Source organism: Ranitomeya variabilis, chromosome 1, assembly GCF_051348905.1.
Source record: "Ranitomeya variabilis isolate aRanVar5 chromosome 1, aRanVar5.hap1, whole genome shotgun sequence".
NCBI lineage: Eukaryota > Metazoa > Chordata > Amphibia > Anura > Dendrobatidae > Ranitomeya > Ranitomeya variabilis.
Genome location: NC_135232.1, coordinates 1,068,958,731 through 1,069,224,378, shown reverse-complemented (window position 1 = coordinate 1,069,224,378; position 265,648 = coordinate 1,068,958,731). Strand labels below are relative to the sequence as shown.

The following is a 265,648-nucleotide window of genomic DNA, read 5'->3' as shown; positions in this document are numbered from 1 at the left end:
CGCTCGGCGGGCGAAAATTTACGCGAGAAAAAAGCACAAGGTCTCATCACGGAGCAATCGGAACTTCTCTGCGACAAAACCGCCCCAGCTCCGATTTCAGAAGCGTCGACCTCAACCTGAAAAGGAAGAGCAACATCAGGCTGACGCAACACAGGGGCGGAAGAAAAGCGGCGCTTAAGCTCCCGAAAGGCCTCCACAGCAGCAGGGGACCAATCAGCAACATCAGCACCCTTCTTAGTCAAATCAGTCAATGGTTTAACAACATCAGAAAAACCAGCAATAAATCGACGATAAAAGTTAGCAAAGCCCAAAAATTTCTGAAGACTCTTAAGAGAAGAGGGTTGCGTCCAATCACAAATAGCCTGAACCTTGACAGGATCCATCTCGATGGAAGAGGGGGAAAAAATATATCCCAAAAAGGAAATCTTTTGAACCCCAAAAACGCACTTAGAACCCTTCACACACAAGGAATTAGACCGCAAAACCTGAAAAACCCTCCTGACCTGCTGGACATGAGAGTCCCAGTCATCCGAAAAAATCAAAATATCATCCAGATACACAATCATAAATTTATCCAAATAATCACGGAAAATGTCATGCATAAAGGACTGAAAGACTGAAGGGGCATTAGAAAGACCAAAAGGCATCACCAAATACTCAAAGTGGCCCTCGGGCGTATTAAATGCGGTTTTCCACTCATCCCCCTGCTTAATTCGCACCAAATTATACGCCCCACGAAGATCTATCTTAGAGAACCACTTGGCCCCCTTTATGTGAGCAAACAAATCAGTCAGCAGTGGCAACGGATATTGATATTTAACCGTGATTTTATTCAAAAGCCGATAATCAATGCACGGCCTCAAAGAGCCATCTTTCTTAGCCACAAAGAAAAAACCGGCTCCTAAGGGAGATGACGAAGGACGAATATGTCCCTTTTCCAAGGACTCCTTTATATATTCTCGCATAGCAGCATGTTCAGGCACAGACAGATTAAATAAACGACCCTTAGGGTATTTACTACCCGGAATCAAATCTATGGCACAATCGCACTCCCGGTGCGGAGGTAATGAACCAAGCTTAGGTTCTTCAAAAACGTCATGATATTCAGTCAAGAATTCAGGAATCTCAGAGGGAATAGATGATAAAATGGAAACCACAGGTACGTCCCCATGCGTCCCCTTACATCCCCAGCTTAACACAGACATAGCTTTCCAGTCAAGGACTGGGTTATGAGATTGCAGCCATGGCAATCCAAGCACCAACACATCATGTAGGTTATACAACACAAGAAAGCGAATAATCTCCTGGTGATCCGGATTAATCCGCATAGTTACTTGTGTCCAGTATTGTGGTTTATTGCTAGCCAATGGGGTGGAGTCAATCCCCTTCAGGGGTATAGGAGTTTCAAGAGGCTCCAAATCATACCCACAGCGTTTGGCAAAGGACCAATCCATAAGACTCAAAGCGGCGCCAGAGTCGACATAGGCATCCGCGGTAATAGATGATAAAGAACAAATCAGGGTCACAGATAGAATAAACTTAGACTGTAAAGTGCCAATTGAAACAGACTTATCAAGCTTCTTAGTACGCTTAGAGCATGCTGATATAACATGAGTTGAATCACCGCAATAGAAGCACAACCCATTTTTTCGTCTAAAATTCTGCCGTTCACTTCTGGACAGAATTCTATCACATTGCATATTCTCTGGCATCTTCTCAGTAGACACCGCCAAATGGTGCACAGGTTTGCGCTCCCGCAGGCGCCTATCGATCTGGATAGCCATTGTCATGGACTCATTCAGACCCGCAGGCACAGGGAACCCCACCATAACATCCTTAATGGCATCAGAGAGACCCTCTCTGAAATTCGCCGCCAGGGCGCACTCATTCCACTGAGTAAGCACAGCCCATTGAGGCCGGTCAAACTGTTATGGTTCTCAATGGCAAGAGAACATAGCCCAGCAAACATACGAACTAGCTCTTGGAAGGATGGAAACTAAACTGACCATGAACTAAACCTGCCGCACAACTAACAGTAGCCGGGTAGCGTAGCCTGCGTTTTATCCCTAGACGCCCAGCGCCGGCCGGAGGACTAACTAATCCTGGCAGAGGAAAATATAGTCCTGGCTCACCTCTAGAGAAATTTCCCCGAAAGGCAGACAGAGGCCCCCACAAATATTGGCGGTGATTTTAGATGAAATGACAAACATAGTATGAAAATAGGTTTAGCAAAATTGAGGTCCGCTTACTAGATAGCAGGAAGACAGAAAGGGCACTTTCATGGTCAGCTGAAAACCCTATCAAAATACCATCCTGAAATTACTTTAAGACTCTAGTATTAACTCATAACATCAGAGTGGCAATTTCAGATCACAAGAGCTTTCCAGACACAGAAACGAAACTACAGCTGTGAACTGGAACAAAATGCAAAAACAAACAAGGACTAAGTCCAACTTAGCTGGGAGTTGTCTAGCAGCAGGAACATGCACAGAAAGGCTTCTGATTACAATGTTGACCGGCATGGAAGTGACAGAGGAGCAAGGCTAAATAGCGACTCCCACCTCCTGATGGAAACAGGTGAACAGAGAGGATGATGCACACCAGTTCAATTCCACCAGTGGCCACCGGGGGAGCCCAAAATCCAATTTCACAACAGCGTCCCATCTCAATTCCTGTCAATTTTGCATTGAAAAGTCAAACGGTGCTACTTCCCTTCCGAGCTCTCCCGTGCGCCCAAACAGTGGTTTACCCCCACATATGGGGTATCAGCGTACTCAGGACAAATTGTACAACAACTTTTGGGGTCCAATTTCTTCTCTTACCCTTCGGAAAATAAAAAATTGGGGGTGAAAAGATAATTTTTGTGAAAAAATATGATTTTTTATTTTTACGGTTCTGCATTATAAACTTCTGTGAAGCACTTGGTGGGTCAAAGTGCTCACCACACCTCTAGATAAGTTCCTTAGGGGGTCTACTTTCCAAAATGGTGTCACTTGTGGGGGGTTTCAATGTTTAGGCACATCAGTGGCTCTCCAAACGCAACATGACGTCCCATCTCAATTCCTGTCAATTTTGCATTGAAAAGTCAAACGGCGCTCCTTCCCTTCCGAGGTCTCCCATGCGCCCAAACAGTGGTTTATCCCCACATATGGGGTATCATCGTACTCAGGACAAATTGTACAACAACTTTTGGGGTCCAATTTCTTCTCTTACCCTTGGGAAAATAAAAAATTGGGGGCGAAAAATAATTTTTGTGAAAAAATGTGATTTTTTATTTTTACGGTTCTGCATTATAAACTTCTGTGAAGCACTTGGTGGGTCAAAGTGCTCACCACACCTCTAGATAAGTTCCTTAGGGGGTCTACTTTCCAAAATGGTGTCACTTGTGGGGGGTTTCAATGTTTAGGCACATCAGGGGCTCCCCAAACGCAACATGGTTCCCATCTCAATTCCAGTCAATTTTGCATTGAAAAGTCAAATGGCGCTCCTTCGCTTCCGAGCTCGGTCATGCGCACAAACAGTGGTTTACCCCCACATATGGGGTATCGGCGTACTCAGGACAAATTGTACAACAACTTTTGGGGTCCATTTTTTCCTTTTACCCTTGGTAAAATAAAACAAATTGGAGCTGAAGTAAATTTTTGGTGAAAAAGTTAAATGTTCATTTTTATTTAAACATTCCAAAAATTCCTGTGAAGCACCAGAAGGGTTAATAAACTTCTTGAATATGGTTTTGAGCACCTTGAGGGGTGCAGTTTTTAGAATGGTGTCACACTTGGGTATTTTCTATCATATAGACCCCTCAAAATGACTTCAAATGAGATGTGGTCCCTAAAAAAAAAATGGTGTTGTAAAAATGAGAAATTGCTGGTCAAATTTTAACCCTTATAACTCCCTAACAAAAAAAAATTTTGGTTCCCAAATTGTGCTGATGTAAAGTAGACATGTAGGAAATGTTACTTATTAAGTATTTTGTGTGACATATCTCTGCGATTTAAGGGCATAAAAATTCAAAGTTGGAAAATTGCAAAATTTTCAAAATTTTCACCAAATTTCCATTTTTTTTGCAAATAAACGCAGGTAATATCAAAGAAATTTTACCACTATCATGAAGTACAATATGTCATGAGAAAACAATGTCAGAATCGCCAAGATCCGTTGAAGCGTTCCAGAGTTATAACCTCATAAAGGGACAGTGGTCAGAATTGTAAAAATTGGCCCGGTCATTAACGTGCAAACCACCCTTGGGGGTGAAGGGGTTAAAGATAGGGTCAGCGCCGGTCTATTATCTCCTATGTCCATGGGGTGCTGTAAAATGACACTGTTAGTGCCCTGCTACTGCTGCAAAACCAAGATGTCAGCCCCCAGTTCCTTCTTTAAACACATATAACACACGAAATCTGTTTCACATGCATTTAAAACTTGGTTATAGCAGCATGTTATGCTACATTACAGTGATTTGTTAATGATCTACAAACGCGGTACCTTACCTTTAAATGCCGCTGTCTGCGTTTGACAGCGGCATTTAACTAGTTAATAACGGCGGGTGAATTGTGATTTCACCTGCTGCTATTGCGGGCACATGTCAGCTGTTCAAAACACCTGACATGTCCCGGCTTTGATGCGGGCTCATCATTATCTACTTTTAGGACTTGTGTGAAAATTCTTATGTCGCTTTACGTCATTTTTATGCAGAAATATGGAAAATTCTGCAGGGTTCACAAAACTTTCAAGCTTGACTGTATGTGTGTTCCGTTTATAAATTTTCCTTCTTGTTCAATCCACTTAGTAAGAAACTGTGTGTGAATTGTGTACTTTTTTTTATCAAGACTTAATTAAGTCCACTCCATGTTTTAGATGAAATAAAAAACCTAATGCTATTCAACAAGTTAACTGACAAGGAGAACAGAAAAATCCTTGCCCCTATGGTTGTTATATATCTTCACTCCTGAAAGACTTCAAAAGCATTTTTCTTTCATATTTGTTGGTAGCAGCAACTCCATTGATAAGCTGTTCTTCATTGCTTTACTTTTCATTTAAAGGTAAACATACAGTTTCCATTATGCAATCTTTACTTTTTAAAAGGGGGCCATATACACTTTCCGATTATTCGGAAACTTGCGTTGACAAGAAGACTTTATCCCAGAAATTGTTTCATCTACACAAATTACCAATTACTTAACAAACCATCAAAACGTTCGTTTATCGAGCAAAATGATTTTTGAACTCACTTAAAAATAATCACTTTAGGCAGCACATTGTTGTGTGTAGTGTTTGATTGACAGCTTTTTTGTGCACATTATACATCAACAGAAAGCAGCTTATCAGTGGTGGGAGTGGATCACACAGAGCAGTTGAATAGGAGGCACACAACACTAGTCCTGTAGTAATAATCTCCTGCTAATAATACACTGATTTTATTGAAACAAAGTCACACAGCCTATTAAGTGACACAGCCCAGGAATCCAGCTCATAAGGCTACTTTCACATTAGCGTCATTTGGAATACGTCACAATGTGGCGTTTAGGAGAAAAAACGCATCCTGCAAAGTTGTCTGCAGGATGCTTTTTTTACCCATAGACTTACATTACCGACGCATTGTGACGTATGGCCACACGTTGCAGCCGTCGTGAGACGGATGCGTCTTGTTTTGGCGGACCGTCGGCACAAAAAACGTTACATGTAACTTTTTTTTTTTGCGTCGTGTCTGCCATTTCCGACCGTGCATGCGCGGCCGGAACTCCGCCCTTTCCTCCCCGGACATTACAATGGGGCAGCGGATGCGTTGAAAAACTGCATCCGCTGCCCCCGTTGTGCTACTTTACACACTGTCCGTCGGTACGTCGGGCCGACGGTTTGCGACGGCCAATACCAACGGACTAGTGTGAAAGTAGCCTAACCATTACATTGTGCTGCTCTCGAATTACATAGCAAACACCTGCTGACAGATACCCTTTAACAATCATTCCATAAAACAGTTGAAAAAAAAAACACATTTGGGGCTGTTCAATATATTATTTTTTTTCTTCAAATGTGAAAACCCAATTAAGTAAGAAATACACATATTGCATTTAAGTTCCACCATTTAAGTTGTACCACTGCTTTAGTTCGTAGCTGTCTTGCAAGGAAGTCTGGTCAGCCTGCCTTCTACATAGCTGATCGGTGGTCATTTAAATGCCATGGGTTAACCATTGTGAAAGCATCCTAAGATCTTGATATAAGAGCAAGCATAAGGCCGGTTTCACACGTCAGTGGCTCCGGTACGTGAGGTGACAGTTTCCTCACGTACCGGAGACACTGACACACGTAGACCCATAAAAATCAATGCATCTGTGCAGATGTCATTGATTTTGTGCGGACCGTGTGCGGACCGTGTCTCCGTGTGCCAAACACGGAGACATGTCAGTGTTCGTGGGAGCGCACGGATTACACGGACCCAATAGAGTCAATGGGTCCGTGTAAAACACGCACCTCACACGGACATTCTCCGTCTGGGGTCCGTGTGGCGTGCCGGAGACAGCGCTACAGTAAGCGCTGTCCCCCCCACATGGTGCTGAAGCCGCCATTCATATCTTCCCTGTAGCACCGTTTGCTACAGAGAAAATATGAATGATAGTGTTTAAAATAAAGATCCATGTGTCCGCCGCCCCCCCACCCCCTGTGCGCCCCCCCCCGCTGGTCAGCAAATACTCACCCGGATCCCCCGTCGGCAGTCGCTCCTTCCTGGTCTGGCCGCGGCTTCTCTACTGTATGCGGCCGATTACACTCATGAATATGTGGCTCCACCTCCAATAGGGGCGGAGCCGCCTATTCATGAGTGTAAATGAGCGGCCCCACGTGACCGCATACAGTAAGCTGCGGCCAGACCAGGAAGGAGCGACTGCCGACGGGGGATCCGGGTGAGTATTTTCTGACCAGCGGGGGGGGCGCACAGGGGGTGGGGGGGCGGCGGACACATGGATCTTTATTTTAAACACTATTCTTCATATTTTCCCTGCAGCAAACGTTGCTGCAGGGATGATATGAATCGCAGCTTCAGCACCATGCAGAGTGGGTACCACACGCTCCGTGTGGTACCCACTCGCCATACGGGCGGCACACGTGTGCCGCAGGTATGGCCTCCGTGAGTTCCCAGGCACACGGACACGGATAACTCCGGTACCGATTTATTCCGGTACCGGAATTATCTGGACGTGTGGGACAGCCCTAACAGTGTGGCACCTGCATCTGCACAATTACTACCATACAAATATTGTAACAGCTATTCTACTTATCGTGTTCCAGATTGTTTGCTGCTGTATTATATTTTGTGCTGTTTGATACAAAAATACAAAACCAATACAGGCTTTTGTTTCAAATATCATCTCACTTGTTTGACCCTATATATTGCTTCTACATGTTGGCTTTCATCAGCCTATATCCACTCCTCTCTGAGCAGCATACCACATGTATAGAACCAAATATCGTACAAATTAGACAGCAGAGACCCTCTGTGCAAGTATAGAATATGACACGGGTATTCAACTACCACAGTGTTAGTACATGAACACATCAATAATAAGAAAAATATATATATTTACTGCTCCAGAGTCATCTCTACTACCAGCAACCACCATACTCAACTTCCAACCATCTATATGCCACTGCACACAATACCCTGACCCTGGCTAGAATTAGAACTTTTTGTGCTGGTCAAGATAAGGGCTGCTGTTAATTTGCAGCTTGCTTTTAAATTAATTAACACAAGACATATCAAGACATATACCAGGATGGGGGACATATATACCAGTACGGGCTCAGAAAGAGAGACATATATACCATAATTGGGACACATATACTGTGTGTGTGTGTGTGTGTGTATATATATATATATATATATATATATATATATATATACACTCACCGGCCACTATTAGGTACACCATGCTAGTAATGGGTTGGACCCCCTTTTGCCTTCAGAACTGCCTCAATTCTTCGTGGCATAGATTCAACAAGGTGCTGGAAGCATTCCTCAGAGATTTTGGTCCATATTGACATGATGGCATCACACAGTTGCCGCAGATTTGTTGGCTGCACATCCCAAAGATGCTCCATACAAGGCAGGATGGATCCATGCTTTCATGTTGTTTACGCCAAATTCTGACCCTACCATCCGAATGTCGCAGCAGAAATCGAGACTCATCAGACTAAGCAACGTTTTTCCAATCTTCTACTGTCCAATTTCGATGAGCTTGTACAAATTGTAGCCTCAGTTTCCTGTTCTTAGCTGAAAGGAGTGGTACCCGGTGTGGTCTTCTGCTGCTGTAGCCCATCTGCCTCAAAGTTCGATGCACTGTGCGTTCAGAGATGCTCTTAGGCCTACCTTGGTTGTAACGGGTGGCGATTTGAGTCACTGTTGCCTTTCTATCAGCTCGAACCAGTCTGCCCATTCTCCTCTGACCTCTGGCATCAACAAGGCATTTCCGCCCACAGAACTGCCGCTCACTGGATTTTTTTTCTTTTTCGGACCATTCTCTGTAAACCCTAGAGATGGTTGTGCGTGAAAATCCCAGTAGATCAGCAGTTTCTGAAATACTCAGACCAGCCCTTCTGGCACCAACAACCATGCCACGTTCAAAGGCACTCAAATCACCTTTCTTCCCCATACTGATGCTCGGTTTGAACTGCAGGAGATTGTCTTGACCATGTCTACATGCCTAAATGCACTGAGTTGCCGCCATGTGATTAATGTAATAAAGTGGCCAGTGAGTGTATATATATATATAAATATATATATATATATATATACCATAATGGCCCAGGATGAGAATCATGTTTATACTGGGATGGGCCAAGGATGGGGGGCATATATACCTGGATGGGGACATAGATACCGGGACAGGGGACATATATACCAGGAAGGGGCTCAGGATGGGGGACAAACATACCAGGAAGGGGGATATATATACCAGGATAGACTTAGAATGGCGAATATTTATACCAGAATGGGTGACATATATATCAAGAATGGGCCCAGGATGGTAGATATATACACAAGGAAGGGGGACATATATACCAGGATGGGCCCTGGATGGAGGACATTAGTAAATGATGGGGACAATACTATAAAATGGGGAAGGGGGCAACACATATGTCCTTTATAGGATTTAGTTTGCTATAATGAGCCCTACATCTGACCAACATGCGGGGGAGTCCCAGGTCTAAATTCTGCACAAGATCTCATCGGACTCTTGTTACTGTCAGGACCAGAAACCTGACGGGCACTCACTGGCAACAGCGCAGGAGGCTAGCCTGGACATCTGGTGCCAGGGACAGCTTGTGACACCGAGGAGCTGTGAACAAGAATGGTAGCAGCGGTGCTGCAGGGGCTAGCCGTTCTCCAGAGTAGGCAGACAGTTACGTGACCGCGTGTCAGAGGGGGTGGGCGGAGCCCAGGCGAGCGCTCGTGAGGTCAGTAGCATTATTACACACAATACTTTGGATCTATCAGTAGGAAACCGGTCAGCATGCACATCAAAATATAGCATACATTGATTCACAAAGCCACGAAATTTGTCGCGATCACCATTAAATCTGAATGGGGGCAACTTAGGTGGGCTAGCTGGTGGCGGTTGCCCAGAGGGTAAAGTCACTTGTGCAGCTATTTGCGTGCTTATGTCCTGAAAAGCCCGTCCATACTGGGACTCTATGCCAGCAAGTTTGTTTTCCTGGGCTGCCATGCGGTTGCTTAAGTCCTGCAAAGTTTGACCAAACACTTCTTGATTGTGTTCAAAGCATCCAAACTTCTTTTGCAGATCTTCCACATCTTTCTGCAGTGATCTAATTATGGAAAACACCTCCTCTAATCTGCTCTCTGCAGTCATTGTTCCAGCAGTCTCCTTTTTTTTATGGCTAGAGTATCCTGTAATAATTATAGGGGATAACTCAGGAGACTCTTTGCGTGGAACAAGACAACTACAGGGCACGGTTTTATAAGTGGTAAAGTCTATATTATCACACGGTGATTCAAACAGGTGTAGAGAGAAACTCAAGTCCACAACACTTGGTGTAAATATTAAAAACAGCTTAGCAGTCTATAGGAAACTTCAGAGGAAAATGCAATCAAGCAGAAAGTCTATGAAGCACAGTTATTCTTGAGGATACTTGACACGAATAAATCCTTGAATTAGTCCAAACACAGATAGATAAGCTTATAATGCAGTTCAAATCATATCTTAGCTCAACCAGGGAGGCCTGGTTAATAGTCTCAGGTTTTTGCTGAGCAGAAACAGCTTACATGTCCAGCAAATGAGATGGAAGTAAACATGAGCAGCAGATGAAGGAGGATTACTGGAAAGTGGTGTATGCAGCAGGAACTCAGAGCAGAGTAGCAGGATCACCACACAGGTTCACAGGAGCAGGTATATAGCCAGGGAGTAATCAGAGGTCAGGAGCTGGATGCAAGGCAGAATACTCTAGCACAGACTGAAGGCTGGGGTGGAGTTTTATAGCAGGAAGACACAGTGCACATGAGACCAAAGACGCCATCTTGGAAAAGGGCAGTAATGCACAAAAGGTAAAAAATGTTCAGAGTCCTGACAGGTCAGCGCAGTACACAGGGGCAGTCAGAAGAATAGTCAGGACGTAGCAAGAGATCAGAAAACCAGAACGGGCAATAGAAGGTACAGAAATGTCAGGCAGGAATCACAACAGGGATGGAACCAGATCAGAAACAGACAAACAATAGTACATACACAAAGCAGAGGCACACCAGGGTGAGACACAGTCAGCCAAGGGTCAAAGTATAAATGACAAGGATTGACCTCACAGTGAGGCTATAAAAAGCCTCCCAGGATCCAGAAAGAGGCCATCCGAGTTAACATTGCAACTACCTGACCTGAGAGCCCAGTAGACAATGACAGTACCCAGCATTCCATGCTCAGGATTCCGAGCATGGAATGCCTGAACCAGACGGTCAGCGTGTACCAATCTGGCTGGCATGCAAGACCGGTCCTCCAGCCCGTAACCCCTCCAATGCACCAGGTACTATAAAGACCCCTGAACCTGCCGGGAGTCTACAATATGTTGTACCTCAAATTCCATATGCCCATTGACCAAGACTGGGGAGGGAACAGCACCTGGATCTTCTACCACCGATCCCAAGGGTTTAAGCAAGGATCTATGGAATACGTTATGGAGTTTCAAAGAGGGAGGGAGGCGAAGACGATATGCCACTGGGTTAACTACCTCAAAGATCTCATAGGGACTGATAAACTTAGGTCTCAGTTTGGTGGATGGCAAATGGAGACTTCTGTTCTGCGTAGAGAGCCACACCTTGTCCCCACACGGCAAAATCTGAGCAGAGTCCCTATTTTTATCCGCAAAATGCTTATAATTCTCTTGAGCCTTGGAAATATTTAGCCGAGCTTTTGACCATATCTCCCTGATTCGGTTAACACAGTCCTCAGCTCCTGGACAGCCCGAATCTAATTGTGAGAATTCACCAAAATGGGGGTTCAGACCATAATTAATAAAAAAGTGACCTACCAGTTGATTGATTGGTACGGTTGTTGAAGGCGAACTCTGCTAATGGTAGGGTATCACACCAGTTGCTTTGCATAGCAGAAGTCAAACATCAAAGAATTTGTTCAAGCGACTGGTTGGTGTGCTCCATCTGCCCATTACTCTCCAGGTGGTAAGCTGAGGAAAAAGATATCTCCAACCTTTTGCAAAAAGGCAGCCAAAATTTAGCCACAAATTGTGCCCCTCTATCAGATACAGTGTTCATAGGAACCCCATGTAATCGTACAATTTGTGCAAGGAAATGCTTAGCGAGAGTCTCTGCTGAAGGTAGACTTGCCTTAGGTACAAAATGCGCTAACTTAGAAAACCTGTCTATGACTACCCAGATTACTATGTTACCCCGGAATGCAGGAAGGTGGGTAATGAAGTCCATGGACAAGTGAGTCCATGGTCTTCTTGGAATTGATAAAGGCATCAATTCCCCAGCCGGCCAGCAATGAGAACTCTTAGAACTGGCTCATACTCCACATGCAGCGACATACTTCTTAACCCCTTCCCGACCTGTGACGCCCGTAGGCGTCATGAAAGTTGGTGCCAATCCGACCTGTGATGCCTATGTGGCGTCATGGAGGGATCGTGTCTCTGCAGATCGGGTGAAAGGGTTAACTCCAATTTCACCCGATCTGCAGGGACAGGGGGAGTGGTACTTCAGCCCAGGGGGGGTGGCTTTACCCCCTCGTGGCTACGATCGCTCTGATTGGCTGTTGAAAGTGAAACAGCCAATCAGAGCGATTTGTAATATTTCACCTATGAAATATTACAATCCAGCCATGGCCGATGCTGCAATATCATCGGCCATGGCTGGAAACCCTGATCTTCCCCCCCACCGCCACCTATCGCCTCCCCAGTCCTCCGTCCTGTGCTCCGCTCCCCTCTGTCCACCTGTCCACTCCCCCATCCTCCTGTCCGCTCCCCCTTGCTCCGATCCCACCCCCCATGCTCCGATCCCCCCGTGCTCCGATCCCCCCCTCATACTTACCGAGCCTCCTGGTTTCCGTCCGTCTGCTCCATGGGCGCTGCCATTCTTACAAAATGGCGGGCGCATGCGCAGTGCGCCCGCCGAATCTGCTGGCCGGCAGATTTGTTCTAGGTACATTTTGATCACTGTGATAAAACCTATCACAGTGATCAAAATAAAAACAATAGTAAATGAACCCCTCCTTTATCACCCCCATACGTAGGGACAATAATAAAAATAAAGAAAATATATTTTTTATTTTTACACTAGGGTTAGGGTTAGAACTAGGGTTAGGTTTAGGGTTAGGGTTAGGGCTAGGGTTAGGGCTAGGGTTAGGGTTAGAATTAGGGTTAGAATTAGGGTGAGGGTTAGAATTAGGGTATGTGCACATGCTGCGGATTTCGCTGCGGAATCGCAGCGTTTCCATAGCTACGGGTCCGCAGCGGTTTCCCATAAGTTTACAGTACAATGTAAACCTATGGGAAACAAAATCCGCAGTGCACATGCTGCGGAAAAAAACGTGTGGAAAAGCAGCGGTTTATATTCTGCAGCATGTCAATTCTTTGTGCGGATTCCGCTGCGGGTTTACACCTGCTCCAATAGAAAACTGCAGGTGTAAACCCGCAGCAGAAACCGCACTAGAAACCGCGATAAATCCGCAGTAAAAACCGCAGCAGTTTTGCACTGCAGATTTATCAATTCCGCTGTGGAAAATTCCGCAAAGGAATCCGCAGCGTGGGCACGTACCCTAAGGCTATGTGCACACGGTGCGGATTTGGCTGCGGATCCGCGGAGGATTGGCTGCTGCGGATTCGTAGCAGTTTTCCATCAGGTTTACAGTGCCATGTAAACCTATGGAAAACCAAATCCGCTGTGCCCAGGGTGCGGAAAATACCGCGCAGAAATGCTGCATTGTATTTTCCGCAGCATGTCAATTCTTTGTGCGGATTCCGCAGCGTTTTACACCTGTTCCTCAACAGGAATCCGCAGGTGAAATCTGCACAAAAAAACGCTGGAAATCTGCTGTAAATCCGCAGGTAAAACGCCGTGCATTTTACCTGCGGATTTTTCAAAAATGGTGCGGAAAAATCTCACACGAATCCGCAACGTGGGCACATAGCCTTAGGGTTAGGGTTGGAATTAGAGTTAGGGTCGGAATTAGGGCAAGGGTTGGAAATAGGGTTAAGATTAGGCTTGTGGTTAGGGTTAGGGTTAGGGGTGTGTTGGGATTAGGGTTGTGGTTAGGGTTGGGATTAGGGTTAGGATTAGGGTTGGGATTAGGGTTAGGGGTGTGTTGGGGTTAGGGTTGTGGTTAGGGGTGTGTTGGGGTTAGGGTTGTGATTAGGGTTCTGGCTAGAGTTGGGAATAGGGTTAGGGGTGTGTTGGGGTTAGTGTTGGAGTTAGAATTGAGGGGTTTCCACTATTTAGGCACATCAGGGGTCTCCATACGCAACATGGCGCCACCATTGATTCCAGCCCATCTTGCGTTCAAAAAGTCAAATGGTGCTCCCTACCTTCCGAGCCCTGACATGCGCCCAAACAGTGGTTTACCCCCACATATGAGGTACCAGCATACTCAGGACAAACTGGGAAACAAATATTGGGGTCCAATTTCTCCTGTTACCCTTGCGAAAATAAAAAAATTGCTTGCTAAAACATAAGTTTTGAGGAAAGAAAAATGATTTTTTATTTTCATGTCTCTGCGTTATAAACTTCTATGAAGCACTTGGGGGTTCAAAGTGCTCACCACACATCTGGATAAGTTACTTGGGGGGTCTAGTTTCCAAAATGGGGTCACTTGTGGGGGGTTTCTACTGTTTAGGCAGATCAGGGGCTCTGAAAACGCAACGTGATGCCCGCAGACCATTCCATCAAAGTCTGCATTTCAAAAGGTCACTACTTCCCTTCTGAGCCCTGACATGTGCTCAAACAGTGGATCCCCCAATATATGGGGTACCACCATACTCAGGACAAACTGGGAAGCAACTATTGGAATCTATTTTCTCCTGTTACCCTTGTGAAAATAAAAAATTGCTTGCTGAAACATAATTATTGAGGAAAGAAAAATGATTTTTTTATTTTCACAGCTCTGCGTTATAAACTTCTGTGAAGCACTTGGGGGTTTAAAGTGGTCACTACACATCTAGATTAGTTCCATGGGAGGTTTAGTTTCCAAAATGGGGTCACATGTGGGGGAGCTCCAATGTTAAGGCACACAGGGTCTCTCCAAACACGACATGGTGCCCGCTAACGATTGGAGCTAATTTTTCATTCAAAAAGTCAAATGGCGCTCCTTCCCTTCCAAGCCCTGCTGTGTGCCCAAACAGTGGTTTACCCCCACATGTGAGGTATCAGTGTACTCAGGAGAAATTTCCCAATAAATTTTAGGATCCATTTTATCATGTTGCCCATGTGGAAATGAACAAATTGAGGCTAAAAAAAAATTTTTGTGAAAAAAAAGTACTTTTTCATTTTTACGGATCAATTTGTGAAGCACCTTGGGGTTCAAAGTGCTCACTATGCATCTAGATAAGTTCCTTGACGGGTCTAGTTTCCAAAATGTGGTCACTTGTGGGGGAGCTCCAATCTTTAGGTACACAGGGGCTCTCCAAACGCGACATGGTGTCCGCTAACGATTGGAGCTAATTTTTCATTCAAAAGTCAAATTGTGCTCCTTCCCTTCCGAGCCTTGCCGTGTGCACAAACAGTGGTTTGTGACCACATATGAGGTATCAGTGTACTCAGAAGAAATTGCCCAACACATTTTAAGATCCATTTTATCCTGTTGCCCATGTGAAAATGAAAAAATTGAGGCTAAAAAATTTTTTTGTGAAAAAAAAGTACTTTTTCATTTTTACGGATCAATTTGTGAATGCATCTAAATAAGCTCCTTGGGGGGTCTAGTTTCCAAAATGGTGTCACTTGTGGGGGAGCTCCAATGTTTAGCCCTAGAACGCATACCCATAGAAATCTACACATTCACGCACCTGGGGCCTTTTAGGCCTGTTTACAATTATCATGGAATAACTCAAATAAAAATACTTTTCAAAGTTTATTGCAAAGTAAGGATGCATTCCCACTAGCGCAGGGGTCCACCAGGATGGGATTCCGTAATGGATCTGCCCTCCTGGTGACCCCAGCTAAGGCTGGCGGACGCATACCTGGGGCCTCGCAGGCCTGCCAGGTTACTTGTTTTCTATTTTCTGTAAAATTACTTTAGTTTGAATTTTGAAACTCTAGGTATTCCTCAGGTATATAGTTGTTAGTAATTTCCAGTTGTTCATATATTTTTATGTTATAGGCATTTCGGTTTAACAACCTTTTTTGGGGACTACCCCATATTCACACACCTGGGGCCTTTTAGGCCTGTGTGCAAATAACACGGAATAACTCAAATAAAAATACTTTTCAAAATTTATTTTACAATTGCAAGGTAAGGATGCATTCCAACTAGCGCTGGGGTCCGCCAGGAGGGGATCCGTAATGGATCTGACCTCCTGGTGACCCCAGCTAAGGCTGGCAGAATCCTGGAGTTACCAGGAGGTCAGATCCATTATGGATCCCCTTCTGGCGAACCCCAGCGCTACTGGGAACACAGCCTAAGATGTGTATATTTCAAAACATAATTATGTGCATAAAACAACAAAAAAAGTAAGTAAACGGGCACGCCAAATATAGGCATTCATATGCAATTTTTTAATGAAAACATTTTTTGGTTGTAGCAAACTTGGTGCAGGAATATTTACTTGTAACTTTACATATTCCCCCGACAATTCTCGCATATTATTTTTTCGGCTGAATGTTCCTTGCATACATTTTGTCCGCAAGTAGAACAGAAACGCTCCGATTTTCCTTCCTTCTTTGCTGGACAAATATAGCAGCGCTTTCTTTTTTTTTCTCTTTGCTCTGGATGCTCCAGAAAGCGTATTCCACATCGGATCATTGCCTCCGTAATTTGCATTGATAAGCATATCATGCTGCTTCTCTCCATCATAGTAGGCATCAAAAGTTCATAACAAAGTTCGGTCAAAAATAGACGTCTCTTGTCTTTCCTGTTGGCATGGAATTCTGGATTAGTTTGACAATAAACAATGTAGCTATTGAGGGCTGACACATCAAGGATATTGGAAAAAGGGAATGCAGAATCCACACTCTTCCCAGCAATAGCAGCAATAGCAGAGTCATAAAAGTTCTTCCCCAGCAACAATACAGACAAAAATACTGAGTATCACATGTAAACCTAGTACAGGCCTAAAAGGCCCCAGGTGCGTGAATATGGGGTAGTCCCAAAAAAAGGTTGTTATACCGAAATGTCTGTAACATAAAAATATATGAATAACTGGAAATTACTAACAACTATATACCTGAGGATTACCTAGATTTTCAAAATTCAGAAAATAGAAAACAAGTAACCTGGCAGGCCTGCGAGGCGCCAGGTATGCGTTCTAGGGTTAGGCACACAGGGGCTCTCCAAACGCGACATGGTGTCTGCTAAAGATTGGAGCCAATTTTTCATTGAAAAAGTCAAATGGCGCTCCTTCCCTTCCGAGCCCTGTTGTGCGCCCAAACAGTGGTTCCCCCCCCATATGGAGTATTGGCGTACTCAGGACATATTTTTTACCCTTGGGAAAATAAAAAAATTGTTGCTGAAAGATCATTTTTGTGACTAAAAAGTTAAATGTTCATTTTTTCCTTCCATGTTGCTTCTGCTGCTGTGAAGCACCTGAAGGGTTAATAAACTTTTTGAATATGGTTTTGAGCACCTTGAGGGGTGCAGTTTTTAGAATGGTGTCACTTTTGGGTATTTTCAGCCATTTAGACCCTTCAAACTCACTTCAAATGTGAGGTGGTCCCTAAAAAAATGGTTTTGTAAATTTCGTTGTAAAAATGAGAAATCGCTGGTCAAATTTTAACCCTTATAACTTCCTAGCAAAAAAAATTTTGTTTCCAAAATTGTGCTGATGTAAAGTAGACATGTGTGTAATGTTATTTATTAACTATTTTGTGTCACATATCTCTCTCGTTTAACAGAATAAAAATTCAAAATTTGAAAATTGCAAAATTTTCAAATTTTTCGCTAAATTTCCATTTTTTTCACAAATAAATGCAAAAATTATTGACCTAAATTTACCACTATCATGAAGCCCAATATGTCACGAAAAAACAGTCTCAGAACCGCTAGGATCCGTTGAAGCGTTCCTGAGTTATTACCTCATAAAGGGACACTGGTCAGAATTGCAAAAACGGCCAGGTCATTAAGGTCAAAATAGGCTGGGTCATGAAGAGGTTAATATCCGAAGCCATTAAAGGCCACCAAAAGACTCTAGCTACTGCCTCTCGCGTGGCAGAAATGCCCGGGTGAGCACTCAGTTTCGAATCATGGAGAATTTTCGAGAGATTTCGCAATGTATTACTAGGAACGCTGGCTGCCGGGAGCATCGGTGACGCTGCGCGGGACTTCGGTAGGTGAGAATATTGCGATTTTTTTTAATTTTTTTATTATTTTTCACATTTTTTCTTGTTACTATTGATGCTGCATAGGCAGCATCAATAGTAAAAAAGAGAAAGAGAGCGAGCGAGAGAGAATTTCCCTGACGGGAAATTCTTCCACGCATGCTCAGTTTGAAAAGGCGGGACCCGTCGCTGGATTCCTGCTTCTCACAGTCAGAGATGCATCAATGACTGATTTTCTGACGTGCAGAAAAAACATTTCTCTGAACATTTTCTCTGCCCGACGGACCATTTTTTATGCAGGATCCAGTGCACGACGGATTAAACGGATGGCCATCCGTCACAATCCGTCGCTAATACAAGTCTATGAGAAAATGCAGGATCCTGCATTCTCAAAAAATGACGGATTGTGACGGGAGGTGAAAGATGGAAGTGTGAAAGAGGACTTAGCTGTTGGCTGAATCGGAGCTTTCTCTCCAGACAACCCCATAAATAGGATTCTCTGTAGAGAGAGAAAAGTAAACCATTGCAAAATCATGTAGATCTGATGCAAAGCAAAAGGCACAGGTGATTTAATTCCAACCACCCAGTTTTTATCTCCAGCTATATAATCTATTTTGAAGAGTCAGAAAGACACCATACACATAAATATAACTGATTGGCTGATTCAAAACAGGAAAGCTTTTAGCTTTAAGCTGGAGATATACAGTACGTCAGTTAGCTGTTGGTTGACAGCTGTCACACACTTCAGACAGTAGCTCACCTCCAGAGACAAGAAAAAAGATCAGGATTTTAAACTAAAAAATCCTTTCACCCCCAATATCATCTGCCAGGTAAAAGTGAGCCAAAATACACCTTGGATGGTTGGCTGGTTCTGCCAAAATTGTTGCGTTTGGTTGCCTTTAATGTGAATGATGGCTATATTGGGGCACATTTGCTTTACACTAAAAAGCATAATATTGCACTCAATACAACTATGAGCACACAATGGCACAAAAATGTATGCAACTGTATGGGCATATAGGTGGGCATGGCTGGGACCAACACTATGTGAACAAAAGTATTCAGACACACATTTCGTTCATTGAATTCAGGTTTTTAATTCAGTGCTATTGCAACAACTGTATAAAATTCAGCCCCTCACCCTTTATTATCATTTATGAATGAATTTGCCATTCTAAAGAGTTCACAAATGGTGTATAATACGCTGCCACCACTAGATTCTGGAGAAGCGGAAATGTGTTGTGTGCTAAGACGAGTCACACTTCTCTATCTGGCACTCTGATGGATGGGTCTTAGATTGGAAATTGACAGGAAAATGTTATGTCAGCTGTTAAAGGGGTATTCCCGTCTCCAAGATACTATCCTTATATGTATTGGGTGTAATATTAATAATAATATTAGCAAACATTTCCAATTATAAATGTAGTACAGTTCTACTGATTCACTATGTTGCTTACCTCTTGTGCATGGCACTGCAGTAGCCTAGGTATCAATTGTTATGAACACTAATAGCTAAATAACTAATTAACTGTCACTATATGAGTGATCATAATCATGGATACCTAAGCTACTACAATGCCCTACACAAGGGGTAAGTGACATAGCAAATCAGAAGATCTATACTACATTTATACTTGAAGATATTTCCTAAGATTATTATTGTTGCCCTTTCTACATATTGGGATAGGGTCTTTATGTGAATATGCTGTTTTAAGGTGATGGTAAATCTTAATCCTTCAGTATACAAGACATTTGGTAACTTACAATTTTCTGGGAAAAATTTAATGAAGGCCATTTTCTGTTCCATCATGACGGGGCCCAGTGCACAAAGGATGTTCCATATTGGCATGGTTGGGTAAGCTTAGCGTGGAAGATCATGGCTGCCCGACAAAGAACCCTAGCCTCAACTCCATCGAGTACATTATGGATGAACTAGAGTAGAGATTGTGAGCCTGGGCCTTGTATCCAACATTAGTGTCTGATCTCAGAAATGTCCAAAATCACAAATGGACAAAAATTCCCATAGACACACTCCAAAATCAGTCTGAAAGCCTTCCCAGATGAGAAGAAGCTATTATAGCTGTAAAGCGGGTACCAACTCCATATTAATGTCTGTGGATTTAGAACGGGATGTTATAATAGCTCCTGTAGGTGTAGGTGCGGGTGTCCCAATAATTTTAAACATATAATGTAAACTCTACTATTAAATGCAGTGACCGAGCCGTACATGGTGACGTGTAATTTCTTACTATACTGCAGAGAGTACATTGGGTCACCAGTCCCACGTCTGCTAATGGCATTGTGTTTATTGAGCCGCTCTAATTGGTTTGTCTTTAAATTTACCTAGTTACTGCAATGCATCTGGTAATTTCACCTCTCTAGACACTAAACACCTTACATTTATTGGGCATAACATTACCATGCTATTACAGGGCACTTTCTAAATAATGGATGTAATCTTCTACTTATTGAAATCTGATTCTATTTGTTAACATGAGAACAGTTAATAAGGAAGCTCTGAACCTCTCCCATGTAACTTTAGGCTCATAAAAAACTTACTAATCCTAGAGTTGTATTGTAAATAAACACACAGCAAGTATAAAGTCATTTACTGTATTTGGAATAAAAACAAAACACACTTTTCTTTTTTTTATTTAAACTAGTATACCTTTATTTATAGGCAAAATCTGCAAAAAAAATAATAAATAAATTATAGCACCACTCCATTTTTTATACATTTTATTTTAGTTCTGGAGTGGTGCTTGTAACATAAGGTCTCTTCCCCTATTCTCATACGTACCTCCCGTCATTTACACTTTCAATCACCGCTGTTCCCATAGGTCTTCAGCAGTTTGTGACCTTCCGGATTGCTCCAGTGTTTGTTTGAGCAAGTCAGAGATATTTTTTCAAAGCAAGCCTGTAGATTTGCATTGCAAGCTAGTGATCCTTACCTCTGACTTCCATCCAGTCAGAAGCTGCTGTCATAAGTGGAAGCCGTTGGACCAGAGCAGAGCCTATAAAAGGTGAAGACAGCAGTGGTCAAGTGTAAGACTAGGGTCAGGGAGCTTAGATTAGAAGAACCACTTCAACTGCACTGAAAAATAAATAAACGGTTGAGTGCTGCTTTACCAACATCAATTATACTCAACTAGAGGTGAAGGAACACAGCTCCATATCATAGATATCATAGTATATAGTCATTAGACTGTGACAGTGCATGATATGCATAGGAAGATAAAAAATAATTCTAAAAGAAAGGAAACTAAATGCTTGCAAAAGTATGTAATCATGTGATAATTTTGTCCCTTCAATTGCTTAAAGACTGGTGAAGGTCCAGGTCATAAGACCCCATACTGATTATTCAACAGACCCCTGAGAAATGCATAGCTCAGTAGAAAAGTGTTCACAATTCATGACTAAGGGCATGCACAAAGTAGAGTATGGCTGCAATAGAAAACAGGCAGGACCCAATGAATCAAGTCTGGAGTTCAACCCTTTTCATGAATCAGGAGCATCGGATGAGCAGAGTACACCTCTGTGTGCACCTCACCACAAATCCTACTTTAGTCCCTCCTGGAGTAATACTTGTGGCATGGCGAACACCACTGCTCTTCATGAATTTGATGAGTGCTAGTCACTATGACTCTGTCTCGCCCCACCTTTGCCCATTGGCCAGAACTCGAAGAAACTGGCATGATAATGGCAAAAGTCACAAAATGTTGGCGCAGCTTCCAGTTCTGCATAAATGTTGTGACTTTTCAAAAGCTGGTACGCTAGAAATCTTGCATGAAGGCTTTGATTCATCAGTCTATGGGACTTTCTATTGAATCCTTTCTCCACTCAATGCCCATACTTAAAGGGAACCTGTCACCCCCAAAATGGAAGGTGAGCTAAGCCCACCGGCATCAGGGGCTTATCTACAACATTCTGTAATGCTGTAGATAAGCCCCCGATGTATCCTGAAAGATGAGAAAAAGAGGTTAGATTATACTCACCCAGGGGCGGTCCTGGTCCGGTTCTGGTCTGATGGGTGTCGCGGTCCGGTCCAGGGCTTCCCATCTTCTTACAATGACGTCCTCTTCTTGTCTTCATGCTGCGGCTCCAGCGCAGGAGTACTTTGTCTACCCTGTTGAGGGCAGAGCAAAGTACTGCAGTGCGCAGGCGCTGGGAAAGGTCAGAGAGGTCCATTACCTGTGCACTGCAGTACTTTGCTCTGCCCTCAACAGGACAGATAAAGTACACCTGCTCTGGAGCGTGAAGACGAGAAGAGGACCAGAACCGGACCAGGACCGCCCCTGGGTGAGTATAAGCTAAACTCTTTTTCTCATCTTTTAGGATACATCGGGGGCTTATCCCCAGCATTCCGGAATGCTGTAGATAAGCCCCTGATGCCGGTGGGCTTAGCTCACCTTCGGTTGTGGGGGTGACAGGTTCACTTTAAGAAGGAGCTGTGAACTCCTGTCTCCACAAAAGGTACCGTCACATTAAGCGACGCTGCAGCGATATAGACAACGATGCCGATCGCTGCAGCGTCGCTGTTTCGTCGTTGTGTGGTCGCTCGAGAGCTGTCACACAGACAGCTCTCCAGCGACCAACGATGCCGAAGTCCCCGGGTAACCAGGGTAAACATCGGGTTACTAAACGCAGGGCCGCGCTTAGTAACCCGATGTTTACCCTGGTTACCAGTGTAAATGTAAAAAAAAAAAACCACTACATACTTACATTCCAGTGTCTGTCGGGTCCCCCGGCGTCCGCTTCCCTGCACTGTGTAAGCGCCGGCCCTAAAGCAGAGCGGTGACGTCACCGCTGTGCTCTGCTTTACGGCTGGCCGGCGCTGACACAGTGCAGGGAAGCGGACGCCGGGGGACGCGACAGACACTGGAATGTAAGTATGTAGTGTTTGGTTTTTTTTACATTTACACTGGTAACCAGGGTAAACATCGGGTTACTAAGCGCGGCCCTGCGCTTAGTAACCCAATGTTTACCCTGGTTACCAGTGAAGACATCGCTGAATCCGCGTCACACACACCGATCCAGTGATGTCAGCGGGTGATCCAGCGACGAAATAAGGTGCTGGCCTTCTAGCTCCGACCAACGATGTCACAGCAGGATCCTGATCGCTGCTGCGTGTCAAACACAACGATATCGCTATCCAGGACGCTGCAACGTCACGGATCGCTATCGTTATCGTTAAGTTGTTCAGTATGAAGGTACTTTTACTGCACATTTCTCAGGGATTTTTGGAGTGATCAGTGGGAGTCTCAAGACAAAGAAACTGCACCAAACTGCAACAGAGTGACAAAAAAAAACATTTATTATGATTATTATTTTTTGGAAAGGTTTATTTACTACTTAAAGAAGTAATACTATTTTTAGATTTTTGGCACAATCCCTTTAATCTTATTTTTCTTTCAATTTGTGTTAGGTAACAGGAACATTTCTGTATAAATAAAAGTAATTCCTCATTGTTTCAGTAAGTATATTTGATGTGCTTAGATCAAACACAGATAAGCACAGGCTGCTGACTGGTTATAGTACATGGATTTGCATTTGTAAGTCCCATAAACAAAGCACATGTCATTGAAGTGATGAACTGCAGTAGCGGGACAATTCCCTTCCTTATCTGTGATCTCTGTGTACTGTGCTACCTCAGCCACTCCTTGCAGTGGCTATAGTAACTTGCAGCCATTAGTCACCCAATGACTGGGAGCTGGAAGAAAACCCGCTCAGATGGCTTTAAGAGGCAGAAACATCCGGCAGGGAAGACATTCAATTCTCACTGCAACCTGATTCTAACCAGCCAGGAACAGAATTATAGGATTTCACAGTAAGGATGGAAATGCCATCTAGTAATTGCCCAAATGCTAAGGATGATGATCTGACTCTGATTCTGGCACAGATTAAACAGTACAATGAGAGTGTGAAAGATGCCCTAGAGGAATCATATCCCCCAGATCATCAAGACTTTAAAGAACTCATGTGTCGATTAATTCCTGTAATCCGTGACCTTAGCAAAAGTCTGTGTGCGAAATTGAGTGAAACAACAGAGACGCTGCAAAACACACTTCATATTCTAAAGGAACTTCAGGAGAAATTTAAGAATCTCAACACAACAAATGGTAAGATTACTGATACTGAACGCATACAAAATAAATACCTAAAGTGCTGAGTGAACGTATACTGTGTGAGTGTATATATATATATATATATATATATATATATATATATATATATATATATATATATATATACACTATATATTTATGTCTGTGTGTGTGTATATGCAAAGTGGGTTAGGAGTCTTGATGGAAAATGATGCCATTCCGTACTTTGTCAAGCATAAGTTACAATCTCCTCACTAGCTCCAGTAAAAAAAAAAATAATATAGAAAGATTGGTAGAAAAAAAGGAAAAAATATAATTTCTAAAGATGATTAAAAACTTACCTCCTTTTTGCATTTTTAAATGAAGAGAAAATAAAGTAAGTCTTTATTATGTGAAAAATGCTGCAAAATATGAATGGTTTCAAATATACAAGGTTTAACAGTAATTTTTTTTTATCAATTAACAAAATACGACATAAATGAACAAAGGAGAAATCTGATTCAGATCAATATACAGTGGGGAAAAAAGTATTTAGTCAGTCACCAATTGTGCAAGTTCTCCCACTTAAAAAGATGAGAGAGGCCTGTAACTGACGTCATAGGTAGACCACAACTAAGAGAGTCAAAATTGAGAAAACAAATCCAGAAAATCACTATAATTCAGAAATGTAAGGTCTATGGGAACTAACAGAGTCTAAGTAGTAACATTTATCCTTGTAGACAGTGGCCTGTCAGCATATGGAGACTTAAAGGCCATGCATTGCTCCTTTGGGACTTTAAATATTCAAAATCCACTTCTGAGAGGAAGTGGGCTAGAAACATAGTGCCACCTATTGAGGGTGTCAACACTAAATGTAAAGATCAAACTTTTTAAAGAGTCTTGCCACATGACTTATGATAAGAAGGTAAACCAGACATTCCATTTGCAAACACATGTTTCGGGGATGTCTACCCCTCATCAGGGGAAATCTGGAAGACTCCTTTGTCTGTATAAAATGCCTCAGACTTATTGTATAAAGAGTAATGTTTCTCAGCATGGCATCCTTTGCATGCAGACATATACCATAGAGGCCTCTCACCAAATCAAATCAGACCTCCTATTTTGCACCCCAAAACATGTCGGCAAATGGAGTGTCTAGTGTGGCTTCTTATCCTATGTCATGTGGGAAGCCTCATTAAACCTTGATGAGTTGATATTTTCTTTTAGGATTGTTAAAGCCAATAGATGATGCTAGAGCACAAATCATCCTGTCTGATAAGGGTTTTTTTGACTAGTATCATCATTAGGACATGGATACTGGCTGATTGTACTGTTAAATATATGACTTTATTGCATCAGTTGGATAGTACTTCACACTTATCTTGTAGAATTGACAGCATTATGAGTTCATTACGGTCCATGTATCTCAGGAGTGCTTGGTACATTCATGAACACTACAGTGTGAAATATATGATACAATTTATATTGCAGCATTTAGGCGACCTATATCTCCAGGGTATAATTTTTTTAATGTCAGTTACTGAGTGAAAGATAATTACATATCTCTCCCTACATACGTTGCAGTATACAGTGGCATGTAAAAGTTTGGGCACCCATGGTCAAAATTACTGTTATTGTGAACAGTTAAGCAAGTTGAAGATTAAATGGTCTCTAAAAGGCCTAAAGGTCAAGATGGCACATTTCCTTTGTATTTTAGGCAAAAAAATAAAATATATTGTCATTTTTATCATTTTAAAAATTACAAAAAGGAAAATGGGCATATTCAAAGGTTTGGGCACCCTTGGATATTTCTGTGCTAAAATAACTTTGACCAAGGTTTCAGACCTTAATTAGCCTGTTAGAGTTATGGCTTGTTTACTATCATCGTTAGGAAAGGGCAGTTGATGCAAATTTCCCAGCTTTATTAAAACCTAGCCACCTCTAACCTTGTGCCAAAATACAACAGTCATGGGTTATTCTAAGCAGCTGCCTTGCACTCTGAAAATGAAAATGGTGGTGGTCCACATAGCAGGAGAAGGCTATAGGAAGATAGTAAAGCTTTTTCAAGTTGCTCTTTTCTCAGTTTGAAATGAAAATAAGAAATTGTAGTTATCAGGAACAGCGGAGGTCCAGATAAAGTCTGGAAAAGCAAGCAAAATTTCAGTGAGAGCTGCTTGTAGTATTGCTAGACAGGCAAACTAGAACTCCTTCTTGACTGCAAAAGACCCTCAGAAAGATTTACCAGACTCTGGAGTTGTGGTACATTGTTCTACTTTTCAGAGACACCTGTACAAATATGGCCTTCAGAAGAAAACCTCTCCTGCATCCTCACTATAAAATTCAGCATCAGAAGTATGCAAAAGAACATCTAAACAAACCTGATGCATTTTGAAAACAAATCCTGTGGACCGATGAGGTTAAAATAGTACTTTTTGGCCACTATGATCAAAGGTTTGTGTGGAGTAAAAAAAGCACTGAATTTCAGGAAAATATATCTCTAACCATTAAGCTTGAGGGTGGCTCAATCATGCTTTGGGGTTGTTCTGTAGCCAATGACACGGAGAACATTTCACTGGTAGAGGGAAGAATGGATTCAATGAAATTTCAACAAATTCTTGATGCAAACATAACACAATCTGTAAAAAAGATGAATATGAAAAGAGGATGGCTTCTACAAATGTCAAAATCCACAATAGACTACCTCAAATGGTGCAAGGTGAAGGTTTTACAATAACCCTCACAGTCCCCTGACCTGAACATCATTGAAAATTTGTGGCTAGACCTCAAAATAGCAGTGCATGTAAGATGACCCAAGAATATCACAGAACTGGGAAAATTTTCCAAGGAAGAATGGATGAAAATCTCTCAAACAAGAATTGAAAGACACTTTTTTTTTTGCTTTTTTTTTGGAAGTGCATTTGAACAGCAAGGTGGCTTGTTGTTGAAGGGAAATAGAGGGAAAAAAAAAAAATCTTTAAATCATCAGCATAGCGAGTGTGAGCGAGCTGAGTGTGACCTGAGCGTAAGTGTGGACGGCGGTAAGTGTGACTTGTGACTCAGTGAAGAGGTATTTGGAAGGCCTTTAACAAATACCTGTGTGAATTTGTGTGAGTTGTTGAATTGGGAGTAGCTATATTCACAAGGGGTTAACTTAGGGTGGGCGGTCATAATCAAGGGTTTATAAGGGGCAGCTGTTTGAGGCTCAAGTCCTTTTTGGAAGTGCATTTGAACAGCAAGGTGGCTTGTTGTTGAAGGGAAATAGAGGAAAAAATAAAAAATAAAAAATTTGGAAACCCAGATACTGGATCTAAATGTGCAGCTGGCAACACTGAGATCCATAGACAATATGGAGAGGAGTCTTCTGCTCACAGAGCAGACGCTCAATGGGATAGATGAGGAGGGGGATGGTAGGATGGAGCTGCAGGACAGTGAGGCAGTTAGCTGGGTGACAGTTAGGAAGCGGGGTAGAGGGAAGAGTGCCAGGGAGGCTAGTTCTGATCTTTCACACCCCAATAAGTTTGCTAAGTTGGCAGATGAGGGGGGTGCCAGTACAGGGGTAGCACTGCTGCAGCCAGGCATGTCCTCTGAAAGCCGGAGGAGTGACTGCTCCAGTAAGGAGGGACATAGGAGAGCAGGGCAGGCCAGACAGGTGCTGGTAGTGGGGGACTCAATTATTAGGGGAACAGATAGGGCAATCTGTCACAAAGACAGGGATCGTCGAACGGTGTGCTGCCTACCTGGCGCTCGAGTCCGACACATCGCTGATCGGGTTGACAGGTTATTGGGAGGGGCTGGTGAGGACCCAGTGGTCATGGTGCACATTGGCACAAATGACAAAGTTAGAGGTAGGTGGAAGGTCCTTAAAGATGATTTCAGGGAATTAGGCTGCAAGCTGAAAGCAAGGACCTCCAACGTGGTATTTTCTGAAATACTGCCTGTACCACGTGCCACGCCAGAGAGGCAACGGGAAATTAGGGAGGTTAATAAGTGGCTCAAGAATTGGTGTAGGAAGGAGGGGTTTGGGTTCCTGCAGAACTGGGCCGACTTCTCAGTTGGCTACAGGCTCTACGCTAGGGATGGGCAGCACCTCAATGGGGAAGGTGCAGCTGTGCTGGGGGAGAAAATGGTTAGAAGGTTGGAGGAGTGTTTAAACTAGGGAATGGGGGGAGGGTATTCATTTTATAGGTGGGGAAGATAGTGCAGATAGAGACCTGGGCACAAATAAGGAAGTTGGGGGTGGCGGAGGCATGGGGGGTGGGGTTAGAACAGTTAGTAATTTAAGAAAGAATAGAGGTACAGAGAGGAACATCAAGTGCATGTATACTAATGCCAGAAGCCTCGCCAACAAAATGGACGAATTAGAACTAATGTTGTTGGAATATAATTATGACATGGTGGGGATATCTGAAACATGGCTGGATGAGAGCCATGACTGGGCTGTTAACTTGCAGGGCTATAGCCTGTTCAGAAATGACCGTACAGATAAGCGAGGGGGTGGGGTGTGTCTGTTTGTAAAATCAACCTTAAAACCCATCCTGTGTGATAATATAGGTGAATCTAATGAAAATGTAGAGTCCCTGTGGGTGGAGATAAGGGGAGGGGGAAAAAATAATAAATTACTGATAGGGGTTTGTTATAAATCTCCAAAAATAATGGAAGCAATGGAGAATATCCTTGTAAAGCAAATAGATGAAGCTGCGACTCAAGGAGGTCATTATTATGGGGGACTTCAACTACCCTGAAATAGATTGGGGAACAGAAACCTGCAGTTCCAGCAAAGGTAATCGGTTTTTGACAACTATGAGAGACAATTACCTTTCACAACTGGTTCAGGACCCAACAAGGAGGGGGGCACTGCTAGACCTAATATTAACCAACAGGCCAGACCGCATATCAAATATAAGGGTTGGGGGTCACTTGGGGAATAGTGATCACAAAATAATAAGTTTTCATGTCTCCTTTAATAAGATGTGTAGTAGAGGGGTGACAAGGACACTAAACTTCAGGAGGGCAAATTTCCAACGGATGAGAGAGGATCTTGGTGCAATTAACTGGGACGATATCCTGAGACATAAAAGTACACAAAGAAAATGGGAGACATTTATTAGCATCCTGGATAGGACCTGTGCACAGTATATACCGTATGGGATTAAACATACTAGAAATAGGAGGAAACCAATATGGCTAAATAGAGCTGTAAGGGGCGCAATAAGGGACAAAAAGAAAGCATTTAGAGAATTAAAGGAAGTAGGTAGTGAGGAGGCATTAAATAAATACAAAAAATTAAATAAATTATGTAAAAAGCAAATCAAGGCAGCAAAGATTGAGACAGAGAGACTCATTGCTAGAGAGAGCAAAAATAACCCCAAAATATTCTTTAACTACATAAATAGTAAGAAACTAAAAAATGATAGTGTTGGCCCCCTTAAAAATAGTCTGGGTGAAATGGTGGATGAGGATGAGGAAAAAGCCAATATGCTAAATGACTTTTTTTCATCAGTATTTACAAAAGAAAATCCCATGGCAGCCAATATGACTAGTGATAATAATTCCCAATTTAATGTTACCTGCTTAACCCAGCAGGAAGTACGGCGGCGTCTAAAAATCACAAAAATTGACAAATCTCCGGGCCCGGATGGGATACACCCCCGAGTACTGCAGGAATTAAGTACAGTCATTGATAGACCATTATTTTTAATCTTTAAAGAGTCCATAATAACAGGGTCTGTACCACAGGACTGGCGTATAGCAAATGTGGTGCCAATATTCAAAAAGGGGACAAAAACTGAACTCGGAAATTATAGGCCAGTAAGTTTAACCTCTACTGTGGGTAAAATCCTGGAGGGCATTCTAAGGGATGCTATACTGGAGTATCTGAAGAGGAATAACCTCATGACCCAGTATCAGCACGGGTTTACTAGGGACCGATCATGTCAGACTAATTTGATCAGCTTCTATGAAGAGGTAAGTTCCGGTCTGGACCAAGGGAACCCAGTAGATGTAGTGTATATGGACTTTTCAAAAGCTTTTGATACGGTGCCACACAAAAGGTTGATACATAAAATGAGAATAATGGGGATAGGGGAAAATATGTGAAAGTGGGTTGAGAGTTGGCTCAGGGATAGGAAACAAAGGGTGGTTATTAATGGAGCACACTCGGACTGGGTCACGGTTAGTAGTGGGGTACCACAGGGGTCAGTATTGGGCCCTCTTCTTTTTAACATATTTATTAATGACCTTGTAGGGGGTATTCAGAGTAGAATTTCAATATTTGCAGATGACACTAAACTCTGCAGGGTAATCAATACAGGGGTGGACAATTTTATATTACAGGCTGACTTGTGTAAACTAGAAGCTTGGGCTGATAAATGGCAAATGAGCTTTAATGGGGATAAATGTAAGGTCATGCACTTGGGTAGAAGTAATAAGATGTATAACTATGTGCTTAATTCTAAAACTCTGGGCAAAACAGTCAATGAAAAAGACCTGGGTGTATGGGTGGATGACAAACTCATATTCAGTGGCCAGTGTCAGGCAGCTGCTACAAAGGCAAATAAAATAATGGGATGCATTAAAAGAAGCATAGATGCTAATGAGTAGAACATAATTTTACCTCTATACAAGTCACTAGTGCGACCACACTTAGAATACTGTGCACAGTTCTGGTCTCCGGTGTATAAGAAAGACATAGCTGAACTGGAGCGGGTGCAGAGAAGAGCAACCAAGGTTATTAGAGGACTGGGGGTCTGCAATACCAAGATAGGTTATTACACTTGGGGCTATTTAGTTTGGAAAAACGAAGACTAATGGGTGATCTTATGTTAATGTATAAATATATGAGGGGACAGTACAAAGACCTTTCTGCTGATCTTTTTAATCATAGACCGGTGACAGGGACAAGGAGGCATCCTCTACGTCTGGAGGAAAGAAGGTTTAAGCATAATAACAGACTCGGATTCTTTACTGTAAGAGCAGTGAGACTATGGAACTCTCTGCCGTATGATGTTGTAATGAGTGACTCATTGATTCAATTTAAGAGGGGACTGGATGCCTTTCTGGAAAAGTATAATATTACATTGTATATATATTAGATTCCTTGATAAGGCGTTGATCCAGGGAACTATTCTGATTGCCGTATGTGGGGTCGGGAAGGAATTTTTTTCCCCATGATGGAGCTTACTCTTACCACATGGGTTTTTTTTGCCTTCCCCTGGATCAACATGTTAGGGCATGCTAGGCTATGGGTTGAACTAGATGGACTTAAAGTCTTCCTTCAACCTTAATAACTATGTAACTATGTAACTATGTAACTTGGCTGGCTACAAGAAGAATTTACAAGCTGTGATACTTTCAAAAGCGGGAGCTAATAGGTACTAACCATGCAGGATGCCCAAACTTCTGCATCGGCCCATTTTTCTTTTTGTAATTTTTAAAATGTAAAAAAATTACAATATATATATATATTTTTTTTCCTAAACTACAAAGGGAATGTGTCATCTTTAACTTTAGCCCTTTTAGAGATAATTTTATCTTCAACTTGTTAAATTGTTCACAATAAAAGTTATTTTGACAAGGGGTGCCCAAAATTTTACATGCCACTGTATGTCAGAGGGCAGAGGGAAATTGGCTGAATTAAAATAAAACAAAAAAAAGAATGCATTTAAAGCACCTTGAAGAAATAATTTCACATTTTTTCACATCACACACACAAACGTAAATGTAATTTATTGGGATTTTATGTAATTTACCGACACAAAGTAGCAAGTATTTGTGAAGTGTAAAGGGAGTTATACATGGTTTTCTAAATATTTAAAAAATATGAGTCTGACAATTGTGACGTACATTTGTATTCAGCCCTCTTGAGTTTATACTTTGTAGAACCACCTTTCAGGGCAATTACTGTTGTAAGAATTTAGGGATATGTCTCTACCAGCTTTGCCCATCTGGAGGCTATAATTTTTGCCTCCAGTATTCTTCTTTGCAAACTAGCTGTAAAAAAAAACACCAGATAATTTTATACAGGGTATAATCAGAAAAAACAAAACCAAAATTAGAAAAATACCCTAAAAAATGCTTTTAATACATATGCATTAAAAGATGCTAACCATCGCCTGAAAAGACACAAAATATAAATAAACCAACACCCGAGCTGGGTAGGGTAGTGAACAGTAGGGCCAAAAATACCAAAGGAGGGTGGAAAATTCCTCAAATAACCCTGGAGGGCTCCTAGTAAGCTAGCCCTTCCTGCCAGTGGAGGTTGGCACCCTAGGAATTGATGTGGCGCCCCCACTCCTCATCGACTGTCCCTCCTAGCCCTAGATGTCCCTACCAACTACCCACGCCCAAACCCAACATCAAACACACAGAACTAGCTGGACTGTTCTACAATAAATAGTGTACATCATAGTAAATCAGTGAAATATCGTAATTCCACAGTACTGACCTATGAAGGAGGTATTTTGCATCTAATCATTAGGGTATAGTAACCTATTCTACCATAAAGTTGTACAAATCATAGTAAGTCAGTGAAATATCGTAATTCCACAGTACTGACCTTTGAAGGAAATATTTTTCAACTAATCATTAGGGTATAATAACCTGTAGTAGTTAGGCCAATAAAACTCAAAAAATATCATAAGTAGATCCAACTAGAATCAATAAAGACTATCTGCATTAGTATCACAGTGACCACGACTTGTCATAAAATCTTTATGATCTCGTTAGATGTGAGATCATTGTATATTCCACCTTGTCCACATATTAGGTGAATATAGGATACCAGCAAAGTCCTTTTACCATCTCACAATCCTAAATTGGTGAAATAGTGATACCAGGTACTGACAATCAAAATAACTTGATAGATGAGTCACCATATCCCAGTCAGTCTAGGTTCAGTATACATACAGTCATTTCTAGATTCAGTATACATGCATAGACACAGCACCCTGATGTTACACAATGTCAGTCATGGTTCATAATGCAAACAGGTATCTTGCTAAAGCCACCATAATGGGTCACTTATCTGGTCACTTGTCTGATCATATCTGGTCATTTGTCCCAGTTTTTCTTGTAGCGTCCCTACGTGTTTCGCCCTCTCCCATCAGGGCTCATCAGGGGACAATAGATAGGAGCATACCGAAGTGGCTGTGATAATGAATGATCAATGTGGATGATCATTCATTATCACAGCCACTTCTGTATGCTCCTATCTATTGTCCCCTGATGAGCCCTGATGGGAGAGGGTGAAACGCGTAGGGACGCTACAAGAAAAACTGGGACAAATGACCAGATATGATCAGACAAGTGACCAGATAAGTGACCCATTATGGTGGCTTTAGCAAGATACCTGTTTGCATTACTAACCATGACTGACATTGTGTAACATCAGGGTGCTGTGTCTATACATGTATACTGAATCTAGAAATGACTGTATGTATACTGAACCTAGACTGACTGGGATATGGTGACTCATCTATCAAGTTATTTTGATTGTCAGTACCTGGTATCACTATTTCACCAATTTAAGATTGTGAGATGGTAAAAGGACTTTGCTGGTATCCTATATTCACCTAATATGTGGACAAGGTGGAATATACAATGATCTCACATCTAACGAAATCATAAAGATGTTATGACAAGTCGTGGTCACTGTGATACTAATGCAGATAGTCTTTATTGATTCTAGTTGGATCTACTTATGATATTTTTTGAGTTTTATTGGCCTAACTACTACAGGTTATTATACCCTAATGATTAGTTGAAAAATATTTCCTTCATAGGTCAGTACTGTGGAATTACGATATTTCACTGACTTACTATGATTTGCACAACTTTATGGTAGAATAGGTTACTATACCCTAATGATTAGATGCAAAATACCTCCTTCATAGGTCAGTACTGTGGAATTACGATATTTCACTGATTTACTATGATGTACACTATTTATTGTAGAACAGTCCAGCTAGTTCTGTGTGTTTGATGTTGGGTTTGGGCGTGGGTAGTTGGTAGGGACATCTAGGGCTAGGAGGGACAGTCGACGAGGAGTGGGGGCGCCACATCGATTCCTAGGGTGCCAACCTCCACTGGCAGGAAGGGCTAGCTTACTAGGAGCCCTCCAGGGTTATTTGAGGAATTTTCCACCCTCCTTTGGTATTTTTGGCCCTACTGTTCACTACCCTACCCAGCTCGGGTGTTGGTTTATTTATATTTTGTGTCTTTTCAGGCGATGGTTAGCATCTTTTAATGCATATCTATTAAAAGTATTTTTTAGGGTTTTTTTCAAACTAGCTGTATCTCAGTGAGATTGGATGGAGGCGTCTGTGAACAGCAGTTTTCCAGTTTTGCCACAGATTATCAATGGGATTTAAGTGGGTGGAGATGGGCAAAAATGAGAGCGCTGTCAGCTATTTGGCTTGTTTTCAGTTTTACTCTATAAACAGTGCCTATCACTACTAAGATTCCTTTCACATTGTGTTTCTGCACCTGTTCAGTGAGCTCGTCGAAGTTTACGTCTGAACCACCAGCAAAACGGGACTCGGAGGTATGGGCCGATGGGACCAAAGCCTGTAATAGTGACAACAAAGCGAACATGAGCTCTGCCATGAATCATTTTCAATAGTGTACGCCTACAGGAGGCGGTCAATCAGCTGTCAGCATTACAGTCTCTGGCAGTTTATGTCCGAACCCCAGACAGAACTGGATTCATATGTATGCATCAACAGTGCCACTAAATGGGTGCAAAAACGCAATGTGAAAGCACCATAAGAAAAAACACAATTCTCATGCAGATCAATGTCTGTCCCATAGCCTGGAACAGCTCATTTACATATAAGAAAATTGTACATTTCTCTGTAATATTACATCAGATCTCAGATTTCAAGGTGTCATTTGCTTCAGCTTCCTATGTAGGTACAAGCCTATATAGATGGCTTAGGAGGGATGACCCTACTGACAGATTCCCTTTAAGTCTCAGTACCATAATTGATAAAACGTTAAGCAAATTATCTAGGTAAGCGATTTTATTATGGTTTTCTTTGAAGTGATCTACTTTGATTTCCAGAATCTTGTAATACACAGTTTATCGGTCATAAACAGATTAGCTGTAACTCCCGTGGTAGAGTGATTGGAAGGTATCTAAAAACAAAATAAAGCTAAAGCTGGGGCCTCATAAAGGAGACTCAAATAGAGCTGGTAGTGGTATGAATATAGATTGTCACAAACAAGGAACAGATTACATTTTCTATGTAACTGCCTTCATAAGCACTGGTTTGAATCTGGGCATAAAAAAGTCAACAATGATGAAAAAATGTCACAAAAGTAAAGTTTCATTATTCTCATTTTTTCTCACATTCAGATTACATCAATTATCTTATTATGGTCAACCAAATACTTGAAGATACGGAGGGAAGCCTGAAGCTTAGTGAAGAACATTTGGAAAACATTGATGCAGAACCAAAACTACTTGCCAATGAAAATCACAACAATGATGCTGCATTAAGAATTAATTCTGAACATATCAATGGAATTGCTAAAAGTGAAGAAAATGTAATTACTACAGATTCTTCTGAATTAAGTGAAGATACAAGTCAGGAAAGAAAAATAGAGACAAATGTACAGAGGGAGGAACCTGACAATTTAATAATAATCAATGACTATAGTGATGAAACCAATGAGCCAGGATGCATGGACATGAATTGTTTCTCCGTAACTGAGGAACAAGCTCATCTACATAACACAAGTATAACCTGTGAACAAATAATAAATCCACAACCTGAACAAAGGAGGGAGAATGCAGCGGAGCTGTCTAGTTCAGAGGTCATAGTTAATGGGACAAGACATAAAGCAGATTGCTTATCAGATTCGGGAGCCTGGACCTATAAAGAGTAAGGAGCAGTTTATAGCTTCCCACTATTATAACATTCATCTTTTTGTGACAGCAAGGGTGAAGCTCCCAATTTTCATTAAACACATCAGGTCCGATGCATCAAAGCTTTCATACAAGAATTCTGGTGTGAAAGCTTTGAAAAGTAGAAAATGTAGCCGCAGCTCATCGTTGTGACTACATTTTGTGAGTTTTGTCGTTCTCAGGCCAGTTTATCCCAGCTCTGACCAAATAGGAAGACCTGAGGTAAGACTGAGGCATGATGAGTATTGCTCATCAAATTTTTGATGAGCAGCATCATTCGTTACCCCACATATCTTATTCCAGCAGGGGCTGGAGTAAGATTTGTAGCAGGGTGCACACTCATGTGTACACCCCTCGTCCGGTGCTCCGGATTCATGAAGAGGCATATGCCTTTTCATGAATAAGGAACATCTAACTCCAGGATGCCCCCTCATCAAAACCAGTGTGAACAACACTGACCTTGATGAATTTGGCCCATCTGTATGTTATAGCAACAGGCTACCAAAACCCTTAACCAGCAGCAAAATATATCAAAACCATGTATTGGTCAAAACATTGGTCAAAAGTTTACATACCCAGGCAGAATCTTTGCTTTCTTGTCCTTTTTTCAGAGAATATAAATGAAAACACCAAAACTTTTTCTCCACTCATGGTTAGGAGTTCGGTGAAGGCACTTATTGTCAAAGACCATTGTGATTTCTCTTTTTACATCATAATAACAACCGAAAACATACAAATGACCCTGATCAAAGTTCGCATACCCTGGTAATTTTGGCCTGATAACATGCACAGACATTGACACAAATCGGTTTAAATGGCTACTAAAGGTAACATTCTCGCCTGTGACCTGTTTGCTTGTAATCAGTGTGTGTGCATAAAAGCTGAGTGAGTTTCTGGGATCCAGACAAACTCTTGCATCTTTCATCCAGCCACTGATGTTTCTGGATTGTGAGTCATGGGGAAAGCAAAAGAATTGTCAACGGATCTACGGGAAAAGGTGTTTGAGCTGTATAAAACAGGAACGGGATACAAAAAGATATCCAAGGAATTGATAATGCCAGTCAGCAGTGTTCAAACTGTGATTAACAAATGGAAAACCAGGGGCTCTGTAAAAACAAAACAGCGGTCAGGTAGACTGGCAAAAATGTCATCCACTACTGCCAGGAAAATTGTTCGAGATTCAACGAAAAACTCACAAATAACATCAGCTGAAATACAGGACTCTGAAAACTAGCGGTGCATAATAAGGAGGCACTTGAAGAAAATTGGGCTGCATGATCGAGTCACCAGAATAAAGCAATTACTGCACAAGTGCCACAAAGTATCTTGCCTACAATATGCAAATCAGCACAGAGACAAGCCTCAAAACTTCTGGAACAAGGTAATTTGGAGTCATAAGACCAAAATTTTACTTTTTGGCCATTACCATAAATGTTACATTTGGAGAGAGGTCAACAAGGTCTATGATGAAAGGAACACCATTCCTAATGTAAAGCACGAAGGTGGCTGGCTGATGTTTTGGGGATGTGTGAGCTACAAAGGCACAGGAAACTTGGTCACAGTTGAAGGAAAGATGAATGCAGCACTTTATCAGTAAATACTGGAGGCAAATTTGCACTCATCAGCCCGGAAGCTGCTCATGGGACATACTTGGACGTTCCAGCATGACAATGATCCAAAACACAAGGCCAAGTCGACCTGTCATTGGCTACAGCAGAGCAAAGTAAAGGTTCTGGAGTGGCCAACTCAGTCTCCTTATTTCAATATCATTGAGCCACTCTGGGGAGATCTCAAACGTGCAGTTCATGCTAGACAGCCCAGGAATTTACAGGAATGGAGGCTTTTTGACCAGAAGAGTGGGCAGCTTTACCATCTGAGAAAATAATAAACCTCATCCACAACTACCACAAAAGACTTGAAGCTGTCATTGATGTTAGAGGGGGTATTACACTGTATTAAGAAATGGGGTATGTGAACTTTTGATCAGGGTCATTTGGATGTTTTGGGTTGTCACTGTGATTTAAAAAGAGAAAACACAGTAATTTGACAATAAATGGCTTCACCCAATCACTAACCATGAGTTGAGATAAAGTTTTGATGTTATCATTCATATACTCAGAAAAAAAGGCCAAGAAAGCAAAAATTCTGCCAGGGTATGTAAACTTTTTAGCACAACTGTCCCTATAGCAAAGGCTATTTAAACTTTTTCTACTAGAGCAAAAACTTGGTGATACCTATATTTCTCCAATTTTCCATGAAAAAGTTCAACATTTATTTCAATGTCATGGCTTCAACATTGACTGTGGCTAAGGGAAGCTGCAAGTGAGAGCTAAACCGACTTATGTCAGTTTTGTGAGTGAGAGTCAAGTCATCCAATCTGATCCTAGGGTGTGCTGGGCTGTCAGAATTTTTGATTGACAACTCTCCTGCTCAATCTTGTCCTGTCTGCGGGTGTTTTTCCAGGTGCTTCCTACCCTTAATTATTTGCAAGGTATTTAGCTGGCTAGCTATTAGTTGTCAGTGTCAGTTGTAGCTTTGCTTAAGTTACAATGCTGTGCAAATTAATTTGGACAAAGCAAAAAAACACATATTTTTAAATATTTAATAATAAAATGTTATAATGCACTGTTACATACTAATTTTAGTAAGAAATATGTCCTCCTTTAGCAGATATGAGATTTTCAAGGCGTTTTGGCATTGATTCTACCACGTTTTTGCATGAATTCTTCAATTCTTCATCATGGAACCACACTTGTATGGCACTGTTTATCATGCGTTCTTTGGTTGTACAGTCAATTTTTCCAAGACCTCTCTTCACAATGCTGCACAAATTTTCTATAGGATTTAAGTCTTGTGAATTGCCAGGCCAGTCCAGCACTTTTACTTTATTTTCTTCCAGGAATTTCTTCACACACTTGGAATTGTAGCATGGAGCCAAATCTTGTTGGAATGTCCCTTCAAATTTAGGTATGAATGGCACAATAAAGCATTTTAAAACGTCTATGTATTTGGATGAATTCATCATACCATCAACAGGAAATAAGCTCCCTGTACCATCAGCTGTAAAAAAGCCCCAAAACATCTGTTTTTGAGGTTGTTATACAGTTTGTTGAATATGATCAGCTCGCAATGGTTCATTTTTGCTTCTAACAACACTTGCTCTGTACCCTTGAACAAAAAGATGGATTTCATCACTGAAAATTATCTTTTTTCACTGACTAGTTGACCAAGATTTATTTATTATATATTAAAACTGGTTGGAATCACTGACTGGTAATCAACTTATGATTTTACTTAGAAAATGCTTTGTCCCAATTAATTTGCACAGCACTGTAGGTGTGCTTGCTTAGCCCTGTGTCTATCTTCCCTGACCTTGCTGCCAAGCCTAGGATTTGTAGTGACTAGGGTTGAGCGAAACGGGTCGGCCATTTTCAGAAGTCGCCGACTTTTGGCAAAGTCGGGTTTCATGAAACCCGACCCCTGCGTGGGGTCGGCCATGAGGTCGGCAATCTTCTGAATCTGGTATCGGAATTCTGATACCGAGTTCCGATATGTTTGCGATATCGGAAATCGGTATCGGAATCCACATTTAAGTGTAAAATAAAGAATTAAAATAAAAAATATTGATATACTCAACTCTCCGGAGGCCCCTGGACATCGCCGCTGGTAACCGGCAGCCTTCTTTGCTTAAAATGAGCGCGTTCAGGGCCTTCCATGACATCACGGCTTCTGATTGGTCGCGGCCTCCCATGTGACCGCCACGCGACCAATCACAAGCCGTGACGTAATTCTCAGGTCCTAAATTCCTAATTCTAGGAATTTAGGACCTGAGAATTACGTCACGCCTTGTGATTGGTCGCGTGGCGGTCACATGGGCGGCCGCGACCAATCAGAAGCCGTGACATCATGGAAGGCCCTGAACGCGCTCATTTTAAGCAAAGAAGGCTGCCGGTTACCAGCGGTAAGGTCCAGGCAGCGTCGGAGAGGTGAGTATATCAATATTTTTTATTTTAATTCTTTATTTTACACATTAATATGGATCCCAGGGCCTGAAGGAGAGTTTCCTCTCCTTCAGACCCTGGGAACCATAGTATCCCATTCCACTGCATTGGGTTTCGTGTTTCGGCCGACCCCGACCCCGACTTTTTATAGGATCGGCCGATTTCACTCGACCCGACTTTTGAGAAAGTCGGGTTTCGTGAAACCCGACCCGATCCTATAAAAATAAAAGTCGCTCAACCCTAGTAGTGACTATTCTTGTGACTTGTGACTATTCCTGCTCTTGATGCGCTCTGAATTCAGGTATCTGACACCAGACTTGACCTCTGACTATTGGTTTCTTTTACTCCCTTGTTTTGACATACCCTTCTGGCTTTTGACCCTGGACTGTTACCTGACCATGCCTTTGTCTTGTTCCTCTCTACTACGAGCCCTCCTGGTCTCTAACCTTGTATATCCTGACTACCCCTATCACGATTTGTCAGTGAGTAGTGACTTAGTGTCACATTCAATTTATCTTTTGCTTGTCTCCTAAACCTAGTTAAATAGGGGGGGGCACTTTATTGATAAAGTTGGTCTTATATTCTATGTACAATGATAACAATAGTGTGACATGTTCAAGCGTACCTGCCATTTCAACTAACTTTTCAGAAAAAGCTGTCCTGTGTGTATATTAGGAATCACTAACTCTGACCATTATATGACTTGCATCCTGCATTTTTCACCAGTTTTCACAACAAGATGAACTGTATTTTTAATTTTAAGTTGTTCCTGATCTTGTGGGTGAAAACTAGCTGATGTAATCTCTCCAATTCATTGAACACATTAAGATCCAAGTGATGTGTGAGGATATGAGGTTGTGGGTTGTAATAATCATCTAGGCAGGTTAAGGATGCAATTATTTTTTATTCCTTAAGTCCATGGTTTTACAGCAGATCCAGGTAGATGGCCAAAATACATTGCCCCAGTCCACAAGATCCCCTCCCCGGGGCTAGTATTCCAACTGTCCCTGTACCAAGCGATAATCACTGTCTCCCAGCTTTTGTTTGCCTCACAGATTTAATATCTCCCGCCAGTATATTCTGAAGTCACAGTTCATGAAATTCCGAAAACATATTCCTAAACCTTAGCAGAGGGATCCAGCCCACCTGGCAACTGATCTCCAAAACTCCATAGGCCATCCATCCATGGCTCCAGGACCTCAACCTAGATCCTCTCCCCTCAGTGTCATTCTACCAACTAATAGACAATCAGCCACAGTATGGAATAACCCAACTGTTGCAAACACCCTCAGGGTTAACAATGTAGTACAGCTTGGAGAGTCTCCCAAAAACTAAAATATAACTTTTAATGAAAATGTTTAAAAATGCACAAACATATCATACCAACAATACATGAATAAAGTGCTCGTGCCGAAAACAGTGCTCAAAGATAAAAATTGTTTTGTCTCACCAAATATAAACGGACGGACACCCACGGTCGTTCAGAGGAATCTAGAAGGGGTCCATGCAGCAGGGTAAGGGGGGGAAAGGGGGGTCCATGCCCTAAACCCCTGTCGTGCCCCTGTAATACTCCTGTCCTCACAAGGACAGGCCCCAAGTGAGCCCTGCTATGGACACCCACCACATGTAGAAAAAGATAAAAATGCCTCCCTACGCGTTTCTTCCCCAGTCACGGGGATTCATCAGGGGAGTTCTGAGTAGCCATTAAGCCATATACCGTTATGTCATAGAGAAAATGTCCGTCAAAGCTAGATAACAGCAGTGGCTGAATATCTCTGCAAAAAAATGGTTTAGTGTGATGGTGTGTCATTCCTAATAGAATGGAAAAGGTTAAAAACCATATTAAAGAGTTTGGATGCCACCAATCCACTGTTAATCTGTCATACACAGTGTTGATAGAATAAGTGCAACACATGGGGATGAGGAGAAGGAAGCCCAAACGCTAGGGAAAGGGGGAATGAAGACCTCTAGGCAGGTCTAATAGCACCCTCCCTAACCTACCATCCCTATAATAGTTCCACACCAATCGGCGAGCAGGAAACCTAAGCCCTGTATATCCCTAGAGCTAGGCTCTGAATAGTGAAGGGGGGATAAGAACCGGTCTGTCCTCACTGTACACTAAAGATAATAAGGAAGACAAAAAAGAGGGAAGAAAATTTGCTTCAGCAGACTCCAAAGAGGTAACACCAAACATCCTCCAAGAGCACCAGAGGAGAAGTTAGCTGACTGCTATAGCTCCAAGCCTTAACAAGGGAAAATGTGAAATTCACCAGTGGATCCCTGAAGCAGACTGAGAGTCTATAAACACCCAGGTCCAGGTGTGTAAGTTAGAGCTAGAGGGAGGTTGCCACTGGGTTCAAAAGTCAGAAGGATTAAGAATGCTGTTGTGAATTAGACTTTTTTGGCTCCCTCTTGTGGTCACTAGTGATATGACTCTGGGATTGTCTTTCCTCAGTCTGGCATCCACCTGGGTCGTTAGTCCAGGGGTGTTTGTTGTGAAATTGGATTTTGGGCTCCCCCGGTGGCCACTGGTGGAATTGAACTGGTGTTCATCATCCCCTCTGTTCACCTGTTTCCATCAGGATGTGGGAGTCGCTATTTAACCTTGCTCCTCTGCCACTTCCATGCCGGTCAACATTGTAATCAGAAGCCTTTCTGTGCATGTTCCTGCTACTAGACAACTCCCAGCTAAGTTGGACTTTTGTCCTCGTTTGTTTTTGCATTTTGTTCCAGTTCACAGCTGTAGTTTCGTTTCTGTGTCTGGAAAGTTCTTGTGATCTGAAATTGCCACTCTGATGTTATGAGTTAATACTAGAGTCTTAAAGTAATTTCAGGATGGTATTTTGATAGGGTTTTCAGCTGACCATGAAAGTGCCCTTTCTGTCTTCCTGCTATCTAGTAAGCGGACCTCAATTTTGCTAAACCTATTTTCATACTACGTTTGTCATTTCATCTAAAATCACCGCCAATATATGTGGGGGCCTCTGTCTGCCTATCGGGGAAACTTCTCTAGAGGTGAGCCAGGACTATATTTTCCTCTGCTAGGATTAGTTAGTCCTCCGGCCGGCGCTGGGCGTCTAGGGATAAAAAACGTAGGCAACGCTACCCGGCTACTGTTAGTTGTGCGGCAGGTTTAGTTCATGGTCAGTTTAGTTTCCATCCTTCCAAGAGCTAGTACTTATGTTTGCTGGGCTATGTTCTCTTGCCATTGAGAACCACAACAGTTTGACCGGCCGCAAAAGGGTTAAATTAATTGACAGAGAAAGGAGAGAAAAGAGAAGTCTGCTGAAGATTTTTTTTTTTTTTTTTTTTTCCCTTCCCTTCAGTTCTGAGTGTGCTTGTAATTGAATCTCTTGCAAGTCTGCCTATATTGCAGCCTTTCTCTCTCTCTCTCTCCTTCTAATCCTGGAATGGCTCTGTGTTCACCTGTTTAAAATGGATATTCAGAGTTTAGCTGCAGGTTTGAATAATCTCACCACGAAAGTTCAAAATTTACAAGATTTTGTTGTTCATGTTCCTATATCTGAACCTAGAATTCCTTTGCCTGAATTTTTCTCGGGGAATAGATCTTGCTTTCAAAATTTCAAAAATAATTGCAAGTTGTTTTTGTCCCTGAAATCTCGCTCTGCTGGAGATCCTGCTCAGCAGGTCAGGATTGTGATTTCCTTGCTCCGGGGCGACCCTCAGGATTGGGCTTTTGCATTGGCTCCAGGGGATCCTGCGTTGCTCAATGTGGATGCGTTTTTTCTGGCCTTGGGGTTGCTTTATGAGGAACCTCAGTTAGAGCTTCAGGCGGAAAAGGCCTTGATGTCCCTATCTCAGGGGCAAGACGAAGCTGAAATATACTGCCAGAAATTCCGTAAATGGGCTGTGCTTACTCAGTGGAATGAGTGGAATTTCAGAGAGGGTCTCTCTGATGCCATTAAGGATGTTATGGTGGGGTTCCCTGTGCCTGCGGGTCTGAATGAGTCCATGACAATGGCTATCCAGATCGATAGGCGTCTGCGGGAGCGCAAACCTGTGCACCATTTGGCGGTGTCTACTGAGAAGACGCCAGAGAATATGCAATGTGATAGAATTCTGTCCAGAAGTGAACGGCAGAATTTAAGACGAAAAAATGGGTTGTGCTTCTATTGCGGTGATTCAACTCATGTTATATCAGCATGCTCTAAGCGTACTAAGAAGCTTGATAAGTCTGTTTCAATTGGCACTTTACAGTCTAAGTTTATTCTATCTGTGACCCTGATTTGTTCTTTATCATCTATTACCGCGGATGCCTATGTCGACTCTGGCGCCGCTTTGAGTCTTATGGATTGGTCCTTTGCCAAACGCTGTGGGTATGATTTGGAGCCTCTTGAAACTCCTATACCCCTGAAGGGGATTGACTCCACCCCATTGGCTAGTAATAAACCACAATACTGGACACAAGTAACTATGCGGATTAATCCGGATCATCAGGAGATTATTCGCTTTCTTGTGCTGTATAACCTACATGATGTGTTGGTGCTTGGATTGCCATGGCTGCAATCTCATAACCCAGTCCTTGACTGGAAAGCTATGTCTGTGTTAAGCTGGGGATGTAAGGGGAAGCATGGGGACGTACCTGTGGTTTCCATTTCATCATCTATTCCCTCTGAGATTCCTGAATTCTTGACTGAATATCGTGACGTTTTTGAAGAACCTAAGCTTGGTTCATTACCTCCGCACCGGGAGTGCAATTGTGCCATAGATTTGATTCCGGGTAGTAAATACCCTAAGGGTCGTTTATTTAATCTGTCTGTGCCTGAACATGCTGCTATGCGAGAATATATAAAGGAGTCCTTGGAAAAGGGACATATTCGTCCTTCGTCATCTCCCTTAGGAGCCGGTTTTTTCTTTGTGGCTAAGAAAGATGGCTCTTTGAGACCGTGTATTGATTATCGGCTTTTGAATAAAATCACGGTTAAATATCAATATCCGTTGCCACTGCTGACTGATTTGTTTGCTCGCATAAAGGGGGCCAAGTGGTTCTCTAAGATAGATCTCCGTGGGGCGTATAATTTGGTGCGAATTAAGCAGGGGGATGAGTGGAAGACCGCATTTAATACGCCCGAGGGCCACTTTGAGTATTTGGTGATGCCTTTTGGTCTTTCAAATGCCCCTTCAGTCTTTCAGTCCTTTATGCATGACATTTTCCGTGATTATTTGGATAAATTTATGATTGTGTATCTGGATGATATTTTGATTTTTTCGGATGACTGGGACTCTCATGTCCAGCAGGTCAGGAGGGTTTTTCAGGTTTTGCGGTCTAATTCCTTGTGTGTGAAGGGTTCTAAGTGCGTTTTTGGGGTTCAAAAGATTTCCTTTTTGGGATATATTTTTTCCCCCTCTTCCATCGAGATGGATCCTGTCAAGGTTCAGGCTATTTGTGATTGGACGCAACCCTCTTCTCTTAAGAGTCTTCAGAAATTTTTGGGCTTTGCTAACTTTTATCGTCGATTTATTGCTGGTTTTTCTGATGTTGTTAAACCATTGACTGATTTGACTAAGAAGGGTGCTGATGTTGCTGATTGGTCCCCTGCTGCTGTGGAGGCCTTTCGGGAGCTTAAGCGCCGCTTTTCTTCCGCCCCTGTGTTGCGTCAGCCTGATGTTGCTCTTCCTTTTCAGGTTGAGGTCGACGCTTCTGAAATCGGAGCTGGGGCAGTTTTGTCGCAGAGAAGTTCCGATTGTTCCGTGATGAGACCTTGTGCCTTTTTCTCGCGTAAATTTTCGCCCGCCGAGCGGAATTATGATGTTGGGAATCGGGAGCTTTTGGCCATGAAGTGGGCTTTTGAGGAGTGGCGTCATTGGCTTGAGGGGGCTAGACATCAGGTGGTGGTATTGACTGACCACAAAAATCTAATTTATCTTGAGTCCGCCAGACGCCTGAATCCTAGACAGGCGCGCTGGTCGTTGTTTTTCTCTCGGTTTAATTTTGTGGTGTCCTACCTGCCGGGTTCTAAGAATGTTAAGGCGGATGCCCTTTCTAGGAGTTTTGAGCCTGACTCCCCTGGTAACTCTGAACCTACAGGTATCCTTAAGGATGGAGTGATATTGTCTGCCGTTTCTCCAGACCTGCGGCGGGCCTTGCAGGAGTTTCAGGCGGATAGACCTGATCGTTGCCCACCTGGTAGACTGTTTGTTCCTGATGATTGGACCAGTAGAGTCATTTCTGAGGTTCATTCTTCTGCGTTGACAGGTCATCCTGGAATCTTTGGTACCAGGGATTTGGTGGCAAGGTCCTTCTGGTGGCCTTCCCTGTCTCGAGATGTGCGAGGCTTTGTGCAGTCTTGTGACGTTTGTGCTCGGGCCAAGCCTTGTTGTTCTCGGGCTAGTGGATTGTTGTTGCCCTTGCCTATCCCGAAGAGGCCCTGGACGCACATCTCGATGGATTTTATTTCGGATCTTCCTGTTTCTCAGAAGATGTCTGTCATCTGGGTGGTGTGTGACCGTTTCTCTAAGATGGTCCATTTGGTTCCCCTGCCTAAGTTGCCTTCTTCTTCCGAGTTGGTTCCTCTGTTTTTTCAAAATGTGGTCCGTTTGCATGGTATTCCGGAGAATATCGTTTCTGACAGAGGAACCCAATTCGTGTCTAGATTTTGGCGAGCATTCTGTGCTAGGATGGGCATAGATTTGTCTTTCTCGTCTGCTTTCCATCCCCAGACAAATGGCCAGACCGAGCGGACGAATCAGACCTTGGAGACATATTTGAGGTGTTTTGTGTCTGCAGATCAGGATGATTGGGTTGCTTTTTTGCCTTTAGCGGAGTTTGCCCTCAATAATCGGGCCAGCTCTGCCACCTTGGTGTCTCCTTTTTTCTGTAATTCGGGGTTTCATCCTCGATTTTCTTCTGGTCAGGTGGAATCTTCGGATTGTCCTGGAGTGGATGCTGTGGTGGAGAGGTTGCATCAGATTTGGGGGCAGGTAGTGGACAATTTGAAGTTGTCCCAGGAGAAGACTCAGCTTTTTGCCAACCGCCGGCGTCGGGTTGGTCCTCGGCTTTGTGTTGGGGACTTGGTGTGGTTGTCTTCTCGTTTTGTCCCTATGAGGGTTTCTTCTCCTAAGTTTAAGCCTCGGTTCATCGGCCCGTACAAGATATTGGAGATTCTTAACCCTGTGTCCTTCCGTTTGGACCTCCCTGCATCTTTTTCTATTCATAATGTTTTTCATCGGTCATTGTTGCGCAGGTATGAGGTACCGGTTGTGCCTTCCGTTGAGCCTCCTGCTCCGGTGTTGGTTGAGGGCGAGTTGGAGTACGTTGTGGAAAAAATCTTGGACTCCCGTGTTTCCAGACGGAAACTCCAGTATCTGGTCAAATGGAAGGGATACGGTCAGGAGGATAATTCTTGGGTGACTGCCTCTGATGTTCATGCCTCCGATCTGGTCCGTGCCTTTCATAGGGCTCATCCTGATCGCCCTGGTGGTTCTGGTGAGGGTTCGGTGCCCCCTCCTTGAGGGGGGGGTACTGTTGTGAAATTGGATTTTGGGCTCCCCCGGTGGCCACTGGTGGAATTGAACTGGTGTTCATCATCCCCTCTGTTCACCTGTTTCCATCAGGATGTGGGAGTCGCTATTTAACCTTGCTCCTCTGTCACTTCCATGCCGGTCAACATTGTAATCAGAAGCCTTTCTGTGCTTGTTCCTGCTACTAGACAACTCCCAGCTAAGTTGGACTTTTGTCCTCGTTTGTTTTTGCATTTTGTTCCAGTTCACAGCTGTAGTTTCGTTTCTGTGTCTGGAAAGCTCTTGTGATCTGAAATTGCCACTCTGATGTTATGAGTTAATACTAGAGTCTTAAAGTAATTTCAGGATGGTATTTTGATAGGGTTTTCAGCTGACCATGAAAGTGCCCTTTCTGTCTTCCTGCTATCTAGTAAGCGGACCTCAATTTTGCTAAACCTATTTTCATACTATGTTTGTCATTTCATCTTAAATCACCGCCAATATATGTGGGGGCCTCTGTCAGCCTATCGGGGAAATTTCTCTAGAGGTGAGCCAGGACTATATTTTCCTCTGCCAGGATTAGTTAGTCCTCCGGCCGGCGCTGGGCGTCTAGGGATAAAAACGTAGGCTACGCTACCCGGCTACTGTTAGTTGTGCGGCAGGTTTAGTTCATGGTCAGTTTAGTTTCCATCCTTCCAAGAGCTAGTACTCATGTTTGCTGGGCTATGTTCTCTTGCCATTGAGATCCATAACAGGTGTTGCTATATAAACTCCCTGGATTCTCAGTCCAGTGCCTGGCATCGTTGTAATCAGTTCCTTTCTGTTTGCTCCTGTCTGCTGGTCCTGGATCTTGCAAAATTAAGCTAAGTCTTGCTTCCTTGTTTTTTGGTTATTTGCATTGCTATTATTTTTTGTCCAGCTTGTACTAAATGTGATTCCTGATTCTGCTGGAAGCTCTAGGGGGCTGGTGTTCTCCCCCCGGGCTGTTAGACGGTTCGGGGGTTCTTGAATATCCAGCGTGGAAATTTTGATAGGGTTTTTGCTGATCGTATAAGTCATCTTACTATATTCTGCTATTAGTCAGTGGGCCTCTCTTTGCTAAATATCTAGTTCATTCTTACGTTTGTCTTTTCTCCTTACCTCACTGTTATTATTTGTTGGAGGCTTGTATCCAACTTTTGGGGTCTTTTCTCTGGAGGCAAGAAAGGTCTATCTTTTCCCTTCTAGGGTTAGTTAGTTCTCCGGCTGGCGCGAGACGTCTAGAACCAACGTAGGCACGTTCCCCGGCTGCTGCTATTTGTGGTGCTAGGATTAGATATATGGTCAGCCCAGTTACCACTGCTCTATGAGCTGGTTTTTTGTGTTTGCAGACTTGGTATGTATTTTTGAGACCCTCTGCCATTGGGGTCATAACAGTATGCCAGGCCAAGGTTGAATGTTTAATGCATTGCAGAAATGGGATTACAAGAAAGGAAAGTCTGAGTTTTTTTTTGTTTTTTTTTCTTTCCTCTCTTTTTTCCTCCCCTTTACCTCTGAGTGGCTTGTGCTTGCTGCAGACATGAATGTCCAGACTTTGATTACAAGTGTGGATCAGCTTGCTGCTCGTGTGCAGGGTATACAAGATTTTGTTACCAGTAGTCCAATGTCTGAACCTAAAATACCTATTCCTGAGCTGTTCTCTGGAGACCGATTTAAGTTTAGGAATTTCAGGAATAATTGTAAATTGTTTCTATCTCTGAGACCCCGTTCATCTGGAGATTCAGCTCAGCAAGTAAAAATTGTTATCTCTTTCTTACGGGGCGACCCTCAGGATTGGGCCTTCTCGCTAGCGTCAGGAGATCCGGCATTGGCAAATGTTGATGCGTTTTTTCTGGCGCTCGGATTGCTTTACGAGGAACCCAATCTTGAAATTCAGGCAGAAAAAGCCTTGTTGGCTATTTCTCAGGGGCAGGATGAAGCTGAAGTGTATTGCCAAAAATTTCGGAAATGGTCCGTGCTTACTCAGTGGAATGAGTGTGCTCTGGCCGCAAATTTCAGAAATGGCCTTTCCGAAGCCATTAAGAATGTGATTGTGGGTTTCTCCATTCCTACAGGTCTGAATGATTCCATGGCGCTGGCTATTCAAATTGACCGGCGTTTGCGGGAGCGCAAAGCCGCGAATCCTCTGGTGGTGTTGTCTGAACAAACACCTGATTTAATGCAATGTGGTAGAATTCAGACTAGAAATGAACGGAAAAATCATAGACGTCAGAATAGGTTGTGTTTTTACTGTGGTGCTTCTACACATGTTATATCAGCATGCTCTAAACGCCTAACAAGGGTTGTTAGTCCTGTCGCCATTGGTAATTTGCAACCTAAATTTATTTTGTCTGTGACTTTAATTTGCTCATTGTCCTCCTACCCTGTTATGGCGTTTGTGGATTCAGGTGCTGCCCTGAGTCTTATGGATCTGTCGTTTGCCAAGCGTTGTGGTTTTGTTCTTGAGCCATTGGTAAATCCTATCCCTCTTAGAGGTATTGATGCTACGCCATTGGCGGAAAATAAACCGCAGTTTTGGACACAGGTAACCATGTGCATGACTCCTGAACATCGGGAGGTGATTCGTTTTCTTGTTCTGCATAAAATGCATGATTTGGTCGTTTTGGGTCTGCCATGGTTACAGACCCATAATCCAGTCTTGGATTGGAAGGCAATGTCTGTGTCAAGTTGGGGCTGTCAGGGAATTCATTGTGACTCCCCGCCGGTGTCTATTGTTTCCTCTACTCCTTCGGAAGTTCCTGAGTATTTGTCTGATTACCAGGATGTATTCAGTGAGTCCAGCTCCAGTGCTCTTCCTCCTGATAGGGACTGTGACTGCGCTATAGATTTGATTCCAGGTAGTAAATTTCCTAAGGGAAGATTATTTAATCTGTCTGTACCTGAGCATACCGCAATGCGTTCGTATATCAAGGAATCTCTGGAGAAGGGGCATATCCGTCCATCCTCTTCCCTTCTTGGTGCGGGATTCTTTTTTGTGGCCAAGAAGGACGGATCTTTGAGACCTTGTATTGACTATCGGCTTCTGAATAAAATAACTGTTAAATTTCAGTATCCTTTGCCTCTGTTGTCGGACTTGTTTGCTCGGATTAAAGGTGCCAAGTGGTTCACCAAGATAGATCTTCGTGGTGCGTACAACCTTGTGCGCATTAAGCAAGGAGATGAATGGAAAACTGCATTTAATATGCCCGAAGGTCATTTTGAGTACTTGGTGATGCCTTTCGGGCTCTCTAATGCTCCTTCAGTGTTTCAGTCCTTTATGCATGATATTTTCCGGAAGTATCTGGATAAATTTATGATTGTTTATCTGGATGATATTCTGTTTTTTTCTGATGATTGGGACTCGCATGTAGAGCAGGTCAGGATGGTGTTTCAGGTTTTGCGTGAGAATGCTTTGTTTGTTAAGGGCTCAAAGTGTCTCTTTGGAGTACAGAAGGTTCCCTTTTTGGGTTTTATTTTTTCCCCTTCTGCGGTGGAGATGGACCCAGTCAAGGTCCGAGCTATTCATGATTGGACTCAACCCACGTCAGTTAAGAGTCTTCAGAAGTTCTTGGGTTTTGCTAACTTCTACCGTCATTTTATCGCTAATTTTTCTAGCGTTGTTAAACCTTTGACGGATATGACCAAGAAAGGTTCTGATGTTGCTAACTGGGCTCCTGCAGCCGTGGAAGCTTTTCAAGAGTTGAAGCGCCGGTTTACTTCAGCGCCTGTTTTGTGCCAGCCTGATGTCTCACTTCCCTTTCAGGTTGAAGTGGATGCTTCTGAGATTGGGGCAGGGGCCGTTTTGTCGCAGAGAGGCCCTGGTTGCTCTGTAATGAGACCATGTGCTTTCTTCTCTAGGAAGTTTTCGCCTGCTGAGCGGAATTATGATGTTGGCAATCGGGAGTTGCTGGCCATGAAGTGGGCATTTGAGGAGTGGCGTCATTGGCTCGAGGGTGCTAAGCATCGTGTGGTGGTCTTGACTGATCACAAGAATCTGATGTATCTCGAGTCTGCTAAACGCCTGAATCCTAGACAGGCCCGCTGGTCATTGTTTTTCTCCCGTTTTGACTTTGTGGTCTCGTATTTACCAGGTTCAAAGAATGTGAAGGCTGATGCTCTTTCAAGGAGCTTTGTGCCTGACTCTCCTGGAGTCGCAGAACCAGTTGGTATTCTTAAAGAGGGAGTAATCTTGTCAGCCATTTCTCCGGATTTGCGACGTGTGTTGCAGAGATTTAAGGCTGGTAGACCTGACTCTTGTCCACCTGACAGACTGTTTGTTCCTGATAAGTGGACCAGCAGAGTCATTTCCGAGGTTCATTCCTCGGTGTTGGCAGGGCATCCGGGAATTTTTGGCACCAGAGATCTGGTGGCTAGGTCCTTTTGGTGGCCTTCCTTGTCACGGGATGTGCGGTCATTTGTGCAGTCCTGTGGGACTTGTGCTCGGGCTAAGCCTTGCTGTTCTCATGCCAGCGGCTTGCTCTTGCCCTTGCCTGTCCCGAAGAGGCCTTGGACACACATTTCCATGGATTTCATTTCAGATCTTCCGGTGTCTCAAGGTATGTCTGTCATCTGGGTGGTATGTGATCGCTTTTCCAAGATGGTCCATTTGGTATCTTTGCCTAAACTGCCTTCCTCTTCCGATCTGGTTCCCTTGTTCTTTCAGAATGTGGTTCATTTACACGGCATTCCTGAGAATATCGTGTCTGACAGAGGATCCCAGTTTGTTTCCAGGTTCTGGCGATCCTTTTGTGCTAAGATGGGCATTGATTTGTCGTTTTCGTCTGCCTTTCATCCTCAAACTAATGGACAAACGGAGTGAACTAATCAGACTCTGGAGGCTTATTTGAGGTGTTTTGTTTCTGCAGATCAGGATGATTGGGTGACCTTCTTGCCGTTGGCTGAGTTTGCCCTTAATAATCGGGCTAGTTCCGCTACCTTGGTTTCGCCATTTTTTTGCAACTCTGGTTTCCATCCTCGTTTTTCCTCGGGACATGTGGAGCCTTCTGACTGTCCTGGGGTAGATTCCGTGGTGGATAGGTTGCAGCAGATCTGGAATCATGTGGTGGACAACTTGAAGTTGTCACAGGAGAAGGCTCAGCTTTTTGCCAACCGCCGCCGCGGTGTGGGTCCCCGACTTCGTGTTGGGGATTTGGTATGGCTGTCTTCTCGATTTGTTCCTATGAAGGTCTCCTCTCCTAAATTTAAGCCTCGCTTCATCGGTCCTTACAAGATATTGGAAATCCTTAATCCTGTGTCCTTTCGCTTGGATCTTCCGGTGTCGTTTGCCATTCACAACGTGTTCCATAGGTCTTTGTTGCGGCGGTACGTTGTACCTGTGGTTCCTTCTGTTGAGCCTCCTGCTCCGGTGTTGGTTGAGGGCGAGTTGGAGTACGTGGTGGAGAAGATCTTGGATTCTCGTCTCTCCAGGCGGAGGCTTCAGTATCTGGTCAAGTGGAAGGGCTATGGTCAGGAGGATAATTCCTGGGTGGTTGCCTCTGATGTGCATGCGGCCGATTTAGTTCGTGCCTTTCTCGCTGCTCATCCTGATCGCCCTGGTGGTCTTGGTGAGGGTTCGGTGACCCCTCCTTAAAGGGGGGGTACTGTTGTGAATTAGACTTTTTTGGCTCCCTCTTGTGGTCACTAGTGATATGACTCTGGGATTGTCTTTCCTCAGTTTGGCATCCACCTGGGTCGTTAGTCCAGGGGTGTTGCTATATAAACTCCCTGGATTCTCAGTCCAGTGCCTGGCATCGTTGTAATCAGTTCCTTTCTGTTTGCTCCTGTCTGCTGGTCCTGGATCTTGCAAAATTAAGCTAAGTCTTGCTTCCTTGTTTTTTGGTTATTTGCATTGCTATTATTTTTTGTCCAGCTTGTACTAAATGTGATTCCTGATTCTGCTGGAAGCTCTAGGGGGCTGGTGTTCTCCCCCCGGGCCGTTAGATGGTTCGGGGGTTCTTGAATATCCAGCGTGGAAATTTTGATAGGGTTTTTGCTGACCGTATAAGTCATCTTACTATATTCTGCTATTAGTCAGTGGGCCTCTCTTTGCTAAATATCTAGTTCATTCTTACGTTTGTCTTTTCTCCTTACCTCACCGTTATTATTTGTTGGGGGCTTGTATCCAACTTTTGGGGTCTTTTCTCTGGAGGCAAGAAAGGTCTATCTTTTCCCTTCTAGGGTTAGTTAGTTCTCCGGCTGGCGCGAGACGTCTAGAACCAACGTAGGCACGTTCCCCGGCTGCTGCTATTTGTGGTGCTAGGATTAGATATATGGTCAGCCCAGTTACCACTGCCCTATGAGCTGGTTTTTTGTGTTTGCAGACTTGGTATGTATTTTTGAGACCCTCTGCCATTGGGGTCATAACAGAATGCATCTGCAATGCCAAACACAGAGACCTACTGCAGACAGATGCAGAGCGACTGTCTGTTGCCTCTCACACACCCGTGACATAAACACAGAGCGTACAAATAGAAGACATTTGTAACCTGACCTTCCCCTATAGTGTAGACCAACAAAGATCACTTTAAGAGCAAGTCATACAATAGTCTATGAAGTCACAAAGCAACCAAGGTAACCCCTAGCCAACTAAAAGCTTTTCTCACAATATTTAATGTTCATGACTAGTTATGAGCAAATATACTCGTTACTCGAGATTTCCCGAGCACGCTCGGGTGACCTCTGAGTATTTTTTAGTGCTCGGAGATTCAGTGTTCCTCACCTCCACTGAATGATTTACATCTCTTAGCCAGCTTGATTACATGTGTGGGATTCCCTAGCAACCAGGCAACCCCCACATTTACTTATGCTGGCTAACAGATGTAAATCATTCAGCTGCAGCGATGAAAACTAAATCTCCGAGCACTAAAAATTACTCGGAGGTCACCCGAGCATGCTCGGGAAATCTCGAGTAAAGAGTATATTTGTTCATCACTATTCATGACCAGACACTGAACAACGATAGGTTGCATGGCAGGGTTGTAAGGAGAATGCATATCTGCAGTTTGCTTTAGATCGCTTGAACAAGGTAGAAGGCTATAGACAGAAAGTTTTGTGGACTGATGAGACCAAACTTTAGTGTTTCTTGTTCAATTGAGAATTGAAAAATATAGTATTGTAGCATAAAAACCTCATACCATCTGTGAAACATGGTGGTAGTGGTAGTATCACGGATTGGGCCTCTTTTGCAGCACCGAGTCCAGGGCAACTTACCATCATTGATGGAACAATGAATTTTGAATTTAATCAGCAAATTGTAAAGAAAAATGTTAAGACACATGTCCATGAGCCAAATCTCAAGAGAACATTGGTCAAGCAGCAAGATAATGGCTCTACGCACACAATTTGTTCTACAAATTAACGGTTGAAGAAAAAAAGTTTACATTTTGGAAGAGTTAAGGCAAAGTCCTAACCCTAACCCTGTAGAAATTGTTACAGATATCTATCAGCAGGGGGGGGTCACACAGATCCCACATCTGTTACTAGTTTCTCACAGATGACACCAGAGAGATCACAAAGATCTCAACGCTGCCACCTGTTTTCAAGGGAACACAACCCTGCTGTTTCCAATCATTGTGCAATTGAGTGACAAGTGATGGACAAGACCATGGCTGCTTTCACTAGTAGGACAGTTACTGTGGAACTCACAGTGAGCATATGGTATATACACCTCCGATTCCATCACATGGAATGTACATATATACCCCCATTTGGTCACTGTCAGCTCCACAATAAAAAAAGAACTACTAGCTTCCACTACCAGTAATTTATACAGGCCGATTGGACACTCGTTACAGGTGGCGTACGGCTTCAGAGGTGCAGTTTCCAGAGCAAGAGCAGCAGATCTATTAAATTTTATATATTTAATCCAGAAAGATAGGCTGTGCTTATAAAAAAAATATCCAAAGATTATACAGAATGGGAACAAAACAATAAAATATATACAATTACTTAAAATAAAAAGAAATAACGAAAGAGAATTACTAAACCTGATTTCATGGAAATGGCAAAGAGCTTAGTGGTCTGAAGTACCCACATTGGGAAAATAGACCACCCTCACAGCAAACTATGACTTCCAGAATGAACAATGACTAAAACCTAAATTCTGTCTTTTATTAGCTCAAGGTTACGCCCACATATCTTCCTTTGTTGAGCTGATTGTGGGATGTGCTTGACTCTTCAGAATTTTATGAGATCTCCCAACTTACAGGATATCTTCGCCCCTGGACGCCCCAGGTGGTAGATATTGTTGTCATATTTCTGATTGAAATTTTACCTTTACATAGATAGCATCATCTATCTACCTGTTATTAAGTTGGAGGGGTTAGAATTGACTTACGGTGATGTGAGTGAATGAGTAATGTTCGTCCCATTGCTACCACGCTGAAAATGTATCTACTATAATTATTGGATCAAGGCAAACAATATTCATATCTGGACATTGGCGACTGAGTGTAATTGTCCAACTTTTCTTTGAGGAAAAGAAGCTTACGTCTCTGTGTAAACAAATCCACATATTTGTATCTGGTTCCCAGAATAGATCTTTCAGTTTTTATTAGCTGGTCACTGCAGGGGGCAGCTACTATAATGGAGATGATGTATCAGTTCTTCTCTGTCATTTCCCTTGTTTTGAATAGTTTCTTTCTCCCTAGCTATAATTAGTCTCACATGTTCAATGCGTAGTCCTTCAAAGAGGATAAAGTATCACCTCTTATCTCTTCTGGAGATGTAATATTGATTTTAATTTTCTTCTATGACTGAAATGTTGTGGAAAAACCTGAAGCGCAAGCAATTGATCAGAGAATACCAACCAACATAACAGAATTAAAGATGTTTAGTAGGATGGAATAAGCTAAAATTCCTCCATGCCAGATGAAGGACTAATCATCAATTGCTTAAAACATTTAGATACAATTATTGCTGTTCATTCTAAAAGCAATAATTCAGTGTAATATGTTTGAGTCATTTGTTTGATTTGGTTCTCTTTAAGTTTTTGAAAATCTGAGTTAATTTTAGGTCAAATATATCCAGAATTATGGAAAATTGTAAAGAGTTCACAAACTTTCTAGAATCATTCTACATCAATACTGAGCAGTATAGCTGTGAATCCATTACTGCAGAAACATAGACACTAAAGAGCTGCAACCCAATCTGTCTGTGTTTGTGCTTCTCTCTGTGCCTTGTTTCTGCTCCCCTTCTCTTTCAATAAGTAGTTGTAATATTATCCTTCGAGGACCTTGGTAGTCTGTCTTTGATTTGACTAATACAGATTTTAACACTTTTTAAAAGTGAATGATTGAAGGGTTTAGGGTAGAAATGCTCATACATGAAGACAGAAACATAGTTTGCTGATCGAGTATATTTAAAAGGTTTTTTTATATATATATATATATATATATATACACTCACTGGCCACTTTATTAGGTACACCTGTCCAACTTCTTGTTAACACTTAATTTCTAATCAGCCAATCACATGGCGGCAACTCAGTGCATTTAGGCATGTAGACATGGTCAAGACAATCTCCTGCAGTTCAAACCGAGCATCAGTATGGGGAAGAAAGGTGATTTGAGTGCCTTTGAACGTGGCATGGTTGTTGGTGCCAGAAGGGCTGGTCTGAGTATTTCAGAAACTGCTGATCTACTGGGATTTTCACGCACAACCATCTCTAGGGTTTACAGAGAATGGTCCGAAAAAGAAAAAAAATCCAGTGAGCGGCAGCTCTGTGGGCGGAAATGCCTTGTTGATGCCAGAGGTCAGAGGAGAATGGGCAGACTGGTTCGAGCTGATAGAAAGGCAACAGTGACTCAAATTGCCACCCGTTACAACCAAGGTAGGCCTAAGAGCATCTCTGAACGCACAGTGCGTCGAACTTTGAGGCAGATGGGCTACAGCAGCAGAAGACCACACCGGGTACCACTCCTTTCAGCTAAGAACAGGAAACTGAGGCTACAATTTGCACAAGCTCATCGAAATTGGACAGTAGAAGATTGGAAAAACATTGCTTGGTCTGATGAGTCTCGATTTCTGCTGCGACATTCGGATGGTAGGGTCAGAATTTGGCGTAAACAACATGAAATCTTTGGGATGTGGTGGAACGGGAGATTCGCATCAGGGATGTGCAGCCGACAAATCTGCGGCAACTGTGTGATGCCATCATGTCAATATGGACCAAAATCTCTGAGGAATGCTTCCAGCACCTTGTTGAATCTATGCCACAAAGAATTGAGGCAGTTCTGAAGGCAAAAGGGGTCCAACCCGTTACTAGCATGGTGTACCTAATAAAGTGGCCAGTGAGTGTATATTTGCTTGTACTATTGATGTAATAAAAGATTGGTAAACAACAGAGACCTTTTAAGGTTTTATTACATGAAGGTATAAAACAGTCAACACTTATAATAATATTCTATGTATATTTTCCATACACAAAAGGGAGTCCAGTTTTATTTTTTCTGAACCTATAGATTTTAACAATATTGAAAAAAAATGCCCATTGTATTTTTGAAATATGAATGTGGTCAGCTTTATTACATTTACAATATTTTTCTGTAGATTAGCAGATTTAAATTGTAATTGAGATCATTTTTTTTGTTATAGGTTTACTCTACAAGACGATGAGGCCGGTGAAGATCTTCTTGCCTGCTTTATTAGAGCACCTTCTTCCATCTTGCAGAAACTACAGTGCAGATTTATGGATGACATTAGCTCTTTAGTAGTATCAAATTCGGAAGAATTGGTCAGCAAGGTGTTGAATATAGCTTGTCTTGATGATCATTTAAAAATCCCTTACCCAATTAATATTTCAATTCCATTTAGTAGTCATTACAGAGGAAGTTATAAGGATATAATGGTAAAAGTCATTGATAAAAAGTTCCATTCAAGCTATTTAACACCTAATTCTTTAGAAGGACGTCATGGAGAACATAAGGTAAGTGATGCAGTTTATAACTTCTATTATACATACTTTTAATACCATTCTAAACATTTTTATGTAATAGGTATATTTTCCAAAGCCATAATCTAGCTATATATATATATTAACAATCAAATTTTGGCTACAAAACCAGGATTTTAGTTGAACTAAAGTCTGAGACCCTTAAAGTTCCCTTGACATCTAAGTTTGGTACAGTAAAACAGCAATACAGATTTTAAGCCCATTACTAAGATATTTAAGTTTGTTCTTATGTGAATGGGTTACTGGGATGCAACAATGCAGAAAACGATGATGCGGAAGTACTCAACAAAAGCTGTTTATTTTCCTACTACAAAATTAAATTTTAACTATAAGAACAGATGGTTAATTGTGTATGGGGTTTAAAAACACACAATCTTAGCGATAATGACAACAGTATAGCAATCGCAATAACAATAGTATAGAAATCACAAAATCTTGGTATATGTTCTATCTGGTTATCTCTCAGTTAAACAACTATCAATATCTTTCAGTCTTACCCTCAATGGGTGTTACTCCCAGCGATAGGCCCATGACCGTCATATGTTCTTCAAGTGTCTCTGATTATTATACTTGCACTAACAGAGGTCACCGATATTTCATACTCTACCACAAGTCCTTCATAAGCGATTCACTTAGTAAGCTGTGTGAGCTCATCCTTTCTGATGTGCGGCCTCGAACCACATCCTGTACCATACGTCTAAGCTGGAATTAGCAACCTTTTTCACTCAGGTTTCCTTACCATCAAGGCAGACGTACAGCCTTGTACAATTATCAGCATCTGACCTTCAGTGCTTGAACTGTGGCATTTGGATATCAGGTCTTGACTGGTGAAGACTGGACGATGGGTCTTGACTAACTGAGTTTGGGCCTAGGGTATTGACTGGCAAAGTTTGGGCTTCAGTGTTTAACCAACGATGTCTCGTCTTCCTCGGCCTGCATCCACCCTTCTGTCATTCTGTCTCTGGGTTCAAACACTCATACGTCCTCTTTGTCTCACTTGCTGATGCCAATTACCTTCCTGCCTTACCACTCTAGCCTTTTCTATTTTATAACTGCATCACAGCTACTACCTGACCATGCTTACCCTTCAAGTTCATCCTTCCAAAAATGCTTGCTTCCTCCATCTTTTATTTCCACCCTACTCAGCTCACCATGCAGATGGCGATATTTTGTCTTGAATGCCATAAAATGCTGATTAACCACACATTCTGCTCCCCACCCCCTTACCCTTATGAAACCCCCTTAAATGCTAACAGTAAGTCAATAAACTTATCTTGTTGCCATTTCAATGCAAACTAATAGATTTGCAAATTGCCAAAAATTATGTTTTCAGCCTGAAAAATTGCTGAAACGTTCAGGGCATTAGTTGTCTCCCTCTTGTCTAACTTGCTGTCTACTGCCTGTTATCAAGTGTAATATGTCTCTAGCAGCAGAGACACCAAGGTGGATTACAGGAAGTGAAAAGGACTTTGCCTCTCTATTCTGAGGGAAAATGTAGTTCCAGTACTTACAGTGCTAGCAAAATACCGAGTGCATGACACTTTAAAATGCATAACAATATGGAGAATTCCTGAAAATTTTAGACTGGTATGTGCACCAAAAAGAAGTTCTAACTTGTATTAAATGAGGGCGGCAAGATCATGTATATTTTGATTTTGCCCGGCGAACTTCCCGATGTATACCGAACAGTTCGCCGAACTTATGCGAACCATATTAAACCCAATGGGAGGCAAAATCGGATGCATAGGTAACACCTTCAAGAGGCACAAAAGCTGCAAAAACATCTTAAATTTGGGGCAGACACCAGGAAAAGTGGCATCTATTGACCCAGAGTACAAATAGTATACACTGTGTTCCAAATTATTATGCAAATAATATTTCCTCATATTTTCTCTAAATTACCTATCTGAATTGCAGTCATTGTTATTTTCCAGTCATCTACTATTCTAGTATAATTGCAATATTTTGGGAAAAACTGCCTATGAAAACAGTATCTTTTAAAAAAAAAAATAAACACTCAAAATGCATGTTCCAAATTATTATGCACAGCAGAGTTTTCAACCTTTTTTTTATTTTGAACAAAAAAATGGTCAATTGTGAAGTTATAAGCATCAGCTTATAAAAATAAAATCAAACAGTTTTCAAGTGAAAACTTTATTCTAGGTGATGTTACATTTGCACATAGGACCCCTTGTTCGAAAGAAGCTTCTGAACTCTCTCGTCCATTTAATTTGTCAGTTTTTGGATGGTTTCTGCTTCAGTTGTTTTGCATGTGGACAGAATACCCTTCCAGAGCTGTTGCTTAGATGTGAACTGCCTCCTGCCATCATAGACACTCCTTTTGATAATGCTCCAGAGGTTCTCAATGGGGTTGAGGTCAGGGGAAGATGGTGGCCACACCATAAGTTTGTCCTCTTTTATGCCCATAGCAGCCAGAGATGCAGATGTGTTTTTGCAGCATGAGACGGTGCATTATCATGCATGAAAATGATCTTGCTGCGGAAAGCACGGTTCTTCCTCTTGAACTATGGCAGGAAGTGTTGTTTTAGAAACTCCACATAGATTATGGAGTTCATCTTTACCCCTTCAGGGATCATAAAGGGGCCGACAATCTCTCTCCCCATGATTCCATCCCAAAACATTACTCCACCTCCTCCTTGTTGGCGCCTTAGCCGTGTTTTCATGGGGTGTCCATCCTCCACTCCATCCATCTGGACCATCGAGCATTGCACGGCACTCATCGGTGAACAAAACAGTTTGGAAGTCAGTCTTCATGTATCGTTTGGCCCACTTGAGCCGTTTCTGCTTGTGTGCAGTGGATAGAGGTGGTCGACAGGATGGCTTACGCACAGCTGCAAACCTCTGAAGGACCCTGCATCTTGTTGTTCTGGGGACATTGGAGGCACCAGCAGCTTCAAAAACTTGTCTGCTGATATGACAAGGCATTTTTGCAGCTGCTCTTTTAACCTTACTCAATTGCCTGTTGGAAAGAGTCCTCAATTTTTTTTTTTTGTGTGCTGGGAATCAGCTACATACTTCTTGTGCGATGATCACGATGAAGTGTCTTGGCAATGTTGATTGTAGTCATGCCTTGACCTAAATACTCCACAATTTGTTGCTTCTCAGCAGCCGACACATCCTTTTTCTTTCCCATCTTGGCAAAAAATGTAGGCTGCTTAATAATGTGGAACAGCCTTCTTAAGTAGTCTTGCCTTTATTTGGACACACCTGTCAAATTAATTTGCACAGGTATCTGCAATTGCTTTCAGTGATATAAAGAGCCCTGACACACATCACCATCAATGAGTTTAAATGACAAACAAAAAAATTCTAACCTTATCACTCCTAAACTCTATATGCATAATAATTTGGAACACAGTGTAATTGTGCAGTATGGATGCATGGGACAGGCCCTGGACAAGGCTTAGACCAGCATTTCTAGCTTAAACATTGACCAGTAACAGGTTTAGGAGTGACTATATGTAGGCCTGGTGCTCTGAGAGCCCTGCCAAATTCAGGCAATACACTTGAAGGAGACCGAACTTGAAGTACAAACATTTTCAAAAATTAGGGACAGACATCATAAAAAATGTCATCAATTGACCCACAGTAGAAATTTTATAATGGCGCAGCAGTCAGGAATGGGCCATTCATGAGACTGGGTCTAGGCCAGCATTTAAGTTAAAATTAAGAGGTGGGTGAGGCACCGTGGTAGGCCTACTATGTTGTGAGCCCTGATACCTTATGCAACAGCTCAAACTGCTTTTCTGTTCAGCCACACTCAGGTGGCACAAATATTAGCTTCAACCCTACAGCTACATGCAACCCTACAGACGAAGACCCAACTTGGAGTCTCCACATTTCAAAAGATTATTGGCACACACCACTAAACAGGCATCAATTTTTCCCAGAGTAGAAATAGTATAATGGTGCTCTGATACCCCTGCTACTACAGGCAACACACAACAAGGAGACCCGAATAAGAGTCTCCATTTACCAAAAAAACTTGGCTTATCCTGACTCAGGAGGAACCAAAGGGAGGAGGAATAGGAGAAATAATAGGTGTTTTAAAAAAAGGCAAATTGTAAAAGTAACAGTAGTGGACGGACACACCTGATTGTTGCACCACCAAAGCAGTTGTTAGTATCAGCAGCCACAGAAGCCATGACAAAGGTGTCACAGACTGCAAAACCGTGAGATCAATGCAGCACACTGAAAACTACACAATCGCCTACTCTGCCCAGTCTGTGGCTGGGGTGAAAAAGTCATCTTGATGAAAGTTTGGTGGTCTACACTTTCAAGGGACAGCCGGATGCGCTTATCCGTCAGGACACTACCAGCAATGCTGATGTGACGTTCTGAGACAACACTGGCTGCTGGGCATGGCAAAGCCTACAAGGCATGACAGGCAACTCTTCCATTTTTGAAGTTCAAAATGCAAAAGGGTCCAAACCCCCCTGATGACATCAATATTGAGCTTGAGATACTCCTGCACCACCCCCTCCAGTCATTCACTATGTGTAAGACTTGTACTCTGTTTTGCTGGTGCATGGGATAGTCTAACAAATGTGTGAAACAACTCACAGAAATTGCTTCTGCCACTTACACTGCTGCTGTTAATGTTTTTGCATTGACAACTCGACATTCTCGGGGTTAGAACTCAAAAACTGCCTGATTATGGTGAGTCCTGGTGGTGCAGTACAGAGGTGGGGGGAATCTCACTGCATTGTTGGAATGAGTGTCTAATTAAGGGAGAGGTGAAGTGCCAGGTGGAGGCCCAAGAAAAGGTGGAGGAGGCAGAAGCAGTGAAGGATGTGTTAGATATAGAGGTTTGTCTTGCATGCCTTGGGGAATTCAAGATTTGTGGAGCAGCCATACGAATCACCCAGTGCCCAGTGAGCGAGATTTACAGCCCCAGGCCACACTTACTCATCCAGGTATCAGTGGTGAAATGTATCCTGTCAGACATATATTTTTGATATTGGTGATGTTGTCTGGGACACGCTGGTGTAGCGCAGACACAGCTTTCTTAAAAAATTAATGGAGACTAAGCAGCTGGTACTAGGGGGCTGCGACAGCAGCAGCTTTCGGAAATCATTTGTATCCACCAGGAGGAAAGGCAGCATTTCCGTGGCCAACGGATTAGAGGTGGTGAAGTTCAAACTTTTAGCTTTTACATGTGTAGGAGGAAAAAATCTTTTACGTGACCACAACTGCGTGACCGACGGCTGGCTGCTGTTCTGAGAGAGGGTGGAGTAAAGTGTACATGACTAACTGCTCGACTGTGAGTGAGATGCAGGCAGAGAAGTTATGTTGGATTGAAAAAGATGTGGTGTGCTCGGTGTCTAAAATCTGTCAAAAATAGCAGGCATGCCCACATCTGTAACAGCTGACAGGCTCTCCCTCACCCTTATTTTAGCAGGTAAACAAGTGGAGGTTCTTTGGCCTGAGACCTGTGTGAAAACACTTGCCTTAGTGACTGAGGAAGGAGAAGCAGCAGATGTGGTTGATAGGGTGGCCAGGGGTTAGTGATGCCTGCTAGGCCACATTAGAGCAGTGAGATTCCCAGACTAACGAATGTTGATCGCACATGCTCCAGTTCATGCATGTACTAGTCAAATTATTGGAATTTTTTCCCCTACTGAGTCAGTTTTTACAAAGTTGGCAGATAACATAAGTTGGGTTATCCTTTGCGGTCTTAAAAGCCCAGGCTAGGCAACCCTTGCTGCCCCTCTATTAACCAACTGTTTCACAACCCTAGGCCCAGACCTGTCAGTCACCTTTCACTAAATTAATAATCAGTATTTTTTTGCTTAGATAGTGTGGATGGTGGCTGGATCACACAAAGCATTTATATACTGAAATGAGGACTGATGGCTGGACCACACAATTAGCACAAATAATGTATATGCTGAAATGTGGACTGGTGGCTGAACCACACAATTAGCACAAAGGATTTATTTCATGAGATGTGGACTGATGGCTGGAAACACAATTAGCACAAAGGCTTGATATTAGTGTTGAGCGATACCGTCCGATACTTGAAAGTATCGGTATCGGAAAGTATCGGCCGATACCGGCAATGTATCGAATCTGATCCGATACCGATACCCGATACCAATACAAGTGAATGGGACTCAAGTATCAGAAGGTATCCCTGATGGTTCCCAGGGTCTGAAGGAGAGGAAACTCTCCTTCAGGCCCTGGGATCCATATTAATGTGTAAAATAAAGAATTAAAATAAAAAATATTGATATACTCACCTCTCCGACGCAGCCTGGACCTTACCGCTGTGAACCGGCAGCCTTCTTTGCTTAAAATGAGCGCGTTCAGTACCTTCCATGACGTCACGGCTTCTGATTGGTCGCGTGCCGCTCATGTGACCGCCACGCGACCAATCACAAGCCGTGACGTCATCCCTCAGGTCCTAAATTCCTAGAAGGGAATTTAGGACCAGAGGGATGACGTCGCGGCTTGTGATTGGTCGCGTGGCGGTCACATGAGCGGCACGCGACCAATCAGAAGCCGTGACGTCATGGAAGGTGCTGAACGCGCTCATTTTAAGCAAAGAAGGCTGCCGGTTACTACCAGTGCGCGTCCGAGGGTGAGTATATCCCTATTTTTTATTTTAATTCTTTATTTTTTACATGGATATGGATCCTAGGGCCTGAAGGAGAGTTTTCTCTCCTTCAGACCCTGGGAACCATACACTGGGAACTTCCGATTCCGATTCCCGATACCACAAAAGTATCGGATCTCGGTATCGGAATTCCGATACAGCAAATATCGGCCGATACCCGATACTTGCGGTATCGGAATGCTCAACACTACTTGATATACTAAAATGTGGACTAGTGGCTGGACCACACAATTAGCACAAAGGATTTATATGCTGAAATGTGGACTGGTGGCTGGACCACACAATTAGCATAAAGGATTTATATGCTGAAGAGGCGACTGGTCGCTGTACCACACAATCAGCAGCACTATGGATTTATATGCTAAAGTGGCGACTAGTGCATAGCAGCTGCATAAATTGTGACTGCTAGACAGCTTGAATACATGTGGGAATTGCCTATTTGTTAGGCAAGCTGTTTAGCAGCTGCAAATCATGCAGCTGTGTCAACATAAACTAAATCTCCAAGCATGCCGAAATAGTCAGAGACCACACGAGCATGCTCGGAGAAACACGAGTAATGAGCAAACTCACACATCACTAGGTGGCGACTGGTCGCTGTAACACAAAATCAACAGCCCTATGAAATTATATGCTGACGTGGCGACTTGTGGCTGCACCACAGAATTAGAACTTATAACTTATATGGAAAGACAATTTGACACAGGATGCTATCTATCTGAACTAGCTAAGAATAAACCACCTAGCTAACTATCTGACTACTTGCAGCAGCAAAACAGCAATCTCACTATGCTGTTACACTCACAAAATGACACAGAAGACACATGTCTGCTTTTTATATGGAGAGGGACATGTGACTTTGGCAGCCATTGAAAAAAGCCCTTGTGTATGGACATTTTGGATGTTTTTTTTTGCCTTGATTGGCTGCCGGAATCTAAATTAAGTCCCCCGCTCCTCTGACCCCCTCCCCTCATCAAACAAGCCCCCTCATTATACAGCACCACTATCCTAGCCAAAGTCCTTACAAAAGCATTAGTGGAAACCCGATCATTTACTGAACTTTGGACAAATTTTGCCGATTTTGAGGAAAATGCTTGGGAATCCGAACACGAATCCGAATGTGCAAGGTTCATGCCGAATTTGCGATTGATGAACATTTCCCGAACAAATTCGCTAATCTCTAGTGAAGATATACCTGATAGCTGTTTTCCAAAAGGATAGATGCTGCATCTTAGTGCCATGTATAGGTGGATACATTGTGTCGATTAATGCAAAGAGCCTTATTATTATAATTTTCTGTGTTTCTGTAAACCTCATAAACATTGAATTATTAGCAGGGCAAATTTTCAGGTGCTCTGTTCAATCTTTTGTTTACTGTGATCATGCAGTGAGGAGAAGAAAGGGACTCAGGACCACCTATTCTAAGGATCATGGGAAGGCCAATTGTTGGAACTCCATCAATTAGTCATTTATTACTTACAAGATGGTAGCCCAACTCTAACGCATCGGGTATTCTAGAATATGTATAGTAGTATATAGCACAGCCCACACAGTATATAACACAGCTCACGTAGTATATAACACAGCTCATATAGTACATAACAAAGCCCACATAGTATATAGCACAGCCACGTAGTATATTGCACAGCCATGTAGTATATAGCACAGCCCACGTAGCATATAGCACAGAAACGTAGTATATAACACAGCCCACGTAGTATATAGCACAGCCACGTAGCATATTGCACAGTCGCGTAGTATACAGCACAGCGACATAGTATATAACACAGGCCACGCAGTATATAACACAGGCCACGCAGTATATAACACAGCCCATGCAGTATATAACACAGCCCACGTAGTATGTAACATAGCCCACATAGTATACAGCAATGTGTATATAGCAATGTGGGCACCATATCCCTGTTAAAAAAAAGAATTAAAATAAAAAATAGTTATATACTCTCCTTCCGGCGGCCCCCGGATCCAGCCCAGGCCTTTAGCGATGCTCCTCGTGATGCTCCAGCCCCAAGAATGCATTGCGGCAATAACACGTGATGATGTAGCGGTCTCGCGAGACAAGGTTAATAGCAGCATTAACGAACTGTGTTACACCGCGTCCATTTAATGGACTGCTAAACCGCAATGGGGGCACTGACTGGAGGGGAGAATGGAGGGGGCACTGACTGGAGGGGAGTAGGGAAGGGCGAATTCGCGGCCGGACGGTGCCGGCCGGCTGCGACCAATCAGCGGCGCGGGATTTCCGTGACAGACAAACAGACGAAAGTGACCCTTAGATGATTATATAGATAGATTTTGCAGATAAGTGATACATTATCATTTTAGGACATCTATTTTTATGTTATTTTGACAAAGAGTATGTATTCCCTAGCAATGACAAATTATAGTACTTTTGCTGTTCATCTACTCTTATTTTTCCTGTCTGTAAACCAGGGACGAACCTTTGATATGCATGCCTTTGTCTTCTGGCTTGATTAGGGATTCTTTACACACTGTGGTTTTTCCATATGTTTTTGGAGCTGAAAAATCACAGTGTTTTGAAGAACCAAAGTGAATGCGATTTCTGACATCTCGAACACATGCTGCTTATTATTTCATTGAAGGTTTGAACCTTCAAAATGTTTTTCAAGTCTGCAGGACGTCCATCCTTTCAGTGTTTTGCAGCATTTTTAAACCATTCGAATGAATAAGAAAAAGCACAAAAAATGCAGCAAAAACACACTTATTTTTCAGTTTTTCCTGCCAACACTGGCTCTTGCAGCAGAAAAATCTGCTGCAAATACTGATCGTGTTTCAATTGTTTTGTTGTTTTACGAGTTAGTTTCCAAATCTCTTGAACACGAGTATAATTGTAGGCTGACTTTATACTCTAGACATGTTCTTTTCAGTTTGGCTCATATTCTTTATATTTTCTGTAAAATGTTATGTGCAGCAGTTTCATATTAGCATCTCACAGGCTTCTTATACAGTTTTATTTCTGCCATTTATTTAATGCAGGGGAGTTTTGCAGAGGTTAAAGTGTATAAACTTGGCACGTTTTCTGTGGTTTCATGTCTGAAAAAGGAGAATTTCAATGTTCTTAAAAAAGGATTATCTTTAAAGTTGAGCGTGGATTCACGGATTTCCTTAAATTACCCCCCAGGCTGTTTTAGCTCTTCAGTAATTGTGCAGTTTAAGGTAAGTCTGAATTTGTATCTTTTCTTTAAAATGTGTTACATCTGGAACATAAATCGTCAGAGTTATTTCCCAAAGCAGCAGTCCTTGAGACAAAAGTGGGAAAGGCATTATTACAACTTAGACTCATTGTAATGTGCTAGCAATGATAAGTACTCCTAAGGGGGTAAGTATTTCAAGAAACTGACTTTTATGTCCGCACCTTAAATTTCACCATCTGCAGGTATAAAGACTCCTCTAGTTAATTGATCTCCAAGATGAACTGAGCTGTTTTCAGTTTTAAAAAATCATAGTTAATGTTCATGGAAATTTCGCACTTCCTAAATGAACCCCTTGGGTTGATCAGACAACATCTGAATTAGTAATAGAGCTGTATGGAAGCGAGTAGCTACTTACCATTAATATTCTGTTAGGATATGCAGGTTTGTGATAATATATATATATTTTTTTTCATAAAATATCTTTTCAATAAAAATAATACTACTATTTAAAAAGGATGTGAAATGCATTATATAAACTTTTCACATCTTTGTTTGTAATTTATTAAAATTACTTAAGTTATGCTGCTATGTATATAGTATGTTACTATGTGTAAGATATGGTTTGATTCCATGTTGTTATGCGCATACAGTGATAGGGTAAGTGTAGTACCCTTAGTCGGACACTAGATGGGGCACAATATTATACGTAGTTATGTAGGAGGGGTTGTCTGTGTTAAGTGGAAAAGTGTTTTCCTATTTAGAGGCAGTAGGAGCCTAGTGCCCATGCTGGGCAGACAGCTCTGAAACGTTCAAGCATGAAACCGAGCCATTCAGAGTCCGGATGGACAACAAGTACAGCTAAGGCAGCAGTGTAATCACAGTTCTGGACAGAAGCCAGAGAAGTGGTCCAAGACCAGTACATGGACACAGGTCGCTCACCATGTGGCAGATCATTGCTTGGGCTGATGCCTTTCGTATGGGAACTAAACGGATGGAGGAACACTCAGGTGTACTGGGCTTGCATAGGGAGGACGCTGTGTTATCGCAGGAGCTGATACGACCCCATAATGTACTGTAGGAAGTAGGAGAAAGCATAGGGAAAATGGAGAATCGAACTGTTTGGAACCTAATGCTGTTGGTGCAACTGACTGGAATGTGCTGCGACAAGTGAATAGTAAAGTTCAACATTTTAAATTGCAAAAGGACTCTGTCTCTTATTCTACAATGGGAGCAGCGCAACTACATCCAGCCCAATGGGACCCAGATGGTGCAGAGGGTGAAGCAAAAGGTAAGCTGCAGAAGGGGCATTGTTTGCATGTAACTGGGGGTCAAGACACATGTAACCAGTTGTCCTTAGCCACAACTATGGTCCTGGTTCTGCCTCTTACACTCGGCGTAGTGTGGCAGTATCCCACAACTGTGCATCGTAGGGAATGTCGTGGAAGATGTCATTGATGCACCCAGAAAAGAAAAAGATTAAGTCATTGTGGATGATACTGAAATGCTGGATGCAACTGATACATGAGGCTGACATTGTGATGGCCAAGATGGCGACCCTAAAGATGGTGGATAATGGCACGCAATTCAGCAACAACAACTCTTATCCCACGTGTAGCAAGGGCGTTATTATATCTACCTATGGAAGCAGGGGGGATGGGAGTCCCGGATTTAATGGCATATCATAGAGCTTCAATATTAGTGGGTTTAAAAGAATGGTGGCAGATGACTGGAAACCACAGATGGATACAGATAGAAAAATTTTATTCTAGACGGGGCTCCACGCGTCTGGCGCTAGAGACAGAGTTAATTCAAACTGGACCCACCTCCCCTTATTGCCAACAATGCAGGCGGCAATTAGGTTATGGAGAATGTTATTGCCCTCGTTGTTAGGGATACCATGTGAAACATTATCAATATATGCCATTGAGCCCCATATTCCTTATTTAAACCTCCAACATTGGCGAGGGGCAGGTATACAAACGTTAGCAGATATATTGGAAATCACTGGTGTTATCCCTTTTGATCAATTGGCCAATAAACATACTGGAATACGAAAATATTTTTATCAGTATTTACAAATTAGGAATTTTTAAAATAAAATTGTAATAGCGAGACATTCTGGTACTACGGGAGAGGGAAAGTTGGGGAAACTTATAGTAACATCAGGTCCAATTATAAAAGGAATATCAGTGTTTTATAGAGCTTTAATTAATCCAGTGGAAGAGATTAAACTACCCTATATGGAAAAATGGGAACTAGAGTTAGGGGAGGTATTAGAATTAAAACTATGGGAAAATAGTATAAAAGAGGTTAAGAGAGTGTCATCTTGTGTAAATCACGTGGAACAATTAAAGAAAACTCAAATGAGATGGTATCTATGCCCAGAGAGAATTGCAAAATTTAATCCGCAATCCTCCCATTTGTGTTGGCGAGGATGTGGATTAGTAGGCAACCAGAGTCATATTTGGTATTTGTGCCCGAAGCTTTTATACTTCTGGGGCGGTGTGTTGAAGCTGATTATGGAGATTACGGGGGTAATGGCACAAATTACACCCTCAATGGCGATTTTACACATCGGTTTGGAAATATTTCCTAAACAAATTAGAGGGTTGATATCACATATATTGATAGTGGCTCGGTCACTGGTGGCTAGAAAATGGAAGGAGACCTTTCCTCCAACCCTAAAAGAGCTGACCGAAAAGCTGAATGTGAACTGTAAATATGAATTAATGTTGTCTCAGTCTCGCATTAGGAGAAAAAAAGTAGCAAAGATTTGGCAAACCTGGACTGTGAGTAAATACTATTTGTCCTAACACAGCTGCTGGAATTTTTTTTTTATTATTATTATTATTATTATTATTATTATTATTATAATTTGTATTGGAAATAATGTTTGTTTTTGTTGTTATGTGTTTTTGTTTGAAAATAAAATAAATATTAAAGGCAAAAAAAAAACAAAAAAAACCAACTCTTATCCCTCCCCTCGTGAGCTTCCTGATGGAGAATTGGCGCAAAAAGCTGTTTGACAGAGTCTGTGGCCTAACCATGGTGCCCGCCCCTGGTGGGTGCATTGGAGAAGAAGAAGGACTCTCCCCTTACAACAGGTTACTACGAAACAGGTGGAGCGACCAGAAGCGACCCCACCCTGGAATGGGTGAGGCCCAGGGGAAAACTCTGGGTGCAGCTGTGCAGTGTCATTACAAGACACGGCACCGGCAGCGATGGAGCACTCATGCGTGCTTCACTGCAAGGGAGTAGGCCGCGTGGAGTTAAAATGGCGGCAGGAAGAGGAGAGGACCTGACCCCGGGTGACAGAGAGATGATGCTGCTGAAACCTCCCTGTTACCTGTGAGGAGAGCTGCGTGTGACTGCCCGAGCTGTAGCAACGTCCACGGGAGCCCGAGCCACGCCGTGCGGAGACAGAACATTGGCAGGAAATGGAGCCTCAAAGTCTTCCAGAATGGGAGCCAGGTCTTCAGGAGTCCAGGCAGCAGTGGAGGCTGGAACCACTTTGTCCGGAACACTTCCCTCAACAACATTGGGGCCGAGGATCGACGAGAGTCCTGGAGGAGCCTGAACCGGAAGCAATGGTCCGGTTGGCACTTTGTCAGCGAGAGCCAGAGTGTGCTGCGGTGTCTGCGAAGGGATCCACCAATCACAAGACGGGCGTGGCTGGATCGCTGCAGACAACATCGGTGAGTTCACCTCAGCCCTTGACCCAAGAGGGTTGGTCTTTACTGTGGCCCTCCACTCCACCAGGGCGGACTGTACCTCGAACTTCTGTTTCAAGAAGCGAGCTTCTTGATCTGTCCCGTAGATGTCCAGAGTGGGAGACCAGGCCCACGTCTGGCACAAGCGTTGCGGTGGGTACTTTTTGTTCTATTCAGGCCACGGTGGGCCCATTCCCTTCTCCTGGGCAGTCTGCCTGGATTGCTGGTGTCATTGAGAAGAAGGAGCAGTGGGAGAGATAGATACGGGCCGAATTGCACGGGCATGGAGAGGGTGCTATGGCCGGTCGCCGTACTCATGGCCAACTTGTATATATGGAGGTGGGAAGAGGTTTCGGCTTCATCCATGAGTCAGGAACCAACGGCAAGGTTTACGTAAATACTGCCTTGATAAAATTTGGGAGACCCCTGAAAGAAGGGGACTATGTCTCCTTTATGAAAGAGGACTGTCCCAGGGGTTACTATGCTGTGGCAGTGATCCTCTGCTCAGAGGATGATGGCCTGGGCTTGTATGCGGGCCAGGATCAGGCTAGGTCGGCCCTCTGTGTTTCATCCACCCCCATTCTAATACTGCTTCTGCTGCATCCTGGCAGCCTGCGGACTTTGCGGCTGCAGAGTCCCATTCAGCCCGTACGCGGGCGTGGAGCCAGTCTGATAGAGCGGCACAGGATAAGTGCCGTTGAACTGCATACACTTGTTGGTGAGACTTAAGAAAAGTTGTGCTTGTTGTACCTTCAGAATAAATGGGACTATGCTGCATCCCTGCAGGCAAGTGAGCCCTAATCACACTCCCAGAAGCGGCAGTAAGGCGGCCAGTATGGCCAGTAAAGAACGTTGTGATGTTGGCTAAGATTTGTTGTGCCTGTTGTGCCTTTTCTGCTGGATAGCAGAACTTCACCTTTATGAAAAAGTAGGGTCCTTGGACTAACAGACCAGGTACAACTGCAGCAACAGACTGTGCTTTATAACCAGGCAGCACACATGGGGCACACAGGACAGTGCCATGCACAAAGGGAGGGGGATGCCCCCTTAAAGAAACATTGGATTCAGGAAGAACTGCTGGATCTGTGAACTTGTGGTGCTAATGGAAGGACTGTTTCTGGGCACATGTTCAAAGGTTTTATGGAAAAAGAATGACTCTTTGCTCTCACATTGGTCTGAAGGTGTGATCTGAAGGACTGTGAGCCAGACACCTCTTAAGGGAGACAGGACTCTTGAGTATTGATGATGCATAGTTTTTTTTATCTACCTCATTTTACCTTCCTGCATGGAGTATTCACTGTAAATATTAAAGTTCTGGGTAAATGGTCAGGGATGACCATTGTTAAAGGGAGAGGGAATGTATGGGGGTGTCACACCTCTACCCCCTTAAAAGTGTACAGTTGTGTAATAAGTTATGCTGCTCTTTATATAGTTTGTTACTATGTGTAAGATATGTATTGAACCCTTTGTCGGACACTAGATGGGACACAATATTATACTTAGTTATGTAGGAGGGACTGTCTGTGTTAAAGGGAACCTGTCACCCCCCAGGCATTTGTAGCTAAAACAGCCACCTTGTGCAGCAATAATGCTGCATTTGGACAAGTTGGCTCTTTTAGTTATGCTCCTTGCACAGGCTGAAATAAACACTTATAATATGTGCCCCCTCATACCGTGAAATCGCCAGAGAGGCTTGACTTTCCTTCCTAATCAGACGCAGCACAGCCGTCATTCATATCCCCTTGGTGCCGGGCGCCGCCTCCTCAGCATTGTTTGAATCTGTCCCGGAGCCCGCGCTGTTATGTTATCCCTTGGGCATGCGCAGTTACCGCTGCCCTTCTTCTGACATCATTTGATGTCAGGCTGACTCCGCCTGTGCAGCCACGCTGCCCGAGATCCCGCCCTGCAGTGTTTTCTGATTTATTCACACTACGGGGCTGGGATTCATGGGCATGCACAGTGCATATCTTCGCCTCTCACTCATCTCCCTCCGCCTTCTTCAGACTGTGCGGCGTCAGCTGATCCCTAATCGCCGTGGCATGCGACTGGAACCTAATGCTGATGGTGTAACTGACTGGAATGTGCTGTGACAAGTGAATAGTAAAGTTCAACTTTTTAAATTGGAAAAGGACTCTGTCTATTATTCTTCAACGGGAGCAGCGGAACTACAGTCAGCCAGATGGGACCCAGATTGTGCAGAGGGTGAAGTGAAAGGTAGGCTGCACAAGGGACATTGTTTCCATATAACTGGGGGCAAGGACATGTGTAACCAGTTGTCCTCAGCCACGACTATGGTCCTGGTCCTACCTCTTACATGATCATCTACTTGGACCTATATAAGTTCTAACATGAAACACACCTGCGTTTTGGTGATAAGACTTCTAATTGCTCCGGAGTTCTCTCTGCCTGCTGCCTCCAAGATATTTGCTACTCATTCCTAGTCTCCAACCAACTATAGTCTCCAGGACTTCAGCTTCCTGTCTGTGGTCTCCAGGACCTCTGCTACATTTTAGATGTCTACTGTTCACCTGCAGTCTTTATGACCTCTGCTACTGGTCTGCAGTCTCCAGGATCTTTGCTACCTAGCTGCGGTGTCCAGGACCTCTATTACCTGTTCCCAGTCTCTTGTTCACCTGTGGTTTCCTGCGCTGTTTGTGTATAATCTCCTGCATCTCTGCCATCATAGAATCATAGAAAGTAGTGTTGGAAGGTACCTCTAGGGTCATATTGTCCAACCCCCTGCTATGTGTGTGCAGTCTGCAGGACCTGTTCCCGGTCTCCTGTCTACCTGCGGTCATCAGGACCTCTGCTGCCCATTCTTCGACTTGCAGTCTCCAGAACCTCTGCTCCAGTACATCTGCTGTCTGTTTCACACCTGCCTCACCTGCCTGCTGAAACAATGCCCCATGGCCCAGGTGCCCACTCAGACCTTGGGTTTTGAGGATCCAGCTCACTAGGTGAGCCTAAAAAAGAGTTGCCACCAAAATAGGACTTCTAACAAAGGGAATAATGAAACCATATTATCCAAATTCATGAACTGGTCCTAGAGATGCTGAGAAATTAACTCTGGGGACCACATACGTTTTATTCATTCCAGCTCATGAAAACTATGGAGTTCTAGAAAAAATACTATGAATCACTAAATGGAACACACTAGAAATGTAGTCAGATAATAAAAGGGGTTGTCCCAGACTAGCATATTGATGGACTATCCATACCATGGGTGCTCAGTTTCAGATCAGCGAGGGTCCAACACCTGGCACCCCCACCTATCAGCTGTTATCTCCTTTGGTGGTGGAAACATATCTCTGTAAATTGTTTGTTCACAGCTCCCAGATGCTGCACCTTATCTATTATTCAAGTAAATAGGGGACATGGTATAGTACCTAAAAGCAGTCACTAAACAATGCATGCAGCTGCACAGTTCTACCTCTGTGCATTGCTTACATCAAGCTGTCATTGGAACAGCAAATAGCTGATTGATGGAGTTGCCAAGTGTTAAGCCCCCACATATCTGATACTGATGATTTATCTTAAAGGAAAGAAGGATCAACCCTCCTAAGCCAGCTATATGGAAATGCAGGGTATAGGAAGCTGAATAAAATGATACTTTCATATCTGCAAACCAATGTTTTATTCCAGAGAAATCCATGTTTTTCTTATATGTAATTGAGCTGTTCAGGACTATGGGATGGACACTGATCCGCACGAGAATCTGCCTCCAGAATTCATTTTACATGAAACAGATATTTTAGTGTAATATATAATGTCCACTCTCTGCTCTCCTGATCTCACTACAGAGCTATGTGTGATTATACCTGACACATCTGCAGGTTCCTCTCAGCTTCAGCTTCCATCTCACAGGAAGCCAATGTTGCAATACAACAGAGCTGTGAGAGCTGCAATAATAGTGTTTGTTGGAACACAAAGTTCAGTTCTACTGTACTGAGTTAAGGTATATTCACACTCAGCAACTTTACAAAGAGAACGACAACGATCAGTGACGTTGCAGCGTCCTGGATAGCGATCTTATTGAGTTTGACACGCAGCAGCGATCTGGATCCCGCTGTGATATCGCTGGTCGGAGCTAGAAGTCCAGAACTTTATTTGGTCGTCAGGTCGGCGTGTATCGTCATGTTTGACAGCAAAAGCAACGATGCCAGCAATGTTTTACATGGAGCTAACGACCTGTGAGAACGATAAGTGAGTCACCGTTACGTCACAGGATCGCTCCTGCATCGTTCTGTAGTTGCTGTGTTTGACGTCTCTACAGCGACCTAAACAGCGACGCTGCAGCGATCGGCTCGTTGTCTATATCGCTGCAGCATCGCTGAGTGTGACGGTACCTTAAGTTACATGTCTCCTTTCATCTCATCCCAGGACTTATCTCCTTATCTGTTGCTTCTGACTATGACAGTGATAACTAAAGTTTACTTTCACACTCTTTTTTTTGTATGCAAGTTTTTTATATTTAAGACACTTTATAAATAAAATTGTGGCTGCATGTCGCCAGGAAAATATGAAATGAATTTCAAACAGTCGGCTATTTTTTTTTTTAGATTTTTTCACACTTAGATTTTTTCTGTGCAGTAGCATTTGTTTCCAAAGCAGCATGATCAAGGTGTGGCATTTCTATCTTGAGTTTTCCATAGGCTTCTCTTTAAAGGGGTTGTCTACTACTAGGACAGCACCTTCTCATTCCCCATGTTTGGCCCTTATAAAAAAAAAAAATGATACTCAACACTGGTACCAACGAAATTCCAGCAATGTTAGCTCTCAAGAAGAAATAGGAGCTGCAGCTGGTTACCCACTTACTCTTAATTACTAGTACGTCCGAAGGTGGGGACAGTGACGTCAGTGATGATTGGACACAGGGCTCACGTGTCATAACATCCACACGTTAGCCCCTGGAACTTGAGTGCTGACACGACACGGCTAGAACGGCTTCAGGATACGGGAGGTTAGTATAGGTGTTTTATTGGCTCCAAACATGGGGAATGGGAAGAGCTCTTCCTAGTAGTGGGCAACTTCTTTTAAAACTACATGTAAAGAAATGCACAAAAATCTTGTTTTTTTCGCAAACAAATATGATACCAATAAACTAAGTAGTTGTACATTATGAGAGAGCAGCTCTTCGATTAATGTTATACTTATCAATTACCATTCTCTATGGAAGATTCGCGATAGATACATTTATCACTCTCATAACAAATCATCCAAATGCAGCTTTGGTCTTCTCTTGACAATTTCTTTTTCGCACTGAAATCCAATATTCACTTGGTTTTTCATCACAAAATGGCAATGATCAAATTCTCACTACAAATTTCTACTTCTACAGTTTCAAAGCCATTTCTAACTTTTATATTATTCTTGCAGGTTCAACCAATAGATACATCGTTGATCTCTGCACTGAAGGCGAAACATGATATATATCATCCAGTCGTGTCAAGCAGCCCACTCATTCAAGTGAAACAGCCATCAGCTCAAGCTTTCCACAAGCCCGTCACGGTTTTCATTCCTTGCCCTCCGAACCCAGAGAAAAAGAAGACAGGTGATGATGCAGAAAATAGGAGGGCAGCAAGCGCTGCAGCTTCAAAAACTACAGGAACACATCAGATTCGGTAAGGGTTTTTTTTTATAGAACACTGAATCCTTTGTCGCTGCTTTTAAAGCTCCTATTATCTGTAACATACACTGAATTCTTTACCACATTTTAGTCACAGTTTTAATGTTGTTCTCTTAAAACACATTTAATTATTGGAATGTATTAAGCTCCTTTGCATTCTATGTTTTAAGAGAAAAAATAATTAGAGACTGAAAGGGAACCTGTTGCCTAATTCAGGCTGCACAAACCATTGGCAGCATGAGTAAGAGCCTTAGGCTACTTTCACACTAGCGTTTTTTTGCATACGTCACAATGCGTCGTTTTGGCGAAAAAACGCATCCTGCAAAGTTGTCTGCAGGATGCGTTTTTTCCCCATAGATTTACATTGGCGACGCATTGCGACGTATGCACACACGTTGCAACCGTCGTGCGACGGTTGCGTCGTGTTTTGGCGGACCGCCGGCAGCAAAAAACGTTACATGTAACTTTTTTGTGCCGACGGTCTGCCATTTCCGACCACGCATGCGCGGCCGGAACTCCGCCCCCACCTCCCCGCACCTCACAATGGGGCAGCGGATGCGTGGAAAAACAGCATCCACTGCACCCGTTGTGCAGCGCAAACAACGCTAGCGTCGGTACGTCGGCCCGACGCACTGCGACAGGCCGAGTACGACGCTAGTGTGAAAGTAGCCTTACTGAATGACAGCAGCTAGGTGTATTTTTTTTTGAAACTTGACTTGTCCTGCCGGCTTCTCCCAACACTACTGAAGGTGATTGACAGGTCTCTTTTATAGAGTGATTGACATGCCTCTCAGTGTGTTTATGAGACTTATTGCAAGACCATGGGAATATCGCGCATCTCAAAACCAATTTACAATGTGTTTATCTCACATCTCAATATACCATGTGGCTTCTATGTACCGTATATACTCGAGTATAAGCCGACCCGAGTATAAGCCGACCCCCCTAATTTTGCCACAAAAAACTGGGAAAACTTATTGACTCGAGTATAAGCCTAGGGTGGAAAATGCAGCAGGTACCGGTGTATTTCAAAATTAAAAATAGATACTCCATACCGTTCATTATGGCCCCATAGATGCTCCACATAAAGCTGTGCCACATATAATGCTCTGCACCGTTCATTATGGCCCCATAGATGCTCCACATAAAGCTGTGCCATATATATATAATGCTCTGCACCATTGCCCCATAGCTGTGCCATATATATAATGCTCTGAAGGAACAGATGAATGACCTCGGGGAGACCAAAACATCCAACACTGCGGAGACACCATCACGTGTTTCTCAACGCAGTGATCCAGAACACTGCCCCCATCCCTTATGGGAAATATGCAAACGCATGTAAAATAAGCTGCGGAGACACCATCACGTGTTTCTCAACGCAAGCAATGAATAGCCAGGCCTTTCTCCGGGAAGGAACAACCACGGGAAGGGCAGCATCCAATAAAGGAGAATATCCAATAATGGAAGACCACCTATGCCAAGCATGGTATCCATCCACAGACAGCTGTTTCGGGGTTTTTGCCCCTCATCAGTGTGGAGTAGGAAACTGGCTATTAGGAGCAGTGCCTGGTGAAAGGCTATGAAGGAACAGATGAATGACCTCGGGGAGACCAAAACATCCAACACTGCGGAGACACCATCACGTGTTTCTCAACGCAGTGATCCAGAACACTGCCCCCATCCCTTATGGGAAATATGCAAACGCATGTAAAATAAGCTGCGGAGACACCATCACGTGTTTCTCAACGCAAGCAATGAATAGCCAGGCCTTTCTCCGGGAAGGAACAACCATAATGCTCGGCACCGTTGCCCCATAGCTGTGCCATATAGTGCTCTGCACCATTGCCCCATAGCTGTGCCATATAGTGCTCTGCACCGTTGCCCCATAGCTGTGCCATATAGTGCTCTGCACCATTGCCCCATAGCTGTGCCATATAGTGCTCTGCACCATTGCCCCATAGCTGTGCCATATAGTGCTCTGCACCGTTGCCCCATAGCTGTGCCATATAGTGCTCTGCACCGTTGCCCCATAGCTGTGCCATATAGTGCTCTGCACCGTTGCCCCATAGCTGTGCCATATAGTGCTCTGCACCGTTGCCCCATAGCTGTGCCATATAGTGCTCTGTACCGTTGCCCCATAGCTGTGCCATATAGTGCTCTGCACCGTTGCCCCATAGCTGTGCCATATAGTGCTCTGCACCGTTGCCCCATAGCTGTGCCATATAGTGCTCTGCACCGTTGCCCCATAGCTGTGCCATATAGTGCTCTGCACCGTTGCCCCATAGCTGTGCCATATAGTGCTCTGCACCGTTGCCCCATAGCTGTGCCATATAGTGCTCTGCACCGTTGCCCCATAGCTGTGCCATATAGTGCTCTGCACCATTGCCCCATAGCTGTGCCATATAGTGCTCTGTACCGTTGCCCCATAGCTGTGCCATATAGTGCTCTGCACCGTTGCCCCATAGCTGTGCCATATAGTGCTCTGCACCGTTGCCCCATAGCTGTGCCATATAGTGCTCTGCACCATTGCCCCATAGCTGTGCCATATAGTGCTCTGCACCGTTGCCCCATAGCTGTGCCATATAGTGCTCTACACCGTTGCCCCATAGCTGTGCCATATAGTGCTCTGCACCGTCCATTATTGCCCCATAGCTGTGCCATATAGTGCTCTGCACCGTTCATTATTGCCCCATAGCTGTGCCATATAGTGCTCTGCACCATTGCCCCATAGCTGTGCCATATAGTGCTCTGCACCGTTGCCCCATAGCTGTGCCATATAGTGCTCTGCACCGTCCATTATTGCCCCATAGCTGTGCCATATAGTGCTCTGCACCGTCCATTATTGCCCCATAACTGTGCCATATAGTGCTCTGCACCATTGCCCCATAGCTGTGCCATATAGTGCTCTGCACCGTTGCCCCATAGCTGTGCCATATAGTGCTCTGTACCATTGCCCCATAGCTGTGCCATATAGTGCTCTGCACCGTTGCCCCATAGCTGTGCCATATAGTGCTCTGCACCGTTGCCCCATAGCTGTGCCATATAGTGCTCTGCACCGTTGCCCCATAGCTGTGCCATATAGTGCTCTGCACCGTTGCCCCATAGCTTTGCCATATAGTGCTCTGCACCGTTGCCCCATAGCTGTGCCATATAGTGCTCTGCACCGTTGCCCCATAGCTCTGCCATATAGTGCTCTGCACCATTGCCCCATAGCTGTGCCATATAGTGCTCTGCACCGTTGCCCCATAGCTGTGCCATATAGTGCTCTGCACCATTGCCCCATAGCTGTGCCATATAGTGCTCTGCACCATTGCCCCATAGCTGTGCCATATAGTGCTCTGCACCGTTGCCCCATAGCTGTGCCATATAGTGCTCTGCACCATTGCCCCATAGCTGTGCCATATAGTGCTCTGCACCATTGCCCCATAGCTGTGCCATATAGTGCTCTGCACCGTCCATTATTGCCCCATAGCTGTGCCATATAGTACTCTGCACCGTTGCCCTATAGCTGTGCCATATAGTGCTCTGCACCGTCCATTATTGCCCCATAGCTGTGCCGCTGCTGCTGCTGCAATAAAAAAAAAAAAAAAACACTCACCTCTCTTGCTTGCAGCTCCTCACGTCCCGTCCCGGCGTCTCTCCGCACTGACTGATCAGGCAGAGGGCGGCGCGCACACTATATGCGTCATCGCGCCCTCTGACTGAACAGTCAGTGCGGAGAGACGCCGGGAAGATGGCGCGGCGCCCGGCGTGTGGAATGAGGACAGGTGAATATGTAATACTTACCTGCTCCCGGCGTCCCGCTCCTTCCCCCGAACAGCTGGTCTTTGGTGCCGCAGCCTCTTCCTCTGTCAGCGGTCACCGGCACCGCTGATTAGAGAAATGAATTATGCGGCTCCGCCCCTATGGGAGGTGGAGCAGCCTATTCATTTCTCTAATGAGCGGTCCCATGTGACCGCTCAGGGGAAGAGGCTGCGGCACCGAAGACCATGGGACGGGCAGGGGGAGCGACAGGAATGCCGGGACTAGGTGAGTATATGACAGTCCTCACCCGCCGACCCCACCACCGATCATGACTCGAGTATAAGCCGAGAGGGGCACTTTCAGCCCAAAAATTTGGGCTGAAAATCTCGGCTTATACTCGAGTATATACGGTAATTTCATGGGACTTTGTGCAGGGTTTCTGTGAAGGATTCTTAGTTGGTCATATATTTTATTAGTTTATTAATTTAATATCATTTGATACTTAAATTAGTTGATGATTAGTTAACAAAAAGAAATATTCCTTTTTAATCTTAGGACTAACTTTCCACCAATTTCTATCTTTATACATTTTTGACTCTGGGATTGTGCACCCCACCATGGATTGTTGGGATATGAAATATTTTATAAAATCTTTTGTTATAAATATTTACAAATACTCGTCTCTTTGTATTCCATAGTGGAATACAGTATAATGGAACCATGTGTTCCAAAGTGAAATGCTGAATTATGTAATTCTGGTCTATTAGTTTTATGCATTCCATGGTGGAATGCAACCCTGAAATTTCTGGGTTTGCAAACACGTCCCTGATTGGTACACGTAACAGCAAGGGTAATGCATGACTTGAAAGTCTGCCAATAATTGAGTTTGTAAAACAATTGTCTCGGGTGTGTCAGAGGCTGCAAGACAAACTTCAAAAAACTGACCGTGGCATCCAAACATAGACTAAGTGTGAACAGGTGCTGAACCTAGAGTCTCCAACTCATATACTCTCAAACAAAAAGGCAGCACACTGTAGCACCATAGCATGCAAATATGAAAATTGTATTGCATTACTGCATTAGAAATATGAAAAATATGTAAAATATGAAATTGAGATATGAAAAATTGAGAAAGTTTAGCACATAAATTGGCCAATTCATGTGTACCTGGAAGCCAAGATAAGGCATTTCTCATTTCCATGGCCTAAACAATGCCATTCCTCTCTGAGAATAAAGTCTTCATCTGAATGGGAACCTAATGTGTGTCCTCTCTTAGACTAAAATATCTCTCTCTCTGTGGAAGGGTAGTGTGTTATGGACCTGGTGGTTAGGTGCACCTGGAATGACCTGATGGTTAAACTAGAAGACAGGACGAGCTCTGGGAAGTGGGAACTCTGCTGACCGCAAATCCTAATCCTATAACACACACACTAGAAATAGCTGTGGAGCATACCTAACTCTCCCTAGACACCTCTTCACTGCCTAAGAGCTAACTACCCCTAAAGATAGGAAAATAAGCCTTACCTTGCCTCAGAGAAAATTCCCCAAAGGTAAAGGCAGCCCCCCACATATATTAACTGTGAGTTAAGAGGAAAGTCACAAACACAGGGATGAAACAGGTTTCAGCAAAGGAGGCCAGACTTACTAGATAGACTGAAGATAGGAAAGGGATCTATGCGGTCAGCACAAAAAACTACAAAAAGCCACGCAGAGTGTGCAAGGCAATATCATGTTAGAAAGCTGGACTAGAACTTAGCAAGTACTAAGAAATATATTCAGTACACAATGAACAACAAATGAACTAGCAGGGACTTAGCTTCTGCTGGAGTACACAGGTCATCAGAAAGATCCGAGAGAGATCTGAACCAGTGCTAATACATTGACAGCTGGCATGGAGTAACGATCTGAGTGGAGTTAAATAGAGAAGCCAACCCAGCCGCAAACGAGGGCAGCTGAGGAAGCAACTTCAGAACCAGCAGTTCCACTCACAGCCACCAGAGGGAGTCCATGGACAGAACTCGCCGAAGTATCATTCATGACCACAGGAGGGAGTTCAAGAACGGAATTCACAACAGTAGTGGCCCTGCTGGGATTAAAGACACCTGTGGCTAGAAGGCGGAGTGCTCAGTCAGAAGGCTAATGAATACAAACTTCAAAATACTGACCATCACCTCCAAACGTAGACTAAGTGTGAACAGGTGCTGAATCTAGAGTCACCAACTCATATACACTCAAACAAAAAGGCAGCACACTGTAGCGCCATAGCATGCAAATATGAAAATTGAATTGCATTACTGCATTAGAAATGCGAAAAATATGAAAAATATGACAAACTTGAAAAACATGAAAAATAAAATATGAAAAATTGAGAAAGTTTATCGCATAAATTGGCCAATGCATGTGTACCTGGAAGCCACAATAGGCATTTCTTGTTTCCAGGGCCTAAACAATGCCATGAGAGCAGAGCAAAGCCACAGGGTGCAGAGCAAAGAGCAGAGCAAGATCACAGTGCAGAGCTGAGAGCAGAGCAGCAAGGTGCGCAGCAGAGCAAGGTCACAGAGTGCGGAGCCAAGAGCAGAACAGGGCAGAGCAGGAAGGAGTGAACAAAAGGGAAAACACAGCCAAATAGGAAAGGCTACTGACAGAGATACAAACTGACACAGGAATAAGACTAAGTTCAGACAGGGAACGGAACAAGGCTAGGAACAAGCACTCAGACCAGGGTACTTAGCCCCACTGGGTGGCTGACACAAGAGTAATAGCAGGAAAAGACATGGCACCTCAGCAGCAAGACACTGACTGAGGAAGTAAGTTGCTCATGCATTCCACTAGGGGTGGGAATGCCTTAAGTACTTGAGGCCTCTTGGCAATTGGCTGGGGACACCTTAGGAAGGTGCACACTGACACTACAAGAATCAGAAAGTGCCGGGCCGCCGCCCTAAGCACACAGCCAGGAAGAATGCAAAGAGCAAGCAGGAGACATGAGGCACACAGCATGGAGCTGGCAGAGGACAGAATTCACAGCATGCCCCGGAGTAGTGAGTAAGTTGGTGTGTAATGCAGGTGGGGGATGAGAGGCCATGCAGTAATGCCAGCAGAGTTGTTACTATTATAATTTACTTGCTTTTATATATATATGTGTGTGTGTGTGTGTGTGTGTGTGTGTGTGTGTGTGTGTGTGTGTGTGTGTGTGTGTGTGTGTGAAGGAGAAAATGGCTAATGAAACCAATTATTAAACCTTATATAAGTCAGTTCAGATATGGTGTAGCAAGATGGAGTCTCTTTCCTGATCAGCAGCACACTGGAAGGAATCTAGAATGCAGGACTGAAGACACTGAACACTGGACTGTACTGAATACCATATATGGAAGTGAAGTTGGAAATGAAGTTGGAATGAACCAATCAGAGTGACACTAACTGTTCAGAAGTTGTGCGACCTCCCCCATTTCCTGTTTCTAGTATCTTCTTTTGTTCAGAAGAATAAAGTTCAGTTGTGTACCAACTTTGACTGAGAGAGGAAGTGTGTGTCTGTGTATCTGATGCATTCTTAGCCTCTAAGCTAGCACTTAGCTTATATTTGGTCAGGTACAAGCAATCATATAGATCTCACTTTAAGAGATCATCCTCACATATGTAAAAATGTACTTTATTACATATAACTTGACCTTTTTGTTACAAGTATTGCACACAACTAATCAAAAGCACATCTTTATGCTACCCCTTGAGACTTATACGGGGTTCTCGTACAAAAAAGTACATTCTAATCAATAGATCTTGGAATAATAAAAAGTTCCACCATTGGATGTGTTAAAAATGTTCTTGTGCTGAGATAATCTTATAAATGTGCTCCTGCTGTGTACTGTGTAACGGCTGTGTCTGACCATTTAGGAACATGGTCTGATCATACCACAGCTCCTAGGCAGGGGAGGAAGCAAAATAGAGTATACAGACAGGACAGCATAGGATGGCAGCTGATTCTTTCTGTAAGGTAAAATCCTTCTCTTCCTGTTTAAATTAATGTTTGACCTCACAGAAAGAATCAGCTGTGATCCCTTGCTTCTCTTTTGCTTCCTCCCCTGCCCAGCAGCTGTGGTATGATCAGACCATGTTCCTGCATCATCAGACACAGCCATTACACAATACACAACAGGGTCACATTTATAAGATTATCTCAGTACAGGAACATATGTTTTAATTAATTGTGCAACTTATCTTTATTCTAAGATCTATTGATTAAAATTTATTTTGTTCGTAGGACAACCCTTTTATTGGACTGAAGAGCCTGCTGAGTATAAAATGCTGAGAGTATGAGGTGGTTATGAATACAACAAAATGACAAATCCCTGACACTAGAGATGAGCCAATCGATCCATGGAGAATGGAGATCAAGTCGAATTTCTTGAAATTTACGGTTTCACGTGAATTCAAACATTTTGAAATTTGATATGATGTTCACTAAAAAGAAATTTTGCTGGGTACCATTTCCTATATTGTTACGCAGACCTCCCCATAATGCCCTACAGCTTTGACATCTTCCGAATTGTCATACCTTGTACAATGGTGGTCAGTACCTCAGCCATCACAGATCAGCGCTTTCAAGAGTGGCACAATTTGTACAGCGGTCGTTTTCGATCTCCATAGTTACTGGATAAGACTCTTGCTTGTGTAGTTGTAAGCAGTTATGGTCAGCCCAGAGACAGCGTTAGCAGCAGGCAGACCAGGCAGCTGCCTAGGGCCCAGAGGCTTATCTAGGGTTTCTGGCACCCGGGGCAAGAATTAATTTTGTCGCCCCACCCTTCCCAAGGACATATGCGATTTGCACACTTAGTCATGTACCGACGAGCCGCTCTCCCTAATGCTCTCAATATTCAGTGAAAAACTGAGAGAAGCAGAAGAGAAGCTTGTTATCACAAGACCATAAGTATGAAAATCACATATGAGTGAAATGTCCATGTGACGACTACTGGAACCTGCAGAACTGAATCCTGACATCGCAGGCTTCTGAATTCTCACAACTAATGCACTGCACACTTTTAGGATTCTTCCTTGCCGGTGGACAGTCATGTGAGTCATGTGTGAAAGCACAAGCATGTGATTTGTATACTTCACCACACTCTTCATATATTTACCCCCTCACTTTCTACACTATCTGCTCACCTGACTCCCCATACTGTGTCTGCACACATCCCATCACCCTCACTCCCCGTACTCTGTCCACATACATTTTTCACATCGCTACTCATACTGTGTCCACATACATTCCCCCGTTCGCTCCTCATACTGTCTGCACCCATCCCCCATACTGTTTCCTCAGATACGCCCCCATTCCCCAGTACTTTTTCCTCATACATGCCCCCTATTCCCCAGTACTGTTTCCTCATACATGCCCCCCATTCTCCTGTACTGTTTCCTCATATAAGCCCATTATTTTCCTCTACCCCACCCCATCATTGCTCTCTTCACCACCTCCATCTTTGCCTTCTCCTCTACCACTATCATTGCTTTCTCCCCCACCACCCCATAATTTCCCATTCCACAACCTCCATAATTTCCTCCTTCCCCAGTACTCCCATCATTGCCCATTCCACCACATCCATCATTTTCTCTTCCCCCACCATCCCCATCATTGCCCTTTCCACCACCATCATCATTGTCCTTTCCGCCGCAATCACCATACTTGCCCATTTCACCACTTCCATCATTTTCTCTCCCTCCAATATCATCAGTGTGCTTTCCACCACCACCCTTGTCCATTCTACCACCTCCATCATTTCTTCCCCTGTTGTGAATTTACCTTTTGGCTCCCTCTAGTGGTTACTAGTGATTTGACTCTGGGTATGTCATTCATCCCTTGTATGCTCACCTGGGTCGTTAGGTCAGGGGTGTTGCTATATAAGCTCCCTGGACCTTCAGTTCAATGCCTGGCAACGTTGTAATCAGAGCTAATCTGTTGTGCTCTTGTCTACTGATCCTGGTTCCTGCTAAATTAAGCTAAGTCTGCTTTCTTGCTTTTTGCTATTTGTTTTTGTTTGCATTTTTGTCCAGCTTGTACATAATCTGTATCCTTACCTTGCTGGAAGCTCTAGGGAGGCTGGAGTTCTCCCCCCGGGCCGTTAGACGGTTCGGGGGTTCTTGTATCTCCAGTGTGGAATTTTGTTAGGGTTTTTGTTGACCATATAAGTTATCTTACTACATTCTGCTATTAGTAAGTGGGCCTCTCTTTGCTAAACCTAGTTCATCTCTGTGTTTGTCATTTCCTCTTACCTCACCGTTATTATTTGTGGGGGGCTTGTATCCGACTTTTGGGGTCTATTCTCTGGAGGCAAGAGAGGTCTTTGTTTTCCTCTTCTAGGGGTAGTTAGTCCTCCGGCTGGCGCGAGACATCTAGCGACCAACGTAGGCATGTTCCCCGGCTACTTCTAGTGTTGGCGTTAGGAGTAGTTATATGGTCAACCCAGTTACCACTGCCCTATGAGCTGGATTTTTGTACGTCGCAGACTTACTTGTTCCTCTGAGACCCTCGCCATTGGGGTCATAACAGTTTGCCAGGCCTGTATTAAATGTTAAATGCATTGCAGAAGCGGGATTATAAGAAAGAAAGTTCTGAGTTTTTTTTTTCTCTCTCTCATTTTTTTTTCTTTTCCCCTTTACCTCTGAGTGGCTTGTGTTTGCTGCAGACATGAATGTCCAGACCTTGATTACAAGTGTGGATCAGCTTGCTGCTCGTGTGCAGGGCATACAAGAGTATGTTATCAGAAATCCTGTGTCAGAACCTAAGATACCGATTCCTGAACCGTTTTCCGGAGACCGATTTAAATTTAGAAATTTCAGGAATAATTGTAAATTGTTTTTGTCCCTGAAACCCTGTTCATCTGGAGACTCCGCTCAGCAAGTAAAAATTGTTATTTCTTATTTACGGGGCGACCCTCAGGATTGGGCTTTCTCGCTGGCGCCAGGAGATCCGGCATTGGCTGACATTGATGCGTTTTTTCTGGCGCTTGGTTTGCTTTATGAGGAACCCAATCTTGAGATTCAGGCAGAAAAAGCCTTGCTGGCGATGTCTCAGGGCCAGGACGAGGCTGAAGTGTATTGCCAAAAATTTCGGAAATGGTCCGTGCTGACCCAGTGGAACGAGTGTGCATTGGCTGCAAATTTTAGAAATGGCCTTTCTGAAGCCATTAAGAATGTGATGGTGGGTTTTCCCATTCCCACAGGTCTGAATGATTCTATGGCCCTGGCTATTCAAATCGACCGGCGGTTGCGGGAGCGCAAGACCGCAAATTCCCTCATGGTGTTGTCTGAACAGGCACCTGATTTAATGCAATGTGATAGAATCCTGACTAGAAATGAGCGGAAAATTCATAGACGCCAGAATGGCTTGTGTTACTACTGTGGTGATTCTACACATGTTATCTCAGCATGCTCTAAACGTCTTACTAGGGTTGTTAGTCCTGTCGCCATTGGTAATTTGCAACCTAAGTTTATTCTATCTGTAACTTTGATTTGCTCACTGTCATCGTATCCTGTCATGGCGTTTGTGGACTCAGGTGCTGCCCTGAGCCTTATGGATCTGTCATTTGCCAAGCGCTGCGGATTTGTTCTTGAGCCATTGGAAAATCCTATCCCTCTTAGGGGTATTGATTCTACGCCATTGGCAAAAAATAAACCGCAGTTTTGGACACAGGTTACCATGTGCATGACTCCCAAACATCGGGAGGTAATACGTTTTCTTGTTCTGCATAAAATGCATGATTTGGTTGTTTTGGGTTTGCCATGGTTACAGACCCATAATCCAGTCTTGGACTGGAAGGCTATGTCAGTGTCAAGTTGGGGCTGCCATGGAATTCATGGAGATTCCCTGCCCTTGTCTATTGCTTCTTCTACGCCTTCGGAAGTTCCGGCGTATTTGTCTGATTATCAGGATGTCTTCAGCGAGTCTAAGTCCAGTGCACTGCCTCCTCATAGGGAATGTGACTGTGCAATAGATTTGATTCCTGGCAGTAAGTTTCCTAAGGGGAGACTGTTTAATCTGTCGGTACCTGAACATACCGCGATGCGTTCATATATCAAGGAGTCTCTTGAGAAGGGGCATATCCGTCCTTCTTCTTCCCCTCTTGGTGCGGGATTCTTTTTTGTGGCCAAAAAGGACGGATCTTTGAGGCCTTGTATTGACTATCGGCTTTTAAATAAGATCACTGTCAAATTTCAGTATCCTTTGCCGCTGTTGTCAGATTTGTTTGCCCGGATTAAAGGTGCCAAGTGGTTCACCAAGATAGACCTTCGTGGTGCGTACAACCTTGTGCGCATTAGGCAGGGCGATGAATGGAAAACCGCATTCAATACGCCAGAAGGTCATTTTGAGTACTTGGTGATGCCATTTGGGCTCTCTAATGCCCCTTCAGTTTTTCAGTCCTTCATGCATGACATTTTCCGGAAGTATCTGGATAAATTTTTGATTGTTTATCTGGATGATATTCTGGTTTTTTCTGATGATTGGGACTCGCATGTGGAGCAGGTCAGGATGGTTTTTGAGATTCTGCGTGAAAATTCTTTGTTTGTAAAAGGCTCAAAGTGTCTCTTTGGTGTACAGAAGGTTCCCTTTTTGGGGTTCATTTTTTCCCCTTCTGCTGTGGAGATGGATCCAGTTAAGGTCCGAGCTATTCATGATTGGACTCAACCCTCGTCAGTTAAGAGTCTTCAGAAGTTCTTGGGTTTTGCTAACTTCTACCGTCGTTTTATCGCAAATTTCTCTAGCGTTGTTAAACCGCTGACGGATATGACCAAGAAAGGCTCTGATGTAGCTAACTGGGCTCCTGCTGCCGTGGAGGCTTTCCAGGAGTTGAAACGCCGATTTACTTCGGCGCCTGTTTTGTGCCAGCCTGACGTCTCACTTCCCTTTCAGGTTGAGGTGGATGCTTCGGAGATTGGGGCAGGGGCCGTTTTGTCGCAGAGAGGCCCTGGTTGCTCTACTATGAGGCCTTGTGCCTTTTTCTCTAGGAAGTTTTCGCCGGCAGAGCGAAATTATGATGTGGGCAATCGGGAGTTGTTGGCCATGAAGTGGGCATTTGAGGAGTGGCGTCATTGGCTCGAGGGTGCTAAGCATCGTGTGGTGGTCTTGACTGATCACAAAAATCTGATGTATCTCGAGTCTGCTAAACGCCTGAATCCTAGACAGGCCCGCTGGTCATTGTTTTTCTCCCGTTTTGACTTTGTGGTCTCGTATTTACCAGGTTCTAAGAATGTGAAGGCCGATGCTCTGTCTAGGAGCTTTGTGCCTGATGCTCCTGGAGTCGCTGAACCTGTGGGTATTCTTAAGGAAGGAGTTATCGTGTCTGCTATTTCTCCAGATCTGCGACGTGTGTTGCAGAGATTTCAGGCTGGTAGGCCTGACTCTTGTCCACCTGACAGATTGTTTGTGCCTGCTAGATGGACCAGCAGAGTCATTTCCGAGGTTCATTCCTCGGTGTTGGCAGGGCACCCGGGAATTTTTGGCACCAGAGATCTGGTGGCCAGGTCCTTTTGGTGGCCTTCCTTGTCAAGGGATGTGCGGTCATTTGTGCAGTCCTGTGGTACTTGTGCCCGAGCTAAGCCTTGTTGCTCTCGTGCCAGCGGGTTGCTCTTGCCCTTGCCTGTCCCGAAGAGACCTTGGACACACATCTCTATGGATTTCATTTCGGATCTTCCGGTGTCTCAGGGCATGTCTGTCATCTGGGTGATATGTGATCGTTTCTCCAAGATGGTCCATCTGGTTCCTTTGCCTAAGCTGCCTTCCTCTTCTGATCTGGTTCCTGTGTTCTTCCAGAACGTGGTTCGTTTGCACGGCATTCCTGAGAATATTGTGTCAGACAGAGGATCCCAGTTTGTTTCCAGGTTCTGGCGATCCTTTTGTGGTAGGATGGGCATTGATTTGTCGTTTTCGTCCGCATTCCATCCCCAGACTAACGGACAAACGGAGCAAACTAATCAGACTCTGGAGGCTTATTTGAGGTGTTTTGTCTCTTCTGATCAGGATGATTGGGTGACCTTCTTGCCGTTGGCTGAATTTGCCCTTAATAATCGGGCTAGTTCCGCCACCTTGGTTTCGCCATTTTTCTGCAACTCTGGTTTCCATCCTCGTTTTTCCTCGGGACATGTGGAGCCTTCTGACTGTCCTGGGGTGGATTCCGTGGTGGATAGCTTGCAGCGGATCTGGAGTCATGTGGTGGACAACTTGAAGTTGTCACAGGAGAAGGCTCAGCGTTTTGCCAACCGCCGCCGCGGTGTGGGTCCCCGACTTCGCGTTGGGGATTTGGTATGGCTGTCTTCTCGATTTGTTCCTATGAAGGTCTCTTCTCCCAAATTTAAGCCTCGCTTCATTGGTCCTTACAAGATATTGGAAATCATTAATCCTGTATCCTTTCGCCTGGATCTTCCGGTGTCGTTTGCCATTCACAACGTATTTCATAGGTCCTTGTTGCGGCGGTACGTTGTGCCTGTGGTTCCTTCTGCTGAGCCTCCTGCTCCGGTGTTGGTTGAGGGCGAGTTGGAGTACGTGGTGGAGAAGATCTTAGATTCTCGTCTCTCCAGGCGGAGGCTTCAGTACCTGGTCAAGTGGAAGGGCTATGGTAAGGAGGATAATTCCTGGGTGGTCGCCTCTGATGTGCATGCGGCCGATTTAGTTCGTGCCTTTCACGCCGCTCATCCTGATCGCCCTGGTGGTCTTGGTGAGGGTTCGGTGACCCCTCACTAAGGGGGGGTACTGTTGTGAATTTACCTTTTGGCTCCCTCTAGTGGTTACTAGTGATTTGACTCTGGGTATGTCATTCATCCCTTGTATGCTCACCTGGGTCGTTAGGTCAGGGGTGTTGCTATATAAGCTCCCTGGACCTTCAGTTCAATGCCTGGCAACGTTGTAATCAGAGCTAATCTGTTGTGCTCTTGTCTACTGATCCTGGTTCCTGCTAAATTAAGCTAAGTCTGCTTTCTTGCTTTTTGCTATTTGTTTTTGTTTGCATTTTTGTCCAGCCTTTACATAATCTGTATCCTTACCTTGCTGGAAGCTCTAGGGAGGCTGGAGTTCTCCCCCCGGGCCGTTAGACGGTTTGGGGGTTCTTGTATCTCCAGTGTGGAATTTTGTTAGGGTTTTTGTTGACCATATAAGTTATCTTACTACATTCTGCTATTAGTAAGTGGGCCTCTCTTTGCTAAACCTAGTTCATCTCTGTGTTTGTCATTTCCTCTTACCTCACCGTTATTATTTGTGGGGGGCTTGTATCCGACTTTTGGGGTCTATTCTCTGGAGGCAAGAGAGGTCTTTGTTTTCCTCTTCTAGGGGTAGTTAGTCCTCCGGCTGGCGCGAGACATCTAGCGACCAACGTAGGCATGTTCCCCGGCTACTTCTAGTGTTGGCGTTAGGAATAGTTATATGGTCAACCCAGTTACCACTGCCCTATGAGCTGGATTTTTGTACGTCGCAGACTTACTTGTTCCTCTGAGACCCTCGCCATTGGGGTCATAACATTCCCCCCTCATTATTGCCCTTTCCACCACCTCCATGATTCCCTCCTCCCCCACCATCATTGCATTCTCCCCCCACCACCATTATTGCCCATTCCAATTTCCACCTCCATCATTGCCTCCCCCACCCATCATTGCCCATTCCGCCACCTCCATGATTTCCTCCCCCAAGCCCATCATTGCCCATTCCACCTCCATCATTGCCACCTCCATCATTGCCCATTCCACCACATCCATCATTTCCTCCTCCCCCTCCATCCCAATTATTGCCCTCTCCCGTCAGCCCCATCATTGCCCTCGCCTCTCCTCCCCGTACACACACACACAAAACCATTTACCTCTCTGCGCATTCACCCGCAGCGCTATGCATACACGCATGCTCACACACACACAACACACACACAGCACCTCTCACCTATATACACACACGCACAACACACACAGCACCTCTTACCTCTATACACACACAACACACACACAGCACCTCTCACCTATACACACACACACAACACACGCACAACACACACAGCACCTCTCACCTCTATACACACACACACACAGCACCTCTCACCTATACATACGCACAACACGCACAACACACACAGCACCTCTCACCTATATACACACATGCACAACACACACACAGCACCTCTCACCTATATACACACACGCACAACACACACAGCACCTCTCACCTCTATACACACACAGCACCTCTCACCTATGCATACACACAACACGCACAACACACACAGCACCTCTCACCTATATACACACATGCACAACACACACACAGCACCTCTACACACACACACCTCTACATATACACACACAACACACATACAGCACCTCTCACCTGTATATATACACACAGCACCTCTCACCTCTCTATACAGACAGACAGACACAACACACACACAGCACCTCTATATATACACACACACAGCCTCTCACCTCTCCACATGCTCTTCTGCAGCATCTCATCGCCTTCCTCTGACACAGCCAGCCACTGAATGATGATGTCATCCATCGGCACTGCCTGTGTGAGAGGAAGCACGGACAGGAAGACAGATCGCTGCAGCTCCGCTGCTATATTCTCTTGTAGGCAGCGGAGCTGCAGGGATTTCTCCCTTCCCTCCGCAGCCGCCCTGCAGGGGCCCCCCTGCATCTCCTTCGGACCCCGCTGCAGCCGCACAGGCTGCACATGCGGTATGTCCGCACATGTTGGGAGCCGGAGCGCTGCAGGTTTTCTGTGCCGACTGTCAGCTTGACAGTCGGCACAGAGAACAGGCGACTCTCAATCCGGGGGGTGGCAGAATGCAGCCGCCGGGGGGAGACATTGTGGACCGCCGCATTAGGCGGCCCGACTGCGCCCCCCTGCCGGCTGCACCCGGAGCACATGCCCCGGCTGCCCCCTAGATACATCACTGCTAGGGCTGTTATGATCCTAGTGGCAAGGATCGCAAGTAGGACTAGCTAAGTAACTAAACCGACTACAAACTCTGGGGAAGTGGTAACTGAATTGACCGCAACCTGATCCTATCCGCAAACAACTATAGGCAGCCGTGGAACGTTACCTGAAAATCCTAGACGTCTCTTCACAGCCTGAGAAACTGACTATTCCTAGAGGGAACGAAAGTCCTCACTTGCCTCAGTGAAATGACCCCAAAGATATAGAATAGCCCCCCACAAATATTAACGGTGAGTTAAGGGGAAAGCACAAACGCAGAGATGAAATTAGATTTAGCAAATGAGGCCCGCTAACACTAGAAAGCAGAAAATAGAAAGGGAACTGTGCGGTCAATTAAAAACCCTATTCAAAATATCCACACAGAGATCGCTCAAGCCCCCGCACCAACTAACGGTGCGGGGGAAGCAACTCTGTACCCCAGAGCAAACCAGCAGAAGAAATCACATATTAGCAAGCTGGACTAAACTCATCATACACAGAAATCATATTGCAGACTGATGAGCAAAAAATAATTAAACAGAACTTAGCTTCTCCTGAAGAGACTGAAACCGAAGATAATCAGGAGTAATCAGAATAGCACTGAGTACATTGACAGCCGGCAACAAGTGGAAGTGAAACAGAGCTAAATAGGAAACTCCCAAGTGAATAACGAGGCAGCTGATCAGCCACAGACCCGCAGGTTAACAAACAAAGCCACCAGGGGGAGCCCAAAACAAAAGTCACACAATACCACCTGTGACCACAAGAGGGAGCCTGAAAACAGAGTTCACAACATAGGGCCCCGCTCCCCCAGCTCCCCCAGGGGCCACAGCCTGTGGCGTGCCTCTAATAGCAGCACATCATGCAGCTGCTATGGGGCTCGTGAGTCAGGGGGGCCTGCCTGCCGTCAGCGCTGACTTCCCCCGCTGCTGACGCATTGAGCTATACCGGCGTCATAGACAGACGCTGGTACAGTTCAAAACAATGATGGGGGAGAGAGCATCAGATGACGCTCCCTCATCCATCATTCTCCTCGTCCTCTGACACTGCGGGTGCGTGATGACATCACTTCATCACGCACCTGCAGTGTGCCGGGCCCGGGAATGAGTTTGCACTTTGAAGGTGAAGATTGCCTTGTGCAGGCATGTACTACGGAGGACAGAGAATGAACTTCAATCCAATATTGCAGCCAGCATGCAGCCAGCGGGTAAGGAAAGGGTGAATCAAACACCCGAAAACCCCGCCTCTATGGCTGAAAATTGTTCCCTCCAAATTCAGGTGACAGAGTCCCTTTAAGGGAACCAACAAATGTAATGCTCCAGATTCTCAACTAGCTCAAAGGAATGTCAGGTTTACAGGTTTTCCAATCAGCCAAACTGTTTTCAGCTGTGCTAACATACTAGCACAAGGGTTTTCAATGGTATTCTAACCATTCATTAGCCTTCTTATGCAGTTAGCAAAAGCAAAGTACCATAAGAACACTGGAGTGATGGTTGTTGGATATGGGCCTCTATACACCTATGAAGATAATGTGGTGGTGCACGATCTTGGGTGTCAGGTCCAAGCATTACTACATGAATAGTTTCCCTGAAAGTGGCTTGGTCATCGTGGGCCAGTTAAATGGCCACCAAGGTCTCCCAATCTGACCCCCTAAGACTTTTATCTTTGGGGTCATCTGAAGGCAATTATCTATGCTGTGAAGATACGAGATGTGCAGCATCTGAAACAACGGATACTGGAAGCCTGTGCTAGCATTTCTTCTGCAGTGTTGCTATCAGTGTGTCAAGAGTGGGAGAAGAGGGTTGCCTTGACAATCCAACACAATGGGCAGCACTTTGAACACATTTTATAAGTGGTCATAAACTTGTAAATAACTCATGAAAGAACAAAGTTATGGTAAAACCAAGCACACCATTGTTTTTCTTGTGAAATTCTCAATAAGTTTGATATGTCCCATGACCCTCTTCCCATTTAAAAAAATAAAGTTGGATCCAAAATGGCCAACTTCAAAATGGCCACCATGGTCCCTGCCCATCTTAAAAAATTTCCCCCTCCCGTATAATAATGTGCCACAAACAGAAAGTTGATAACACCAACCATTCCCATTTTATTTAGGTGTATCCATATAAATGGCCCACCCTGTTTATTGTATTTTCACTCTTGTCTCAGTGTTGGATAAATGTTGCTTTTTTATATTACAGAGCAGTCAGTGCCTCAGTGAGGAAGCACGGTGATAATCCTAGTGAATTATTGAAATTACTGGCATTAAAAGAAGATCAGTGGATTATTTTAGATGACATTGTGGTTAAAAATGTTCAGAATGGCTTAGTCTCACTGGAAGTAACTGAGTATATGCAGAGGTAAAATTTTCTCACATTGCATGGTTATGATTATTTTAATATGTTTTTGCCCTTAATTGGGCAGATGTTTCAAACTATTTATAACAGTTTTTGATAATTCGTTATATTTCTGAATCTTTTTCTGATTGTCACACTTATTTTAACTCATTTTCTGGCACTTTTCTAAAGCCATATACACAGCTCAAAACAATAAAGAGAATACTAATATACCTAGATATCACTGAATGTTCCAGTTGCAAATCTTTATTCATTACATAGTGGAATGCGTTAATAACAGTAAAACAAAAAAAATAAGCAATGTAAATCAAAATTAATATCCCATGGCGGTCTGAATTTGGAATGATATTCAAAATCAAAGTGGAAAATCAAACAGTGTGTGTGGCCTCCATGTGCCTACATGATCTCCCTACAAGGCCTGGTCATGCTGCTGATGAGGTGGTGGATATTCTCCTGAGGAATCTCCTCCCAGACCTGGATTAAAGCATCAGTCAACTCCTGGACAGTCTGTGGTGCAATGTGGCATTGGTGGATGGAACGAGACATGATATCCTAGATGTGCTCAATTAGATTCAGGTCTGGGGAATGGGCAGACCAGTCCATAGCATCAATGCCTTCATCATGCAGGAACTTCTGACACACTTCAACCACATGAAGCCTAGCATTGTCATGCATCAGAAGGAACCCAGGGCCCACTGAACCTGCATATTGTCTCACAATAGGTTTGAGGATCTCATCCCAGTACCTAATGGCAGTCAGGGTACCTCTGGCTAGGGCTGTGTGGCCCTCTAAAGAATTGACTCCCTACACTATTACTGATCCATTGCCAAACCGGTCATGCTGGAGGATGTTGTAGGCAGCTGAATGTTCTCCATGGTTCTCCATGGCATCTCCTGACTCTGTCATGTCTGGCACATGTGCTCAATGTAAACCTGCTCTTATCCGTGAAGAGCACGGGGCACCAATGTCGAATGTTCTGCTGCTGGGATGTTGCCCTCCTGCAACCCCCTCCACATCTCCTGGTGTACTGGCCTGTCTCCTGGTATCAGCTCCATGCTCTGGACACTATGCTGACAGACACAGCTACCCTTCTTGCCATAGCTCGCATTGATGTGCCATCCTGGATGAGCTGCACTGCCTGAACAACTTCTGTGGGTTGTAGACACCGCCTTATGCTACTGTACAGTACCTCTAGGGGTGAAAGCAATTACAAAATGCAAAAGTGACCAAAACAACAGCCAAAAAGGATGAGAACAGAGAAATGGTCTGTGTTTATCCCTGCAGAACCACTCTTTTATTTGGGGTTGTCTTACTAAATGTCTATCCTTTCTACCTGTTTTCTGTTTCATTTGCACAAGAGCAGAAGAAATTGATTCACAACCGGTGTTGCTACTTAACTGGAGAGGTTGATTTCACAGAAGTGTCATTGACCTGGAGTTACATTGTGCTTTTTACGTGTTTCCTTTATTTTTTTGAGTAGTGTATAGTGTTGAGCGATACCGTCCAATACTTGAAAGTATCGGTATCGGAAAGTATCGGCCGATACCGGCAAAGTATCGGATCTAATCCGATACCGATACCCGATACCAATATAAGTCAATGGGACTCAAGTATCGGACGGTATCCCTGATGGTTCCCAGGGTCTGAAGGAGAGGAAACTCTCCTTCAGGCCCTGGGAACCATATTAATGTGTAAAATAAAGAATTAAAATAAAAAATATTGCTATACTCACCTCTCCGACGCAGCCTGGACCTCACCGAGGGAACCGGCAGCGTTCTTTGCTTAAAATGCGTGCTTTTCCTTCCTTCCGTGACGTCACGGCTAGGGTTGAGCGAAACGGGTTGGTAATTTTCAGAAGTCGCCGACTTTTGGCAAAGTCGGGTTTCATGAAACCCGACCCGACCCCTGTGTGGGGTCGGCCATGAAGTCGGCGATCTTCTGAATCTGGAATCGGAATTCCGATACCGATTCCCGATATGTTTAAGATATCGGGAATTGGTATCGGAATTCAGATTTAAGTGTAAAATAAAGAATTAAAATAAAAAATATTGCTATACTTACCATCTGACGGGCCCTGGTACTAACCGGGAACCTTCCTTCCTTAGAATCAGCCTTCCAGGACCTCGCGGTGACGTCGCGGTGACGCCGCGGTGACGTCGCGGTGACGTCGCGGCTTGTGATTGGTGCGCGGCCGCCCATGTGACCGTGACGTCACCGGAGGTCCTGGAAGGGCTGATTCTTAGGAAGGAAGGCTGCCAGAACGACGTAGGGCGTGTCCGAGAGTGAGTATATACCTAATAGGTATATACTCACCCTCGGCTTCGTTCCGGCAGCCTTCCTTCCTAAGAATCAGCCCTTCCAGGACCTCCGGTGACGTCACGGTCACATGGGCGGCCGCGCACCAATCACAAGCCGCGACGTCACCGCGACGTCACCCCGAGGTCCTGGAAGGCTGATTCTAAGGAAGGAAGGTTCCCGGTTAGTACCAGGGCCCGTCAGAGTGTAAGTATAGCGATATTTTTTATTTTAATTCTTTATTTTACACTTAAATATGGATCCCAGGGCCTGAAGGAGAGTTTCCGCTCCTTCAGACCCTGGGAACCATTGGAAACCCAATGCACTGCATTGGGTTTCGAGTTTCGGCCGACCCCGACCCCGACTTTTTTATAGGATCGGCCGATTTCACTCGACCCGACTTTTGAAAAAGTCGGGTTTCGTGAAACCCGACCCGATCCTATAAATGTAAAGGTCGCTCAACCCTAGTCACGGCTTGTGATTGGTCGCGTGCCGCCCATGTGGCCGCGACGCGACCAATCACAGCAAGCCGTGACGTAATTTTCAGGTCCTTCTAGCCATTTAGTATTTTAAAATTACGTTCCGGCTTTGTGATTGGTCGCGTCGCGGTCACATGGGCGACGCGACCAATCACAAGCCGTGACGTCACGGGAGGCAGGAGACGCGCACATTTTTAAAATTACTTCACGGCTTGTGATTGGTTGCGTGCCGCCCATGTGACCGCGACGCGACCAATCACAGCAAGCCGTGACGTAATTTCAGGTCCTGATGCCTATTTCTGCATTCAGGACCTGAAATTACGTCACTGCTTGCTGTGATTGGTCGCGTCGCGGTCACATGGGTGGCACGCAACCAATCACAAGCCGTGACGTAATTTTAAAATGCGCGCGTTTCCTGCCTCCCGTGACGTCATGGCTTGTGATTGGTCGTGTCGCCCATGTGACCGCGATGCAACCAATCACAATCCGGAACGTAATTTTAAAATCCTGAATGCCTAGAATTAGGCATTGAGGACCTGAAAATTACGTCACGGCTTGCTGTGATTGGTCGCGTCGCGGCCACATGGGCGGCACGTGACCAATCACAAGCCGTGACATCACGGAAGGAAGTAAACGCGCGCATTTTAAGCAAAGAACGCTGCCGGTTCCCTCGGTGAGGTCCAGGCTGCATCGGAGAGGTGAGTATAGCAATATTTTTTATTTTAATTCTTTCTTTCACACATTAATGTTGTTTCGATACCGATACCCGATACCACAAAAGTATCGGACCTCGGTATCGGAATTCCGATACCCGCAAGTATCGGCCGATGCCCGATACTTGCGATATCGGAATGCTCAACACTAATTAGGATTCCTGCTTAATTTACCAAGTATTTTTCCTCAAAGTCGGTAAAATTTGGTCAAAGTTCAGTAAATGATCGGGCTTATACTAATACTTTCATTCTCCAATTGTCTAGGATAGTGTGCTGTATGATCAGCACTGGGGATTTGTTTTATGAGGTTTGGTGGTGTGTCTAGGTTAGAGGTTGTGTAGTGTAATTTTTTTTTCTTTTTTTTTTTTTCTTTAATAACTTAATGTGTGTACATTACAGAAGCCAATCAGAACGCAGAAACAGTCCAAAACATCATGGCACAAGGTCTTCTGTGATTGGCTCCCGCTGTCCATATAAAAAGCGGACATCTTGTTTTGCTGTCACCATTTTCTCAGCGTCATAGTGCAGTGAAACAGTTCCTGCTAGTTCTGATGCTGAAAGTGAACTTGTCAGTTAGCTAGAACTCAGCTCAAAGCTCAACTGAACAAACATCATCTCGTCTTATCCAAAGAGCACTGACATCTGTTACTGGACAGGCTACTACACTCTCTTTCTTTTTCAGCTGCACAGCAGAATGCCATGTAGATGAGGGCAAGAAAAGCATGTGCAGAGGTGGATGGCAAGCTCTGCATCAGGTAGCTTCTCTTCCTCCACCTTAACTTCACACACAGTACAATCCTCAAAGGTGGCACCCAAAACACCCTTGTTTCCCCAGCGTCACAAATTTCCAAACACCCAACTGACTGTGGGGAACCACAGATGGTCATTCTGCAGAGCTGCTCACATATTCTTTTCCTTGGGCATCAGAGGTCTGCTCCAAAGGTTCCAGAGGAGGAAAGCATTTGCACTGACGCCCAAAAAGTTGTCATGTTGGATCCAGACCCTCATCACCAGATGTTAACCACCAGGGGTGGAGGTGATCCTGATGAGACACAAGAGGCACATGTGGATTGTACTGTGGTATCAGGGCAGGAAGAGGAGGAGGGTGACTCTCAGGGTGAGGACTGTGAGAACAGAAAGGATGACAATGTGGTTGTAGATCCCACTTGGTGTGAACCCAGAGGTACGCTGCTCAGTAGCTCATCAAAAGAGGTGGAAGAGAAGGAAGATGAGGAGGTTATGCTGTTCTTCCCACACAGACAGGGAATGATGTATCCATGAAAAGCACTGCATCCACAGCCACAACTCTGTCTTTTGCCAGCAGCGTTCGTGAGCCTGCAGTTCATATGGGAGGCAAGGGTTGCCTATCCTGGCCTTTTTTGAGACTTCAAAAGATTACCCAATTCATTGTATCTGACAAATTTGCAAAAGAAAACTCAGTAGAGGCAAAAATTGCAATTATTTGAGTACTACATGCATGAACCAGCACATGTGTGATCAAAATGCCTTAGTCTGGGAATCTCACTGCACTAAAATGTAGACTAGCAGGCTTTGTCAACCACTGGCTGTCCCATCAACCACATCTGCTGCTTCCTCCTACATCACCATGCCAAGTGTTCTCACACAGGTCTCCAGCTGCAGAAACTCCACTTTACCCCCTACAGTCATGGTGAGTGAGAGCCCATCAGCTGTTACATAAGTGGAGATGGATGCTGTTTCTGTTTCACCGAGCACAACACATCTTTCTCAATTCACCATAACATCTCCGCCTGCACCACATTCACAGTCTAGCAGTTTGTCCTGCTCACCCTACTCCACTCTCTATCAGCACAGCAGCAAACCCTCTGTTCCCAAGTTGTGGTCAATTAAAAGAAAGTTTCCTCCTACACACACAAAAGCTAAGAGCTTAAAACCCACATCTCCAATATGTTGGCCACAGAAATGTGGCCTTTCCACCTGATGGATACAGACGGTTTCGGAAAGTTAATGGACTTCGCAGTCCCCAGTACCAGTTGCATAGTCATCATTACTTCTTTAAGAAAGTTGTGCCTGCGCTACACCAGCATGTCGCAGACAACATCACCAATTCCCTGAAAAATCTATGTCTGCCAGGGTGCATTTCACCACTGACACCTTGACAAGCAAACATGGGCAGGGGCTTTACATCTCACTGACTGGACACTGGGTGAAATTTGTTGCTATGTGGGTGGGAAAGGGGTTGCTCCACAAATCTTGGAGTCCCTGCTTTTGACTCCTCTACCTCCTCTAGGCCCTCCACCTGTGCTTTCAACCTCCTTCTTAATGTGACAAGCATTCCAACAGTGCAGAGAGAATCCCCCCACCGCTGTACTGCAAAGCCAGGGCTCACTGTAATCAGAAGTGTTAAAATGAATACGCCTCAGATATCACAGTCACACAGCTCAAGAATTGTGGACAGCTATCCAGGCCAATTTATAGCATTGGATGTCTCCCTGAACCTGGAGCCCTATGTGGTGGTGGCCCTAAATTTGGGAAACCTCACACGCGTGCCTTGCATGGCTCACGTCCTCATCCTAGTGGTACAGCAATTTCTCCACCATTATCATGACTTGGATGCGAAACTGCAGAAAGCACGGTCGCTGTGTGTTCACTTCTGATGATCGCACCTTGCAAGTCACCAAATTGCATCGCTTTATAGGTCTTTTGTCCTACAGGTTAACCGTTTGATTTGCAATATTCCCACACTGTGGAATTCCACTCTGCACATGATGCAGTGACTGTGGCAGTAGCTACGAGCACTGGTGCAATATGTCCTTTTGCATATTTTGGGCCAACACAGTATGGACGTGGTGCAAATCACACTTGCAGAATGGGCACAGATGAAGGACTTCTGCACCCTTCTGCACAGTGTTGAAATTACTACTAAGATGGTTATCACTGATGATACCATCATCATCATCCCTATTGGTTGTGGTCCCAGAGGAAGAGGTGGAAGCAAAGGAGGATGTGGAAGAGATAACAATATCTGTAAGTTCATGACTGTCGTCACACAGGCGGGTGACATGGGAGGGTGGATTAAAGTGATAGAGTGGGGCTCATGGTAATAGACAAACTGTTAGTTTAGGTGCAGAAGCCAAGGAACAAATTGAGGAAGAAGAGGTGATGGAGGCACAAGAGTCAAGAGATGAAGAGGATAATGATCCCCTCTCAGTTGCCTGTGGTTGGCTGGAGAGAATGGAGTAAGCAACCTGTGTTACCCTGCCACCAACACACCATGGACTTGGACCTCATGGAAGCGCCCAACACATGAGCGCTTTCTTGCTGTACTATCTTCAACATGATGTCGGTATTCTTAGGGTTAGAAATAAAGCTGACTACTGGGTTGTCACTCTGTTAGATCCACGTTACAAGAGTACATTTTGCCAGTTGCTTCCCTGTTATGATCCCAATGGCAAAGGATCTCAGAGATTACAGCAAAGTCTGCAAACGTAAATACCAGCTCATAGGGACGTGGTAACTAGGCTGACCATATACCTGATCCTAGCACAAAACACTAACAGTAGCCGGGGAACGTGCCTACGTTGATCCTAGACGTCTCACGCCAGCCGGAGAACTAACTAACCCTATAAGGGAAAATAAGACCTCTCTTGCCTCCAGAGAAAAGACCCCAAAGTAATACAAGCCCCCAACAAATAATAACGGTGAGGTAAGAAGAAAAGACAACGTAAGAATGAACTAGATTTTAGCAAAGAGAGGCCCACTGACTAATAGCAGAATATTGTAAGATGACTTATATGGTCAGCAAAAACCCTGCAAAATATCCACGCTGAATATCCAAGAACCCCCAAACCGACTAACGGTGTGGGGGGAGAATATCAGCCCCCTAGAGCTTCCAGCGATATCAGGAATCACATTTTGTACAAGCTGGACAAAAATATAAACAATGCAAATGATCAAAAATAAGAAAGCAGGACTTAGCTTATCTTGCAAAGAACCAGGACCTGAAGACAGGAGCAAACAGAAATGAACTGATTACAACGATGCCAGGCACTGGACTGAGAATCCAGGAAGTTTAAATAGCAACACCCCAGGCCTAACGAAGCAGCTGAGTATCAACCTGGTAAAAGACAATCCAAGTGCCAAATCACTAGTGACCACAAGAGGGAGCCAAGAAGTATAGTTCACAACAGTACCCCTTCTTTAAGGAGGGGTCACCGAACCCTCACCAAGACCACCAGGGCGACCAGGATGAGCAGCGTGGAAGGCACGAACCAAATCGGCCGCATGAACATCAGAGGCGGCCACCCAGGAATTATCCTCCCGACCATAGCCCTTCCATTTGACCAAATACTGAAGCCTCCGTCTAGAGAGACGAGAATCCAAGATCTTCTCTACCACGTACTCCAACTCGCCCTCAACCAACACCGGAGCAGGAGGCTCAACAGCAGGAACCACAGGCACAACGTACCGCCGCAACAAAGACCTATGGAACACGTTGTGAATGGCAAACGACACCGGAAGATCCAAACGAAAAGAAACCGGGTTAAGAACTTCCAAAATTTTATAAGGACCAATAAAGCGAGGCTTAAACTTAGGAGAGGAAACCTTCAGAGGGACATACCGAGAAGACAACCAAACCAAATCCCCAACACGAAGTCGGGGGCCCACACCGCGGCGGCGGTTGGCAAAACACTGAGCCTTCTCCTGTGACAACCTCAAGTTGTCCACCACAAGATTCCAAATCCGCTGCAACCTATGCACCACGGAATCCACCCCAGGACAGTCAGAAGACTCAACATGACCCGAGGAGAAACGAGGATGAAAACCAGAGTTGCAGAAGAATGGCGAAACCAAAGTAGCGGAACTAGCCCGATTATTAAGGGCAAACTCCGCCAATGGCAAGAAGGTCACCCAATCATCCTGGTCCGCAGAAACAAAACATCTCAAATAAGCCTCCAGTGTCTGATTAGTTCGCTCCGTTTGACCATTAGTCTGAGGATGGAAGGCAGATGAAAACGAAAAATCAATGCCCATTTTAGCACAAAAAGATCGCCAGAATCTGGACACAAACTGGGATCCTCTGTCGGACACGATATTCTCCGGAATGCCGTGTAAACGAACCACATTCTGAAAAAACAAAGGAACCAGATCGGAAGAGGAAGGCAACTTAGGCAAGGGTACCAAATGGACCATCTTGGAAAAACGATCACACACCACCCAGATGACAGACATTCCTTGAGACACCGGAAGATCAGAAATGAAATCCATGGAAATGTGTGTCCAAGGCCTCTTCGGGACGGGCAAGGGCAGAAGCAACCCGCTAGCACGAGAACAACAAGGCTTAGCCCGAGCACAAGTCCCACAGGACTGCACAAATGACCGCACATCCCGTGACAAGGAAGGCCACCAAAAGGACCTAGCCACCAAATCTCGGGTACCAAAAATTCCCGGATGCCCTGCCAACACCGAGGAATGAACCTCGGAAATGACTTTGCTGGTCCATTTATCAGGAACAAACAGTCTGTCGGGTGGACAAGAGTCAGGTCTACCAGCCTGAAATCTCTGCAACACACGTCGCAAATCAGGAGATATGGCCGACACGATTACTCCCTCTTTAAGAATACCAGCTGGCTCCGAGACTCCAGGAGAGTCAGGCACAAAGCTCCTAGAAAGAGCATCAGCCTTAACATTCTTCGAACCAGGCAGGTACGAGACCACAAAGTCAAAACGAGAGAAAAACAATGACCAACGAGCCTGTCTAGGATTCAGGCGCTTAGCAGACTCGAGATACATCAGATTTTTGTGATCAGTCAAGACCACCACACGATGCTTAGCACCCTCGAGCCAATGACGCCACTCCTCAAATGCCCACTTCATGGCCAACAACTCCCGATTACCAACATCATAGTTCCGCTCAGCAGGCGAAAACTTCCTAGAGAAAAAAGCACATGGTCTCATCACAGAGCAACCAGAGCCTCTCTGCGACAAAACAGCCCCAGCACCAATCTCAGAAGCATCCACTTCAACCTGAAAGGGAAGTGAGACATCAGGCTGGCACAAAACAGGCGCCGAAGTAAACCGGCACTTCAGCTCCTGGAAGGCCTCCACGGCTGCAGGGGCCCAACTAGTCACATCAGAACCTTTTTTGGTCATATCCGTCAAAGGTTTAACAACGCTAGAAAAGTTAGCGATAAAGCGACGGTAGAAATTAGCAAACCCCAAGAACTTCTGAAGACTCTTAACAGACGTGGGCTGAGTCCAATCATGAATAGCTCGGACCTTGACTGGGTCCATCTCCACAGCAGAAGGGGAGAAAATAAAACCCAAAAAGGAAACCTTCTGCACTCCAAAGAGACACTTTGAGCCCTTCACAAACAAAGCATTATCACGCAAAACCTGAAACACCATCCTGACCTGCTTTACATGAGAATCCCAATCATCCGAGAAAACCAGAATATCATCCAGATAAACAATCATAAATTTATCCAGATACTTCCGGAAGATATCATGCATAAAGGACTGAAACACTGAAGGAGCATTAGAGGGCCCAAAGGGCATCACCAAGTATTCAAAATGACCTTCGGGCGTATTGAATGCAGTTTTCCATTCATCTCCCTGCCTAATGCGCACAAGGTTGTACGCACCACGAAGATCTATCTTGGTGAACCACTTGGCACCCTTATTCCGAGCAAACAAGTCTGACAATAGTGGCAAAGGATACTGAAACTTAACAGTGATTTTATTCAGAAGCCGATAGTCTATACAAGGTTTCAAAGACCCGTCCTTCTTGGCCACAAAAAAGAATCCCGCACCAAGAGGGGAAGAGGATGGACGAATATGCCCCTTCTCCAAAGACTCCTTGACATAAGAACGCATCGCGGCATGCTCGGGTACAGACAAATTAAATAATCGTCCCTTAGGAAATTTACTGCCAGGAATCAAATCTATAGCGCAGTCACAGTCCCTATGAGGAGGAAGAGCACTGGACCTGGACTCACTGAATACATCCTGATAGTCACACAAATACTCAGGAACCTCTGAAGGAGTAGAAGTAGCAATAGACACCGGCGGAGAATCGTAATGAATTCCCTGACAACCCCAACTCGACAACGACATAGCCTTCCAATCCAAAACAGGATTATGGGTCTGTAACCATGGCAGACCTAACACGACCAAATCATTCATTTTATGCAGAACAAGAAAACGAATCACCTCCCGATGTTCAGGAGTCATGCACATGGTCACTTGTGTCCAATACTGCGGTTTATTTTCCGCCAGTGGCGTAGCATCAATTCCTCTGAGAGGAATAGGAACTTTTAAAGGCTCCAGGACAAAACCACAGCGCTTGGCAAACGACAAGTCCATAAGACTCAGGGCAGCACCTGAATCCACAAACGCCATAACAGGGTAGGAAGACAATGAACAAATTAAAGTCACAGACAAAATAAATTTAGGCTGCAAATTACCAATGGAGACAGGACTGACAACCTTGGTTAGGCATTTAGAGCATGCTGATATAACATGTGTAGAATCACCACAGTAAAAACACAGCCCATTCTGTCGTCTATGATTTTGTCGTTCGGTTCTAGTCAGGATTCTATCACATTGCATTGCTGGATCGGGGTTTCTATCACATTGCATTGAAACAGGTGTCTGTTCAGACAACACCGCCAGAGGATTAGCGGATTTGCGCTCCCGCAAACGCCGATCAATCTGAATAGCCAGCGCCATAGAATCATTCAGACTTGTAGGAATTGTGAAACCCACCAACACATTCTTAATGGCTTCAGAAAGACCATTTCTGAAATTTGCGGCCAGAGCACATTCATTCCATTGAGTAAGCACGGACCATTTCCGAAATTTTTGGCAATACACTTCGGCTTCATCCTGGCCCTGAGAGATAGCCAGTAGAGCTTTTTCTGCCTGAATTTCAAGATTAGGCTCCTCATAAAGCAATCCGAGCACCAGAAAAAACGCATCAACATCCGCCAATGCCGGATCTCCTGGCGCTAACGAGAAAGCCCAATCCTGAGGGTCGCCACGCAAGAAGGAGATAACAATTTTAACTTGCTGAGCTGAATCTCCAGACGAACGAGGTTTCAAAGATAGAAACAATTTACAATTATTCCTAAAATTCCTAAATTTAAATCGATCTCCAGAGAACAGCTCAGGAATAGGTATCTTAGGCTCAGACATAGGACTGCTAACAACAAAATCCTGAATGCTCTGCACTCGTGCAGCAAGCTGATCCACACTAGTAATCAAGGTCTGAACATTCATGTCTGCAGCAAAGCTTACAGCCACTCTGAGAAAAAGGGGAAGGAAGAAAGAGGAGAAAAAAAAAAAAAACCTCAGAACTCCTTTTCTTTTAATCCCACTTCTGCAATGCATTAACTATTCACGGCCTGGCATACTGTTATGATCCCAATGGCAAAGGATCTCAGATATTACAGCAAAGTCTGCAAACGTAAATACCAGTTCATAGGGACGTGGTAACTAGGCTGACCATATACCTGATCCTAGCACAAAACACTAACAGTAGCCGGGGAACGTGCCTACGTTGATCCTAGACGTCTCGCGCCAGCCGGAGAACTAACTAACCCTATAAGGGAAAATAAGACCTCTCTTGCCTCCAGAGAAAAGACCCCAAAGTAATACAAGCCCCCAACAAATAATAACGGTGAGGTAAGAAGAAAAGACAACGTAAGAATGAACTAGATTTTAGCAAAGAGAGGCCCACTGACTAATAGCAGAATATTGTAAGATGACTTATATGGTCAGCAAAAACCCTGCAAAATATCCACGCTGAATATCCAAGAACCCCCAAACCGACTAACGGTGTGGGGGGAGAATATCAGCCCCCTAGAGCTTCCAGCGATATCAGGAATCACATTTTGTACAAGCTGGACAAAAATATAAACAATGCAAATGATCAAAAATAAGAAAGCAGGACTTAGCTTATCTTGCAAAGAACCAGGACCTGAAGACAGGAGCAAACAGAAATGAACTGATTACAACGATGCCAGGCACTGGACTGAGAATCCAGGAAGTTTAAATAGCAACACCCCAGGCCTAACGAAGCAGCTGAGTATCAACCTGGTAAAAGACAATCCAAGTGCCAAATCACTAGTGACCACAAGAGGGAGCCAAGAAGTATAGTTCACAACACTTCCCCCTCTGGAAAGGGATGCACGCATGCTGGAGTATCACAACACATTTGTAGACAATCATAAAATATGTTTTTCCCAAGACAGGAGTGAGGCACACAGTGTGCATCGCAGTTCTGGACTTCCAACCTCAGGAATATTAAGTCATCATCGCAAAAACATTAGTAGCAGCAGCATAAGTGGCATAAATAATTTCAGTGAGTCATTTCACACATTTTTTAGTCCAGCCCTTGCACCAGCAGAACAAAGTATAAGTCTGACACATTGTGAACGACAGGAGAGGATGGTGCAGGAGTATCTTGAGCTCAATAAAAAAGCCATCAGGGGGAATTTGGACCCTTCTGCATTTTGGTCTTCAAAAATGGAAGCGTACCCTGAGTTCACCTGTCACGCCTTGGAGGTTTTGACATGCAGAGCAGTGAGCGTACTCTCAGAACATGTGTTCAGTGCTGCTGGTGGCATCCTGATGGACAAGCACATCTGACTATCCCCTGAAAGTGTAGACTGCCTAACTTTCATCAAAATGGAACTCCAATGACTATTGCAACCCAATCGCAGACTGAGCAGACTAGACGATGGTATTGTTTTTAGCATCATGCATTCATCTTGTGTCATTGCAATCTGTGCCATCTGTGTCATGGCTTCTGTGGCTATTGTTGCTACTGCTGCTGATGTTACAAACAATTCTTTGAAATGTGGAGACTCCAAGTTGGGTCTCCATCTGGTGGGTAGCCTGTAGTGGAAGATGTGTCAGAGGCCTATTATACTGGTTTCTACTCTGTTGAAATTGATGACACTTTCGTGGTGTGTGACAATAATTTTTTTAAATATGGAGAATCCATGTTGGATCTCTTCATGTGTGTTGTCTGTAGAAGTAGGGCTCCCAGAAAGGCAGGCCTGCACTTACTTTCACTCAACCACCTGTGTTGCTATCCATACATTTTTATGTCAATAGTAGTGTTGAGCGATACCGTCCGATACTTGAAAGTATCGGTATCGGAAAGTATCGGCCGATACCGGCAAAGTATCGGATCCAATCCGATACCGATACCCAATACCAATACAAGTCAATGGGACTCAAGTATCGGACGGTATCCCTGATGGTTCCCAGGGTCTGAAGGAGAGGAAACTCTCCTTCAGGCCCTGGGATCCATATTAATGTGTAAAAGAAAGAATTAAAATAAAAAATATTGCTATACTCACCTCACCGAGGGAACCGGCAGCGTTGTTTGCTTAAAATTTGCGCGTTTACTTCCTTACGTGAAGTCCCGGCTTGTGATTGGTCGCGTGCCGCCCATGTGGCCACGACGCGACCAATCACAGCAAGCCGTGATGTAATTTTAGGTCCTTCAGGGTTTAAAAATTACGTTCCGGCTTTGTGATTGGTCGCGTCGCGGTCACATGGGCGACGCGACCAATCACAAGCCGTGACGTCACAGGAGGCAGGAAACGCGCGCATTTTTAAAATTACGTCACGGCTTGTGATTGGTCGCGTCGCCCATGTGGCCGCGACGCAACCAATCACTGCAAGCCGTGACGTAATTTCAGGTCCTTCAGGATTTTAAAATTACGTTCTGGCTTGTGATTGGTCGTGTCGCGGTCACATGGGCGACGCGACCAATCACAAGCCGGGACGTCACGGGAGGCAGGACACGCGCGCATTTTAAAATGCGCGTGTGTCCTGCCTCCCGTGACGTCACGGCTTGTGATTGGTCGCGTCGCCCATGTGACCGCGACGGGACCAATCACAAAGCCGGAAGGTAATTTTAAAATACTGAATGCCTAGAAGGACCTGAAAATTACGTCACGGCTTGCTGTGATTGGTCGCGTCGCGGCCACATGGGCGGCACGCGACCAATCACAAGCCGTGACGTCACGGAAGGAAGGAAAAGCGCGAATTTTAAGCAAAGAACGCTGCCGGTTCCCTCGGTGAGGTCCAGGCTGCGTCGGAGAGGTGAGTATAGCAATATTTTTTATTTTAATTCTTTATTTTACACATTAATGTTGTTTCGATACCGATACCCGATACCACAAAAGTATCGGATCTCGGTATCGGAATTCCGATACAGCAAATATCGGCCGATACCCGATACTTGCGGTATCGGAATGCTCAACACTAGTCAATAGTACTCAATGAAACTGATATTTTGCCATCTGAGTGTGGCTGGGAAAAAAAATGGAACTGTTGCATGAGGTATCAGGTCTCCCACCAAAGACGGCGCACACTGCTCCCTTAACCACCAGGTCCTTATTGAGACTTTAATTGAAAGCTGAAAATGTTGGCCCAGACCCTGATACCTCATGCATGGCCCATGGCTGACTGCTTCTGTGCCTTTATAAAATGTTCTACTGTGGGTTAATTGATCAGTCAACTACCTTTGTTACTTTCCTTATGTTTTTATACAAATAATACTCTATGAAACTGATGTTTGTCCCATGCGAGTGTGGCTAGGGACAAAAAACATTAAAGCTGTTGCGTGAAGTATCAAGTCTCCCAGCAATCAAGGATTACACTGCTCCCTTAACTACCAGGTCTTCATGGAAACTTCAATTCAAAGCTGTAAATTCTGGCTCAGACCCACATACATCATGCATGGCCCATGGCTGACTAGTGCTATGCTATTAGCAAATTTCTAGTTTGGGTCTATTGATGCCACTTTTCACATTGTCTGCCCCTAATTGTGTCTGCTTGTGAAGCTTTTTGTCACCCCTTAAGGTGTTGTGTATACATTTAGCTTGGCCTCCCATTGAATATAATGGTGTTAGGCGAAAATTGTTACATTTGGCGAACCGAACTGAATCGAGCCTTAATTATTTTGGAAGAAACCCAGACTGTATGACAGACTTTGAATATGGGATCCCCTGAACGTTTCCTATCAGCCTTTCATTTCTGCTGAAGCTGAGCCACCTTAATATTCTTCTGAATCTCCCTCAAGTTTTTGTATTGCAACCTCTACTCTAGGGCAATCAGAATTCATCCATAAGAATTCACCAAAATGAGGATGAAAACCATCAATATACCTAATTTGGACGTGTCCGTGTGTCTGTGCACAATGAGTCATCCACAGTTGGGCATAGCCACGGATACCAGCAAAGGCATTAGCATTTTTTTGAGGCAACACTGTGAGGCAAGATTGCAAAGATGGATCAAATTGAGCGCGCTGCTGCATGTAGAGAATCGAATCGCATACGGATGAGTAACCTGCATCTTAATGAAACAGAAGATGAACAAAATTGTCGAAGAACTGCTGATGCAGCCCGACAGAGGGCGGCCAGAGCAAGAGAAACAAATGAAGTAACTGAATCACGTAGAGCATCTAATGCTGCACGACAACGAAAAACACGCAATGCACAAAGTGATGCACATCTTTCAAAAAAAAGAGAACAAGATAGAATACGTGTCCAAAATGCAAGAGGCACTCGACGATGGCAAGTTATATTTGCAGCTAGAGGACTTCTCAATCAAATTGATGAGACACGTATTGAAGAGCACTATGCTGGCGAACTGACATTTCGATGTCAGTTCTGCCAATCTAAAAATTTCAAAGACGAAATGACGCAGGACAAAACATTCCCTTCCTGCTGCAAGAGAGGGCGCATCCAATTACGTCCCATTCGTATGGATGATCAATTAGTCAAGTTGATGAAAGGAGAGCATCAGCACTCCAATAACTTTATGGCTAATGTAAGGCAATACAATAGCTCACTTGCTTTGGCATCAATGGGAGCACAAGTAGTGCCACCTCCTGGGCATGGTCCATACTGTTTTCGAATTCATGGACAAATTTACCACAGAACTGCCCCATTGCATCCCGCTGTGAGTAGTACTCCCAAGTTTGCCCAGATTTATATCTTGGACAGTGAAGAAGCATTAATTACAAGAAGTCAAGCAAATAAAAAGTGCCTCCCAGCACTGCTATCATCTCTTGGAGAGAAAATGAAAGCAATTAACCCACTTGCAAGAACCTTCACAATGAAGAGGGAATTTGAAATAGAGGAAGAGAGGATTGCTGAATTAGAAAATCGCTATCCACGCGAAATAACAATGTCAATTATAAATGACTACAACGATGACCAGAGGTGCTACAATGCACCAAGGTACAATGAAGTAGCTATAATTTATCAAAATGCAATGGGTGAACCCCCTTTTAATAGGGACATCAGAGTTCACCTCAAAAGTGAAAACCAAACTGTTCAAATCAGCTTTCTTCACAGAAAGTGTGATGCAATGACATATCCAGTTCTATTCCCATTTGGGGACAGTGGATGGAAAATAAATTTGACAACTCCAATTGCCCTTAGTGTGCAACATCAAGGAATTAGTGACATTCATCTACCATCCATACCAGTGGATCAAGATCGACAAGAAAAAACTCACCCTGTTGCAGTACTATGCATACAGGCTTGCCATTCGTGATGATTTCAATCCCCTTTTAAATGCTGGGAAGTTGATGCAACAATTTATCATTGACAGTTACGTCAAAATAGAATCTGACAGGATCGAATATATCAAACAAAATCAAAAGGCATTACGCGTCGACAGTTATGCCGGCGTTATGGATCACATCTATAATGCTGCATTACACCAAGGGCTAAAAGCTGGGACACCAGTAATTTTACCGTCCACTTTCATTGGAAGCCCAAGAGCTATGCAGCAAAATTACCAAGACGCCATGACAATTGTCCGAAAATTCGGAAAGCCAGATCTTTTTGTTACGATGACCTGTAACCCAAAGTGGAAAGAAGTTACTGAAAACTTGGAACCATGGCAAAGGCCAGAGTTCAGACCAGATTTGGTTGCACGAGTATTTAAAATCAAACTCCAAGCCGTGCTTAACGAGATTTTGAAAAAACTAATTTTTGGCTGTGTAGTTGCCTATGTGCATGTAATAGAATTTCAAAAGCGTGGACTACCACATGCTCACATGCTCTTAATCCTCGGAGAGAAAGATAAACCGAGGGACAAAGAAATAATTGACGAATTGGTCTCTGCTGAAATCCCAAATGAGACAGCAAATCCAAAACTGCATGAGGCAGTGATGAAGCACATGATTCATGGCCCATGTGGCAAAGATCAACCTGGTGCTATATGCATGACAGATGGTCAATGCGCAAAAAAAATTCCCAAAGGAATTTAATACAGAGATAAACACCAATGTTGATGTTATCAACAGTACCGTCAACGAAATACTGGGAAAACCAGACGAGGAATCGACAATAGATGGGTAGTTCCATACAACCCTTATTTATTACTCAAGTACAATTGTCATATCAATGTTGAGATGTGTGCTTCAATAAAAAGTGTTAAATATATTTTCAAATATGTAAACAAAGGACATGACTGTGCCAATATCAAGTTTGATACATTAAACTGGAATGATCCAGCCATGTACCTAGATTCTCGGTATATAAGCGCCCCTGAGGGCATGTGGATAATCAGAAAAAATAAAATGCATGATGCTTCACATACCATTAAAAAGCTTGCTGTTCACCTTGAAAACATGCAGCAACTGTTTTTTGAAGATGGTAATGTGGATATGGTTATTTCAGACTCAAAAGCCTCTACTCTGCAGGCTTATTTTGAGCTAAACAGAGTTGACGCTTCCGCCCCTCAGTATTTGCACAGTGAAATCCCTGATCACTATGTCTGGGATAGAAAAGCTGTACTAGAAGGATGGAAAAAACAACTGGCTCAATTTTGGAAAACAATTGCCCGAATGTATACAGTCTCTTTAACAGATGGTGAGCTGTATTACCTAAGACTCCTTTTACTTCACGTAAGAGGAGCAAAGTCTTATGCTGACTTAAGGACTGTCAATGGAGTCGTACATGACATGTATAAAAATGCGTGCATTGATCTTCATCTTTTGGAAGACGATTCCCAATGGGAAGATGGTATAACGGATGCAATCACTTTTCAAATGCCCTACTAACTTTGCAAATTATTTGCTATACTTTGTGTATATAGTGAACCAGCTAAACCATTGGCATTATAGCAAAAATATAAAACCAAATTTATGGAGGATTACACCAAGCGGTATACTCCAGAAATTGCTTAGCAACTGGCTCTTCATGATATTAATGAAGTGCTCTTAAGCAATAAAAAGTCCTGTGCTGACTACGGATTGCCAACTCCAGTAAATGTTCCAGATGAAATACTGGACCAACTGAATTATGCTGTAATAAAGCAGGAGGCTGAGCAATTGAAAGCTATGCTTAATGAAGCTCATAAATCAGCTTTTGATGCAATTATGCAAGCAGTCAATGCTGCATCACAGCCAGACGACACTAGCTCACACTGTATTTTTCTGGACGGCCCAGGACGCAGTGGGAAGACATTTTTGTACAACTGCTTGCACAAGACACTACAAGCAGAAAAGAAGTCTATTTGCTCAGTAGCCTCCACTTGATTGGCGGATACATTGCTACAAAATAGTAGCACCTACAATTCCAAGTTTGGCCTTGGAATTACAACAAATGAGACCACAGTGTCAAAAATTAAGCCAACCTCACTTCAAGCAAAGGAGTTTAGGGAGTCATCTGTCGTTATTTGGGACGAAGTAACAATTACTCCCTGTTTTAATATGAACGCTGTGGATAATTTGTTCCAAGACATATGTGGAAAAAAAAGACCATTTGGTGGAAAAGTTTTCATAAATGGTGGTGACTTTCGTCAAACCCTGCCAATAGTGGAAAAAGAGCCCAAATTGTACAGTCCACCATTAAATACTCAAAATCTTGGAATCAGTTTTCACTAGGGTTGAGCGACTTTCATTTTTTTAAGATCGAGTAGGGTTTTGGGAAACCCGATTTTGTCCAGAGTCGAGTCGAGTGCAGTCGGCCGATTATCGCTAAAAGTCGGGGATCGACCGAAACACGAAACCCAATGCAAGTCAATGGGGAAGCATAGTCGGCAGTGAGTGGAGGCCAGGAAAACACCTACAGTGCCCATTTTAATGCCAAAAACATCCATTCTTGTTTCTGAAGCTTGCCAATCTTAATTAACTGTATAATAATAGTTGGGCATAGGGAATTGGGGGAAAGTTGTGGGGGGAGTAGGGCTGGCTCAAGTTTTTCGTGGGCCCAGGAAATGCGGACTACGTCACGGCGGTGTTGCAGGGAAAGGTAAGTATTTAAAAGTTGCAAGTGCTGTGATCCTGAGCAAGCAGGGGGGGGCCCACTCGTTCACATTGCCACTGGCACAGGGCCCCTCAAAGTACGGCGGTGTGTTTGCATGGCGGGGGCGCCTCCCACCAGCAGCGACACTTTTGCGTACTCTGAGGGGCCCTGTGCCAGTGACGTCGCCAACGAGTATGCCCCCCCACCTGATGAAGGAACCTGCACTTTCATCTGCACCTTCCTCTTTGTCCCTGTGTAAGGTGGTATAACATGCGGGAAGGGGAACCTTACTTTCAGCAGGGACAGATTCTGGCTGTGTAGAGTACAAGGGGAATGTAGTGGTCTAGGTCAATGTACCAGCAGACTCATTTAGCAGTGGCTGGGCAATGGGCAGGATGAGGAGGAAACAGATATAGGGCCAAAGAATAAAGTAGGCTACATGCAGTTCAAAATTGGTAACAGGACTAAACAGGCGGCATTGCTTTGTTCAGTGGAGTAGCAAACCCAAGAGCAGCAGACACTGTTTCAAGGGCCTAACCACACTAGTAGGCCAAATGCAGTTTAATATCTGATAGTATAGGGCGAAAGCCAGAATGTGGAAGCTCAGCTTTGTTCAGTTGAGGACAACACCAGGGAGGGGCAGACACCTTTAGTAGGCCGGAAAAGCCTATTGCATTTTTTAAAATGGTAATTTGGAGCAGAAGGTTGAAGCTCAGCTTTATTTAGTTGAGGGCAACACCAGGCAGGGGCACACAGACAGACACCTTTAGTAGGCCGGAAAAGCCTATTGCATTTTTCAAAATGGTAATTTGGAGCAGAAGGTTGAAGCTCAGCTTTATTTAGTTGAGGGCAACACCAGGGAGGGGCAGAAGCCGTTAGTAGGCCCTAACCACCATTTTTTTTTTAAAACCACTTAATGAGAGCCGGAAGGTTGAAGCTCAGCTTTATTTAGTTGAGGACAACACCAGGGAGGGGCAGAAGCCGTTAGTAGGCCCTAACCACCATTTTTTTTTTTTTAAACCACTTAATGAGAGCCGGAAGGTTGAAGCTCAGCTTTATTTAGTTGAGGACAACACCAGGGAGGGGCAGAAGCCGTTAGTAGGCCCTAACCACCATTTTTTTTTTTAAAACCACATAATGAGAGCCGGAAGGTTGAAGCTCAGCTTTATTTAGTTGAGGACAACACCAGGGAGGGGCAGAAGCCGTTAGTAGGCCCTAACCACCATTTTTTTTTTTAAAACCACATAATGAGAGCCGGAAGGTTGAAGCTCAGCTTTATTTAGTTGAGGACAACACCAGGGAGGGGCACACAGACAGACACCTTTTGTAGGCCTGAAAAGCCTATTGCATTTTTCAAAATGGTAATTTGGAGCAGAAGGTTGAAGCTCAGCTTTATTTAGTTGAGGGCAACACCAGGGAGGGGCAGAAGCCGTTAGTAGGCCCTAACCACCATTTTTTTTTTTAAAACCACATAATGAGAGCCGGAAGGTTGAAGCTCAGCTTTATTTAGTTGAGGACAACACCAGGGAGGGGCAGAAGCCGTTAGTAGGCCCTAACCACCATTTTTTTTTTTAAAACCACATAATGAGAGCCGGAAGGTTGAAGCTCAGCTTTATTTAGTTGAGGACAACACCAGGGAGGGGCACACAGACAGACACCTTTAGTAGGCCGGAAAAGCCTATTGCATTTTTCAAAATGGTAATTTGGAGCAGAAGGTTGAAGCTCAGCTTTATTTAGTTGAGGGCAACACCAGGGAGGGGCAGAAGCCGTTAGTAGGCCCTAACCACCATTTTTTTTTTTTAAAACCACTTAATGAGAGCCGGAAGGTTGAAGCTCAGCTTTATTTAGTTGAGGACAACACCAGGCAGGGGCACACAGACAGACACCTTTAGTAGGCCTGAAAAGCCTATTGCATTTTTCAAAATGGTAATTTGGAGCAGAAGGTTGAAGCTCAGCTTTATTTAGTTGAGGGCAACACCAGGGAGGGGCAGAAGCCGTTAGTAGGCCCTAACCAAAGTTGAAGGCCAAATGCAGTTTAATTTCTGATACTATAGGCCGAAAGCCAGAAGGTGGAAGTTCCGATTTAGACAGTGGAGGACAATTTGAATTAGGGACTGCAGACAGACTTAGTAGGCTGTCCCCTGTGGACCATGCATCCACCACATTAACCCATTGCGCCGTAATGGACACGTAATCTTCCGTGGCCATGCCTACAGGTCCATGCGTCTGTTGTCAGGTGCACCTTTGTACTCACAGATTGCCAGAGTGCATGGACAATGCGGTCTTCTACATGCTGGTGGAGGGTTGGGATGGCTTTTCTCGCAAAAGAAGTGTCGACTGGTTAGCTTGTAGCGTGGTACAGCGTAGTCCATCATGGCCTTATTAATAGTAAATAAAATATATAACTAGGCTCTATGAACTTTTAAATAGGTTCCAGGGGTACACGGGCAGCATTGGTGTGGTCAGTGGAGGAGTATTGCAAGTAGGGGCTGCAGACAGGCTATCAAAGGCCTAAAATAACAAACAGTAGGCAGTCATGGCAGTTTTACATCGGTTACATGGATACACAGGCAGGCACTCCAGGCAGCATTGTGGTCAGTGGAGGAGTATTGCAAGTAGGGGCCGCAGACAGGCTATCAAAGGCCTAAAATAACAAACAATAGGCTCATGGCAGTTTTACAGCGGTTACATGGATACACGGGCAGGCAGCTTGGTGGTCAGTGGAGGAGTATTTAAAGTAGGGACCGCAGACAGGCTATCAAAGGCCTAAAATAACAAACAATAGGCTCATGGCAGTTTTACAGCGGTTACATGGATACACGGGCAGGCAGCTTGGTGGTCAGTGGAGGAGTATTTAAAGTAGGGACCGCAGACAGGCTTCAAAGGCCTAACATAAGAAAATGGGCTGGCTGTAGGCACTTTATAATTGGTTCCAGGGGTACACGGGCAGCAGTGGTCTGGTCAGTGGAGGAGTATTTAAAGTAGGGACCGCAGACAGGCTTCAAAGGCCTAACATAAGAAAATGGGCTGGCTGTAGGCACTTTATAATTGGTTCCAGGGGTACACGGGCAGCAGTGGTCTGGTCAGTGGAGGAGTATTTAAAGTAGGGACCGCAGACAGGCTATCAAAGGCCTAACATAACAAACAATAGGCTCATGGCAGTTTCACAGCGGTTACATGGATACACGGGCAGGCAGCTTGGTGGTCAGTGGAGGAGTATTTAAAGTAGGGACCGCAGACAGGCTATCAAAGGCCTAAAATAACAAACAATAGGCTCATGGCAGTTTTACAGCGGTTACATGGATACACGGGCAGGCAGCTTGGTGGTCAGTGGAGGAGTATTTAAAGTAGGGACCGCAGACAGGCTATCAAAGGCCTAAAATAACAAACAATAGGCTCATGGCAGTTTTACAGCGGTTACATGGATACACGGGCAGGCAGCTTGGTGGTCAGTGGAGGAGTATTTAAAGTAGGGACCGCAGACAGGCTTCAAAGGCCTAACATAAGAAAATGGGCTGGCTGTAGGCACTTTATAATTGGTTCCAGGGGTACACGGGCAGCAGTGGTCTGGTCAGTGGAGGAGTATTTAAAGTAGGGACCGCAGACAGGCTATCAAAGGCCTAACATAACAAACAATAGGCTCATGGCAGTTTCACAGCGGTTACATGGATACACGGGCAGGCAGCTTGGTGGTGGTGAGTGGAGGAGTATTTAAAGTAGGGACCGCAGACAGGCTTCAAAGGCCTAACATAAGAAAATGGGCTGGCTGTAGGCACTTTATAATTGGTTCCAGGGGTACACGGGCAGCAGTGGTCTGGTCAGTGGAGGAGTATTTAAAGTAGGGACCGCAGACAGGCTATCAAAGGCCTAACATAACAAACAATAGGCTCATGGCAGTTTCACAGCGGTTACATGGATACACGGGCAGGCAGCTTGGTGGTGGTGAGTGGAGGAGTATTTAAAGTAGGGACCGCAGACAGGCTTCAAAGGCCTAACATAAGAAAATGGGCTGGCTGTAGGCACTTTATAATTGGTTCCAGGGGTACACGGGCAGCAGTGGTCTGGTCAGTGGAGGAGTATTTAAAGTAGGGACCGCAGACAGGCTTCAAAGGCCTAACATAAGAAAATGGGCTGGCTGTAGGCACTTTATAATTGGTTCCAGGGGTACACGGGCAGCAGTGGTCTGGTCAGTGGAGGAGTATTTAAAGTAGGGACCGCAGACAGGCTATCAAAGGCCTAACATAACAAACAATAGGCTCATGGCAGTTTCACAGCGGTTACATGGATACACGGGCAGGCAGCTTGGTGGTGGTGAGTGGAGGAGTATTTAAAGTAGGGACCGCAGACAGGCTTCAAAGGCCTAACATAAGAAAATGGGCTGGCTGTAGGCACTTTATAATTGGTTCCAGGGGTACACGGGCAGCAGTGGTCTGGTCAGTGGAGGAGTATTTAAAGTAGGGACCGCAGACAGGCTTCAAAGGCCTAACATAAGAAAATGGGCTGGCTGTAGGCACTTTATAATTGGTTCCAGGGGTACACGGGCAGCAGTGGTCTGGTCAGTGGAGGAGTATTTAAAGTAGGGACCGCAGACAGGCTATCAAAGGCCTAACATAACAAACAATAGGCTCATGGCAGTTTCACAGCGGTTACATGGATACACGGGCAGGCAGCTTGGTGGTCAGTGGAGGAGTATTTAAAGTAGGGACCGCAGACAGGCTATCAAAGGCCTAAAATAACAAACAATAGGCTCATGGCAGTTTTACAGCGGTTACATGGATACACGGGCAGGCAGCTTGGTGGTCAGTGGAGGAGTATTGCAAGTAGGGGCCGCAGACAGGCTATCAAAGGCCTAAAATAACAAACAATAGGCTCATGGCAGTTTTACAGCGGTTACATGGATACACAGGCAGCTTGGTGGTGAGTGGAGGAGTAGTGCAAGGAGTGTCTGTCCCAGTACTCCCAAAATATAAATAGATGTTAATGTCTCGCAAAACAACCAAAACAAAAAAAAAAGGTGGCATACTTAGGTACAGGGGTGGGCTCATCTACTGAGTTTCTGACATAGTAATTTGGCAGTAACTATTTAATGGTGCCAATATAGGACACAGACACAGACTACTTTAAGTTGCATCATAGATGTCTACAAATTTGTATTGTCAGTGCCAGACATTGAATGATGTCAGCGAATAGACTAAAGATTGGTGGAGCTGTGCGACATAATTTTGCACGTGGTAGAGCACATTTTGAGCTGGGGTAGGGGGGAACTCTCTTGAGGCCGGCGGGACCGCCCCAGGGCCCCTCATGTTACAACGGTGTGTCTGACGTTGGGTGCGCACCACCACCGCCAGAGACACTACATTGTACTATGAGGGACCCAGTAGCAATGCCGTCAACCAAAAGCGAGCACACCCACCTCTTCAGACAAACAGCAGTCTCACGGGTGCTTGCGCCAAGTCGCGATACCACGGCCCCGTGTGGGGAGTTTTGCCATTTAGGGAGGTGTAAACATGTCGTATGCTGTACAATCAGCTGCAGCAAATTAGACATTAGAAAAGTAATTCACAGGCAAGAGCTTTTCATAGGAAAGCTAGGTGTCGGCCGGGCAAGGTGGGGCAAAAGATTTCGAAATCCAGTTGTGGTTCATTTTAATGAATGTTAGATCGTCAACATTTTGGGTAGCCAGACGAGTCCTTTTTTCGGTTAATATTGAACCTGCAGCACTGAATACTCTTTCTGATAAGACACTTGCTGCCGGGCAAGCAAGCTCCTGCAATGCATATTCTGCCAATTCTGGCCAGGTGTCTAATTTGGAGGCCCAGTAATCAAATGGGAATGACGGTTGAGGGAGAACATCGATAAGGGATGAAAAATAGTTAGTAACCATACTGGACAAATGTTGTCTCCTGTCACTTTCAATTGATGCAGCAGTACCTGTCCTGTCTGCGGTCATAGCAAAATCACTCCACAACCTGGTCAGAAAACCCCTCTGTCCAACGCCACTTCTGATGTGTGCACCCCTAACACTCCTAGTCTGCTGCCCCCTGGAGCTCGTGTGAGAACGATCACGTGCGCTGTGTGCTGGGAATGCCTGAAGCAAACGGTCAACAAGAGTTGATTGTTTGGTTGCTAATATTAGTTCCAAGTTCTCATGTGGCATAATATTTTGCAATTTGCCTTTATAGCGTGGATCAAGGAGGCAGGCCAACCAGTAATCGTCATCGTTCATCATTTTCGTAATGCGTGTGTCCCTTTTTAGGATACGTAAGGCATAATCCGCCATGTGGGCCAAAGTTCCAGTTGTCAAATCTCCGGTTGTGATTGGTTGAGGGGCAGTTGCAGGCAAATCTACGTCACTTGTGTCCCTCAAAAAACCAGAACCCGGCCGTGACACGCAACCAAATTCCTGTGCCCCCGGGAAAGGTTCGGCATTAAAAATATACTCATCCCCATCATCCTCCTCGTCCTCCACCTCCTCTTCGCCCGCTACCTCGTCCTGTACACTGCCCTGACCAGACAATGGCTGACTGTCATCAAGGCTTTCCTCTTCCTCTGGTGCAGACGCCTGCTCCTTTATGTGCGTCAAACTTTGCATCAGCAGACGCATTAGGGGGATGCTCATGCTTATTACGGCGTTGTCTGCACTAACCAGCCGTGTGCATTCCTCAAAGCACTGAAGGACTTGACACATGTCTTGTATCTTAGACCACTGCACACCTGACAACTCCATGTCTGCCATCCTACTGCCTGCCCGTGTATCCTCCCACAAATAAATAACAGCACGCCTCTGTTCGCACAGTCTCTGAAGCATGTGCAGTGTTGAGTTCCACCTTGTTGCAACGTCTATGATTAGGCGATGCTGGGGAAGGTTCAAAGACCGCTGATAGGTCTGCATACGGCTGGCGTGTACAGGCGAACGTCGGATATGTGAGCAAAGTGCACGCACTTTGAGGAGCAGGTCGGAGAACCCAGGATAAGTTTTCAATAAGCACTGCACCACCAGGTTTAAGGTGTGAGCCAGGCAAGGAATGTGTTTCAGTTGGGAAAGGGAGATGGCAGCCATGAAATTCCTTCCGTTATCACTCACTACCTTGCCTGCCTCAAGATCTACTGTGCCCAGCCACGACTGCGTTTCTTGTTGCAAGAACTCGGACAGAACTTCCGCGGTGTGTCTATTGTCGCCCAAGCACTTCATAGCCAATACAGCCTGCTGACGCTTGGCAGTAGCTGGCCCATAATGGGACAACTGGTGTGCAACAGTGTCATCTGCCGATGGAGTGGTTGGCAGACTGCGTTCTGTGGAAGAGCTGTAGCTTCTGCAGGAGGACGAGGAGGAGGAGGAGGAGGGGGTGCGAACGCCTACAGCCAACTGTTTCCTAGACCGTGGGCTAGGCACAACTGTCCCTAAATTGATGTCGCCTGTGGACCCTGCATCCACCACATTCACCCAGTGTGCCGTGATGGACACATAACGTCCCTGGCCATGCCTACTGGTCCATGCATCTGTAGTCAGGTGCACCTTTGTACTCACAGATTGCCTGAGTGCATGGACGATGCGCTGTTTAACATGCTGGTGCAGGGCTGGGATGGCTTTTCTGGAAAAAAAGTGTCGACTGGGTAGCTCGTATCGTGGTTCAGCGTACTCCATCAGGGCTTTGAAAGCTTCGCTTTCAACTAACCGGTAGGGCATCATCTCTAACGAGATTAGTCTAGCTATGTGGGCGTTAAAACCCTGTGTACGCGGATGCGAGGATAAGTACTTCCTTTTTCTAACCAGAGTCTCATGTAGGGTGAGCTGGACTGGAGAGCTGGAGATCGTGGAACTTTCGGGTGTGCCGGTGTACATGGCAGACTGAGAGACGGTTGGAGACGGTATTGTTTCCGCCGGTGCCCTAGATGCTATATTTCCTCCTACAAAACTGGTGATTCCCTGACCCTGACTGCTTTTGGCTGGCAAAGAAACCTGCACAGATACTGCCGGTGGTGCGGAAAATGGTGGCCTTACAGTGACGGAAGGGATGTTGCGTTGCTGACTAGCTTCATTGGCCGAGGGTGCTACAACCTTGAGGGACGTTTGGTAGTTAGTCCAGGCTTGAAAATGCATGGTGGTTAAGTGTCTATGCATGCAACTAGTATTTAGACTTTTCAGATTCTGACCTCTGCTTAAGCTAGTTGAACATTTTTGACAGATGACTTTGCGCTGATCAGTTGGATGTTGTTTAAAAAAATGCCAGACTGCACTCTTCCTAGACTCGGATCCCTTTTCAGGGATTGCAGACTGAGCTTTAACCGGATGGCAACGCTGTGCTCCAACAGGTTTTGGCTTTGACACGCGTTTTGGTCCAGATACGGGCCCGGCAGATGGAACCTGTTGCGATGTTGATGCCTGCTGCGGCCCCTCCTCCACCTCCGCTTCTGAACTACTGCCGCCTGCACCCTGTTCCCCCAATGGCTGCCAATCGGGGTCAATAACTGGGTCATCTATTACCTCCTCTTCGAGCTCGTGTGCAACTTCGTCTGTGTCACTGTGTCGGTCGGTGGTATAGCGTTCGTGGCGGGGCAACATAGTCTCATCAGGGTCTGATTGTGGATCTGTACCCTGAGAGGGCAATGTGGTGGTCTGAGTCAAAGGAGCAGCATAGTACTCTGGCTGTGGCTGTGCATCAGTGCACTCCATGTCAGAATATACTTGTAATGGGCATGGCCTGTTAAATGTTTCACTTTCTAAGCCAGGGACGGTATGTGTAAAGAGCTCCATGGAGTGACCCGTTGTGTCGCCTGCTGCATCCTTCTCTCTTGTTGTAGTTTTTGCTGAGGAGGACAAGGAAGCGACTTGTCCCTGACCGTGAACATCCACAAGCGACGCGCTGCTTTTACATTTACCAGTTTCGGAAGAGGAGGCAAAAGAGCTAGAGGCTGAGTCTGCAATGTAAGCCAAAACTTGCTGTTGCTGCTCCGCCTTTAAAAGCGGTTTTCCTACTCCCAGAAAAGAGAGCGTTCGAGGCCTTGTGTAGCCTGACGACGAAACTGGCTCCACAGCTCCAGACTTAGGTGGAATATTTTTATCCCCACGACCACCTGATGCTCCACTACCACTACCATCATTACCAGCTGACAATGAACGCCCACGACGACCTCTTGCACCAGACTTCCTCATTGTTTTAAAATCTTAACCAAAGTAACTTTATTTGTTGCTGTCAAACAACTTACACGGTGAGCTATAACTTCAGTATGATTTCAATATCCCTTAACAGGTTGGTGAGACCACAAGGAAAATCAGGCACAATGTTACACACTCTGTTTTCTGTGGCACAAAATCACAGAGATGACACACACGCAGGACTGTCACTCAAGCACTAATGTCAATATTAATCTCCCACCTAATTTATTTATTTTTTTTTCTCAGGGAGACTTTAGAAACCAAATAATATTAAAAAAAAAAAAAAAAAAAGGCTTTCTATGGCCCACAATTAGAGAGAGAGAGGTGGCACAACCAGGAGTCAAGACTGGCGCACAAGCTGAAAGGGCAATATTACTCTCCCACTGTTTTTTATGTTTTTTTTGTTTTTTTCAGGGAGACTTTAGAAACCAAATAATATTAAAAAAACCAAAAAAAAAAAAGGCTTTCTATGGCCCACTGAATGAGAGGGAGAGAGGTGGCACACCCAGGAGTCAAGCCTGGCACACAAGCTGAAAGGGCAATATTACTCTCCCACTGTTTTTTTATGTATTTTTTGTTTTTTCAGGGAGACTTTAGAAACCCAATAATATTTAAAAAAAAAAATAAATAGGCTTTCTATGGCCCACTGAATGAGAGGGAGAGAGGTGGCACACCCAGGAGTCAAGACTGGCACACAAGCTGAAAGGGCAATATTACTCTCCCACTGTTTTTTTATGTATTTTTTGTTTTTTCAGGGAGACTTTAGAAACCCAATAATATTTAAAAAAAAAAATAAATAGGCTTTCTATGGCCCACTGAATGAGAGGGAGAGAGGTGGCACACCCAGGAGTCAAGACTGGCACACAAGCTGAAAGGGCAATATTACTCTCCCACTGTTTTTTTAGGTTTTTTTTTTTTTTTCAGGGAGACTTTAGAAACCAAATAATATTAAAAAAAAAAAAAAAAAAAAAAAATAGGCTTGCTATAGCCCACTGAATGAGAGATAGCACACACAGCAGTGGCACACAAGCCCTGACTGAGGCCAATATTTTTCTCCCACTGATTGATGTAGTGTTTTTGTGTTGAGGTAGAATTTAGAACACAAATCACGGAAAAAATAAATAGGCTTTCTATGGCCCACTGAATGAAAGGGAGAGAGGTGGCACACCCAGGAGTCAAGACTGGCACACAAGCTGAAAGGGCAATATTACTCTCCCACTGTTTTTTTATGTATTTTTTGTTTTTTCAGGGAGACTTTAGAAACCCAATAATATTTAAAAAAAAAAATAAATAGGCTTTCTATGGCCCACTGAATGAGAGGGAGAGAGGTGGCACACCCAGGAGTCAAGACTGGCACACAAGCTGAAAGGGCAATATTATTCTCCCACTGTTTTTTTAGGTTTTTTTTTTTTTTTTCAGGGAGAATTAGAAACCAAATAATATTAAAAAAAAAAAAAAAAAATAGGCTTGCTATAGCCCACTGAATGAGAGATAGCACACACAGCAGTGGCACACAAGCCCTGACTGAGGCCAATATTTTTCTCCCACTGATTGATGTAGTGTTTTTGTGTTGAGGTAGATTTTAGAACACAAATCACGGAAAAAATAAATAGGCTTTCTATGGCCCACTCAGTGAGAGATGGCACACACAGGGATGGCACTGTAGCAGAAATGCCAATCTTAATCTCCCACAAAAAAAAAACAAAAAAAAAAAAAAAACTGTCCTACAATTACTATCTCCCTGCAGTAATGTAAGCCAGGTATGGCAGGCAGCAATAGGAGTGGACTGATGCACAAATTAAATAAAAAGTGTGGACAAACAAAAAAGATAGCTGTGCAGAAAGGAAGGAACAAGAGGATATGTGCTTTGAAAAAAGCAGTTGGTTTCCACAGTGGCGTACACAAAGCAATACAGCTATCACGGAGCCTTCTAGGGCAGCCCAATGAGCTACAGCGCTGAGGGGAAAAAAAAAAAAAAATAGCTTCCACAGTCCCTGCACACCGAAGGTGGTGTTGGACAGTGGAAATCGCTGCAGCACAAGCGGTTTGGTGGTTAGTGGACCCTGCCTAACGCTCTCCCTGCTTCTGACGAAGCGGCAGCAACCTGTCCCTAAGCTCAGATCAGCAGCAGTAAGATGGCGGTCGGCGGGAACGCCCCTTTATAGCCCCTGTGACGCCGCAGACAGCAAGCCAATCACTGCAATGCCCTTCTCTAAGATGGTGGGGACCAGGATCTATGTCATCACGCTGCCCACACTCTGCGTTCACCTTCATTGGCTGAGAAATGGCGCTTTTCGCGTCATTGAAACGCGACTTTGGCGCGAAAGTCGCGTACCGCATGGCCGACAAGCACAGGGGTCGGATCGGGTTTCATGAGACGCCGACTTAGCCAAAAGTCGGCGACTTTTGAAAATGATCGACCCGTTTCGCTCAACCCTAGTTTTCACAGTTCCAGTTACAACAGAATATGAGAACTTCTCAGGATGAAGTTGAATACAACTCATGGTTACTGAAACTTTGCAATGGAGAGTTGTCAAATGTATATGGTCTACCAGAAGACACAATTGAAATCCCGAATTCTTTTATTGAAGATGGTGATTTAATTACCGCTATTTTTGGCGACTCAATTGAGATTACCGATGCAACGGTAGAAGCAATTGCAAATGATGCAATTCTTACGCCATTGAATGATGACGTTCACGCCTTGAATGACAAAATTCTTAGTCAAGTTCAAGGTGAACACTCAACATATCGCTCCATCGACACAATTGCGGAAGAGGAGGGTGTGATTCTCACAGATTACCCTGTAGAGTTTCTTAACTCTTTGAATCCCACTGGGATGCCTCCTCATGAACTAAAGCTGAAACCAGGAGCTGTAATTATGCTCCTGCATAATCTTAACAGAAAGCATGGCCTTTGTAATGGCACAAGGCTTTATGTGAAAAGCTTAAAAGCAAACGTTATTCATGCCGCTGCTTTAAATGGAAAAGCAAAGGGTCAGACAGTTTCCTGTCATGTTGACTTTTGCAATGACCATCAATAAATCTCAGGGACAGTCCTTGGATATTGTAGGAATTTATTTGCCTCTCTCAGTGTTTTCACATGGGCAGTTATATGTGGCTTTCTCTAGGGGAAGGAAAATCCAACAAATAAGGTTCAAAATATTTGAGACACAGAAGCAAGGTAAACTTATTCCTAATGTTGACAAATGGCTTACTGTCAGATGTGTGTACAAAGAAGTCTTTTATTAAGCTTTTTAACAATTTTAAAAGCCAAAAAATGTTGTACACAAAAGCGGGACTAACTCCAAGCCGCGGTCTACGGACCAAACATTGGGCATGGGCAAGGTCTTGGGGGCAGATCCCTAGTGGGCAAAACCATGTGAAATAGCTTACACTCAGGAACATTGAGGAATTGCGCTATTGGATAGCTCTACCCGTTCACTTTCTTCATGGATAGCGCTATCGGATAGCTCTACCCGAACAGTATTAACTATAGCTCTTTTTCATTCATAAGGTAGGAGTGGCAGGAGAGGTGCACCAGGTATTTATGTTTGATATTAGTCTGCACATATGCCAGTCTGGTGCGTGGGTACACCCCATTGCGTGGTTCGTAGTCACTTTCCTGAGGGGCGTGCAATCACTCATAATTGCAAAAAGGTTGAGGTTCCAGTATACTGGTTAACCAGACTGTTAAAGGCAATCTCAGCAAGAGGTAAAAATGAGGACCAGTCCTTCTGCTGAGCTGCAATAAAACACCTTAAAATTTGTACCAGCAACTGATTTGTCCTCTAGTCTGACCATTGGTTTCAGGATGGTAAGCAGAGGAAAGTCAATTCCAAATTTCTTACAAAACTCTCCAGCATTTGAAGACAATCTGCATTCCCCTATTGGATACAATATTCAAAGGAATGCCATGCAATCTCACCACATGCTTGATAAATAACCTGGAAAGCATCTCCACATTAGGTAACCCCCAATAATGGAACAAAAGGTGTTTGTTTACTTAATCGGTCAACTATCACCCAAATAACAGTTTTCCCACTAAACAAAGGCAAATCAGTAATTAAATCCATGGACAATTGAGTCCACTGTCTTTCTGGAATCGGAAATGTAGCCAATTCCCTGGCCGGCCACTTATGACAAACTTTAACATGTGCGCAAACTTCACAAGTGGATACGAAACTTTTAATATCGGTAAGCATAGATGGTCACGAAAAGAGCCTACATATAGCTTTTTTTGTAGCAGTGACATTGGGGTGACCACTTAAGACAGTTTCATGAGACTCTTGCAACAGACGTAATCTTATACACATGGGCACAAATAATTTAGACCCATGAGTAGCAGAAGATGCCAACGACTGGACTTTGGGAATCTCAGCCTCCCATTCTGAGGATGCTATAGAAATTACTATACCCTAAGGAAGAATTGAGGATGGATATTCTGGAGTAGAAGCTGAATCAAAGCTGCATGACAAAGCGTCGGCCCTAGCATTCTTAGACCCCGGCCTGAACATGATGGAAAAATTTACTTTAGAAAAAAAAAAGACCACTTGGTCTGTCTTTGGTTTAAATTTTTAGCAGATTCAATGTAGGCTACATTTTTTTGATCTGTCACAAACGATGAACTGATGAATAGCTCGCTCCCAAAAAATGCCTTCATTCTTCAAAAGATAACTTAACAGCGATTGCAACTCGTAATTTCCAACATCATAATTTCTCTCAGCAGATGAAAATTTGGTAGAAAAAAATGAATTATGACAGTAAGTTAGTCAGAGTTTTGGGACTTGAGACAAAACAGCCCCTACCCCAACCCCTGAGGCATCCACCTCTATGATGAACAGTTTCTGGAGATCGGGTTGAATCAAAACTGGAGCAGACAAGAAGCAGTCTTATTTTATTAAAGGCCCCAATGGCATCCGACAACCAATCCTAAGGGTATGTGCACACGTAGAAAGGAGCTTTAAGGATTTTTCCGCAGCGGATTTGAGAAATCTGCAGGTAAAAGGCACTGCGTTTTACCTGCGGATTTACTGCGGTTTTTATGTGGATTTTGTGCGGATTCCTATTATGGAGCAGGTGTAAACCGCTGCGGAATCCGCACATAGAATTGACATGCTGTGGAATGTAACCTGCAGCGTTTCCGCAAGTTTTTTTCCGCAGCATGGGCACTGCGGATTGCGTTTTCCATAGGTTTACATTGTACTGTAAACGCATGGAAAGCTGCTGCGGACCCACAGCTGCAGATCCGCTGTGGATCAGCAGCAAAATCCGCAACATGTGCACATGACCTTAATATTCGCTCCCTTACATGTGAGTTCAGTAAGAGGTTTAGCGATTTGCGAAAAACACATAACTTTTGTAGTGCTTTATGGTCATGAGGTTGTACACAATCATTATTGTCTGCACCTTCCCAGGATCTATCTTAAACCCTTCAGCAGATACAATTAACCCCATGAATGATATTTCTTTAACAGACAAAGTACACTTTCTAATTTAGCAAACAAAGAATTTTTCATGAGTTTTCTAGCACAAAGAATTTTTTAACACAAAATTAAACACCAACAATGCAGCATGACCGAGATGCCATACGGTAGCAAAACAGTCACCCACTGAGAGGAAGAATCATGATTGTCCTATTATTAATGAAACACATTTCAATAACCTTTCAACCTCTCATTTTACAGATTTATTGTAGTTCGTCTTTCTTCAGCTATGGACAACACTCACTTGATTAAATTTATTCAAAGCCTGGAATACGCCATCTACAGCTCAATGGTCAATGTAGTGTTGTACAGAAAGAATAACAACTTTAACAAAGTCATTGCTGAACTGGTTCCATCCAAGGAGTTAAACTGGGAAATCCATGCTCTAATGGAGGCTGGATACGCTGGTCCACCTGAACCCTCTGAAGCAATTATCCTTCAAGAGGGAGACCAAATTCACTTTACATTTTGTGGAAACATAGCAGCATCAGGTAAAGCGAATTTCTACAATGTTCCAATACCCAAAATTGTAATGTAATATTTTTTGTGAATAAGTTATTCTTGTAAAAGTGTATTAAAACATATATGAGTAAGAGTAAGAGAACATTAGCATGATATATAAAGGATAGAACAGATCCATAGGGGTTTAAGATAAAGCTTTTCTTTTTGTATGTGTTCCCACCTTTAGGGTATATGCACAGGTCCAGATTTCTTGCAGAAATTTCCTGAAGAAAACCGGAAAATTTCTGCAAGAAATCCGCATTTTTTTTTTTTGCGGTTTTTTTTTCTGTTTTTTTCGCGTTTTTTTAGCATTCTGCAAGCGTAATTAGCTTGCAGAATGCTAAAGTTTTCCAAGCGATCTGTAGCATCGCTTGGAAAACTGACTGACGGGTTGGTCACACTTGTCAAACATAGCGTTTGACAAGTGTGACCATCTTTTTACTATAGATGCTGCCTATGCAGCATCTATAGTAAAAGATAGAATGTTTAAAAATAATAAAAATAATAAAAAAAATGGTTATACTCACCTGCAGGCGTCCATTCCTATAGATGCCGGTGTGGTTCAGGACCTTCCATGACATCGTGGTCACGTAAGCGGTCACATGACCGGTCTCGACCAATCACAAGACCGCGACGTCATCGCAGGTCCTTCACCGCACACCAGCTATAGGAACCGAAGCGGCAGCATGCAGCAGAGAGGCGGGAAGACATCGAAGGTGAGTATATGACTATTTTTTATTTTAATTCTTTTTTTTCGACCAATTATATGGTGCCCAGTGCGTGGAGGAGAGTCTCCTCTCCTCCACCCTGGGTACCAACCGCACATAATCTGCTTACTTCCCGCATGGTGGGCACAGCCCCGTGCGGGAAGTAAGCAGATCAATGCACTCCTAGGTGTGCGGAATCCCCTGCAATTCCGCATTTTAATGAACATGTTGCTTTTTTTTCCGCGATGCGATTTTTTCGCGGAAAAAAAGGCTACATTTGCACAAAAAATGCAGAATACACTGAAAATAATGAGAGGCATATGTTAGCGTTTTTTTTCGCGTTTTTATCACGTTTTTATAGCGAAAAAACGCAAAAAAACCGCGAAAAATACTGAACGTGTGCACATGGCCTTACCCAACAGACTGGAAGCACTCTTGGGCATATGTAGTCAAAGCTTCTCAATCTTCCCAGTATTGCTGATACTAAACCAGATTTTGATAGTATTAAAGATAATGTTTAGAGGGAATCTGTCACCAGGTTTTTGCTGCCTAATCTGAGAGCAGAATTCTGTAGAGACAGCAACCCTGATTCCTGCAATGTGTGACTTACTTACTGCTTGGCTTGCTGTAATTTTTACTTAAAATCACTGTTTTATCACCTTGAAATTATCACTAGAAGACTAGTAAACCTGCTGCCATGTAGTCCTCCATATTTATGAGCTCTGTTTAACCACATGCCTATCACTGATTGGCAGTTTTCTCCCTATGTACAGCACACTCAGAAAACTGCCAATCAGGGGGGCGTGGTTTGCAAGGGGAAAGGAGCAGACCTGTTTTGCAGGAGCTCCTATGAATCCCCTTTACTAAGCTACTTTAGCCTACTTTAAAGTGGACACTTCTGGTCTAATATTGTTTGAAGACTTGTGGGAATATGCCCAGAACACCAAATAGGAAGGAAAACATGGACTTTAGAAAAAGCCTTTTACAGGCTCCGGAGATAATGCTATCTCATCCCCCGCCTCAGCTATGCAGAAGACGCCAGCTAAAATCGCCGCCGATGCAGGACCAAACAAGAATCTCAGCATCAGATTCACTAACCCTGTGCCGAATACACACAAGTCTCTCGGAGTGACACCGACTAACCTGTTGCGGGGAGTAAAGAAAAATGGCTTATATTCAGCCCAGACATCAGCGGCTGTAAGAGGGCCAGTTCACCAGCAGACAACGAACAAGAATGATCCTGCACCACTGGAGGAGAACATAAGAACTCCCCTGACTCCCCGGGATCCCTGGAGCGAAAAGAAGAATCATCCAACTACCTCATCAGCTGCCAGCAAGGAGAACAGAAGCCGGGAATCCACCGCGACAACGAAGCCGCAAAGGGAGATGGCGCCGGCGCCATTGCTGAAAAACTACAAGGAACCGCCGCAGACCCTGGCAGAGGCGAGTCCCCCCGGAACTTCGACACACACTCCAAGGAGGAAGAAAGAGAAGAGCTGTGCTACCATCCAGCATATATCTGATGCGCAAGCACTCGGCAAGACGCAGCTAGCCATCCGGAGCCAGAGGAGCAGCCTGAATCATAAAGCACAGGAGTTTGTGCCGAAGACCTGGACTGCGACTGGACCCCGGACTCTGAGAGCAGCATCACCGACACAAGAAGGGGCACCGCCCCAAAACGACGCATGCGGAAGCATCCACATACAGCCGCACGACCTGCGTACCTAATGTTAAAGATAGGTATGCAGGCCGCATGCCCGGACTAAGTCCGCAGCCCTCCACAGCTCCTCTAAATGTTAATGTGAAACCGGCCTTAGCAACCAATGTCATAGTGTCATTCTACCCAAATTGGGTGAGAAATGCGCTCCTTGGAGTTTCAAAAGAGCAAACATTTCACTCATCTCCATACAATCACCTAACTTTTTTCAAAGACATGTCAAAAGAAACTTTACAAAAAACGGAAAGCATTTTCTCAAATCACACGTGCACTCCTGTAAGCTGGGATCCCCTATACCTGGACTCAGTCTTCAACCCTCCAAGTGAAAAATGCTCACATATCTATCCCTATACTCTCTCCGAAGGAGGGATCTGTTTACCTTACAGGTGTTGGAATCAAAATTTCAGCGGTCTCCTCCAGATGCTCCTCTACAAAGGTTCTGGACCTCCTTCCTGTTTAAAAGAACTCTATGCTACTCCTTTATAACTAAAAGAAGTCTTCCACTTTCATGACTCCTTCGAAGAACCGAACTTTCCCTCCATTTAGTTTAGGGTCGCCTTAGGGTGCTTCCAGACATGACGGGCCTAAATGTACCACAGAATATAATGTATTTTTTACTTTACTTTACTTGTTTCTTTTACAGGTTTCCAGGTTTACTTTAAAGTCTTAATTAGGGTTGAGCGACTTTCATTTTTTTAAGATCGAGTCGGGTTTTGCGAAACCCGACTTTGTCCAGTCGAGTCGAGTGAAGTCGGCCGATTATCGCGAAAAGTCGGGGATCGACCGAAACATGAAACCCAATGCAAGTTAATGGGGAAGCATAGTCGGCAGTGAGTGGAGGCCAGGAAAACACCTACAGTGCCCATTTTAATGCCAAAAACATCCATTCTTGTTTCTGAAGCTTGCCAATCTTAATTAACTTTATAATAATAGTTGGGCATTGGAAATTGGGGGTCATTTGGCAAAAGTTGTGGGGGGTAGGGCTGGTTCAAGGTTTTAGTGGGCCCAGGAAACGTGGACTACGTCATGGTGGTGGAGCAGTGAGAGGTAAGTATTTCAACTTTGCAAGTGCTGTGATCCTGAGCACACACCGTTAGTAGGCCCCAACCACCAATTTTTACCAACAAATATTTAATGAGAGCCTGAAGGTTGAAGCTCAGATTTATACAGTGGAGGACAACACCAGGGAGCGGCACACACCGTTAGTAGGCCCCAACCACCAATTTTTACCAACAAATACTTAATGAGAGCCAGAAGGTTGAAGCTCAGCTTTATACAGTGGAGGACAACACAAGGGAGCGGCACACACCGTTAGTAGGGCCCAACCAAAGTTGAAGGCCAAATGCAGTTTAATATCTGCTACTATAGGCCGAAAGCCAAAAGGTTGAAGCTCAGCTTTTTACAGTGGAGGACAACACCAGGGAGCGGCAGACACCTGTTATGACCCCAATGGCAAGGGTCTCAGAGGAACAAGTAAGTCTGCGAAGTACAAAAATCCAGCTCATAGGGCAGTGGTAACTGGGTTGACCATATATCTACTCCTAACGCCAACACTAGAAGTAGCCGGGGAACATGCCTACGTTGGTCGCTAGATGTCTCGCGCCAGCCGGAGGACTAACTACCCCTAGAAGAGGAAAACAAAGACCTCTCTTGCCTCCAGAGAATAGACCCCAAAAGTTGGATACAAGCCCCCCACAAATAATAACGGTGAGGTAAGAGGAAATGACAAACACAGAGATGAACTAGGTTTAGCAAAGAGAGGCCCACTTACTAATAGCAGAATGTAGTAAGATAACTTATATGGTCAACAAAAACCCTATCAAAAATCCACACTGGAAATTCAAGAACCCCCGAACCGTCTAACGGCCCGGGGAGAACTCCAGCCTCCCTAGAGCTTCCAGCAAGGTTAGGATACAGATTATGTACAAGCTGGACAAAAATGCAAACAAAAACAAATAGCAAAAAGCAAGAAAGCAGACTTAGCTTAATCTAGCAGGAACCAGGATCAGTAGACAAGAGCACAACAGATTAGCTCTGATTACAACGTTGCCAGGCATTGAACTGAAGGTCCAGGGAGCTTATATAGCAACACCCCTGACTTAACGACCCAGGTGAGCATACAAGGGATGGCAGACATTCCCAGAGTCAAATCACTAGTAACCACTAGAGGGAGCCAAAAAGGTAAATTCACAACAGACACCGTTAGTAGGCTCCAACCACCAATTTTTACCAACAAATACTTAATGAGAGCCAGAAGATTGAAGCTCAGCTTTATACAGTGGAGGACAACACCATGGAGCGGCACACACCGTTAGTAGGCCCCAACCACCAATTTTTACCAACAAATACTTAATGAGAGCAAGAAGGTTGAAGCTCAGCTTTATACAGTGGAGGACAACACCAGGGAGCGGCACACACCGTTAGTAGGGCCCAACCAAAGTTGAAGGCCAAATGCAGTTTAATATCTGCTACTATAGGCCGAAAGCCAAAAGGTTGAAGCTCAGCTTTATACAGTGGAGGACAACACCAGGGAGCGGCAGACACCGTTAGTAGGCCCCAACCACCAATTTTTACCAACAAATACTTAATGAGAGCCTGAAGGTTGAAGCTCAGACAAGGAAACCTGGAGGAGAACACCAAGGAGGAGGAGAACACCGTTACTAGGCCCCAACCCAAGTAGTATGGCAACTGTAGTGTTACATTTAAAAATACTTAATGAGACCCTGAAGGTTGAAGCTCAGACAAGGAAACCTGGAGGAGAACACCAAGGAGGAGGAGAACACCAAGGAGGAGGAGAACACCGTTACTAGGCCCCAACCCAAGTAGTATGGCAACTGTAGTGTTACATTTAAAAATACTTAATGAGAGCCTGAAGGTTGAAGCTCAGACAAGGAAACCTGGAGGAGAACACCAAGGAGGAGGAGAACACCAAGGAGGAGGAGAACACCGTTACTAGGCCCCAACCCAAGTAGTATGGAAACTGTAGTGTTACATTTAAAAATACTTAATGAGAGCCTGAAGGTTGAAGCTCAGACAAGGAAACCTGGAGGAGAACACCAAGGAGGAGGAGAACACCAAGGAGGAGGAGAACACCGTTACTAGGCCCCAACCCAAGTAGTATGGCAACTGTAGTGTTACATTTAAAAATACTTAATGAGAGCCTGAAGGTTGAAGCTCAGACAAGGAAACCTGGAGGAGAACACCAAGGAGGAGGAGAACACCGTTACTAGGCCCCAACATAAGTAGTATGGCAACTGTAGTGTTACATTTAAAAATACTTAATGAGAGCCTGAAGGTTGAAGCTCAGACAAGGAAACCTGGAGGAGAACACCAAGGAGGAGGAGAACACCAAGGAGGAGGAGAACACCGTTCCTAGGCCCCAACCCAAGTAGTATGGCAACTGTAGTGTTACATTTAAAAATACTTAATGAGAGCCTGAAGGTTGAAGCTCAGACAAGGAAACCTGGAGGAGAACACCAAGGAGGAGGAGAACACCAAGGAGGAGGAGAACACCGTTACTAGGCCCCAACCCAAGTAGTATGGCAACTGTAGTGTTACATTTAAAAATACTTAATGAGAGCCTGAAGGTTGAAGCTCAGACAAGGAAACCTGGAGGAGAACACCAAGGAGGAGGAGAACACCAAGGAGGAGGAGAACACCGTTACTAGGCCCCAACCCAAGTAGTATGGCAACTGTAGTGTTACATTTAAAAATACTTAATGAGAGCCTGAAGGTTGAAGCTCAGACAAGGAAACCTGGAGGAGAACACCAAGGAGGAGGAGAACACCAAGGAGGAGGAGAACACCGTTACTAGGCCCCAACCCAAGTAGTATGGCAACTGTAGTGTTACATTTAAAAATACTTAATGAGAGCCTGAAGGTTGAAGCTCAGACAAGGAAACCTGGAGGAGAACACCAAGGAGGAGGAGAACACCCAGGAGCGGCAGACATCACTAGAAGGCCCCAACCAAACTAGTAGCCCAAATGCAGTTTCCTATTTTTTAAAAAAGCCCGAAAACCTGAATTGAGGACAATTTTAATTAGGGACTGCAGACAGACTTAGTAGGCTGTCCCCTGTGGACCATGCATCCACCACATTAACCCATTGCACCATAATGGACACGTAACCTTCTGTGGCCATGCCTACAGGTCCATGCGTCTGTTGTCAGGTGCACCTTTGTACTCACAGATTGCCAGAGTGCATGGACAATGCGGTCTTTTACATGCTGGTGGAGGGTTGGGATGGCTTTTCTTGCAAAAGAAGTGTCGACTGGTTAGCTTGTAGCGTGGTACAGCGTAGTCCATCATGGCTTTATTAATATTAAATAAAATATATAAATAGGCTCTATGAACTTTTAAATAGGTTCCAGGGGTACACAGGCAGCATTGGTGTGGTCAGTGGAGGACTATTGGAAGGAGGGACCGCAGACAGACTTAGTACGCCTACAATTTAAAAAAGTGGCTATATGCACTTTAAAATAGGTTCCAGGGGTACACGGGCAGCATTGGTGTGGTCAGCGGAGGACGATTGCAAGGAGGGACCGCAGACAGGCTTACTGGGCCTAAAATAAATATAAATAGGCTCTATGCAGTTTTAAATAGGTTACATGGGTACATAGGCAGCATTGGTGTGGTCAGCGGAGGACGATTGCAAGGAGTGTCTGACACAGTTAGTACTCCCAAAAAATAAATAGATGTTAATGTCTCGCAAAACAAAAAAACAAAAGTGTGGCATACTTAGGTACAGGGGTGAGCTCCTCTGCTGAGTTTCAGACATAGTAATTTGGAACTAAGTATTTACTGGTGTCAATATAGGACACTGACCCAGACTATTTTAACTAGCATCATAGATGTCAACAAATTGGTATTGTCAGTGCCAGGCATTGAATGATGTCAGCGCATAGACTAAACATTGGTGGAGCTGTGAGAGATAATTTTGCACGTGGTAGAGCACAGTTTGAGCTGGGGGGGTGAACTCTCTTGTGGCCGGCGGTACCGTCCCAGGGCCCCTCATGTTACAATGGTGTGTCTGACGTTGGGTGCGTGCCACCACCGGCAGAGACACTTTATTGTACTATGATGGACCCAGTGGCAGTGCCGTCGACCAAGAGCGGGCACACCCACCTCTTCAGACAAACGGCACTCTAACGTTTACTTGCGCCAAGTGGCGAGACCACGGCCCCGTGGGGGGAGTTTTCCCATTGAGGGAGGTGTAAACATGTCGTATGCTGGACAAACAGCTGCTGCAAATTAAGAGATTGGAACACTCAGTAAGACCAGTCCACAAGCAAGACCTTTTTATAGGAAAGCTAGGTGTCAGCCGGGAAAGGTGGGGCAAAATAATTTGAAATCCAGGAGTGGTTCATTTTAATGAAGGTGAGATCATCCACATTTTGGGTAGCCAGACGAGTCCTTTTTTCGGTTAATATTGAACCAGCAGCACTGAATACTCTTTCTGATAGCACACTAGCTGCTGGGCAAGCAAGCTCCTGCAATGCATATTCTGCCAATTCAGGCCAGGTGTCTAATTTGGATGCCCAGTAATCAAATGGGAATGACGGTTGAGGGAGAACATCGATAAGGGATGAAAAATAGTTAGTAACCATACTGGACAAATGTTGTCTCCTGTCACTTTGAATAGATGCTGCAGTACCTGTCCTGTCTGCGGTCATTGCGAAATCACTCCACAACCTGGTCAGAAAACCCCTCTGTCCAACGCCACTTCTGATTTGTGCACCTCTAACACCTCTGCCCTGTAGCCCCCTGCAGCTCGTGTGAGAACCATCACCGGCGCTTTGTGCTGGGAATGCCTGAATCAAACGGTCTACAAGAGTTGCTTGTTTGGTTGCTAATATTTGTTCGAGGTTCTCATGTGGCATAATATTTTGCAATTTGCCTTTATAGCGAGGGTCAAGGATGCAGGCCAACCAGTAATCGTCATCGGTCATCATTTTAATAATGCGTGGGTCCCTTTTGAGGATACGTAAGGCATAATCCGCCATGTGGGCCAAAGTTCCAGTTGTCAAATCTGCGGTTGTGCTGGTTTGAGGGGCAGTTACAGGCAAATCTACGTCACTTGTCTCCCTTAAAAAAACAGAACCCGGCCTTGCAACACCACTAATTTCTGTTGGCCCAGGAGAAGCTTCCTCATTAAAAAAGTACTCATCCCCATCATCCTCCTCGTCCTCCTCCTCCTCTTCGCCCGCTACCGCGTCCTCTACACGGCCCTGACCAGACAATGGCTGACTGTCATCAAGGCTTTCCTCTTCCTCGGCTGCAGACGCCTGCTCCTTTATGTGCGTCAAACTTTGCATCAGCAGACGCATTAGGGGGATGCTCATGCTTATTATGGCGTTGTCTGCACTAACCAGCCATGTGCATTCCTCAAAACACTGAAGGACTTAACAGAGGTCTTGGAGCTTCGACCACTGCACAGCAGACAACTCCATGTCTGCCATCCAACTGCCTGCCCGTGTATGTGTATCCTCCCACAAATACATAACAGCACGCCTCTGTTCGCACAGTCTCTGAAGCATGTGCAGTGTGGAGTTCCACCTTGTTGCAACATCGATGATTAGGCAATGCTGGGGAGATTCAAAGACCGCTGATAGTTCTGCATACGGCTGGAGTGTACGGGCGAACGGCGGATATGCGAGCAAAGTCTGCGCATTTTGAGGAGCAGGTCGGGTAACCCCGGATAACTTTTCAGGAAGCACTGCACCACCAGGTTTAAGGTGTGAGCCAGGCAAGGAATGTGTTTCAGTTGGGAAAGGGCTATGGCAGCCATGAAATTCCTTCCGTTATCACTCACTACCTTGCCTGCCTCAAGATGTACAGTGCCCAGCCATGACTGAGTTTCTTTCTGCAAGAACATGGACAGAACTTCTGCGGTGTGTCTGTTGTCTCCCAAACACTTCATTGCCAATACAGCCTGCTGACGCTTGCCACTAGCTGTCCCATAATGGAACACCTGGTGTGCAACAGTGGCAGCTGCGGATGGAGTGGTTGTGCGACTGCGGTCTGTGGACGAGCTCTCGCTTCTGCAGGAGGACGAGGAAGAGGAGGAGGGGGGCGAACGCCTACAGCCAACTGTTTCCTAGACCGTGGGCTAGGCAGAACTGTCCCAATATTGCTGTCCCCTGTGGACCCTGCATCCACCACATTCGCCCAGTGTGCCGTGATGGACACGTAACGTCCCTGGCCATGCCTACTGGTCCATGCATCTGTTGTCAGGTGCACCTTTGTAGTCACAGATTGCCTGAGTGCATGGACGATGCGGTCTTTAACATGCTGTTGGAGGGCCGGGATGGCTTTTCTAGAAAAGAAGTGTCGACTGGGTAGCTCGTAGCGTGGTACAGCGTAGTCCATCAGCGCTTTGAAAGCTTCACTTTCAACTAACCGGTAGGGCATCATCTCTAATGAGATTAGTCTAGCTATGTGGGCGTTCAAACCCTGTGTACGCGGATGCGAGGATGAGTACTTCCTTTTCCTAACAAGAGTCTTATGTAGGGTGAGCTGGACTGGAGAGCTGGAGATCGTGGAACTAGCGGTGGTGCCGGTGGACATGGCAGACTGAGAGAGGGTTGGAGATGGTATTCTTGCCGGTGCCCTACATGCAGTGTTTCCTACTACGAACCTGGTGATTCCCTGACTGCTTTGGCCTGGAGACGAAAGCTGCACAGATACTGCAGGTGGTGCGGGAAATGGTGGGCTTACAGTGAGGGAAGGGATGTAGCGTTGCTGACTAGCTTCATTGGCCGAGGGTGCTGCAACCTTTAGGGACATTTGGTAGTTAGTCCAGGCTTGCAAATGCATGGTGGTTAAATGTCTATGCATGCAACTTGTATTTAGACTTTTAAGATTCTGACCTCTGCTTAAGGTAGTTGAACATTTTTGACAGATGACTTTGCGCTGATCATTTGGATGTTGTTTAAAAAAATGCCAGACTGCACTCTTTCTACTATCGGATACCTTTTCAGGCATTGCAGACTGAGCTTCTTTAACCGGATGGCCACGCTTTCCTCCAACTGGTTTTGGTTTTGCCACGCGTTTTTGGCCAGATACGGGCCCGGCAGATGGAACCTGTTGTGATGTTGATGCCTGCTGCGGCTCCTCCTCCTCCGCTTCAGAACTACTGCCGCCTGCACCCTGTTCCCCCAATGGCTGCCAATCGGGGTCAACAACTGGGTCATCTATGACCTCCTCTTCTATCTCGTGTGCAACTTCGTCTGTGTCACCGTGTAAGCCGGTGGTATAGCGTTCGTGATGGGGCACCATAGTCTCAGCTGGGTTTGATTCTGGCTCAGTACACTGCGAGGGCAATGTTCTGGTCTGAGTCAAAGGAACAGCATAGTAATCTGGCTGTGGCTGTGCATCAGTGCACTCCATGTCCAATTCAACTTCTAATGGGCATGGCCTGTTAACTGTTTCACTGTCTAACCCAGGAACGGTATGTGTAAAGAGCTCCATGGAGTAACCCGTTGTGTCGCCTGACGCATCCTTCTCTCTTGTTCTGGGTGAAGAAGACAAGGAAGTGACTTGTCCCTGACCATGAACATCCACTAACGACGCGCTGCTTTTACATTTATCACTTTCAGAAGAGGAGGCAAAAGAGCTAGAGGCTGAGTCAGCAAGGAAAGCCAAAACTTGTTCTTGCTGCTCCGGCTTTAAAAGCGGTTTTCCTACTCCCAGAAAAGGGAGCGTTCGAGGCCTTGTGTAGCCAGACGACGAACCTGGCTCAACAACTCGAGACTTAGGTGCTGTATTGCTTTTACCACGACCACCTGATGCTCCACCACCACTACCATCATTACCAGCTGACAATGACCGCCCACGGCCACGACCTCTTCCACCAGACTTCCTCATTGTTTGCAAAACGTAACCAAATTAACGGTATCTGTTACTGTAAAACAACTTATAAGGTGAACTCAAACTTCTGTAGGATTTATATATACCTTTATAGGTGGCTGACAATGAAAGGAAAATCAGGCCCAATGTTACACACTAGGTTTTATGTGCCCCAATAATTTGAGACAGATGGCACACACAAGACCGGCACTCAAGCACAAATGCCAATCTTAATCTCCCACTATGTTTTGTTTTTTCAGGGAGAATTAAAAAAAAAAAAAAATTCCCAGTATGACACACTAGGTTTTATGTGCCCCAATAATTTGAGACAGATGGCACACACAAGACCGGCACTCAAGCACAAATGCCAATCTTAATCTCCCACTATGTTTTTTTTGTCAGGGAGAATTTAAAAAAAAAGGGACTGTCCTACAATTACTATCTCCCTGCAGTAATCTCAGCAAGGTATGGCATGCAGCAATAACAAGGAGTGGACAGCTGCACAAAAAAAACAAAAGTGTGGACAAACAAACAAGATAGCTGTGCAGAAAGGAAGGAACAACAGGATTTGTGCTTTGAAAAAAGCAGTTGGTTTGCACAGCAGTGTACACACACAGCAACGCAGCTATCAGGGTTAGGGAGCCTTTTAGGGCAGCCCAATGAGCTACAGCCCTGAGGAAAAAAAATGTAGCTTCCACTGTCCCTGCAAACAAAAGGTGGTGTTGGACAGTGGAAATCGCTACAGCACAAGCGGTTTGGGGCTTTATGTACCCTGCCTAACACTACTTCTGCTTCTGAAGAAGCTGCAGCAACCTCTCCCTATGCTCAGATCAGCAGCAGTAAGATGGCGGTCGGCGGGAACGCCCCTTTATAGCCCCTGTGATGCCGCAGAAAGCAAGCCAATCACTGCAATGCCCTTCTCTAAGATGGTGGGGACTGAGATCTATGTCATCACGCTGCCCATACTCTGCGTCCACCTTCATTGGCTGAGAAATGGCGCTTTTAGCGTCATTAAAACGCGACTTTGGCGCGAAAGTCGCGTACCGCATGGCCGACCCCACACAGGGATCGGGTCGGGTTTCATGAGACGCCGACTTTGCCAAAAGTCAACGACTTATGAAAATGACCGATCCATTTCGCTCAACCCTAGTCTTAATTAGTAACAGATAGCTTACATAATCTTCAAAAAAACTTATATGTACATTAATACGCCTGTCTTCTCTTTCCCATTACCCTTGTTGCAGGGAATTACCTATCCTTCCCCCTTTACCAACTTTCCCTTTACCTCATAAAATTTAGCAAAACCAATAAAGTTTGTTGGAAAAGAAAGCTGCCAATCAGAGCTCAGCATTCAGAGATGTGCAGCAGATAAAACATTGATTACATCAAATGAGCCATGCATACAGGAAGGGGGGAGATGAGCCATGCATATATGGGGGGAGATGAGCCAGGCATACAGAGAGAGGGGGAGATGAGCCAGGCATACAGAGAGAGGGGGAGATGAGCCATGCATACAGGAGGAGGGGAGATGAGCCATGCATACGGGGGGAGATGAGCCATGCATACGGGGGGAGATGAGCCATGCATACATGGGGGAGATGAGCCAGGCATACAGGGAGAGGGGGAGATGAGCCATGCATACAGGAGGAGGGGAGATGAGCCATGCATACAGGAGGGGGTATGAGCCATGCATACAGGGATGGGGGAGATGAGCCATGCATACAGGGGGAGATGAGCCATGCATACAGGGAGGGGGAGATGAGCCATGCATACAGGAGGGGGGAGATGAGCCATGCATATGGGGGGAGATGAGCCATGCATACAGGAGGGGAGGAGATGTGCCATGCATACAGGGGGAGATGAGCTATGCATATAGGAGGGGGGAGATGAGCCATGCATACAGGAGGGGGAGATGAGCCATGCATACAGGGAGGAGGGGAGATGAGCCATGCATACAGGGATGGGGGAGATGAGCCATGCATACAGGAGGGGAGAGATGAGCCATGCATACAGGAAGGGGGGAGATGAGCCATGCATACAGGGAGGTAGGGGAGATGAGCCATGGATACAGGGAGGGGGGTGATGAGCCATGCATACAGGGAGGGGGAGATGAACCATGCATACAGGGAGGGGGGAGATGAGCCATGCATACAGGAGGTGGGAGATGAGCCATGCATACAGGAGGGGGGAGATGAGCCATGCATACAGGAGGGGGGAGATGAGCCATGCATACAGGAGGGGGAGATGAGCCATGCATTCAGGCAGGGGAGGAGATGAGCCATGCATACAGGGAGGGGGATGAGCCATGCATACAGGAGGGGGGAGATGAGCCATGCATACAGGGATGGGGGAGATGAGCCATGCATACAGGGGGGAGATGAGCCATGCATACAGGGAGGTGGGGGAGATGAGCCATGCATACAGGAGAGGGGGAGATGAACCATGCATACAGGGGGATGAGCCATGCATACAGGGAGGGGGGAGATGAGTCATGCATACAGGGAGGGGGATGAGCTATGCATACAGGGAGGGGGGAGATGAGCTATGCATATAAGATGGGAGGGGGCATTATACAGTCTGGAGCATCATGTGTGGCCATTATACAGTATTGAGCATCATGTGGGGCTATTATACAGTATGGAACATCATATGTGGCCATTATACAGTATGGAGCATCATGTGGGGTCATTTATACAGTATGGAGCATCACGTGTGGCCATTATACAGTATGAAGTATCATGTGTGGCCATTATACAGTATTGAGCATCATGTGGGGCCATTATACAGTATGGAGCATCATGTGTGGCCATTATACAGTATGGAGCATCATGTGTGGCCATTATACAGTATGGAGCATCATGTGTGGCCATTATACAGTATGGAGCATCATGTGTGGCCATTATACAGTATGGAGCACTGTGTGGCCATATTTTTTTTTGTTTATAATTATTGCTTATGAAACAGTGTGATCAGCAGTACTAAATGGGTGTGGTTGGGGCATGGATATGGGTGTGACTAGTTGTGAAATGGGTGTGGTCAGAGGCATGGCCAAAAATTTGCCGCATTGTGGGCCGAAAACTTTGTTCCTCTTTCCTTTCACAAGTTGGGAGGTATGGTACCACATTTGCCGGATCACAGCAAGTGCCTAAAATGTCCGCAAATCCCTTAGGGAATGAATGAGGCCGAACGCAGTGTTGCCATAAGTGATCTGTTATGCAGCAGATGTGGAAAAACTGCCAGATCTGCTGCAAAAGGCTACTTTCACATCAGCGATTTTTGCCAAAGTCACTGCCGATAGTGTCATACATACCAATGGGGGAGGCAGTTCTAAAAGTGCCTAGGGCAGCAGAAACTCTAAATACGGCCCTGCATGCAAGTCTTAGAAAAGTGAATAAAATGATGCCTGATCTGCAATCCTATGACTTGGGCTACGTTCACACTTGCACACCGGGGATTTGTGGACAGATGTGTACTTCCTCCCTGAAGCTCCGCCCACTTCCGCACTTTTTCCGTTTAGGTCCATCTGCAGCGCCCCAGAGTCCTGGTCGTTGCAGTACTGTGGCTCCGCCACTATGGGGAGCTATGGTGCGTCTGATGGCACTGAAGGAGTTCATCGGATCAGGTATCACAGACACCAATACATTTCACAGTCGGGCCTCCGGGGGGAGCTAAGGGTTCTATTCACTAGGCCACTCCCCACCATAGTGGGTAAACTGGGGGTCAGGCAGGAAGTTAGATCAGAAAGCTGACTGGGTTGGAACCAGGCAACACCTTGTGGCAGAGGGTGTTGTGGGGGAAGATACAGTAGGGTCTCTGTCAGGGGTGGGATCCTGACAGAGGCTTGGCAACTTGAACGAACGTAACGGGACCGTGCCTGCTCCGGGTAGCGGCGGTGCCCAAGGAAGGATTAGAAGCGAGATAGATTGTGCTGAGTGAGAAACGAGATCACGCAAAGGAGAAATACCAGTAGGAGTCGTGCTGTAAGACCGAAGCAACATCCTACTGAGGCGCACTACCGGTGGCCGGAACGCCGAGGGAGTATCATAACATTCAGCTTCAAGCAATACTCCAAACAGCGGCAGGACAGTCAGTCTAAGGCGGGCTGTCTAACTTATATCACCTATGCAGTCTTGGGGGGCAACTTGTGGAGAGGGGCGACTCTAGGGTCCCGGAAGAGCTCCGAGCCTACCCGTCAAACGGGTGCCGTCCCAACCAGAACACCAGGGAGGGACGGAGGATTAGCAGAACATCATCTAATCAAGTTGTGAGGGAACTTAAGAAACAGACACAACAGTTGTGGGGACTTTCTGTAAGCACAGCAGGGAAGGACCACAACACATAGCGCTAGAAGGAAGGCACCGATTTCCACCTGCTAAGAGAACTCTGGAGGTGCCATTGGACTGGTCGGACTTGCGCAGCCTGGTAAACCGTGTTCCGGACTGAGGACCCAGAGATCTTCAGTAAAGAGGTAAAGAGACTGCAACCTGGTGTCCTCGTTATTTACTGCACTGCACCACTACAGCGTCACCACCATCATCTATATCTATTATTCACTGTACGCCCCACGGCAGGGCCACGGACCGGGGCCTAGCCACCGTGACAACCCCAGAGCAGAGACTCAGAGGCCCGGTACCGGGTACCCCTCGGCCCTGCGGCTGTGGGGGCGCTACAACTTGGCGTCACGAACAGGATCTACTTAAGCCTGAAGAATCAGGTCATGTGTGCCTTGGGACTGAGATTTATTGTGCTAGGACTGTATTATGTTGCAAAGACTGTGCTATGACATTCCCCACCAAAACCGTCGCCATTATAGTACTATGTGGCGCGCAGGGAACATGGGGCGTGTCATCGTGGGCGTAGCTTGGAAGAGCGGCGCGAAGATGGAGCCCACCCCTCACAGATACTACTATGTTCAGAAAATATGCCCATCAAGGAGAAGGGCCCACCTCCTAGTGTGGGATGGCGGAGGAGAGAAAGGCCGTCCTCTGGACGGGGAGGAGCAAGAGCCTCTGGGTGCCACAAGGCAGAATCCGATTGGCAGCATGGAGCGCGGAAGTCACCCCGGAGAGGGAGAGGAGACCCGTACCAGGCCCCGCCAATGGGAGCCGACGGAGTTCGTACCAGGCTGCGCTAATCAGGAGATCCTCGGGACAGAGGTGGAGGAGCTGTGCCGGCAGTTCCGGAGTCTTTGTCAGCGAGCAACCATCCCGAGTGAGGAGCCGCACCCGCACCGGGCATCGATCCCGCAGCCGACCACAGAGGAGACCGGCACCGGAGATGCGGTGGAAGCAGGTAACGGCGCCAACCCGGGCGTGGCGATTGAAGAGCCCCTGCTGGTGGATATAGACTCGCCCCCACCACGACCACCTGGACGGGTGTGTAGCCGTATCGAGTGCGAGAGGCCCTGGGAAACCCTGCAGACAGCCGATAGCCCCCTGCGACCCATCAAGCAGCCCCCACAGCTCCAGGGAGAATGGGTAACCTTCAAGTGGACCTGCGCGGCCACCACCAACCTGATGGGATTTCCAGGGGATGCCCAGGAGGAAGGGGAGAGTATTGAGGTCATCCGCCAGAGGGAATACCGCCAGCAGCTGCGCCAGCAAGAAGAGGAGTGGGCCCGCAAGAAGGAGCTCCGGCGTCAGGCTGAGCGGGAGAAGGACCTCCAAATCAAAGCTCAGGTCAGGCAGGCTGCTGAGGAGAACTGGGGCCCGCAGCGCTATGGCGTGATCAGCACCTTCCGGCTGCAGGGAGGTTGGGGCTTCATTAAGGAGCCCGGTCTTGCCTTGGAGGTGTTTGTCAACCGGCGGGATGTAGAGGTGAGGTGCTCATTGAGGGACACTGAGCCATGTAAATAGTTGTTGTTTTACTGTTTTGCTGCTAAACCCGTCCAGGGTTAACTCTTAAAGGGATCCTTCTGTTGACCCGGGATCCCTATTGTTTTGTTTTTGTTTGTTTTTTTTCTGAAGTTTTTGCACAAGTTTATAGTTGAAAAGAACTGCTGAAATCATGAACAGTGCATGATGCGAACTTTTTGTATATAGTTTGCACCTTATTAAAGGTGCTCCCTACTGGTTTTACTTAAAGAAGGACTCTTTGTGAAGATACCACACTGGAACCTTTGCTGAGTATGGACTGGTAGCTTGAGAAGACACGCTACTTCATAGAGACTTGGTCCTCTCTTAAAGGGGATGTTCATTTGTCGCACTTAAACGATGATATTGCTTTAAGACAGGTAGCAATAATGTTTTGACGAAAGAAAGTGATGATAATGTTTACATGAGTAAGTTATATGTATTTGACTAGTTAATTGTGAAGAAATGCTGATGATGTTCTCTGAAAAAAAAAAAATGAAAGATAGAAGAAGGATGCAGTGGGCCCGTAGGGATAGACGTGATGTCCAGCATGCATGATAGAGAGAAAGATAATGAGAAGGCTTAATGTTCAATAGAAAATGTTTTTGATAATGTTGATAGATAGTTAGGATAGAAGGTAAACCCTGAGTCCTCATAGGAGTCATGTAGAGATGGCTCAGTGCTCTTAAACTGAAAGTAATGTTATGTTCTATACTGTGTATAGTAGTTGAAAAGGCAGTAGGCCCGGGCTGAACGTGGCGGTCCTGCATAGAAAGAAGAGGCAGTAGGTCTGGTGCCGTTAGGACAGGCGGTCCTGCAGATTTAAAGAAGGGGAATGAAAAAGTTAAATTGCCTTATAATGTGATTATAAGAAGGTCTTTCGTGGATACGGAGTGTATGTCCTTAAAGGCAATGTTAAATTATTGTTCAACAATTTTGCACTTAGTAGAATACCCGGTTGGGTAAGAAGAGTTATTTATAGCATGTTGCTATGATATCTAACCATGTTTGTAACGTTCAAGTGTCCTCACCTCCCATAAAGGGAAGCTCTGTTCAAATATGCTTATTGTTATTGCACTCAACAAAATTGTATGTCTTTTTGCTAACTTGTATTGTTGTTTTCTTCTCAGTCCCGGAGTACTGTGTTTAACCAGGGGGGAGTGCAGCGCCCCAGAGTCCTGGTCGTTGCAGTACTGTGGCTCCGCCACTATGGGGAGCTATGGTGCGTCTGATGGCACTGAAGGAGTTCATCGGATCAGGTATCACAGACACCAATACATTTCACAGTCGGGCCTCCGGGGGGAGCTAAGGGTTCTATTCACTAGGCCACTCCCCACCATAGTGGGTAAAATGGGGGTCAGGCAGGAAGTTAGATCAGAAAGCTGACTGGGTTGGAACCAGGCAACACCTTGTGGCAGAGGGTGTTGTGGGGGAAGATACAGTAGGGTCTCTGTCAGGGGTGGGATCCTGACAGAGGCTTGGCAACTTGAACGAACGTAACGGGACCGTGCCTGCTCCGGGTAGCGGCGGTGCCCAAGGAAGGATTAGAAGCGAGATAGATTGTGCTGAGTGAGAAACGAGATCACGCAAAGGAGAAATACCAGTAGGAGTCATGCTGTAAGACCGAAGCAACATCCTACTGAGGCGCACTACCGGTGGCCGGAACGCCGAGGGAGTATCATAACATTCAGCTTCAAGCAATACTCCAAACAGCGGCAGGACAGTCAGTCTAAGGCGGGCTGTCTAACTTATATCACCTATGCAGTCTTGGGGGGCAACTTGTGGAGAGGGGCGACTCTAGGGTCCCGGAAGAGCTCCGAGCCTACCCGTCAAACGGGTGCCGTCCCAACCAGAACACCAGGGAGGGACGGAGGATTAGCAGAACATTATCTAATCGAGTTGTGAGGGAACTTAAGAAACAGACACAACAGTTGTGGGGTCTTTCTGTAAGCACAGCAGGGAAGGACCACAACACATAGCGCTAGAAGGAAGGCACCGATTTCCACCTGCTAAGAGAACTCTGGAGGTGCCATTGGACCGGTCGGACTTGTGCAGCCTGGTAAACCGTGTTCCGGACTGAGGACCCAGAGATCTTCAGTAAAGAGGTAAAGAGTCTGCAACCTGGTGTCCTCGTTATTTACTGCACTGCACCACTACAGCGTCACCACCATCATCTATATCTATTATTCACTGTATGCCCCACGGCAGGGCCACGGACCGGGGCCTAGCCACCGTGACAACCCCAGAGCAGAGACTCAGAGGCCCGGTACCGGGTACCCCTCGGCCCTGCGGCTGTGGGGGCGCTACACATCTACTTCTGCATGCGTCCTGCGTACCTATCTTTAACATTGGGTATGCAGGACATGTGGATGTATGCGGATGTAAGCGGATGTATGCGGATTTAAGCAGATGTATGCGGATGCATCGTTTTGACGCAACAAGCTGCGTTTCCGTGCGGTCAGTGGGTGCGTCAAAGCGACGCATCCGCATACATCCGCATGGCCTGCATACCCAATGTTAAAGAAAGGTACGCAGCAAAAGTAGGCGAACCTAAATGGAAAAAGTGCTGAAGTGGGCGGAGCTTCAGGGAGGAAGTGCACAGCCATCTGCAAAGCCCCGGTACTCAAGTGTTAACATAGCCTTATTCCAGAGAAATTCATGTTTTTGTTACATGAAAATGAGCTGTTCAAGACTATGGGCTGGACACTGATCTGCATGAGAATCTGCCTGTAGAGCTTATTTTAACCCCTTTCCATCATTGGGCATAATAGTACGCCGATGCCGGACTCCGCCTGTTGGGTGCGTGCTCCGGTGCTGAGCCTCCACCTTTCTGGGCATATGACAGCTGATCTATACAGCTGGGATGCAAACAAGAGCAACACAAATGTGCCAGAGAAGTAAAGAACAGATTAAAGGGAATCTTTCACCCTAAAAATGGTATATGAGATAAGGCCACCGGCATCAGGGACTTATCTACAGCCTTCCGTAATGCTGTAGATAAGCCCCCGATGTAACCTGAAAGGTAAGAAAAATAGGTTATATTACACTCACCCAGGGGCAGTCCCGCTGCAGGCGCCGGGCCACGCTGACCTTTCCCGGCGCCTGCGCACTGCAGTGCTTTGCTCTGCCCTCAACAGGGCAGACAAAGTATGCCTGCACTGCAGCCGCAGCAGGAAGACAAGAAGAGGACGTCATCGTATGAATATAGGAGGCGCCGGACCCAGACCGCGATGCCCATCGGACCCGGACTGCAGCGGGACCGCCCCTGGGTGAGTATAATTTAACCTGTTTTTCTTACCTTTCAGGTTACATCGGGGGCTTAACTACAGCATTACAGAATGCTGTAGATAAGCCCCTGATGCCGGTGACCTTATCTCATATACGATTTTTGGGCTGGCAGATTCCCTTTAAGCTGTATGAGGAGTACTCTCAGTATAAAGAGACTATTCCTGACTATTCAAGACAAATAACACTTGAAAATAATCATAAGAATTTTGAAAATGTGAAAAACAAATAATTACAGTGAAATCACATATATAACATTTCAATTTCCAACAGGGGTGAGTCCATAAATTTGAATTATAGCTGACAGAATAAGATGTGTAAAAATTTCAATAAATGAGGACATGCCTTTTTTTGTGAGAAAGTACAGCAGAGGAATTGCCAACCCCCCCAAAAAAAAGAAGCAGGGAAATGATCCATGCTAATGGTGAAAAAAAGCGACAGCAGAAAGTGATGCTGTGAATGAGACCTGTGAAAAAAAAGAGAGAAGAAATCATTGAAAAATAAAAACAAAATGAAAAAGTGTATAAGGCAGGGATACAACGATAATATTGATTTCTTATAAAAGCCGGTAAAAAAGTGGTTCCTCATTAAGGCCTCTAGGTGATAGACTACTCGTGATAGATTCATCTTGGAGTAATTCCTCAATAATACATCCACCTCTGATGGAGGGATGGATTTTTTCAACTACCATAACTTGTAGTCGTCTGGGGGACCCATTGTAAAGTTCCAGGAAAGGAGCCACTAACATCGTAATTGGCTTACCCTGTAACTTGTCCCTACGTTCACATGTCATGTTTGAACTTTGTTTGCTGAACTCTACAAGGAAACTCTGGACTGGCTTGACCTACGTATACTGTCAGACAGCTGCAAATGAGATTGTAGGCAACGGGTGGCCTGGTGGCAATTCCCATGGGTGTCAGCTGTTTTTGACAGCTGACACCCTGCTATATCGGCCCCGGCAAGTTTTAGAGCTGATTGGGGCCAATTAACCCCTTAAATACCATTGTCAATTTGCCGGGGGTTCTTGTGACCCCCTGTCAAGACCTCCTTGCTAATCATCGGAGCCCTGCGAGGAGAACCGCAGGTCCCAGTGGCTGCTATGGTACCCTTTGGTCATGTGTTCACCCCAGGGAACAGTGGGTTGTGAAATCTAGCTATAAGCATGGTCTCACAGGCTGTCAGTGACTTACTGACTGCTCTCATGCACTGGAGTACACGATGACTGCAGTGTATGAGACCAGTGATCAAAGTAAATAAATATACATGTTCCACAGTGGGACTAAGTGAAAAAGTAAAAAAAGTATAATAAAACAAGCTTTGGTTGAATCAATATACTTTTTTTCCCCTTATTTAGCTGAGCGCCAGTGTATATTGATTGAACCAAAGCAACTTAATTTCTGTGTATCTCACACTCGGGCAGCTCCAACATGGCAATAGATGCACTTATGTATGACAGGAATTTTCGCCGTAGATTTATACAAACACAATTTTCCCATCATAAGCTCTCAATTAATGAACACGACCAAGTCAATCAAAAGGCCCTTAAAGGTCAGAATAAAAGAGCACCTAGACAACATCCAGAAGGGTTTCAAAGGCCACCCCTTATCCCGCCATTTTCTGGAAAAACATAATAAATCATGCGCAGGTGTCCTTTTTTGTGGAATCCAAACAGTCCAGCAAAACCCTAGGGGTGGGGATTTTCTAAAAGCAATGTCCAGGGTTGAATCCAAATGGATTTTTATGCTTGACAGCCTGGTCCCCAAAGGACCCAATCATGAAATTGAGTTATACGCTTTTTAATGTTAATAAATTTTAAATTTTTAGTCAAGTCATGGATACCCGGCGTTGGGATCCCGTCTAGAACCTAATAGTTTTAACCTTATTATGTTACATTTATGGCAGGATTTGCCTTTTATTAAAATCCGTAGGTTTTTATTACTACATTTGTTGCATTATCGGATCAGGTTTAAGTAACCTGATCTTTCAGACTCATATTTATTCTAATTTATTTTAAGTTATTATATTAATAAAATTGTTTAGTTTTAACTAATTTATATTCCCTTATTATCCCCTTTATGCACATTTGATTTAGTTCAGGGGCATTGAACTTAGTATTTTATATACTTTATTACAAACACCACATAGCTCATCAGATTACACAGCTCTATGCGCTCCATTCAGGCTTTTTTCTCTTGTACCAAGCATGCTGCATTGATACCAATTTACCATCTAATAGTCCCACTAATTTGATATTTAGGCTAGTCTCTTCTGAAGGCTCCAATCTAGGCCTTTTCGCAATTAAGTGCACTAATCAAGCTGCAGTCAAATCAATTCACTGCTCATTAGCCTTACTAACTAGGCATGTAGGCAGTTTTTTCTGAAGGAGGCGGGCAGACAACCGCTATATAAGGGGAGGGCTCCATGGGGAACTCCAGCCCTGACGAAGAAGGATTGCATCCTTCGAAACGTGTTGGATTGGTTTATCCTCTTACGCGCCCACTAGCCATGTGATGTCACAGCATCCGCCACGCCCCTTCCACATTCCGCCTTTGCTTCAGCGTTGCTTCTGGCCGGGGCACGCTAGAAGTTAGTGGTTCCTGCCTACTCCCGGCGTTTATCCGCCAGAGCTACTTTGCGCTTATTCAAGCACTACCTCCATCCCCCGATCTTACGATCTTGCAACACCGAGCCGGTCACCCAGCATTTGAGAGGATTCACGCATAGAAGTCAGCCTTATTCCAGGATCCATTAAGTGTACGGGCACTTACTTAAAGCCGTTTTTTCTATACAGTATGCATTGCCCTCACGCCTAAACTCAGAGTGCAATTGTGGTAACACACAATAGCGCAGGTGATCCAATATTGTTTCGCTATAATAAAACATGTAAAAAAGTAAGAAAAACACAAATCACAAAAAGCCGTTTCACCATGCAAAACACAGCGTTTGTGATAAAAACAAAATGAAGTGCACATAATTGATGTAGCCATGTCTGGAACAACCCACTCTATAAAGCCGGCATGTTATTTATTTCGTACGACGAACGATGTGAAAAAATAATTTAAAAAAAAAAAAAATGTTGCTTTTTTAATATACTGACTCACAAAAAAGTGAAAAAACAGAGATCAAAAAGTACATAAAAAAATGTGAAAAAGCAAATGAAAACGTCAAACCGTCCCACAAAAAACAAGCTCTGAAATGGCTTATTTGGCAAACAAATAAAAAAGTTATAGCTCTCAGAATATGACAATGCAAAAACAAATTCATTTTTGTAAAAAAAAATTTTGGTGTGTAAAAATAGCAAATCATAAAAAAAAACAATATAAATCTGGTATCACTGCAATCTTAACGACCCAATGAAGAAATTGGCCTTGTCACGTTTACCGCATGGTGAACAGTGCAAAAAATAAAAAGTAAACACAATAACTGAATTGCTGGTTTTGTTCATTCTGTGTCTGAAAAATTTGAATAAAAAGGCGATCAAAAAATATTACACACCCCAAAATGGTAACGAAACAATTTGCATCTCATCCCACAAAAAAAAGTCCACATACATCTCTGTTTGCCAAAAAATTGAAAAGTTACAGCTCTCAGAATATGGCGACAAAAAAACCCTACTTTTTATAAACAAGCATTTTTAATCTGTGATAGCAGCAAAACCTAAAACAACACAAATATGGTATCACTGGAATCGCACTGACCTGAAGAATAAATCTGCCTTATCACTTATACCACACAATGAACAGGGCAAAAATAAAAATAAGAACTATTCTTGTACTTCTGTCTATTTGTTCGTTCTTCCTCCCAAAAATCAAAACAAGACTGTTCACATTTTTCCTGTGCTCTGCACTGCATGCTTACGCTGGGGTTTCCATCTAAATTCCCCAAATCCATGATCCAGACAAAACCCCGATGGAACTACTCACTTACGATGCAGATGGAGTCACTTTGGACTGGTCTGTGTTCCGGCAGTGTCCTATCATTTTAGGCGCATTTTTAACGCACATGTGTGGGTGACCACAGATTTGTGATCACTAGTGATGAGCGAGTATGCTTGTTACTCGGGTTTCTCCGAGCATGCTCAGGTGGTCTCTGAGTATTTTGATGCGCTCAGAGTTTATGTCGACACAGCTGTATGATCTGCGGTTGATAGACAGCTTGAATACATGTGGGGATTGCCTGTTTGTTAAGCAACCCCCACATGTATTCAAGCTGTCTAGCAGCTGCAAATCATGCAGCTGCGTCGACATAAACTAAATCTCCGAGCATGCCGAAATACTCGGAGACCACCTGAGCATGCTCGGAGAAACCTGAGTAACAAGCATACTCGCTCTTCACTAGTGAACACCTAAAAAGATGGAGACCACCGGAGCAGAGGCCAAACAGACTCCAAAATGTCTCTACCTGCCTCATTATGGTGGGTGATTCCCTTGGGGGTTTTGTCTGAATTGCATTTTTTGGGGGGATTTACACCGAAAACCTGATGTAACTGCTCAGTGTCGAACACAAGAATGTGATCCAGCCTTATTATAGAAGCAATTGAAAAATATTATGTACACCAAAAAAGTCACCAATAAAAACCCCAATTTTCTGGCACAAAACCAGCCCCCACTCAGGTCCATCATCTGTCACTGGAACTATAGGGAATAATCACGTTACTGGTAGAACAAAGACTCTGGAAAAGCGACATGACTCCGACCCCCTGAAATAACTTACTGGGCTTCTTATTGTAGTTTTGATAAAATCATGATTTTATCACCAGGCGATTATCACTACAGGACTAGTAAACCTGCTAGTCCTCCATATTCTTGACCTTTAGATAATCGCACCCCGACCACTGGTTGTCAGCTTTTTATATACTGTACATTCTAAATGGGTGTAAAGCTGCCAATCAGGTGTGGAGGTGGAATTAAATGAAACTCAAAATTCAGAGAACTGGCAGTTCTGCAGCAAATTAAATATTGATTTTATCAAAATGACGGCAAGCAGCCCAGTAAGTGACACATCGCTAGAATTGGGGTCTCTTTTCATACATTATGCTGCTCTCAGATAGGATGACAAAAACCTGATGACAAATTCCCTTTCATTTGTTTAGACCTTTGGAGCTTGTCAAACCTTTTTGGAAACCACTTTAACTACCTAGGCAATAGGAACTTTCTTAGCTGTAACTAGAAAACAATGCAAATAAGATTCTCCCTCCTTTCTAGCTACTGGGATTTATTTAACTAGTTTAGATTTCATTGTTAGAGCTCTACTCAAAATTTAAAATAGAGCTTCCCTAAAATACATTTATTTTATTAATTTGCATTTTTACTTCCCAGCAAGGCCGGGTTCCCACTAGCATATCACATCAGATGCAATATGCTAATGATACTCGACTACTGCTCTGCTGTGAATGGGAGCTGAGCTTCAGTGCTGTGTGCTCCAGGATTAAATTGGATGGAATGTAATCCGAATTTTTAATTGGATTGCATTTGTTCGATTTAATCGCAAGTGGAGCGTACTTGTATGTAGAATGACTACACATACATTCTCTCCTCTGAACAGAAACCGTGCAAAGACTGTTACTGGCCCAGTCATGGTGATCCCACAAGTTGCGTCTTCACTAGTCTGTTCTTTATTGCATGTCTGATCACAGATGAATCTTTAACGTGATATCATTCGATAAACTTCTAATGTGATAACGTTTTATTATTTCATTAACTTTAGATGTCAAAGAGTCTGGAAAGACATTTAAACTCACATTTCATTCACAAAGAATGCAGAAAAAGTTCCTGGACATTAGTGTTGTGGATGAGTTTGGAAACTACAGTTCTCCACATTTTAAGGGAACTGTTGCTTTTTATAAAATATCAAAAGATGAAATTACAGAGAGTTACAAGTCGGGATTGTCCACAGATAACTATATACAACAAAGGACTCCAGTATGCAAATTGTCAATAACTCTTCCAAAGGTATTTGTTTTCTGTTGATTTTAAAATGCATTTTATTTTTAGGAATTCATTTTTTAAAGGAGTTATGTGCAAATGTCACTCCCCCTTTATGCTGCCTCCATGGGCAGAGTGTCTGATAGTTCTCACCTCACCTCAGTATGGTGCAGTGCCTCTACCCGAATCTTGCTGGGAGCTGTAGTGGCATGCAGGAGAGTCTTCCTATTCTGCCAAGGGTCAATGCGGGATACCCCTCTCCACGCTCCATGCACTGTCACACGAGATAAGGTTCAAACACTTAGCAGGTTCTTTTATAGGGGGATAAATTATGAGAATTGTAAAGGGAACAGCAAAACAAATGGTATTATACAAGCTACAATACAGGTACAAGATAAGCTAAGCTTTGCAGTAACGCTAAATGTTAAGTATGCCACCTCCCCTTTCAATGGCAGCAGACACATTCCTAACTAATCACCCTTAGCCTAAAAGTGGCTGCATCAATGGAAATAATACAGTCAAATGTTGGGGTCCGGTTGCCACAAATGTTGGTGCACTTACAAGATCCGTTGGTGCACTTAATACAATGAGACCAAAATCCCCTCTATGTATGGTCTTATCATAGACTCCTTGTTCATGGAACCACAAGTTCCAGCAGTGCACCCTTGAAGATAACTTTAGTATACTTCCCAACAGTGGAATTGCAAGTTCCAGTAGTGCTCCCTTCAAGATAGCTTTAGTATACTTACTAACAGTGGAACCACAAGTCCCACCAGTAGCTATTCACTCCTCGATGTAACAGATCTGAAGTCACATAGGTTCCATCTTGATGCTGCAGGATCCAGGTGCTTGGTTACACAGTGAATTGAAGGCAGAATTCTTTTATGTCAGAAGCCAGATGGAGGTGGGCATCGCCTTGTAACCTGGCTGGTCTTTAGTTGTAGTGCAGCTGCAGGATTATCTTCTCTCCATGCACGCTGATCAGCCAGGCTGTCAGCACTTACTTTGTGCCTCTGTTCTTCGCTCTCCAGGATCAGATTCTCACCAGTCTGTAATGTATTAGGGTATGTGCACACGTCCGGATTTCTTGCAGAAATTTCCTGAAGAAAACCGGAAATTTTCTGCAAGAAATCCGCATTTTTTTTTGCGTTTTTTTTCCGTTTTTTTCGCGTTTTTTTAGCATTCTGCAAGCGTAATTAGCTTGCAGAATGCTAAAGTTTTCCAAGCGATCTGTAGCATTGCTTGGAAAACTGACTGACAGGTTGGTCACACTTGTCAAACATACTGTTTGACAAGTGTGACCAACTTTTTACTATAGATGCTGCTTTTGCAGCATCTATAGTAAAAGATAGAATGTTTAAAAATAATAAAAAAAATAAAAAAAATGCTTATACTCACCCGCAGACAGCTGATCACCTCACCGGCGTCCGTTCCGTATAGATGGTGTGCGCGCAGGACCTTCCATGACGTCACGGTCACGTGAGCGGTCACATGACCGGTCTCGACCAATCACAGGACCGTGACGTCATCGGCAGGGTCCTTCACCGCACACCAGCTACAGGAACCGAACGGCAGCATGCAGCGGTGAGGCGGGAACACTGTGGGAAGACATCGAGGGTGAGTATAGGACTATTTTTTATATTAATTCTTTTATTTTTGACCAATTATATGGTGCCCAGTGCATGGAGGAGAGTCTCCTCTCCTCCACCCTGGGTACCAACCGCACATAATCTGCTTACTTCCCGCATGGTGTGCACAGCCCCGTGCGGGAAGTAAGCAGATCAATGGACTCCTAGGTGTGCGGAATCCCTGCAATTCCGCATTTTTAATGAACATGTTGCTTTTTTTTCCGCGATGCGATTTTTTTCGCGGAAAAAATCGCAACATTTGCACAAAAAATGCGGAATACACTGTAAATAATAGGAGGCATATGTTAGCGTTTTTTTCGCGTTTTTATCACGTTTTTATAGCGAAAAAACGCGAAAAAACGCTAAAAATCCTGAACGTGTGCACATGGCCTTAAAGTTGAGAGAATATGTTCAGAATCAATGAATTTGCCATATTCGTGCCATATTGGTACCTTAATCATGCTGAATTTATGTTTGATGAACGATTTTGAACATATTCATTTATTTCAACTCCCATTGACTCCAATTACCTTTGGCTGTGTGCAAAAACAATATTCGCCGATCGTAATTGAAACTGAATTTTGAAAAATTAGCTCAACTCTACTCTTTCTGTCCAGCTAGCTCAATCTTTCTTCTCCAACTTGCTCAGCCAATCTGTCTTTCTCAATATTGCTGCTCCTCCTCTTCCAGGTAGCCAAGACAATGCAGCCAAGAAGGGATTAATGTTTGTTACTGTGAAGCGCTGCAAGCTGCTCCAGTCTTTTTACACCATGCTTCCACTACAGGGGTGCCACAAATATAAAAAGATATACTTTTCAGTTTTTATTTCAAATTGATGAGGTCACACTCTAATCTTTTTTACCAAAGTTTTTTTCACCATACTTTGTGGGTGACGGAACCAAATTTCTTCAGGTAAAAATATTTAAATAAATCCAAAAATACTCACTGTCATGGTACATTCTTGTCAAGTGATCTTCATTCTGTGGTTTGGGAAACTAGAACCCCCAAGAGCCAGTGAAGCCAAGATTGAAAATCACTAACCGCCATTAGTGGCCAATACACATTGGCTACAAACAAATATATCTTGTGCAGAGGAGGCTCTGTTATGTTCTGGGGCTGCTGTGCTGCATCTGACACAGGGTGTCTAGAATCTGTGCAGGGTACAATGAAATCTCAAGACTATGAAGGGATTCTAGAGAGAAATGTGCTGCCCAGTGCCAGAAAGCTTGGTCTCAGTTGCAGGTCATGGGTCTTGCAACAGGATAATGACGCAAAACACACAGCTAAAAACACACAAGAATGGCTAAGAGGAAAACATTGAACAATTTTGAAGTGGCCTTTTATGAGCCCTGACCTAAATCCTATTGAGCATCTTTGGAAAGAGCAGAAACATGCCGTCTGGAAAAGGTAACCTTGAATACGAGACAACTGGAGCAGTTTGCTCTTGAGGAGTGGGCCAAAACTGTTGTGAATTGAACTTTTTGGCTCCCTCTTGTGGTCACTAGCGACATGACACTTTGATTTTCTTTCCCCAGCTTGGTACCCACCTGGTTCGTTAGTCCAGGGGTGTTGCTATTTAAACTCCCTGGATTCTCAGTCTGGTGCCTGGCATCGTTGTAATCAGTTCCTTTCTGTTTGTTCCTGTCTGCTGGTCCTGGTTCTTTGCAAAATAAGCTAAGTCCTGCTTCCTTATTTTTTGGTTATTTGCATTGCTCTTATTTTTGTCCAGCTTGTACTAAATGTGATTTCTGATATTGCTGGAAGCTCTAGGGGGCTGATATTCTCCCCCCGTGCCGTTAGACGGTTCAGGGGTTCTTGAATATTCAGCGTGGAAATTTTGATAGGGTTTTTTGCTGACCGTATAAGTCATCTTCCTATATTCTGCTATTAGTCAGTGGGCCTCTCTTTGCTAAAACCTAGTTCATTCTTACGTTTGTCTTTTCTTCTTACCTCACCGTTATTATTTGTTGGGGGCTTGTATCCAACTTTTGGGGTCTTTTCTCTGGAGGCAAGAAAGGTCTATTGTTTCCCTTCTAGGGTTAGTTAGTTCTCCGGCTGGCGCGAGACGTCTAGAACCAACGTAGGTACGTTCCCCGGCTACTGTTATTTGTTGTGCTAGGATTAGTTATACGGTCAGCCTAGTTACCACTGCCCTATGAGCTGGTTTTTTGTGTGTGCAGACTTGATAATAACCTCTGAGACCCTCTGCCATTGGGGTCATAACACAAAACTCCTGTCGAGAGGTGCAGAAGTCACATTGACAGTTACAGGAATCGTTTGATTGCAGTGATTGCTTCAAAAGGTTGTGCAACAAAATATTAAGTTAAGGGTACCATCAATTACCATTAATTCTGTCCAGGCCTATTTCATGAGTTTTTTTTTTTTTAATCTGTGGAAGCATGGTTGAAAAGCAATGTCTGACTACTTTCATTTGTTCATTTTCATAGATTTTTTTTATTATTACTTTTGTCAGATTCAAGTTATTTCTGTGACTATTGTGGGTTTTTCTGTCATTAAACGAGGGGTACCAACAATTTTGACAATGTGTGTATAACGCAAAGGGATATGCAACAAATTGCTGTTGAATGTGTGCCCATTGAACATAAAAATACTGCATATATAGAAGATTGCCATTTTGAAATAAATTGTTTCTACATCCTCTGCACATCTCTTGGAGTGTCAAGTTCTTTTTTACATTATCTTTAGGGTTGAGCGAAACGGATCAGACAAATTGAAAAATCGCCGACTTTCGGAGTACCACGCTATGACCTACCCATTCGACACTTCTTTGCGAGAAAAACCATCCCAGCCCTCCACCAGCATGTCAAAGACCGCATTGTCCATGCACTCAGGCAATCAGTCAGTAGAAAGGTGAAACTCACAACAGATGCATGGACCAGTAGGCATGGCCAGGGACGTTACGTGTCCATCATGGCGCACTGGATTAATATGGTGGATGCAGGGTCCACAGGGGACAGCCATAGTGGGACAGTTCTGCCTAGCCCACGGTCTAGGAAACAGTTGGCAGTAGGCGTTTGACACCCATCCTCCTCCTCCTCCTCCAGAAGCGAAAGCTTGTCCACAGAGCGCAGTCGCCCTACGACTCCATCGGCAGCTGCCAATGTTGCACACGAGGTGTCCCATTATGGAACAGCTAGTGGTAAGCGTCAGCAGGCTGTGTTGGAAATTAAGTGTTTGGGCGACAACAGACACACCGCGGAAGTACTGGCAGAGTACTTGCAGCAAGAAACTCAGTCATGTCTGGGCAGTGTACATATTGAGGCAGGGTAGTCAGTGATAACGGAAGGAATTTTATGGCTGCCATAGCCCTTTCAGAACTGAAACACATACCTTGCCTGGCTCACACCTTGAACCTGGTGGTGCAGTGCTTCCTGAAAAGTTATCCGGAGTTACCAGCCCTGCTCCTGAAGGTGCGAAGACTTTGCTCGCACATCCGCCGGTCGCCCGTACACTCCAGCAGTATGCAGAACCATCAGCGATCGCTGAATCTTCCCCTGCACCGCCTAATTATCGACGTTGCAACAAGGTGGAACTCCACACTGCACATGCTTCAGAGGCTGTGCGAACAGAGGCGTGCTGTAATGTATTTGTGGGAGGATACACATACACGGGCAGACAGTTGGATGGCAGACATGGAGTTGTCAGGTGTGCAGTGGTCGAAGCTACAAGACCTCTGTCAAGTCTTTCAGTGTTTTGAGGAATGCACATGGCTGGTAAGTGCAGACGACGCCATCATAAGCATGAGCATCCCACTAATGCGTCTGCTGATGCAAAGTTTGACGCACATTAAGGAGCAGGCGTCTGCAGCCGAGGAGGAGGGAAGCCTTGATGACATTCAGCCATTGTCTGCTCAGGGAACTCTCCTGGACGAAGTGGCGGATGAAGAGGAGGAGGAGGAGGATGATGGGGATGAATATTTATGGGAGGAGGATGCTTCTTAGGGGGCAATAGAAACTAGTGGTGTTGCAAGGTCAGGTACAGGGTTTTTGCGGGACACAAGTGATGTTGATTTGCAAGAAAGTGCTCCTCAACCCAGCACAAGCAGTGAATTGACACCTGGAACATTGGACCGTTTGGTTCAGGCATTCCCAGCACACAGCGGCGGTGATGGTTCTCACACGAGCTGCAGGGAGCAACATGGCAGAGGTGTTAGAGGTGCACAAATCAGAAGTGGCATTGGACAGAGGGGTTTTATGACCAGGTTGTGGAGTGATTTTGCAATGACCGCAGACACGAGAGGTACTGGTGCATCAATTCAAAGTGACAGGAGACAACATTTGTCCAGTATGGTTACAAACTATTTTTCCTCCCTTATCGATGTTCTCCCTCACACATCATTCCCCTTTGATTACTGGGCATCTAAAATAGACACCTGGCCTGAATTGGCAGAATATGCATTACAGGAGCTCGCTTGCCCAGCTGCTAGTGTGCTATCAGAAAGAGTCTTCAGTGCTGCTGGTTCAATACTGACTGAAAAAAGGACTCGTCTGGCTACCGAAAATGTTGATAATCTAACCTTCATTAAAATGAACCAATCATGGATTTCAAATTATTTTGCCCCACCTTCCCCTGCTGACACAGCTTGCCTGAAAAATGTCTTGCTTTTGGCCTCCTCTTACTGACTGCTCCAATTCCTCCATTTGAAGCTGCTGAATGTCCACCATAGGCCATTTTTTACCTCCCTAAATGGGCTGACTCCCCCCACAGGACCGTGGTCACCACCTAGCGCAAGCACCCATGCGAGTGCCATTTGCCTGGACAGGTGGGTGTGCCCACTCTTGGGCGACGGCACTGGCACAGTGTCCCTCATAGTACAATGAAGTGTCTCTGACGGTGGTGGTGCACAACCAACGTCAGACACACCGTCGTAATATGAGGGGCCCTGTGCCAGTACCATCGCCCACGAGAGAGTTTTCCCCCCTGGTCGAACAGTGCTCTACCACTTGCAAAACTTAGCTCTCCCTGCTCCACCACAGTGTAGTCTGTGCTGATAAATCCTTCAATGGCACTGCCAATACAAATTTGTTTTAATGATAGATGATAGAGAAAATATACAGGGGCCCTGACGTCCATTTAGACCATTTAATTATTTGCGCCAACTACCACTGTCTGCTACTCAGCAGAGGAGCCCACCCCTGTACGTGGCTATGCCACCTGTTTATTTTGTAAAAAATTTTTGGCAGACATTTACCTCACTTTATTATTTTGGCCTACTAACTGTGTCAGCCACTCCTTACAGTTGTCCTCCACTAAACAAAGCTATGCCGCCAGTTTACTGCTGTTACCAATTTTGAACTGCATTTAGCCTACGTACTTTTTTGGGCCTACTAACTGTGTCTGCCACTCCTTACAATTGTCCTCCTCTGAACAAAGCTATGCCGCCAGTTCACTCCTGTAACCCGTTTTGAACTGCATTGAGCCTACTTTTTTATTTTAGGCCTACTAAGTCTGTCTGTGCCACTCCTTACAATCGTCCTCTGCTGAACAATGCTATGCCGCCTGTGTACCCCTGTAACCAATTTTAGACTGCATTGAGCCTACTTTTTTGTTTTAGCCCTACTACCTGTGTCTGTCTGCGCCACTCCTTACAATTGTCCTCCGCTGAACAACGCTATGCCGCCTGTGTACCCCTGTAACCAATTTTAAACTGCATTGAGCCTACTTTTTTATTTTAGGCCTACTACCTGTGTCTGTCTGCGCTACTCCTTACAATTGTCCTCCGCTGAACAACGCTATGCCGCCTGTATACCCCTGTAACCAATTTTAAACTGCATTGAGCCTACTTTTTTATTTTAGGCCTACTAAGTCTGTCTGCGCCACTCATTACAATCGTCCTCCGCCGAACAATGCTATGCCGCCTGTGTACACCTGTAACCAATTTTAAACTGCATTGAGCCTACTTTTTTATTTTAGGCCTACTACATGTGTCTGTCTGCACCACTCCTTACAATTGTCCTCCGCTGAACAATGCTATGCTGCCTGTGCACCCCTGTAACCAATTTTAAACTGCATTTGACCTACTTGTTTGGTTGGGCCTACTAACGGTGTCTACCGCTCCTTGCTTTTCTCCTCCACTGAACAAAGCTGAGCTTCAATTTTCAGCCTATATCACATATTAAACTGTATTTGGCCTACTTGTTAGGTTGGGCCTACTAACGGTGTCTGCCGCTGCTTGTTGTTCTCCTCCACTGAACGAAGCTGAGCTTCAATTTTCAGCCTATATCAAATATTAAACTGCATTTGGCCTACTTGTTTGGTTGGGCCTACTAACGGTGTCTGCCGCTCCTTGCTTTTCTCCTCCACTGAACAAAGCTGAGCTTCAATTTTCAGCCTATATCAAATATTAAACTGCATTTGGCCTTCTTGTTTGGTTGGGCCTACTAACTGTGTCTGCCACTTCCTACAGTTGTCCTCTGCTGAACAAAGCTGTGCCTCCAGTTACCTCCTGTTACCAATTTTGAACTGCATTTAGCCTACTTACTTTTTTGGGCCTACTAACTGTGTCTGCCACTCCTTACAATTGTCCTCCGCTGAACAAAGCTATGCCGCCAGTGTACTCCTGTTACCAATTTTTAACTGCATTTAGCCCACTTTATTATTTGGGCCTATATCTGTGTTTCCTCCTCATCCTGCCCATTGCCCATCCACTGCTTGGTCTGCTGGTACATTGACCCAGACCACTACATTCCCCTTGCACTCTACACAGCCAAAATCTGACCCTGCTGAGAGTCAGGTTCCCCTTCCCGCATACTATACCACCTTACACGGGGACAAACAGGAAGGTGCAGATGAAAGTGCAGGTTCCTTCATCAGGTGGGGGGGCATACTCATTGGCAACGTCACTGGCACAGGGCCCCTCATAGTACGCAAAAGTGTCTCCGCCGGTGGGAGGCGCCCCCGCCGTCAAACACACCGCCGTACTTTGAGGGGCCCTGTGCCAGTGCTAATGCGAACAAGTGGGCCCCCCGCTTGCTCAGGATCACAGCACTTGCAAAGTTGAAATACTTACCTCTCCCTGCTCCACCTCCGTGACGTAGTCCGCGTTTCATGGGCCCACAAAAAACTTGATCCAGCCCTACCCCCCACAAATTTAGCCAAATGACCCCCAATTTTCAATGCCTAACTATTATTATAAAGTAAATTAAGATTGACAAGCTTCAGTAATAAGAATTGATGTGTTTGGCATTAACATAGGCACTGTAGGTGTTTTCCTGTCCTCCACTCTCTGCCGACTTTGATTCCCCATTGACTTGCATTGGGTTTCGTGTTTCAGTCGGCCCCCGACTTTTCGCAATAATCGGCCGAAACCCGACTCGATCCTAAAAAAGTAAAAGTCACTCAACTCTAATCATCTTACATTATCTTTGAAGTGAAACCGTTCTTGAACACTCAACACTTCATTACATTTGAAATAGAATTTGATTTCTTGTATCATTGCCGATGATTCTTATTACAACTGTTTCTGATTCTGTGGTTACAGGTGGAGAAAAATATCAGTCGTCCATCAAGTACAAAACTTTTGACAGTGGGTCCTAAAGGTACGAATCATACAATAGCTTTAAAGAGGAACTCTCATCAAACTTTTTATTCTCTTAAAATTTTGCAATCAACATATTATTTAGCACTGTGAACTAACAATTGCTCATTTCGCTTTTCTACACAGTTAATTCTTCTCTTTTCTCTGCTCTATGTAGCTGCTTCACTCCTCCCCATGCCAGGAACTTTTGCAGGGAAGAGAGACTTCCTGCCTCTACATTAGAAAAATTTAGCTAGTCACTATTTAATCACGTTATGTCATAGAGCTAATTGAAAAGGGAAGAATTAACTGTGTAGACGGGGATAAATGAGCAATTGAAAATACAGAGTGCCATATAAAATAATGACTGCAATATATAAAGAGGATGGATATTTTGATGGAAGGAGTGTTTTTAATGTTGCAACCAATTTTGTTCTTTTTGCATTTCATATTTTCCTTCTTTTTTCCAATAAATATAACTTCAAATTTCTGTCAGCATATTTCCATGTGAGGGCTTAATTATTGCAGGATGTGTTGTAGTTTATAATGATCTAATTCAATTCACCATGAAATGTACTCAAAAACAGGGTGCAAAATTACATTTGAGGATAAATGGTGCTAAAAAACAGCAATTCCATCATAATTTTTGGGGATTTGTTTTTGCTGTGTTCATTGTATGACAATACCAAACATGTAAAAAAAAAAATATTTTACTATTTTAGCAGCTTAAAAATAGCAATAAAAATAGCAACAGTATTTTCGGTATTTTTATATTTTCTGTCTTTACAACAATTAATATATGGATTAAACTATTTTATATTTTCATATATCAGACTTTTATAGATACATCAATATTAAACTTTTATTTGTATTTATTAATTTTCTTTTATTTAACTAAATAATGGGGGTGATAATTCAAAAGTTTGGATTTTTCTTACTTTTTAAATTTTTTTAACATTTTTTTTTACTTTTGACTTAGTTTAGACTCTATTCAGAAGTTGAACTTGCAGTACTGCAGTATAAATGATGAATCATGATCTCTTATGAAGTCAAGTTTATAACTTGGCTTCACAGAAATACCAATATATCAGTGATGAGGGCCTGGCTGCAGCAACCTTCATGTTAACTAATCAGCACCATGTCATAGATTGACCAAAAGGCACCCAGAACACACTCCTGGGCAGAATTGTGTGTTGTGAATGCAACACCTGAGCTTGTTCCTTACACCCAACCACCTGCTCCATGACATACAGTTGTGTGAAAAAGTATTTGCCCTCTTCCTAATTTCCTTTGCTTTTGCTTGTTTGTTACACTGAAATGTTTCAGATCACCAAACAAATTTAAATATTAGAAAAAGATAACATAAGTAAACACAAAATGCAGTTTTTATTTGAAGGTCTTTATTATTAAGGGAAAAATAAATCCAAACCTATAGGGCCCTGTGTGACATGACAGCGCAAGAAACACCGGCGGATCTGCTCGGTGGTCAGCAGCTGTGACGGGTGGAAAAAGTTTACCTCTGGTGACAGAGGCTTTGGCTGATGACAGAGTACTATTCCCATCAGCCTACATCTGCTGTTGCTGATAACAATGAGAGCAGGCTCTCTTAGTTTTCTGCTGGCAAAATTTCAGAAAGAATTACAAAGCCATTCTGAAAGTAAGTACACCAGCCACATTAGGTTTAAAATACACGTACAGTGTATAATATTGTATGCAGTTTGTATTGTGAATCCGGTGACAGAGCCACATTAAGAATATAAATATATGCTTGTCAATTTGGAATCTGTGTTTGAAGATGTTACACACTTATGCAATATGTAATTGTGTCTTTATCTATATGATCCCAAAATAGATATGTTGTGGGACAGTGTTCTCAAATGGGTGGCTCAAGAACTCTCAGAAGAAGATGCAGCTGAACTGTTACATTCTCTACCCATTCGCCGCAGTACCATCCAGCTAGTGAGACTAAAGAGCCCAAATAACTTGACTAATCAGATCTACGAACTCCTGAGTCTATGGAAGAAAAGGCTTCCCACATCTACAGATAAATTCCGACTGTTAGGTCAACACCTTCAAAAGAGTGGAAGAAGTGATCTAGAGGAACAGATGAAAGTGAAATGGGAACCCAACATGCTTGGACTAGCAACTCTGTAAACTTTTATGAAAAATCTCTCAGTATATTAAAACACTTTTCAAAGGGTGGAAAGTATTTATCAGTGGCAGTAAGAATCTACTGCACACCAGTGTATTTTTTTCTACAAAATTTTTTATAAATGGTACACTGATAAAAAAAATAAGCTAATAAAAGTATGAATACAAGGAAAATAGCAAAAGTAAAAAGTCTAATCAGTACCAGATTTACACCCAGGACTCTATTATCCTAAAAGTCTAAGCACCATTAGTAAAACCAACACACCATGCCCCCTATCTAGATATATTTAAAAATGTGTAATATTGAAATATGTTATATTATTTTATATAATAACATGCACTATGCAAAGTCTATAAAATAGCAAGCAAAAATCAGCAAAGTTTTCATTTTATAACACTGAAACATTTTAATCATTTTTTTTTTACTTTTGGCTTCTAGTTTAGGAACAATATGGATGAATGTTAGGTCAGCAATGCTTATAAACCACTAAATGTAATTAATCCAGGATTTCACTATGAGTGTAGACTACTTTTCATAAAATACATATATATATTTTCTATTATTGTATCAAAATATTTTCATATTAATGATTGCACACTTTAATAAATTATTATCTGGATGTATCTGCAGTATAAGAACAAATCGTAACAATTATCATCCATCCATTTAGAGGCTTTAATTTTCTATTAACGTCTGATTTAGGCCTCACTCAGATGTCCATTTTTCACATACATGTTCTATCCATATTTTTTCTGGGTATTAACCCCTTAACGACCGCCGATACGCCTTTTAATGGCGGCAGTTAAGGGTACTTAAACCACAGTGAAAAAGTGAATAGCGCCCCCCCAGAGTCGGATTTTCTCTGGGGTCTCGGTTACCGGCGGTAGCTGAGACACCAGAGAACATGATTCGGGGTTTTTTTACTGACCCCCGGGTTGCGATCGCTAGTAATTAACCATTTACCAGCGGTCGCAAAAAAAACCGCGATTTCCTATTTAATTTCTCTGTCCTCTGATGTGATCGCACATCAGAGGACAGAGAAATGGGGTCCCCGATCGCCCCCTGATACTCACCTGTCTCCCCTGGTGCTCCTCTTGGCTTCCGATGGGCGCCGCCATCTTGTTCCGGCCAAAACATGGCGGGCGCATGTGCAGTTCGCCCGTCGGCCGGCACCCGGGAGATCTTTGGGGTCTCTGCTGCCGGGGGTAGCCGAGACCTCAAAGAACATGATCGGGGTTGGTTTTTACTGACCCATGTTTTGCGATCGCCGGTAATTAACTGTTTACCAGCGACCGCAAATAAAAAAAAAAACAGTGTGTCATTTTCTGTCCTCTGATGTGATCGCACATCAGAGGACAGAGAAATAGGGGGATTCGGGGACCCTGTTATACTTACCAGTGTCCCAGTGTCCCTGACCGCCAAGCGACCAATCACAAGCAGCGACGTCATTCTCAGGTCCTAAATTCCTAATTCTAGGAATTTAGGACCTGAGAATGACGTCGCGGCTTGTGATTGGTCGCGTGGCGGTCACATGAGCGGCACGCGACCAATCAGAAGCTGTAACATCATGGAAGGCCCTAAACGCGCTCATTTTAAGCAAAGAAGGCTGCCGGTTAACAGCGGTAAGGTGCAGGGGCCTCCGGAGAGGTGAGTATATCAATATTTTTTATTTGAATTCTTTATTTTACACATTAATATGGATCCCAGGGCCTGAAGGAGAGTTTCCTCTCCTTCAGACCCTGGGAACCATCAGGATACCTTCCGATACTTGGTGTCCCATTGACTTGTATTGGTATTGGGTATCGGGTATCGGTATCGGCGATATCCGATACTTTTCGGGTATCGGCCGATACTATCCGATACCGATACTTTCAAGTATCGGACGGTATCGCTCAACACTAGTTGTGATTAGGATTATGGATCAGGTTGGGATTAGGGTTAGGGTTGTGTTGAGGTTAGGGTTGGAGTTAGAATTGGGGGGTTTCCACTGTTTAGGTACATCTGGTGGTCTCTAAACGCCACAGCCAATTTTGCGCTCAAAAAGTCAAATGGTGCTCCCTCCCTTCTGAGCTCTGCCGTGCGCCCAAACAGTGGTTTACCCCAACATATGGGGCATCAGCATACTCGGGATAAATTGGACAACAACATTTGGGGTCCAATTTCTCCTGTTACCCTTGTGAAAATAAAAACTTGGGGGCTAAAAAATCTTTTTTGTGGAAATGTTTTATTTTTTTATTTTCATGACACTGCATTATATATTTCTGTGAAGCACTTGGGCATTCAAAGTTCTCATCACACATCTAGATAAGTTCCTTGGGGGGTCTAGTTTCCAAAATGGGTTCACTTGTGGGGGGTTTCTACTGTTTAGGTACATCAGGGGCTCTGCAAACGCAACATAACGCCTGCAGACCATTCTATCAAAGTCTGCATTTCAAAGCAGCGCTCCTTCCCTTCCGAGCTCTGCCGTGCGCCCAAACAGTGGTCCCCCCATACATGGGGTATCAGTGTACTCAGGACATATTGGACAACAACTTTTGGGGTCCAATTTCTCTTGTTACCCTTGTGAAAATAAAAAGTTGGGGGCTAAAAAATCTTTTTTGTGGAAAAAAATTTTTTTTTAATTTTTACGACTCTGCATTATAAACTTCTGTGAAGCATTTGGGCATTCAAAGTTCTCATCACACATCTAGATAAGTTCCTTGGGGGGTCTAGTTTCCAAAATGGGTTCACTTGTGGGGGGTTTCTACTGTTTAGGTACATCAGGGGCTCTGCAAACGCAACAAAACGCCCGCAGACCATTCTATCAAAGTCTGCATTCCAAAACGGCGCTCCTTCCCTTCCGAGCTCTGCCATGAGCCCAAACAGTGGTTTACCCCCACATATGGGGTATCAGCCTACTCACCATAAATTGCACAATAAATTTTGGGGTCCAATTTCTCCTGTTACCCTTGTGAAAGGAAAAATTTGAGGGTGAAAAGATCATTTTTGTGGAAAAAATATCATTTTTTTATTTTCATGGCTCTACATTATAAACGTCTGTGAAGCAGTTGGGGGTTCATAGTGTCACCACACATCTAGGTAAGCTCTTTGGGGGGTCTAGTTTCCAAAATGGGGTCACTTGTGGGGGGTTTCTACTGTTTAGGCACATCAGGAACTCTCCAAACGCGACATGGTGTCCGATCTCAATTCCAGCCAATTCTGCATTGAAAAAGTCAAACGGCGCTCCTTCTCTTCCAAGCTCTGCGGTGCGCCCAAACAGTGGTTTCCCCCCACATATGGGGTATCGTCGTATTCAGGAGAAATTGCACAACAAAATTTATGGTTAAATTTCTGTTTTTACACTTGTGAAAATAAAAAAATGGTTCTGAATTAAAATGTTTGCAAAAAAAGTTAAATGTTCATGTTTTCCTTCCACATTGTTTCAGTTCCTGTGAAGCACGTAAAGGGTTAATAAACTTCTTGAATGTGGTTTTGAGCACCTTGAGGGGTGCAGTTTTTAGAATGGTGTCACACTTGGCTATTTTCTATCATATAGACCCCTCAAAATGACTTCAAATGTGATGTGGTCCCTAAACAAAAATGGTGTTGTAAAAATGAGAAATTGCTGGTCAAATTTTAACCCTTATAACTCCCTTACAAAAAAAAATTTTGTTTGCAAAATTATGCTGATGTAAAGTAGACATGTGGGAAATGTTATTTATTAATTATTTTTTGTGACATATCTCTCTGATTTAAGGGCATAAAATACAAAGTTTGAAAATTGCAAAATTTTAAAAATTTTCACCATATTTCCGTTTTTTTCATAAATAATCGCAAGTAATATCGAAGAAATGTTACCACTAACATGAAGTACAATATGTCATGAAAAAATAATCTCAGAATCAGCGGGATCTGTTAAAGCGTTCCAGAGTTATAGGGTCATAAAGGGTCAGTGGTCAGAATTGTAAAAATTGGCTCGGTCATTAAGTACCAAATTGGCTCTGTCACTAAGGGGTTAAATGGAATATCCAGGACTTTACAAAAAACAAAACATTTACCTAAGCATCAACAGGAAACTTACGGGCCTGTTCTTCACCGACACAGATGGGTCACAGACTCTCCTGCCAGGGATTGAGAAGACTCTGCTGACGTCACGTCTACAGAGCAGAGGTTTCTTTTCCAGTCCGCTCTGTCATTGGGGTGGGACTTCCTAGGTCAATCTCACTGACAGCCGGGTCCCTGCTGTCTATCAGAATGATCTTGGAAGTCCCGCACCGTTGCGTCAGCACATGCAGCTGAATCCCTGCCTGTTAGAGCTTAGATAATTTTTTTTTAATCTTGCAAAGTACTGTATACCCTCTTTAAGGAGTAATGTTTCTCCTTGTGGAGAGTGAAAAGTCAGGCCTGGCATGTCAGTGTAAGTAGACTTATACACCATGCATGCTCCTCTGGGATATTAAATATGCAAATTGCCTCTTCAGAGAGGAAGAGGACTAGAACTCTAGTACCACCTACAGGAAGTAGCAATCCTAAGGGTACCGTCACACAGTACCATTTTGATCGCTACGACGGTACGATTCGTGACGTTCTAGCGATATCGTTACGATATCGCAGTGTCTGACACGCAGCAGCGATCAGGGATCCTGCTGAGAATCGTACATCGTAGCAGATCGTTTGGAACTTTCTTTCGTCGCTTGATCACCCGCTGACATCGCTGGATCGTTGTGTGTGACAGCGATCCAGCGATGTGTTCGCTTGTAACCAGGGTAAACATCGGGTAACTAAGCGCAGGGCCGCGCTTAGTAACCCGATGTTTACCCTGGTTACAAGCGTAAACGTAAAAAAAACAAACAGTACATACTTACATTCCGGTGTCAGTCCTCCGGCGTCTCAGCTTCTCTCCACTGTGTGAGCGCCTGCCAGCCGGAAAGCGAGCACAGCGGTGACGTCTGACGTCACCGCTCTGCTTTCCGGCTATGGCGCTTACACAGTGGAGAGAAGCAGAACGCCGGGGACAGACACCGGAATGTAAGTATGTACTGTTTGTTTTTTTTACGTTTACGCTGGTAACCAGGGTAAACATCGGGTTACTAAGCGCGGCCCTGCGCTTAGTTACCCGATGTTTACCCTGGTTACCCGGGGACTTCGGCATCGCTCCAGCGCCGTGATTGCAACGTGTGACCGCAGTCTACGACGCTGGAGCGATAATCATACGATCGCTGCGACGTCACGGATCGTGCCGTCGTAGCGATTAAAATGGTACTGTGTGACGGTACCCTAACAGTCAATGTCGACCCTTTAACAAGGCTTGAGATGTGACTTGGGATAAAAGCCAAACCAGAATCTCAATTTGCAGACACAGTGTTTCAGGGTATTGTCCCTCATCAGTGCAAAGTATGAGATCTGATTTGGCTAGGTGAGATGCTTAAGACTAGGATCTAAGGGGTAGGATTTTTTTACGCATAGAACATGTACCCATTATAATCTATAGAGTTATTCACATGTCCATATGTTTTTACGGACCTTGTGTCCACAAAAATATTAGTGGGTTTTTGATCACAATCAGAGATTAAAATTACCAATGCACGTCTATGAAAATCAGATGGATGACATTCGTGTGCAGTTCATGCGATATCCATGTAAAACATTGTAATATATAGAATCTTTATAATTTATTACTTTGTTCATACCGGAAAATCACTGATGAAATTATAATGGTAAAAACTGATGAGCCAAACACCGATGAGAAACGATTAATGTTTTAACGTTTGAGAACAATCACGAACGTCTGAATTAGGCCTTGTTCAAAATTTGAAAATTAAAAATGGCTGCTGCCCATTATTCTCCTCCTTAATTAAATTGATGTAGACATGCCATTAAGCATTCAACCTACCATAGAGGGATCTTTAAAAAATTATTCTAGGGTGCCACCTCTATTGTATATCCAACTAAGCTCTGTGAATGACATTTCTTCTGACTAGGCTAAATAATGATATATTTGAATACAACATTTATGACATCATTCTCATACTTTCCTTTCAATAAGTCTATAGATATGAGGGTGGGGTAGTTTTACTAGTCACTATATCCTAAATCAGATTTATGAGCGTGCATTCAAAACTTCTTTTTCACCTTGCCAAACAGTAGTATCACATTTTCCACAAGATGGCGCTCAAAGACTTAACTTCCTACCGCAAAAGCAGTAAAATATGTAAAATATTCAATTTGGAAAATCTGAGAACTATAAAAGGACAGACAGCATAAAACATCTATAAATAGGCCAATATTAACATATTACATCATTTTCATAGCCAAGTATAAGATTAAATGTTTTTACCTACTATTTCCAGTATAGAGGCCATTATTATGTCCGAGGATACGTTCACAGGATATGTAGCTGTATAAATCTTTTTTCTGTATGTACATTTTATGTCAATGCTAAGCTATGCCCAAGTTTGGATGCATTTTTCCACTGTTTTAATTCCTCTAAAAGAAAAAATAAAGTAACTTATCAAAATGAAAAAATGTCTCTTTGTTGTATATGTATAGAATTTATAAAGGGCAACTGTGCTTCCATCAAGCAGATCCTGTGTAATCTGACCCTCCAACCATATTGGCTTCCATGTGTATGTTAATAAGAATTCGAGAAAAGTTGGCAATATAACTGCAATATTAGACTGACTATAGAAAGTTGACACTGCTGGAAATGTCTGGGAGACATCTGGGGAATAGGGGAGACCTCATAAATTCCTGGAAAAGCCAAAAAAATGACCCAAAACCTGCCAGAAGTCAGCAATTGAAAGAATTTTGCTCATCCAAGGAGGTGCAGAATGAGAGTGTGGAGATGTTGGCCATTTTGAAGTGTAGTGTGGAGAGAAAGCTGCATGCCTTCTATAGGGTCTATGAGGACCAATAATGGTTCTTCCACCTTCCTCCTTGCCTTTATATAGTGATAGCCCGAATATTATGACTTGCGGACTGTGCTGCTCAATGCCCGCCATGTCTCTATGATATATTTGACTATTTTCTATTTGACTACTCTTAAGCCCCACTGACACTGTAGAGAACTGTTGTTTGTCCAGTTGACAGCCATATAAACCATCTATCCCATACACAGGGGCTCTCCCTCTGCTGTGTGCTCCAAATTCACCTCAATGTGCCCTCTGAGCAACAATATACCTAAGAATCTCCCCATGAATAAAAAATTGCCCCACATTGTGCCCTCTCCACAAATCATTAGCTGTGACTTCTATATAAATATGTATAATCATCACAGAAATATGTGACTTGCCACTGCGCCACCTAATATATATAATAGTAACAGCAGCTGATAGAAGCATTAGATACAGTTTACAGAAAATAATGCAAACTTATTAAAAACTGATATACGGTAGTTCTGCCACATTCAGGAGGCACACTGCACAATTTTATATACAAAGGTCATACTGGCTAATTATAGAATCCCAGATGCCACAGTGACTGCGTATATATTAGGTGCAACCAAAAGGGGGAAGCAGAAGACGATCACCTAGTCTAAGTAAAATGTGCACACTTTATTTTGTATCAAAAAATGGTAAAATTACATTGAAATACAGGTAAGGCTACGTTCACATTTGCGTTCTGCGCCGCAGCGTCGGGCGCTGCAGCGTCGCCGCATGCGTCATGCGCCCCTATATTTAACATGGGGGCGCATGGACATGCGTTGCACTTGCGTTTTGTGATGCATGCGTCACTGTGGTTCATGCGTCAGGGCGCAGAGGACGCAGCAAGTTGCAGTTTTTTCTGCGCCCAAAACCATGCAAAAGTGGACGCATGCGTCACAAAACGCTGCGTTGTGCATTCGTTTACATTTGCGTTGTGCGTTGCGTCGCCGACGCTGCGGCGCACAACGCAAATGTGAACGTAGCCTAAGGGAAAAGATGGGTATGTGTGACACCACAGGTTCCTGGTTGTTACAGTGGCATTGCTTTCCTCACAGGGAGGGTGATGTCACGCTTGAAAGCGATGAAGGATTCCTTTTATCAGTTACATTATGTTACGGACGCGGCGATACCAAATATGTGAACTTTTATTGTTTTTTTATTATTTACATAAAGAAATGTATTAATTGGAACAATGTTATTTTTTTATTTTTTATGTAGGATTTTTTTTTTTTTTTACACATGTAAATATATATTTTTTTACTTTGTCCCAGTGTGGGACATCATGGTAAAGTGTCAGATCGCTGATCTGACACTTTGCAATGGACTGTGTCAGATCAGCGATCTGACAGGCACTGCAGGGAGGCTTGCCAGTGTCTGCTCTGAGCAGGTGCTTGCAAGCCACCTCTCTGTAGGACCCGGAAGGAGCCATCTGCCATCATGGATCCGGGGCCTGCAGGGAGGAGGACGGAGGAGCAACACGATCACATCACGTTGCTCCGAGGGTCTCAGGGAAGCACGCAGGGAGGCCCCTCCCTGCGCGAAGCTTCCCTATGCCGCCGGAACACTGCGATCATGTTTGATTGCAGTGTTCCGGGGGTTAATGTGCCAGGAGCAGTCCGTGACCGCTCCTGGCACATAGTGCCGGATATCAGCTGTGATGCATGCGCAGTAGCATCCATCGCTTTCCAATAGACCAATCGATTCTACTGCACAAGCACCGCCGCCAATGCAATTTTGCTGCAGCCAATTTTTTTTTACTCCAGCAAAATTGCGGCGGCATTTGCGCAGTAGCCTCAATCAGCAAGCAATTGACGCTAATGCGCATGCGCCGCCGCCAGTGCCATTTTGCTGGATGTAATTTTTGTTCTAACCCCACAATAGATGCAGTATGTAAAATAGGGGGTGAGAGACTAAGGGTATGTGTCCACGTTCAGGATTGCATCAGGATTTGGTCAGGATTTTTCATCAGTATTTGTAAGCCAAAACCAGGAGTGGGTGATAAATGCAGAAGTGGTGCATATGTTTCTGTTATACTTTTCCTCTAATTGTTCCACTCCTGGTTTTGGCTTACAAAAACTGATGAAAAATCCTGACCAAATCCTGATGCAATCCTGAACGTGTACACATACCCTGAAGGATCAGTGACCTGTCATAAGCCCTTACAGATGAATATGTAAGCAGAGCACCACAGAAAGCTGCCCCGGAGAACGAGCATCTCATTAACTGAAAACTGCAAATAAAGATTAAACAACAACCACAAGACGGATTTCATCACCCCAGGTATCATTTTAATCAGCATAAAATGCGTCAGCCTGACTCTGTCTGTAGGTTACTGAGTACAATTCCGCTGTCTGGTTCGCTTTAAAAAATGGATCTCTTTCTGATAACACACTCCTTTTAAACGGAATCTGTCAGCAGGTTTTTGTTATGTAATCTGAGAACACCATGATGTAGGGGCAGAGACAATGATTTCAGCAATGTGTCATTTATTAGGCTGTGTGCTGTTGTTTAAATACAGTTAGGGTATGTGCACACTCTGCGGATTTTGCTGCGGATCTGCAGCGGATTGGCCGCTGCAGATTCGCAGCAGTTTTCCATGCATTGTACAGTACCATGTAAACCTATGGAAAACAAAATCCGCAGTGCACATGCTGCGGAAAAAAACACATGGAAATGTAGCGTTGTTTATTCCGCAGCATGTCAATTATTTGTGTGGATTCCGCACCGGTTTACACCTGCTCCATAATAGGAATCCGCAAGTTTAAAACCGCATGTGACATCCGCACAAAATCCGCAAAAAAAAGCAGTAAATCTGCGGTAATTCTGCAGGAAATACGCAGTGCGGATTACCTGTGGATTTACAAAAATCAGTCTGGAAAAATCTGCAGAGTAATCCACAGCGTGTGCACATTGCCTTAGTGTTTTAATACCATGAGATTATCACTGCCTGGACTAGTACTCGTGTGCATCCTGGTCCAACCCCACCATTGATAATTATCAGCTTACTGTCAATGTATAGTGTACACAGAAATCTGCTAATCAAGAGTGTGGGCGGCTTTAACTTTCTGATCTCTGCTGCATGTTACATCTAAAAACTGATTTTGTCACAACTGCTGCACCTAGTAAAGTAAGTGACCCATCACTGGAATCAGTGTCTCTTTTCCTATGCTTTCATATGAGGCAGAAAAACTTGCTGACAGATTCCCTTTAGGTATATCAAGCTTCACCTTTACCATTATTATCATGAATTAAAATGAATACAATCAGCTGTCTTGCATTGGATTTAATTTATACATGGAAGTAAATGCAGAGAAGCTGATCAGATTCTGTGCGGATCATGGTGACAGCTCAGCTTCTATGTTATAATCTCACTGACAGCGTTAGAATGAGCCGGACCAAGGATGCATAAATGTACACATCTCATTAATTCCTCTGTCGGCTAATCCTCTGCCTCTGACAGTGAACGGAGCGCAGAGCGAATTTAGAGATGTCTCTTTAAATATTGAAGCTAATTAATGCTGTGATTTCTGCATCAATGCTGGTTGAGAATCGCTTTGACAAGTTGCCAGAAAGTATTTTGCAATTAATGCGAGGACCGGAGAAAATGTCAATCTTGTTTATTCTATAGCAGCGATATATTCAGCCCAGCAGATGGTTTCAATGATGCTGGAGCCGTTTGAGCAGATAAATACTGTAAATTGCTATTAACTATATAGGCAATTTAATGAGCCGGCTTTGTAGCCTAAATAGAAATAAAATATTCCTCCTTTTCTTGTGAATGGAGAAAAACAGGTGCAAAGAATAAGCCCCCCATGTATTTTTATTTAGTCTTTATTATAGATCACCCCGGACTGTGCAGATTACTTATGCTGCCTTAGCCTCTTTGTCTTTCACATGTCATTCAAATAAAAGTGCCATTTTTATATTTTTTTTTACCTTTTGGAGCATCCAGAGTATTCAATCATTAAAAAAACCTCCCCAAAGTACTAGTCATTGTATGATTTCCCCCTTTTCTTATACTCTTCATACAATTACCAGTTCATAAGTGCCGCATGAGCCTTTACTAAACTGATGCATTTACTACTTCTTCCACTAGATGGAGCTTTAGAGTGCTGTACTGGACCTGCTGGAATACATTGTGTACCTTTGTGCTGTGAAATGATCTTCATATTAAAGGGCCAGTGCGGTAGATTTAGTTCCTTAGAATGGAAATTTCACTTATAGGGTCTTGTGCACACAGGGTTTACCAGAACATCTGCAGCTAGATTCTCAAAAGCAAAATCCAATAGAAACCAATACTATTAAAGACTTGTGATAATTGGGGGCCACGTTGAAGCCTTTGCCCTGGGGCCCATGAGCTTCAAGTTACACCACATGCATGATGCTGAACCTGTTAATCACAAGAGGCATTGGGGATGCTGACAGATATGGTAGATTCACACAAATGTATACAAAATCATTTCATCCAAAAAAGTGGGATGATTTTTTTCTCAATTATTATCTGTACACAATCAGTTTTTTACACCACCAGCTATTAAACATTTAGTTTCCTTTGTTACAGAACTGCAATGTATCCGTAAAAATTGGATGCTATACTGGGGGGTTCCATGTGGCACCCATTTTTTTTTTGCTCACCCATAAATTTGAATGGGGGTGAGTCTCATCCGATTTATAATAATAATAATCTTTATACAGCGCTAACACATTCCACAGCGCTTTACAGACTTTATCATCGCTGTCTCCGATGCGGCTCACAATCTAAATTCCAGAGAAAACCCACGCAAACACGGGGAGAACATACAAACTCCTTGCAGATGTTGTTCTTGGTGGGATTTGAACCCAGGTCCCTAGCTGCAAAGCAACAGTGCTAACCACTGAGCCACCGTGCTGCCCTTTGAAGAACATTGGTTGGAGTGCTGTCTGTTTTTTTCATGGACAGCACTCAGACTGAAAATAAGTTTATCTGAACGAACCTGTAGAAGGAGATTCAAAGGGATGTGGTACATCTGCGACGGATTACCAGAGTGGCCACTGTACCAGGGTCCTGTTCATCTTTTTGCTCAATTCTTCTGGCTACGTATAGATGTGATGGATGCCTGATGAGTAGCGATGAGCGAATTTGTACAAAACATAAATTTGATACGAATATGGCACATTTGGATTCGTGATTGGATTCATGAGCAAATTTGTATAAAATCCCGAAAAATCGGTAACATTCGGTAAAAAGTGCGGGAAAATATTTGCTTTGCCACAAAAGTATTTTCAGCACTTTAGCAACAATAATGGTGGTGTATGATGAGCATTTAGCACGTGTTTGATGAGGGGAGGGGGTTTGCAGAGCTCAGAGGCGCGGCATTCTTGTAAACAGTATTTTTTTCTCCTAACTGTATGTGTGCACATTGTGGCTAGCCAAACAGGGCACAGGAAACATCCACAATGTCCTGACACAACGGCTTGTGTCATTGGCTGCTAATATCACATGACCCTCTTCATGTAAAGAGCGGACATGTTGTTTTAGCACCATTTTGAGACTTTATCAGCACAGAGAGGCTGCTCCTGACGCTGGCAGCGTTAGCAGCAAGATTTTTAGCTAGTTAGCTAGGCGGTTGTTTATCAGTCAGATAGTTTAGTAACTACTGTCCAGTGTGGCTGTGAAATTGAACTTCCAGCATTTTTTTTTTGCATTACTGAGGTCCACAGACAAAGCCAGCAGGGCACATGTCCTGCAAGTGTGTTGTGCACTGCTTCTATTGTGCTCCATGAACTAGTATAGTGTTCTAAATCTTTTTTTTCACTAGATAAATGTGAAACAGCCAGCTGCATCCCACCTTGTCATTTAGTGCTGTGGTGATATGAAACTGGCTGCAGACCTAACACACATTAAAAAAATATATATAATTTTTCTGTTGCAAAACGTTATTCAGTCCACCATATCCCACTTTGTCATTTTGTTGGATTGAAATTAAGCTGTCTGCAGATCTTACGCATATAACAATATTTTTTTTCTGTTGCTAAGCGTCATACAGTAGGGGACATAACTTTCACATTGTTTGTATCATCTAGTGTGTTATAAAGGCCGGATCCAGAGGCCACAGAAAAATTCTTCTGCTACTAACTTCATACAGTAGGGGACATCTCACATTCTAATAGTGAGTAGCCTCTAGTGTGTTATAGAGGCCTGATGCAGAGGCCATAGAAGAAATTTTCTGTTACTAAAGTCATACAGTGGGGGACATCTGACTTTCAAATTGTTTGTAGCATCTACTGTGTTAAAGAGGCTTGATACAGAGGCAGCAGAAAAATTCTTCTGTTACTAACGTCATACAGTAGGGGTCATATCACTTTCAAATTGTTTGTATTATCTAGTGTGTTATAGAGGCCTGATACAGAGACTACAGAAAAATGTGTCTGTTACTTATGTCATACAGTAGGGGACATCTGACTTTCAAATTGTTTCTAGCATCTGCTGTGCTATAGAGGCCTGATACAGAGGCCAGAGAAAAAGTATTCTATTACTAAAGTCATACAGTAGGGGACATCTGACTTTCAAATTGCTTATAGCATCTAGTGTATTAGGGGCCTGGTACAGAGGCCACAAAATAATTCTTCTGTTACTAATGTCATACAGTAGGGGACATCACACATTTAAATTGTTTGTAGCATCTAGTGTGTTATAGAGGACTGATACAGAGGCAACAGAAAAAATCTTCTGTTACGAACATCTTACAGTAGGGGGCATCTGACTTTCAAATTGTTTGTAGCTAGTGTTGAGCGATACCGTCCGATACTTGAAAGTATCGGTATCAGAAAGTTTCAGCCGATACTGGCAAAGTATCGGATCTAATCCGATACCGATACCCGATACCAATACAAGTCAATGGGACTCAAGTATCGGACGGTATCCCTGATCGTTCCCAGGGTCTGAAGGAGAGGAAACTCTCCTTCAGGCCCTAGGATCCACATTAATGTGTAAAAGAAAGAATTAAAATAAAAAATATTGCTATACTCACCTCTCCGACGCAGCCTGGACCTTACCGAGGGAACCGGCAGCGTTCTTTGCTTAAAATGCGTCGGAGAGGTGAGTATAGCAATATTTTTTATTTTAATTCTTTCTTTTACACATTAATGTTGTTTCGATACCGATACCCGATACCACAAAAGTATCGGATCTCGGTATCGGAATTCCGATACCCGCAAGTATCGGCCGATACCCGATACTTGCGGTATCGGAATGCTCAACACTATTTGTAGCATCTAATGTGTTATAGAGGCCTGATACAGAGACCACAGAAAAATTATTCTGTTACTAATGTAATACAGTTGTGGACATCTGACTTTCAAATTGTTTGTAGTATCTAGCGTGTTAAAGAGGGCTGATACAGAGGCCACAGAAAAATTCTTCTGTTACTAACGTCAAACAGTAGGGGATATCTGACTTTCATATTGTTTGTAGCATCTAATGTGTTATAAATTCCTGATACAGAGGCCTCAGAAAAATTCTTCTGTTACTAATATCATACAGTAGGGGACATCTCACATTTAAATTGTTTGTAGCATCTAGTGTGTTATAGAGGACTGATACAGAGGCCACAAAAAAAATCTTCTGTTATGAACATCTTACAGTAGGGGGCATCTGACTTTCAAATTGTTTGTAGCATCTAATGTGTTATAGAGGCCCGATACAGAGACCACAGAAAAATTATTCTGTTACTAACGTTATACAGTAGGGGAAATCTCACTTTCAAATTGTTTGTACCATCTAGTGTTTTATAGTTTGCCTTTTCCAGAAGCCACAGCAAAACTTTTCCATTACTAACATCATACTGTAGGGGGCATTTCTCTTTCAATTTTTTTGTAGCATATCTTCTTTGTCATACAGGCCTTATCCACACTATTCTTTATTCTGTGACTAACGTGATTCAGCACGCCATATTTCTCCTTGCGATTTACTGCCGCTGAAATTCAACTGTTTGCAAAACTGTTGCATAGTTAAAAACCTAATTTTTTGTTGCTTATACTGTGCTCCTACTACACTATCTAAGCAACATGACTGAGAAAAAGCAAGGCTGTGGTGGAATGGATTTAGTCTTGGTGTTCAAGGTGTATGTGGTGTAGGTGATAATTTTTGTGCAAGCACTAGTGAATCTACAACCTCACGTCCTATGCAAAGACAACTGACAACTTCTGTTACTGGATGGCCTACTCCACTACCTTTCTTTGGCAGACGCACAGCGGTACACCTTCATCTGGCCTCTCCTCCTCTTCCTCCACTCAACATCACACCCAGTACAGTCCATAGAGATGGCACCCAAATTACTCTTGCTTCCCCATGCGTCCCAATTCTCCACCCGTACAACTGGCTGTACGGAACCACAGATGGGTGAATCTGAAGAGCTGTTCATGCAGTCTATGTAACGGTCATCAGAAGTGTACTCAATAGCTTCACAGAGTCAAGAGGAGGCAATATGCACCAATGTGCAATTTTTTTTAGCCTGGACCCAGGGCAGGATGAAGTAGGGTCCGAGCAGCATCCTGACTCTCATCATCAGACGTTAACCCCCAAGAGGGAGGTGATTCTGATGAGACTCAGATATCTAAGGCTCATACGTACTGTACTGTTCTGTCAGGGCAGGAAGAGGAGGAGGGCGACTCAAAGGGTGAGGAATGTGATAACACAGTGGATAATGAGGTGTTAGATCCCAGTTGGCGGGAACATAGAGGCATGCAGCTTAGTAAGTCATCAAAGGAGGAAAGCAGGGAGGTTACATTGCGCCTACATCGCAGACACATAGTTATATAGCCATGACGAGAAATACATCCTCAGCCACAACTGTGGCTCTAACCAGCAGCATCCACAAGTCTGCAGCTTGCAGAGGTGGCAAGAGTTGCCTAGCCTGGACCTTTTCTGACACTGCAAAGGATGAGCCAACTCACATAATCAGCCAACTTTACAAAAAAAAACTGAGTAGAGGTAAAAAGTGCAATAACTTGACATGCGCAATCAGCATGCATTACTCTGGGAATGCCACTGCACTAAAATGTGTACCAGAAGACCTCAACAACCATCAGCCACCCCATTAATCGCATCTGCTGCTTCTTCCTCCTCCTCTCTTACCTTGCCAGCTATTGAGATGCAGGACTTCGACTGCAGAACCTTGGGTTCTTTACCAGCTTCAGCCTTGCTGACTGAAAGCCCCCTGTCAGCTGTAACAGAAGCAACATGCCTGCTGTTTTTGATTGATCTCAGAGAACGAGCACACCACAACTTTCTAAATTCACCGTAATATCTCTGCCTGCACTTCTCTCACGGTCCTGCAGTTTGTCTGATTCATCATACTCCACCCTCTCTCACCACTGCAGCTAGCCCTCAGTACTGCAGTTTTGGTCAAGTAAAAGCTTGTTTCCTCCAATCCATGACAAAGCTACAAGGTTGAACTCCACCATCTCCAATCTGTTGGCCTTGGAAATGCTGCCTTTCCGCCTGGTAGATACCGACGATTTCTGAAAGCTGATGGATGTTGCAGTCCTCCAGTACCAATTGCCCAGTCACTATTACTTTTCTAAGAAAGCTGTGCCTGCACTACACCAGCATGTCGCAGACATCACCTGTTCCTTGACTAAATTTATGACTGCCAGGGTGCATTTACCACAGACACTTGGACAAGTAAGCATGGCCAAGGGCGTTACATCTCGTTGACTGGGCACTGGATGACTCTGGTGCTGTGAAGGCAGGCATTGCTCCACAAGTCCTAAGGCTTTCAGGACATACCTCTACATTTAACAGTTTCTCCATTGATTCTGCCTTCTCTTCTATTTCCTCTAGGGCCTCCACCTGTGCCCTCAACCTCTGCCTTAACGAGACACGCATTCTGAGACACTCTCTTCGCTGAACCTGCATCCAGTTAAAGCCATGTCCCATAATGGTGCAAACCTGATGGCGGCCCTACAGTGAGGCAAGCTCACACATGTGCCTTGCATGACTCATGTCCTCAACCTGGTGGTACAGCATTTTCTCCACCGCTATCCTGGCCTGGGTGAGCTGCTTCAGAATGCATGTAAGCTGTTTGCTCATTTCTGCAGTTTGCATCCCTCAGGTCATCGACTTGCATCAGTACAGAGGTCTTTGTCCATGCCAGTTAACAGGTTGATATGCGATGTGTCAACATGGTGGAATTCCACTCTGCACATGTTGCAGCAACGAGCCCTGAAGCAGTATGTCATGTCATATAGCCTGGACCAGCACAGTGCGACTGGCACATATCACGTTTTCTGAGTGGGCACAGATTAAGGACATCTGCACCCTTCTGCACAGTTTTGAAATGGCTACTAATATGGTTAGCACTGACGACGCCATCATCAGCATCACTATTCCGGTCATCTATATGCTGGAGCAGTATTTGAATAGCCTTCGGGAGGAGTTGGTGGTCCCAGAAGAAGAGGAGGAAGCAGAGGAATATGCGGAAGGGATAACATTGTTTCTAAGTTCCAGACTGTCATCACACAGGTGGGTGCCAAGGGAGGTGGTAGTAATGGTTGTTCTACATCTGCTGAGTTGGCTGTAGTGGAAGACATTCAGTCCCAATTATACTACTTCTACTCTCGTGAAATTTATGCCACTTCAGTGGTGTCAGGCCCTTATTTGCTTAAGTGTGAACACTCCTGGTTGGGTGCCCATCTGCTGGATTGGGTGTAGTGGAAGACCTGTCGGTCCATATTATACTATCTATACTGTGGTGAAATTGATGGCACTTTGGTGGTGTCTTCCAAAAATTTTTGGAAAGGCAAACACTCCTGGTTGGGTGTCCATCTGCTGGATTGGGTGTAGTGGAAGACCTGTCGGTTTATATTATACTGTAGTAAAATTGATGCCACCTTGGTGGTGTATGCCACTAATTTTTGGAAATGTGAACACTCCTGGTTGGGTGTCCAATTTTTGAGGGATGTTCAGTTCTGGGTAATGTCACTGTTGTGATTAATTTAAGCCACTTATTAATGACAATCCTCACTGTGTTCAATGGTACATCTAATTTTCTTTGTACCCTTCTCCTAACTCATAACTTTCACAGTGGCATTTCTGTAAAATGCAGCTAAGAAACAGACATAAGAACAGCTCCAAAGTTTATAATGAGCATGTTTTTTTATATGTGAAAAATGCAGATAGAACATACAGTATATCTGGAAAACAGACATGTGAATGAAGCCCAAGAATGAAGAAAAAGAATGTATTTGCAATTCGTATATACAGCTCTGGCAAAAATTAAGAGACCACTGCAAAATGTTCAATTTGTCTGATTTTTCTCTTTACAGATACTGTACATTTTGGAGTAAAATGTAAATTGCTCTTTTATTCTAGGAGAAATATATATATTCCATTGGCGCTAGACATAAGGTTCTTTGGGGGTTCTAGCTGCCTGTTTGGGTGACAACAACTACCTGTTGTCAAGAGGTAAAAATTAGAATAAAAATAGTAAAAGTCCAAAACGGCGCTCAGAAACCAGTCGCTATGCCACTAGTGGTAAAGCAAATCTGCAAGAAAAAAATAGAATGTATGTCCTACATAGAAGTAGGGTTGAGCGAAATAGATCGGCACTTTTCAAAAGTCGCCGACTTTTAGCAAAGTCGGGTTTCGTGAAACCCGACCCGATCCCACTCTGGGATCGGGTTGGCGGTGCACGATCTGTAATCCAAAGTCGGGTTTCGTTTTATATATATATATATATATATATATATATATATATATATATAGAGAGAGAGAGAGAGAGAGACACACATATATATATATATATATATATATATATATATTTATATTTACTTCAGCGCGATAATGTTGAAAAGCCGGTAATTCAATTGCGGCTTTTCATTTCTCCTGCCTAAACCCGACATGATATGAGACATGGTTTACATACAGTAAACCATGTCATATCCCCCTTTTTTTGCATATTCCACACTACTAATGTTAGTAGTGTGTATGTGCAAAATTTCGGCGCTGTAGCTATTAAATTTAAGGGTTAAATAGCGGAAAAAATGAGGACATGCACCAGGGGGCGCATCACCGCGACTGAAGGTAACTATAGGTCATTGACCTACATTTCCTTCATTCACCGAGGTTTACAGGCACGAGCACAGCTGCATTATAGCAGAGCTCCTGCCTGTAAACTATTTTACCCCTTCAGATGGATTTACCTCGTGGGACCTGACAGTTCATCAGAGGGTATGTATATTGTTGGTTTATTATTTTTCCAAGCGAGGGTCTTCAGGTGGATTGAGAGAGCAATACACTGTGTTCCAAATTATTATGCAAATTGGATTTAAGTGTCATAAAGATTTAATTGTTTTGTTTTTCAAATAAACTCGTGGATGGTATTGTGTCTCAGGGCTCAATGGATCACTGAAATCAATCTTAAACACATGTGATAATTGGTTTTCCAGGTGATTCTAATTAAAGGAAAACTACTTAAAAATGATGTTCCACATTATTAAGCAGGTCACAGTTTTCAAGTAACATGGGAAAGAAAAAGGATCTCTCTGCTGCTGAAAAGCATCAAATAGTGCAATGCCTTGGTGAAGGGATGAAAACATTAGAAATTTTCCAAAAACATAAGCGTGATCATCGTACTGTTAAGAGATTTGTGGCTGTATCTGAGCACAAATGTGTTTGTGCTGATAAAGGCATAATGAGGAAGATTTCTGCCAGGCAACTTCATCGGATTAAGAGAGCAGCTGCTAAAAAGCCATTACAAAGCAGCAAACAGATATTTGAAGCTGCTGGTGCTTCTGGAGTCCCTCGAACCTCAAGGTGTAGGCTCCTTCAAAGGCTTGCTGTGGTGCATAAACCTACTATTCGGCCAAGCTTAAACAGTGTTCACAAGCAGAAATTGTTGTATTGGGCCCACACATACATGAAGACTAATTTCCAAACAGTCTTGTTTACTGATAAGTGTTGAGCAACCCTGGATGGTCCAGATGGATGGAGTAGTGGATGGTTGGTGGATGGCCACCATGTCCCAACAAGGCTGCAACGTCAGCGAGGAGGTGGAGGAGTCATGTTTTGGGCCAGAATCATGGGAAACAGCAGGTAAGGCCCTTTAAGGTTCCTGAAGGTGTGAAAATGACCTCTGCAAAGTATATAGAGTTTCTGACTGACAACTTTCTTCTATGGTCTAAAAAGCAGAAACGTGCCTTCAGGAACAAAATCATCTTCATGCTGACAATGCCCCATCTCGTGCTGCAAAGAATACCTCTGAGTCATTGGCTGCTATGGGCATAAAAGGAGATAAACTCATGGTGTGGCCACCATCTTCCCCTGACCTCAACCCTATAGAGAACCTTTAGAGGATCATCAAGCAAAAGATCTATGAGGGTGGAAGGCAGTTCACATCCAAACAGCAGCTCAGGGAGGCTATTCCAACTTCATGCAAAGAAATACAAGCAGAAACTCTCCAAAAACTCACAAGTTCAATGGATGCAAGAATTGTGAAGGTGACATCAAAGAAGGGTCCTATGTTAACATGTAACTTGGCCTGTTGGGATGTTTTGGCGTTAAATAGCTTTTTTGTTCAGTTAATGTGACCTCCTAATGCTGCAAATTCCACAAATGAGCTTTTTCAGTTCTTTAAAACATATCAAATGTTTAGAAATTCTACTGTGCATAATAATTTGGAACAGTGCATTTTGAGTTTTTATTCATTTTGGAGATTATACTGTTATCATTGGGAGGTTTCTTCAATAAAATTCCATGTATAATCTAACGGGTGATGACTTTTATTAGACTGACTGTCATTTGCACCGACCATTTAGGAAAATCTGATAAAAATGTAATTTGCATAATAATTTGGAACATAGTGTAAAATATTAAAACAACCTGTGTGTTTATTTCATTAAAATACTTTTTAATCATGTGTGTGTGTGTGTTTTAACCTTTTCATACAATTTGATTAATAATGGATAGGTGTCAGAATTAATCTGGCTTAATGTCACCTTACAATAGCAAGGTGGCATTAACCCTTCATTACCCCATATCCCACAGCTACACGGGAGTGGGAAGAGAGTGGCCAAGTGCCAGGATAGGCGCATCTTCCAGATGTGCCTTTTCTGGGGTGGCTGGGGGCAGATGATTTAGCCACAGGGGGCCAATAACCATGGACCCTCTCCTGGCTATTAATTTCTGCCCTCAGTCACTGGCTTTACCACTCTGGTGGAGAAAATTGCGCGGGAGCCCACGCCAATTTTTTCCGCTATTTAACCCTTAAATTTAATAGCTACAGCGCCGAAATTTTGCACATACACACTACTAACATTAGTAGTGTGGAATATGCAAAAAAAAGGGGGATATGACATGGTTTACTGTATGTAAACTATGTCTCATATCATGTCGGGTTTAGGCAGGAGAAATGAAAAGCCGGCAATTGAATAACCGGCTTTTCAACATTATCACGCTGAAGCAAATATTAAAAAAGTATGCTTCCCCATTGAATTGCATTGGGTTTCGTGTTTTGGCCGATCCCCGACCCCGACTTTTCAATAAGATCGGCCGATTTCACTCGACCCGACTTTTGAGAAAGTCGGGTTTCGTGAAACCCGACTCGATCTCAAAAAATGAAAAGTCGCTCAACCCTACATAGAAGTATTCCGAGGGCCAGTATGCAAGAAAATACCACTCTTGGAACCACGCTGTGGGAAAGTATATATAATATCACCGGAAGGTAGAAGATGTGGAAACAACTAAGTCCACACAATAAAAGTATAGATTGGGGCAGCGGTGTGCCAGTGGTGTCACCAAGAGTTCGGTGAAATTCCAGGAGTACAAAATGAACACAAATTAAATACCTTAACTGCCACTACTAAAAACGATATTTTATGCTGTGCAATTGGTTGCAATAAAGGAATTATCTTAGTTAATATAAGTTGTTCCTGGCTGTAGAGAGAAGATGGATAGCAATCAATGTTGGGATAGCTGGGTGCACTGGCTGTTAGAGAGTTACATAATGACTGCTGAGGAGAGCTGGGTGTGATGGTAGCAATCTGGCTGTGCTGCTGGTGGTGTGTTGGTTGTAAAGAGAAAATGGGCAACAATCAATGTTGGAAAAGCTGGGTGCACTGGATGTTAGGAAAACCACACCGTGAAGACTGCTGTGTAAAGCTGGGTGCGGTGGTGTCGATCAGACTGTGCTGCACTAGCGGATATTATCCACTGACCTGCTTCAGGTTGGTCCAAGGATGACAATTGCGATGATGTTCAAAAGTGCTAGAAGGGGCTTTGTTTGGGCAGTGATAGTGAACGAACGCTGCCCCGTCCAGTAGCAAGCGTGCAAGAATCACTGCCGGTTGACCTATGCGGGGGATACCGCTACTAGTTTAGGTAGTGACATCACTCACGTACCTATGGTTAGATCCATTGGGTAATTTAAGGGTCTCAATCCAAATTGATACCACCGCAACCAGCTTCTTTCAACTTATATAACTATCATATTTTCCGGTGTATAAGACGACTTCTTAACCCCTGAAAATCTTCTCGAAAGTCATGGGTTGTCTTATATGTCGTATGTCATCTTATAGAGCGGGTGCGGAGCAATCCTATGGTGGGGGGAGCGGTCCCGATGAAAAGGTGAGGGGAGCCTCACCGGGAAGGTGTAAATGAAGCAAGCTGCAGGCGTCTGGGACGCCCGGGGTGTGGAAAAAAGAGAAATAGTGGTGCTGTGCCCAGAAAAACACACCTCTGTCACCCGTCTGGCCCGCCCTTGTATCCTATTACCTCTTTCGCTGCCTCTCAGATCTCGCACATGCGTGCCTGCTCCGCTTCACTGCAGTCCTCACGGCTCATCTTTTTTCCATACCCCGGGCATCCTGGACGCTTGCAGTTTGCTTCATTTACACCTTCCCGGTGAGGCACACCCATCATCGGGACCACTCCCCCCACCATATGCAGTGACCACAGATTGCTCTATAAGACGACACCCGGTGTACAGGACAACCCCTGAATTTTGAGACGATTTTATATTTTAACTGGAAAAGTTGGGGGTCATATTATACACCCAGTCGTCTTATACGCCAGAAAATACGGTATGAAAAAGTTTCAGTTTACCTTCTAAGAGAGGAAGCTGGAACAGTTTATTTCAACCCTCTTAAACACCAACATATATCCCATGGAAATGCCCATGGAAACTTTCCTTCTGTATACAGCATTGTCTAATAACATTAAATTAAACAAATGTGAGAGCTGATTTGATGAAAAATAAACTTTTAATATCCTTAAAGAAAGTAATAGCAATGTGTTGTTGGCAGCAGTATCAAGTATTAATTAGCCAACTGTAACTGTTACACCTGAACTATATGTCCTCATGTCATTAAAATTATTAAATACTTTCCTGGAGGTTCCTAAAATAAAATGTCTTCTAAGTGGGCTTCTAAATGTCAGAGCTTCTGTTCAGGAAGAACTTTTCCATCTCCTACAAATGTACATATTCTATTTCTATCTTCTACGCAAAATCAGGAAACAACCCATCATTACATCATTTACAATCATTTCAGCTCCTGCTTCACATGTCTGTTGTAGTTGCATTTCCTCTTATTAAATCTGTTGTGATTTGTCTTCAGACAGGAAAATCACAAAATACATATCCTTTAAACTGCTGCCAGCAATGACCTGAAGTGGATTTAATGAGGAATTACTGTACAGCAGATGTATGCAGTAATGAACATAATGCTGTGCATGTCAGGATTGTTTAGACTTGCTCCAGAGCCGTTTTCAATATATTGAGATAAAACACTCATTTATTTTCTGCTCGTCTTCTCATAGTTTTTATTTTATTTTCTGTTATTTATTTATTTTATTTGTTGCTATTTAACAACATAAGATTGTTTATTTCTGCTGTTAATATTTCACTTGGATCACTTCATTTATGTCATACAGTAATTAACTGTCATATATTCTATGTTCTTAATATAAATCCCTGAAAATAATTACCACTGAGAAGATGCTTGTGTGTTCTCTAATGGCTACTTTATTGATCGTTTTGCTTAATATTATATAGCAGAGAAGTAGCATTTCAGGATCCTGCGTTTTGGGCATCCATAGCATAAGATAGTATATTTGAACTTAATTTGATAGCCCACATCTTTATAACAGTGAATTAATTGGTCAAGGGTGGTAGAAAATAAAAATAAATATATGCTCAATTACTGAACCACCTTCGCTCAGTAAAGTATTCTAATTTACTGAGATAATGACTCTTGGTTTTCATTGGTTGTAAGCCATAATCATCAACATTAACAGAAATAAACACTTGAAATAGATCACTCTGTAATGACTCTATATAATATGAGTTTCACTCTTTGTGTTGAAGAGCTGAAATAAATAAACTTTTTGATGATATTCTAACATTGTGAGAGGCTACTGTGTATATTCCTACTATATACAGTGTATATATATATATATATATATATATATATATATATAAGTTTTTGGCAAAGTCACTTTGAAGAAACAGGAATACATCCAATCTGTGGTTGCAGTTCGCACGGAATATGGATTGGGATAAATCCACACATGTAAAGAAAAAACTTTTTGTTTCTCCAGTCCAATGGTAAAGTGAAATATACCTTTTATTAATCCATTAAAAAGTTCCAGATTTCTTCAATAACAGTATTGCATACATTCAATCCCTTATGGACGACATGTTTCGACACCACGTGTCTTCCTCCAGGTCCCTGGAGAAACAAAAAGTTGTATATATATATATATATATATATATATATATATATATATATATATATATATATATATATATATACAGATATAGTCATTTTTTAGCCTGGCGACAATTGATAAGTGTTACAGGCATGTGTTTGTTTTGTTTTTGACACATCTATGCAGTAATGATCTGGATACTCTTAAAAAAAGAGGATTGCCTGAAAAAAATGCCAAATCTGCTGGGTGTTGCTGAAACAGTACTGCAAAAAGAATTCTTCCTTGGAGAGGATTGGGAAAAGGATAGGATATGGAGAAGGCATGAAAGGGTGTGAAGATGGAGCATAGTTGTTTTTTTTAAAAAAAAGAATCCCATCCTGTATCCTTACAGAAGAAACTTGTTTGAAATTGGCAATTCTGTCTATATTCATGGGCAAAGCTTGGTTCTGTTGTCAAATCTATTTACTGAGCTTGGTTCTGTTACCATACGAATGCAGTAAGCGTATAAGCTTAGTCCTGGTATGATATCTAGGCAGCAAATTCAGTTCTGTCACAATATTTATGTACTAAGATTGTTTCTTGTACCCTATCTATGTACTAAGTCTGGTTCTGTATTGTTACCTTTCTAATTAGCTTAGTCCTGTTAATTACTATGCCTGTGTACTTAGACAAGCTCTCGTTATCTATCTATATACAAAACCTGATTCTATTACAATATTTATGTGGTAAGCTTGGTTCTGTTTAGAGTATGAATAATAAAACTCACTGGTCTTTAAATGGTAAAACAAATAACAACATCATCAACACAAGAAGGAAAACAAAAGTCAATCACCTAAATATTGAATCACTCAGGCAAGTACAATTGTAGAGTAAGGGTACCGTCACACAGTACCATTTTAATCGCTACGACGGCACGATCCGTGACGTCGCAGCGATCGTATGATTATCGCTCCAGCGTCATAGACTGCGGTCACACGTTGCAATCACGGCGCTGGAGCGATGCCGAAGTCCCCGGGTAACCAGGGTAAACATCGGGTTACTAAGCGCAGGGCCGCGCTTAGTAACCCGATGTTTACCCTGGTTACCAGTGTAAACGTAAAAAAAACAAACAGTACATACTTACATTCCGGTGTCTGTCCCCCGGCGTTCTGCTTCTCTGCACTGTGTAAGCGCCATAGCCGGAAAGCAGAGCGGTGATGTCAGACATCACCGCTGTGCTCGCTTTCCGGCTGGCCGGCGCTCACACTGCAGAGAAGCTGAGACGCCGGAGGACTGACACCGGAATGTAAGTATGTACTGTTTGGTTTTTTTACGTTTACGCTGGTAACCAGGGTAAACATCGGGTTACTAAGCGCGGCCCTGCGCTTAGTTACCCGATGTTTACCCTGGTTACAAGCGAACACATCGCTGGATCGCTGTCACACACAACGATCCAGCGATGTCAGCGGGTGATCAAGCGACGAAAGAAAGTTCCAAGCGATCTGCTACGACGTACGATTCTCAGCAGGATCCCTGATCGCTGCTGCGTGTCAGACACTGCGATATCGTAACGATATCGCTAGAACGTCACGAATCGTACCGTCGTAGCGATCAAAATGGTACTGTGTGACAGTACCCTAACAGACTACAACCAATAATTAAACCAGCACTACTGCTATACACTGAGCACATAGTGATCAGATATCAGTCCTACATACTGTAGGTGTCTGCAGACTATCACCATACTGCATGGTAGACTGTGTTGTAGCACAACATAACATGATCTTTGGCTGTTCAAAGTGCGTCATCACCAGAGTTGCCATGCAGCCCCAGCCCGATATACATCCTTGTGGTATATAAACCTGCAATGCAATTCATATGCAGCATTTTAATATTGGGGAATCAATAAATTGCATATCACATGCATACCATCATTGTAACACAACACGCCTAAACTGTGGTAGAAATCATACACTCAACAGCCCACATGCGGCCAAAATGGCGCTGAACTCACCCTCTCCAGGTCAAGTGCAAAATCTAGGCCACTACTCCCAATGTCTGCCACTGTCTCCAGCACGGATGTCATATCAACAAAGTCATCACTCCAAGCTCTCCTTCTACACATGTACAACCCACTTTGTGTAGACCGCCAATACGGAAACCATAGGACCTGTAGATACAACTGCACATGGCACCATTTTCTTGAAGGCCTGCTGTTTTATCGGTGTCTAGAAAAATGACTGCACCGGTGCAAGATTTAAAACAAGAGGCAGGTCACTGACGGATTCAGACACAGGAGGCAGTGAGAGGGGCCAGATCCTGAAGAAAAGACCCTACCCACAGGCCCGGCCAGATGTACCGAAATATCATTACAAGAAAACTTCAGATTAAAGAAAAAATAGAAAATGAATTTCTTTACCACAAGTATCATGTTAATCAGTATCACAGAACCAATGCAGCAATGCATTTACTTTACTTAGTAAAATCCTGCTGACAGGTTCTCTTTAACAAGCTACAAGCTAATACTAATATAACTATAACGGACCCTCCTCCCCTGCAATGTGGGGCCGCTGTGCAACTTCTATATGTCAGGTAATAAGCACAGTCAGAGTGCACACTATCTGACAGCTCTAATGAGAGGCCGCAGACAGTGTGAGACATGAAGCTTTAGCACTGAAGAAGGTGATAGCTTTGCCCCTACAGACTGTCCCGATGCTCAGCACCAGTATTCAGATTACGACCCTTTGTGTGCACTGCAGGAGTTGTCCATGCATATAAAAGTCATCTGGAGATATGGAGGCAGGTGCTGACGGCCAACAGTGGTTTTCGCAGAGCAGCCCACCGGCAATCTGCCTGGCTAGCCAGATGGACAGTCCAAGCCTGTCTTTTACCCTAACTGCGTAGTAAGCTCGTCTGTATAATACAGTCTTTTTGTTAATAAATTCATATCCATATATCGAGGTGGCTGAACTTTATTCTTTCCTTGAGGGATACCTTAAATCAAAAAGCCTGTGTGTGCCCACATTTCCACTTATTTGACCTCTGTCAGTAAAAGGTGGACATTGCGATTAACTAAACACAAACATTCAATTCACATTTTAGATTTTGATTGCAGCAAGAGTTTAAAATGAAATGAATTTGTCAGTAGGTTTTTCATATGTTATCAGAGTAGCATGATGTAGGGTCAATGACTCTGATTTCAGTGATATATCACTTTGGTTACTGGGTGCAGTAGTTGAAATACCATCATAGTTTTTTTTGCTGCAGATTTAGCAGAGCTTAGAATACTGAGCCCTGTATAACCCCAACCCTCCTGCGGTTTGACAGTTTTCTGTGTACAATGTTTATTGAGCTGCTAATCAGTGGTGGGGGCGTGGATGGACTAGGAGGCATAGGACAGCTAGTCCTGTAGTGATAATCTCCAGCTGATAAAATACGGATTTTATTGAAACAGCAACACACAGTCCATTAATTGATACTTTGGTTGAATCAAGCATTCAACCCCTACATCATGCTGGTCTCAGATGACATTGCATAAACCTGCTGACAGATTCCCTTTAATCAAAACAAACCACCATGTTGACTTTACTTCAGTCTATAGGCTTTTTTGTGCCATGAGTTCTGCTCTGTAGAAACAGATATGGTTTTTAAGTGGCCATAAATTGTGGATTGTCTTTTCATGTACATCTAAGAGGACTTCAGATAATAAAACATATTATTATATTTATTTTGAAAACTCAGAACAGAGAACTATATTAGATAGGAATGCATCTACAGAAATAAATCCGAGAAGCAGCAATTTGAGCAGAAAATTGTGATTTTATATTGTAATGACCCAGGGCAGCTATTTCCAGTAAGAGCTTTTATATGCTGCTATGAAATGAATCAATTTACATTTTTTAGCATTCTTATACATGCAATGCTGGAAGTTCAAGATATAAAATGCTGTACTTGTTATATAAGCCAGGATAATAAAGTCCAACTTTGATCATTTATAAGGGAAAACTGTCATATGTCAAATAAATGCATTTGTATGCTTCTAAAAAGGCTATATATTACAACATCACATCGCTCTGTCATATACTGGGGTTTTAAAATACATTTCAGCCCTCCAAATGCCAGGTCCTTTTATGTGTTTCTCTTGGTAACATTTCTAAAAAGTCTGGAGACCATGCAAGCCATGGATATGCATTTAGGCCTCCTAGCCTACTCACAGTATTCTGACCAACATGGTGTTGTGTTGACAAAAGTCTCTTGGGGCACTTCGGAAAAATAGGCATACCAGTGGTTACATGATTGATCCATTATGTACTGCAAGTAAAATTAGATTTTACATAACAAGTCTAAAGCACCGAAAAGTGTCAACAGAATCCAGCCAATTGCACAATATTGGGCTACGAGTAGTGTTGAGCGATACTTTCCGATATCGGAAAGTATCGGTATCGGAAAGTATCGGCCGATACCGTCAAAATATCGGATCCAATCCGATACCGATACCCGATCCCAATGCAAGTCAATGGGACGAAAATATCGGAATTAAAATAAACCCTTTATAAAGTTGTAGGTTCATTCTACATGAAGGAAAACAACTAAGAATAATGTAGGATGTATTGGGGGACGTGGCGGAGACATTAAAGGCACAGAGGTTTAGCCCAATGTAATAGAATAGCAGGATTTTTTTTTTTTTTTTATGACGTTCGGCGTTAGAAAGAATTTGACTATGTTCTTTTTTTTTTTTTTATGTCAGATATTGATGTTTCACTACTTCAACGCCCTTCACCTTCTTTTTTACTTCTCCCACGCTTTCTTCTTCATTATCCTCATCATCAGCTTCTTTGACATCAACTTCTTCACCTTATTCATCTTCTTCCTATTATTTTTTGGGTTACATTGTTCATATTCTTTTTATTTTACTATTATCTTCATCATATTCTACTTCTTCATCATATTCTTATTTGTGACAGGCATTCCCGTAGTTGTTATCTATAAAAGTTTGAAGATTACACCTTCCGTTCTGCCTGTCACAAAAGAGTTACATTTGTCCGCGTTCAGTTTGGCCTGCAGCATCAGGCTTTATCCAGGGGCACCACGAGGAGGAACGGACTCACCCCCATACACTGCTTAGTCTTCTTCTGCTTATAATTTAGATAATATTTTTTGCTCTGATATTTAGTGTTATGCTTAATGTTCTTCTGCTCTTTGTTCTGCAGCCTCTTGTTCTTCTGCTTCTCGGTCTTCCAGGTCGTCGTCGTCTCCAGGGTCGTCGTCTCCGGGGTCGTCGTCATCGGGGTGGTCTTCAGGGTCGTCGTCTCCGGGGTCGTCGTCATCACGGTGGTCTTCAGGGTCATCGTCTCCAGGGTCGTCGTCATCACGGTGGTTGTCGTCTCTGGTGTCGTCGTCATCTTAGGGGTGTTCTTCCGGGTCATCGTGTTTAGTCTCTTGAACTTGGAAATGTAGCAGAAGGTACAAGAAGGCTGAGAAAATGCCGAGAACCAGCTGATGGAACTGGAACTCGGATGGCTACCCGAAGGTCCAAGAGCCAATGGAACTACCGAGGACCAGCTGACGTTACTGGAACCCGGTTACTAAGCAGGAGGTACCCGTGCCTGAAAGCACTACCAAGGACCACCTGACGTTGGTGGAACTCGGATACCCAGAGGGAGGCACCTAAGCCAAAGGCTCTGCCCGGAACCAGCTGACGGTACTGGAACCAGGATGGGGAGCAGAAGGTACAAGAGCAAAAGACAGTGCCGAGAACCAGCTGACGGTGCTGGAACCCAGATGGGTAGCCGAAGGTCCAAGAGCCAATGGAACTACCGAGGACCAGCTGACGTTACTGGAACCCGGTTACTAAGCAGGAGGTACCCGTGCCTGAAAGCACTACCAAGGACCACCTGACGTTGGTGGAACTCGGATACCCAGAGGGAGGCACCTAAGCCAAAGGCTCTGCCCGGAACCAGCTGACGGTACTGGAACCAGGATGGGGAGCAGAAGGTACAAGAGCAAGTGTCTGCGTGGCTTTTGCAGGACACGATGCCGGCTGCACAGCAGGGGAACAGCTGGCGGTGCTGAACCCCACTGACACATTGGCTGGTGTTTTTCTCTGTGCAGCTAGCAGTACCGGGCCCCAACTGGCGGTGTTGGAGCCCAGGGCTCTGCAGGGGGAGCAGAGTGTAGGCCGAAGCCTAATTGAACCAATTTCAAAGGTAACCTTTAACCCCCCCTCAGGGGTTACAAAGTAGAAGAGCCACAGCTTATGCAGCAGTAGTGCTGCACAAGTCAAAGGTTGCTCTTTTAATTTCGCTCCTTGCACACGCTGAATGAAACACGTATAACATTTAGCCCTTTATACAGTCAAACTGTGTTGGAGGCGCGAGTTCCCTTTGTAATGAGATGCAGCACAGATGTCAAGAATCCCACCTTGGTGCTGGGTGCAGCCTCCTGAGCGTTGTTATTTGCTGTACAGGAGTCTGCGCTGTCGTGTTATCCCCTGGCCTAGCGCTGTTAGCGCTGCCCATGTTCTGGCATCATTTAATGTCGGCCGGTGCGGTTCGCGATGACCATGAACCCCAGCCCCGCAGTGTCTTAACATTGTTAAAACACTGCGGGGCTGGGATTCAGGGCCTGGCGCAGCACATATGTTCGCCTCTCACACTCGGGTCCTTACACCCGCTTCAGACTGTGCGGCGTCATCTGATCCCTTATCGCATGCCACGGCCATGAAGCCGCACAGTCCGCAGAAGGCGGAAGGAGATGAGGGACAGGCGAACTGATGCACTGATCATGCCCATCAATCACACCCTCGCAGTCCCAATAAATAAGACAACGAGGGGCGTTGTGTGGGTCAGGGCGGCCGCAGAGGCGCAGGCAGCCAAACAATGATGCCAGAAGACGGGCAGCGCTACCAAGGGGGTTGCAGCGTGTCATTACAAAGGAAAGTCACACCACCGGGACGGTTAAATGGTCACACAGAGGACACATTTTAGACGTGTTTTCAGTTCCACATGTGCGAGGAGAATACGTTTATGAGCCACCTTGCACAGATGCAGCATTACCGCTGTACAAGGTGGCCTTTAAAACGTACAAACGCCTGGGGGAGGGGGGACAGGTTCCCTTCAATTTCAGTTCTTGTGTCTGCGTGGCCTTTGCAGGACACGATGCCGGCTGCACAGCAGGGGAACAGCTGGCGGTGCTGAACCCCACTGACACATTGGCTGGTGTTTTTCTCTGTGCAGCTAGCAGTACCGGGCCCCAACTGGCGGTGTTGGAGCCCGGGTTCAGCAGGAGGAGGAGATGGAGCAGAGTGTAGGCCGAAGCCTGCACTGGCGGCAGCTTTTGGGTCTGTTGTGCCTGCGTGGCAGTTGCAGGACACGATGACGGCTGCACAGCAGGGGAACAGCTGGCGGTGCTGAACCCCACTGACACATTGGCTGGTGTTTTTCTCTGTGCAGCTAGCAGTACCGGGCCCCAACTGGCGGTGTTGGAGCCCAGGGCTCTGCAGGGGGAGCAGAGTGTAGGCCGAAGCCTAATTGAACCAATTTCAAAGGTAACCTTTAACCCCCCCTCAGGGGTTACAAAGTAGAAGAGCCACAGCTTATGCAGCAGTAGTGCTGCACAAGTCAAAGGTTGCTCTTTTAATTTCGCTCCTTGCACACGCTGAATGAAACACGTATAACATTTAGCCCTTTATACAGTCAAACTGTGTTGGAGGCACGAGTTCCCTTTGTAATGAGACGCAGCACAGATGTCAAGAATCCCACCTTGGTGCTGGGTGCAGCCTCCTGAGCGTTGTTATTTGCTGTACAGGAGTCTGCGCTGTCGTGTTATCCCCTGGCCTAGCGCTGTTAGCGCTGCCCATGTTCTGGCATCATTTAATGTCGGCCGGTGCGGTTCGCGATGACCATGAACCCCAGCCCCGCAGTGTCTTAACATTGTTAAAACACTGCGGGGCTGGGATTCAGGGCCTGGCGCAGCACATATGTTCGCCTCTCACACTCGGGTCCTTACACCCGCTTCAGACTGTGCGGCGTCATCTGATCCCTTATCGCATGCCACGGCCATGAAGCCGCACAGTCCGCAGAAGGCGGAAGGAGATGAGGGACAGGCGAACTGATGCACTGATCATGCCCATCAATCACACCCTCGCAGTCCCAATAAATAAGACAACGAGGGGCGTTGTGTGGGTCAGGGCGGCCGCAGAGGCGCAGGCAGCCAAACAATGATGCCAGAAGACGGGCAGCGCTACCAAGGGGGTTGCAGCGTGTCATTACAAAGGAAAGTCACACCACCGGGACGGTTAAATGGTCACACAGAGGACACATTTTAGACGTGTTTTCAGTTCCACATGTGCGAGGAGAATACGTTTATGAGCCACCTTGCACAGATGCAGCATTACCGCTGTACAAGGTGGCCTTTAAAACGTACAAACGCCTGGCGGAGGGGGGACAGGTTCCCTTCAATTTCAGTTCTTGTGTCTGCGTGGCTTTTGCAGGACACGATGCCGGCTGCACAGCAGGGGAACAGCTGGCGGTGCTGAACCCCACTGACACATTGGCTGGTGTTTTTCTCTGTGCAGCTAGCAGTACCGGGCCCCAACTGGCGGTGTTGGAGCCCGGGTTCAGCAGGAGGAGGAGATGGAGCAGAGTGTAGGCCGAAGCCTGCACTGGCGGCAGCTTTTGGGTCTGTTGTGCCTGCGTGGCAGTTGCAGGACACGTTGCCGGCTGCACAGCAGGGGAACAGCTGGCGGTGCTGAACCCCACTGACACATTGGCTGGTGTTTTTCTCTGTGCAGCTAGCAGTACCGGGCCCCAACTGGCGGTGTTGGAGCCCGGGTTCAGCAGGAGGAGGAGATGGAGCAGAGTGTAGGCCGAAGCCTGCACTGGCGGCAGCTTTTGGGTCTGTTGTGCCTGCGTGGCAGTTGCAGGACACGTTGCCGGCTGCACAGCAGGGGAACAGCTGGCGGTGCTGAACCCCACTGACACATTGGCTGGTGTTTTTCTCTGTGCAGCTAGCAGTACCGGGCCCCAACTGGCGGTGTTGGAGCCCAGGGCTCTGCAGGGGGAGCAGAGTGTAGGCCGAAGCCTAATTGAACCAATTTCAAAGGTAACCTTTAACCCCCCCTCAGGGGTTACAAAGTAGAAGAGCCACAGCTTATGCAGCAGTAGTGCTGCACAAGTCAAAGGTTGCTCTTTTAATTTCGCTCCTTGCACACGCTGAATGAAACACGTATAACATTTAGCCCTTTATACAGTCAAACTGTGTTGGAGGCGCGAGTTCCCTTTGTAATGAGACGCAGCACAGATGTCAAGAATCCCACCTTGGTGCTGGGTGCAGCCTCCTGAGCGTTGTTATTTGCTGTACAGGAGTCTGCGCTGTCGTGTTATCCCCTGGCCTAGCGCTGTTAGCGCTGCCCATGTTCTGGCATCATTTAATGTCGGCCGGTGCGGTTCGCGATGACCATGAACCCCAGCCCCGCAGTGTCTTAACATTGTTAAAACACTGCGGGGCTGGGATTCAGGGCCTGGCGCAGCACATATGTTCGCCTCTCACACTCGGGTCCTTACACCCGCTTCAGACTGTGCGGCGTCATCTGATCCCTTATCGCATGCCACGGCCATGAAGCCGCACAGTCCGCAGAAGGCGGAAGGAGATGAGGGACAGGCGAACTGATGCACTGATCATGCCCATCAATCACACCCTCGCAGTCCCAATAAATAAGACAACGAGGGGCGTTGTGTGGGTCAGGGCGGCCGCAGAGGCGCAGGCAGCCAAACAATGATGCCAGAAGACGGGCAGCGCTACCAAGGGGGTTGCAGCGTGTCATTACAAAGGAAAGTCACACCACCGGGACGGTTAAATGGTCACACAGAGGACACATTTTAGACGTGTTTTCAGTTCCACATGTGCGAGGAGAATACGTTTATGAGCCACCTTGCACAGATGCAGCATTACCGCTGTACAAGGTGGCCTTTAAAACGTACAAACGCCTGGGGGAGGGGGGACAGGTTCCCTTCAATTTCAGTTCTTGTGTCTGCGTGGCTTTTGCAGGACACGATGCCGGCTGCACAGCAGGGGAACAGCTGGCGGTGCTGAACCCCACTGACACATTGGCTGGTGTTTTTCTCTGTGCAGCTAGCAGTACCGGGCCCCAACTGGCGGTGTTGGAGCCCGGGTTCAGCAGGAGGAGGAGATGGAGCAGAGTGTAGGCCGAAGCCTGCACTGGCGGCAGCTTTTGGGTCTGTTGTGCCTGCGTGGCAGTTGCAGGACACGTTGCCGGCTGCACAGCAGGGGAACAGCTGGCGGTGCTGAACCCCACTGACACATTGGCTGGTGTTTTTCTCTGTGCAGCTAGCAGTACCGGGCCCCAACTGGCGGTGTTGGAGCCCGGGTTCAGCAGGAGGAGGAGATGGAGCAGAGTGTAGGCCGAAGCCTGCACTGGCGGCAGCTTTTGGGTCTGTTGTGCCTGCGTGGCAGTTGCAGGACACGTTGCCGGCTGCACAGCAGGGGAACAGCTGGCGGTGCTGAACCCCACTGACACATTGGCGAGTTGTTTTTCTCTGTGCAGCTAGCACATCTGGGCCCCAACTGGCGATGTTAGAGCCCAGGGTCAGCAGGAGGAGCAGGGGGAGCGGAGTGTAGGCCGAAGCCTGCACTGGAGCAAGTTGAAAGGAAACCTTTAACCCCCCCCCCCCAGGCGTTTGTAGCTGGAAGAGCCATCGTGTACAGCACTAATGCTGGAAAAGGTAAACTTAGCTCTTTTAATTATGGTCCTTGCAGATGCTGAACCTAACACTTATGAAATGTGTCCCCTCACAGCGTTCAACCGTCCGGTAGGTGGAACTTTCCTTTGTCATGTGACGCAGCACAGCCGTCATTTTTACCCCCTTGGCGCCGTGCGCCGCCTCCTCAGCGTTGTTTGAATCTGTCCCGGAGCCTGCGCTGTTAGGTTACCCCTTGGCCATGCACACATTTCGCGCTGCCCGTCTTCTGACATCATTTGCTGTCAGGCTGGCTGCGCCTGTGTGGGTGCGCTGTCCGAGATTCAGCCTCGCGGTGTCGTGTAATGTAATCCCACCGCGGGCCTGGGATCCGTGGCCATGCGCAGTGCATATCCTCGCCTCTCACTCCCCTCCCTACGGCTTCTTCAGACTGTGCGGTGTCACGGCCGTGGCATGCTATTAGGGATCAGCTGACACCGAACAGTCTTTAGAAGCCATAGGGAGGGGAGTGAGAGGCGAGGATATGCACTGCGCATGGCCACGGATCCCAAGCCCGCGGTGGGATTACATTACACGACACCGCGAGGCTGAATCTCGGACAGCGCACCCACACAGGCGCAGCCAGCCTGACAGCAAATGATGTCAGAAGACGGGCAGCGCGAAATGTGTGCATGGCCAAGGGGTAACCTAACAGCGCAGGCTCCGGGACAGATTCAAACAACGCTGAGGAGGCGGCGCACGGCGCCAAGGGGGTAAAAATGACGGCTGTGCTGCGTCACATGACAAAGGAAAGTTCCACCTACCGGACGGTTGAACGCTGTGAGGGGACACATTTCATAAGTGTTAGGTTCAGCATGTGCAAGGAGCACCACGAAAAGAGGCACTTTTTCCCTTTGCATCATTACTGCTGCACAAGGTGGCTCCTTCAGTAACAAACGCCTGGGGGGGGGGGACAGGTTCCCTTAAATTTAACTTGTTGTGCCTGCGTGGCGGTCGCAGTACACGTTGCCGTATACACAGCAGGGGAACAGCTGGCGGTGCTGAACCCCACTAACACATTGGCGAGGTGTTTGGCTCTGTGCGTACAGCACTTCTGGACGGCAACTGGCGGTGTTGGAGCCCAGGGACAGGTGGAGGAGGAGGAGGTTGGAGGAGGTAGGAGGAGGTAGGAGGGATTGCCACACACACAGCAGGGGAACAGCTGACGTTACTGAACCCCAATAACAGAGGAGCGACTGTTGACTGTGCGTACAGCACTTCTGGACGGCAACTGGCGGTGTTGGAGCCCAGGGACAGGTGGAGGAGGAGGAGGTTGGAGGAGGTAGGAGGAGGTAGGAGGGATTGCCACACACACAGCAGGGGAACAGCTGACGTTACTGAACCCCAATAACAGAGGAGCGACTGTTGACTGTGCGTACAGCACTTCTGGACGGCAACTGGCGGTGTTGGAGCCCAGGGACAGGTGGAGGAGGAGGAGGTTGGAGGAGGTAGGAGGGATTGCCACACACACAGCAGGGGAACAGCTGACGTTACTGAACCCCAATAACAGAGGAGCGACTGTTGACTGTGCGTACAGCACTTCTGGACGGCAACTGGCGGTGTTGGAGCCCAGGGACAGGTGGAGGAGGAGGAGGTTGGAGGAGGTAGGAGGGATTGCCACACACACAGCAGGGGAACAGCTGACGTTACTGAACCCCAATAACAGAGGAGCGACTGTTGACTGTGCGTACAGCACTTCTGGACGGCAACTGGCGGTGTTGGAGCCCAGGGACAGGTGGAGGAGGAGGAGGTTGGAGGAGGTAGGAGGAGGTAGGAGGGATTGCCACACACACAGCAGGGGAACAGCTGACGTTACTGAACCCCAATAACAGAGGAGCGACTGTTGACTGTGCGTACAGCACTTCTGGACGGCAACTGGCGGTGTTGGAGCCCAGGGACAGGTGGAGGAGGAGGAGGTTGGAGGAGGTAGGAGGAGGTAGGAAGGATTGCCACACACACAGCAGGGGAACAGCTGACGTTACTGAACCCCAATAACAGAGGAGCGACTGTTGACTGTGCGTACAGCACTTCTGGACGGCAACTGGCGGTGTTGGAGCCCAGGGACAGGTGGAGGAGGAGGTTGGAGGAGGTAGGAGGGATTGCCACACACACAGCAGGGGAACAGCTGACGTTACTGAACCCCAATAACAGAGGAGCGACTGTTGACTGTGCGTACAGCACTTCTGGACGGCAACTGGCGGTGTTGGAGCCCAGGGACAGGTGGAAAAGCAGAGGAACACAATGTAGGCCGAAGCCTGAGAAAGTCGAAAGGGAACCTTTAACCCCCCCCCCAAGGCGTTTGTAGCTGAAAGAGCCAGCTTGTGCAGCACAAAAGATGCAAAAGGAAAAGGTGGCTCTTTTCATCATGCTCCTTGCAAACACAGAACTAAACACTTATAAAATGTGTCCCCTGCAACCGTAAAACCGTCCCGGAGGTGGGACTTTCCTTCGTAATGTGACGCAGCACATCCGTCATTCCTACCCCCCCGGCGCCGCGCACCGGCTCCTCAGCGTTGCTGATTCCGTCCCGGAGCCTGCGCTGTTATGTTATCCCGTGGCCAGGCACACTTAGCGCTGCCCGTCTTCTGGCATCATTTGGTGTCAGGATGGCTGCGCCTGTGCGGCCGCGCTGGCAGAGAGCCCGCCTCGCAGTGTCTTCTGATTTAATCCCACTGGGGGCCTGGGATCCATGGACATGCGCAGTGCATATCCTCGCCTCTCACTCCCCTCCCTACGGCTTCTTAAGACTGTGCGGTGTCACGGCCGTGGCATGCTATTAGGGACCAGCTGACACCGAACAGTCTGAAGAAGCCATAGGGAGATGAGTGAGAGGTGGAGGTTCAGATATGCACTGCGCATGTCCATGGATCCCAGGCCCCCAGTGGGATTAAATCAGAAGACACTGCGAGGCGGGCTCTCTGCCAGCGCGGCCGCACAGGCGCAGCCATCCTGACACCAAATGATGCCAGAAGACGGGCAGCGCTAAGTATGCCTGGCCACGGGATAACATAACAGCGCAGGCTCCGGGACGGAATCAAACAACGCTGAGGAGCCGGTGCGCGGCGCCGGGGGGGTAGGAATGACGGCTGTGCTGCGTCACATTACGAAGGAAAGTCCCACCTCCGGGACGGTTTTACGGTATCAGTGGACACATTTTATAAGTGTTAAGTTCTGCGTGTGCAAGGAGCTAAACAAAAATAGCTACCTTTTCCTTGTGCAGCATTACTGCTGCACAAGGTGGCTCTTTCAGCAACAAACGCCTTGGGGGGGGGGGGACAGATTCCCTTACATTTCAGTTGTTGTGTCAGCGTGGCGGTCGCATGACACATTGCCGGCTACACAGCTGGGGATCAGCTGACGTTACTGAAACCCAATAACACTGGGTCGTATGTTTTGACTGTGCAGACGGCACTTCTGAGCCTCAACTGGCGGTGTTGGAGCCCAGGAATTTAAGTTCAGGTGGTAGAAAGATGAACACAACAGGAGACCTGGATAACGTATACAGTGACCTAATTATTTAATCAGGAGGAGGAGTGGCAAATTCCTGCGAGATCCAGGCCTTGTTCATTTTCAGGAAAGTAAGCCGGTCAACGTTATCGGAGGATAGTCGCATGCGACGGTCAGTTAGTACACCACCTGCAGCACTAAAGACACGTTCCGATAATACACTGGCCGCAGGGCAAGACAGCACCTCCAATGCATACTGGCTTAGCTCTGGCCATGTATCCAGCTTTGAGACCCAAAACTTGAAAGGGGAAGAGCCGTCTGGGAGTACAGCAAGAGGGCAAGACATGTAGTCTGTCACCATCTGACGGAACCGTTGCCTCCTGCTGACTGGAGCCGTCTGTGATGGTGTAGACTTTTGTGGGGGGCACAGAAAACTGTGCCACAGTTGGGCCATACTGGTCTTGCCTTGGGCAGAGGCACTGCTTCTGCTCCCTCTTTGTGCAGAGCCTCCACCACTGCCTGGACGCACTGAGCTGCTTTGGAATGCACTAGCAGCACTTCTCTCAGTTGGAATGGAGAAGATGATGGAATTCACCAGTGTGTCTTGGTACTCCCGCATTTTTCGCTCCCGGTTCAACGGTGTGATGAGGCTTTCTACGTTGTCCCGGTAGCGAGGATCGAGGAGGGTGAACACCCAATAATCAGACATGTTGAGAATGTGGGCGATGCGGCGGTCGTTTCTCAGGCACTGCAGCATGTAATCCACCATGTGCTGCAGACTGCCAACTGCCCAAGAAACGCTGTCCCCTGCTGGAGGCGTGATCTCTGCCTGCTCGTCATCACCCCACCCTCGCTGTACACACTGAGTACTGGACAATTCGGTAACTCCCTCCTCTGGACGGACGTCTTCCTCCTCCATTGACTCCTCCTCATCCTCCTCACAAACTGTCCCCTGCCTACGCGTTTGTGAGGAACCACGTGGCGCTGACTGTCCAGAAGATGATGGAAATGGTGAATCCTCATCCTCCACCTCTTCCACAACATCATCCCTTAGCGCTTGCAGTGATTTTTCAAGCAGGCAGATAAGGGGGACAGTCATGATGACTAGTGCATCATCTGCACTCGCCATCCGCGTGGAATAATCAAAGGGACGCAAAACCTGGCAGACGTCATTCATAGTGGCCCACTCTGTGGTTGTGAAGTCTGTACGGCGCTGACTGCGACTTCTTTGCGCCTGAAGCAGCTGGTACTCCATTACAGCTTGCTGCTGCTCACACAACCGCTCCAACATATGTAACATGGAATTCCACCTGGTAGGTAGGTCACATATGATGCGATGTTCCGGCAGGCGGTGTCGGCGCTGCAGAGCCGCAATGCGCGCTTTTGCCGTGCTGGAACGCCGCAAGTGAGCACACTCTAGGCGGACCTTGTGCAGCAGTGCATCAAGATCCGGATAGTCCCTCAAAAAGCTCTGCACGACCAAATTGAGCACATGTGCCAGACATGGGATGTGAGTGAGGTTGCCGAGGCCCAGAGCTGCCACCAGATTTCGGCCATTATCACACACTACCATGCCTGGCTGGAGATTCGCTGGCACAAACCACACATCGCTCTCCTGCTTGATGGCATTCCAGAGCTCCTGCGCTGTGTGGCTACGATTCCCCAAAAAAATTAATTTCAAGACAGCCTGTTGACGTTTGGCCACGGCTGTGCTCATGTCGGTCGTAACAGGTACACGTTCATCACGGGTCCATGTGGAGGTGGACTGTGACGGCTCCTGCAGCGATGATTCTGAGGAACTGGTGTAAGAGGAGGAGTCAATGCGTACAGAATGGATTCCTGCAATCCTTGGAGTGGGCAGGACACGTCCTGCGCCACTCGCACGGTCTGTACCCGGCTCAACGACATTAACCCAATGGGCAGTGAGGGAAAGGTATCGCCCCTGTCCATGTTGACTGGTCCACGCATCGGTGGTGAGGTGGACCTTGCTACTGACGGCGTTCAGTAGCGCGTGTTTTATGTGTCCCTCCACATGCTTGTGCAGGGCAGGGACGGCTTGCCTGCTGAAGTAAAAGCGGCTGGGCACATTGTACTGTGGGACTGCCAATGACATCAAGTCACGGAAGCTGTCAGTCTCCACCAGCCTGAATGACAGCATTTCCAGTGACAGAAGTTTGGCAATGCCTGCAGTCAGAGCCTGTGCTCGTGGGTGGTTTGACGAGAAAGGCCGCCTTTTCTCCCATGCCTGTACTACCGATGGCTGTAGACTGGGCTGGGAGTGTGTGGATGACTGGGAAAGTGGTGCTGCGGGTGGAATTACAGCGGGTCTCTGGACAACAGGGCCAGAGGTTCTTCCACGGCGATCCTGGGAGGAAGCCGAACCAGCTGCGTGTGAGCTGGAGGAAGAGGCAACACGAGCTGAAGAGGTGGTAGCTGCCGCTGTTGGTTGGCCTACCTCTTCAGTGTGTTTTTCTAACTCCGCCGGGTGCCTGTTGCGCACATGTTTCCACATGTTGGAGGTATTGAGGTTGCTGACATTTCGACCTCTTTTGACTTTTTGATGACACACCTTGCATCTGACATAGCAAATGTCATCTGCAACTGTGTCAAAAAAGGACCAGGCACTGCAAGTCTTGGGAGCGCCCTTTTTGGCTTTTGGAAGAGACATGCTCCTAACGGGTGCCAAAGCGGAGGCTGCAGGATCCGCAGTCTTCCCCCTCCCTCTCCCTCTTTGGGCCGTACGGGGAATCTCTTCCTCAGAACTGCTCCCACCACCTTCCTGTCCCTCACGCCAAGATGGGTCGAGGACCTCATCATCTACACTACCCTCTGCCCCCAACTGCTCCTCCTGGGTAGTCTCAGCAGCAGAGCACGCACCAGTAAGTGGCACCTGAGTGTCATCATCAGCTGATGCGGCCTGCGATGTGGTGACCGGAGCCACTGGCCCACCCGCCTCTTCAGAGGAAGACAGAAAAAGCTGTTGGGCATCACTGCACCCTGCCTCTTCTTCCATTTCTCCAATGCTGCTTGGCTGGCCCCCTGTTTCCAAGCCAAGAGATTCAGAGAACAGAAGTAGAGACGGCTCCTGTCCTGGGCTCTCTGTCTGCCTGGGCAATTTGGCAGGTGGTGAAGAGACAGATGGCTGCTCTCCAGTGCTCTGTGTCTGAGAGGATGTGGCACTAATGGAAGTTGATGCATTAGCTGCCATCCATCCGACAACAGCTTCAATTTGTTCTTCACGCAGCAGCGGTGTACGGCGCTCTGACACAAAGCTGCGCATGAATGACTGTTGCCTGGTGAAAGTGGGTGCTGATGAGTCACCGGTGCCCACAGCAGGCACAGAATCCCCACGTCCCCTCCCTGCTCCGCGACGGCTCCCACGCCCACGTGCCTTACTCACTGCCTTCTTCATCTTGGTTGACTGATAAAGATAAGCAGAAAAGTACTAACGGATTTGTGTGCTTATTCCTGAGCAACTCCTCCTAACAGGTATAAGAAACACTAATTTTCTAAAGTGTGGACTAGACTTTAATATGAGCTAATGTGGCCTACACAAATGTAAAGTGGTGTAACTGGTGTGTTTGGTGAACTTTATTATTTATTTCTTTTTTGGGGGCTGAACTGACAACAGATAGAGCTGCAGTCACACGGAGACCGTGCAGACAGACGTAAACGGCGCTGCACGGCCCAAAAACCCTCCTCTACGTTATCCTATGTAGTGTTTTTCCACAAGTTAGCTGGAGACGGGTGGAAAGACACTAATAGGATTTTTTTAAATAAATTAGCAGCAACCTACACTACTTGAAAAAAAAAGAAAATTGATTTGGCGGTATGACGCAGTGAACAACCCTGAGCTGGAGACAACCAGGCTATGGCTGCTCACAGACTACAGGGCGAGCTGCAATCACACGGAGACCGTGCAGACAGCCGTAAACGGTGCTGCAAGGCCCAAAAACCCTCCTCTACTTTATCCTATGTAGTGTTTTTCCACAAATTAGCTGGAGACGGGTGGAAAGACACTAATAGGATTTTTTTAAATAAATTAGCAGCAGACTACACTACTTGAAAAAAAAAGAAAATTGATTTGGCGGTATGACGCAGTGAACAACCCTGAGCTGGAGACAACCAGGCTATGGCTGCTCACAGACTACAGGGCGAGCTGCAATCACACGGAGACCGTGCAGACAGCCGTAAACGGCGCTGCAAGGCCCAAAAACCCTCCTCTACTTTATCCTATGTAGTGTTTTTCCACAAATTAGCTGGAGACGGGTGGAAAGACACTAATAGGATTTTTTTAAATAAATTAGCAGCAGACTACACTACTTGAAAAAAAATGAAAATTGATTTGGCGGTATGACGCAGTGAACAACCCTGAGCTGGAGACAACCAAGCTATGGCTGCTCACAGACTACAGGGCGAGCTGCAATCACACGGAGACCGTGCAGACAGCCGTAAACGGCGCGGCAAGGCCCAAAAACCCTCCTCTACTTTATCCTATGTAGTGTTTTTCCACAAATTAGCTGGAGACGGGTGGAAAGACACTAATAGGATTTTTTTAAATAAATTAGCAGAAGACTACACTACTTGAAAAAAAATGAAAATTGATTTGGCGGTATGACGCAGTGAACAACCCTGAGCTGGAGACAACCAGGCTATGGCTGCTCACAGACTACAGGGCGAGCTGCAGTCACACGGAGACCGTGCAGACAGCCGTAAACGGCGCTGCAAGGCCCAAAAACCCTCCTCTACTTTATCCTATGTAGTGTTTTTCCACAAATTAGCTGGAGACGGGTGGAAAGACACTAATAGGATTTTTTTGAATAAATTAGCAGCAGACTACACTACTTGAAAAAAAAAAAAAAAAAAAGAACAGTATGAGGCAATGAACCACCCTCCCTGAACTGAATACAACCAGCTATGGATGGCCTATGTGGCTGCACTCAGACTAGAGAGTGGGCTGCACTCACACACACACAAACACAGACCTTGCAGATCGCTGTGAAAACAGCGCTACAAGGCAAAAGCAAGGTGAATAGTAGGTGAACACAGCGGTTGCTAAATTAGCCTTTGGAAAGCACAAAGAAGCAAATCGCTATCTCTAAACTGTCCCTCAGTCAGCAAACAGCATCCTGTCACTAACTGAATTCACAGCAGAGTGATCGCAAAATGGCGCCAGCGACTTTTAAACTGCAGCATGACATCATTTCAGCAGCCAATCACAGCCTTGCCAGTAGTTTCATGCCCTCCATGCTAAACAGGATGTGCCCACACTTGGAATCATTCTCATTGGCTGAATTTCTGCATTTTGAATCTTGGAACTTCCGATTCCGGTATCCGATACGCGGCAAGTATCGGAATCCCGGTATCGGAATTCCGATACCGCAAGTATCGGCCGATACCCGATACTTGCGGTATCGGAATGCTCAACACTAGCTACGAGCCATGGCACTCCTACTCAATAGTGAATAAAGGACTAAAGAGATAAAACCCCAAAATGTAGATATCAAAGAAAAAATTTTAAATTTAATATTTTTTTATTAAAAGACAAACAACAAATACCGTACACATATAGCCGTGCTCTCTGAGTACACTGTAAGATAAATTTCCTAACCTCTGTACCTACATATCAGCAGAGGATGGCACCCTAAACAAATATACGAGTGATGGCACCCCCGTGATTGTTCCTGCACTTCTTCTACAGAAAATATTATTATTATTATTATTATTATTATTATTATTATTATTATAGCTCCATTTATTCCATGGCGCTTTACATGTGGGGAGGGGTATACATAATAAAAAACAAGTACAATAATCTTAAACAATACAAGTCAAGACTGGTACAGGAGGAGAGAGGACTCTGCCTGCGAGGGCTTACAATCTACAAGGGATGGGTGAGGATACAGTAGGTGAGGATAGAGCTGGTCGTGCAGCAATTTGGTCGATCGGTGGTTACTGCAGGTTGTATGTTTGTTGGAAGAGGTGAGTCTTCAGGTTCTTTTCGAAGGTTTCGATGGTAGACGAGAGTCTGATATGTTGGGGTAGAGAGTTCCAGAGTAGGGGTGATGCGCAAGAGAAATCTTGTATGTTATTGTGGGAAGAGGAGATAAGAGGGGAGTAGAGCAGGAGATCTTGTGAGGATCAGAGGTTGCTTGCAGGTAAGTACCGAGAGATGAGGTCACAGATGTATGGAGGAGACAGGTTGTGGATGGCTTTGTATGTCATGGTTAGGGTTTTGTACTGGAGTCTCTGGGCAATGGGGAGCCAGTGAAGGGATTGACAGAGGGGAGAGGCCAGGGAATAGTGGGGGGGACAGGTGGATTAGTCAGACAGCAGAGTTTAGAATAGATTGGATGGGTGCGAGAGTGTTCGAGGGGACGCCACAGAGTAGGAGGTTGCAGTAGTCAAGGCGAGAGATGATGAGGGCATAGACTAGGGTTTTTGCAGATTCTTGGTTTAGGAATGTATGGATCCATGAAATATTTTTGAGTTGAAGGTGGCAGAAAGTGGAAAGGGCTTGGATATGTGGTTTGAAGGAGAGATCAGTGTCAAGGATTACCCCGAGGCAGCGAGCTTGTAGGACTAGGGTGAGTGGGCAGCCATTTACTGTAATGGATAGGTTCGCTGAAAATATTCCTGAGGGATGTGAGTAGATTTATCCTAGGGACTCCCATGGCCAGCCATCATGGAACAGGGGGCACCATATCCACTGAAAAGTAGGGTGCCAACCTCCACTGGCAGGTAGGATTTGATTCAGCAGGAAGCACCTTAGTGAGGTACTGATTTAGATATTATCTATTATCTAAACTCCATTCTACTTGTTGCTGATTAGTTCATTTTTCCTTGGGCATCTCTCTGTCGCTTGTCTATCTACATCTTCCTTTTCTTAAGCACCCTGGTTCCTTTGTCCCCTACACCTGGTGGGCTTGTGTGTATATGACTCACCATAAGTGCATCTAGGACATTAAGGGTCAGCCATCGAGGAGCGGGGGCACCATCACTCATATATTTGTTTAGGGTGCCGCCTTCTGATGAAAGGCAGGTACAGAGGTTAGGGAGTTTATCTTAGAGTGTTTTCAGAGAGAATGGCTATATGTGTATGTGCTTGTTGTTTGTCTTTTAATCAAAAATATTAAAAATTATATTTTATTTTTGATATCTAAGTTGGCGTTTTCCCTTGTTAGTCTTTTTTTGATTTGTAACCCCCATAAGCCAATGGTTTCAAAAATTTCTATCAATAGTGAATAAATCAAGATATTTTGAAAGCTTTGCTTCTATTTTTTTTCATATCATTAACATGTCTAATGATCCTATGTTTGCCATAGTTATATGTCTTTGACTTCTAGGTGTTCCACTTTCAGTACTGAAGAGTATTCTGACTACATAACTAGATGGCAAGTGTAGGGCACTTGAGACATTTTCAAGCTGAATTCGCAATTACAGTAGATAAAAAGACTAGTCTGATCCAGAGAAGCAAAGATATGAGCCTCATAACATGGCTAACATACACAGAATGAATAAGAAAGAAGGGGTTAATGACATCAGAGCTAGAAAGGCAGACAGGGAGAGAGAGAGGACAAATTTCTAAAGGTCAAACCTTATTGCATAGTGACACAACAGCAACAACACAATACAATACTGTATGATTCCCAAGTCATGGGACACTACAAGGAGTGTATAAATGCTAATTACATTAGCTGCAAATTGAATATGGCTTATTATGCTTTGAGATGCTAGAGCAGAATAAGCGTAGGTGTAGAAAAGTGTAAATCATTCTGCTCACCTCGCCCTGGCCTTCATCTGTCCAGGCATGCAGTTTTTCTCAGCTCCAGTCTGGTCTTCAGGTTTCTTCTCTCACCACATTCCAATATCTTTAGATTCTCTGCATTGACAAAACCTTTTCACTGACCCATGACTTCAACAAGGATGCCTGTATGCAGCAGGAAAACATGTCTGTAGACCAGAGGAGAGTGTGGTATGGCTGGTGACTGACTAGGTCTCACCCGACATTATGACGTTGGGGTGAAACACTTTGCGATGTCTTAAAGTAACATCATGACATTTTGAGGCTTTATCATCATGGAGGACCCAGCCAAACCCTGCTTTGTACTGCTGTGAAAAAAGAACCTCAATAGACCTGTACAAGGGAGTCTGGTTTGACTAATGCTGTATTGTAGTTATGTGGTAAAACTCATTAAAGGGTTTGTCTAGGTTTGAGGTTCAAGTCTGCAGTCATACTTATGCGACTGCAGACTTGCAAATCCGCACAGTGTGCACTGTCAGGATTCTCTTGTGCCGGTGCATAGAGCAATGGTTCATGTGACCACAAGTATACGATTTGCATATGTCCGGACTGATTACGAATAGACATGTCTAGCCTCTCTCAATTCACTTGTTTGGAATGAGGCCGCTCACATCTTGTCAACACATGACTTCATGTATGCAAAAGTATATTTTTGGTCACACGCCTGCTTGCTCCTTGCGCTGGCACAGGAGAATCAGAACAGCACGCAGTGTGCTCTGTGAAGATTTGCAAGTCTGCAGTCCTATAGAGTGATTGCAGACTTGAACCCCAAGCTTGGACAACCCCTTTAACGGGTTGGATATTAACTTAAAAGGTGGCTAGGTGACACTAGCTAGACTGTTTTATTTGTTCTAAAATTTAATAAGCCATTCATCAGTAATAAGGTAACCATATTGTTTGGATATTACATCTATTAATATATATATATATACTAGATGGTGGCCCTATTCTAATGCATCGGGTAGTCTAGAATATGAATGTAGTTTATTTATGAAGATTTAAGATTAATGCAACGAATACACAGGATTCGGCCGGCCGGGTGCGACCAATCAGCGAAGCATGGTTCAAATCCCGCACCAATTCGTGGCCGGACTGCGCCTGTCGCTGGGCACTCCCAATCACTGCAGCGGTGTTTAAATCCAACGCCAATATCGCTCATTGGTCGCGCCCGGCCTGACGTGACCAATCAGTGAAGCCAGGGCCAGCTCCAGGTTTTTGAGGGCCCTGGGCAAAAGAGTCTCAGTGGGCCCCCTCTTTAACACATACTACTTCAAAAAGAGCCTGAAGACCCACCTCTTCCGACAAGCCTATAACCTGCAGTAACCATCGATCGACCAAACCGCTGCATGACCAGCTCTACCCTAGCCTTCTGTATTCTCACCCATCCCTTGTAGAATGAGAGCCTTCACGGGCAGGGTCCTCTCTCCTCCTGTACCAGTTATGACTTGTATTGTTCAAGATGATTGTACTTGTTTTTATTATGTATACCCCTCCTTACATGTAAAGCGCCATGGAATAAATGGCGCTATAACAATAAATAATAATAATAATACTACGATTCATGATGCACAGATACATCAGAGAAATATAGCACAGCCACATAGCATATAACACAGCCCACGCAGTATATAACACAGCCCACGTAGCATATAGCACAGCCATGTAGCATATAACACAGCCCACATAGTATATAACACAGCCCACGTAGCATATAGCACAGCCACATAGCATATAACACATCCACGTAGTATATAACACAGCCACGTAGTGTACTGCACAGCCCACGTAGTATATACCACAGCCACGTAGTATGTAACACAACCACATAGTATATAGCACAGCCACATAGCATATAACACAGCCCATGTAGTATATAACACAGCCCACATAGCATATAGCCCAGCCACATAGCATATAACACAGCCACATAGTATATAACACAGCCACGTAGTATATTGCACTGCCCATGTAGTACATAACACAGCCCACGTAGTATATAGCACAGCCATGTAGTATATAACACAGCCACATAGTACATAGCACAGCCATGTAATATATAGCACAGCTACATAGTATATTGCACAGCCACATAATATATAGCACAGCCCACATAGTATATAACACAGCCACGTAGTATATTGCACATCCACGTAGTATATAGTAAAACCCATGTAGTATATAACACAGCCCACGTAGTATATTAAACAGCCCATGTAGCATATAATACAGCCCATGTAGTATATAGCACAGCCACATAGTATATAACACAGCCACATAGTACATAGCACAGGCATGTAATATATAGCACAGCTACGTAGTATATTGCACAGCCACGTAGTAAATAGCACAGCCCACATAGTATATAACACAGCCATGTAGTATATTGCACATCCACGTAGTATATAGTAAAACCCATGTAGTATATAACACAGCCCACGTAGTATATTAAACAGCCCACATAGTATATAACACAGCCCAAGTAGTATATAGCCCAGCCCATGCAGTATATAGCACAGCCCACGCAGTATATAACACAGCCCACATAGTATATAGCACAGCCCACGTAGTATATATCACAGTCCGCGTAGTATATAACACAGCCACGTAGTATATAGTAGTGTGGGCACCATATCCCTGTTTAAAAAGAATTAAATTAAAATATAGTTATATACTCACCTTCCGGCGGCCCCCGGATCCAGCCCAGGCCTTTAGCGATGCTCCCGCCAGGTCCATTCCCAGTGATGCTTGGGGCAATAACCCATGATGATGTAGCAGTGTCACGAGACCGCTACGTTATCTGGGGTCATTACCCCAAAGCATTACTGGGACTGGAGCATCGTGAGGAGCAGGAAAAGCTGCCGGGGACACCGGAAGGTGAGAATATCACGATTTTTTAAAATTATTATTATATTTAACATTATATCTTTTTACTATTGATGCTGCATAGGCAGCATCAATAGTAAAAAGTGTAGCGGTGTTTAAATCCCGCCCCAATATCACTGATTGGTCACGGCCGGCCGGGCACGACCAATCAGCGCCACGGGATTTCTGTTACAGACAAACAGACAGAAATGGACCTTAGACAATTATATATATATATATATATATATATATAAAAAGAGGAAAAAGGAAAAAGGATTTTGTATCCGAAACGTTGCCACGCCGTTCAGGCAATAAAGTCCACCTTTTTCTATTTGTTCTGTGCTGCTTTTCTTTTTTTGATACTATCATTGGAGGCTTTAGGACTGCTGGTTGGGAAAGCTCTGCACGATATTGAGGTATTATTGGATGCTGTTCTATCTTTTCTTTTTATATATATATATATATATATATATATATATATATATATATATACATACATATGTCTCTGTGTGCCATACAGACTTCAAATAAACTTGGAAAGACAATAGGAGTAAAATCTGGCAAAAATGGGTAGAAAAGTGTCAATGACCTAGGAGGGAGCCAGATCGCCCAATGCACATTGCAAAAAAATAATAATACAAGGCTAGCACAGCAATAGTATTAAATACATGTGTATGGGGCACAGGTACACTGTGGCTAATATACAAACTGATTTCCATATACTAAGTGTGAGCACACTGCAAATAATGAGGACATTAATTACATCCTTTTCCACCCATCATTCCCAGACAGATTTTAATTAAAGCAAATTCAGATTCTCTTTCCCACTTGGCACACACAGAGAAAAATTAGGGTCAAATCAATGATTTTCCCCTTGTGGTCGTTAATGCATGGCTTATACGTTTTTTAATCAAAAAATTTTATTCAAGTACCTGACTTTTTTATGTGTGTAGATATTGTGAGTGCATGCTGTTGCACTGTATATGCACATGTTTGTATATTAGCCACTGCGTATTTTTGCACCTACACCTTCATTTAATACTATAAGTGTGAACGTTTTGTTTGTTCTGAGACAGTTAGTGTTGAGCGATACCGTCCGATACTTGAAAGTATCGGTATCGGAAAGTATCGGCCGATACCGGCAAAGTATCGGATCCAATCCGATACCGATACCCGATACCAATACAAGTCAATGGGACTCAAGTATCGGACGGTATTCCTGATGGTTCTCAGGGTCTGAAGGAGAGGAAACTCTCCTTCAGGCCCTGGGATCCATATTAATGTGTAAAAGAAAGAATTAAAATAAAAAATATTGCTATACTCACCTCTCCGACGCAGCCTGCACCTTACCGAGAGAAGCGGCAGCGTTCTTTGTTTAAAATTCGCGCTTTTCTTTCCTTACGTGAAGTCCCGGCTTGTGATTGGTCGCATGCCGCCCATGTGGCGGCGACGCAACCAATCACAGCAAGCCGTGACGTAATTTCAGGTCATTCAGTATTTTAAAATTACGCTCCGGCTTTGTGATTGGTTGCGTCGCAGTCACATGGGCGACGCAACCAATCACAGCAAGCCGTGACGTAATTTCAGGTCCTTAAGGATTTTAAAATTACGTCCCGGCTTTGTGATTGGTTGCGTCGCAGTCACATGGGCGCCGCAACCAATCACAAGCCGTGACGTCACGGGAGGCTGGACACGCGCGCATTTTAAAATGGGCGCGTGTCCAGCCTCCCGTGACGTCCCGGCTTGTGATTGGTTGCGGCGCGGTCAACCAATTACAAGCCGGGAGGCTGGACACGCGCGCATTTTAAAAATTTTAAAATGCGCGCGTGTCCAGCCTCCCAGCTTGTGATTGGTTGACCGCGCCGCAACCAATCACAAGCCGGGATGTCACGGGAGGCTGGACACGCGCCCATTTTAAAATGCGCGCGTGTCCAGCCTCCCGGCTTGTGATTGGTTGACCGCGCCGCAACCAATCACAAGCCGGGACGTCACGGGAGGCTGGACACGCGCCCATTTTAAAATGCGCGCGTGTCCAGCCTCCCGGCTTGTGATTGGTTGACCGCGCCGCAACCAATCACAAGCCGGGACGTCACGGGAGGCTGGACACGCGCCCATTTTAAAATGCGCGCGTGTCCAGCCTCCCGTGACGTCACGGCTTGTGATTGGTTGCGGCGCCCATGTGACTGCGACGCAACCAATCACAAAGCCGAGACGTAAGTTTAAAATCCTTAAGGACCTGAAATTACGTCACGGCTTGCTGTGATTGGTTGCGTCGCCCATGTGACTGCGACGCAACCAATCACAAAGCCGGAGCGTAATTTTAAAATACTGAATGACCTGAAATTACGTCACGGCTTGCTGTGATTGGTTGCGTCGCCGCCACATGGGCGGCATGCGACCAATCACAAGCCGGGACTTCACGTAAGGAAAGAAAAGCGCAAATTTTAAACAAAGAACGCTGCCGCTTCCCTCGGTAAGGTGCAGGCTGCGTCGGAGAGGTGAGTATAGCAATATTTTTTATTTTAATTCTCTCTTTTACACATTTTTACATTAATGTTGTTTCGATACCAATACCCGATACCACAAAAGTATCGGATCTCGGTATCGGAATTCCGATACCCGCAAGTATCGGCCGATACCCGATACTTGCGGTATTGGAATGCTCAACACTAGAGACAGTCCTATTGAAATTTGAATATAGCTACATAAAATGAAATGCATCCATCAGTCAAAAGCATTCATAGCAATTTTCATTCATTTCTAACACATTAATAGAAAACGAGAGAATCTGTAAAACAATGTACTAATACGTCCATTTTTTAATAGTGATATGCACCATCTAGAGCCTTATAGATGATTGAAACATTCCATAATCCATTACGAAGTGAAAGACCTTTCCTTAGAAAAGTGCCATCTCAAATTGAATCTGAAAGCCATTCTGCCCCTTAAAGTACAGTTATGTTTGACAAATTATAAAAAACATAATAATAATAATAAGAAGAAGAAGAAGAATAGGTTTAGATTCTCGCCTGCCTATATTTAGGTCAAAATAAAATTTAAAGATTGGTTGTTTCATCCAGTTTATCACAGGTATTATAAGTAATGCAGTTTTACCAGAGAACATGCCGAAAATAATTGAAATTAATGAATGCTTCTATTCAAAGAGCTGTAAATACTAGCAGCATAAACATGACAATCAAAATGATGAAAATGCAAAATGGCACACTTTAAGGGTATTTTATATATGTATAAATATTATACAGTAAATATTAGGGATGAGTGAGCACTAAAATGCTCGAATGCTCGTTACGCGAACTAAACAATTCCTAATGACAGTCAATGGGAAATGCGAGCATTTTTCCAGCAGACGAAACAAAGAAGTCTGGGGGGGCAGTAAAAATATTGAAATGGATGGAAAAAGTGATGAAGGGAAGGAGAACAGCATAGGGAAGACACCTGAAAGCACCTCTGCCTCCCAGATTGCTGTTGAGAACAATGGTATCACACTGTTACTCCACTGACAATAAAACATTCAAAATCAACAAGAAATTGGAGTTTACAGGAAAAAAATGTTAAGAAACATTATTTCCTGCATAATGACTTGTATATAGGGCAAAATATAAAATTGATTTTTAAAAAAGTATTAATTTAAGGAAACCAGAACTTAAATGTTTATTAAAAAATGGAAAATTCAGTGTAATTTAAGAAGGAAGCAAAAACTATCAAAAATTTGATGGAAGAGGGACTCAGATACACTTTGTTTTAGATATAAAGGAGGGCCTCTTACAGATTCTGTTCAAGTTGTCATGTAGTGGTACTCCTAGATTTATAAAGGCTATTCACTAAGTGCAAAGGTTGACAAATATGTAAAGTAGGGTCATCCATACACCCTTAAAGGCACCAACTGTAGTACCTCATTCAAATATTGTGAAAAAACGTGTAGTTGTGGTACTCACACACTCATTAAATCTCTGCAGACAGCGCAAAGCCTGACAAAAATTACAAGCAAGGTAATCCATACACCCTTCAAGATACCAACCCTAGTATCTCATTCAAGTATAGTTTACAAAGTGTAGTTGTGGTACTACTACACTAATAAATGTTCTGTACACAGTGCAGAGTTTGTCAAAATTTAGAAGCAGGATCATCTAAACACCCTTCAAGGCACGAATTGTAGTGTCACTGTAGTATCTCATTCAAATGTTGTGAATAAAGTGTAGTTGTGGCACTCCCACACTCATAAAATGTATGCACTAACTGCAAAGTCTGCCAAAAATTACAGCCATGGTCATCCATACACCTTTGAAGGCACCAACTCTGGTGCCTTATTCAAATATTGTGAACAAAGTTTAGTTGTGATACTCTTACACTGATAACAGCTATACACAGTGCAAAGCCTGCCGAAAATTACAAGCAGGGTCATCCATAAAACCTTGAAGGCACCAACACTAGTGACTCATTCAAATATTAAGAAAGTGTGGTACTCCCACACTCATAAAGGCTCTGCACACATTTCAAAGCCAGAAAAAAATATAAGGGTCATCCATACACCCCTGAAAGCACCAACTGAAGTGCTTCATAAACCCCCCTAGCAGACCTATCCATCAAAGTCAATGGCTTATCTCTCTCCAGTCCTACAAGCTCATTGCCTCAGAGTAACCCTGGTGTGGAGACATAGGGGGTCAGTTGGTGCTCTCATCCACTGGCCCGTGACCGCATGGGAATGGCCTTATCCCACTAAATGCTCATTCTTCTTTCCTGTGGTAATACTACTCAGAAAACACTGGGTGAGGGTAAAACAGTGTGGCAATATTATATTAAACCACAAAACAGACAACATATAGAAAAGTTCCAGCAAAATTACAAAGATAGAGCAAAATTAAGGAGTCTCATCTTTCCGCTGACTTGACAGGATTAGAGCAGCTGCAGTCTCTGGGCTTCCAGGGCCGACTACCCCCCACATGTGGCATTCCCAGAGAGGAGATAATGAAAAACTTAGGAAGCTGACAGTCCATTGAGGCATGTGGCCAGGTGACCGGATGGTCCCAACCTGGCTTCTCTGAACTTCTCCATGGAGACAGGTGGCTGGATGGTCCCAACCTGGATTCTCCAAACATATTAATTGGGATGAGGTGACCAGAGAGTTCATATCCTGGCTTCCCGAAATGTATCCAAGGGATCCATGCTAGTCAATGGAGCAGATCTATATTCTTCCAGTTAGGGCCATGGTCCTTAAGCTGGAATCCTGTAGAATGTCAAATCTGTGTCCCTCTTGATGGAGCCATATTGTCCTGGCAGCTATCCTGAACAGTATTCTTTAATGGAGCCATGGTGTCTTGGCTGTTGTTCTGTCAGGTCACCCTTAATACAGAGGCATATCCCCTTTTTAAAGTTCACAGCCCTTATTCAGGCATTTTTGGCATTTTCCCACAGAATTGGGGGAAGGTGGTGAAATGATTTGACGGTCTTCAATAGAAGGGAGAGGGGGCGCAAATTGTCCCTGGAGCCGCAACCCTAACTATCCTTGTGCCTGGAGTACTCTTAAAGGTAGAGAGACCCGAGTATCCAACCTTACTATACTCCTGTAAAAACCCTAATATGTCACCTACCACAGCCCATGAGGCATGGGACAGAAATGAAAAGTAAACCAGACACAAAGACACAACAGGGATAACATAAAACCTATATCATACAAAAGCACTTACCAACAATATGGAGGAGGATCAGGACTGGGAGAAATAAACTAAATGGGAAAAGGGACCAGGAGATAAACACACACATACAACAGCAAACTACAGAACATCATATCTCCAACTCCAAACTTCCACTACTTAGCTTTAGCACACAGCACAGGAAGACAAATCTCCAATAGCAACAACAAACTCCTATTCAGCACAACGTCTCCTAACAGCAAGGAAGCAGAGCTTTCACTGGCAGGACAAAAAGGGTCTGCCCAGGTTTTATAGGAAGAGTTAATGACCAGATCACAAGCAACTGAAATGGATTGGCATGTTTCTGATCAGCATAAAAAGGGTCATTAACCGCTTCAGCACCAAAGGAAAGTAAATTTATTTATTATGGGGTCCAAATACACAACCTAAGTGGAGGATTTGCAATTCACAAAACGCAATGATCTTCTACCCCCAGATCTCCCAGGTTGGCGTGACACGCTTGAGACAGGTGACAGGGGCTCATCTTTCATTGTTTGAGAATTTAATCAATGTGCATTGATCAGTCTTCTCTATTTTGCAGGTCAACAAACTAGCTGGGCTTATTGTTATGAACTGGTGGTTTAGGAGCAACATGGGACGTGCTCTGTAGGAGGTGGTACCTGTACTGACCGCAGTTCCTGAGCTTAACACAACACTAGAAGTAGCCGTGGGATGTTCCAGTCACTCCCTAGACACCTCGTCACAGCCGGAGGACTAACTACCCCTAAAGATAGAAACAGGAAAGCTATCTTGCCTCAGAGAAAATTCCCAAAGGACAGACAGCCCCCCACAAATATTGACTGTGAGTGGAGAGGTAAATGACACACAGAATGAAACTAGGATGTAGCAAAGGAGGCCAATCTAGCTAGATAGATAGAACAGGACAGAATACTGTGTGGTCAGTATTAAAAACTAGAAAAATCCACCACATAGTTTACAAAAATCTCCACACCTGACTAAAGGTGCGGAGGGTAAATCTGCTTCCCAGAGCTTCCAGCTTAACTGAATAAATCCATACTGACAAGCTGGACTAGAAAAAACATAGAATGTGCTGAACGATAAAGTCCACAACAAGTGGAAAGCAAAAGAACAAAGCAAGGACTTATCTTTGCTGAACTGGTCAGAATTAGTGTTGAGCATTCCGATACTGCAAGTATCGGGTATCGGCCGATACTTGCTGTATCGGAATTCCGATACCGAGATCCGATATTTTTGTGATATCGGGTATCGGTATCGAAACAACATTAATGTAAAAATGTGTAAAAGAGAGAATTAAAATAAAAAATATTGCTATACTCACCTCTCCGACGCAGCCTGCACCTTACCGAGGGAAGCGGCAGCGTTCTTTGTTTAAAATTCGCGCTTTTCTTTCCTTTACGTGAGTCCCGGCTTGTGATTGGTTGCGTGCCGCCCATGTGACCGGGACGCAACCAATCACAGCAAGCCGTGACATAATTTCAGGTCCTACAGGATTTTAAAATTACGTTCCGGCGTTGTGATTGGTTGCGTCGCAGTCACATGGGCGACGCAACCAATCACAGCAAGCCGTGACGTAATTTCAGGTCCTTAAGGATTTTAAAATTACGTCCCGGCTTTGTGATTGGTTGCGTCGCAGTCACATGGGAGACGCAACCAATCACAAGCCGTGACGTCACGGGAGGCTGGACACGCGCGCATTTTAAAATGGGCGCGTGTCCAGCCTCCCGTGACGTCCCGGCTTGTGATTGGTTGCGCCGCGATCAACCAATCACAAGCCGGGAGGCTGGACACGCGCGCATTTTAAAATTTTAAAATGCGCGCGTGTCCAGCCTCCCGGCTTGTGATTGGTTGACCGCGGCGCAACCAATCACAAGCCGGGACGTCACGGGAGGCTGGACACGCGCCCATTTTAAAAAATGCGCGCGTGTCCAGCCTCCCGGCTTGTGATTGGTTGACCGCGGCGCACAAAATGAGTGAGGATGAACTAAACCAAACAAGGGGAAACTGCCAATGTTGTCAAAACATCAATTATTGCATAATAAGTTTGGTCGAATTTGCAGGATGTGTCTCACATTCCCATGTATCACCTCTCAGCTGATGTATTATACAAGCCTCCCGGCTTGTGATTGGTTGACCGCGGCGCAACCAATCACAAGCCGGGATGTCACGGGAGGCTGGACACGCGCCCATTTTAAAAAGCGCGCGTGTCCAGCCTCCCGTGACGTCACGGCTTGTGATTGGTTAATGGCGGCCATGTTGCCGGGACGCGGACCAATCACAGCAAGCCGTGACGTAATTTCGTCACGGCTTGCTGTGATTGGTCCGCGTCCCGGCAACATGGCGCCGTGACCAATCATAAGCCGGGACGTCACTGGAGGCTGGACACGCGCGCTTTTTAAAAAGCGCGCGTGTCCAGCCTCCCGTGACGTCACGGCTTGTGATTGGTTAATGGCGGCCATGTTGCCGGGACGCGGACCAATCACAGCAAGCCGTGACGTAATTTCGTCACGGCTTGCTGTGATTGGTCCGCGTCCCGGCAACATGGCCGCCCTGACCAATCACAAGCCGGGACTTCACGTAACCAAGTAAAAGCGCGAATTTTAAACAAACAACGCTGCCGGTTCCCTCGCTGAGGTCCAGGCTGCGTCGGACAGGTGAGTATAGCGATATTTTTTATTTTAATTCTTTCTTTTACACATTTATATGGATCCCAGGGCCTGAAGGAGAGTTTCCTCTCCTTCAGACCCTGGGAACCATCAGGAATACCGTCCGATACTTGAGTCCCATTGACTTGTATTGGTATCGGGTATCGGTATCGGATTGGATCCGATACTTTGCCGGTATCGGCCGATACTTTCCGATACCGATACTTTCAAGTATCGGACGGTATCGCTCAACACTAGTCAGAATATCAGGGAAATCCAAGAGAGATGTGAATCCAAGCAGGAACCATTGACAACTGGCACTGGCTGAAGGATAGAGCCAGGATAAATAGCCGAGCCAGAATAGACTATCAGTGGAAGCAGCTGCTGACTGCTAAATCCAAGGAGCAGCAGTTCCACTTAAATCCACCGGAGGGAGCCCAAGAGCAGAACTCACAAAAGTGCCACTTACAACCACCGGAGGGAGCCCAAGAGCGGAATTCACAACAGCTTATGCAGTGAGTAATCAATATGTTAGCAAATATCTATTGTTCAATTACCCTATGTCCCTGTCCCTCAAAAATAGCATACAATGACCTGCAGCAAATAGCAACTCAAGAGTCAAAGTCCAGGCTTATACATACATTGTCTGTGTTTCTTGACCAACCAAAGAAAAACACACAAATTCAATAGTCAGCATAAAAGGTAATAGACTATGTCTCAGATTAAATGCTGTGTTGTCACACCTGGACTCTAATCTCTCCTTTAAGCCACGTATCCAAACAATTTCCATTTCCTGCTGATTCCAAATATTTCCCAGATACATACATTTCTTAATCAAGAATCTGCAAAAATCCTAGTGCAAACCCTCATCATCTCCCGACTTGACTGCTGCAACCTCCTGTTCTTTGGCCTCCCTTCTAACATTCTTGCACCCCTCCAATCTATCCAATATAGTGATGAGCGAATGTGCTTGGCTATACTTGGTTATCACTCGTGTATCATGGTGCTCGGATACGCTTGTTACTCATCGAGTAATGGGTGGTCTGTCAACACATAATTTTATCTTAATTAACCAGATGTCTATTTTCAGACATCTATTTGTTGACTTTTTAATTTATGGTGTTGCTGATATGGTGACTACACATTATCCAGGCCAGCTAGTTTGTTGATTTGCAAAATAGAGGCGGAAAGAACTATGCAAATAAATTAAATAATCAAATAATGCAAGTTGATCTTGTCACTATTCTTCACCTTTACTTCTGGATGCTGGCATGAAGGACAGTTGTTAAGTATGAAAAGAGGATATACAGTTCTGGCAAAAATTAAGAGACCACTGCACAGTTTTATAAAACTCAGCTTCTCTACATGTCTAACAGCCATTCCATTCCAGTGTCAGTTGAATTCCAACCAGAGAATACCTCATTCTGCTTAATGTGCTTATGGTTAGGTGATCACCTGAACCAAATCTTATTTAAAGGGCAGAGCAAAGTACTGCAGAGCGCAGGTGCAGGGAAAGGTTCAGGAAGCCCGGCAACTGTGCACTGCAGTACTTTATGCTGTTCTCAACAGGGCAGATAAAGTACACCTGCACAGGAGCTGAAACAGGAAGCAATGAAGAGGACATTATCGCATTAAGATGGGAGGCGCCGGACCCGGACTGCAACACCCATCGGACCGGACCGCACCGGAGCTCCCCCAAGTATAAAATAACTTGTTTTTCTTATCTTTCAGGTTACATCGGGGCTTATCTACAGAATTACAGAATGCTGTAGATATGCCCCTGATGGCGGTGGCCGAAGTTTATATGCGAAAAAGTAAGTGACAGATTCTCTTTAATGAAGGAAAGTGTAAAAAACACTGCTGTGGCGTTCCCAATCCTCTTGCAATAGGACAAGCTGGATGGAAAAACAAGTGCTAGTAATATCCCAAAAGTAATAGGAATGAAAAAATAACTATTAACCATGCCAAAGGAGTTGAAAAGAAAAGTATTGAGTGAGAAAAAGAAGGGCTCATGTCTGGCTTTACTAGCAGAGGGACACATTGAACTTCATGTTGCCTCCATCCTTAAAATTTCTAAGATGGTAGTCCATTACCACAGGGTCAAGCAGCAGACATTGGGGACAACAAACCTACAAACCGGCAGAGGGTGAAAACGATTCTCCACTGACTGGGATGACCGTCATCTTATTCCAATGTCACTCAGCAACCACAGAATGACATCAAGTGGCCTACAAAAGGAATGGCAAATGGGAGCTAGGGTGAAGTGCCTTGCAAGAACAGTTCTTAACAGGCTCCTAGAGGCAGGACTCAAGTCATGTAAAGCTAGATAAAAAACCTTTCATCAATGAGAAGCAAAGGAGAGCCAGGCTGAAGTTTTCCAAAGACCAAAAGGAATGGACCATAGAGGACTAGAGTAAGGTAATCTTGTCTGATTAATTTAATTTTCAGCTTTGCCCAACACCTGGCCGTCTAATGGTTAGACGGAGACCTCAAAAATGTTTTTCAAAATTTAGACTATTCCATGGTCTGAAGTGCATTTCATTACTATATGAGCCTCCAAAAACTTGTTCAAAATGTATCAGTAACATATTGCTCACCCATAGGGTATTAAATCTTATTGGGTACATTTTGTTGTTACAAAAGCCTCAGAAAATGTGTTCAAAATGTATCGGTATTATATTGATCGCCTATACGGTATTACATATTCTTTGGTACAATTCATTACTATAAGAGCCTCAAAAAACTTGTTCAAAAATGTATTGGTATTATTTTGCTCACCTATGGAATATTCCACACTCTGGAGTACATTTTGTTGCTGTATAAGCCTCCAAAAACTTGTTCAAAATGTATCAGTATCATATGGCTCACCCATGGCATCTTACATTATTTTGGGTACATTTCTTTGCTATAAAAGCCTCCATAAACTTGTTCAAAATTTAACGGAATTATATTGCTTGCCCATAGAGTATTACATCTTCTTTGGTACATTTCGTTGCTGTAAAAACCTCAAAAAACTTGGTCAAACATTTAACCGTATTATAATGCTCATTTATAGACTATGCTGTGGTATGAAGTACATTTCATTTCATGGTATAAAAGCCTCAAAAAACTTGGTAAAAAACGTATTGGTATTATATTGCACACTCATAGGGTATTACATCTTCTTGAGTACATTTATTGCTATAAAAGCCTCTATAAAATTGTTCAAAATTTATCAGTATTATAATGCTCACCTATAGAATATTCCATGGTCTGGAGTACATTTTGTTGCTATATAAGCCTCAGAAAATGTGTTCAAAATGTTTCTGTATTATATTGCTCTCTCATATTGTATTACATCTTTTTTGGGTACATTTTGTTGCTATAAAAGCCTAAAAAAAATCTTAAAAATGTAGTCAGTTTTCACACGTTGCAGATTTGATGCATTGTTGTTGCGTTTTTTCTGCACGGATTTGTGACAAAACTAGTGATGAGAGACTACTAAAATGCTCAGCTGCTCATTGTCAAGTTGAGCAAATCGTAATGCTCGGGTGCTCAACCAGAGTAACGAGTATAAAGAAAGTCAATGGGACACTCAAGCATTTTTACGGTGGACTGGTGGGGTCTAAAAATTGCTCAAATCAATGGAAACAGTGCTGGAATGGCATGAGAACAGCATGGGGAAAAACCCTGAAAGCATCTCTGAATCTCAGGCTGCTGCTGGGAACAATGATGTCAGAGTATTACACCACTTTTATTCGCTGACAATAGAACATACAAAACCAAAGATTAAATGGATTTTACTGAAAAATATGTTAAAGGGAACTTGTCACCTTAATTTGGCGGGACCTTTTTTCGGTCCAATGGGCGGTGTTTTGGGGTGTTTTATTCACCCCTTCCTATCCCGCTGGCTGCACGCTGGCCAAAATATTGGCGTGAAGTTGATTCACTGTCCTCCGTAGAACACGCATGCGCAAGGCAATCTTTCCTTGCGCACGCACAGTATGCTTTGCCCAACTGTGGGCAAAACTGAAAAAAATTAGTGCGCATGCGCTGGCACACTATGTCCCGGAACACAGCTAAATACTTCCGGGACATAGTGCACCGATGCATGCACACTAATGCTTTTCGGCTTTGCCCGCAGTTGGGCAAAGCATACTGCTGCAGTACTTCTAGCTTGCGACTGATGTTGACATTTCAGCGACTGAGGGTGAGGAGGTTGTGCAGGAACTGCTATAGAAGGAGGGAGCAACTCTAATTGAACCAGGGCCTGCAATCCTTGGTGTCCGATGCACATCTTCCGTCCCAGGGTCCAACTGGGTCCCGGTTTCCACAATATTCACCCAGTGTGCCATCAAGTAAATGTAGCATCCCTGGCTGGAAGCACTTGTCCATGTGTCCATGGTCAAGTGGACCTTCCCAGTAACAGCATTGGTCAGGGAACGGCTGATGCTTTGGGACATGTGCTTGTGTAAGGTGGGGATGGCAAACTGTGAGAAATAGTGGCGGCTGGGACTGAGGGACAACCGCCACCATGAGGTTATGGAAGTGAGTGGCTGTGTATATACGCTTGCATTCCAAGGACTGGGGTAGGGACAACTGAATGCTGTGCTGGTATATGTACGTGAACATGGTTGCTGATGATGACAGATGCAGGGCAGGCATCTTTGCCTGCATCATGGACAGGGGATTGGCATTCATGTAAAACAGGGGAAGAGTCAGTGGTGTCACCCACAGACACTGTTTCTGGACCCTGGCATTCGGCCTAAGTAGTCAGGTGCTTTGCTTGCATGCACTTGAGCATGCAAGAGGTGGTCAGGCTGGTAGTTGTGCGGCCCCTGTTGTTGCTGGCATAGCAGATATTGCAAATGGCCTTTTTTGAGATAACTGGACTGTCTTTAAAAAAGTGTCAGACTCGGGAACACCTTAGTCTTGGCTTGTCAACTTCAGCCATGCTTGTTCTCTGGGGAACAGTTGCCTGCTTTGTGTTTTTGGCCACCCAAATGCCTGTTCCTGCCTGTTGTGATGCTGCAAATCCCTCCCCCTCTGTGCTGCTGCTCTACATGTCACCTTCGCTGATTGGGTCAGTGACTTCATCATCCATCACCTCGTCTTCCACTTCCTCACGCTGGTGCTATTCCTTACTTGCTGACTTAACAACATCAATTGTTGGCAATTGTTTCTCATTATCATCCACCTCTTGCGACTGTAATTTCATTTTCCCATCGTCACCTTCTTGTGAGCTTTGCTCCTCAAATATTTGGGCATAGCTACATGTGTTCCTCAAGTCCCGCTTGAAAGTGACAGAGTGAGAGGCCAAAATCTATAAAAATGAACTGCTCTTCAGAGTGTCCAAGTGTGTTATCACTTGTGTCTGGGCACTCTGCATGGTGTGATGAAAGAGGATCAGGGTGAGAATGATGTGGTCTAGAATTATGGACTATGTAGATGACAGGGTAGTGCTGGCAAAGTGACTGGATGCATTATATTTATATTCTATCCATCGAACAACCTTTTCACACTTGTCTGGCTTCAAGAATGATGTTCCCCGCCCCTACAAAGTGGACAGGAAGCTACATTGACATGCACTGTTTCACTTTACCCATGGCATCTGCCTCTATGCTCATCATCAGCATCACGTCCACTTTGCTGTCCTTTACCATGTGCCTTGCCTATTTTAAATTACATATGATATATCCCTGCTGAGAAACCTTTGCACGATTAGTATCACAGGAAAATTTGCCCACCTCAGATGGACTTGTTACAGTGCAGGATTAATATAAAGATACTATTGATAACCAATCAATCTGGCTGTATGCGTTTGACCCACAACTGTTGTAGTATAAATGGCGTATAATATTTCCCTGCTGAAAAAACTTTGCAGGATTAGTTACACAGGAAAGTTTGCATACCTCAGATGGACTTGTTACACTGCAGTAGCAATGTAGCAATGCTATTGCTAACTAACCAAGTTTGGCTGTATACTTTTGACGCACAACTACTGGTGTTGTATAAATGGCATATAATATTTTCCTGCTGAATAAAACTTGCAGGATTACTATCACAGGAAAATTTGCCCACCTCTGATGGGTTTGTTACAGTGCATGTGCAATATAGTGATGCTATTGCTAACCAAACAAGTCTGTCTGTCAGCTTTTGACACATAACTGGAGCAGCATAAAAGGAGTATAATATTTCCCTGCTCAGAACAATTTGCAGGATTAAGAGGAAAAGGAATATTATTAGCCCTGAAAGGGCTTTTGGTATGAGTTGCAGCAGAAAGGACATGCAATTAACCCTATACTGTCCTATCTCTTTGGCACAATCTCTCTGTAAGTGCTGCTAAGAACAGTATGAATATCGATTATAATTAGCCCTAACAAGGGCTGTTGTTGCAGTTGAAAGAAATATTAATGGTGTCTAATCCTTGCCTATACACAGCTAAAAACTCTGTCCCTAGCTCAGCAGCGCAGCACCTCTCCCTGCTCTGATTGTATCCATTGGTACACTATGCTGAGCATGTCATCTGGGTCTTAAATAGACCTTATGATACTATACAGCCAGCAAACACTGGCGGGTGGGGACTTGAGTTTGCGCACAAGCATTCAAAAATACTCGCCGAGTAATGAGCATCTCAAGCACATTGATGCTCGAGTGAGTAACGAGCAGTGGCGAGCATGCTCGCTCGTCAATTGTTTTCATGTTAGAATTGCGACCAAAAAGCCATAGTATAGAAACATGGCCAAGTGACTCAACTACACATGAAAACATAGGAATTGCTGGAAAGTGATCTGTACATACAGTATGTCACAATTTTCAATATTTGGCAGCAATTGAAGGCAGTTGGTTTGCTTAAGTACTGTAGAGTGCTACAAAAAATGAGTGTCTGCAGGAAACAGTGAAGAATGGTGGAGGTTCCTTGAAAGTTTGGAGAAGCATTTCAGCAAATAGAGATGTGGATTTGGCCTGGAGTAATGGTGACCTCATTGCTGAAGAATACATGTAGATACTTATTCATCATGCAATATCAGGGATTGGCTCCAAATGTATTCTACAACCCTAAACATACAGCCAATATCAATATGAACTATCTTCAGCACAAAGAAAAACAAAGAGTCCTGGAAGTGATTATATAATCCCCGCAGAGCCCCGCTCTCATCATCATGAAGTCTATATAGTATTAAATAAAGAAAAAGGCAGATTTGCGCAAGCCTACATCCAAAGATTTGTGTTCAGTTCTCCAAGATGTTTGAAACAATTTCTGTGCTTTCAATTCCATCAAAATCTGTCTGTCATTGGATCTAGAAGAAATGATGATGCTTTACATGTGATTGATTTCAATTAGAGTTTTTTTCTTCGCAACTTGTCCAAGATATCATCTAGACAATTGAAAAAAAACAGTAGACAGAAGTAGTAATAAACCACTTCTCAGGGGAGATCAATATGAGAAGACTACGGTTTCTTGTACTAGAAGTGAAAATGCGCACAGAAATTGGGTCAGAATTGCTATCAGAGTGATGATGCACAGCATGAATCCAGTAAGTCACTTTTGTGCTCATTTAACTCAGTGCTACAATGAATAAAAGTAGGGCATGGAAGAGGGTCATTAATTATCAGATGCAAGAGGGGATGTGGTGGCAGGAAGACAGGCAATTGTTTGAGACAGCGAGCCAGACACCCAAATCAAAGGTAATCCCATTGTATACTGGATTATTCAAATATATGATGTAACACAAAACTCTATCACCCCTGTAACTAAACTAGAAATTAATTAATTTGATATGATACAAATTAAATAATTGTCAAATTTTTAGAAAGTTGCTGAGCCTAGTAAATTTGAACAATTTGTGATTCGACTCATGCAAATTGCTTAAAATGATAACCACCATTTTGCACAAAACAAAAGATAGCATCAGCTAGAAACATGACGTTTGGCATGGCTGGGTGAACTTCTTTATGATGCCTTGCAGTTATCACATCATATGCTATAGCACAGCCAATAGGGGGCAACTATCAAAGCCTGTATAAAAACATAGGCAGGGAAGGTAGCAGCTATTTTGTGGATGTCACAGTCCACATCTTAGTATTAGAAATGATACATAAAACACTGAATGTACAGATAGTGTGTGACAGCATAAGAGTGAAGAACAGTTACATCCACTTAAAAATAGCCAGGTTTATAGCGGTTACTTGGACATAACTGTTGTGAATTCTGTTCTTGGGCTCCCTCCGGTGGTTGTAAGTGGTAGCGCTGCTGTCTCTGAATCGCAGCATTTATCAGGCGTGTTCACTTTTTGCAAATCTGACTGGGCTATTTAGTCTTGCTTCACCCTTTAGTCAGTGCCAGTTGTCCATTGTTCCTGGAGGATTCACATCTCTGCCTGGTCTCTCCTGCTTTGCAGTTCTTTTCAACAAAGATAACTTCTGGCCTTGATTTTTTGCTGTCCACATGCTGTGGCCTTATTGTTAAGTTCTTTTCCATGTTTTTGTCTTGTCCAGCTTGGTCTGTATAAGGATTTGTTTAGCCAAGCTGGTATCTCTGGAGATGCAGATATACCCTCCATATCTTTAGTTAGCTGTGGAGTTTTTGTATTTTCTGTGGTGGATATTTTCTAGTGTTTTAATACTGACCGCATAGTACTCTGTCCTATCCTTTCTATTTAGCTAGAAGTGGCCTCCTTTGCTAAATTCTGATTTCAGTCTGTGTATGTTTTTTCCCTCTCCTCTCACAGTCAATATTTGTGGGGGGCTGTCTATCCTTTGGGAATTTTCTCTGAGGCAAGATAGTTTTCCCTTTTCTATCTCTAGGGGTAATTAGTCCTCCGGCTGTGTCGAGATGTCCAGGGAGTGCTAGGTACATTCCACGGCTACTTCTAGTTGCGGTGTTAAGTTCAGGGTCTGCGGTCAGTACAGGTACCACCTTCTCCAGAATACGTCTCATGCTGCTCTTAGGCCACCAGATCATAACAGTATACCTGGCCAACAATGAGTTAACCGCATCTCAGAAGAAGGGAAGGAAAGTGCTGAGCCATTTTTTTTTCTGTAGTCTGTTGTGTTTTATTTTTTCTTCCCTCTTTACCTCTGGGTGGCTCAGGAGTTCGGCGCTGGTATGGATGTTCAGGGATTGGCTTCTCGTGTGGATCAACTTGCTGCTAGAGTACAGGGTATTTCCGATTATATCGTTCAGACTCCGGTTTTAGAGCCTAGAATTCCAACTCCTGATTTGTTTTTTGGGGATAGGTCCAAATTTATGAGCTTTAAAAATAACTGTAAACAGTTTTTTGCTCTGAAACCCCGTTCCTCTGGTGATCCCATCCAGCAGGTTAAAATTGTTATATCTCTGCTGCGTGGTGACCCCCAGGATTGGGCATTTGCCCTGGAACCTGGGAATCCGGCGTTGCTTAATGTAGACACCTTTTTTCAGGCACTTGGGTTATTGTATGACGAACCTAATTCAGTGGATCATGCTGAGAAGACCTTGTTGGCCCTGTCTCAGGGTCAAGAAGAAGCAGAATCATATTGCCAGAAGTTTAGAAAATGGTCTGTACTGACTAAATGGAATGAGGATGCCTTGGCGGCAATCTTCAGAAAGGGTCTTTCTGAATCCATTTAAGATGTTATGGTGGGTTTCCCCACGCCTGCTGGTCTGAGTGATTCTATGTCTCTGGCCATTCAGATTGATCGGCGCTTGCGCGAGTGCAGAGTTGTGCACACTATGGCATTGTCTTCCGAGCGGAGTCCTGAGCCTATGCAGTGTGATAGGATTGTGTCTAGAGCTGAATGACAAGGATTCAGACATCAGAATAGGTTGTGTTTTTACTGCGGCGATTCTGCTCATGTTATTTCTGATTGCCCTAAGCATACCAAGAGAATCGCTAGTTCTGTTACCATCAGTACTGTACAACCTAAATTTCTGTTATCTGTGACCCTGATCTGCTCATTATCGTCATTTTCTGTCATGGCATTTGTGGATTCAGGTGCCGCTCTAAACTTAATGGACTTAGAATTTGCCAGACGTTGTGGTTTCCCCTTGCAGCCTTTGCAGAGTCCTATTCCTTTGAGGGGCATTGATGCTACACCGTTGGATAAAAATAAACCTCAGTTTTGGACACAGCTGACCATGTGCATGGCGCCAGCCCATCAGGAAGATTGTCGTTTTCTGGTGTTACATAATTTGCATGATGCTATTGTGCTGGGTTTCCCATAGTTACAGGTGCATAATCCGGTATTAGATTGGAAATCTATGTCTGTGACTAGTTGGGGTTGTCAGGGGGTTCATGGTAACGTTCCTTTGATATCAATTGCCTCCTCCCCCTCTTCTGAAATTCCTGAGTTTTTGTCAGATTTCCAGGATGTATTCAATGAGCCCACGTCCAGTTCCCTTCCACCGCATAGGGACTGTGATTGTGCTATTGACTTGATTCCAGGCTGTAAGTTCCCTAAGGGCCAACTTTTCAACCTGTCTGTGCCAGAACATACCGCCATGCGGAGCTATGTTGAGGAGTCCTTGGAGAAGGGGCATATTCGGCCATCTTCTTCACCATTGGGAGCAGGTTTTTTTTTTGTTGCCAAAAAGATGGCTCCTTGAGACCCTGTATTGATTATCGCCTCTTGAATAAGATCACGGTCAAATTCCAATACCCTTTGCCTTTGCTTTCTGATCTGTTTGCTAGGATTAAGGGGGCTAGTTGGTTTACTAAGATTGACCTTCGAGGGGCATATAATCTTGTACGTATTAAGCAGGGTGACGAATGGAAAACTGCGTTTAATACGCCCGAAGGCCATTTTGAATACCTTGTGATGCCATTCGGACTCTCTAATGCTCCATCTGTGTTTCAGTCCTTCATGCATGATATATTTCGGAATTATCTTGATAAATTAATGATTGTATATTTGGATGATATTTTGATTTTTTCAGATGATTGGGAGTCTCATGTGAAACAAGTCAGGATGGTATTTCAGATCCTTCGTGATAATGCCTTGTTTGTGAAGGGGTCTAAGTGCCTCTTTGGAGTACAGAAGATTTCTTTTTTGGGCTTCACTTTTTCTCCCTCATCTATAGAAATGGATCCGGTTAAGGTTCAGGCCATTCATGATTGGATCCAGCCCACATCCGTGAAGAGCCTTCAGAAATTTTTGGGCTTTGCTAATTTTTATCGCCGTTTCATTGCCAACTTCTCCAGTGTGGTTAAACCCCTAACCAATTTGACGAAGAAAGGCGCTGATGTGACGAATTGGTCCTCTGCGGCTGTTTCTGCCTTTCAGGAGCTTAAACGCCGATTTACTTCTGCCCCTGTGTTGCGTCAGCCGGATGTTTCTCTTCCTTTTCAGGTTGAGGTTGACGCTTCTGAGATTGGGGCAGGGGCCGTTTTGTCTCAGAGGAATTCTGATGGTTCCATGATGAAACCGTGTGCCTTCTTTTCTCGAAAGTTTTCGCCTGCGGAACGCAATTATGATGTCGGCAATCGTGAGTTGTTGGCTATGAAGTGGGCATTTGAGGAATGGCGACATTGGCTGAGGGGGCCAAGCACCGTATTGTGTTCTTGACCGATCATAAGAATCTGATTTATCTCGAGTCTGCCAAACGGCTGAATCCTACACAGGCCCGATGGTCCCTGTTTTTCTCCCGTTTTGATTTTGTGGTCTCGTATCTTCCGGGTTCTAAGAATTTTAAGGCTGATGCCCTCTCTAGGAGCTTTTTGCCTGATTCTCCTGGGGTCCTTGAGCCGGTCGGTATTCTGAAGGAAGGGGTGATTCTTTCTGCCATCTCCCCTGATTTACAACGGGTTCTTCAGGAATTTCAGGCTGATAAACCTGACCGCTGTCCAGTGGGGAAATTGTTTGTTCCTGACAGATGGACTAGTAAAGTGATTTCGGAGGTTCATTGTTCAGTGTTGGCTGGTCATCTGGGGATTTTTGGTACCAGAGATTTGGTTGGTAGGTCCTTTTGGTGGCCTTCTTTGTCACGGGATGTGCGTTCCTTTGTGCAGTCCTGTGGGACTTGTGCGCGGGCCAAGCCTTGCTGTTCCCGTGCTAGTGGGTTGCTTTTGCCTTTGCCGGTCCCTGAGAGGCCTTGGACGCATATTTCTATGGATTTTATTTCGGATCTTCCGGTTTCCCAGATGATGTCAGTTATCTGGGTGGTTTATGACCAGTTTTCTAAGATGGTTCATTTGGTACCTTTGCTTAAGTTGCCTTCCTCTTCTGATTTGGTTCCGTTGTTTTTTCAGCATGTGGTTCGTTTGCATGGCATTCCGGAGAATATTGTGTCCGATAGAGGTTCCCAGTTTGTTTCGAGGTTTTGGCGGGCCTTTTGTGCTAGGCTGGGCATTGATTTGTCTTTTTCTTCTGCATTTCATCCTCAGACAAATGGCCAAACCGAGCGAACTAATCAGACTTTGGAAACTTATTTGAGATGCTTTGTGTCTGCTGATCAGGATGATTGGGTGGCTTTCTTGCCATTGGCCGAGTTTGCCCTTAATAATCGGGCTAGTTCTGCTACCTTGGTTTCACCCTTCTTTTGTAACTCTGGTTTTCATCCTCATTTTTCTTCGGGGCAGGTTGAGCCTTCTGATTGTCCTGGGGTGGACTCTGTGGTTGACAGGTTGCAGCAAATTTGGGCTCATGTTGTTGACAATTTGGTGTTGTCTCAGGAGGGGGCTCAGCGTTTTGCTAACCGTCGTCGGTGTGTTGGTTCCCGGCTTCGGGTTGGGGATTTGGTCTGGTTGTCTTCCCGTCATGTCCCTATGAAGGTTTCTTCCCCTAAGTTTAAGCCTCGGTTTATTGGTCCTTATAGGATTTCTGAGATTATCAATCCAGTGTCTTTTCGTTTGGCACTTCCAGCCTCTTTTTCCATCCATAATGTTTTTCATAGATCTTTGTTGCTGATATATGTGGTGCCCGTTGTTCCCTCTGTTGATCCTCCTGCCCCGGTGTTGATTGATGGGGAGTTGGAGTATGTGGTTGAGAAGATTTTGGATTCTCGTTTTTCGAGGTGGAAGCTTCAGTATCTTGTCAAATGGAAGGGTTATGGCCAGGAGGATAATTCTTGGGTTATTGCCTCCGATGTTCATGCTGATTATTTGGTTCGTGCCTTTCATTTGGCTCGTCCGGATCGGCCTGGGGGCTCTGGTGAGGGTTTGGTGACCCCTCCTCAAGGGGGGGTACTGTTGTGAATTCTGTTCTTGGGCTCCCTCCGGTGTTTGTAAGTGGTAGCGCTGCTGTCTCTGAATCACAGCATTTATCAGGTGTGTTCACTTTTTGCAAATCTGACTGGGCTATTTAGTCTTGCTTCACCCTTTAGTCAGTGCCAGTTGTCCATTGTTCCTGGAGGATTCACATCTCTGCCTGGTCTCTCCTGCTTTGCAGTTCTTTTCAACAAAGATAAGTCCTGGCCTTGATTTTTTGCTATCCACATGCTGTGGCCTTATTGTTCAGTTCTTTTCCATGTTTTTGTCTTGTCCAGCTTGGTCTGTATAAGGATTTGTTTAGCCAAGCTGGTATCTCTGGAGATGCAGATATACCCTCCATATCTTTAGTTAGCTGTGGAGTTTTTGTATTTTCTGTGGTGGATATTTTCTAGTGTTTTAATACTGACCACATAGTACTCTGTCTTATCCTTTCTATTTAGCTAGAAGTGGCCTCCTTTGCTAAATTCTGATTTCAGTCTGTGTATGTTTTTTCCCTCTCCTCTCACAGTCAATATTTGTGGGGGGCTGTCTATCCTTTGGGAATTTTCTCTGAGGCAAGATAGTTTTCCCTTTTCTATCTCTAGGGGTAATTAGTTGTTGTGAACTATACTTCTTGGCTCCCTCTTGTGGTCACTAGTGATTTGGCACTTGGATTGTCTTTTACCAGGTTGGTACTCACCTGCTTCGTTAGGCCTGGGGTGTTGCTATTTAAACTTCCTGGATTCTCAGTCCAGTGCCTGGCATCGTTGTAATCAGTTCATTTCTGTTTGCTCCTGTCTTCAGGTCCTGGTTCTTTGCAAGATAAGCTAAGTCCTGCTTTCTTATTTTTGATCATTTGCATTGTTTATATTTTTGTCCAGCTTGTACAAAATGTGATTCCTGATATCGCTGGAAGCTCTAGGGGGCTGATATTCTTCCCCCACACCGTTAGTCGGTTTGGGGGTTCTTGGATATTCAGCGTGGATATTTTGCAGGGTTTTTGCTGACCATATAAGTCATCTTACTATATTCTGCTATTAGTCAGTGGGCCTCTCTTTGCTAAAATCTAGTTCATTCTTACGTTTGTCTTTTCTTCTTACCTCACCGTTATTATTTGTTGGGGGCTTGTATTACTTTGGGGTCTTTTCTCTGGAGGCAAGAGAGGTCTTATTTTACCTTATTGGGTTAGTTAGTTCTCCGGCTGGCGCGAGATGTCTAGGATCAACGTAGGCACGTTCCCCGGCTACTGTTAGTGTTTGTGCTAGGATCAGGTATATGGTCAGCCTAGTTACCACGTCCCTATGAGCTGGTATTTATGTTTGCAGACTTTGCTGTAATCTCTGAGATCCTTTGCCATTGGGATCATAACAGTATGCCAGGCCTATGAATAGTTAATGCATTGCAGAAGTGGGATTAAAAGAAAAGGAGTTCTGAGTTTTTTTTTGTTTTTTTTTCTCCTCTTTCTTCCTTCCCCTTTTTCTCAGAGTGACTGTAAGCTTTGCTGCAGACATGAATGTTCAGACTTTGATTACTAGTGTGGATCAGCTTGCTGCACGAGTGCAGAGCATTCAGGATTTTGTTGTTAGCAGTCCTATGTCTGAGCCTAAGATACCTATTCCTGAGCTGTTCTCTGGAGATCGATTTAAATTTAGGAATTTTAGGAATAATTGTAAATTGTTTCTATCTTTGAAACCTCGTTTGTCTGGAGATTCAGCTCAGCAAGTTAAAATTGTTATCTCCTTTTTGCGTGGCGACCCTCAGGATTGGGCTTTCTCGTTAGCGCCAGGAGATCCGGCATTGGCGGATGTTGATGCGTTTTTTCTGGCGCTCGGATTGCTTTATGAGGAGCCTAATCTTGAAATTCAGGCAGAAAAAGCTCTACTGGCTATCTCTCAGGGCCAGGATGAAGCCGAAGTGTATTGCCAAAAATTTCGGAAATGGTCCGTGCTTACTCAATGGAATGAATGTGCTCTGGCCGCAAATTTCAGAAATGGTCTTTCTGAAGCCATTAAGAATGTGTTGGTGGGTTTCACAATTCCTACAAGTCTGAATGATTCTATGGCGCTGGCTATTCAGATTGATCGGCGTTTGCGGGAGCGCAAATCCGCTAATCCTCTGGCGGTGTTGTCTGAACAGACACCTGTTTCAATGCAATGTGATAGAAACCCCGATCCAGCAATGCAATGTGATAGAATCCTGACTAGAACCGAACGACAAAATCATAGACGACAGAATGGGCTGTGTTTTTACTGTGGTGATTCTACACATGTTATATCAGCATGCTCTAAATGCCTAACCAAGGTTGTCAGTCCTGTCTCCATTGGTAATTTGCAGCCTAAATTTATTTTGTCTGTGACTTTAATTTGTTCATTGTCTTCCTACCCTGTTATGGCGTTTGTGGATTCAGGTGCTGCCCTGAGTCTTATGGACTTGTCGTTTGCCAAGCGCTGTGGTTTTGTCCTGGAGCCTTTAAAAGTTCCTATTCCTCTCAGAGGAATTGATGCTACGCCACTGGCGGAAAATAAACCGCAGTATTGGACACAAGTGACCATGTGCATGACTCCTGAACATCGGGAGGTGATTCGTTTTCTTGTTCTGCATAAAATGAATGATTTGGTCGTGTTAGGTCTGCCATGGTTACAGACCCATAATCCTGTTTTGGATTGGAAGGCTATGTCGTTGTCGAGTTGGGGTTGTCAGGGAATTCATTACGATTCTCCACCGGTGTCTATTGCTACTTCTACTCCTTCAGAGGTTCCTGAGTATTTGTGTGACTATCAGGATGTATTCAGTGAGTCCAGGTCCAGTGCTCTTCCTCCTCATAGGGACTGTGACTGCGCTATAGATTTGATTCCTGGCAGTAAATTTCCTAAGGGACGATTATTTAATTTGTCTGTACCCGAGCATGCCGCGATGCGTTCTTATGTCAAGGAGTCTTTGGAGAAGCGGCATATTCGTCCATCCTCTTCCCCTCTTGGTGCGGGATTCTTTTTTGTGGCCAAGAAGGACGGGTCTTTGAAACCTTGTATAGACTATCGGCTTCTGAATAAAATCACTGTTAAGTTTCAGTATCCTTTGCCACTATTGTCAGACTTGTTTGCTCGGATTAAGGGTGCCAAGTGGTTCACCAAGATAGATCTTCGTGGTGCGTACAACCTTGTGCGCATTAGGCAGGGAGATGAATGGAAAACTGCATTCAATACGCCCGAAGGTCATTTTGAATACTTGGTGATGCCCTTTGGGCTCTCTAATGCTCCTTCAGTGTTTCAGTCCTTTATGCATGATATCTTCCGGAAGTATCTGGATAAATTTATGATTGTTTATCTGGATGATATTCTGGTTTTCTCGGATGATTGGGATTCTCATGTAAAGCAGCTCAGGATGGTGTTTCAGGTTTTGCGTGATAATTAGTGTTGAGCGATACCGTCCGATACTTGAAAGTATCGGTATCGGAAAGTATCGGCCGATACCGGCAAAGTATCGGATCCAATCCGATACCGATACCCGATACCAATACAAGTCAATGGGACTCAGGTATCGGACGGTATTCCTGATGGTTCCCAGGGTCTGAAGGAGAGGAAACTCTCCTTCAGGCCCTGGGAACCATATTAATGTGTAAAAGAAAGAATTAAAATAAAAAATATTGCTATACTCACCTGTCCGACGCAGCCGGGACCTCAGCGAGGGAACCGGCAGCGTTGTTTGTTTAAAATTCGCGCTTTTACTTGGTTACGTGAGGTCCCGGCTTGTGATTGGTCAGGGCGGCCATGTTGCCGGGACGCGGACCAATCACAGCAAGCCGTGACGAAATTACGTCACGGCTTGCTGTGATTGGTCCGCGTCCCGGCAACATGGCCGCCATTAACCAATCACAAGCCGTGACGTCACGGGAGGCTGGACATGCGCGTATTTTGAAAAGCGCGCGTGTCCAGCCTCCAGTGACGTCCCGGCTTATGATTGGTCACGGCGCCATGTTGCCGGGACGCGGACCAATCACAGCAAGCCGTGACGAAATTACGTCACGGCTTGCTGTGATTGGTCCGCGTCCCGGCAACATGGCCGCCATTAACCAATCACAAGCCGTGACGTCACGGGAGGCTGGACACGCGCGCTTTTCAAAATACGCGCATGTCCAGCCTCCCGTGACGTCCCGGCTTGTGATTGGTTAATGGCGGCCATGTTGCCGGGACGTCACTGGAGGCTGGACACGCGCGCTTTTCAAAATACGCGCATGTCCAGCCTCCCGTGACGTCCCGGCTTGTGATTGGTTAATGGCGGCCATGTTGCCGGGACGTCACTGGAGGCTGGACACGCGCGCTTTTCAAAATACACGCATGTCCAGCCTCCCGTGATGTCACGGCTTGTGATTGGTTAATGGCGGCCATGTTGCCGGGACGCGGACCAATCACAGCAAGCCGTGACGTAATTTCGTCACGGCTTGCTGTGATTGGTCCGCGTCCCGGCAACATGGCCGCCCTGACCAATCACAAGCCGGGACTTCACGTAACCAAGTAAAAGCGCGAAATTTAAACAAACAACGCTGCCGGTTCCCTCGCTGAGGTCCCGGCTGCGTCGGACAGGTGAGTATAGCGATATTTTTTATTTTAATTCTCTTTTTTACACATTATTACATTAATGTTGTTGCGATACCCGATACCACAAAAGTATCGGATCTCGGTATCGGAAATTCCGATACAGCAAGTATCGGCCGATACCCGATACTTGCAGTATCGGAATGCTCAACACTAGTGATAATGCTTTGTTTGTGAAGGGCTCAAAGTGTCTCTTTGGAGTGCAGAAGGTTTCCTTTTTGGGTTTTATTTTCTCCCCTTCTGCTGTGGAGATGGACCCAGTCAAGGTCCGAGCTGTTCATGATTGGACTCAGCCCACGTCTGTTAAGAGTCTTCAGAAATTCTTGGGGTTTGCTAATTTCTACCATCGCTTTATCGCTAACTTTTCTAGCGTTGTTAAACCTTTGACGGATATGACCAAGAAAGGTTCTGATGTGACTAGTTGGGCCCCTGCAGCCGTGGAGGCCTTCCAGGAGCTGAAGCGCTGGTTTACTTCGGCGCCTGTTTTGTGCCAGCCTGATGTCCCACTTCCCTTTCAGGTTGAAGTGGATGCTTCTGAGATCGGTGCTGGGGCTGTTTTGTCGCAGAGAGGCTCTGGTTGCTCTGTGATGAGACCATGTGCTTTTTTCTCTAGGAAGTTTTCGCCTGCTGAGCGGAACTATGATGTTGGTAATCGGGAGTTGTTGGCCATGAAGTGGGCATTTGAGGAGTGGCGTCATTGGCTCGAGGGTGCTAAGCATCGTGTGGTGGTCTTGACTGATCACAAAAATCTGATGTATCTCGAGTCTGCTAAGCGCCTGAATCCTAGACAGGCTCGTTGGTCATTGTTTTTCTCTCGTTTTGACTTTGTGGTCTCGTACCTGCCGGGTTCGAAGAATGTTAAGGCTCATGCTCTTTCTAGGAGCTTTGTGCCTGACTCTCCTGGAGTCTCGGAGCCAGCTGGTATTCTTAAAGAGGGAGTAATCGTGTCGGCCATATCTCCTGATTTGCGACGTGTGTTGCAGAGATTTCAGGCTGGTAGACCTGACTCTTGTCCACCCGACAGACTGTTTGTTCCTGATAAATGGACCAGCAAAGTCATTTCCGAGGTTCATTCCTCGGTGTTGGCAGGGCATCCGGGAATTTTTGGTACCCGAGATTTGGTGGCTAGGTCCTTTTGGTGGCCTTCCTTGTCACGGGATGTGCGGTCATTTGTGCAGTCCTGTGGGACTTGTGCTCGGGCTAAGCCTTGTTGTTCTCGTGCTAGCAGGTTGCTTCTGCCCTTGCCCATCCCGAAGAGGCTTTGGACACACATTTCCATGGATTTCATTTCTGATCTTCTGGTGTCTCAAGGAATGTCTGTCATCTGGGTGGTGTGTGATCGTTTTTCCAAGATGATCCATTTGGTACCCTTGCCTAAGTTGCCTTCCTCTTCCGATCTGGTTCCTTTGTTTTTTTCAGAATGTGGTTCGTTTACACGGCATTCCTGAGAATATCGTGTCCGACAGAGGATCCCAGTTTGTGTCCAGATTCTGGCGATCTTTTTGTGCTAAAATGGGCATTGATTTGTCGTTTTCATCTGCCTTCCATCCTCAGACTAATGGTCAAACGGAGCGAACTAATCAGACACTGGAGGCTTATTTGAGATGTTTTGTTTCTGCGGACCAGGATGATTGGGTGACCTTCTTGCCATTGGCGGAGTTTGCCCTTAATAATCGGGCTAGTTCCGCTACTTTGGTTTCGCCATTCTTCTGCAACTCTGGTTTTCATCCTCGTTTCTCCTCGGGTCATGTTGAGTCTTCTGACTGTCCTGGGGTGGATTCCGTGGTGGATAGGTTGCAGCGGATTTGGAATCTTGTGGTGGACAACTTGAAGTTGTCACAGGAGAAGGCTCAGCGTTTTGCCAACCGCCGCCGCGGTGTGGGCCCCCGACTTCGTGTTGGGGATTTGGTTTGGTTGTCTTCTCGGTATGTCCCTCTGAAGGTTTCCTCTCCTAAGTTTAAGCCTCGCTTTATTGGTCCTTATAAAATTTTGGAAGTTCTTAACCCGGTTTCTTTTTGTTTGGATATTCCGGTGTCGTTTGCCATTCACAACGTGTTCCATAGGTCTTTGTTGCGGCGGTACGTTGTGCCTGTGGTTCCTGCTGTTGAGCCTCCTGCTCCGGTGTTGGTTGAAGGCGAGTTGGAGTACGTGGTAGAGAAGATCTTGGATTCTCGTCTCTCTAGACGGAGGCTTCAGTATTTGGTCAAATGGAAGGGCTATGGTCAGGAGGATAATTCCTGGGTGGCCGCCTCTGATGTTCATGCGGCCGATTTGGTTCGTGCCTTCCACGCTGCTCATCCTGGTCACCCTGGTGGTCTTGGTGAGGGTTCGGTGACCCCTCCTTAAAGGGGGGGTACTGTTGTGAACTATACTTCTTGGCTCCCTCTTGTGGTCACTAGTGATTTGGCACTTGGATTGTCTTTTGCCAGGTTGGTACTCACCTGCTTCGTTAGGCCTGGGGTGTTGCTATTTAAACTTCCTGGATTCTCAGTCCAGTGCCTGGCATCGTTGTAATCAGTTCATTTCTGTTTGCTCCTGTCTTCAGGTCCTGGTTCTTTGCAAGATAAGCTAAGTCCTGCTTTCTTATTTTTGATCATTTGCATTGTTTATATTTTTGTCCAGCTTGTACAAAATGTGATTCCTGATATCGCTGGAAGCTCTAGGGGGCTGATATTCTTCCTCCACACCGTTAGTCGGTTTGGGGGTTCTTGGATATTCAGCGTGGATATTTTGCAGGGTTTTTGCTGACCATATAAGTCATCTTACTATATTCTGCTATTAGTCAATGGGCCTCTCTTTGCTAAAATCTAGTTCATTCTTACGTTTGTCTTTTCTTCTTACCTCACCGTTATTATTTGTTGGGGGCTTGTATTACTTTGGGGTCTTTTCTCTGGAGGCAAGAGAGGTCTTATTTTACCTTATAGGGTTAGTTAGTTCTCCGGCTGGCGCGAGATGTCTAGGATCAACATAGGCACGTTCCCCGGCTACTGTTAGTGTTTGTGCTAGGATCAGGTATATGGTCAGCCTAGTTACCATGTCCCTATGAGCTGGTATTTATGTTTGCAGACTTTGCTGTAATCTCTGAGATCCTTTGCCATTGGGATCATAACATTAGTAGGGTTGAGCGAAACGGGTCGGCCATTTTCAGAAGTCGCCGACTTTTGGCAAAGTCGGGTTTCATGAAACCCTAATACCTAATAGGAATATACTCACCCTCAGACGCGCCCTGCTTCTTTCCGGCAGCCTTCCTTCCTAAGAATGAGCGCGTGAAGGACCTTAGATGCTTGTCCATCTGACCGCTCGCGACCAATCACAAGCCGCGACGTCACCGCAGGTCATTCACGCGCTCATTCTTAGGAAGGACACCTGCCGGTTAGTACCAGGGCGCGTCCGAGGGTGAGTATATCAATATTTTTTATTTTGATTCTTTATTTTACACATTAATATGGATCCCAGGGCCTGAAGGAGAGTTTTCTCTCCTTCAGACCCTGGGAACAATAGTATCCCATTGCACTGCATTGGGTTTCGTGTTTCGGCCGACCCCGACCCCGACTTTTTTATAGGATCGGCCGATTTCACTCGACCCGACTTTTGAGAAAGTCGGGTTTCGTGAAACCCGACCCGATCCTATAAAAATAAAAGTCGCTCAACCCTAGTAATTAGTCCTCCGGCTGTGTCGAGATGTCCAGGGAGTGCTAGGTACATTCCACGGCTACTTCTAGTTGCGGTGTTAAGTTCAGGGTCTGCGGTCAGTACAGGTACCACCTTCTCCAGAGTACGTCTCATGCTGCTCTTAGGCCACCAGATCATAACACATAACTAAGGCTATGATTGCATTAAAGAGCTTGAGAAAGAGGCACCAGATTGTTATATGAGTCTTTTCAGTGCAATTGGAGGATTTGTAGCACTTTTGATTGTGGTAAATCAATTTGATGTCAATAGAATCTTTTGGAGAAATTCAGAAACTGTATAATTAAAATTTCAAACGTTTCGCTCATCTCTAATCTACGCAGATTTTCAGTCTAGGCACAGTGTATGCTAAAAACTTCCATTCTTCTTTGAGAGGATTCTGGATGGTTCGAACATTCAAAGAGATTTTCCTGCATGTCGCAGTTATAGTTCAATTCTTTATACCTAAGACCATAGCTGATCTTCCCTGTAAAACTGTAATGCTGGGTAACTGACAAACAGCTCTCGCAAACATTAAGAGGCCACCACATCAAAACCCTGTCATGGGCAGCCCAATCTCCAGACCTGAACCCCATTGAAAACCTCTGGAATGTAATCAGGAGAATGATGGATAGTCACAAGCCATCAAACAAATAAGAACTGCTTAAATTTTTGCACCAGGATCAATGTGAAAGACTGGTGGAAAACATGCCAAGACGCATGAAAGCTGTGATTAAAAATCATGGTTGTTCCACAAAATATTGATTTCTGAACTCTTCCTGAGTTAAAACATTAGTATTGTTGTTTCTAAATGATTATGACCTTGCTTTCTTTGCATTGTTTGAGGTCTGAAAGCATTGTTTATTTTTTTTATTTTGACCAAAATATATAAAATTTATTGCTTGTAAATTCGGAGACATGTTGTCAGAAGTTTATAGAATAAAAGAAGAATTTACATTTTACTCAAAAACATACCTATAAAGAGAAAAATCTGGCAAACTGAACATTTTGCAGTGGTCTCTTAATTTTTGCCAGAGCTCTATATAAGGTAATGTATATATAGCAAAGTGCTGACATGTGGCTGCTATACCTTACAGCATCAATTAGCAGACTTCGATTCATTCATGCTTGTGCATTTAACAGAGATAACAGATTTCATTGAGGTCATGCCAGGATGCTTATCTGTGCGTGCAGCTGTAAACATTACTAAGATAGCCCAAGCCTTATGGAAATATGCAAGGCAAAATTAGGTTAAGCATGAAGTTGGTTCATTAAGGAGCTACATCCACATGAATAGCATTTCTATAATATGGTTATTCTTCTGTAAATCTTACAAATCATTCAAAAACTTCATATTCACTAAGTCTGTCTTCTCAGCTTAAAGTCCTAGAGGGGCGTCAACTGAAATAATAGCTAATATTAATTCAAAGTACACTATCAGCTTAGCATTACATTGATTTTGTCCTGTAACCAGTAGAATGGCCAAATCTCCAAAGGGACCTGGACCTATAAGCAATCATGAGGAAATGAGAGGCCAGCAGCAGCTCTTTAAGATTTTTGGAACTTGGACCTGTTCACTTCATCTTATCACACATTATTTGATGTCTATAGGCTTAGAAAAACTCATGGCATTAACTCTACCATTGGGCTGCATTTTAGGCCATTGTATAGGCATACAGTGGGTACATCATCCCTAGGGTCTCATTGTAACAAAACCTATTCTGTGTAGTATACATTTTACTGTATACATTTTTTATAGATTATTGTACTTTATGGTGCTATACCATACCTTTTTTAAGGGTGAATGTAACCCCATAGTTACACTGAGGATAGGGCCACATTACCATTTTTCTTGCATCCGAGAAAATCAGTGCAATCAGTGTTTGGCTCTGATCAGAGTTTGTTTAATATATGATCGGATTTTTGGGGGTTAAGAAAAGATGTAAAAAAAATCTCCAACTTCTTCATTATGTCAGTTCGTGAAAATCGGACCATACTCGCATGTCATCCAAGTGCAATCTGATTTTATTCAGACTCCCATGACAGCACCACAAGAGAGGGGATCCGCCCTTCAGGAACAGGAAACCTACAGATACAAAAGGGCGGCGCCTCTCCCACACATCAGTTGGTTTCCTGTTCCTGATGGGACTCGGTTCCTATGGTAACCTACAAGGAGACATCGGATCCCAGGCCCGGCCGGTCGGCTCAGGTACCGGCTCAGGGGACCCCCCGTCCCCTAACTCGGCCAGTACATGGCTCCTGGAAGTACCATGGTGGTCCTTGTTGGACAGCACGGCAGTGAGCGTGTGACAGGAGCAGGGTCCAGAGGATTGCCATCTCTGGAAGGGGCCTGCGCCGGGTTAGTATTCTCCCTGGGTCTCTGTGGCTCCGGCAGGTGTGACGGGTGTGGAGCTCTGTGGTCTGGAAGTGTCTGGATGCACCTGCGGGCATGGCTGGGGCCTTGGGCATATGGAGGATTGTCCTTGGGTGTTCCTAGGTGGACCTCTGATGCATTCTGTGTCATCAGCGTCTCCGTGGTGAAGTCGGGGGGCAGGGCCGGCAGTGCGTCTAGGTCACTGGCGCTAGGGGCGCTTGGCTGTGCACATGTGGGGCCTTCTGGCAGTGGCCAGGGTCAGGAGGCTCGTGAGTCCCGCTGTTCTGGGACCTGGGCACTTCCTGGGTGTGGGGGATTCTGGGGAGGGGCGCGGCATGACCTGCTGACCTGGATACCAGGTCAATATCACGAAGCAGCAGCGAAACGTACGTTGGAGTGGTGTGTGCAGGGGGCGGTGTGAGCTCCGGACTGGGGAGCATTTTGGCATTATGTGATTTTTTCTGATTCATTATCTTCCAGGACCATTGCTTTTTGATCACTTGATCACAATTGAGGCATTTTTTATTATCATCAGCCTCTAATTATTATTGTTCAATTTTTGGCAAGTTTTTTATTCATATATCATGCACTTATATTGATCACTTGATATAAAAATTATTTTTGGCACATGTTTGTTTGTTTTTTTCACCAATTGTTTATAAATTGAATATTTATTCACCTTCTTATCAAATTCGCCTTTCACTTTATTTATTTTTATATATTTTTTATATTTTTTCATATATATATTTTTCTAAGCGATGGTTTTTGGATAAAATATAGTAAACTATATATTTACTGCAACATGGTCTGTTGCTCCCTGTCCCCTGTGTGACACATCTTTTCCCACATTTATGCATATGTGGATTTTCCATATATGTATAATTTTATATATATTATTTTTTTAATATATTAAAATTGGTTCATTGGACATTAATTGTTTTTATTTGATTTCGAATAAAATTCTTGTGCATTGTGCGGCTTTTTATGATTTATTTATAAGCATAATTTCATGTTTTTGTGTATAATCATGATTCGATTGTCAAAAAAAATTTTTATTAATATATTTGTATTCTTTTGAATACTTCTTTTTGGGTATATATTATTGTCTTCAGTATTCATAGTATTTTATATCTTCATAACGGTGGTATTTCTTTTCTGTATAGGTTTCGTGATATCATTGGGACTGAAACTAGAATTTCTTTTGGTTCCAGGGGATAAATTCAGGATAACTCTCTTCCGGTCCTCTTGCCTAGAGAAGTCTGCCCTGGAGGTGGAAATTGTGAAACTGTGTCATAAAGAGGTCCTGGTGGAGGTTCCGGAAGAAGGGTAGAGGTTTTTACTCTCCCCTGTTTTTGGTTCAGAAACTGGATAGCTTGGGTCCCTCAATAAGTTTCTGATTATTCACCCCTTTAAAATGGAGTCAATTGGCTCAGCAATAAAGATGATATTTCAAAACTGCTTCATGGCAGTATTAGCTTTATAAGACGCTTATCATCATGTGCCTATTCACGTGGATTTTCAGCGTTTCCTCAGGGTGGCAGTATCTATAGGGGGCATAGTCTATCATTTCCAGTTCAGGGCCCTCCCCTTTGGTCTTTCAGTTGCTTCACGAGTTTTCACACAGTTAGTTTCCTAAATCATGGCCCACCTTTGGGAGTCAGACATCCTGATTGTTCCCTACTTGGACAACTTTTTGATTATAGGCAGTTCTGCTGATCATTGCCTTTCACAGGTAGAAAGGTCTAGGTCCACTGTAGAACATTTAGGATGGCTGATAAACTCCGTCTACAACCCTTGAAGGTTCAGCAGTTCTTAGGTCTCACTTTAGACTTGGAAAATCAGGATTGTCGTCTGCCACCTGACAAAATAATTCGCCTTTGTCACCAGGTTTTGCGGGTAGTAAATAGGCCCTCCATGACCCTAAGGCAAGCCATGTCTCTATTGGGTTCCCTAACATCTTGCATCCCGGCTATCAAGTGGGCTCAGTTTCACACAAGGTCCCTTAAGAGGGATCTATTACTTAATGATAGGGCCCTGGGGGGATCCTGCAGGGAAAGATGACATTGAGTCCGTCAGTCATAAGTTCCTTAAGGTGGTGGTGGAACAAGAATAACCTGGCCTCAGGGATTATCTGGGAAAATCACATATCCCGAATAATAACCACAGACGCCAGTCCTTCTGGTTGGGTGGCCCATATGGGGTATATCGTAGCCCAGATTCAATGGGATCCTCAGGTAGAAGGTTCATATAACTTGAAGGAGCTATCAGTGGTAGAATTGTCAGTTAAAAAAACTCCTTGTGTACCTACAGGGTCACCATGTAAGAATTCTCTTGGACAACCAGGTGGTGGTGGCCTACATCAACCACCAAGGTGGGACCCTATCCAGGGCTCAGATGGAAGTAGCAGAGTGCCTTTTCCAGATAGTGGAAAGGCATTTTCTATCTTTGACAGAGCTACACATAAAAGGAAAAGACAATACCAAAGCAGACTTTCTAAGCTGCAACACATTGAGACAGGAAGAATGGTCTCTAAATGGGGCCATGTTCAGCCAGATTGTCCACATGTGGGGTCAACCGGACATAGACCTCTTTGCCACCAGGAAGAACAGAAAAGTAAAGCAGTTCTGTTCCCTGAATCCCAGGGAAAGTCCTCTTATGGTGGATGCCTTCCTGAGGAAGTGGGACTTCAACCTGGCCTACGCATTCCCTCCATTATCCCTGTTACCTCTGGTAGTGAGGAAAATCAGAGAAGACAGGGCAAGGATTATACTAATTGCTCCTTTTTGGCCCCGAAGAGCTTGGTTCTCGCAGCTAAAGACTATGTCAGTCTGCGATCCCTGGGTGCTTCCAGATCTTCCGGATATTCTTTCCCTGGGCCCAGGCAAACAAAAGGAGCAGGACCTCACTTGACGGCATGGAGTTTGAAAGGGCATTGTTGAGGGAAAGATGTTTCTCCCTGAATTTAATAGCCACCCTGCTAAAGAGTAGGAAGTTAATAACAACTAAGATTTATGCTATGACCTGTGGACAATTTTTGGCCACCTCTAAGTTTAAAGTCAAAGAGGGGGTACCTATAGGGCAGGTTCTAGAGTTTCTTCAGAGGGGTCTTGAATTAGGACTTTCCACTAGTACCCTTAAAGTACAAGTTTTGGCCCTTGGTGCTTTATTTAGCTGTGACATCTCTAATAATTACTGGGTCTCCAGATTTATTAAAGCGGCTGGCAGATCTAGGCCGGTACACAAGGTACAGTGCGTATCATGGAACTTGAACTTGGTCCTTACGGCTATGACTGAGGCTCCATTTGAGCCCATGGTATCTGCCTCAATTAAGTTTCTATCCCTTAGGGTAGCCTTTTTGGTAGCGATAACATCAGCACGTAGAATAAGTGATATTCAGACACTCTTTAGACTTCCTCGTTATATGCACTTTTTGGATGACAGGTTAGTGCTTAGGCCAGATCCTGCTTACTTGCCCAAAGTTGCCTCAGACTTTCACAGCTCACAGGAGATAGTCCTTCCTTTCTCCCTAACCCTGCTGGCCAGAAGGAAGAGAAGATTCACACGTTAGGCGTTAGAAGATGTCTGCTAGAGTACCTCTCTGTCACTAATCCTTGGAAAAAGGACAATGCCTTGTTTATATCTTTCCAGAGCTCTAGGAAGGGTCTTAGGCCATGTGCACACGTTCAGTATTTTTCGCGTTTTTTTCGCATTTTTTCGCTATAAAAACGTGATAAAAACGCGAAAAAAACGCTAACATATGCCTCCCATTATTTTCAGTGTATTCCGCATTTTTTGTGCAAATGTAGCCTTTTTTTCCGCGAAAAAATCGCATCGCGGAAAAAAAAGCAACATGTTCATTAAAATGCGGAATTGCAGGGGATTCCGCACACCTAGGGGTCCATTGATCTGCTTACTTCCCGCACGGGGCTGTGCCCACGATGCGGGAAGTAAGCAGATTATGTGCGGTTGGTACCCAGGGTGGAGGAGAGGAGACTCTCCTCCACGCACTGGGCACCATATAATTGGTAAAAAAATAAGAATTAAAATAAAAAATAGTCCTATACTCACCCTCTGATGGCCCCCGAAGTGTTCCCGCCTCTGTGCTGCACGCTGGCTTCGGTTCCTGTAGCTGGTGTGCGGTGAAGGACCTTGCCGAATGACGTCACTGTCCTGTGATTGGCCGAGACCGCTCACGTGACCGTGACGTCATGGAAGGCCCTGTGCGCACACATCAGCTATAGGAACAGACGCCGGTGAGGAGATCTGATGTCTGCGGGTGAGTATAAACTTTTTTTTTATTTTTTTTATTATTTTTAAACGTTCTATCTTTTACTATAGATGCTGCAAAAGCAGCATCTATAGTAACAAGTTGGTCACACTTGTCAAACGCTATGTTTGACAAGTGTGACCAACTTGTCAGTCAGTTTTCCAAGCGATGCTACAGATCTCTTGGAAAACTTTAGCATTCTGCAAGCTAATTACGCTTGCAGAATGCTAAAAAAACGCAAAAAAAAACGGAAAAAAAACGCAAAAAAAAAAATGCGGATTTCTTGCAGAAAATTTCCGGTTTTCTTCAGGAAATTTCTGCAAGAAATCCGCAACGTGTGCACATACCCTTAGAGTTTCCAAGTGTATGTTAGCAAGATGGTTTAACAATAGAAGTCCCAGAGATGGGTCATTTGACATTTCTACCTTTGAAACCCAGAGAAGGGTCAATTGACCTAAAGGATTTTATCAATAGCTTATCTTATCTCTATTCACTGTCTTTTGTTCTGTAATTAAGGCCATTACTGTTGCACCACAGGAGGTTGTTTGCTGTTTTCCATGGAGTTTACCCATGTAGTTTCAAGTTTCAAGTTAGGGTACCGTCACACAGTACCATTTTGATCGCTACGACGGTACGATTCGTGACGTTCTAGCGATATCGTTACGATATCGCAGTGTCTGACACGCAGCAGCGATCAGGGATCCTGCTGAGAATCGTACGTCGTAGCAGATCGTATGGAACTTTCTTTCGTCGCTTGATCACCCGCTGACATCGCTGGATCGTTGTGTGTGACAGCGATCCAGCGATGTGTTCGCTTGTAACCAGGGTAAACATCGGGTAACTAAGCGCAGGGCCGCGCTTAGTAACCCGATGTTTACCGTGGTTACCAGCGTAAACGTAAAAAAAACAAACAGTACATACTTACATTCCGGTGTCTGTCCCCGGCGTCTCAGCTTCTCTGCACTGTGTGAGTGTCTGCCAGCCGGAAAGCGAGCACAGCGGTGACGTCTGACGTCACCGCTGTGCTTTCCGGCTATGGCGCTTACACAGTGGAGAGAAGCAGAACGCTGGGGACAGACACCGGAATGTAAGTATGTACTGTTTGTTTTTTTACGTTTACGCTGGTAACCAGGGTAAACATCGGGTTACTAAGGGCGGCCCTGCGCTTAGTTACCCGATGTTTACCCTGGTTACCGGGGACTTCGGCATCGCTCCAGCGCCGTGATTGCAACGTGTGACCGCAGTCTACGACGCTGGAGCGATAATCATACGATCGCTGCGACGTCACGGATCGTGCCGTCATAGCGATTAAAATGGTACTGTGTGACGGTACCCTTAGTTCTGTTCAGTTTATTGTATTTGATAATATAAAGACTATGCATATTGTATTTAGTTTAGTTTTATTTGAGCAAAAAAGCGCTGAAACAATGAATTATTTTTTATATATTTTAAATAGAGAATTAGAAATTTTAGAGCAAGGTACAACTGTGAGTAATGACCAGAAGCATTTGTGTCTAAGGCTATGTGCACACTTTGCGGATTCCACTGCGGATTTTTCCGCAGCGGAATTCCAAAATCCGCAGTGAAAACCCGTTGGGGTTTTTACTGCGGATTTATCGCGTTTTTTACTGCGGTTTCTTCTGCGGATTTTCATCTGCAGTTTCCTATTGGAGCAGGTGAAAATACGCAAAAAAGAAGTGACATGCTGCGGAATTGAATCCGCAGCATTTCCGCTCGGATTTTTCCGCAGCATGTGCACAGCGTTTTTTGTTTCCCATAAGTTTACATTGTACTGTAAACTCAGAGGAAACTGCTGCGGATCCACAGCAGTCAAAGGTACCGTTACATGTTACAATCTCGTCGACGATATAGTTAGAAATGTCACGTGATCACATCGTTCATGCAATCAGTTTCACATCGTCCAAGAGGCGTCACAAGCAACTATCTTGTTAACGATGTAAATTTTGGCTCCGCGTTAGCCTCATTGCAAACGTTTGCAGAACGATTTTTCACAATGGCAGGAATAGGAGAATTTAGACTGACATCGTTCATCTCAGCGTTACACTGAATGATGCTGCACATCTTCTGACACATAATTGGACGAGGATCGTCAGATTTGAGATCCTGACCTCAAATCTGCGATCAGCGATCCAACGATGTGTTCGTCCGATATCTTCATGTTACACGCAACGATGTGAAAACGACATCGCATGAACGACGTGATCACGTGACTTTCAAACGATATCGTCAACGAGATCATAACGTGTAACTGTACCTTTAGGCCTCAATCACACTAGCGAAAAAAAAAACGCAGCATGTTCATTCTTGTGCAAATTTGGCCGCGAAAAAAATTCGCACAAGAGGACTGAAATTTTAGTGTGAAAAATATACAAAAGAACAACTGTTATTTGTTTTGATGCTTTTTATTTTTTTTTAAAAACCAATAAGATTTTTTTTTCACTAAAGGGTTATTTCACACCAACATCAAACAAATAGTCACATTTTCAAGATGAGCAGTGTATAAGCGGCATGGCCAAACAAATGTGATAAAACAGTGAACAAGAATAATCAAATTATACAACAGGGAGGGATGTTGGTGGAGGAGTGGGAAGAGGGGAGGGGGGAAAGGGTAAAGACAAATACATGGGGGTAGGGGAGTAAAGGAGCACACATCAAAGGATGCTTTTTATTTTTGTTATAAAAATGTACACAAAATACAAGGAATAAAACAATTCCACACATATTTTCAATAGGCTGCAGTGGGGGGCTGTGTGTGTGTGAGTGGCATGTCCTTGTGTGACTAGCATTTCAGCACTCACTCAGCAGTCTGTCTGAACATGTCGGAACATACCTGGCACTGCCTGGGTATGTCCCTGGTACATTTGCCACACGTGTATTTGTAGCAGTCAAAACATCTCTCAGTTGCACAATTGTTCGTGCATCGATGTTTGACCTGACACTTCACCCTTTTGCCAGGGCTGGGTGTGGAAGGAAGTTGCCAAAGGAGTTTCTCCTTGCGTGCCTTCTTTTCAGTCACATGACGGCCACCTAACTCTTTTGCAAGCTCAACCAGGAAGTCCACCCGTCTCTCCCGCACCCCAGTGCATGCCTGATAAAGAACATGAGCATTGAGTGCTGCCATGTCAATCATGTTGCAGAACACGGCGACTGGCCATCTCCGTGTTCCTGCACGCACGCTGTACTCCCGCACCATTTGGTCCATTACATCCACACCGCACTTTGTGTGGTTGTATTGTGTGACCGTGTTTGGCTTCCTTTTGTTGGTATCCTCAGTCTCAACCACGCTGTGCATGCTGCTGAGAATGTAGACGGCCTTCTTTCGTTTGGGTGCATACACTGTCAGTGTGGCACCAGTGGTTGAAAACACCTGAGTGGTGAATTCAGTGCGGTCCATCTGTCTAGCGGATTGAGGAATTTCCCGGCGACTCTTGTTTAATGTGCCAAGGATAGTGGTTTCCCGGCTAAGCAGTCGTTGTGCAAGTGACAATGATGTAAAGAAATTGTCCGTGGTTACAGTTCTGCCCTTGTCCATGAATGGTTCCATCAGTCTCATCACTACAGTTTCGGACAGTCTCTCCCCGCTGGGACGACTGGGGTCCTTGCCAAGATATGGGTGGACATTACAGATGTACTTTGATTTCAAGTCGCAAGCCACCCAAAACTTGATGCCAAACTTGTCTGGTTTTGTTGCAATGTATTGCAGAAAACAGCAGCGAGTCTTTGACGGGAAAAGCTGTTCATCAATAGTGATGTGTCGACCAGGGTTGTAGGATGCGATGCAGTTGGTGACAAACGATCTCCACACATCGGAGATTGCAGCAAACTTATCGGTCTCCACTCGCTCACTGCGCGTGAACATGTCATCAAAGCGTAGGTGTTGCATGATGTCTTGAAAGCAGTTTCGGGTCATAGTGGCAATGATCCTTGGGTTTCCCAGGTTTGCTGACCAGCTGTCACGTAGTGATGGAACCTTGGTCACCCCCCGCAAGACAATGACTGAAATAAATGCCATTAGTTCCGGGAGACCCATGAACCAATCCACCTGCTCCGTGTGACGTGCATGTTGAGTAGTCCATTCTTCAATGCTACGAAGCATGTCAAGACTGATAAAACAGAGGAAGCTCTGAAGGCGACTCTGGACACTTCGTCTGGCCTTAGCACTTGGCTCTCCATCTGTAGGGTACGGTTCTATTGGGGTCAAATGGAGATGTTTCCCCACTTGTACTTCATGCCACACTGTGCCATCTTTTGCGGTCTCTGTCGGCTCACTCGCCAACCGAGTCTCCTCATCTGCAAGATAAATAATTTCAAATAAGCATTTTGTTTTGGTTCAAAATAAAAAAGATAGTCAGGAAATAAAATAGGTAACACACTGCCTTTTTTGGCATCCTGTTCTGTCCGTTTTTGAAACAAGCAGAACAGGATCCCTTTTGGCCCACATGCACCGTGGGTGATGTCCGTGTGCTATCCGTGAATCCACAGATAGCGCTGTCTGCTGTCACCACATACTCACCTCCCTCCAGCGCCTCTTCTCCTCTCACTTCCGGTTCACTCTTGGGCTCAGTGAAGTGAATATTCATAAGCCTAATGAGCGGCACCGGAAGTGAGAGGAACTGTCAGCGCTGGACTGAGGTGAATATGAAATTCTTTATTTTTAGACTTTTCACTTTCCTCCGTGGTCCGTGCACACGGAAGTCACCGACCCTTATCTGCACCAACCCCTGCAAAACATAGGAGCCAAATGAACAGGCAAAAAAGGGAGTGTGAAGCCAGCCTAACCTGAAGACAGCTCAGAGTCCGAATCCGGTTGAAGGACTATGTCTTCTCCATCTGTCAGAAGGGTTTATGTTGCTCAGAATCAGTTCCAATGCCTCTTCAATGGTGTGCCTTCTCTCCATTTTCTTTCCTGTGAACAAAATAGGTTTCTCCCCCACAGCACATAAAGCTGCATGCAAATTTGCTAATGCAATGCAGCTGGGGGGGGCAGACACTCAGGAGAAGCTCACATTCTCACAAGCAACCCCCACACTCAGGAATAGCTTGCATTCTTCTGTTTACACACTCTTATCTTAGATAATCCCCCCTGCAGATTCCTCAGGCAAGAGCACATTTACAAACAAAAGGATGCTAATTAAGGTGTCAATATGGACTGAGGGTCATTTGACCCTCTCTCAGGACTTCAGGGGGGATCTTGAAATTCCCGGGACTTCTAGTGTTAAGGAGGTTATCTCTCTAGAATACACAGCAGGTGGTGGTCCGGCTCCGCAGAATTTAAGGGTGCATTCCACTCGAGCCATGGCATCCTCTTGGGCAGAAAGATCGTGAGTTTCCATCGACCAATTACATAAGGCGGCTACGTGGTCATCTCCTTCCACCTTTTTTAATCATTGTAGGCTGGACCCGGGTGCTTCTTCAGATCTCACCTTTGGGTTAAGGGTACTGCAGGCTGTAGTCCCTCCCTAAGATAGTTTTTACATCTCTGTAATTCTCTCCTGGTGCTGTCATGGGAGTCCGAATAAAGTATTAAGTTACTTACCGGTAACGGTATTTTCGGAAGTCCATGACAGCACCTCCCTTCACGTGTGGGTGCGCACTTCTCCCTCTTATAAGTTTTCATGTGTGTGAAATTGTTCAGATTTAAATTTTGTACATATTATTTGCCATTAACCATGGTGGACCTCTCAAGCTCTGTAATCCAACTTATACTCGGGAGAGGTGCCACTCTTTTGTATCTGTAGCTCTCCTGTCCCTGAAGGGTGGATCCCCTCTCTCGTGGTGCTGTCACGGGCTTCCAAAAAATATTGTTACCGGTAAGTAACTTCATACTTTTTCATGGACTCATTGCTTTCAGGACCGAGTTCAATCTGAAAATCAGACACAAATCGTGCATGCTGCAAGTTTTTTTCTTGGACAGACTCCATCTGAAAAAAAAAATCATATATATGCATGTGCCCATAGATTATCATTCGTCCGAGTGCAATGTTTTGTCGGATCACATTCGGACCAAAAATATGGTTGTCTGCCAAAACCGACATGTGCTTTAGGATATTTCCCTGTGTGCACGCTAAGCATAGACCACAAACTGGAATGATCTACATGAGTAATAACTCTCTCACTTGGGTGAAGGAGAAACTAGAAAACATGAGGTGTCAACTCATCTGAATGTTTGGCATATAGAGGTGTTTCTCACACAATTAGACTAACATCAAAAAGTTTATTTATTTCAGTTCTTCAATGCAAAAAGTGAAACTCATACATCATATAGAGTCAATACATACAGAGTGATCTATTTCAAGTTTTTATTTCTGCTAATGTTGATGATTATGGCTTACAGCCAATGAAAACCGAAAAGTCATTATCTCAGTAAATTAGAATACTTTACAGCACCAGCTTGAAAAATTATTTTAACATCCGAAATGTTGGCCTACTGAAATGTATGTTCTGTAAATGCACTCAATACTTGGTCGGGGCTCCTTTTGCATCAATTACTGCATCAATGCGGCATGACATGGAGGCGATCAGCCTGTGTTACTGCTGAGGTGTTTTGGAAGCCCAAGTTGCTTTGAGAGCAGTCTTCAGCTCGTCTGCATTGTTGGATCTGGTGTCTCTCATCTTCCTCTTGACAATACTCCTTAAATTCTCTATGGGGTTAAGGTCAGGCAAGTTTGCTGGCCAATCAAGCACAGTGATACTTTTGTTTATAAACCAGGTATTGGAGAATGAACTTTCCATCTCCAAAAAGCTTATCGGCAGAGGGAAGTATGAAGTGCTCTAAAATTTCCTGGTAGACAGCTGTGCTTGACTTTGGTCTTGATAAAACACAGTGGACCTACACCAGCAAATGACATGGCTCCCCAAACTATCACTGATTGTGGAAACTTCACACTAGACCCCAAGCAGCTTGGATTGTGTGCCTCTCCACTCTTCCTCCAGACTCTGGGACCTTGATTTCCAAATGAAATGCAAAATTTACTTTCGTCTGAAAACAACACTTTGGACCACTGAACAACTGTCCAATTCTTTTTCTCCTTGGCCCAGGTAAGATGCTTCTGGCATTGTCTATTGGTCATGAGTGGCTTGACACAAGGAATGCAACACTTTTAGCCCATGTCTTAGATACGTCTGTGTGTGGAGGCTCTGGAAGCAATGATTTCAGCAGCAGTCCACTCCTTGTGAATCTCCCCCAAATTTTTGAATGGCCTTTTCTTAACAATCCTTTCAAGGCTGTGGTTATCCCGGTTGCTTGTGCACCTTTGTCTACTACACTTTTCCCTTCCCCTCAAGATTCCATCAGTAAGCTTGGATACAGCACTCCACCTTGTGGAGTGTGTCAATGACTGCCTTCTGAACATCTGTCAAATCAGCAATCTTCCCCATGATTATGGAGCCTATTGAAACATTATAAAGGACCTTTTTAAATGCTTAGTAAGCCTTTGCTGGTGTTTTTTGTTAATTATTATAATTTACTGAGATAATGACTTTTGGGTTTTCATTGGCTGCAAGCCATAATCAACAACATTAATAGAAATAAACACTTGAAATAGATCACTGTGTTTGTAATGACTGTATATAATATATGAGCTTCACTTTTTGTATTGAAGAACTGAAATAAATTAACTTTTTGATGATATTCTCAGTTAGTGACAAGCACTTGTATTTGTTCTATGAGAAGGATGGTAATCTTACTGAAATCCAACCTATAGACATCAGCAAAGTGCTGAGATACATTATGCTGGAGGAACTTGTCGGTAACATTGCAACAACTTTTGCATTTGTTCCTGCAACCTCTTTACCATGCCTGCTGCAGAGTGCATAAAAAGGTATACCATACATAGTGACTGCCATGACCTTCCATAGTCAGTGTCTGCTCCATATCCCTTTACCACATGCTTGCCATATAAATTTAGTACAGCATTATCCTATCCATATTACGCCCCACCCAGCAAGTGAAAAGGTCACTGCTTAATTAGAGAAGCAAAATGCTATAATATTTTTCATTCCAATCAGCAAATGCAGATTTAAAAAAAATATATTTTTAACTTAGAACTGTTCCATTACATTAAAAAGTGTAATTTTATTCTGTGGTTTTCATCTTGAAATAGTAGCGCAGTATTCCACTGTTCTACCAAAGCTCATTGTGTGAAAGTAGCCAAATAATGAGAGTTTTTATCAATACCTTAATGCAGAAAATTTAAAATGTATTTAATACATCAGCAGAAAATGTTTCATTCAAACTGATCATCAAGCCTGACCTTACCTCTATCACAGAAGCTGCTCCTTTGCGGTAGGGCAAACTGATGAGCATTTCTGTTTCAGTTTAGTTCATTATCCACAAAATTTAAGAAGCAGGAGAAAATTATTTATACCAGAAAAGCAGGCTAGGCCAGTCTCACTGTACACTGGGTAACTGCTTGTATTTTGATAAAATTGTATGTATACTGAAAATAAGCAAGTATATCTACTATATAATTGTCTAAGGGTCACTTCTGTCTTTCTGTCTGTCCTTCTGTCTGTCTGTCACAGAAATCCCAAGTCGCTGATTGGTAGCGGCAAAACAGCCACGACCAATCAGCGATGGGCACAGTCCAGCGGCAAAATGGCCGTCCTTACTCCCCGCAGTCAGTGCCCGCTCCATACTCCCCTCCAGTCAGCGTTCACACAGGGTAATGACAGCGTTAACGAACCGCGTTAACTACGCTCTCCGCACTCCGTTAACGCTGCTATTAACCCTGTGTGACCAACTTTTTACTATTGATGCTGCATATGCAGCATCAATAGTAAAAAGATCTAATGTTAAAAATAATTAAAAAAATAAAAAATAGTTACATACTCACGTCCGTCGGCCCCTCGGATCCAGAACAGGCCTTTCCCGCTCCTTGCGACGATCCGGTGACCCCTCCATGCATTGCGATCTCTCGAGATGATGACGTAGTGGTCTCGCGAGACCACTACGTCATCATCTCGCAAGACCGCAATGCACTCTTGGGACTGGAGCGTGCGAGGAGCATCGGTAAACGCTTCGCCTGGATCTGGGGGTCAACGGAAGGAGAGTATATAACTATTTTTTATTTTAATTCTTTTTTTAACAGGGATATGATGCCCACATTGCTATATACTACGTGGGTTGTGCAATATACTATGTGGGCTGTGCAATATAATACGTGGGCTGTGCAATATACTACGTGGGCTGTGCAATATACTACGTGGCTGTGCAATATACTACGTGGCTGTGCAATATACTACGTGGGCTGTGTTATACACTACGTGGGCTGTTATATACTACGTGGCCTGTGTTATACACTACGTGGGCTGTGTTATACACTATGTGGGCTGTGTTATACACTACATTGGCTGTGTTAAATACTGCGTGCGTGGGCTGTTATATACTACGTGGCTGTGTTATACACTGCGTGGGCTGTTATATACTACGTGACTGTGCTATATACTGCATGGGCTGTGCTATATACTATGTGGCCTGTGTTATACACTACGTGGGCTGTTATATACTACGTGGCCTGTTGTTATACACTATGTGGGCTGTGCTATACACTACATGGGCTGTGTTATATACTGCATGCGTGGGCTGTTATATACTGCGTGAGCTGTGTTTTATTCTACATGGGCTGTTATAAACTACGTGGCTGTGTTATATGCTATGTGAGCTGTTATACACTCCATGGGCTGTGCTATATACTACGTGGCTGTGTTATATACTACATGGGCTGTGTTATATACTATGTGGCTGTGCTATATACTCCGTGGGCTGTGCTATATACTCCGTGGGCTGTGCTATATACTATGTGGCTGTGCTATGTACTACGTGGCTGTGCTATTTACTATGTGGGCTATTAAATACTACATGGCTGTGCTATACACTATGTGGCCGGCCATGAACAATCAGCAACAGTCGCGGCCGGCCGAATCCTGTGTATTCAATGTATTATTCTAAAATCTTCATAAATAAACTACATACATATTCTAGAATACCCGATGCGTTCGAATCGGGCTACCATCTAGTACTATAATATTAGAGTTCTTTATTAGTGATGGGCAAGCACTAAAATGCTTGGGTGCTCGTTGCTCAGGTAGAGCAGATTGGTATACTTGATTACTCAACCTGAGCAAAGAGCCCAATGTAAGTCTATGGGAAACCAGAGCATTTTTGCCGTGATCCCTCCCGGGGAACCTTTTATGGTCTTAAAAAGTCTGAAATCGATGGAAACAGTGCTCAAATTACATGGGAACATCATGGGGAAGATCCCTGGAAGCATTTGTGACTCCTAAGTAACAGCTGTGACAAATATTGTCAGAGTGTAACGCCACTTTTACAGGCACACACTAAAACATACGAAAACGAAACCAAAATGGATTTTCCTGGGAAATATGGGAACATCCTTTCCAGGATAATAATTTGTATGTAAGGCAAAATAAAGACCCACCCCCCAAGAAAAAAAAAAAAAGTACCTCACCAATTGGGTTATGTTCACACGTAACGTTTTTGATGCGTTTTTCAACTTTAGCAGTGCTTTCAACCAATACAAATGCATTCACTGGGAAATGTCATTGTAACATTTAAGAATCTTAGCTGGCCATGTGGTGTGTGACATATCATCAGACACATCTTGTTTCATTTCTGAAGGAGGCACTCACAGTCACAAAGCTTTAACCCT

General features: G+C 44.5%; 1 protein-coding gene across 1 annotated transcript; it reads left to right on the top strand.

The window, feature by feature from the left end:
• Positions 1–23,921: 23,921 nt before the first annotated feature.
• Positions 23,922–169,886, top strand: DTHD1 (death domain containing 1). The gene is made up of 10 exons (XM_077281178.1): positions 23,922–24,093; positions 35,411–35,939; positions 58,036–58,366; positions 68,049–68,228; positions 77,293–77,537; positions 96,437–96,595; positions 131,188–131,477; positions 157,601–157,845; positions 166,948–167,005; positions 168,836–169,886. The coding sequence occupies exons 1-10, from the start codon at positions 23,952–23,954 to the stop codon at positions 169,135–169,137; spliced, it is 2,481 nt and encodes an 826-aa protein (XP_077137293.1). The 5' UTR covers positions 23,922–23,951; the 3' UTR covers positions 169,138–169,886.
• The last annotated feature ends 95,762 nt before the right edge of the window (positions 169,887–265,648 follow it).

What these genes read in the sequence shown, in the direction of transcription:
- DTHD1 (XM_077281178.1), top strand. Translation starts at nt 23,952, where the DNA reads ATGTGTCGATTAATTCCTGTAATCCGTGACCTTAGCAAAAGTCTGTGT. An exon ending in TGGAAACATAGCAGCATCAG is followed by an intron (nt 131,478 to 157,600) that starts GTAAAGCGAATT and finishes CATTAACTTTAG; the next exon opens with ATGTCAAAGAGTCTGGAAAG. An exon ending in TGTCAATAACTCTTCCAAAG is followed by an intron (nt 157,846 to 166,947) that starts GTATTTGTTTTC and finishes CTGTGGTTACAG; the next exon opens with GTGGAGAAAAATATCAGTCG.